The following is a 280,779-nucleotide window of genomic DNA, read 5'->3' as shown; positions in this document are numbered from 1 at the left end:
TTTGCTAAGCATGCAGATTAAATAAGTATGGTGAAAGTATCCATTCTTGCCACACACCTGACTTTAAACCATAATTTATCCCCTTGTTCCCTTGCATGACTACCTCTTGATCTATGTACAGGTTCCAGAAAAATCCAGTTGTGTGTTTTGGAGTTTCATGTTTCCCAATGTTATCCAAAGTTTATTAAAATACACACAATCAAATATTTTCCACAGTCAATAAAACAGATTTTTCTATTCTTTGTTTTCAGCCGCATCTGACATTAGCAATGACACCCTTCACTCCATGTCTGGCTTGAATCTCAAGTGATTTCCTGAAGGTGAAAATCATCTAAGGTGCAGGAGTATATAAAGAAAAATGTGGCATCAAGATTCATGGACGACTCATGCTGATAGAAAAGAGAATTCTCTGTAGAGGAGAGAGAGCAGTCATTAAGTGTGGGCTACCCATAAAAGGGATGCATGTACTCAGGAGAGATTACAACAGCCGTTCCTGGGTCCCAGTCAGCTTCAGGCCATGCTCCTTTGTCCTGTAAAATGATAAGGTCTGAGAGACATGGGGCACCATCCACTCTGCCAGTGCTTATGATACAGCAGGCATTGTGATGAGGCTGCTTTGAATCACTATGGACTCACAAGGAATTCTGTCCAGACAAATATTAAACTCTCCCTTGGCTGCTATCAAGTTGTCTAAGATTTCTGATGACTTCATGTATGTGTACCAGAGTTGAACTATGCTCCACAGAGCTTTGCACTCTATCCTCCCAGTTAATGTCTGGGTGAATTAACCTTCCCCACCTCCCAGGGAGCCCTTTGAGGTTGCGTGCTGTTGGCTCGTGGGGTTTTCTAGGTCGCTTTCCTTATGAGAACAGTGTGCTAAGGGTTTCCTCCTTCATGGAGTGGTTGAGTGACTATGAATGTCCAACCTATTGGTTAGTGCCAAGTGCTGAACTATTAAGCCACCAGGGATCCTTGGTGACCCCAAGCCAGCTTTCTCTTATTACCCTCTCTATGGGCATAAAGTATACCGGCATAGGTGCCATCACACCCACGCCAACCACTGTGCCCATCATATCATTAGGGTTCTAGGGTGGTTGACCTCAGTTCTTGTTTCACAACCCTGAAAGCATTCGTGCGGCAGAAGCACTTTTGCAAATCCAAGTGATTTTCATGAGGGAAAGGGAAATTGCAGGCAGCACAGTCTCCAGAGCACATGCTATCCATGGGAAGTGTTCAAGGCTGCTGGGTGGAGACCTCACAGGGGCTCGTGGCTGAAGATAGCACTTCAGGAGGGTGCAAAAAAAAAAGTCAAGAACAGAACACCAGAACGAGAGCATGAAACCACAAGGGTGGAACCAAGAGCAGGAAATCCCCAGGGGCCAGCAGGTGCTTACACATCACGCATGTAGAAGAGATTGCCACCCTCTGCTTGCAGAGCACAGTTGAACAAGAAAAAGAGAGGTGGGCCCGCAGCCTACTTTTATTCCCTGCCATCCCCACCATCTGGGAAGACATGGTTGAGAGTACTGGCCAATCTTATTGGCTGAATGTACGCACTCCTGTGTGATGGTGCCTAGACTGTGCTGCCAGGTGAACCTTCCACCTGGGCCTAGGTAACTTGTGTCTGAGGATGCTCAGTTCTGGATTTTCCCAAAGGTGTCTTATTAGTGTGGTTGATTTCTTTCCAACCCTTTATTATGGCATGGATGGCTGATTTTCATTTATCACAGGTATTTGGGAAGACCGCCCCCTTTTGTCCCTAATCTAGCAACCTGTCAATATCTTGAGGTAGAGAGTGGGTAGCTAGTACAGTGTGCCAAGCCCTCCAGTTATGAGGCATTATCAAAGTCATTTTACTGGACTGGCCTTTTATTTCTTCATTTATTAATTGTGAGTGATATTAACTGCCCCTGTGGGAACTGAGATAACAAAGAAAAGAAGAAAGGGAGAAGAGGGTTTCACACACCTGACTGATGAAAATCAAATATGACAACCTTCAATATGGATTACATCTCAACAGAAAGATAAAAATATATCGCAAGTGAAAAATAAGTCATATGAGGATAAATGGATAACAGAATGATGTTTTCTAGAATTTTATTTGTCTTGGAAACAACAATCAAGAAATTACACAACAGAAGGGGAGTCAAGATGGTACCCAGGTTGCATTAGGACTGAGAACTCTCTCATGTGCGGCAGGTATGGTGTCCAGGAGGATGAGTGGGAGGACTGCAGTGAGTGAGATGACTCCTAGGCCAACCCTTGGTGCCTCTTCCAGACACATGGCAGCCTGCCCCCCATGCATCTGCCCTAAGCTGGAGCTCCCAGAGAACTGAGAGGGGATCCTTGGAACATCTCGGCTCAGCCAACATGGCTGCTCCTGCATGCCACTGCTGCCCCACTGAGACACACACAGCTGTGGGCAGACCCTCTTGCAGCAGCTGCCCACTGACAACACTCCCCTAGGAGAGCTGCTCCCTTCTCCCACAGTTCCCCTCTCTCCACATAGTGGTGGTCTGTCACCAAGCTTGTCTCTTCTTCCATTCACTCAGGACCCCAGGAACTGACCTGCAGTCTACTTGTAGCTTGTTAATTGACCTGCAACTTGGGGGCACCTACCCCCTACATTGTTGCCTAAGTTCCCTCTACCTGTGCCCCATCTGCCCGCCTTCTCCCACCAAGCCACTCCCGCATGCTCCACAGCCAGAGCAAGCACAGCATGCTCCTATACTCCTCATGTGCTACTCCTGTGCACTTGCCCTGCCTGAGGGTGTGCTGCTCCCACGCATGCCCACCCGCTCTGTCCACACTGCTCCCATGTGCTCCCCTGCCTAGCTCATGGCCCCGTCTACCCACCTACACCCGTCGTAACACTCCCAGGTGTGCTCTCCTGCCTGAGCACTGGCCACTCCCTTGAGCTCCCTAGTCCTCCTCAATCCCACCGGCATTGCTCCTTCCAAAGTGGCTCAGCATTTCCCTAGCGTCCCAGGCCTGCAGGAAGCAGAGGGGAGTGCGTCCTCCTTCTGAAGAACATATATTCCCTGCATATAGCCTGGCTCTGGAGCCCAGGGGATAAATGACCCAGGTCATATGGCTTCCCAGCTGATGCTGGACACACTACCTCAGAGCCCAATGTGGCCAACGCCTGCCTAGTGTCATCCCCACATGCCCTCAGCCTTATCATTGGACACAGGGCTTCTCCGCTCCCGCCACTCACAGCAGGAGCTGCCACTCCAAAACCGGTGTGGTGCTCCCCACCTGCATATGCTACAGCTGCCCCCAACAATGCCAGGCACCTACACCCTGTGGAGGCTCTCTCAGGCACATGCACCAGGACAGGGGCTGTTTTCGCCCTCCGTCAGCACTCGCTTCTGTGGCAGTGAGGCCTCACCCACCTTTGTCTTCTATTGGACATCTTTAAAATAATTAAACAAGAAAAAAGGCTGCTAATGGTGGCCTAACAGACCAGTTCAAAGCAGCTCCGGTTCATAAATAGAGGCTGCAGCCTAACTCCAGTCATTGAAACTCATCACCACTGTTGGCCACTGAATTAACCTACATGGCAGTCTGACCCACCTCTACAGTAGGCCACAGGCAGCCCTGAAAGCACCTTTATCAGTAAGACAGAGAAAGAACTTGAAGCCCTCTGGTCCCCAGAAACATGGCGCCTACCTCCACAAAAGGGGTCAAGGAAGCATCGGCAAACTGCATCACTCCAAACAAAAAAACAGAGAAACAAAACACAATAGCAGAGGTGATGATGCTCATAGAAGAATCAGACATATATCTGCCACAAAAAGAAATCTTCAGAAAGCTGCTTGGAGTAATACAGAAATTGAGGGAAGCAACACAGAATAAGGATGCAATGATAGAGGAGATGAAGTTCACAACTGAGGAGATGAAGTCCCGGATAGAGGAGATGAAGTACACGATAGAGGGGATGAAGTCCACGCACCAAAGGGAAATACAGGTGCTAAGAGAAGCTACACACAAGATCACAGAATTAATGATTAGATTAGAGGAGCCAGAGAACCATTTCAGTGACCTCAAAGACACTCAGGCAGACCTCAGCAAACAAGAAAGACAGTCAATAGAAAAATAAAAGGGCCAGAAGATAACCTGAGATCAATGACAGATGTTATAAAGGGGAATAATAGTTGAATAATTGGTCCACCAGAGCAGAACACTACAAACAAGTCTACAGCTTAAACAGAAAAGGAGTTTCTGGAAGCAAATTTTCCCACCTAAATGAATGAGAATCAACACTCAAAAAGGAAGAAGAGAGGACACCAACTAGACTGAACCCCAAGAAGAAATCACCAAAGCATATAATTGTTAAAATATCCAACTTTGAGGAAAAGAAAATTTTAAGAGCAGCAAGATAAAGGAAGACAGTCACATCCAAGGAAGCTTAGGTAAGAATATGCTCAGACTTATCCATAGAAACCATGAAGAGGAGGAGAGAGGGGACCAACATCTTCCAGCAGCTGAATGAAAATACTGCTGGTCAAAGAATCCTCTGTGCTGCCAAATTATCCATTAAGATAGATGGAGAGATATAAAGACTTCCAGGACAAGGAAAAACTCAAAGAATATGCTATAAGACACACCACCCTGCAGAAGATAATGGCTGACTCCTATGGTCAGAGGATCAGCATTCACCAAGAACAAGTAGGAGACCACCCTATAGGCCAGAGGATCTCAACCTGTGGATCACAATCCCTTTGGGGAGTGAATGACACTTTCAGAGGGGCTGCCTAAGACCATCAAAAAAACACATATTTCTGATGATCTTAGGAACTGAGACACCACTCCTCCATCCATCTCCACATGGGTCCACCCACATGCAGACACACCCACATACAAGGACTGGGCGTGAAGACTGTTACCCATGCTACATCATGCTTCAAGACAAAATTTCATTTATTTGTCATTAGAAATAAATATTTCACAATATATAATTACATATTTTTTTGACTAATCACTATGCTTTAATTATGTTCAGTTTGTAACAATGAAAATATATCCTGCACATTACAATTCATAACAGGAGCAAAATTACAGTTATGAAGTAGCAAAAAAGTATTTTGATGGTTGGGGGTCACTACAACTGAGGAACTGTATTAAAGGGTCATGGCATTAGGAAGGTTGAGAACCACTGAGAGAGCCCAACTCCACCCAGAAGCCAACGTGCCAACAACAATTATCAAGATAACAGGACCTCGGAGGGAAAAAAGACAAGAATGAGGCCCACACACAGACACAGCACACTGATATGGAGGGAGATAGGAAAACACCCAAAACACAAAGCACGAGATGACAGCAATGAATTCACAGATTGTGATAATAACTCTGAGTCTAATGGCCTCAATTCATACATTAAAAAGAAAAAGGTAGAAGACTGACTCAGGAAACATAACCCAACAAGCTTTTGCCAGCAAGGGACACACCTTAAGCACATGGGGGGGGAAATTAAGACTAAAAAGCTGACAGAAAGTATACCAGGCAAAAGGCGACTTTAAAAAAAGCAGGGATGGCAATCCTAATCTCCGTCAAAATTGACGTCGAGGTGCAAACCATACAAAGAGACAACGAGGGGCACTATATGATGCTCAAAGGATCAGTAAGCCAGGAACCAGTTAGCATATTGACTATTTACTCTCCTGACCATGGACTGGCAAAATTCATCAAACTATTCTAAAGATGGAAAAAGAAATCACAGATTCAACAATCATAGTAGGAGATTATAATATACCACTATTAGAGAAAGATATGTCCTTGCAAAAGAACCTCAGAAAGGAGGCTATAGAGCTAAACAATACAATTGGGCAAATGGGCTTGATAGACATATACAGAGCTTTCCGTCCAAACGCAAAAATAATTCACATTCTTCATAAGCCCACATGACTCATTTTTGAGAGGCGACCACATGCTGGGACACAAGCCATGCCTGAGTAAATTCAAACTCATAGAGATAATTTACACGTATTTCTCGGATCACAATGCCATAAAGTTCAAGATTAATAAAAGAATGACCTGAAAAGCAAGGGCAATCAATTGGAGGATGAACAATGATCTTCTGAGACATGAATGGGTACTGGCACAGATTAGAGGGGAGGTTAGGAAATTTCTAGAAACTAATGAGAATGAGAAGACAATATATCAAAACGTATGAGATACTGTGAAGGCAGTTATCAGAGGTAGCTTGATATCAATAAATGCAAATATGAACAAAGAAGAGAGGCTTATGACTGATATATTATCACAAAACCTACAGCCGAGAGAGGGAAAATGGCAGATCAGGGGACCCACATACTCTGAGAGCTCTTTCGAAAAAGGCGGGTTTGGTGCCCAGGTAGATGAGTGGAAGGAGTCTGGTGAGTGAAATATTCCCCCGGACAGTAACCCACTCCCACCCCACGCATTTGTCCTGAACTGGGGCCTCGGTGATCCAGGATCTGATTCTTGGGACATCTCAAGTCATTAGGCCACCGCCACCGTGGCCACTTCATCCCCAGACTAGGACCCTGTGCCCAGAGGGGCTTGGCTGCCCTGCTGAGACACACGCAGTGGAGGTGGGACCCCTAGAGCAGCTGCCTACTCGTGGGACCTCACTAGGAGAGAAGCTTCCCTTTCCTGAAATTCCCCTCTCCCCTTGGGGCCACGTCCCTCCCTCCATTCACCCAAGGCCCGGGTAACTGACCTGCAAACTACTGGTGACTGCCTGGGTGAACTCCATAGGGGACGATCCACCCCCATTGCTGCATGGGGCCTCTCCACCAGTACTCTGTTTGCCCAGCTGCCCACCGCCGTCAGCTTAGCTCCTGCTCCACTCTTGGCCTGGGAAGCTGCGCTGCGCACTTCCCGCTGGCGTGAGCCTGCACCCACATCCCATCCCACTTCTACCCACTACACTGCGTTTCTGCCGGAGCCACTTCAGGCTGGCCTGCGTCACCTGAGAGCCCTGTGCCTGCTGCCCAGAGCACTAAACCTGCCTGCCGTGGGGCGTTCCTTCCAGCGGCGGGCAGCTCCAAGCACCAGGCCTCCCTGCTGCTGGACGTCCCTCTCAGGGCAGAGGACAGGCACCATTGCCCTCTGTTTCCCGCCAGAGCTGCCGCTGTCCTATCCAGCTCACCACATCGCTGTGGAGCCTGCACTGCCCACAGGGCCAGAGGCTCAAGGGTTAAGTATCCCGCCTGCTAGGGAGCCTAGAACGCGGCTTTGCGGTCCCTGCCGGAGCAGTCTGTACGCTCTGGCCGGCTCTCACCACTGTGGTGCCCTGTGGAGTGCCCGGCGCCAGCTTCTAAGCCAACCTGCCCTAGTCCGTTCCAGCCGGCATAGGAGGCAGGTGCTGCAGCTGGCCTTCCCCCACCCCCAGCATCCCTTGTGGCCCAGCCTTTTCGGGCTGGGGCAGGAGGCTCGCTGCAGTGGTGCTTCTCCCACTAGTGTAGCCTCTGCTCACAGGCTTAACACTACAGGCCTGCAGGGACTTGGGAGAGCATGCTCATCTGAAGAGCATTCCCCCCCACATAGCCTGGCTCCAGAGCCCAGATCAGCATCACTTCCCATGGCAGCGAGGCCTTGCCCCCCTCCGACTTCTATTAGGCAGCTTTAGAATTTGGAGGGGAAATTTTTGTATATATTTTTATCACATGCTGTTTTTTCTTTCTTTTTTCTTTTACTTTCTGCGTTTTCTTTTCTCTCTTCTTTCTACCTCTTTTTTCATTATTACTATTACTTCTCTACTGCCCCGCTTCTATAGGTTTTCCTTCTATCTCTTTTTTTCCTCTTTCACTATTATTATCACTTTTCTCTCCTCTTTCATAGCTTCTCCTTCTTTCTCTCTCTCTCCATTTCTTTTCTTTTTCCTCCCAAATTTTTTTAAATTAATTTTTAATTTTTTTATTAAATAAAAAAGGGCCCCTAAGGATGCCCTGACAGACCAGGTCAAAGCAGTCTTGGGACACTCACTGAGGCCCCAGCCCCAACTCCGGTCACTGAAACAAATCACACCTGCTGGCCACAAAGCCATTAGGGAACTCTGCCTATGCGGCAGTCTAACCCATCCCTGTAGTAGGTCATAAGCAGCCTCCTGAAAGCATCCTTAACAGTAACACAGATAAGGGTCCTCTGGTCTCCCAGAAACAAGGGGCCTGCTAAAGGATCAAAGAAAAATCAACAGGCCACATCACTCACAACAAAAAAAGCAGAGAGACAAAACATAGTAGCAGAGCTACCATCTCATAGAAGCATCAGATACAGATCTGCCACAGAAGGAAATCAAAAGTATGCTCGCAGTAATACAGGAGGCTAAGGGAAGCAACCAAGAATAAGGATGCAATGATAGAATCCACAAAAGAGGGGATGGCGTCCACCCACCAAAGGGAACTGTAGTAGCTAACATAGGAGGTAGCAGAAGTCACACACAAGTTCACAGAACTTATGATTAGGCTTGAGAATCATATCAGTGATCTCAAGGACACCCAAACAGACCTGAGCAAGTGGGAAAGACAGTCAGATAGGAAGATTAAAGAAGCACAACATAACCTGAGATCAATGACAGATGTTATGAAGAGGAATAATATTCGAATCATTGGTCTACCGGAGCACAACACAGCACACAATACTACAGCCAGATAGTAAAGGAATTTCTGGAAGAAAACTTTCCCACCCTAACAAGGTAGAACCAGGCACTCATACAGGAACCAGAAAGGACACCAGCTAGACCAGACCCCAAGAAGAACACGCCAAGATACATAATAGTAAAAATATCCAACTTTGAGGAAAAAGAAAGACAGTGAAATAGAAAGGAGTACAGGTAAGAGTATGCTCAGACCTATTAGCAGATAACATGAAGAGGAAGAGTGGAACAACATCTTCCAAAAGCTGAAAGAAAAACACCTCCCCCAGAATCCTGTATCCTACCAAGTTATCCATTAAGAGAGATGGTGAGAAAAGGTCTTTCAGGACAAGGAACGACTCAAAGAGTATGCTGCAAGACACCCAACCCTGAGGAAGATACTGGCTGACTCACTATGGCTAGAGGATCAACCTCCACCAAGAACAAACGGGGACCCACCATATAGCCCATCTTCATCTAGAAGGCAACATGCCAGCAAAAATTACCAGGACAACAGGGTCTTGGAGGGAAAAGGAGGCAAGATAGACTCTCTCCATTCAAACACAGCAAACTGATATGAAGTGAGATAGGTAAATGCCCAAAACACAAAACAGGGTATGACAATTATGAATGCACAGATAATGAAAATAACTCTAACCACTAATGGGTTCAATTCATACATTAAAACAAAAAGGCTTGAGGACTGGCTCAGAAAACATAATCCATCAATCAGTTGCCTGCAAGAGACACGTCTTAAGCGCACAGACAAAAGAGGCTAAGAATAAAAGGTTGGCAGAAAGTATACCAATCAAATGGTAAATCAAAAAAAGCAGGGGTAGCTATCTTAATCTTGGGCAAACTGGACCTCAAGATCCAAACCATAAAAAGAGACAAAGAGGGACACCACATAATACTCAAAGGTTCAGTAAACCAAGAAGCAGTTAGCATATTGAATATTTATGCTCCTAATAATGGTACAGTGAATTTTGTCAAAAAATTATTAAAAGGGTGAAAAAATAAATCACAGATTTAACAGAGTAGGTGACTTTAACACTCCGCTATCAGAGAAATACAGATCATTGGGAAAGAAACTCAGCAAAGAGGCCATGGAGCTAAACAATGTAATTAGCCAACAAGGCCTGATAGACATATATAGAGGGATTTCTATCCAAATGCAAAAAATTCACATTCTTCTCAAGAAGTTAAACCCAAACCATCAGGCCAACAAGGAGGGAATTGGGACTAACCTCAGAGCACTGGCCAGGGAATTCATAGGCTCACTGAAATAGGGAAGGTTACACACACAGGTGAACTGGAAATTGACAAATGGGATTTAATAAGAACAAAGCAACTGTGAACCCCGAAAGACTTCACCAAAAGGGTGACAAGACAACGCACAGACCGGGAGAGGATTTTTAGTAATAACACACCAAACAAAGGGCTCATTACTAAAATCTACAACACCCTCATGACCCGCAAAGAGATGAAAACAGTTAACCCCCTAAGGAAGTGGGCAAAAGAACTGAAAAGAACTTTCACTAGAGAGGAGACCCATATGGCCAACAAGCATATTAGAAAGTGTTCCCGGTCATTAGTCATAAGAGAAATGCAAATTAAACAAACATGAGGTACCACCTAATGCTCCTGAGGCTAGCCCAAATCAGCAAATCAGAGAGCAACAAGTACTGGAGGGGCTGTGGTGAAGTAGGAACCCTCCTCCACTGCTGGTGGTCAAGTAGATTTGTACAGCCACTGTGGAAAGCAATCTGAAGATACTTTAGGAAAATGGAAATTGATCTGCTTTATGACCCAGTCATCCCTTACTGGGCATATACCCAGTGGAGGAAACAAATAAAACATGACCAGTAATCTGCATTCCAATGTTTATTGTGGCACAATTCACAACCGCTAAGACTTGGAAACAGCCTAAGTTTCCATCGATAGCTGAGTGGATTAGTAAATTCTGGCACATACACACAATGGAGCACTGTGCAGCATTGAAAAGCATGGACGATCACATGCAACATGTCGTTTCATGGGAAGAGCTGGACGGAATCATGTTAAGTGAGGTAAGCCAAACTCAAAAGGACAGGTATAACATGAGTCCCCTGAGGTAAGTACAAACAGCACGGCAGGAATAGAGGAATACACACCTATCTCATAATAAATGTGTAGAAGCACAAATAGTTGGGGGGAGGGCAGACCACACCTAGGGAGGTACATGAGAGTCCAACATAAAGAAGAAGTGGGGCAGGTGGAGGGAGAATTGGAGTGGGGAGAACCTGAGATGATGGCACAGGGGGGAACAGGGCACTAACCCACCCAGGGGAAGAGTATTGTTGGTTGTGTCCCCACAGAACTGGAACATGCATATGGACCCCACCATGACACACCAAACCAGGAGGGGAACGAAACACGTGGAGCAATCTACAAAAAGATTGGACCATATGCCCGGCCCTAACCAGAATCAGCCCTACCCCACCAGGGAAGGGAGTGCCACAGAAAATGAAAATAGATCGTCAGGTGTGGGTAAGGAACTGACCTACCATACCCAGAAGGAAGCTGAAGCAAATGAAGGAGGAGGAAGGGAGTGGAGCGCACCTGGGCCCACCAAGCTCAGAGGACGATAGCCCTGCTTGGGGCACCCAATGCACAGAGAGGACCATATGGCTGGCCCCACTGTGAGATGCGACATCCTACACTGACCCATTGCCCTACATGGGACAGCACCAGAGACACAGTGTGGGATGTGTGACTGAGCTGACCTCACCATACTGAGGCAAAACACTGGGGGTGTGTAATGGAACGGTGGGGAAAGCAGAGCAAGGAGGTCCCAAGGGAGTATCAAAGATGGACTTTGGGGCCAGGACGTGGCACCCCATCAGACTCGGCCAGAAAACAATCCTAAAGGTCAACAAACAGACGTTGAACTATTAACAGATTTTCTTTCTTTCTTTTTTGTTTGTTTTTTCTCCTTTTCTCTTCTTTTAAATTTTGTATGTCAGTGACTTTTTTGTTTGTTAGCTTGTCGGTGTTGCTGCCATCACCGCCATGTTCTTATATGCCACTTTGTTTAGTGCTGTCAAAACCATCCGCAAATTTTATGCACATATTATTACCTCTGCAGGTCCACCTAGATAAAATAGGCTGGATAAACAATGTGAGAAGAAAATAACGGGACCAATGGTCAAGAGGGACATGAGAGTGTTGGAGGTGGGGGAAGAGAGGAGGTGTTGGCCAACACAGGGACAAAGGAACAACAAATGGTTCAAAACCAGTGGAGGGAGGGGATGGGAGGACTGGTAGGAAGTGACCAAGGGCAACGTAACTAAGAGGAATTACTAAAACCAGAAGCAAGGCTGAACATGGTAGTGGGACAGGGTAAAGCATAAGGAAATAGAGGGAAAGAGTAGGAGGCAAAGGGCATACATAGAGGTCTAAATACAGACAGGTATATGTGAAAATAAATTTGTGATTATGGGGGAAATAGACCTATGTGCATAGGGTAGCAGGTGGACATGGGGCTTCCTCACGCTCATTCCCTTAATACAAGAGCAATTTGCTCAGGTAAAAGGTCATTCCGTGATGCCCACCTTCCCGACATAGTCACTGAAGACAAACATTTTCATAAGTAAATGTGGTGAAGAAAGCTGACGGTGCCTGACTATCAAAAGATATAGCATCTGGGATCCTGGGGGCTAGAGGACAAACAAGCAGCCATCTGGCTCAGAAGCAACGAGGCACACAGAGAAGAAGCATGCAGGCCTGTGTGGTCATGAGGTGTTGAAGAGATCAGGTAACAGACAACAAAGAACAAAAACCATCATTGTGTGATCACCATTCCCATATAAATGTTGAAGACGAATGTGTGCATAAGTATGGTGAAGAAGGCTGGTGGTGCTCGTCTATCGAGAGATATAACGTCTGGGGTCTAAAAGGCTTGAAAATAAACAAGCGGCCATCTAGCCCAGAAGCAACAAAACCCACATGGAAGCAGCACACATTTGTGATCATGAAGAGCCCAGGGGACCGGGTTTCAAGCACCAAAGGTGGGGGAGGAAAAAGATCATATCATCGTGAATGAGGAGAGCGTGTGATGGGCACCCAATGCCCATCTGTAGACCACTGGACATCCCTTGCAGAGGGGGAATGGGGAGGAGATGAGTCACTCAGGCTTCAGTGTAGCAATAATGAAACTCACAACCTTCCTCTCATTCTTAAACGCTTCCTCCCCCCTACTATCGTGATCCCAATTCTACCTTGCAAATGGGTAGACCAGAGGATGCACAGCGGTGCAGATTGGAACTGGAAACACAGGGAATCCAGGACAAATGAACCCCTGAGGACCAGTGGTGAGAGTGGTGATACCCAGAGGGAAGTGGGCATAGAAAGGGGGAACTGATCACAAGGATCTACATATTAACTCCTCCCTGGGGGGATGGGCAACAGAAAAGCGGGAGAAGGGAGATGCCAGGGAGTGTAAGATAAGATAAAATAATGATTTATAAATTATCAAGGGTTCATGAGGGTCGGGGGGAGCAGGGAGGGAGGGGGGAAGGAAAATGAAGAGCTGATTCCAGGAGCCCAAATGGAAAGTGAGTTTTGAGAAAGATGTGGGCAAGGAATGTATACATGTGCTTTACACAATTGATTTATGTGTGGATTGTGATAAGAATTGTATGAACCCCGATACAAAGATTTTCTTAAAAACCAACAGCAACTAGAACAGAGCAACCCCTTCAATAACAAAAGAAAAGAAATGATAAATATCAAAGCAGAGTAAATCAGTGGGAAGACAAAAGAACAATGCAGATTAATACAGCAAAAAATCTGTTTCTATGAAAGACCAACAAATTGACAGGCTGCTGGCAAACCTAACCAAGGAAAGGAAGAAGCAAACATTAATAGCCAGAATGATGCATGGAACAGGGGAAATCACAACAGACCCAGATAAGACTAAACGAATATTCACAAAGTACTATCAAGAACTGTATTCTAATGAATTCAGAAACGTGAAAGACATGGAGGGAAAATATTCCCTCCCAAGATTATTCCAGTCAGAGGTCAAGAACCTCAACAAACCCATAGCAAAAGAAGGCTGGTTCCCTTTTTCAATGGGATTGTTTTAATCTCTTCTCCATTGACTAGGATATTGGCTGTTGGCTTTTTGTAGATCGCTTGTATGAGCTTGAGGAAGTTTCTTTCCAGTCCTTTCTTCATGAGTGTCTTCATTAAATGAGTGTTGGATGTTATCAGATACTTTTCCTGCATATATCGATTTTATCATGTAGTTTTTATACTTTTTCTTATTAATGTGGTGTATAATATAGATGTACTTTCAGATACTAAACCATCCCTACATTCCTGGGATGAATTATACCTGATCATGGTGGATGATATGTTTTATATAATTTTGGATTCTATTGGCCAGTATTTTGTTAAGGATTTTTGCATCTATGATACAAATACCAACAACCTTCTTCAAATACTTGGAAAAACTGACCACCAATTTCATATGGAGAGGGAAGAAGGCCAAAATTAGCAGAGATATCCTCAAGAAGAAGGACAAAGTTGGAGGACTCGCTTTACCTGATTTTAATATCTACTACACAGTCACAGTGGTCAAAAGAGTGTGGTGCTGGCATAATGATACGTATTAAGACCAGTGGAAAAGAACAGAAAGCTCAGAAGTAAAACCATCAGTATATAGACAACTGATCTTATTAAGGGCCCCAAAAGCATCAAGTGGGAGGCAGATGCCCTCTTTAACAAGAGGTGCTGGAAACAATGGATATCCACATGTAGAAAAATGAAACAAGATGTTTACCTCACCCCATGCACAAGAACAAGCTCAAGATGGATCACAGACTTAGAAGTAAAACCCCAAACTATCAGGAACATCAACGAAGGAATCGGGACTAGCCTAACGTAGTTGGCCCAAGGAATACATAGGTTCACTGCAATAGGGATGGGTATATACACAGGTGAGCTGGAAATTGACAAATGTGAGTTAATAAAAATAAAACACCTGTGTGCATCAAAAGACTTTACCAAGAGGGTTACAAGGCAACCCACAGACTAGGAAAGGATTTTTAGCAACGACACACCAAAGAATTTATTAGTAAAATCTATAATACCCTCTTGGCCTGTCTAAAGAGGAAAAGAGTGAATCTCATAAGGAAGTGGGCAAAAGAACTCAAAAGAAATTTCACTAGGGAGGAGCACCATATGGCCAAAAAACACATGAGAAAGTGCTCCCGGTCATTAGCCATAAGAGAAATGCAAATTAAAACAACCATGAGCTACCATCTACCATCCTTGAGGTTAGCCCAAATCAGAGAGAAATACAGGTTGGACAAGATGTGGTGAAACAGGAACTCTCCTCCACTGCTGGGGGTCTTGTAGATAAGTACAGCCACTGCAGAAAGCAATCTGGCAATATTTAAAGAAAAATGGAAATCCATTTACCTTATGACCCAGCTATCCCTCTACTGGGCCTATACCCAGAAGAGGTAAAAAATAAAATACGATCAGTCATTTGTACCCCAATGTTTATTGCAGCACAATTCACTATCGCAAAGAGTTGGAAACAACCTAAATTTCCATCAATAGAGTGGATTAGTAAACTCTGGCACGTACACACAATGAAAAAGCACGGATGATCAAATGAAATGCGCCATTTCATGGGAAGAGTTGGAGGAAATTCTGCTAAGTGAAGTCAGCCAATCACAAAAGAACAAGTACAACAATTGTCCCCTGAGGTAAATATAATCAGCATGGCAGGTATAGAAGAAAAGACACTTATTTCACAATATATGGGTGGAGGCCCAGGCAGTTGGGTAAAAGTCAGACCAAACCCAAGGAGGTACATGTGAATCCAGCATAAAGAAAGGGAAAGGGGGCTAGGAAGAGAGAGAAAAGGTCAGGGGGCGAGAAACTGAGATGAGGGCATGGGGGCAACAGGGCACTAAGCCACCCAGGGGGAGAGTATTGGTGGTGTCTCCATGGAATTGAGAATGTGCATAAAGACCACACCATGGAGCACCAAACCAGGGGGGGCAATGTAAACACGAGAAGGAGTGCATGGAAACATTGGGCTACAGGACTGGCCCAACCAGAACTGATCTGACTCCTGCCCTAGAAGTATGTGCCAGAGAACAATACCAGGTGTTGGGAAAGGAGCCAACTTACCATGCCCACACAGAAGCCAACCAAGAAGGAAAAAGAGAAAGGCACAGTTGACCTAGGCTGCATATTGGCACACCAAGCCTCGAGGAAGATGTCCCTCCATAGAGTTGCTAAGGCACAGAGAGGACTGTAGGACTGCCAGCAACTCAGACATGTTGTCCATAACTGGAGTGTATGGCGACGGAGGACAATAATAGGGACACATGGTGGGGAGATAACATGGCCTGAATCCCCTGCAGCAGGACAAACCAAGAAGGGGGCATAACAGATCAGCAACTGGAGCAAAGCCAATCCACAAAACCCATAAAAATCCCCAAGATAGATTTCAGGCTAGGAGAGGCAGCCCCCAGAACTCCCCCTGGACCAGGGGAGAGAGACTCATAAAGGCCAGACCTGGAATTATGTATGGTTCGGGGTTTTTTAAGTTTTTTTCTCTCGTTTTCTTTTTTTCAAATTTTTGATTTCTTATTGTTTGGACTAGGACATTGCTGGTTTGCCTACTTATATAAGACAGGCACGGGAAGCAAGCTCGGGGAGATAGCAACGAGGCCAACAGCCACAGAGGGTCTTGGGGAAAGAAGGTGGCAGGGGGAAGGGTGTGGTGAGCAAACAACACCATAGATAGGGGAACAACTAGGGAATTAAAGCCAACATCTAGGAGGTTGTAGAGATTTTGTGGGGACAAGAGCAACATCAATCTCACTGAGAGGAAGTACTAAAAGGTGGAAGAAGAGGGAATGTGATGGTGGGTCAGGAAGAGGCAAAAGGAAACAGAGAAGCCTCCAGGAAGCAAAGTTATAGATAGAGGTATTAACAGAGGGATTTACTTATATGAATTCATTAATCCATAAAAATAGAGGTATTAGCCTATTACATATATTGATAAGGCAATACACTGACGCTGTGGACAGGCCATAGGCCTCAGCTGATACCCTCACTCAATACAAGAACACTTTTTTCAATGGCATTTTGTGATACTCACCACTACCCCCAACCGAAATGATCGCTGGAGACAAAATGAGTGCCTAAGCAGATGTAGTGGAGACAGTGGATGGTGCCTGGCTATTTAAAGATACAGCATCTGGGGTCTTAAAGGCTTGAAGATAAACAAGTGGTCATCCAATAGTGAAGCAACAGGCCCACATGAAAGAAGCATGCCAGCCAGCGCAATCATGAGATGTCATCGGGACCAAGTAACAGGCATCAGAATATTCATAAAAAAACAACAAACAGTGGGATCTTAACTCGTTACCAGAACAGAAAGCCCTATCTTTTCGCCCACAGACCAGCTAGCAATTTCAAACTGCTGACCTGAAGGAAGTCAGAACTTCGCATTAACAAAGCATCACTGGATGATTCTGGAGAATATATGTGCAAAGTGATCAGCAAATTAGGAAATGACAGTGCCTCTGCCAATATCACCATTGTGGATTCTAATGAGATCATCACTATTATACCAGCTTCGACTGAAACAACATCTGTGTCTTCAGACTATCGCATTAAAATAACAGTATCAACAGAAGGAGCAAATACTTCTTCATCTACTTCTACATCCACAGTGGGAACGAGCCATCACGTGAGATGCGCAGAGAAGGAGAAGACGTTCTGTGTGAATGGAGGCGAGTGCTTCATGGTGAAAGACCTTTCCATTCCTTCATGATACTAGTGCAAGTGCCCAAATGAGATTACTGGTGATCGCTGCCAAAACCTACGTAATGGCCAGCTTCTACAGTACGTCCACCCCCTTTCTGTCTCTGACTGAATAGGAGCATGCTCAGTCGGTGCTGCTTTCTTGCTGCTGTACCTTCCCTCAGAGTTCACCTAGAGCTAGACGTGTTTTACCAGGTCTAATACTGACTGCCTCTGCCTGTCGCATGAGAACATTAACCAAAGCAATTGTATTAATCCCTCTGTTTGTGTTTACTGGGCTCTGAGTTTCTAATAGGTGTGTGAGGCTCCAGATGTTTCTGGCACTGATATTGAATAATGTGATGCACTATGATAGTCAATATCAAGCAGTGGAATTTCAATAAAGGCATTGAAAAGTCTCACTTTTATTGATAAAATAAACATCATTCCGCACAAAAAAAAACAACAAACAAAAACTCGTTGATGAGAATGTGGGGGTTCAGAGAAGACACCCAAAGCCCTTCTGTAGACAAGGGAATAACCCCCCACAGAGGGGTCACAGGGAAGGGATGAGTTAATCAGCATGCAGTAGGGCACCGATGGATCACGCAATATACCTGTGGTTCCTTGAGGCTTCTTCACCTTCTGCTATCATGACCCCAGTGCTGCTTCCCACTCTGGACTGGACCCGAGCATGTACATATATATAGGCAAGAGATAAAGCTCATGACACATAGAACCCAGGAACAGGAATGGGAATAGTGATACCAAAAGGGTAGGGGGCTGGGGAGAGAGGTGGAAAGGAAGGGGATACTGATCAAAATGATCGGCACAAAACCGCACGACCTCCTCCGGGGGAAGAACCACAGAAACTAGAGGGCAAGGGAGACAGCGGTCAGTGTGAGATATGAAAATAACAACAATCTATAATCTATCAAGGGGCCGCAAGGGTGGGGTGGGGGAGGGAGAGAAAAAAAGAGGAACTGATCCCAAGGGCTCAATAAAAAGTAAATGTCTAGAAAAGAATGATGGCAATATATGTACAAATATGTCTGATACAATTGATGTATGGATCATAACAAGAGCCCCCAACAAATGATCTTTTAAAAAAAAAGAAATTACACAATAGATTACATTGGACAACACTTCTGCATACAACCTCTTTATACAGTGTTCATAAGCAAAGTGTTCATAAGCAATAATGTTATATTTGGGAATAAGATGTGCTTAACCCAACCCATGGTATATTCAATTATTTCATATGCATGAGAAAGTTGAACTTGGAATAAAGAAATGATTGATTGATACCTTTTAATTATGGTATTGGTGAAGACTATGGAATATAACATAGATTTCTAGAAGAACTAACAAATATGTCTTAGAAGTATCACCAGCAGGATCCTTAGAAATAAGAATGCTGAGAGTTTGTCTAATGCACTTAAGATATGTTTTCAGGAAGAAATAGTCCCTGCTGAAACATCTCACACTTGGAAAAGTGAAAAAGAAGACAGTAAGATAGACTGGCACAGTGGCTACAGCAACAGGCTCATCGAACATCCATACTATTATATCAATGGTTCAGGACAGGTCAGAGTCTTGTTTAGTTGTACATAAATAAGGTCTCTGTGGTTTACAATTAACTTGCTCGCACCTTAAAGAATAATAATATGTGAACTCTAATCCACAATATACTGTGTGAAGTATGCATTACTAACAATTGGAAACAATTTTCAATTCCTTATCAGAGCACAAGATAAGCCATGAAGTTTGTTTCTTATACAGCTTATAAATATATAAAACACATACAAACATAAATGTATAAATATTGATAAAACCTGTTATGCAATATTTAATAGAATCACTGTGGTCAATTAAATTGCAAACAAGAAGAGAAGAAACTGGTAATCTTGTCCAAACTCAAGAATTAATTCATCCATTCAGCAAATATAACTGAAGTGCTTAAATTGTGTTAAAACTTAAGTTTTCAATCCATTTAATTGTATAGTCATGTAAAACTATGCATGGAAAAAATATTTATTTGAAGCCTATTATATGTTAAATTAGGAGCCCTGATGGTGTATTGTTTACATGGTAGGCTGCTTACCGCAACATCAGCAGTTCAAAACCTCCAGCTTCTCCAAGGGAGAAAGATGAGGCCTTCTATTTGCATAAAAGGTTACAGATTCGGAAACTCATAGAGGCAGTTCTACCCTGTCCTATACTGACCCTACAACTGAGTAGTCACAGCTCAAGGGCAGTTAGTGTGCTATCAGACACTAAATATGCTAAATTAAGTCCTGGGAATACAAAATAGGATTAGATAATTGGAGCAAATCCAGAACTTGTTCATTCTTTGTGGGGCTTTTTTTATATTTCTGATTTTCATTCTCCTAAGACTGGAAATATCATAAAATGTTTTTGGTATTCTGAAGACTTTCTCAATTTTCCTCAATAAAATGTATATCAAAAAGTGCTGCCATTGTTACTTTACTTGCCTTTTTATTGTCACGGCAAAATCTTACTGCAACTTTGTCTGCTAAGGTATCCAAACACCACAGAGGTCGTGGAACGGCCACTGCTCTGGAGCTGTTAAGAAACTCGAACTGTAGGGATGAAGAAGTATATGGGAGCTGACATGAAGGTAAATACAAACAACCCAACATGTGCAAAATAGAATAGTCTACATTTTAAAACATTAACCCATTACGCACAGTCCTCCATGTCTCACCTGACAGGGACCTTCTTTCTCTCACTGGCCCTACTCTCTTCCCATTCATGGAGCTAAACTCTTCTTTTCACGTTTTCTAAAGGCTACAATGCCTTAAGACCAAAGAAGAAATGATACCTTTGAATGATGGCCTGGGAGAAATATAATGAAAACACCATGGATTGCCAAAGGAGCAAACAAGTCTGTCTTGGAAAAAAATACAGCCAGAATGCTCCTTAGAATTGAGGATGTTAAGTTTTCTTCTCAAGTACCTTGGACACTTTATCAGGTGAGATCAGTTGCTAGAAGACTAGATCATGCTTGGTAAGAACAGAAGGTCATTGAACAAAAGGAAGATTGTCAAAGAGATAGATTGAGATAGTGGCTACAACAATGTGCTTAAGCAAAGCTACGATTGTGAGGATGGTTCAGGGCCAGGGCAGTGTTTTGTTCTGTTATTCCTAGGGTCTGTGAGTCAAAACTAACTTGAAGTTACCAAAAAAAGAAAAAAAAACAACAACCCAGCATGTTATCACAAAGAGAAAAGGAAATGTTGTCTATCTATTTAAGGTAGTCAGGATAATAAACCCAAAAGAGATGGCAACAGGACCAAAGCTTGAGGCAGGGAGCTAAGAGGGAGGGCGGAAGCAATGAGCAAATAATGACAGGGACAAGGGAATAGCAAGGGTTCCAAAATGGACGGTGAGGGGTGGGGAGAGTTCCTGGTCGTGTTTGATCAACTGAAATGTATCTGAGAGGAATTACTGAGAGGTGAACTATGGATACGCATGATTGTGGGGCAGGAGGAAAGAAAAATGAAAAAGAGGAAAAAACAAGAAAGTAAAAATTACATATCAGTATAATAATAGATATATATATGTAAATACAAGGGGGTACCCCCCCATAAATGGACTTTTTCAAAGCAAAAATTTAAATTTGTTTACAAAACCACCTTATCACCTTCAAAGTACTCTCCATGACACACATTTGTCAAATCTGGTATTCCATTCTTGAAAGAGTTTTCAAACTCATCTGTTTGGATGGCTAACAGCACCTCCCTCATTTTTTTTCTTGACTTCTTTCAAATTGCTGTCCTTGCATGTCCCTCTTCATTCAGGGATCACTCACAGAAACAACAAGAAGTTGCATGGAGTGAGGTCAGGGGAATATGCTGCCTGGGGCAAGAGAGACATGCTGTCTTTTGCCAAAACTGGCCCACTGGGATGGCTGTGTGAGCAGATGCATTGTCCTGGTGGCAAAATGAGTCCATCTGCCATAAATCAGGCCTTTAAAAGATTCATTTTATTAGGAGCTCTTACAGCTCTTATTACAATCAACACATACATCTATTGTGTCAAGCACATTTGTACACATATTGCCATCATTTTCAAAATATTTTCTTTCTACTTGAGCCCTTAGTATTAGCTCATTTCCCCCTCCCTCCATCACCCTTCCTCCCTCATGAACCCTTGATAATTTATAAATTATTATTCTTTTCATGTCTTACACTAAATGCTGTCTGCCTCCACCCACTTTTCCGTTGTTCGTTCCCCCCTGGAGGGATGTGTGTGTTATATGTTGATCATTGTGATAGGTTACCCCTTTCCCCCTACCTTCTTGGTATTGCTACTCTCATTATTAGTCCTGAGGCATTTATATGTCCTGGATTCCCTGTGTTTCCAGCTCTTATCTATACCCGTGTCCATGATCTGGTCTAGCCGTATTTGCAAAGTAGAATTGGGGTTATGATAGTTAGGAGGGGGAAGGAAGTATTAAAGAACTAGAGGAAAGTTGTATGTTTCATTCGTGCTATACTGTACCCTGCCTGACTCATCTGTTCCTTGTGACCCTTCTGTGAGAGGATGCTGGATATTCTAGGGATGGGCTTTGGGGTCTCCACTCCGCTCTCTCTCTCATTCACATCGATATGATTTTTTGTTCTGGGTGTTTCTTTGATGTCTAAATCAGATCTTATTTGTTACACACTGTTACTCAATTTTTACAGAGCCTCTAAAGAGAAAGCTTGATTAGCAGTCTGACCTGGTGGAACAACGTACTACGGTCAATATTTTTGTGTTTTGGGGAAGTTGCCAGACATCAGAATGAGGTTTGTCATCAATTGACATTTCAACTTTTTGGAAAAAAAGAAAACCCACTACTGCACTTGAGTTTTTCCCATAGTGCTGTCCTTGTAGGTTATGCTCAACACAACAGTTTTGGTGGCATTTTTCTGGAGTGGAAAACCAAATTTCACAGCTGCACACTGTTCTCTTAAATGGGCCATCACAAAACCACAAGGTTTGAGTGAAACTACTTTTATGAAAAAATTCACTGTGACCAGAGAGAACATTCCCAGGTGACACCACTGGGTACACTAACTCGGAGGGAGTTGCTGAATGCTCTTCTAGTAGGAAAAAATCCAAACTATAGAAACTCTGCCCAGCAGAGCCTTTTTCCATTTTTGTTGGGGTTTTTTGTACTTTCTCATGTACAAATTATATAGATACTTGTATTTGTATATACATGTGTGTATATGTATGTATTCTATGTGTGCATATATGTTATATATATAATAAGGAAGCTGATGGACTTTTATCCACTACTTAAATCTTACCTCAGTACAAGAATGGTTTCTTTGAATAATATGGCAATATATGATACTCACCTTCCTGAAATGATCACTGAAGACAAACTGGTATACAAGCAAATGTAGTGAAGAAAACAGATGGTGTCTGTCTATTAAAAGATATAGCATCTGGAGTCTTAAAAAATTGACATTAAACAAGTGGTCATCAAGCAGGGAAGAAACAAAGCACACATGGAAGAAGCACACCAGCCTGTGTGATTATGGAGTATCAACAGGAATAAATATCACAAGTTCAAAAACAAGCAATCAAATTGACATGAAGGAGCTTAGATGAAGTGAAGACACAAAACCCACCTGTACGATAACTAGACACTCCCTCAGAGTAGGGCCACATGGAAAAGATAATAAATCCAGGATACAGTATAGCACTGATGAAACACACAAATAGCCTCTAGATCTTTAATATTTTCTCCCCTTACTATTTATGGTCTAAGTTTCACTTCCTTAATCTTGTGAGACCAGTGTATGTTCACTTGTATAATTAAGGTCATTCAGTGCATGAAATAAAAGATAGATAAACCCTTCAGAATAAGGGAAGCAATGACTCCCTGAGGGGGAGGGGAATTGATAGCAATGATGACTGTAAACCCCCATTCGAGGGAAACAAATCACAGAATTGTAGAGCAGATACAAGGGATGGTGTAATATATACCAAAAAATAATAATATATAATATCATAATAAGGGGTCCTGGGGGGTAGGATAAGGGAGGGAAGGGATAAAGGGGAGCTGGTATCAGAAGGTTCAAAAAGAAAGAAAATGTTTTGAAAATGATGGTGTCAGCAACTGTACAATTATGCTTGATCTCATTGAATTATGGATTATTATAATATCTGTAAGCACTCCTAATAAAATGATTTAAAAATCAATTAATTAATTTTAAATGGATATATATATATATATATATACCAAAAAAAGAGAGAAAGAAAAAGTTTCTATACCTTCTACATTTAGAAATCTAGTTACTTATGCACAAGAAATACTTTGGATAAAGATATGGTATTTTTTGGTTGATAAAAATCTGTAGGCCTTCCACTCAAGTACCCCTCAATGCAAAACATTTTGTTCTATTAAATTGTCATTCCATGATGTTCACCTTCCCAACACAATCGCTGAAAACAAAGTGGGTGAATAAGCAAATGTGGTGAAGAAAGCTGATGGTACCCAGCTATCAGAAGATATAGCATCTGGGGTCTTAAAGGCTTGGTCAAGCGGCCATCTAGCTCAGAAGCAATAAAGTCCACATGGGAGAAGCACACCAGCCTGTGCGATCACGAGGTGTAGAAGGGATCAGGTATCAGGCATCATAAAAACAAAAAATCATTGTGAATGAGGGGGAGTGAGGAGTGGAGACACAAAGCCCATCTGTAGGCAATTGGACATCCCCTTATGGACAGGTCTGGGGGAGGAGATGAGCCAGTCAGGATGCAATATAGTAACAATGAAACATACAACTTTCCTCTAGTTCATAAATGCTTCTGCGCCCCCACCCACTATGATGATCCCAATTCCACCTTACAAGTATGGCTAAACCTGAGGATGTATACTGGTACATATAGGAACTGGAAACGCAGGGAATCCAGGGCAGATGATCCCTTCAGGGTCAGTTCTGAGAGTGGCAATACCGGGAGGGTGGGGGAAGGGTGTGGTGAAAGGGAGAACTGATTACAAGGATCTACATATAACCTCCAACCTGGGGGTGGACAACAGAAAAGTGGGCAAAGGGAGACGTCAGACAGTGCAAGAGATGACACAATAATCATTTATAAATTAACAAGGATTCATAAGGGAGGGGGGAGCAAGAAGGGAGGGGGAAAATGAGGAGCTGATGCCAGGGCTTAAGTGAAGAGCAAATGTTTTGAGAATGATGAGATCAACAAATGTACAAATGTGCTTTACACAATTGATGTATGATGGATTTTGATAAGAGTTGTATGAGCCCCTAATAAAATGATTTTTCTTTTAATCTGGTGGCCTTTAAAATCCTGAAATATTTCACCTTGGTTGGTAATCCTTTGTTACGAAGTGTTACACATAGTGTTGTGAGAGAGGCTGGTAGCCAAGATGGAAAGCATGGAAACAATGGGCACTGTTTCCCAGAATTTATATATCAAATTTTTGCTGAACAAATAAAACAAAATAAAAACAACAAAAAGCAATAAAATTGAGATGAGATAGTACTTAATCTCAAAACTTTAGAAGCCAAGGTGGACTAAGATACCTGTCAATGTCACCTAGTCACAGCTCAGATCAGTTGCTGAAACTGTTCAAGCATATTGGTTGAAGTGATCAATGGCTCACAGCACCTTCTAAATATGGCTTAGAATATTCTCTTTATTAAAAACATTGAAACTGTTTCTACTCTTGTAATTCTTTTGAAGACAATGCCTAGTACACAGAGTATTCAAAAGCTTGTCAAAAAGTTTCATTATCTTGTCAAAAAGTTTCCTTTTTCCCAAAACTTTTGGAAACTCCCTCATATACACACAAGTGCATACACACACACACACACACAAAATACAATATAAGCAGACCCACAAATAACTTAGATTTAGAATTAACAATTGGCAAAAGGTATCAAGCATTGATTTTTGTGATTTTCTTGTGGGAAATATACCAAAACAAATCTGTTAAACAAAGTTTACATTTACAGTTCATTCTTCACAGTGTGACATCACTTTCACTACCTCTGCCTCTGTGGTTTCACTCCCACTAACTAAAATTCTGCCCCTTGAAGTTCTCATCTGTGCTTTAGAATTACATTTGTAATTTCAATCTCAATTGGTTAATTCTTCACTAGAATTCATTACTCAAGACAGAAATATGTAATTGAGCTTAAATGCTGTTTAGTTTGAAGATGACTTCATAGTATTTTTTGACTAAATTTTGCTAAATCTGATATTCTCTGCTTTGAACCAAGATTCATCTGATGTCAGCAATGATATCTCTGGTCCCTTGTCTTCATCTGAATCTGGACTTAATTACTGGTAGCTCCCTGTGGATGTAGTGCTACAACCACTATTGAAAGATATTCTGCAAAATTATACTTGCATATTACTTAAATATTACTTTTTATAAGCTCTGCATTTTGTCTGGGCACCTTTCATTATGGGTACAAATATGGATCTCTTTCAATCACTTTGCCAGGCAGCTGTCTACCAAATTCAGTGTCTTATCAGCTTTTGGGGACATTTCATTCAGTATTCCATCAATTCTTGGAGTTTTATTTTTGGCTAATGCCTTCAGTTTAGCTTGGACTTCTTTCAGTATCTTTGGTTCTTGATCATATGCTACCTCTTGACATGGCTGAATGCCGGCTAGCTTTTTTTGTTACAGTGATTCTGTGAATTCCCATTATAATATTTTTATGCTTTCTGTACTGTTCAATATTTTGCCTATGGAATATTTCAATATTGCCACTCAAGGCTTGAATTTTTCTTCAGTTTTTTCAGCTTAAAATATGCTCAGAATGTTCCTTTGGGATTTTTGAACTCCAAGGGTTTGTACATTTCATTATGATACTTTACTTTTTCTTCTTGTGCTGCCCTTTGAAATTCTCTGTTCAATTCTTTTAAGTCATCATTTCTGCCATTCTATTCTATGATTAAGAGAAAGTATCATAGTCTCTTCTGACATCCACTTTTCTTTCTTTTCTGTCTTTCTTATGACTTTTGCCTTCTTTATGTATGATATACTTGATGTGCTAGTGCCATGGATGTGTTTTTGTTCACCTCTTCAAGTGTATTAGGATGGGTTCTTCAGAGAATCAAAGCTTGTGGTATCTAAAAATAGATAAATTATAGATATATCTATATTTATACCTATATCTATAGAGAGATGTACATCAAGAAAAAGGCTCACACAGTCGTAGAAGTTGGGAAGTCTAATCCAATTTCAAGTCTATGGGTTAGGTTAGATCAGCAGTTCTCAACCTGTGGTCACAACCCCTGTAGAGGTTGAATGACCATTTCATAAGGGTCACCCATTTAATAACAGTATGTTAGTCTGGGTACTTTAGAGAAACAAATCCACGGAAACTCATGTATAAGAGAGAGTTTTATAAAAAAGGTTAAGTGCACATCAAGAAAACATCCCAACCCAGTGCTGCCCAAGCCCACAAATCCAACATTAACCCATATGTCCAGTACCAATTCACAAAGTCCTCCTGCATCTCACAAAACAAATGCAATGATGCCAACTGCAGGAGGAAAGCCGAGTCAGTGAATGTGTAAGCATCTCAGCACTGGCAGGGGTCTCCACATGGGTGCTCCAGCACCCAGGGCTGCATCGGGTTAGGTCCATGTGGCTTCTCCTCTGGAATGTCTTGCAGGAAGTAAGCCTTGCCAGCTGAAGCAGGGATTTGGTAAGGCAGCTGCACCCTGGTCCAACCTTCAGAAAGCAAGAGATCTGAGAACTAGAAAAGCAAGGCTCACTGAGGCATTTATCTCTCTTCCCTTCAATTAATCCCACATGTGTTTATCAGCCAGATTGGCACAATACACTTTCACTAACTCAATCCACCCCTTGCCAACTTAGCGCCTGTGCATAATTCTTTAGCCTCACAATTGCAATTAAGTAACACCTACACCTTAATCCTATAATCCTGTGAATATGTTCCCCCACCTAAAAAAGTTTGTAAGCCAACCACTTCATGCCTTTATTCCCCCAATTTTGGGTATCCAGTTGATACACTGACCACTTACACCAACCCAGTGCTCTGAGGAAACAATCACATTTTTTGACATGAGGAAATCTTCATTCCATTTGGAACCTTGGGAAGTCTGCATCCATAAGCAAAGTCAAATCCAGATAGGCCATCCATAAAGTCAGCAATAATATGCACCAGTTCACAGGCTCAAATATCTCCAGCTGGTCGGGTTCTGGTCAACTCAGTGTGGACCGCCTCACTCAGCCTCCACAGTGTTCCCATTGGTCGCCTTGCCTTTAGACCATGGGCTCTCACCAATACTCAAAAAACCTAGCCCCCTCGTGCTAGGTCATGAACTTTTAGACCATTCAACCTGCTCTCGACTTCTCTTGTTCCTGTAAACCAATTCCACAGGTGTCAGTGGCCAAACTCCACCCATCTCTTTATTGCTGCATTTCTCCCAGTTCCACTCAACAAGTAGGTCCAGGTAGTCATCTAGCAAGCATTTTAACCTGCTCAGAGGCTCCCTTTAATTTTCAGTCCCAGAAGGGAGTTTCCTTTACGGTTCCAGATTTTTTCCAGCTTCTGACAAAGACCATTGGTTCCTGAGTACTCCAAAGCACTCGATGGGGCATATCTTTTCAAAGCTTTCTTTACAGGTGTGGCCTAAACGCATCTAAAGATAAAATTTTAATGGCTGAACGCAAGTGGGCTTAAAAACTTCCTATTTTTTATATTTCCCATATTTTTTTCAGAAAACAACAAGGAAACTGTGACTTTATCTGACCTCTAGCTAGACAAAATAAAAACCATGAGGGAGAGGTCAAACAAACATCTACTCTCCATCTTATGATTTGTTTCTTCAGTACCCCACTCCCAAAGTACCATAATGTGTTAGTCTGGGTACTTTAAAGAAACAAAACTACAGAAACTCATGTATAAGAGTGAGTTTTATAGAAAGGCTAAGTTCACATCAAGAAAACACCCCAACCCAGTGATGCCCAAACCCACAAATCCAACATTGACACATTTGTCTGACACCAAGCCACAGAGTCCTCCTCCCTCTCACACAACACCCACCATGACGTCGACTACAGGAGGAAAGCCAAATCAGTGAATGTGTAAGCATCTCAGTACTTGCAGGGGTCTCCACACGGCTTCTCCAGCACCCAGGGTTGCATCAGGGCAGGTCCATGCTGCTTCTCCTCAGGGATGTCATGCAAGAAATGACCCTTGCCAGCTAACGCAGGGAACTGGGTAAGGCAGCTGCCCCCTGGTCCAACACTCAAAAAGCAAGAGACCCGAGGATTAGAAAGGCGAGGCTCACCAAGCCATTTATCTCTCTGCCCTTCAATTTCTCCCACATGTGTTTCTCAGCCAGGTTGGCTCAATAAACTTTAACTAACTTAAGTAGCAAAAAATTACAGTTATGAAGTAGCAACAAAAAAGTTTTATGGTTGGGGTCACCACAACATGAGGAACTGCATTAAACGGTCATGGCATTAAGAAGGTTGAGAACCACTGGGTTAGGTGATGAACTTGAGGTTCTCCTGCCTTCTGGAGCTTTGGGAGCTGATGAACCAAGGATTGGCAGAAATATTACAGGTGGAAGAGGTAGTGAACAAGTCAGGCTTGTGACTGGAGAGGCCAATCAATTCAAGGTTAGTATGTGATATGATAGGCCCCCTAATTGCTCCCGGAATTGGAGGAGACTATGAGAGGCAATTCTTTTATCTTCAAAACACCAGAGTTTTCTGAATCAGCTGCAGCATCCAAACTCATCAAAAAGTAAGGTAACATTCCTATTTCAACAGCTTATACAGGACCTTGGCTACAGCTCGGAGAAAACTTCCAATTACCACAGGGCTGTGAGCTGAGCAGGGGGCTTTCCTTCATCCTCCACTGTCCAGAACTGCCTGACTGCTCACAGCAGATTCCATCATGGAATTGATTACACTGTGTTAGGTTACATCATAGGTTTACCAGGCCTCAACTGCAGACTACTGAGAATCTTTGCCTAGTCCAATTGACCCAAAACCTAATTATCGCACCAAATGAATTACAATCTGCAAGAATGCACTCGTTATCTGACCCCACTTCCCTCGCCTTCCTCCTGGCTCACAGATTTTACTTAGTCACACCAAACAAGATGCCCTGCAACCCTATAGGACAGGGTAGAATGGTGCTTGTGAGTTTCCAAGGCTGTAACTTTTTGTCTATACTATTATATTTCTATGCTTACCACGTTGGCCGGATTTTATATTCTATTGTTTTCTGTTTGGTCTCCCAGCTGTGACTCACAGGGGGAGTGGATGCATAATGATAATCATGGATACAAGGCGATAGATAGCATATCGGGGGCGGAGGGGAGATAGGCAGGGGAAGGGGGTGTCAGGAGTAACTAATGAAGACAGAGTGGGGAGGAAGCACTAGAACTTATGACTGCATAAGTCACCTTAAAGGTGACAACCATGGGACATGGGGAGAGCTCTAAAATTGATGTGGGGTGATTGTACAATTCTCTATGATATGACTGAATGATTGCACTATTGAATTGTATGATATGTAAATTACTTTCCAATAAAACATGTGGGGGGGAGCGAATCATCTCAGAATACTTAGTCAACCTATGACCCAAACAGCAAATAATTTGGGAAGCTAGTCTATATGAAGAAGAACAAAGCGTCAAAGCTGGAGGAATGCTTATTAACAACCTGGGAGCTGCACATGACGCAACCTTGTGTCACACTTAGAAAGACACTCTTTACTCCTAGTTCAGTTTACAATACTTTCCCCTACCGTTTTTTTTTTTCATTTTGTAGTTTTAAACTTTTATTTTCTGGATTATAAGTTATTGAATGAGTGATTCAAGTTTGTTGGGGGTTTTTTCATTTGTTTGAATTGAATTTTTATGTCAGGTCACTTCAGTTTTACTCTTCCTCTCCTTTCTCAGTCATTCACACCTACGTTTCGATCCGAGGGGTAAGGAATTTGAAAGATTTTTAAAGATGTGTGGTAATTACATGATCTGGTATCAATTTGAGAAGATTATCAGTGAAGGCGTGGTATCTGGCCTGTCGATCATGATAAAACCAATGAATCCTCTTTGTGGGCATGGCCTTCTGCTGAGAATTCTGGGAACTCCTGGATTTTCCTCTTTGGAGGCTAGAGACACACACTCTCTCTGCTGACTCCCTGTGACACATCCCTGAGGAGAAGCGATGTGCACCAAGCCCGATGCAGCCAGAACCCTGGAACTGGAGAAGCCTCGTGGAGTTCTCTGCTAGTGCTGAGATGCTTATAATGCCACTGGATCCAAAGACTTTGTCCCCACTGGCCTGTGATCATCCTGCGTTGACATCGTTGCATGTGTTTCATGAGTCTGAAGGGCACTTTACAGATTGGCATCAGATATAGGGGCTAATATTAGATTTATGGACTTGGACTGGACTGTGTTGGGATGCTTCTTAATGTACAATTGCCCTTTATATTAAACACCCTCATACACATATGAGTGTCCATGAATTTGTTTCTTTGGTCTACTCAGACTAACACAGGATGTGAGCCTTTACTCTCCCTTTTTGTTTTCTTGTGGTTTTTAATTTTTTATATTTTTAAAGAAGCATATTCTCTATAGTTGCCTAGCTTATCCCAACAAATGAAATCAATAATGATATTCCATTAAAATCCTCAATAAATGTGGTTCTCCTTCCTGCCCCTCACTCACCCTTCCTCTCTCCCTCTATGATTTACTGTCCTTTCCCTTTCTGTGTCCCCACTCCTGTTCCTAACTCATTGTAATCTTCAAAGTTTTATCTTTGGGTGTAAACACAACTTTCTTTTTCTTGGTTTTCCTTATAATAACGGTGTCATTTAATATTTATTTTTATACAATTGACTCACTTGCTAAGCATAATGTTCTCTAGTTTTTTTCCATGTATTCTGATATAAGAGAATTTTCATTGTTTTTCATTGACGCATAATATTCCATTGAATGAATGTACTAGGATCAGCTTATTCATTCCTCTATCATTGGGTTTGGGTGTGTTCTTATGGTGTTGCTATTGTGGAAACTGCTGCAGTAAACATACGTGTGTATATGACTGTTTGTGCTGTGTTCTTTATTTCTTTGGGGGTGTTTACCCAGTAGAGAGATTGCTGGATCATATGGCAATTGCATTTACATTTCTTTAGGGAAGCACCATACTGATTTCCACAGTGGTTGCACAAGTCTACAGTACCTCCAGCAACTTATAAGCATTTTTCCAGCATTTGTCATTTTCTTGTGTGTTTTTTTTAATTTTGCTAAAATTAAAATGTCAGTGTAAGGTGGCATCCCATTGTTGTTTTAATTTGTATTTCTCTTATTGTTAATGAATACAAACATTAGTAAAACATTTCTTCTTATGTTTGATGGCCGCCAGGATGTCATCTTTGGTAAATTTTCTATTCATGTCTTGTACCCACTTTTATTGGGTTGTTTGTATTTTTCTTGTTAAGACCTTTATTTTTCTATATATTTTGTAAATTATCCTGTTATTTTAGTAATGTATTATTACTAAATATTTTTTACAATTTCTGGCTTCACTTTTAACTCTTTTGATAGGCATAAATGTAGTATTTTCGGAAGGTCTCGGTCTTCTATTTTGGCTTCTACAGTGTGGACAATTTTCATTATATCTGATAGTGTGTTTGTTTTTGCCTTGTATTAGGGTCCTTTAGTTTGTCCCTATTTTTTTCCTGATGATCATTATGGTTGTGCATTTTATATTTAGGTCTTTGATCCATCTGATCCATCTCGAGTTCATTTTTGTGCATGGTGTGAGGTATTGGTCCTGCTTCACTCTTTTGCAGGTAAACATTCAGTTTTTCTAGCATCATTCATTTAAAGGGGTATCTCTTCCCTCACTTAATGTGTTTTAATCCTTCATAAAAAGTTAGGTGTCCGTAGGTACTTGCTTGTATTTCTGGGTTTTTCATTCTAATTCATTGGTTTTCATCTGTATTGTTTTACCAGTCACAAACTGCTTTTATCATAATGACTCTATAATAAGTTTTAAAGCCTAGGAGTGAAAGACCTCCTGCAATGTTTTGATTGTAAAAGAGTGTTTTATTTATCTTTGTGTCTTTCCTTTGCATATAAATTTGGTGATTAGTCTTTTCATTTCTTTGAAGAATTGTGGTGGGATTTGGACAGGAACTGAATTGAATTGGTAAAGTGGTTTGCTAATATTGACATTTTCACTAAGTTTGGCCTACCTCTCAGAGCATGGTAGCTTGTCTTATTTGTGTTCATTTCTTTTTGAAGAGGAGTTACTTTCATTGTATATGGTTATGATTTTTATTTTATAACAATACATTTTAAAAATAAATTCAACTCTAAAATTCAACCTTTGACCTCCAGCCACCGATCCTTTAAAATAAGAAGCAACAACACCCAAGGCAGAAATGCCTAGGAAATGCCAACTAGAAGCAATGTCACTGGGGCTTCAAATACCAGCAGGATCCCTGACGTGAACAGATTCAGCAGAGCTTCCAGATGAAGAACACATTATGAAGAAGGACTAAGCTGTTCACTTCAGAGTAATTAGCTCCCCCAAATCTTATGGATGATATTGGCAGGGCCCCCAATCTCCTAGGTCCCTTACCAACTTCTTGTCTTTCTCCCTTAGTTGTTTTTCCTGGCTCCTGCTCCTCCAACTGACCTTTGAAACTGCAACTGGGCCTCTCTACAGCTGGGCCTCTCAGCCAAGGATGATGGAGCAAGGTTCCACTAAGTGATGTGGAATGGAGGTGGTGTTCTAAGGCCATCAAGTCAATGCCAACCCAGAGAGATCCTGTATAGAGCTGGGGAGAACTGCCCCTGTGAGTTTCCAAAACTGTAACTCTTCCCTCGAGTAGAAAGCCCTGTTTCTCTCCCACAGAGCAGCTGGCAGAACCTATGGACCTTTTCGATCACAGGCCCAATTATAAACTCTCCACCACCAGCGCTTCTTTAGAAGCTTTCAAGCAACTCCTAGAAAGTTATTTGGGCAAGGAAAAGCCTCAGCCTATAATAACATGATTGATCGATTGATTTCTAAACATATTTTTCAAGGCATGAGCCTGCTGCCAGAAAGAAGCAACCAATACATAAAGGAACACGGGGAAACAGGCTGCAGTTCTCAGCTAGCAGTCCACAAAGGCAGCTTCCACGGTCTTGAGGAATGTCAAAGGAAATGTTGGCGGTGAATGTGATCGCGAAGGTTAAATATAGCATGCCTTGTGAAAGCAGTCACAGTGTTCCATTAGCTACTTCCCTAGAATTCTCCTGTAGAGAAGCGGTAGTCACCATGAAGCTTGCTGCCCCACCCTGTGGCATACTGCCCAGCACAGTTCCCATGAGACCACGGCAGGCTGTGCCTACACATGCGCACCTTGTCATCAGCCGTGATGGTGATGTACCACTTTGGGATGATGCCACTTCAGCATTGGGCCATCCACGGAGCAGAGACGGAAGAGCTACAGATTTGGGATCAGAGTTCCTAGGTGAGGCTAACATGTTCAGCTTGTAACGGAAAGATCAAAGACAACAGTCTAGAAGAAAAGCCTGAATATCTGCTTCCGAAAAGACTAGCCATTTGAAGACCCAGCGAAACACAGTTTTCTGACAGACGTGTTCACTATAAATCAAAATTAGCTCAGTACCAACCTTGAAGTGCAGACACCCGCCAACTACATCAATTCGCCAAAGAATCCTGTGCCATTGGTTTGTGACACATCAGAACAATAGCTTGGGCAGGCTTAAAACACTCAAGTCGTGTGCCTTTGAAATTTTCTTTGATTTGAGGAGCAACAAGAAGCCCTGAGGGGGTTTGAGGGCTGTAGGTAGATGGACATAGGTTTTCCAATGAAATTCTCATAGGACAGCCCTTGCTACCCTTGAAGAATGAGCAGGTGCACTGTCGTGATGAGAGGGGGGAAATCCTGGATATAATAGTTCCTAGACTTTCCTGGAAATGTCTTCATAATAAGCCCACAGGATCATCCTGTATCCTCGAGAAAATATATCAAGAATTTCAAGACTCAAAATCAAATCCACTACCAATGATTTGATTCTGACTCAGAAAGACGCCCAATACAGATGCAACTGGTGGGTTTGAACTATCACCTTGCGGTTAGCAGTCCAAAGCTTCCCTGGCAATATCATCAGGGATCCTGGTGCCTTGAATTGAACTGGTCCAGTAGATCTCCTCAGAATCCAGTGTTTTTAATGGACTTTTAAAGGTACCCTAACAAGAATAAGACAGGTATGTGACTGAGAGAACTTGTCTGCAGCCATCTCCTAATAACAGAGACATAATTCACACATGCTTGGCTTGGAATAGACCTATGCTAGCATGAACTGGGGAAAATTGTCTCAAAGGTACTGGTTGTTGAAGGATTGATAATGATGATAAGAAAGACATTGAAGATTTAATAAGAAAGAAACAAAACAGATGTGGGGCCCATGCTGGTTTGTAGAAGACTTGATGAAGGAGCTGGAAAAATTTTAAATGCCAGTAATAATCTAGTGGAAGAGTAAGTTAAGTCTATTAAAAGAGAGGTCAAAGGTTGAAAGGCCAAACTTCAATATTTCAGAGATAAAACAATCCCTCTGATGGACAGTCCAAGGCATTTGGTATGTATGTAGAGAAGTGAATAAAACGTGGATAAAATGTCTTTGAAGCAGATGAATTAGGCAGCGGTTCTCAACCTGTGGGTTGCGACCCCTTTGGGGATGGAACGACACTTTCCTAGGGGTCACCTAAGATAATCAGAAAATACATATTTTTGATGGTCTTAGGAACCAAGGCACTGCTTCTCTATCTGTCTCCAGGCGGGTCCGTCCACATGCAGATATAACCACATGCTATTACCCAGCATGAACTGTTACACATGCTACACCATGCTTCCAGAAAAAAATTCATTTATTTGTAATTAGAAATAAATATTCCACAATATATAATAACCAAAAAATTCACAATATATGATTTTGTGATTAATCATTATGTTTTAATTATGCTCAATTTGTAACAACGAAAATACATCCTGCATATCAGATATTTACATTATGATTCATAACAATAGCAAAATGACAGTGATGAAGTAGCAAGGAAAATAATTTTATGGTTTGGGGGTCACCACAACATGAGAAACTTAAAGCATCGTGGCACTAGAAAAGTTGAGAGCCACTTAGGGGATTCTTGTGGAGTTGGAGGGGTAATTGTGAATTTAGTTCAGAATGGTGTCAAAAGATAGAGTGAGCCAAGAGGACTTCCATGTGATATGAAAAACGCATCCAAGCAGTCCCATCCTTTCACAAACCCTCTGTGGTGCTTAGTACTCTTGCCAGAGATTCCCTCACCGAGCTGTTTATAAATCTTAATTTGGGTCTATTATGATAAAAATCTTATAACTCTGAAAACTGCATTATAGATCATGAATACTGAAATAATTACACTGCCAAACGACAAAACTTTGTTCTTGGTGGCTTCAAATTTAGACCTCTTCCTGAGGTTATTTGGGGCTCAGATTCAGAAAACTGCATCAATGCATCACATGAACTCTAGTTTCTTAGATATAGTGTTACACAAATACATTCAGCTATTGAATTATACTATATTACTAATTTATCATCTTAGTTTTCAATATGAAAAGAATTCAGACCCAACAATAGCAGGATAAGTAAAAATGATATCATAAACATTTGAAAAAGAATTAGATAGTAACGAACTTCCAAGAAAAGCTGTATGGTGGCTAGTTGGCTGTGCTTTTTTTTTTAAAAAAAAAAAACAAAACATTTTATTAGGGACTCATACAACTCCCATCACAATCCACACATACATCAATTGTGCAAAGCACATCTGCACATTCCTTGCCCTCATCAACTTCAAAGCACCTGTTCTCCACGTAAGCCCCCTGCACCACGCCCTCTTTCCTTTCCCCTCCCTCCCTGCTCCCCCTCACCCAAGAGCCCTTGATAATCCATAAATTATCATTTTGTCATATCTTTCCCTGTCCCACATCTCCCTTCACCCCCATTTCTGTTGTCCGTCCCCCAGAGAGGAGGTCACATGTAGACCCTTGTAATCGGTTCCCTCTTTACAACCCACTCACCCTCTACCCTCCCAGTATCACCACTCACACCCTTGGTCCTGGAAGTATCATCCGCCCTGGATTCCCTGTGTCTCCAGCCCCCATATGCACCAGTGTACAACCTCTACTCTACCCAGACTTGCAAGGTAGAATTCCAATCATGATAGTTGCGGGAGAAGAAGCATTTAGGAAGTGGAGGAAAGCTGTATTCTCCATTGGTGCTACAACGCACCCTGACTGACTCATCTCCTCCCCTTGACCCCTCTGCAAGGGGGATCTACAGTGGCTGACAAATGGGCTTTGGGTCTCCACTCTGGACTTCCCCCTTCATTCACTATGGTAAGATTTTTTTTTTCTGATGATGCCTTATACCTGATCCCTTGGACACTTCGTGATCGCTCAGGCTGGTGTGCTTCTTCCATGTGGGCTCTGTTGCTTCTGAGCTAGATGGCCACTTGTTTATCTTTAAGTCTTTAAGACCCCAGACGCTATCTCTTTTGATAGCCGGGCACCATCGGCTTTCTTCACCACATTTGCTTATGCAATGTGCTTTAAAAAGGCAGTGGTTCAAACTCACCAGTCACTCTGCAGCCTTTAAAATATTTAAAGGTCTGAACACCTAAAGAAGCTGTTCTTCTCTGGTCTGTAGGGTTACTAGGATGTACAATTGATTGCTGGCAGCAGATTTTCTTTCTGATATAGGAGACTGTACCATAGAGTGAGACTTTACATTGGGCTCTACAAAGTCAGAATACAGCTTCAGAAGAGTGGACAATAAAATTGGAAGGTGTGAGGGCAATTTAAGATAGTTAAAATGTAAGAATTCATAGCAGGCCTTATTAACATTGTGAAGAACTAAATTATTCTTCTTCAAATTATGCAGCAAACATTTCAGAATACCTTTTAATATTTAGAAGTCATTGGCTAATTGATGTTATGTTTCAGAAATGAGGTTGATTCCAAGCTTCTTTATAAGAAGAAATTCTAGCTTTCTTTAAAGAGTTACTGTGCACAGTTGGAGAAGTTGTTTTATCGTATAACAAGACTGGACCGTTTTAATTTTAATAAACAAGTTTGAACCCTGACAGAAACATTCTGAGTTTCAGAACATTTGGAGTCAGTTGATTACTATTCCCAGCTACCCTATAGGACAGAGTGAAACTTCTGTGAGTTTCTGAGGCTATAAATATTTATAGAAGCAGAAAGTTTTATCTTTCTCTTTCAGAGTCACAATTCGACTCAAATAGCTAACCTTGTGGTTACCAGTCGAACATATAGCCCACTGCCCCACCAAGGCTCCTTATTTATTGTACAGCAAATCTCATTTCTGTTCTCTTTTTAAGATAACAAATGGAACTATATGCTATTCAGTCCCTAATGAAGGTGAAGTGATGATTGGGAAAAGTTCAAGTTCATGTAATTTGAACTGCTCAAGTATATCTTGGAATAAAATACACTGTACGGAGTATTACTTGACCTATATATTTAGTACAATACAAATTACTTCAAATAAAGCTAGCATGAATTTCCTCTATCTCAGGTTAGCTAACACTACATTACAATATCCTGATTTTTTATGGGTGAGAAGAGTGAACAGGGGTATATGGCCTATGTTCTGTATCTCAAACACTAGAACTGATAGAGGAAAATCGGTGCCACTTTTTGAATCATCAGGTCAAACATACCCAGAAACAAATCTAACCTTTGAGGAAGCAGAATGTGTGTTGGCCAGCGTTGTTGCAACTCCTTATGCAAGATCTCCTAGGATGATTGAGCAAATATACCTCAAGGATAGAGCAGCCAAAGAATTACCTCATTGTTTCATAGCAATGGCTTGGTCTTGATATGAAGCCAGGCACTTTACCCACAGAATACAAAGCAAGTTTATGAAAGAAGTAATTAAAATATCACCATTTTAAAAACTTGGAAGCAATTTTCCTCAGAATGAATAGATAAAAATAAAAACTTGGAAGCAAAAGCAGAAGATTTTGTAAAATATCATCGTATATGTGTGTGTGTGTGTGTGTGTTTGTGTTTCAACAGTAGCACTGTGAGTGAGAAGAGAAGCTTTGACCTGGTGCCCCATTAGCTCAGCCTGGCCATCACTGGATGTCCAAGTAGCCAATGGTCTGCAAATTTTGAACTACTTATTTTGTTTCATGCAATTTCCTCATATCACCCATTTAGCTCTTTGTGTAAGCAGTAATCAAAAATTAATGCTTGCAAATTTAAGACATTGAAAGTGGATTTTTTTCAGCGAAGTATTATCATTATAAATAACTGTTTTCAAGAATATTATCGTAAGAAAATTTCAAATATGTATTTAGGGTGTGCCAAGTTATGTTTACAGTACTTCACATATTTTTTTTAATTTTAACAATTTATTGGGGCTCATACAATTCTTTTCACAGTTCATACATATACATACATCAATTGTATAAAGCACATCTGTACAGTCTTTGCCCTAATCATTTTTTTCTCTTTTCTTCTTTTACATTTTATTAGGGACTCAAACAACTCTTACCACAATCCATACATATACATACATCAATTGTATAAAGCACATCCATACATTCCCTGCCCCAATCATTCTCAAGGCATTTGCTCTCCATTTAAGCCCCTTGCATCAGGTCCTCTTTCCCCCCCCCTCCCTCGCCATTCCCCCCTCCCTCATATGCCCTTGGTAATTTATACATCATTATTTTGTCATATCTTGCCCTATCCGGAGTCTCCCTTCCCCCCTTCTCTGCTGTCCCTCTCCCAAGGAAGAGGTCACATGTGGATCCTTGTAATCAGTTCCCCCTTTCCAACCCACTCACCCTCCACTCTCCCAGCATCATCCCTCACACCCTTGGTCCTGAAGGTATCATCCACCCTGGATTCCCTGTACCTCCAACCCTCATATGCACCAGTGTACAACCTCTGTCCTATCCAGCTCTGCAAGGTAGAATTCGGATCATGGTAGTTGGGAGGGAGGAAGCATCCAGGATCTGGGGGAAAGCTGTGTTCTTCATCGGTACTAACTCACACCCTAATTAACCCATCTCCTCTCCTAAACCCCTCTATGAGGGGATCTCCATTGGCCGACACTTGGGCCTTGGGTCTCCACTCTGCACTTCCCCCTTCATTTAATATGATATATATATACATATATACACATACATATATACATATACACATATATACACATACATACACACACTTATATCTTTTTTTTTGCATGATGCCTTATACCTGGTCCCTTGGGCACCTCGTGATCGCACTGGCCGGTGTGCTTCTTCCATGTGGGCTTATTTCTTCTGAGCTAGATGGCCACTTCACATATATTTATCTATTCTTCATCGATCTACTGAAACAGGGATTCAAACATGACAGCACATGTTCTGAAGGAGCTGTTGAACAACAGGGTAGCGCCCACTTACAAGACAAGTTCATGGCTGGAAGAACTGATAGTGGTTTGGGACCTGCCGATGAGTCAAACACATTTTGTTTCATGGCATTGGTTGCAGTTCTTCAATGTAATAAGTGCCCTCATCATCCTCAGAACATTTGCTCTCTCTATATACCCTTTCTGCCCCACCTTCCCTCCACCCACCAGTATTTCCACTCTCACCACTGGTCCTGAAGGGATCATCTATCCTGGATTCCCTGTGTTTTTGTTCCTATCTGTACCAGAGGACATCCTCTGGTTTCGCCGGCTTGGTAAGGTAGAATTGGGATCATGATAGTGGGGAAGGATACAAACACAGATGAGGCATCAATGAACATGTGTAATATACTATTGGTAAAACACTTGTGTACATCGAAAGATCTACCAAAACAGAAAGAAGACAGACCACAGAATAGGAAAACATCTTTAGCAATGACACGTCAGACCAAAACCCTATTACTAAAATCTACAACACTCGGCGAACTTACAGAAGAGTGGGCAAAGGACCTGCACAATAGTTTCTCAAGGGCAGAAAGCCAACGGCCAAGAAATATATGAGCAAACATTCCAGATCTCTAGCCATAAGAGAAATGCAAATTAAAACAACTATGAGATACGACCTAACACCAGCAAAGATATCCCAACTAAAACAAATTAGAAAGTAACAAGTGTTGGAGAGGCTGTGGAGACATAGGAACTGTGGTCCACTGCTGGTGGACATGTAGGTGTGTATATCAATTATGGAAATCGATTTGGCGATATCTAAAACAGATGGAAATTGAGCTACCATACGATCCAGCAATCCCCCTACTGGGCATATACTCGGAAGAAACAAGAAACAAACCACGGCCTGACATGTGTGACCAGTGTTCAACATGGTGCTGTTCACAATTGCAAGGAGTTGGAAACAACCCAAATTTCTATTAACAGACAGAAGGATTAAAAACTGTGTTACATACATAGAGTGGAGGACTACGCATCCCTAAAAAGCAGTGATGAATGCATGAAGCATGTTGCTGCATGGGAAGAACTGGAGGAAATTATGCTAAGCGAAGTAAGCCAAGCACAAAAGGACAAGTACAAAATGAGTCCGCCAAGGTAAACTCAAAAAATGCAAAAAGGTCACAGGGAAGAAGCTAGTGTATACATTCATTCCTGCGGTGATGTCCAGGTAATATGGCAGAGGCCACTCAAAACCCAGTGATACCTATGGTCGTCTACTGAAAAGGAGAAAACAAAATGACATGGGTAGCCGGGAGAACAGGGCAATAATCCACCCAGCGGGAGGGTACAGTTTATATCTCCGCAGGGAAAGAGGGACAGGAATTCAACCAAGTGCTCCAAGACAAGATTGCAACACACTGGCATGAAGCAAGGAACCAATAGAGAGGCCGGAAGTTGTAAAGGAGCAGACACAGAGGAAAGAGAAGCACACGTAATGAATCTGTAAAAGAGCAGAGGGCTACAGCTCACTCAGGCATGTAGCAAGGAACTGAGCTGTTTCCTCTCCATTCATTCATGTTCAAGTTTAGGAATACTTGACTGGTTACATTTACTCAAATTATTTTTAAGTCTAAAAAAAGACTTTCTTAAAACTACATTACCTATAAAAACACATCATCTGGTGCTGTAAAGATACAATCGAAAGCAAAGATCAAGGACCAAACAAGCTCCAGGAATCACACATGCACAAGGAATGTTTGCATTTCCTTGAGAATCAACATGATCTGTTTGCAGAACACGATGACCCTAATGTGAATCCTTAAAGCCTTGATTTGTGTCCAAGTTCTAGCCATCTTCTGGCTACACAGTCCTGAGCGGTCAGTCCCATTACCAACTAGGTGTCCAGACCCACCTCTCCTCTACTCCCCAAGAATTATTTCAGAGGACAACACTGAAGCTACAGCTCAAGGAGAGGGACATGTCTGATCACAGCACACAGGAGCAAATGAGAGGGAATGAACCGAGTGAAGCACATCCTGCCCCCCAAAATCCCTGAGGACAATATTTCTGCTCAGAGCAGCCAATGAACAGAGACGACCAAAGGGCCGTGCCCACCACCAGACACGACATTCCTAACTGACCCATAGCATCATGGGGACAACATTGGAGACACAAGGCAGGAAATGTGCCTGCCCTGACCCCACCACACCGAGGTGAAACGCTGGGTGTGCAACAGAGGAGCAAGGGGAGCAGAGCAATGAAGTCCCCAGGGAACACCAAAAATAGACTGTGGGGCCAGAGAATGGCGCCCAATCAGACTTGACTGGAAAGCACGCATAAGGGAAAACAAATAGATCTTGAACTATTGTTAGGCTTTTCTTTTTGGTCACGGTCTGTGTTGTTGTTGCTGCTGCTATTGTATTATGTTCTATCATTGCTTGTTTTGCACAATCTTGTGTTTGTGCATATTGTTGTCTCTGCATGTCAATCTGGATGGGATAGGCGGGATAAAAAAGCAGAAGAGAGAAAATGGACGACAGTTCTGGGGGACATGGGAGAGGGGGAGGCAGGAGAAAAGAAGTGGGTGTTAACAAGCCCAGGAACAAGGAAACAAGTGACCAAATATCAATGGTGAGGTGAGTATAAGAGGTTTGGTAGGGCCTGATCAAGGGAAAGGTAAGGAAGGAAAGCCTTAAATGTAAATGAAGACTGACCATGAGAGTGGGACAAGAAGAAAGAAAAAGGAAATAGAGGAAAGAACCAGGAGGTAAAGGGCATTTAGAGATCTAAATACAGGCATGTACATATGTAAATATATTTATATATGACAATGGGGAAACAGATCTATGTACAGATGTTTATAGGTTTAGTATTAAGGAAGCAGATTGACATTGGGCTTCTACTCAACTACTCCCTCAGCACAAGAACATTTTTTCTAAAAACATGGCACACTGAGATACTCACCTTCCCAACACGATCACTGAAGACAACGTGGGTGCATAAGCAAATGTGGTGAAGAAAGCTGATGATGCCTGACTATCAAAAGATATAGCTTCTGGGGTCTTAAAGGCTTGAAGATAAATAGGCGTCCATCTAGCTGAGAAACAACAAAGCCCATATGGAAGAAGCGCAGCAGCTGAATGGACCTGACCTGTAATGTGATCAGGTATCAGGCATCAAAGATCGAGAGCAATAAATCATAATGTGAATGAGGAGGGACATGCAATGTGGAGGCCCAAAGCCAATCTATAAGCAATTAAACATGCCCTTACAGAAGGATTGTGGAAAGAAGACAAGTCAGTCAGGGTGCAGTACAGCATTGATGAAACATACAGTTTTCCTCTAGTTCTTTAATGCATCTGACACACACCCCCACTATCCTGACCCTAATTCTACCTTACAAATCTTGACAGACCAGAGCATGTACATGGGTAGAGATAAGAGCTGAAAACACAAGGAATACAGCACAGATAAGCTCCTCAGAACCAATATTGAGAGTAGTCATACCAGGAGGGTAAGGGGAAGCTGGGGGAGGGTGGGAAGGAAAGGGGGAACCAATCATAATGACCTAATATAACCCACCCCCCAGGTGTATGGACAATAGACAAGGGGTAAAGGGAGACATCAGACAGTGCAAGACATGAAAAACTAATAATAATTTATAAATTTTCAAGGGTTCATGAGGGAGGGAAGGAGGAAGGGAGTGAGGGGGAGGGAGGAGAAAAAAATGAGGCACTGATACTAAGGGCCCAAGTAGATATAAAATGCTTTGAAAAATATGATGGCAACATACTTACAAATGTGCTTGACAAAATGGATGCATGTATGGATTGTGATAAGTGTTTTACGAAACCCCAGTAAAATGATTTTAAATTAAAAAGATATTTCTCTGCACAGATGAGACACATTTATTTTATGCATGAGGTTTTGAACAGATACATGTTTGTCATTCTGCTTAATGTTTTTTCCTATAAATAAAACTAGATTAATGAACATATATGTAAGACTTATGATGAGAGAAGATATTAGCATATCCATTTTTATTACAAAGTTATTCAGAAAAATTAAAATGGATCACCTAAATGCCTGTTGGTAGAAGATTGGCTAAACAAACAGGCACATATACCCAATGGAATGCTATTAAATACACGTACATAAAAAGAATATTATTAAAGAATAAAATCGCAACACCTTGTACTATGTATGAACCTTGAGGACATTATGCAGGATAAAATTAATCAATCACAAAATAAAAACATTGCACTTTGACTACTGTTATTTTAAGTCAAGAAATTTTTTGTCCCAGAAAAATATTATTTAATGGTTTCCAGAAGTGGAAGTGAAAGGGGCTATAAATTACTAACTAGTGTATACATAGATAAACTTGGGTGAAAGGTATGCAATCTATAAAAGAAAGGTGAGTAAAAAATTATGAATGCAATGCAAGGCACTGGAAAAAGTATATGAGTTAAAGGCAGTGGAAGCAAGTGATGCTATTCACAATCCTACAAGAACAGTAATCAACAAGTAGATGCACAGGTAGACAGGAAAACTGAATAGATGTGGAAAGGAGAATAGAACTAGAGCCATAACTGCATATGTGACTGACAGAAGATATTATTGTATATGTAAACGTTGAATGAAAACCTGGCTTACGCTTTAAAATTTTACTAAGTTTTAAAGAATAGAAAATTAGTTCTCCATTAGAAATAAGAAACAATCGTGACAAAATAAAATATCTGTGCTCTCCTGCAAGTTACCTAACCACTGAGTTTCAGTGATTAAAAATGTTCACTTTCGCTTGTGAGGAATATTAAGACAATTATATAATATAATGAGTGTTAACTATAATTACTTTTCCAACATACTTTATCAATAGGCACCACACTATCGAAGTATTACTAACAGGTAAGAACACCTCTGGGGCTTCTTTTTGTCCTCTAGGGACCAAACAGGGAAGGGTTCCTTCCAAGGAAACAGAATCAGCATATTACTTTCTTCTTTGATGCCAATGCCTATGTAAAAAAACAATATGCATACCAGACTCCACTTAGTACAGAAATAAAACAAAATTAATTTGGGAAAAGTACAGTTACATAGAAATGAAGTAAAATCATAGTGTTAATATGACCTCTCTTTTATTAATAAGCACGCTTTTCTAACGCTATACAATAAAATGGCCTCACATTGATCACTATGTCTGGAGCCTAAATTTTGTTCTCTGTTTTCATTTCCCAGGGAAGAAAATTGGGATTCCTTAAGAAAAATAACTTCTCGGTGGGCAAGGCCGTCCAGGAGGCTGTGCACAGAAGAGGCCTGCCCCGGCAGCTCTGGGGCAGGGCAGCACTCTGCTGGCTGGCTCTCAGTGGACAGCCAGAGTGCCGAGCGCTGATTGGCTGCGTGGCGAGCAAGAGGGAGCCGTGTGCAGAGGCATGCGTGGTGCCGTGTGCAGACCCACGTATGGCGCAGGCAAGGGCCCTGAAAAGAAACAGCCTCTCCCTTGAGAACCGCTTTCACCCGGCCTCTGTGTGAGCCTCCGCCGCTGCAGACACACTCAGACACCGAAGAAAACCTAATTGCAGCCATGAGCATCAAGGAATGCTTCAAGTGTGGCCGATCTAGCCCCTGGGCCCGGGAATGCCCTACTGGAGGAGGCCGGGGTCGCAGAATGAGAAGCCGTGGCAGAGGTTTCCAGTTTGTTTCCTCGTCTCTTCCAGACATCTGTTCTCATGATGGTGCGTCTGATCATCTTGCCAAGGATTGAGATCTTCAGGAGGATGAAACCTGCTGTAACATTGCGGTAGAGGAGGTCACATTGACAGACTGCAAGGAGCCAGACAGAGAGAGAGAGAGAGAGGGAGGAGTTGTTACACCTGTGGCAAACCAGGCCCTCTGGCTCTTGACTGTGACCACGCTGATGAGCAGAAGTGCTGTATTGTGGAGAATATGGACACATTCAAAAGAGCTGCGCCAAAGGGAAGTGTTACAGGTGTGGTGAAACTGCTCATGTAGCCATCAACTGCAGCAAGACAAGCGAAGTCAACTGCTAGCGCTGTGGTGAGTCAGGGCACCTTGCAGGGGAATGCACAATTGAGGCTACAGCTGAATTATTTTCCTTTGTTGCCCCACCTTTTTCTGATTGATGGTTGTGTTTTTTTCTCTGAATCCTCTTCACTGGCCAAAGGTTGGCCAATAGAGGCTACTCCCAGGCCAGTGAGTTTTACTTGCTGTGTAAAAGGAGGAAAGGGTGGGGGGAAAAATCAACTTTCTGCATTTAAGAACAAAAAATATTTATATTAAGTTTGGTAAAGGTGCTATGTATAATTCTTTGTTAAAGAACCCCCTTTCCGTGCCACTGGTGAATAAGGGATTAACGAATGGGGAAGAGTCAGACCATTAGGCCCATGCTGGGTCTCTTGAGATGTGCCCAGGTAGGAGATTGAACCAATTTTGGAAGTGTCTGTGAACTTCTACAATATCTTTAATTTTAGCATTATGATTGCCTTGAATTGTCTGACCTCAGTAGCTGTAACATCAAAAAACATCTGCATCAGGCTCTACATAGAACATACAATTGAGTGGGAGTAAACAGAGAAAAACATGATTGTGTGAGAGAACCCAGATAAAAGGCTAAACAGGAACAACTTCATCACAGAGTTGATGCTGAGTAATCATACACATGGTGATGGCAAAGGTTTAAAACACATTTTTTTCCTTAAAGACTTAAATCCAAAGCCCAGAGTAAATATCAATACTCAGAGTTAAGCATAATTTGGAGCTTGTTCAGGAATTGCAAAGAAATGCATTTTCGAAGAAATCAAGATGTTATTTTTGTATACTATATCACGTAGGCAACTGTATTTCATTTACTGTAATCGGTTTTTGAAAGTCAGCTGGAAGAAGTAAGTGAAGTCCTAGAAAATAGCAATGTCAATTTAAAGTATCCAATAAAGCTGGAGAAGGAAGAGGGTAAAATATAACTCCTTAAAAAAATACTGCAAGAATTTGAGACAATTAATTGTACAAAAAGTGAGAGAAACTCTCAAAAGGCAATGGATGCATGTCAAAAAGACAGGCCTATATATATATAGAGAGAGAGAAAGATAGTGTGAATTATAGTAAGACGTACGAGGGGTACCAACCCTCGACCCCTAAGTGGAAATTAGCTCCACTAGGCAGTACTTTCCTAGCAGGCACTTTTTCCTGCTAGGTGGGTATCAAGCAACTCGCTCTGAGTTAGTGCACTCAGTGGCTTTACCTGGGAAGGTTCTCTCTGGTCACAGTGAATTTTTTTGTGAGAGCAGTTTTCCTTGAACCTTGTTTTTTATCATGGGTGATTTAAGAGACCAATGTGTGTCTGTGAGAATTTGTTTCCTGCTCTGGAAAATGCTGCAGAAACTGTTGTGATATTGAACACAGGTTAGAAGGAAGAACAGCACAATGGACAAAACTCAAGTATATGAGTGGTTTTCTAATTTCAAAAAGATGAAATGTTGATTTATGGCAAACTTCGCTCCAGACTTCTGTCAACTTCCTGAAGAGGCAAAAATATTCACTTTTTGGCGTGCATTTGGAGTTTGTTCCACCAGGTCAGAATGTTAACCAAGCTTTCTATTTAGAGGTTCTCAAAAGATTGTGTAACAGTTGTCAAAAAGAAAGGCCTGGTTTGCAGTAAATGAGGAACTGCTTTTGTCACCTTGACAATACACCTGCTCACACAGCCAGTTCCGTGCACCAGTTTGTGGCAAAAAACAATATGCGTCTCTTGTCACATGCACTTTACTCTATTGACCTCACTCCATGGAACTACTTTTTGTTTCCATGAATGCAGAGGGACATGAAAGGACATCGATTTCACAACACAGAAGAGGTGAACAAAAAACAAGAGGGAGGTGCTGTCAAACATCCAAACAGAAAAATTTGAAAAATGTTTCCAAAAATGGAATTGCAGATTTGACAACTGTATTAAGTATCATGGAGAGTACTTTGGAGGTGATAAGGTCCTTTGGTAAAAAAAAAAAATTAAATACATGCAGTATATACTCGAGTATAAGTCAAGTTTTCCAGCACATTTTAAATGCCATTTTTGTGGTAAAATTAGGTGCCTCGGCTGATATTCAGGTCAGCTTATACTCAAGTACATGCAGTAGCTTGTAAAACAATGCCTTTGGGGGGGGGGTACCCCCTGGTATATCATGATAATCTCTGTAATGGAGGAATATACTTTCTTCTTATTTCCTTCTCCACATTTCCAAAATATGCATTCTGTATGGATATAAATATATACATCTACCACATACCTCTCAATTTGTCTTACTGTTGTGGCTTGTGCATTGTTGTGATGCTGGAAGCTGTCATTCGTTTTCCAAATGTCAGCAATGTCGCCCAAAGTGAACACATTTCAGTGGAGCTTCCAGACTAAGAATCGGCTATGGGGAAGACATTGGCAGGCAGCTTAAGAGGAAGTAATCATTGCAAACCTTGCTCATAGCCTGGAAACCTTGTCAGGCACTGAAGGCCCTAAGAATGGCAGCAGAACATTGTCAGGGACAGAGCCTGAAGAGGGGCTCCTCAGGGTGAAAGGCACTCAGCATGTGACTGTAACCCCCCCCCATCTTCTTTGGATGCTTTTGTGCATCATTCATATGTTTCCCATAGAATATTACAGCTCCAGGTGTGGATTTTTCTTCAGTTCTTTCTGTTTAAAATATATTGAGAGTGGCTTGCTTTTTTGGTGTTCTGACTCTAGGTTTTTGCAAATTTTATAGCACTATTTTACTTTGTCTTTCCAAGCTCCTTTTTGAAATTTCCTACCCAGCTCTTGGACTTCATCATTTCCCCCATTTGTTTCAGCTACTCAACGATCTGGAGCAAGTTCCAGAGTCTCTTGTGAAATTCATTTTAATCTTTTATTTCTTTTCTCTCTTTTCACCAATCTACCTTTTGTTTCCTTCATATATAATGTTCTTTATGTTATCCAACAGCTCATCAGGTCTTCTGTCATTACTATTCAATAGGTTAAGTCTCTTATGAAGATGTTCTCAAAATTCAGGTGCAATAGTTTCAAAGTTGTGTTTTGACTCTTGAGGAGTTGTTTCAATTTTCTTCATCTTCAACCTGAATTTATACGTGAGCAACTGATGGTTTTTTCCCAACCCCTGTCTTGGTTTTAGATCCTAATATTGAGTTCCGTAATCATCGCTTCCCACAAATGAAGTCAATTTGATTTCTATGAATTCCATCTGGCATAGCAAGACAAAGCAACAAAAGAGAACATGATGACAACACAAAGAAAACCAATGACCAATATATAAATAAGTAAATTTTTAAAAAGAAAAACCTCTAAAAAGATCAGGTTCTGTCTTTTTAACTCTAGGAGTGTCCTATAGTTGCGTCTGATGGGATGCCATGCTCAGGACCCAAAGACTATCCTTTGCACTCCCTCAGGAGCTCTCTGCTCTGTTCCCCAAGGTACTCTGCCCCACGCCCATAGTAGTTGGCTACCCTCTCCTTTTTAGGTGGCTACCATATGTACCCCTGTTTTTGGTCTGGCCCCTGCCATACTACCTGGGCTTCACCCCGGGAATGTTTATATGCAGTAGCTTTTTCTCTATGCCATTTTGTATTTTTCTCTTTTTTTAAACTTACCTCAGCGGACTCCTGTTGTACTTGTTGTTTTGTGCTTGACTTACCTCACTTAGCATAATTTCCTCTAGTTCTTCCCATGCAGCAATCTGCTTCATGCGTTCATCAATGCTTTTTCCTGATGCATAGTACTCCATTGTATTCATGTACCACAGATTTTTAATCCATTCATCTGCTGATGGAAATTTGGGTTGTTTCCATCTTGCAATTGTGAAAATAGATGAACACAATGAACATTGATGTCTGTCCATGGTTTGTTTCTCAACTCTCCTGGGTATATGTCCAGTCAGGGGATTGCTGGGTCATGTGGTAGCTCAATTTCCATAATTTTTAGAAATCGCTAAATCGATTTCCATAGTGACTGTATATACCAACATGTCCACTAGCAGTGGATGAGAATTCCTAACTATCCACAGTCCCTCCAACACTTGTTGCTTTCTGATTTTTTGAATTGGACTACCTTTGAGGGTGTTAGGTGGTATCTTATAGTTATTTTAATTTGCATTTGTCTTATGGCTAATGATGGGAAACATTTTCTTATATGTTTATTGGCCATTCAGATTTCAAACTCTGTAAAACTTCTGCTCAGGTCTTTTGCCCACCTCCTCAGTGGGCACTTAGTTTTTCTCTGATTGTAAGCTTGAAAAGTATAGATTTTAGTAATAAGGCCTTTGTCTGATGTGTCATTGCTAAAGATGCTTTCCTAGTTGGTGGGCACTCTTATTACACTTTTGGTGCATTTTTTCCGATGTACACAGGTGTTTTATTTTCAATATATCCCACTTCTCAATTTGTAACTCCCCTGTGTCTGTGTCCTTCCCTATTTCCGATAGCCTGTGTATTCCCTGTGCTAAGGTTCTCAGGTTTGTCCCAATTCCCTCATTACTGGCCATAACTGGGGTTTTATCTCAAGATCTCTGATCCACCTTGAGTTTCTTCTTGTGCATGGAGTGAGGTAAGAGTCTTGCTTCATATTCTGCAGGTAGATATCCATTTTTTCTAGAACCATTTTTAAAAAGGGCATCTGCTTCCCATTTGATATTTTTTGGTCTTTTTCAAAATTCACCAACCACCACAGGGCAACGCTGATGCCAGTAGTTTTCTCCAATAAGTTTAAAGAACAGCAACACTGGACTGCCCCCGGTCCCTACCCCCATAAAAGCCTAGGGAGCAAAGAACTTGGGGCTTATTCCCTTTGGACGCTGGGTCCCTGCTGCACTGGGCAGTGGAGGGAGGCAAGCCCTAGCTTGAGCTAAAAAATAAACTCCTTTTGCCGTGTTTGCATGTCAACTGGTTGCAATTCTTCCGTGCGCCCAAGGTGAGCTCGCGTTCCTTTACCCAATATAACAATGTATGTATGTATGTATGTGGAGAGAGAGAAATAAAGCAAAGTTGTTTAAGGGAGGTCAGAAGGAAAAGAGGAGCTAATAACAATGAGCACGAGAATAAAATGTTCTAAAACAGCGATGATGAGCGCATGATACTTCTTTATCTGACTGAACTGTTGAGTTTTATGATACGGGAATTGTAAACCAATCAAAATGTTTGGGAAAGCATTTTAGTTCAAAATTTTTTAATGAAATGAAGAAAATGCTTTTCTATGTATGCTCTTAGACATCTGATTTTTTTAATCCCAATACATAAAATACTATGGCTTTTTAAAAGATGTTTAACCTCCCCAAACTCATTTATGGAAAATTATAATATTCACAACATAAAATGATGGCATTGCTTTGATTATGTATATTAATCAGCTAGTAAAGTGCTAGGATCATAGAGTAAATGATTAATAAATTTTACTATTATTTCTAACATTATTATCAATAGTATTTTAACGGCTCTATTTAAAACAACAGACTCCATTGCTTCAATGTTTCCTAGTCTACACGACAATATAAATTATATGAGGGCATAAGCCATGATTATTACTAACAGATACTGTCAATATATAAAATTTATGTCTATCTCTTCCTCTTTGCAACGCGAGTTAGAAGAATTATTTACCTTGCATAATTATCATGCCGTTTTAAAAAATATTTTCTTCCCCAGTTTTTGCTCAGTTCATACTAGTTACTTCAACAACTAGTTTCCAGTGTGTCGTATTTCACAGAAGTTGCCAAAGTTTCTTGTTACTCATGAACCTTGAGCTTTTCATTCCGTGTGGTTATTTCTCAACAGCTAATGAAATAAGAGAGCAACTCTGGATTCAAACAAAAACTAAGTTTATGTAGGTGGAGCTAAAGCACACGGAAAATCAAAGTACACTGTTCTAGCATATCAAGTTCACTTCCTGTGCTCCAGAGGAGCCTGTGCAGAAAAGGTGCAGCATGGGAAAAAAATCCTTCTACGTTCTGATTGTGGGGGTGCTGGTAGCATACTATGCCTATATACCTCTCCCAGAGAATTTTGAGGAGCCATGGAAAATGATGTGGATGAACACAAAAATGAAAACCTTTGTACATTTGGTAAGCTTCACATTTTGTCGATTTGTATGTTTATACTTAACTTGAGAGCAAGAACTAAAGTTCCCAGGATTTTGTTTCATGGTGATTTGAGTCTATTTATTATTTACCTTTTAAAAATATGTAAAGGATCCTTTGTCTTTTACTATTAACTTGTTTTCTCGCACTTTCCCCATTATGTGGACTAGAATCATGGTTTAAATGACAAGGACAGGCAAAGATGCATTTGAATATAATTTTTTCCTGGCAATATTTATGTCATGAAAGTGTCAATTGTTTGAAATTCCTGTCTAAGTAAAGATCATCAGGCTGTGAAGCACTGTATAGGTTACAGACTTTTACATCATTTTATATTCAGAGTATAGGCTTAAGATGTTTACTATATGAAGATTCTCAATCAGGAGTGGCAAGGCAGCTGCAACAAAATGAGCTCGAACACAACAACAGTTGTGGGGAATGGGCAGGCAGGGCAGTGTTTCATTCTGTGTACATGGGGTCGCTATGGATCGGAACTCAACTAGTCCACACCTAACAAGAAGAAGGGGTGGAATAGTTGGCATATGTCCAGTATGTGCCGTAAAAGGGGTGATATGTTAAAAGTGTCCGGACATGGATGTCATGGCCAGTGGGCTGCCTGCTGGAGCAGATCTAGTCAAGACTGTAAACATAGGAATGGCTCCCTCAGGATCCTTGGGAATGTTTTCATAGTTTTTTCTTCAATTACATTGCCTACTCTGTTTTTCTCTTATTTCTTTGTAAAATTTAATTAATGTCAGTTGTGCAATTCTCAGAAAGGTCTTTTAATTCTAATTTAGTCAATAATTCAAAATTTCCAAAACATATAAGGCACCCAAGGACTCAACCCCTGTTGGAATTTGCTTCCTGGTGATTAAAAAAATAAAATAAATCGCCAAATCCACTCCCACCAAATCAATGCCAACTCCTAGCCACCCTGCAGAACTGGGCAGAAGTGCCCAGTGGGTTTAAAAGACTTTAACTCTGTACCAAAGTAGAAAGTCTGGGCTTTCACAATCATGATAAAACAATGTAAAATCCAGCATTATTTCAGAATGTGAGAAAGACCTCGCAGACAAAAGGATGAAAAGAGAAGTGTGGGCAGATGGAGCGGCTGGGCCTGCTGTGTTTGGTCAGAGGAAGCCTGTCTGAAGAGGAAACGTCTGCATAAGCAGTCAAAGATTGAAAAGGAGCTTGCCATTTTCCAGGTAGAGAAGGCAACAAGTGAAAAATGCCCAGCTACCATATTTGCAAAGTTCACTGAGTCGTATGAGACTTTAGAGCCAATGGGCAAATGTAATTTAGTTGGGAAACTCTCCAGGTAATACCACACAGTACTCTATGGCAAAGGTTGAGTTTCAATATACATGTGCCATGTAAATTTTAAAGGAGGGAACAGTGTTTTGGCCTTACATGATTTCTTTTTTTGATTTATAATTTGAGAGTTGTTACTATTTTTTCAGTGGATCACATTATTAATTACATTTAAATGTATTTAAGAAGTAATTTTTCTAATTGTGTGGTATTTCTTATTCTCTGCTCGCATTTTATTGCACTTTACCCATGATTTATGGTTGTAATATGTTTTCAAAGTAGTCAAAGAATATAGCTTTTAAATATATATTTTAATGTTTTTCTTATTCCTGAATTACATAGATGTTAGTTGTGGTCAATTTCCTTGATTTATCTTCTTTTTTCTGATGAATTTGTTTAGCTTGCTTTAAATGGCTGGTCATTTTTGAGTATTCACATTTATTGGACTTTGAACTTTAAGTTAAGAATAAACTTGTAAGATTTATGATCTTGGTAAACATTATTAAGCAGGTAATATAAGCCACTTATTAAACGTCATCAGATTATTCTTCCTTCTCCTGAAGTGAATGTGGTAATACTACTTAGCTCATATGTGGGCGAGACACTAAAAAGTATTGTGATTAATAAACATAATTTCTTGGAACACTGATTTGTTGGGTGAAATATCAGTATGCAAGCATGCAAACAAGGAAGCATTTTTTTCCCTCCTACTCATTCACTCCCACCTCTGCTCCTCGTGCACTGAATCATATCAGCTTGTAACAACAAGAGACTTCTCAATCTAAACCACTGGTTCCACCAAGAAAGATTGCTCTTCTTTTATATACTTAGCCAACTTAAGAACAGGGCTTACTTCCAAGACAAATGAAATTTCACTTTCTTGCTTGAACATATCTATTTGATAATCCCATATGGCTATGAAATTACCTGCTGAGTGCTCCTCAAATACCTCGTGCAAACCTGTATATTATTTCTTTATTTTGTAACTATTAACATACTTGGCTTTCCCAATGAAGTCTGCGACACTTGGAAGCAACAAAGCATTGCTTTTTTGTTCATATGTATAACCACAATGCTTAGTAGAGAACCTGGCACATAGAGATTAAATGAACATTCATTCTACGTTAGAAAACTTGATAGAATGTTTGCTATTCTGATTCTTCTTTTGGTTCTTAAAATGATCAAAGAAGATTCATATGTGAGACATTAGTTGATTCTAATTGTGAAGTTAATATGTATTTAGGTCATTCAAGGGCAAAAGTGCACCTGACCCAAGCCAAAATATTTTCTCCCAAATCGTCTGCATACGAGAGTTGAATGATGGATAAGGAAGACTGAAGCATTAATGCCTTTGTATATGGTTTTGGCAAAGAATAGTGAACATTTCATGAACTTCCCAATATGCAAACAAACCATCAGTCTTCATGACATGTTATTGCAAGGAAGCAATTTCTGGAGAGTAACTTTGTGCTTGGCAATGTAGAGAATCAATGAAAAAGAAAACAATGAGTTGGATAGGCAAAGTGGCTGCAACAATGGGTTGAAATACTTGTACAGCAACAATGGTGAAGAAGGCCAGGACGGGGCAGTGTTCTGATTGCTCACTTAGTTGTACACAGGTCACTATGAGTCAGAATAAATTAAAGCACCTAATGACTACAACATATGCTTGTATTTTTGGACTCCTTTTTAAACGTAAAATTTGAATTTCATTTGTAGGCTACATTTCTTGAGCTGCTGGGAATCAAACATTTCATGGATTCCATGATGATTGCCATGAGCATTCGTGAAGTCCCCCCAGTTTCAGATGAAAATGTCACTGTGACGGACACAACATTCAACGACATTCCTGTCCGTGTGTTTGTGCCAACGAGAAAGTCAAAAGAACTAAGAAGGGCTGTTTTTTACATTCATGGTGGTGGCTGGTGTTTGGGAAGTGCTGGTAAATGGACACTTTGAAAATTCTCAGTCACTAGGATAGTTTGTAAGATTTTATAGAATAATATAAATCTTCCTTTTCTTGTAGTTTGGGTAAAAGTTTACATAGAAAATTAGTTTTCCATTCAACAATTTATACACATTTTGTGCCAGGGCATTGGTTGCAGTTCTTCAGTGTACTAAGTGCTCCTCCCACTTCCTCCTGGCGTTTCCCAATTCCATTCCTTCGTCCTATCCTTGCCTGTCAGTAGTGCTTGGATTTGAGAAAATGTTCTCTTTTCCTTCCTTTGCTTGTACCAAGAAGTACATTCCTCTAGGATACTATTATTCACTTTATTGATTTATCTAAAAGAATGACATCCTCAGACACACCCAGAGGCAATCCAACTCTGTGCACAGGCTTGTCACCAGTCAGAATTGACTTGGTGACTGAGTATGTGATTGTTAGGCTGAATGGCGCTCCTTAGGGGAGAGTTCAGGGGAGAACAGTCCCAGGCTTAAGGAGGCTAAGTAAAATGCTATCCTGCTAATACTTCACAGTGACTCTCCTTTAATTTGTTCCTTTGGTAAGGTTTTACGTTACCTCAAATGGGCAGGGTGGGAGTAGTACCAAAAGTGAATTACCACGTGGGGTGACACCTTAGTAAGACTACTGGTAGTTACAGACACGTAAGAATATTTTGAAAAGTAAAAAGTGTAGTAGGATTTCAGTGATGAAAACTTCCTTCTCTTCAATTATTGCTTCTTGTCGCTTGCTTTTCTTTATTTCAGCTTTATATAATTATGACATGGTGTCAAGATGGACAGCAGACAGACTTGATGCTGTTTTCATATCAACCAAGTAAGATCTTTGTTAGTTTGGTTTTAGACCTTACATGCCAAGAATCGGTGACCTCAGTTTCATATTAGTGAATAATTATCTCAAATATAAACTATTTCTAAATGAGACAAAATAGGTGCTAGAAAGTGTTGGCTAGACCCAACCTGATTAGAGAGTCAGAGAAAAATCAAACAGGAAAACTGTACCTGTGGCCTAAGCTTTATTCAGGCAATAAATTGAGAGATGGAACTACAGTTTTCATAGTAATTGAAAGTATCACACTCATGGGTATAATTGCATTTCTAAAGTTCTTCTCAACTTTTAAATGTCCTTATCTTTAAAAATGACTGATTGTAGTCAGAAGATAATCTATAAAAATACATAACAAAAAATTCTTACCTGTGAATCATTATGGATATTATACAATATGAACATAACTAAGCAGTCTGATACTTGATAAGTAACATTTATTATCAGATTAAATAGATAAAGCCAATAAATTAGTGTCATATTGATTTTGCATCAATAACAGTATTAGAAAATAACTCTTAGAGAAAGGTGAAAAATAGGGCTGGGTTGCTTGGTAAACCATGCATTTATTTCAATGTAAACTTCATATAATGCAGAAGAAATTAAGCAATGTGATAATCATAATCACTTGTTAAGTTAGATCATTACTCTAAAGTTAAAGAGGTGTGCTCAAAATTTGAATATAAGAGATCACTAATAAACACAGTAATTAGATAGAATAAAAATGTTGATGTAATTAGAAACCCAAACTTTCCTTTAGTATGCATTCCCACTTTTTAAAAACGTTGTCTTTTGACATTAAAATATAGAAACCTGTGTTTGCATCACTGAATTGACTAACAAATAATGAGTGAATTTTGGGAAAGAAAAAATATACGCTTACCTTTTTATGCAAGTACATGCTTTGTCTTTGAATATATTTTAAGTATTTTATGAAAGAGAAATTATTTAGCTCTAATTACAAAAATGGTAATTTTGCTTAAGCCGTGCGCACACACACGCACAGCTCAACATCATTACTGACCTGGAAAATGCAAATGAGATCACCAATAGATACGATTTCTTACCCACTAAAATGGCTCAGATTTTTCAAAAATACGATAGCAATTAGGGAGAAATTAGAACTTTTATACAGATGATGAGCAATGTAAACTGATGCAATCATTTTTAAAAGCAGTTCTCCCCAAAGTTAAAATGATTATTACATGAAACCTGAAGAACCACAACTCACTGCCATCACGTCAATGCCAATGAGTGCGTCTAAAGCCCAGGGCAGAACAGCCTCTGTGCGTTCCCAAGACTGAAAGCACCATCTTTCTAGCGGAGCTGGCTGGGGAGCGCAAATTTCTGACCTTCTGGTGAGCAGCCCACCTCATGACCACTGGGGTTCCCACAGTGATTTGCATATTCATCAAAAATGAAAACGCATCCACATAAAATTTTGTACATGAATGCCAATACCTATACTTTATATAAACTCCAAGGAGAGGGAAAAATCACAGTACCCATAAAATAATAAAAAATACATTCAAAATAGTATGCTTATGCAATAGAATATTATTTATTGGATATTAAAAAGAAATGCTGCAGCATGGATAAACCTGAAATCATTATGCTAACTGAGAAAAGTCAACCACAAATTAACACATATTGTATGATTCCAATTTTTGAGATAGTCATAATAGTAAAATCTACAGAGACAGAAATTTGATTGGGGTGGGGCAACGGTGCAGACTAGGAGTAAATAGGAAGTACTTGTTACTAAGTACAGGGCTTCTTTATGATATAAAATGTTCTAAAATGGATTGTTGAGACAGTTCTCTTGTTACATTAAAAACCACTAAATAGTAAATTATATAGGAGAATTGTATGGAATTCAAATATATCTCAATTAAGAAATTATATAAAATATAAATATAAGATGTAAATGCATAATATATTAACCTATGCCTATTTATCAACCTCTGCCTATCATTTGTTTATCATCTCCACTGTTGTATAAAATATAGAAATAAATGACTGCTAGTTAATATAAGTATAGAAAAATATTTGAAAAGACAATTTTTAAAAAAAGGATACTTAAATGACTAATAAACATATGAAATTCAAGTACATGAGGAGAATGTAGTTAAAACCACTAAGAAACATCATTTATACTCATTATTAATTTTAAAATGAAAAATAATACCAAGTGTTGGTGATAATAGACAGCAAAAGTAATTTCTATATATTGGTCATTGAAAAATATGTTGATAAGATGATTTTGTTGAAATATTTAAAATAGTTATCTAAAGCCAGACACATTTTAATGTTGCTAGAAATTGTGTTCACAGTCTATATCCATAGAAATACATGTTTATCACAATATGCACTCGAATATTCACAATGCGAAATCCTGACTGAAAACAATCCAGATGCCCACAAACATTTTAACTGATAAAGGAATTGCAGTGTATTTACACAATTTAATATTATACAGGAATATAGCTACCTACTGTATAGGTCTATCAATCTCAAAGATATTTTGTTGAACAAACAAAATCAAACAAAAAAGTATAGGCCAGGTGATTCTATTTTCTTAATGGGTAAAAGGAAAAATTAACGTATAGCATTAGTGGATACTCCTGGGTTTGGGAAAGAAGGCATTATGTGGTCGTTTCTGTGTTTTATTATCTGGGTGTAGACTATATGCATGTGTTCAATTATAATATTAATGAAATTGTGTGATTATGATATGTTCACATCTGGTATGTAAAGATTTCTTTTTAAGTTACTTATGAGTTGATTCGACTCATGACATCCCATGTAGACTGCGTTAGGAAAAAGTAAAGATAGAATTCGGATCATGGTAGTTGGGGGGAGGAAGCATCCAGGATCTGGGGGAAAGCTGTGTTCTTCATCGATACTACCTCACACCCTAATTAACCCATCTCCTCTCCTAAACCCCTCTATGAGGGGATCTCCATTGGCCGACACTTGGGCCTTGGGTCTCCACTCTGCACTTCCCCCTTCATTTAATATGATATATATATACATATATACACATACATACACACACATATCTTTTTTTTTTTTTTGCATGATGCCTTATACCTGGTCCCTTGGGCACCTCGTGATCGCACTGGCCGGTGTGCTTCTTCCATGTGGGCTTATTTGCTTCTGAGCTAGATGGCCGCTTGTTCACCTTCAAGCCTTTAAGACCCCAGACACTATCTCTTTTAATAGCCGGGCACCATCAGCTTTCTTCACCACATTTGCTTATGCACCCATTTGTCTTCAGCGATCCTATCATGGAGGTGTGCAGTCAATGATATGATTTTTGGTTCTTTGATGCCTGGTAACTGATCCCTTCGGGACCACTCAATCACACAGGCTGGTGTGTTCTTCCATGTGGACTTTGTTGCTTCTGAGCTAGATGGCCGCTTGTTTATCTTCAAGCCTTTAAGACCCCAGTCACTATCTCTTTTGATAGCCGGGCAACATCAGATTTCTTCACCACATTTACTTGTTCACCCACTTTGGCTCCAGCCGTTGTGTTGGGAGAGTGAGCATCATAGAGTTCCAATTTAATAAAAGAAGGTATTCATGCATTGAGGGAGTGTTTGAGTAGAGGCCCAAGGTCCTTCCGCCACCTTAATACTTGACCTATAAATATAGACACATAGATCTATTTCCCCATTCTCCTATATATATTTGCCTGTACATGTCTTTGTCTAGACCTCCATGAATGCCCTTTGACTCCTAGCTCTTTCCTCCATCTCCCTTGACCTTCCTCCTGCCCTACTACCATGCTTCATCGCCACCTGGGCTAGAGTATACCTCTTCTCTAAGCAACCTTACCCTTGATCATTTCCCACCAGGCCTGCCACTCCCCCTTCTCTACCATTTGGGGTCCCATGTTTTTCCCTTGTCCCTGGGTTTGTTAACACCACTTCCTTACCCCCCCTACTCCCCCACCCCAAGTCCCCCCGGAACTGTCGGTCCCGTTGTTTTTCATCCAGATAGTTCATCCAGCCTGTCCTATTCAGACAGACCTGTGGAGTCACTAACATGCACGAAAACTAGACAGAGGAAATCAAAGCAACAGTATACAACCAGACAACAAAACAACAAAAACAAACCACTGAAAAAGAACAGAACAAAACAGTTCACAAGAGAAAAGCTTGTAGTTAGTTCAGGGATCGTTTGCTGGCCCTTAGGAGCGCTTTCCAGTCCAGTCTGTTGGGGCACCACGCCCTGGCCCCAAAGTCCACTTTCAGCATTCCCTGGGGACCTTGCCACTCCATTCCCTTGCTGTTTCGCTGCACTCCACCAGTGATTTGCCTCGGTGTGGTGGGATCAGGTCAGGTGCAATTCCCACACTGTGTCTCCGGTGCTGTCCCCTGTATCGCCCTTAGTCACTGAGGGGCATCATATCTCATAGTAGGGCCAGCCATGTTGTTCTCTCTGTGGACTGGCTGCTCTACTCAGGAACATCATCATCACGGCCTGGTGGGCCAGGCTGTGCTCCACTCTCTCCTCCTGCCCCTTCATCTGCTCCCGTGTGCTCTGATCAAATATGTCCATCTCCCAGAGCTGCAGAGTCAATGTCGTCCTTCGGAACAAATTCTTTTCGGGGTAGGGGCAAGGATCCACTTAATTTATGGTGCTGGGGCCAGCCTCCCAGACCTCTCCACCGGTTCCCTCCTCCACGCCGGGATATTGCATTCACACCTTGCGACACTGGGTTGAAGTCTGGTCCCACTTTCCCTGTGGAGATATAAACAATACCCTCCCCTTGGGTGGATTAATGCCCCATGACCCCAATACCCTTTTCTTCCTTGTATTCATCCTTTTGTTTTCCTTAATGCTACCTTGCAGGGCTGGATAGGACAGAGGCTGTACACTGGTACATATGAGGGTTGGAGGTACAGGGAATCCAGGGTGGATGATACCTTCAGGACCAAGGGTGTGAGTGACGATGCTGGGAGAGTGGAGGGTGAGTGGGTTGGAAAGGGGGAACTGATTACAAGGATCCACATGTGACCTCTTCCCTGGGAGAGGGACAGCAGAGAAGGGGGGAAGGGAGACTCCAGATAGGGCAAGATATGACAAAATAATGATGTATAAATTACCAAGGGCATATGAGGGAGGGGGGAATGGGGAGGGAGGGGGGGAAAAAAGAGGACCTGAAGCAAGGGGCTTAAGTGGAGATCAAATGCCTTGAGAATGATTGGGGCAGGGAATGTATGGATGTGCTTTATACAATTGATGTATGTATATGTATGGATTGTGGTAGGAGTTGTTTGAGTCCCTAATAAAATGTAAAAGAAGAAAAGAGAAAAAAATGATTAGGGCAAAGACTGTACAGATGTGCTTTATACAATTGATGTATGTATATGTATGAACTGTGAAAAGAATTCTATCAGCCCCAATAAATTGTTAAAATAAAAAAAAATTTAAAAAAAAGTAAAGATAGATAGATGACATGTAACAACAACATATTTTTTTGTCTCCACCGTTACAGATTAGCACCTAAGTACCATTTCCCAATTCAGTTTGAAGATGTTTACCGTGCTTTACGTTGGTTCTTAAGAATAGAAGTTCTTGAACAATATGGCGTGAATCCTGAAAGAATTGCTATTTCAGGAGATAGCTCAGGAGGGAATTTAGCAGCAGCCGTGGTGCAACAGGTATGACACACATCATTTTAAGTACCCTATTTGCAAATATATTTAGTGAATAGATTAAAATATAAAAGGAAATAATATTTTGAAAATATTAAAGAGAATATTGAGAAAAACACCTAAAATGCCAAAACATCAATCTGTGTTCCTGCTATGGTTCTTTTTCTACCTTATTGAAATGACAATTCCATTACTTTCTTTAAAATTATATGTGGCATGTGTCCGTCAGGTCTTATACTAGTACGTTAAACTATACTTCTGAGGCCTGACAATATCCTTACCAGACTAAAGAAGTGCAGAGAGATTCAGTAATCAAGAGAGTATTCATAAATTTCTTCAATTCTTTATTACCAGAATAATCATGCTAATGTTAGAAAATTATCACACCATTTCTGTTACTAGGATAGCTATCAGATAATAATTATAAAGTCTTCAAATGACTTTTGTATGTTCATATAAAAAGATATTACATATCACCTAATAATGACATTATTAAAATAATGATGAACTACATGTTTCTAGTTTATAGATAAAAGTAGGTTTTGTTTTAAGGAATAGATACAAACTGCTACTGATAATATGAAATCTATGAAATATTTTTCCATGGGAGAGTAGGAATAAGGAGAGGAAGTTATCTATGAACTACAGTACTATGAATTACAGGTACAGATGTTAGTGCTTTATTTCGCTAATTACAAACTATGGGTTTAAATTAATGTTAAAGGTTTCTATCGGGAAACTTGGGTATCTGTGAGAAGCAATGTCCAGATGCTGTATTGGCAGTGTCATTTAATTACTCTGCGCTTCCATTTCTTTCTCTATAAGGCAATATGGACCCTCAACTTGAAAATACTTAGAATCTTGAGCTAATTTATGTAAAAATACCTGGTAACTTTGGTGATCTTTACAGAGGAATCTGAAATGCTCACAATGCTTTATTTGACTATTACAAATACTATGTGGAGGCACACCAATTAGAGTCATGTTTTCCAATGGACTTATTCTGTTGTAATCAAGGAATCACTTCAAGAGTGTCAACTAAAGTTCTCTGTTACCTAATAATTTTTTAAAAGATATGCTTAAACAATCCAATTTATGGCAGTCCAAAGTTTACCCAAGAGTGCCACCACGGCTCTTAATTTATATATAAACTATCTTCTTTGTTTTAAAATGTAAATTGTTTTTGTATGTATCTTAAATATTTTTCAGCTCTTAGATGACCCAGATGTCAAGATCAAAATCAAGATACAGTCTTTAATATATCCTGCCCTTCAGATTTTAGATGTACATACACCATCATATCAAGAAAATGCACATGCTCCAAGTCTATCCAAATCACTCATGGTTCGGTTCTGGAGTGAATATATTACTACAGACAGATCACTAGAAAAAGCCATGCTTTTAAACCAGCATGTCTCTGTGGGATCAAGTCATCTGTTCAAGTTTGTTAACTGGAGTTCCTTGCTCCCTGAGAAGTTTAAAAAGGGATATGTCTACAAAAATAAAATGTATGGTAGTTCAGAGATTACTAAAAAATATCCAGCACTCCTCGATGTGAAGGTATCCCCCCTTTTGGCTGATGACAGCAAATTGCGTAACTTGCCTTTGACTTATATCCTAACCTGCCAATATGATGTCCTGAGAGATGATGGACTCATGTACGTCACTCGTCTTAGAAATGTTGGAGTTCAGGTGACCCATCATCATGTTGAGGCAGGATTCCATGGAATATTTTCCTTTATAGAATTTAAAATGGGCTCCAGAATTATAAATCAATATCTTAGTTGGCTGAATAACAATCTATAGCATATCACTTGTCAATGATACTTTAAAAATAAAGTAAATATAAAAACATAAGAAAAATATGGTTATTAGAAATGAATCTTTCTTGGAAATGGTTTGCTGAGGTCCCCATGTACATAATAATATGTCCTTTGAGGGGTTTCATTTACTTTTCTACATTACATAACTGCTATTTTTATTAGTTTTCCCCCTGTATTTCAAATCTTATCCTCTTATGATTTTGTTTTCTTATGTACCCATTCTTCTGGATCAACTACTTCTTATAATGATAGGAGGATAAGTGTATGGAGATATTGCCTGAGTAGAAAATGTGAAGCTGTTCATCAATGTATATGTATGGTCTGGGAAACCATAATCCGAATCACAAAATACCAAAGTCCCAATCACAGGTATGAGTATACGGCCAGCTTTTTCATTTCGTGCTGAAAGTCACCATGACATGTTGGAGAATTAGGTACTTCATATGTAGGGGAATTCAGAGGATCCAAATGATGTAAACACTTCACATTCTTGTTGAAGAAACAAAAGGTTTGCAGTTTAAGTCCACTTCTCTAGTCCTCAAACAACAACAACAACAACAAAACCATAGAGCACAGTTTTACTTTGACATAGATAGATCATCACGACTTAATGACACTGTTGATGCTGCTGTTTTTAGAAAATAATAATAATTTATGAATTATCAAAAGTTCATGAGGGAGTGGGGAGTGGGGAGAGAAGGAAAAATGAGGAGCTTGATACCAAGGGCTCAAATAGAAGCAAATGTTTTGAGAATGATGATGGCAACAAATGTGCAAATGTGCTGGACACAATGTATGTATGTATGTATGGATTGTGAGAAGCATTGTACAAGCCCCCAATAAAATGATTTAAAAAAACAAAAGAATCTGAGTTTTAATGAAGGTCCAAAAGGTCTTCTCTTAAAAGCTCAGTCACTGCCATTCAGTGGTTTTTGACTTTCAGCAACCCTATGGGGGAGAATGGCCTCTGTGGGTCTCAGAGACTTGACTTCTCTACAGAAGTACAAGCCTAATTTTTCTCCTGCGAGAGAAGGTAAAGTTTTCCAACTGCTGGCCTTTCTATTAGTAGCCCAATGTTTGACTACTATGCCAAAATGTCTTAGAAAAAGACAAAGAGCTACAGGTTTACAAGTAGCTAATGACAGAAAAACACAAAAGCATTTAATATGTGCATAAATTACCCTGATAATTTAGAAAGAAAGGAAAAATAGAACTAGTGGTATTGAGTATGACCTGCATAAAACAATGCCATTGAGACAATTGCAACTCCTAGCATCCTTCCAGGATAGAGTAGAACTGCTCAATAGGTTTTCTGAGATTGTTAATCTTTGGGAAGCAGACAATCTCATTGTTGTCCTGTAGAGCAGCCGGTAAATTTGAACTACTGATCTTGTGGTTAGCAACTCAATGTCCAATGCACTACACCACTAGGGCTCTTTTTGACATGCATCCCCAAACCAAATTCGTTGCCCTCAAGTTGAGGTTAGCATTTAGTGACTTTACAGGATAAGGTAGAGGAGCTCCTGTGAGTTTCCGAGACTGTAACTCTTCCAGGATTAGAAAACCCCATTCTTCCTCCCACATGCCACGTATAATATATGATAATTATAAAGAAGCAAAGCCACAGGTAATCTTCAAGTTTGCAGGGGCTCTAATTTTTCATCACAGATTAAGGTTCCTTCTCTTTGTTCACCTTTTTTCAGTAGATTTTTGTCTTCAAATTCATAATAAAATTATTATACATCTGAGTACTATCTGAACATTCTACATAAACAAAATGGAAAGTTTGGCAAAAGATGCTGAAGTTTGAAACCATTCTAACTTTATCAGAAAAATAGTAACAATCTCAGAAGCTCCTGTCAAAACATATATTTTATTTTTGATGATTGTATTACATGGCCACCACAACCTACAAGGAATTCTGTAAAATGGGGAATTTGCAAATGGTTTGCATGCATTTTCTTATTCTAAGAAACAAGAAAACAGTTGTTAAAATCACAGCATACTAGAAGTATCAATAGAAGTCAATTTTAAAAGCAAAGGTAGAAAAATCATTTCCTAAGTATGGAAATTTGAATATTAGTATCAAATCCATTAAAGAGACACAGTAGTTAGATATATGACCCCAATGAATCATCTCTGTTCTGTGTACACATGTTTTTAATATATGGTATTGCTTTGACATATACTGACTTTAAAAAATTAGTAGTTAGATTGAAAGATTACAGAGCAAATTAAGTTTTATTTAACAATGTATTAATACTTTGTGACATTAATTATAATCTTCTCACTGTAACAGCACTGTTCAATGGATTTCCTGTTAATGTCTATCTCTCTTTCCAGTCTCTCCCTGACTTGTGACTTTGATTTTAGGATAACTGCCTTCCTTTTGGTCTACATGGTTATATTGGTCTCAATATGCTTCCATTTATTTTTATCCTTGGGGTATGTGGAAGTTTTCTTTCTTTTAAAAAAGAAACAACATTTTATTAGGGACTCATACAACTCTGATCACAGTTACTTACATCAGTTGTGTAAAACACATCTGTACATTCATTGCCCTCATCATTTTCAAAGCCTTTGTTCTCCACTTAGCCCTTTGTATCAGGTCCTCTTTTTCCCCCCTCCCTCCTCATTACCCGCTCCCTCATGAGCCCTTAATAATTTATAAATTATTATTTTGTCATATCTTGCCCTGTCCGACGTCTCCCTTCATCCCCTTTTCTGTTGTCCATCCCCCAGGGCGGAGGTCACAGGTAGATCCTTGAAATCTGGTCCCTCTTCCAAACCACTCTCCCTCTACCCTGCCAGTATCGCCACTCACACCTCTGGTCCTGAAGGTATCACCTTCCCTGGATTCCAGGTGCCTCTAGCTCCTATCTGCACCAGTGTATATCCTCTGCTCTATCCATACTGGCAAGGTAGAATTCGATCATGAGTGGGAGGGGGGTGGGAGGGAGGGAAGCATTTAGGAACTAGAGGAAAGCTGTATTCTTCATTTGTGCTACATGGCACCCTGATTGACAGATTTCTTCCCCTACACCCCTCTGCAAGGGAAACTCCAGTGGCCGACAAATGGGCTTTAGGTCTCCACTCTGTACTTCCCCCTTCATTCACTATGGTAAGATTTTTTCTTCTGATGATTCCTCATACCTGATCCCTTGGACACCTCATGATCGCACAGGCTGGTGTAATTCTTCCATGTGGGCTTGATTGCTTCTGAGCTAGATGGCCGCTTGTTTACCTTCAAGCCTTTCAGACCCCAGATGCTATATCTTTTGATAGCCAGGCACCATCAGCTTTCTTCACATTTGCTTATGCACCTGTTTGACCTGTGATCAAATCATGGAGGTGTGCACCCAATATTATGATTTTTTGTTCTTTGGTGCTTGATAACTGATTCTTTCGGAATGACGTGATCACACAGGCTGGTATGTTCTTCCATGTTGGCTTTGTTGCTTCTGAGCTAGATGGCCGCTTGTTTACCTTCAAGCCTTTCAGACCCCAGATGCTATATCTTTTGATAGCCAGGCACCATCAGCTTTCTTCACCACATTTGCTTATTCACCCACTTTGTCTTCAGCAGGTGTGTCAGGAGGGTGAGCATCATAGAAGGCCAATTTAATGGAAGAAAAGATTCTTGCACTGAGGGAGTACTTGAGTGGAGACCCAATGTCCTTCTGCTGTCTTAATACTAAACCTATATATTTAGGCACCTACATCTATTTCCCCATTCTCATATATAAATATATTTGCATATGTACATGTTTTTATCTAGAATTCCACAAATTTCCTTTGTTTCCCAGCTCTTTCCTCTATACCTTGACTTTCCTCCTGTCCCACCATCATGCTCAGTCCCCACCTGGGTTTCAGCAATTCCTCGTGGTTACATTACCCTTGATCCTGCACCACCAGGCCTCCCACACCCACCTTACCACGAATTGGGATCACTTGTTCCCTTGTCCTTGGGTTTGTTAACACTACTTCCTTTCTCCCCACCTCCCCCTCTCCCATGTTCCCCAGAACTGTCTCTTTCTTTTCTCCTCCAGATTGTTCATCCAGTCTATCTAATTTAGACAGACTTGCAGAGATAATAACATGCACAAAAACAAGACAGAGCAAAACTAAGCAACAATATGCAGCAAAACAACAACAAAACAAACACAACAAGAAAGAAAAGCTTGTAGTCAGTTCAAGGATCGTTTTTTGGCATTTAGGAGTGTTTTCCAGTCCAGTCTGTTGGGGCGCCACAGCCAGGCCCCAAAGTCCACCTTGAGCATTCCCTGGGGACCTTGCCATTCCCCTGTTGTTCCACTGCGCTCCCCCATGCTTTGCCTTGGTGTGGCAGGATCAGATCAGGTGCAATTCCCACAGTGTCTCTGGTGCTGCCCCCCACATGGTCATGGGTCAGTGAGGGGCGTCATGTCTCATAGTGTGGCTGGCCATGTGGTCCTCTCTGTGAACTCACTGCTCTAACTGGGGTCATCTTTCTCAAGGCCTAGTGGGTCTGTATGTGCTCCACTCTCTCCTCCTCCCACTTCATCTGCTCCCATGTGCTAGGATCAGATATGTACCTCTCCCAGAGCTGCAGATTCAATGCCGTCCTTTGAAACAAATTCTTCTGGGGGGAAGGGCAGGCATCCAATTAATATTTGGGGCTGGGGCTAGCCCCCCCAGACCTCTCCACTGGTTCCCTACTCCACGCCAGAATGTTGCATTCACACCCTGAGGCACTGGGTTGAAGTCTGGTCCTTCTTTCCCTGTGGAGATATAAACAATACCCTCCCCTTGGGTGGGTTAGCACCCCAAACACCCGCTATCCATTTCTTCTTTATTTTCCTCCATTTTTACCTTTCCCCAGTTGTTTTCCATGTGCATCCCTGCATTTGATCTGCTTCCTGCCATACTACATGGTCCTCATCCCAAGAATGTTTGTATACAGTAACTTTTTCTCTATGCCCCTTTTGCATATTTTTAACGCTTACATCAGGGGACTCAGGTTGTACTTGTCCTTTTGTGCCTGACTTACTTCACTTAGCATGATTTCCTCCAGTTCTTCCCATGCAGTGATGTGCTTCTTACGTTCATCACTGCTTTCTAGCGATGCGTAGTACTCCATTGTATGTATGTACCACAGTTTTTAAATCCAATCGTCAGTTGATGGAAATGTGGGTTGCTTCCAACCCCTTGCAATTGTGAACTGTGCCGCAATGAACACGAACACAGATGTCTGGCTGTGGTTTGTTTCTTGACACTTCTGGGTATATGTCCAGTAGGGGGATTGCTGAGTCATATGGTAACTCGGTTTCCATCTGTTTTAGATATCACCATATCAATTTCCATAGTGGTTGTACATACTTACAAGTCCACCAGCAGTGGATGAGAGTTCCTGTCTCTCCACAGCCCCTCCAACACTTCTTGCTTTCTGATTTTTTTTAAGTGTAAGGATGGACTTTATTTAAAAAAAAGAAAAGAAAGAAAAATCTTTTTGAGGACTACAAATTACAAAGTGAAAGCAATGACTATGTAGAAACCTAGTGAAGACATTTTGTCTGGGCAGAAAAATAGTATCAAAGCTATTCATTTAACAAACTCACCCCATTTATGCCACCAGTTATAATGTTATTACATGTTATTCCTTCAAGATAAACTTTGATTTCATATGCCATATGCTTGGCACATAGAATGGCACCTTAGAAAGGGGCGATCTCATTTTGTCTCTGGTGGCATTATTCCAGGTTAGTTTCTTTCAACCATTAAGAAAACCTTCAAAATGTTCACATTTAACATGAAGTTCTCACCCCCTCCCCGAAAATGTGGTCACATTGTTTTCTAATGACTACATACATAAGTGGGTAGCAGCAAGAACAAAGGATGAAAATTAAAAAGCAGCCATTAAAATAGATGGATCAACCATACAGAATATTTGGCTCATGGCAATTTAAAAAATGGCAACCAGAGTTTGTCAATGGCCAAGATGCCTGAGTCATCATGGAATGCATTGGGAAACTGAAGCCAGTCCAGGTCGGCCAAGTGAAATATCTCATCATCATCACTGCACTTCATTCGTTACCACAAATATCTTAAATACACTAATCCAATAGTCAATTTCTATTTAGATTTCAATTAAGAACATGCTGATCACTTAATGTCAACTATTAATGAGTTCAGAACTAACCAGTTATTTCCCTTACTTGCACTTTTATTAATCTACCTACGTGTATGATTCTGAACAACACATTTAGATACATTTGAAAATGGTTGTATGAAAAGAACACTTGGTTTGCCTGGAAAGATCGTAACCCAAAAGAGATGTTCAATGGGGAAAAAAAGCTCAACATTACTCTTCCTACCTCTCTTCTGTCATGTATGATTTCAGAGACCTCGCTTTCCATGGCTCCACTCGGAATGAAACCAGAGAGCAAACTTTCTGATTTTTGAATTGGGCTATCTTTGAGGGTGTCAGATGGTACCTCATTGTTGTTTTAATTTGCATTTCTCTTATGGCTAAAGATCAGGATCATTTTCTCATATGTTTATTGGCCATTCGGGTTTCCGCTCCTGTGAAACTTCTGTTAGGTCCTTTGCCCACCTCTCAAGTGGCAAATTCATTTTTCCTTTTTCTTTTTGGAAGCTAGTAGAGTATTGTAGATTTTAATAATAAGGCCTTTGCCTGGTGTGTCATTGCTAAAGATGTTTTCCCAGTTCGTGGACTCTCTTATTATTCCCTTGGTGAATTCTTTTGATGAACACCAGTGTTTTATCTTCAGTAAATCCATGTGTCAATTTGTGCCTCCTCTCTGTTTGTGTCCTTCCCTATATCTGATAGCCTATGTACTCCCTGTGCCAAAGTTCTCAAGTTGGTCCCAATTCCCTCATTGATGGGACTCATACCAGGGATGCAGGGAAGGTTCCATATACTAAAGTCCATCAGCATATTCACCAAACAGGCAAGAAAAATGGTAAGAACCACATGATAATATCAATAGATTTTGCAAAAGCATTCAACAACATCCAACAATAATTCCTGTTTAAGACACTCAAGAAGATAGGAATAGAAGGAAATTTTTCTTAATATATTATGAGCTATATATGAAAAACCAACAGTCAATGTTATTGTCAATGGAGAAAAGACAAGATCAATTCTTCTGAAAAAGGGAACTAGAAAAGGATGTCCCCTGTCCCCACTCCTTTTTAACATAATACTGGAGGTCCTAGATAACAGTATAAGGCATAGAAAAGACATCAAAGGTATTCATCTGGGGAAGGAAGAAGTGAAACTATCATTATTCGCATATGATATGAGCCAATATATGGAAAAATCTCAAAAGCTCCACGAGAGGAATACTGGAAGCAACAGAGGAATATGGCAGAGTGGCAAGTTACAAGATCAACAAACAGAAGTCTATCAGACCGCTATACACATTGGAGAGGAACACAGAAGAGGAGATGAATACGGTGGTCCCCGTAACAATAGCCAAATACAAATAGAAATATCTAGGGATATACGTGACTAAATAAACCAAAAGATCTGAACAAGCAAAATTACAGAACACTATTAAAAGAAACCAAGGATGACCTCAACAAATGGAAGGACATCCCATGCCAGTGGATCAGAAGACTCAATATAGTAAAGATGTCAGTTCTACCCAAGGCACTCTTTAAGTTCAGTACTATCCGGATCCAAATACCATCATCGTTTTCAAATAATTGGAAAAAAAAACAGATGACCAACTTCATGTGGAGGGGGAAGAAACCGAGAATTAGTAGAGAACTCCACAAGAAGAAGGACAAAGTTGGAGGGTTTGCTTTCCCGACTTTAGCACCTACTATATAGGCACAGTGGTCAAAACAATAGGGTATTGTTATAATGATAGATATTCTGACCAATGGAAAAGGATTGAAAACCCAGAAATACAATCATCAGCATAGAGACAGCTGACCTTTGATAAGGACCTAGAAATATCTGATGGGAAGTGGATGCCCTCTTCAATATGTGGTGCTGGAAAAAATGGATACATAGCTACAGAAAAATGAAACTAAGACCATTACCTCTGTCCATGCACAAGAATGAACTCAAGTTGGATCACAGACCTAGAGGGATTATCCCAAATTATTGGGACTATAAATGATGGAATTGGAACAAATCTGAGAACTTTGAGTCAGGGAATACATAGACTATAGGGACTAGGGAAGGACACAAACACCGATGAGGCACCAGTGGACATGTGGGATATCCTAAAGCTAAAACACTGTGTACATCGAAAGATCTACCAAGAGAGTAAGAAGAGACCACAAAATAGGAAAACATCTATAGCAATGACGCATCAGACAAAGGCCTTATAATTAAAATCTACAATACTCGGCTAACTTACAAGAAGAGGTGGGCAAAGGACCTGCACAATAATTTCTCAAGGGAAGAAATCCGACTGACAATAAATATATGAGAAAACATTCCAGATCTCTAGCTATAAGAGAAATGCAAATTAAAACAACTATGAGATATCACCTAATATCCTCAAAGATAGCCCAACTAAAAAAATCAGAAAGCAACAACTGATGGAGAGGATGTGGAGAAATAGGAACTCTGGCCCACTGCTGGTGGACCTGTAGGTGTGTACATCAATTATGGAAATCGATTTGGCAATATCTAAAACAGATGGAAATTGAGCTACCATACGATCCAGAAATCCCCCTACTGGGCATATACTTGGAAGAAACAAGAAACAAACCACGGCCTGACATGTGTGACCAGTGTTCATCATGGTGCTGTTTGCAATTGCAAGGAGTTGGAAACGACCCAAATTTCCATTAACAGACAGAAGGATTAAAAACTGTGTTACATACATAGAGTGGAGTACTACGCATCCCAAAAAGCAGTGCTGAATGCAGGAAGCATGTTGCTGCATGGGAAGAACTGGAGGAAATTATGCTAAGCAAAGTAAGCCAAGCACAAAAAGACAAGTACAAGATGAGTCCACCGAGGTAAGCTCAAAAAACCAAAAAGGGCACAGGGAGTAAGCTAGTGTATACATTCATTCCTGCGGTGATGTTCAGGTAATATGGCAGAGGCCACTCAAAACCCAGTGATACCTATGGTCGTCTACTGAAAAGGAGAAAACAAAATGACATGGGTAGCCGGGAGAACAGGGCAATAATCCATCCAGCGGGAGGGTACAGTTTATATCTCCGCAGGGAAAGAGGGACAGGAATTCAACTAAGTGCTCCAAGACAAGATTGCAACACACTGGCATGAAGCAGGGAACCAATAGAGAGGCCAGAAGTTGTAAAGGAGCAGACACAGAGGAAAGAGAAGCACACGTAATGAATCTGTAAAACAGCAGAGGGCTACAGCTCACTCAGGCATGTAGCAAGGAACTGAGCTGTGTCCTCTCTATTCATTCATGTTCAAGTTTAGGAATACTTGACTGGTTACATTTACTCAAATTGTTTTTAAGTCTAAAAAAAGACTTTCTTAAAACTACATTACCTATAAAAACACATCATCTGGTGCTGTAAAGATACAATCGAAAGCAAAGAACAAGGACCAAAAAAACTCCAGGAATCACACATGCACAAGGAATGTTTGCATTTCCTTGAGAATCAACATGATCTGTTTGCAGAACACGATGACCCTAAAGTGAATCCTTAAAGCCTTGATTTGTGTCCAAGTTCTAGCCATCTTCTGGCTACACAGTCCTGAGCGGTCAGTCCCATTACCAACTAGGTGTCCAGACTCACCTCCCCTCTACTCCCCAAGAATTATTTCAGAGGACAACACTGAAGCTACAGTTCAAGGAGAGGGACATGTCTGATCAGAGCACACAGAGGCAAATGAGAGGGAATGAACCGAGTGAAGCACATCCTGCCCCCCAAAATCCCTGAGGACAATATTTCTGCTCAGAGCAGCCAATGAACAGAGACGACCAAAGGGCCGCACCCACCACCAGACACAACATTCCTAACTGACCCATAGCACCATGGGGACAACACTGGAGACACAAGGCAGAAATTGTGCCTGCCCTGACCCCACCACACCGAAGTGAGATGTTGGGGTGTGCAACAGAGGAGCAAGGGGAGCAGAGCAATGAAGTCCCCAGGGAACACCAAAAATAGACTGTGGGGCTAAAGCGCTGCGCCCAATCAGACTTGACTGGAAAACACTCATAAAGGACAACAAATAGACCTTGAACTGTTTATAGGCTTTTATTTTTTTCTCACAGTCTGTGTTGTTGTTCTTACTGCTATTGTTTCATATTCTATTGTTGCTTGTTACGTGCAGTCCTGTGTTTGTGCATATTGTTGTCTCTGCATGTCAATCTGGATGGGATAGGCAGGAAAAAAAAACAGAAGAGAGAAAATGGACGACAGTTCTGGGGGACATGGGAGAGGGAGAGGCAGGAAAAAGAAGTGGGTGTTAACAAGTCCAGGGACAAGGGAACAACAAGTGACCAAATATCAATGGTGAGGTGGGTATAAGAGGTTTGGTAGGGCCTGATCAAGGGAAAGGTAACGAAGGAAAGCCTTAAATGTAAATGAAGACTGACCATGAGAGTGGGACAAGAAGAAAGTAAAAGGAAATAGAGGAAAGAACCATGAGGTAAAGGGCATTTATAGAGATCTAAATACAGGCATGTACATATGTAAATATATTTATATATGACAATGGGGAAACAAATCTATGTACAGATATTTATAGGTTTAGTATTAAGGAAGCAGATTGACATTGGGCTTCTACTCAACTACTCCCTCAGCACAAGAACATTTTTTCTAAAATCATGGCACACTGAGATACCTTCCCAACATGATCACTGAAGACAACGTGGGTGCATAAGCAAATGTGGTGAAGAAAGCTGATGATGCCTGATTATCAAAAGATATAGCTTCTGGGGTCTTAAAGGCTTGAAGATAAATAGGCGGCCATCTAGCTGAGAAGCAACAAAGGCCATATGGATGAAGCGCAGCAGCCTGAATGGACCTGACCTGTAATGTGATCAGGTATCAGGCATCAAAATCCAGAGCAATAAATCATAATGTGAATGAGGAGGGACGTGTAATGTGGAGGCCCAAAGCCAATCTGTAAGCAATTAGACATGCCCTTACAGAAGGATTGTGGGAGAAGACAAGCCAGTCAGGGTGCAGTATAGCATTGATGAAACATACAGCTTTCCTCTAGTTCTTTAATGCATCCTCCCTCCCCCCACTATCCTGACCCTAATTCTACCTTAGCAATCTTGATAGACCAGAGCATGTACATGGGTAGAGATAAGACCTGGAAACACAGCGAATACACTAAGCTCCTCAGAACCAATATTGAGAGTAGTCATACCAGGAGGGGAAGGGGAAGGTGGGGGAGGGTGGGAGGGAAAGGGGGAACCAATCATAATGACCTACTATAACTACCTTCCAGGTGTATGGACAATAGACAAGGGGTAAAGGGAGACATCAGACAGTGCAAGACATGAAAAACTAATAATAATTTATAAATTTTCAAGGGTTCATGAGGGAGGGAAGGAGTAGGGAGTGAGGGGGAGGGAGGAGAAAAAAATGAGGTGCTTATACTAAAGGCTCAAATAGATGTAAAATGATTTGAAAATGATATTGGCAACATACTTAGAAATGTGCTTGACAAAATGGATGCATGTATGGATTGTGATAAGAGTTTTACGAAACCCCAATAAAATGATTTTAAATAAAAAAGATATTTCTCTTCAAAAATGAGACGTATTTATTTTATGCATGAACTTTTGAACAGATACATGTTTGTCATTCTGCTTAATGTTTTTTCCTATAAATAAAACTAGATTAATGAACATATATGTAAGACTTATGATGAGAGAAGATATTTGCATATCCATTTTTATTACAAAGTTATTCAGAAAATTAAAAAGTGGATCATCTAAATGCCTGTCGAAGATTGGATAAGCAAACAGGCCCATATACCCAATGGAATGCTATTAAATACACGTACATAAAAAGAATATTATTAAAGAATAAAATCGCAACACCTTGTACTATGTATGAACCTTGAGGACATTATGCTGGATAAAATTAATCAATCACAAAATAAAAACATTGCACTTGACTACTGTTATTTTAAGTCAAGAAATTTTTTGTCACAGAAAAATATTATTTAATGGTTTCCAGAAGTGGAAGTGAAAGGGGCTATAAATTACTAATTCATACATAGATAATCTTGGGTGAAAGGTATGCAATCTATAAAAGAAAGGTCAGTAAAAAATTATGAATGCAACGCAAGGCACTGGAAAAAGTATATGAGTTAAAGGCAGTGGAAGCAAGTGATGCTATTTACAATCCTGCAAGAACAGTAATCAACAAGTAGATGCACAGGTAGACAGGAAAACTGAATAGATGTGGAAAGGAGAATAGAACTAGAGCCATAACTGCATATGTGACTGACAGAAGATATTATTGTATATGTAAACGTTGAATGAAAACCTGGCTTACCCTTTAAAATTTTACTAAGTTTCAAAGAATAGAAAATTAGTTCTCCATTAGAAATAAGAAACAATTGTAACAAAATAAAATATCTGTGCTCTCCTGCAAGTTACCTAACCACTGAATTTCAGTGATTAAAAATGTTCACTTTTGCTTGTGAGGAATATTAAGACAATTGTATAATATAATGAGTGTTAACTATAATTACTTTTCCAACATACTTTATCAGTAGGCACCACACTATTGAAGTATTACTAACAGGTAAGAACACCTCTGGGGCTTCTTTTTGTCCTCTAGGGACCAAACAGGGAAGGGTTCATTCCAAGGAAACAGAGTCAGCATATTATTTTCTTTCTTTTCTTCTTTGATGCCAATGCCTATGTAAAAAAACAATATGCATACCAGACTCCACTTAGTACAGAAATAAAACGAAATTAATTTGGGAAATACAGTTACATAGAAATGAAGTAAAATCATAGTGTTAATATGACCTCTCTTTTATTAATAAGCACGCTTTTCTAACGCTATACAATAAAATGGCCTCACATTGATCACTATGTCTGGAGCCCAAATTTTGTTCTCTGTTTTCATTTCCCAGGGAAGAAAATTGGGATTCCTTAAAAAAAAAAAAATGACTTCTAGGTGGGCAAGGCTGCCAAGGAGGCTGTGCACAGAAGAGGCCTGCCCGGGCAGCTCTGGGGCAGGGCAGCACTCTGCTGGCTGGCTCTCAGTGGACAGCCAGAGTCCTGCGCGTTGATTGGCTGCGTGGGCGAGCCAGAAGGAGCCTTGTGCAGAGGCATGAGTGGTGCCATGTGCAGACCCACGTGTGGCGCAGGCAAGGGCCCTGAAAAGAAACAGCCTCTCCCTTGAGAACCGCTTCATCCGGCCTCTGTCTGAGCCTCCACCGCTGCAGACACACTCAGACACCAAAGAAAACCTAATTGCAGCCATGAGCATCAAGGAATGCTTCAAGTGTGGCCAATCTAGCCCCTGGGCCCGGGATGCCAAAGATTGAGATCTTCAGGAGGATGAAGCCTGCTATATCACTGCGGTAGAGAAGGTCACATTGCCAGACTGCAAGGAGAGAGAGGGGGGGGGGGAGAAGGGGAGGGGGAGGGAGAGGGGGAGAGAGAGATTACACCTGTGGCAAACCAGCCCCTCTGGCTTGTGACTGTGACCGCGCTGATGAGCAGAAGTTCTCTATTGTGGAGAATTTGGATACATTCAAAAGGCCTGCGCCAAAGGGAGGGAGAGAGGGAGGGAGGGAGGGAGAGAGAGAAAGAGAGATTACACCTGTGGCAAACCAGGCCCTCTGGCTTGTGACTGTGACCACGCTGATGAGCAGAAGTGCTATATTGTGGAGAATTTGGACACATTCAAAAGGCCTGCGCCAAAGGGAAGTGTTACAGGTGTGGTGAAACTGCTCATGTAACCCTCAACTGCAGCAAGACAAGGGAAGTCAACTGCTAGCGCTGTGGTGAGTCAGGGCACCTTGCAGGGGAATGCACAATTGAGGCTACAGCTGAATTATTTTCCTTTGTTGCCCCACCTTTTTCTGATTGATGGTTGTGTTCTTTTCTCTGAATCCTCTTCACTGGCCATAGGTTGGCCAATAGAGGCTACTCCCAGGCCAGTGAGTTTTACTTGCTGTGTAAAAGGAGGAAAGGGTGGGGGGAAAAATCAACTTTCTGCATTTAAGAAAAAAAATTTTTATATTAAGTTTGGTAAAGGTGCTATATATAATTCTTTGTTAAAGAAGCCCCTTTCCGTGCCACTGGTGAATAAGGGATTAATGAATGGGGAAGAGTCAGACTATTAGGCCCATGCTGGGTCTCTTGAGATGTGCCCAGGTAGGAGATTGAACCAATTTTGGAAGTGTCTGTGAACTTCTACAATATCTTTAATTTTAGCATTATGATTGCCTTGAATTGTCTGACCTCAGTAGCTGTAACATCAAATAACATCTGCATCAGGCTCTACATAGAACATACAATTGAGTGGGAGTAAACAGAGAAAAACATGATTGTGTGAGAGAACCCAGATAAAAGGCTAAACAGGAACAACTTCATCACAGAGTTGATGCTGAGTAATCATGCACATGGTGATGGCAAAGGTTTAGAACACATTTTTTTCCTTAAAGACTTAAATCCAAAGCCCAGAGTAAATATCAATACTCAGAGTTAAGCATAATTTGGAGCTTGTTCAGGAATTGCAAAGAAATGCATTTTCGAAGAAATCAAGATGTTATTTTTGTATACTATATCACGTAGGCAACTGTATTTCATTTACTGTAATCGGTTTTTGAAAGTCAGCTGGAAAAAGTAAGTGAAGTCCTAGAAAATAGCAATGTCAATTTAAAGTATCCAATAAAGCTGGAGAAGGAAGAGGGTAAAATATAACTCCTTAAAAAAATACTGCAAGAATTTGAGACAATTAATTGTGAAAAAAGTCAGAGAAATTCTCAAAAGGCAAGGGATGCATGTCAAAAGGACAAGCCTATATATATGGTGAAAAAGATAGTGGAAATGATAGTAAGACGTATGAGGTGGTACCAAGCCCCAACCCCTAAATGGAAATTAGCTCCACTAGGCAGTACTTTCCTAGCAGGCACTTTTTCCTGCTAGGTGGGTATCAAGCAACTCGCTCTGAGTTAGTGCGCTCAGTAGCTTTGCCTGGGAAGGTTCTCAATAGTCATAGTGAATTTTTTTGTGACAGCAGTTTTGCTTGAACCTTGTTTTTTATGATGGGTGATTTAAGAAAACAATGTGTGGCTGTGAAAATTTGTTTCCTACTCTGGAAAAAATGCTGCAGAAACTGTTGTGATTTTGAACACAGCTTAGAAGGAAGAACAGCACAATGGACAAAACTCAAGTGTATGAGGGGTTTTCTCATTTCAAAACGGTGAAATGTTGATTTATGATGAACCTCGTTCCAGACGCCCATCAACTTCCTGCAGAGGCAAAAATATTCACTTTTTGGAGTGCATTTGGAGTTTGTTCCACCAGGTCAGAAAATTAATCAAGCTTTCTATTTAGAGGTTCTGAAAAGATTGTGTTACCGTTGTCACGCAAAGAAAGGCCTGGTTTGCAGTAAATGAGGAACTGGTTTTGCCACCTTGACAATACACCTGCTCACACAGTCAGTTCTGTGTGCCAGTTTGTGGCAAAAAAACAATATGCCTCTCTTGCCCCATGCACTTCACTCTCTTAACCTCACTCCATGGAACTTCTTTTTGTTTCCATGAATGCAGAGGGACATGAAAGGACATCGATTTCACAACATAGAAGAGGTGAACAAAAAACAAGAGGGAGGTGCTGTCAGACATCCAAACAGAAGAATTTCAAAATTGTTTCCAAGAATGGAATTGCAGGTTTGACAACTGTATTAAATATAATGGAGAGTACTTTGGAGGGGATAAGGTCGTTTGGTAAAAAAAAAAAAAATTAAATACATGCAGTATATACTCGAGAATAAACTGAGCTTTCCAGCATTTTTTTTTTATTTTAACAATTTATTGGGGCTGATACAATTCTTTTCACAGTTCATACATATACATACATCAATTGTATAAAGCACATCTGTACAGTCTTTGCCCTAATCATTTTTTTCTCTTTTCTTCTTTTACATTTTATTAGGGACTCAAATAACTCTTACCACAATCCATACATATACATACATCAATTGTATAAAGCACATCCATACATTCCCTGCCCCAATCATTCTCAAGGCATTTGCTCTCCACTTAAGCCCCTTGCATCAGGTCCTCTTTTTTTTTTTCCCCTCTCTCCCCATTCCCCCCTCCCTGATATGCCCTTGGTAATTTATACATCGTTATTTTGTCATATCTTGCCCTATCCGGAGTCTCCCTTCCCCCCTTCTCTGCTGTCCCTCTCCCAGGGAAGAGGTCACATGTGGATCCTTGTAATCAGTTCCCCCTTTCCAACCCACTCACCCTCCACTCTCCCAGCATCGTCCCTCACACCCTTGGTCCTGAAGGTATCATCCACCCTGGATTCCCTGTACCTGCAGCCCTCATATGTACCAGTGTACAGCCTCTGTCCTATCCAGCCCTGCAAGGTAGAATTCGGATCATGGTAGTTGGGGGGAGGAAGCATCCAGGATCTGGGGGAAAGCTGTGTTCTTCATCGGTACTAACTCACACCCTAATTAACCCATCTCCTCTTCTAAACCCCTCTATGAGGGGATCTCCATTGGCCGACACTTGGGCCTTGGGTCTCCACTCTGCACTTCCCCCTTCATTTAATATGATATATATATATACATATATACACATACATACACACACTTATATCTTTTTTTTTTTGCATGATGCCTTATACCTGGTCCCTTGGGCACCTCGTGATCGCACTGGCCGGTGTGCTTCTTCCATGTGGGCTTATTTGCTTCTGAGCTAGATGGCCGCTTGTTCACCTTCAAGCCTTTAAGACCCCAGACACTATCTCTTTTGATAGCCGGGCACCATCAGCTTTCTTCACCACATTTGCTTATGCACCCATTTGTCTTCAGCGATCCTATCATGGAGGTGTGCAGTCAATGATATGATTTTTTGTTCTTTGATGCCTGGTAACTGACCCCTTTGGGACCACTCGATCACACAGGCTGGTGTGTTCTTCCATGTGGACTTTGTTGCTTCTGAGCTAGATGGCTGCTTGTTTATCTTCAAGCCTTTAAGAACCCAGTCACTATCTCTTTTGATAGCCGGGCACCATCAGCTTTCTTCACCACATTTACTTGTTCACACACTTTGGCTCCAGCCGTTGTGTCGGGAGAGTGAGCATCATAGAGTTCCAATTTAATAAAAGAAGGTATTCATGCATTGAGGGAGTGTTTGAGTAGAGGCCCAAGGTCCTTCCGCCACCTTAATACTTGACCTATAAATATAGACACATAGATCTATTTCCCCATTCTCCTATATATATTTGCATGTACATGTCTTTGTCTAGACCTCCATGAATGCCCTTTGACTCCTAGCTCTTAACTCCATCTCCCTTAACCTTCCACCTGCCCTACTACCATGCTTCATCGCCACCTGAGCTAGAGTATAGCTCTTCTCTAAGCAACCTTACCCTTGATCATTTCCCACCAGGCCTGCCACTCCCCCTTCTCTACCATTTGGGGTCCCATGTTTTTCCCTTGTCCCTGGGTTTGTTAACACCACTTCCTTACCCCCCCACCCCAAGTCCCGCCGGAACTGTCGGTCCCGTTGTTTTTCCTCCAGATAGTTCATCCAGCCTGTCCTATTCAGACAGACCTGTGGAGTCACTAACATGCACGAAAACTAGACAGAGGAAATCAAAGCAACAGTATACAACCAGACAACAAAACAACAAAAACAAACCACTGAAAAAGAACAGAATAAAACAGTTCACAAGAGAAAAGCTTGTAGTTAGTTCAGGGATCGTTTGCTGGCCCTTAGGAGCGTTTTCCAGTCCAGTCTGTTGGGGCACCACGCCCTGGCCCCAAAGTCCACTTTCAGCATTCCCTGGGGACCTTGCCACTCCATTCCTTTGCTGTTTCGCTGGACTCCCCCAGTGATTTGCCTCGGTGTGGTGGGATCAGGTCAGGTGCAATTCCCACACTGTGTCTCCGGTGCTGTCCCCTGTATCGCCCTTAGTCACTGAGGGGCATCATATCTCATAGTAGGGCCAGCCATGTTGTTCTCTCTGTGGACTGGCTGCTCTACTCAGGAACATCATCATCATGGCCTGGTGGGCCAGGCTGTGCTCCACTCTCTCCTCCTGCCCCTTCATCTGCTCCCGTGTGCTCTGATCAAATATGTCCATCTCCCAGAGCTGCAGAGTCAATGTCGTCCTTTGGAACAAATTCTTTTTGGGGGAGGGGCAAGGATCCACTTAATTTATGGTGCTGGGGCCAGCCTCCCAGACCTCTCCACCGGTTCCCTCCTCCACGCCGGGATATTGCATTCACACCTTGCGACACTGGGTTGAAGTCTGGTCCCACTTTCCCTGTGGAGATATAAACAATACCCTCCCCTTGGGTGGATTAATGCCCCATGACCCCACTACCCTTTTCTTCCTTGTATTCATCCTTTTGTTTTCCTTTCCCCACCTCCTCCACCATTCCAGCATATTTTAAATGCTGTTTTTGTTGTAAAATTTGGTGCCTCAGCTGATATTTGGGTCAGCTTATACTCAAGTACATGCAGTAGCTTTGAAAAATATTCCATGGGGGGGGGGGGAAACCCCTGGTATATCATGATAATCTCTGTAATAGAGGAATATAGTTTCTTCTTATTTCCTTCTCTGCATTTCTAAAATACGCATTCTGTATGGGTATAAATATATACATCCACCACATACCTCTCAATTGGTCTTACTGTGGTGACTTGTGTATTGCTGTGATGCTGGAAGCTGTCATTCGTTTTTCAAATGTCAGCAATGTCGCCCAAAGTGAACACATTTCAGTGGAGCTTCCAGACTAAGAATCGGCTATGAGGAAGACATTGGCAGGCAGCTTAAGAGGAAGTAATCATTGCAAACCTTGCTCATAGCCTGGAAACCTTGTCAGGTACTGAAGGCCCTAAGAATGGCAGCAGAACATTGTCAGGGACAGAGCCTGAAGAGGGGCTCCTCAGGGTGAAAGGCACTCAGCATGTGACTGTAACCCCCCCCCCATCTTCTTTGGATGCTTTTGTGCATCATACATATGTTTCCCATAGAATATTACAGCTCCAGGTGTGGATTTTTCTTCAGTTCTTTCTGTTTAAAATATATTGAGAGTGGCTTGCTTTTTTGGTTTTCTGACTCTAGGTTTTTGCAAATTTTATAGCACTATTTTACTTTGTCTTTCCAAGCTCCTTTTTGAAATTTCCTACCCAGCTTTTGGACTTCATCATTTTTTCCCCATTTGTTTCAGCTACTCAACGATCTGGAGCAAGTTCCAGAGTCTCTTGTGAAATTCATTTTAATCTTTTATTTATTTTCTCTCTTTTCACCAATCTACCTTTTGTTTCCTTCATATATAATGTTCTTTATGTTATCCAACAGCTCATCAGGTCTTCTGTCATTACTATTCAATAGGTCAAATCTGTTCTGAAGTTGTTCTCAAAATTCAGGTGCAATAGTTTCAAAATTGTATTTTGACTCTTGAGGAGTTGTTTCAGTTTTCTTCATCTGCAACCTGAATTTATACATGAGCAACTGATGGTGTGTTTCCATCCTCTCTCCTGGTTTTAGATCCTAATATTGAGTTCCTTAATCATCTCTTCCCACAAAGGTAGTCAATTTGATTTCTATGAATTCCATTCCATCTGAAGAACTCCATGGGTATAGTCACCACTGGTATTGTTCACAAAAGGTATTTGTTGTGAATAAGTCATTGATTTTGCCATATTCTACCAGTGGATCACCATTGTTTCTATCACGAAGATCATATTTTCCAACTACTCTGCCTTCTTCTTTATTTCCAACTTTTGCATTCTAATTGCCAATAATTATCAATGCAACTTGATTGCACATTTGATCAATTTCCATTTGTAAAGTCATCAATTTCTTCATCGCTATATTTCATGGTTGGTTCAAAAATTTGAATAACAGTTTTACTGAATGAATTTCTTTGAAGGCAGATACATATACTCTTATCACAGAGAGCATTCCACTTCAGAATAAATCTTAAAATGTCTTTCTGCTGATGACTGAAACCATTCCTCTTGATTGTGTCCTTCCTGTCATGGCAAACCCCATGAACTTATGTTGAAAATGGCCAATACCAGACCATGTCAACTCATTAAGGCTTACATTATCCATTTTATGTGTTCAATTTTGTTTTTACAACTAATAATTTTCCTTTTTTTAATCATTTTATTGGGTCTCATACATATTTTATCACAATCCATACATACATCAATTGTGTCAAGGACATTTGGACATTTGTTGCCCTCATCGTGCTCAGAACATTTGCTCTCCACTTAAGCTCTTAGTATCAGCTCCTCATTTTATGCCCCTCTCCCTGCTTCCCTCTCCCTCATGAACCCTTCATAATTTATAAATTATTATTATTTTGTCATGTCTTACACTGTCCGATGTCTCGCTTTACCCACTTTTCTGTTGTCCATCCCCCAGAAAAGAAGTTAGATCCTTATAATTGTTAGATCCTTGTAATCGGCTCCCCCTTTCTACCCCACCTTCCCTGTACCCTCCAGTATTGCCACTCTCACCACTGGTCCTGAAGGGATCATCTATCCTGGATTCCTTTTGTTTCCGGGTCCTATCTGTACCAGTGTACATCCTCTGGTTTAGCTGGATTTGTAAGGTAGAATTGGGATCATGATAGTGGGCAGAGGGGTAGGGGGGGCGGGAAGGAAGCATTTAGGAACTAGAGAAAAGTTGCATGTTTCATTGTTGCTACACTGCACACCGACTGGCTCATCTCCTCCCCACAAGCCTTCTATAAGAGGTGTCCTGTGACCTACAGATGAGCTGTGGGTCTCCACTCTGCACTACCCCCATTTACAATGATAAGATTTTTTATTTCTTTGATGTCTGATATTCCCGATCCCTTTGACACCTCGTGGACACACTGGCTGATGTGCTTCTTCCATGTGGGCTTTATTGTTTCTGAGCTAGATGGCCACTAGTTTATCTTAAAGCTTTTAAGCTCCCAGTTACTAGATCTTTTGATAGCCGGGTACCATCAGCTTTCTTCACCCCATTTGCTTATGCACACGTTTGTCTTCAGTGATTGTATCAGGAAGGTAGACATCCACTGATATGATTTTTAGTTCTTTGGTGTCTGATAACTGATTCTTTCTATACCTCCTGGTGAGATAGGCTGGTGTGCTTCTTCTTTGTGGGATTTGATGCTTCTCAGCTAGATGGCCGCTTGTTTATCTTCAAGCATTTAAGACCCCAGATGCTACATCTTTTGATAGCTGAGCACTGTCAGTGTTCTTCGCCACATTAGCTTATGCACATATTTTTCATCAGCAATTGTTTCAGGAAGGTGTGCATCCTGGAATGCCAATTTTATATAACAACGTGTTCTTGCATTGAGTAAGTGCTTGAGTGAAGGCCCAATGTCCATCTGCTGCCTTAATACTAAACCTATAAATATATGCACATAGATCTGTTTCCCCACACACTTATATAAATATATTTACATATGTACATTCCATTCGTTAGACCTCCATTAATACCCTTTGTCACCTAGTTCTTTCTTCTAGTTCCTTTTACTTTCCCCATATTCCACTATCATGCTCAGCCTTCATTTGGGTTTCAGTAATTTCTCTCAGTTACTTTGCCCTTGCTGAATCCCTACCAGGCCTCCCCCACCCTCCATGCCACTGATTTTGGATTACTTGTTGCTCCCAGGTCCCTGGGTTGGTCGCCACCACCTCCTTACTCCTGCCTCCCCCTCTCCCGTGCCCCTCCAGAACCATTGGTCCCATTGTTTTTTCTTCCAGACTATTCATCCAGTCTATTTAATCTAGATAGAAATGTAGAGATAATAATATGCGCCCAAAATCAAGCCATAGCAAGATAAACAATGAATGAGAACACAGCGATGACAATAAAAAAGAAAACCAATTACCCATAGAGGAATAAATTAATTAAAAGAAAAAAATTTTTAAAGAAAGAAAAACCTGTGCATAGATCAAGGTCTGCTTTTTGATCGCTAGGCACGTCCTTCAGTCAGGTCCAAAGGGGTTCCATATTCTGCCCCAGAGTCTGTCCTTTGTACTCCCTCAGTAGCTCCCTGTTCTGCCCGCATGCTTGCTCTGCCGCATGCTTGCTTTTAGTGGTTTGCCTCAGCGTCACAGGGTCAATCTGGGGCAGTCCCGACACTAAGTCTCCAGTGCTGTTCCCGGTAGGGCCCTGGGCCATCAAGGGATGGTGTGTTTCATAATGGGATCAGCCATAATGTCCACTTGGTGCATTGGCTGTTCAGAGCGGGATATCATCCTCCAAGGCCTTTCTCTTCCTCCCCCTTCATTTGCTCACATGTGCTCTGATCAGAAATGCCTCTCTCCCCTAGCTGTAGCATCATTGCCGTACTCTGAAGTAAATTCTTCTTGGGTAAGGGGCAGTTGTCCACGTAGCTGTTATGGGGGCAGAGCCCTCAGGCTCCTCCACTGGCTCCCTACTCCTTGCAAGCACACTGCATTCATCTGACACTGGCTTTAAATCTGGTACTTCTTTCCCTGTGGCGATACAAACAATACCCTCCCCTTGGGTGGGTCAGTGACCTATTCTCCCACCACACATCTTTTTTTTTTCTTTCCCTTTCCTCCCTCCCCGCCCTCTTTTTAGTTGGCTAATGTATGTACCCCTGAATTTGGTCTGGCCCCTGCCATACTACCTAGCCCTCAACCCTGGAGTGTTTGTATACATCAGCTTTTTCCCTGTGCCCCTTTTGCATTTACCTTTCTTTTCTTTATATATATAAACTTACCTCATTGGACTCGTGTTATGCTTGTCCTTTTGTGCTTGGCTTACTTCACTTAGCATAATTTCCTCTAGTTCTTCCCATGTGGCAATAAGCTTCATGTGTTCATCACTGCTTTTTAGCAATGCATTGTCCACCATTATTGTATGTACGTACCACAGTTTTTTAATCCATTCGTCTGTTGATGAAAATTTGGGTTGTTTCCATCTCCTTGCAATTGTGAACTGTGCCGCGATGAACATTGGAGCACAGATGTCTGGCCTTGGTTTGTTTCTTGCCTCTTCTGGGTATATGCCCAGTAGGGGGATTGCTGGATCATATGGTAACTCTATTTCCATCTGTTTTAGAAATCACCAAATCGATTTCCATAGTGGCTGCACATACCTACATGTCCACTAGCAGTGGATGTGAGCTCCTATCTCACCACACTCCCTGCAACGCTTGTTGCTTTGAGGGTGTTAGGTGGTATCTCATAGTTGTTTTGATTTGCATTTGTCTTATGGCTAATGCTCGGGAACATTTTCTCATATGTTTATTGGCCATTCGGATTTCAGATTCTGTAACACTTCTGTTCAGGTGCTTTGCCCACCTCTTCAGTGGGCAGTTACTTTTTCTCTTATTGTAAGCTTGCAAAGTATTGTCGATTTAGTAATAAGGCCTTTGTCTCATGTGCCATTGCTAAGAATGTTTTACCAGTTGGTGGGTCCTCTAATTACTCTTTTGGTGAATTCTTTCGATGTACAAAGGTGACTTATCATCAGTATATCCTACTTGTCTATATGTTGCTCCTCTATTTGTATCCTTCCCTATAGCCTCTGTATTTCCTGCGCTAAGGTCCTCAGGTTTGTCCCAATTCCTTCATTAATGACCCTACTTGGGGTTTTCTCTCAAGGTCTATGATCCACCTTGAGTTTATTCTTGTTCATGGAGTGAGGTAAGGGTTTCGCTTCATTTTTCTGCAGGTACATATCCATTTTTTTCTAGCACCGTTTATTGAAGAGGGCATCTGCTTCTCATGTGATATTTTTTGGTCCCTTATCAAAAATCAGTTGCCTATATGCTGATGTTTTTATTTCTGGGTCTTTAGTTCTTTTCCATTGGTCTGTATATCTATCATTATACCAGTACCACACTGCTTTGACTACTTTGGCTATATAAAACATGCTAAAGTCAGATAGAGCAAGCCCTCTCACTGTGTCCTTCTTCTTGGGGAATTCTCTGATAATTCTGGGGCTTCTTCCCCCTCCATATGAAGTTGGTCATCAGTTTTTCCAATTCTGTGAAGAAGGATGGTGGTATTCATATTGGGATAGCATAGAGTTTATATAATGCCTTGGGCAGAACTGACATCTTTATTATATTGAGTCTGCCAATCTAAAAGCATGGGATGTTCTTCCATTTGTTGAGGTCACTCTTGGTGTCTTGCAATAGTGTTTTTATAATTTTCCTCATACAAATCTTTTGTTTTTATAGTAAGGTATATCCCTATATATTTCAATTTGTGCTTGGCTATGTTAAATTGTACTACCATTTTAAACATCTCTTTTATGATCTTGTCTGATGTGTATAACAGACACACTTCTGTTTTTTTATCTTGTATTCTGCCACTCTGCCACATTCTTTATTGTTTCCAACACTCCACTTGTGGAGTTTAGGGCATCTTTGATGTATAGAATCATATCATCTGCGAATAATGAAAATGGCGCCTCTTCCTTCCCCAGATGAATACCTTTGATGTCTTCTCTTTGTCTTATGTTGTTAGCTAGGACCTCCAATACAATGTTAAATGGGAGTGGGGACAAGCGGCATTCTTATCTGGTTTCCTTTTTCAGTGGAATTGTTTTCATCTTTTCTCCATTAACTAACACCTGGGCTGTTGGTTTTTCATATGTAGCTTGTATAATATTGAGGAATTTTCCTTCTATTTCTCTCTCCTTGAGAGTGTTAAACAGGAATGCGTATTGCATATTGTTGAATGCTTTTTCCGCATATATCGATATTATCATGTGGTTCTCATCGGTTTCCTTCTAATATGGCGAATAATACTGGTCTTTCGTATGTTGAACCATCCCTGCATCCCTGGTATGAATTCCACTTGGTAACGGTGAATTTTTTTATATGCTTTGTACTCCATTGGACAGCATTTTATTAAGGATTTTTGCATTGATGTTCATTAGGTATATTGGTCTGTAGTTCTCAATTCTTGTGGTATCTTTGCCCGCTTTAGGTATCAGAGTTACACTAGCTTATTAGAAAGAGTTTTGGAGTTTTCTGTCTTTTTCTATGTTCTGGAGGAGTTTGTGAAGGATTGGTGTCAGTTCTTCCCTGAATGCTTGGTGAAATTCTCCTGTGAAACCATATTGCCCAGGAAATTTTTTAGTTGGTGATCCCTTAATGACATTGTCTATTTCTTCCACAGCTGTGAGTCTGTTGAGGCCTTTGACATCCATCTGGGACAGACCAAGGAGGGATTGTGTTTCCAAATATTTGTCCATGTCTTCCAAGTTGTTGAATTCTTTAGCATATAAGCCTTCATAGTACTGTGTAATTATCCATTTGAATACATTTGGGTCCGTTGTAATGTCCCGTTTCATCCCTCAACCTTGCAATTGACATTTGTTCCTTTCCTTGGTTATGTTTGCCAGTGGTCTATGGATTCTGTTCATTCTTTCAAAGAACCAACTTTTAGCTGCATTAATTTTTCCCACTGTTTTCTTGTTTTCCCTCTCCTGTATCTCTGCTCTGATTTTTATTATTTCTATCCTCTTGCTATTAGTAGGATTGTCTGCTGACTCTGTGCTAATTGGTGTACGTTTTGTGCCAGCATGTCATCCACTAGTCTCTCTTATATTTTTCTTGTGTGTATTTATTGCTATCACCCTTCCTCTGATAAATGCCTTTGTTGTATCCCAAAGATTTTGGTTTGTCGTATTTTTGTTCTCATTAGTTTATAGAAACTTCCTGATTTCATCTCTGATCTGGCTCAATACCTACTCCTTTTGCAATAGAGAATTATTCATCCTCCAATTTTTGCCCTTGTCTTCTTCACTGCCCTTCTGTTCATTTCCAACCTTATGGCACAGTGTTCAGAGAGATACATCTGTATAATCTCTATGTCCTTTCATTTACTCAAGTCCAACTTGTGTCCCAGCATGTTGTCTATTTTTGAATATGTGCCATGTGACCTTGAAGAGTGTGAATTAATTTTGCATTTGGGTGGAAAGCTCTGAAAATATCTTTCAAGTCAAGTCATCCAATTGTTGTTTAGATATGTAGCCGCCCTGTTGAGTTTCTTTCCAAGTGATCTGTCTTTTCCAGAGAGTATCTTAAAGTCACCAACTATGATTGTTGAGGCTGTGATTTCTTTTTTCATCCTTAAGAGTGTTTGATTTACAAATTTCACAGGTCTCTCCTTGGAGCACCTCAGGTGGTGTTTCCCTCTGGAACTGGAGTGCTGAGGAGGGCAGGTGGGTGTACCCTCCTTGGTGTAGAGCACCGTAGCTGGCAGGGGGAATTAACCTAGTCAGAAAGATCATCTTGGAGGTTGGGTGGATGTTCCCACAGCAGTGTGGAGCCCCACTGGTGGGAGTTCCCCCCAGTCACCGCTAAGTCCTCGGGTTTAGGCTGTAGCTCCCCTCACTGGTTGAATGGGAGAACCCCCTGCTGCTTGGTGTATGTAAGAGTATTGGCTGCGTGTAAAGACGACAAATGCAGGCGGAGCTCCCCCAGTTGGGCCTTGTGAGTTGCCCTCGCCGAGTGGAGTGACCTGGAGGCCGGTGGTGGATTGTGAAAGGAAAGAAGGGAGGGGAGGAAAAAAGAGAAAAGGAAGAAAAACAAAGATTGGGGCAAAAATGCCAAGCAGACTAACACCCACTCGCACGCACCAAAATGCAGGCTAAACAGAAGTGAGCACAGTTAAAAAAGGAAAACGGACTCTGCTGAGATGCTGGCAGGAAAGAAAGAAGAGATAGAAAAGGAGGAGCGAAGAAGAAAAAGTGAAATAAAAAGAAAAAAAGAAAGTGAAAGAGAAAAAATGAATAGGTCAACCCCATGCTGTGCAATGTGTAGCCTTGTCTCCTGCCATGTGCAGCACTGTCAAGGAGGGAAGAGGCAGGCTGGAGCTTTCCCCACTGGGTGGGTGGAGTTGTCCTAGTTGGCAAGATCACCTTAGAAGTCCAACAGATGTTTCCTCAGCAGTGCAGAGCATTGTAGATGGCTGTACTTTGTTAGAAGCTTAGACTTTCTTCAGCAGCTCTTTGTTATGCAAAAGAATCCAGGCCCAGCAGCCAAATTCTGGCTTTCCTTAGTGTGGGCTTCTTCTTATGCTGATTTGTGTTAAGGAACCCCTTCTACTTGCTTCTTGGGGCGGAGCAATTGAGTAATGAGCCTGGGTTTTGCAGTTGCTACCAAGAATATATATTCTCACTCTTTTATATTATGCTAGTGAAGTGTCCTGATTTGAGGGCTGTCATTCTGACCCCTAGAGCGGGAGATCCAGATAATAAAGTGGGGGCGGGGGGGGGGTGGTTCCTTCTTGGCCAACTGGAACTTAATTTGTCCCCTGAACTATGACTATCCACCTATTTTCTCCCACACCATGATCTGCCTCAGGTAAATTTCTGATTTTTCTTCCACTCCAAATTATGACTATCCACAACCACCACACCCCAGGCTATGAGCTCAAGGCAGCTAACAGTAAGGAGAGCTCTGGTGTGGGGTTCTCCTCATGTCTTGGATTATGTCCCCTTTAGGGTGTCAACCTTGAGAAATTGTTAGGTTTCTCTCTGGCCTAAATCTCAGCCTCGGTCCTTAGCTCCACGCGAGTAAGATTTCACGCCGAAGCCGGGCTCGTGATCCAAGTGAATTTAATGAAAGTTCAAAGAAGCATCAGGTTTTATGCGGCACCCATAGGATTCCTTTGACCATGCGGCCTGGCAGAGACTGCTCCTGGACACGCAAGGGTCTCTCCCCTCCCACGAAGACGACCAGACCGCCCAAGCAAGACCCCTCTCCCTCTCGGTTCCTGCCTTCTTAAGGGTTCCTGGGGGAGGCGTGGTGAATGACCCCAGGTCGATCCCATTGGCCGAATTGCAGTAACCTGGCCCATGTTGGCTGCTCCAGGTGTAACGCCCATCTCCACCCACTGGCGGGAAAATCCAGCTTAGTCCTTTGCTGGCTCTCCTGGGCATGCGTAAATGGACTTCCCAATTCCCTAGGCTAAGCTACCTAACAAAATCACTGCTCCTGGTGAAAGGATGGGAGTAGCATTTTACCTGATGCCTGTGATTTATTGTGTTCTTGGTTTGCTCTGTGAGTGGAAATCATAAAACTAGGGGTTCAGGAGAGACCCTAGTACCCTAATTCTAATTTCTGGACTCCATCTCCAAGTTTCCTTCACCTTACCTCCAAATTTTCTGGTCTGGCAGCAGGAGCTCTACACAGGTGAGTCTTAATTAGTCACCATTTACCTCTCCCCCCTCACAACGTTTAAGTTTTCTAGATACAGATGAGTTAACTTTGACTCACTGGCAGTGAATCTGGTTTTGTTTTTTAATACTTTGGACATTCCAAGCTCAGATAACTATTGGATTTTTGTTTCTCCTTACCTTAAAGTTGTGCCCCAACAGCAAGTTCCACTCATCAGACTTCATTGCTTCCATGTACCTATAGCCTAATTTACTTTGTGAAAGAGCTCCTTATCAGTTACATTTTGAATGCTTTGCCACCAGAGGGACTAATCCTCAGGCATTATGTTTAACAATGTTCTGATTCTTTTCATCAGGCTTTCAGGATCTGACAGTGTTTCCATTTTATACACAAGGGTTTCATTGTCTACCTTTTGAAGCTGATTGCCCGTCCTTTGTTATTGTTTGGTCTTGGTCTAGAAGTTCTGCTGAAACTTGTTCACCCTGCTTGCATTTGAAATAGCAATGACAGAGCTTCCAGCATCACAGTAACACACAAGTGACCACAGTAGTACAAAGTGACAGAAAAAACTCTCACTGCTATTGTGTTAATGCTGACTCATAGTGAACCCCTGTGGGTTTCTGAGACTAAGTCTTTATAGGAGTAAAAACTCAGTGCTTCTCCCGTGGATCTGATGGTGGTTTCAAACTGCCAACACTGCAGATCAAACCCAACAGGTAACCAGTACACCTCCAGAATTGATATACTTGTCTATATATGTAATATATATTATAGTCCATCTATATATCCATATGTCTATATGGGTATTTGTTTATATATCTATATCTATATCAATACAAATATATATGAATGTATGTGGAGAGAGAGAAATAAAGCAAAGTTGTTTAAGGGGAGGTCAGAAGGAAAAGAGGAGCTAATAACAACGAGCACAAGAATAAATAAAATGTTCTAAAACAGCGATGATGAGCGCATGATACTTCTTTATCTGACTGAACTGTTGAGTTTTATGATACGGGAATTGTATGCCAATCAAAATGTTTGGGAAAACATATTAATGCAAAACATTTTAAAAGAAATGAAGAAAATACTTTTCTTTGTATGTTCTTAGACATCTGAATTGTTTTGATCCCAATACATAAAGTTTTTAAAAGATGTTTAACCTTCCCCAAACTCACTAATGGAAAATTATAATATTCACCACATAAAATGATGGCTCTGATTTATATTATAAATATTAATCAGTTAGCAAAGAGCCAGGATCATTGAGCAAATGATTAATAAATTTTACTCTTATTTCTAACATTATTATCAATATTATTTTAATTCCTCTATTTAAAACAACAGACTTCATTGCTTTAATATTTCATATGCTGAATGACAATATATATTATATGGGGGCAGAAACCATGATTATCTGTAACATATACTGTCAATATCTAAAATTTATGTCCTTTTCTTCCTCTTTACACTACGAGTTAGAAGAATTATTTGCCTTGCACATTTCTCTTGCCATTTTAAAAAATATTTTCTTCCTCAGTTATTGCTCAGCTCTTTCTAGTTACATCAACAAAAAGTGTGTATTATATGATAGAAATTGCCAAAGTCTCTTGATACTCATGACCTTTGAGCTTTTCATTCAGTGTGGTTATTTCTCAACAGCTGATGACATTTTAACTTGATTATGCTAATCCCAGAAAGAAGAGAGTAACTCTGTATTCAAAGAAAAACTAAGCTTTTGTAGGTGGAGCTAAAGCACACAGCAAATCAAAGTATATTGTTCTAGCATATCAAGTCCACTTTCTGTGTTCCAGAGGAGCCTGTGCAGAAGAGGCACAGCATGGGGAAAAAAACCAATGTACACTCTGATTGTGGGGGTGCTGGTAGCATCTTATGCTTATATACCTCTCCCAGAGAATTTTGAGGAGCCATGGAAAATGATGTCGGTGAACAGACTAATGAAAACCTTTGTACATTTGGTAAGCTTCACATTTTGTCGATGTGTATGTTTATACTTTACTTGAGAGAGAGAACTAAGGTTCCCAGGATTTTGTTTCATGGTGATTTGGGGCTATTTATTATTTACCTTTTAAAATATGTAAAGGACCTTTTGTCTTGTTACTATCAACTTGCTTTCTCACATTTTTCCCATTGTGTGCACTAGAATTATGATTTAAATGACAAGGACAGGCAAAGATGCATTTGAATTTTTTTTCCTGGCAATATTTATGTTATGAAAGTGGCAATTGTTTAATACTCCTGTCTAAGTAAAGATCATCAGACTGTGCAGCACTGTATAGGTTACAGATTTTACATAGTCTTATATTAAGAGTATAGGCTTAAGATGTTTACTATATGAGGATTCTCAATCAGGAGTGGCAAGGTAGCTGCAACAAAATGAGCTCGAACACAACAACAATTGTGGGGAATGGGCAGGCAGGGCAGTGTTTCATTCTGTGTACATGGGGTCGCTATGGATCGGAACTCAACTAGTCCACACCTAACAAGAAGAAGGGGTGGAATAGTTGGCATATGCCCAGCATATGCCGTAAAAGGGGTGATATGTTCAAAGTGTCCGGACATGGATGTCATGGCCAGTGGGCTGCCTGCTGGAGCAGATCTAGTCAAGATTATAAACAAAGGATTGGCTCCCTCAGGATCCTTGGGAATGTTTTCATATTTTTTCTTTGATTATATTATATTTTCTCTTATTTCTTTGTAAAATTTAATTAATGTCAGTTGTGCAATTCTCAGATAGGTCTTTTACTTCTAATTTAGTCAATAATTCAAAATTTCCAAAACATATAAGGCACCCAAGGACTCAACCCCTATTGGAATTTACTTTGTGGTGATTAAAAAAAAAACAACCCTCCAAATCCACTGCAGACTCCTAGCCGCTCTCCAGAATAGGGCAGAAGTGCCCCGAAGGGTGTCCAAGACTTTAACTCTGTACCAAAGTAGAAAGTCTGGGCTTTCTCCTGAGAAGTGGCTGGTGATTTCTGATGACAATCACAATAAAACAATGTAAAAGCCAGCATTATTTCAGAATGTGAGAAAGACCTCGCAGACAAAAAAGGATGAAAAGACAAGTGTGGGCAGATGGAGCGTCTGGGCCTGCTGTGTTTATGGTAAGAGGAAGCCTGTCTGAAGAGGAAACGTCTGCATAAGCAGTCAAAGATCGAAAAGGAGCTTGTTGTTTTCCAGGTATAGAAGGTATCAAGTGCAAAATGCCCAGTTACCATATTTGCAAAGTTCACAGAGTTGTATGAGACTTTAGAGCAAATGGGGCAAATGTAATTTAGTTGGGAAACTCTCACGGTAGTACCACACAGTACTCTGTGGCAATGGTTGAGTTTCAATATACATGTGCCATGTAAAGCTATTTCAGACTTTAAAGAAGGGAATCGTGTTTGGGCCTTACATATTTTCTCTTTTTCATTTATAATTTGAGAGTTGTTACTCTTTTTTTCCATTGGGTCATGCTATTAATTACTTTTAAATGTATTTAAGAATATTTCTAATTGTGTGGTATTTATTCTCTGCTAACATCTTATTGCACTTTACCCATGATTTATGATTGTAATATGTTTTCAAAGTCCTCAAAGAATATAGCTTTTAAATATATTTTTTAACGTTTTCCTTATTCCTGAATAATCTAGATGATACTTGTGGACAATTATGCTCTTGATTCATCTTTTTTTTCTGATGAGTTTATTTAGCTTGCCTTAAGTGGCTAGCCATCTTTGAGTATTCAGATTTACTGAACTATGAACTTTAAATTAAGAATAAACTTTCAAGATTTATGATTTGGGTAAATATTATTAACCAGGTAATCTTTTTTTAACATTTTATTAGGGACTCATACAACTCTTATCATAATCCATACATATATCAATTGTATAAAGCACATCTGTACATTCTTTGTCGTCATTGTTTCAGAGCATTTACTCTCCACTTAAGCCCTTTCCATCAGGTCCTCTTTTTTCCCCTCCCTCCCTGCTCGCCCTCCCTCAGGAGCCCTCGATAATTTATAAATTATTAGTTTTTCATATTTTGCCCTGTCCGGCGTCTCCCTTCACACCCTTTTCTGTTGTCCGTCCCCCAGGGAGGAGGTCACATGTAGATCCTTGTAATCCGTTCTCTCTTACCAATCCACTCACCCTCCACCCTTCCAGTATCACCCCTCACACCACTGGTCCTGAAGGTATCATCCGCCCTGGATTCCCTGTGCCTCCATCTCCTGTCTGCACCAGTGTACATCCTCTGCTCTATCCAGACTTGCAAGGTAGAATTCCGATCATGGCAGTGGGGGAGGGGTGGGGGAGTAGGAAGCATTTAGGAAGTGGAGGAAAGCTGTATTCTTCATCGGTGCTACATCGCACCCTGACTGACTCATCTCCTCCCCTAGACCCCTGTGCGAAGGAAATTCCAGAGGCCGACAAATGAGCCTTGGATCTCCACTCTGCACTTCCCCCTTCATTGACTATGATAAGATTTTTTTTTCTGATGATACCTTATACCTGATTCCTTCGACACCTCGTGATCGCTCAAGCTGGTGTGCTTCTTCCATGTGGGCTTTGTTGCTTCTGAGTGAGATGGTCGCTTGTTTACCTTCAAGCTTTTAAGATCCCAGACGCTATCTCTTTTGATAGCCGGGCAGCATCAGCTTTCTTCGCCACATTTGCTTATGCACCTGTTTGTCCTTAGCTATCCTATCATGGAGGTATTCACCCAGTGATATGATTTTTTTATTCTTTGATCACTGATAACTGATTCCTTCGGAACCACGTGATCACACAGGCTGCTGTGTTCTTGCATGTGGGCTTTGTTGCTTCTGATCTAGATGGCCAATTGTTTATCTTCAGGCCTTTAAGACCCCAGACACAACTCTTTTGATAGCCGGGCACCATCAGCTTTCTTCACCACATTTGCTTGTTCCCTGCTTTGGCTTCAGCGGTTGTGTCAGGAGTAACCAGGTAATCTTAAACTACTTATTAAACTCCCTGAGATTATTTTTCCTCTCTCCTTAAGTGAATGTGATAATACTGCATTTCTCTTCTGTGGGTAAGTCAATAAAAGTATTGGGATTAATAAACATAATTGCTTAGAACACTGATTTGTTGGGTGAAATATCAGTATGCAGGCATGCAAGCAGGGCAGCATTGTTTTCCTCCTACTCATTCACTCCCACCTCTGCTTCTTGTACACTGAATCATATCTGCTTGTATCAGCAAGAGCCTTCTCAAGCTAAACCACAGGTTCCGCCAAGAAATATTTCTCCTCTTTTGTTTACTTAGCCAACTTAAGAACAAGGTTTACTTCCAAGACTAATGAAATTTCACTTTCTTGCTTGAATGCTTAGTAGAGAACCTGGCACATAGGGATTAAATGAGCATTCATTTTAGGTTAGGAAGCCACCACTTGCTAGAACATCTGCTATTCCGACTCTTCTTTTGATCCTTAAAATGACCAAAGAAGATTCATATGTGAGCCATTCGTTCATTCTGTTTGCGAAGTTAATATGTACTTAGGTCATTTCAAGGATGAAAGTGCACCTGACCCAAGCCAAAATATTTTCTCCCACATCGTATGCATACAAAAGTTGAATGATCGATAAGGAAGATTGAAGAATCAATGCCTTTGTATATGGTTTTGGCAAAGAATAGTAAAAATTTCACAAACTTCCAGAAGAGAAAACAAACCATCAGTCTTCAGGACATGTTATTACAAGGAACCAATTTCTGGGGAGTAACTTTATGCTTGGCAATGTAGGGAACCAATGAAAAATTAAAAAACAACAAAAAACAATGAATTGGATTGGCTGCAACAATGGGTTTAAATACTTGTACAGCAACAATAGTGAAGAAGGCCAGGACAGGGCAGTGTTCTGTTTGCTCAGTTGTACATAGGGTCGCGATGAGTCAGAACAAATTAAAGCACCTAATGACTACAACATATGCTTGTATTTTTGGACTCTTTTTTAAATGTAAATTTTGAATTTCATTTGTAGGCTACATTTCTTGAGCTGCTGGGAATCAAACATTTCGTGGATTCCATAGGGATTGCTGCCACTTTCATGAAGTCCCACCAGTTTCAGATGAAAATGTCATTGTGACTGAGAAAATTTTCAACAACATTCCTCTCCGTGTGTTTGTGCCAAAGATAAAGTCAAAAGAACTAAGAAGGGCTGTTTTTAACATTCATGGTGGTGGCTGGTGTTTTGGAAGTGCTGGTAAATGGACACTTTGAAAATTCTTAGTCACTGAGATAGTTTGTAAGATTTTATAGGATATTGTAAATCTTCCTGTTCTTGTAGTTTGGGTAAAATTTTACATAGAAAATTAGTTTTCTATTCAATAATTTATACACATTTTGTGTCATGGCATTGGTTGCAGTTCTTCAGTGTACTAAGTGCTCCTCCCACTTCCTCCTGGCGTTTCCCATTTCCATTCCTTCGTCCTATCCTTGCCTGTCAGTAGTGCTTGGATTTGAGAAAATGTTGCCCTTTTCCTTCCTTTGCTTGTACCAAGAAGTACATTCCTCTAGGATACTATTATTCACTTCATAGATTTATCTAAAAGAATGACAGCCTCAGACACACCCAGAGGCAATCCAAGTCTGTGCACAGGTTTGTCACCGGTCAGAATTGACTTGGTGACTGAGTGCGTGATTGTTAGGCTGAATGGCGCTCCTTAGGGGAGAGTTCAGGGGAGAACAGTCCCAGGCTTAAGGAGGCTAAGTAAAATGCTATCCTGCTAATACTTCACAGTGACTCTCCTTTAATTTGTTCCTTTGGTAAGGTTTTACGTCACCTCAAATGGGCAGGGTGGGAGTAGTACCAAAAGTGAATTACCACGTGGGGTGACACCTTAGTAAGACTACTAGTAGATGGAGACACGTACGAATATTTTGAAAAGTAAAAAGTGTAGTAGGATTTCAGTGAAGAAAACATCCTTCTCTTCAATTATTGCTTCTTGTTGCTTGCTTTTCTTTATTTCAGCTTTATATAATTATGACATGGTGACAAGAGGTACAGCAGACCAACTTGACCCTGTTGTCATATCAACCAAGTAAGATCTTTGTTAGTTTTTAGACCTTACACGCCAAGAATCGGTAACCTCAGCTTCATATTAGTGAATAATTATCTCAAATAGAAATTATTTCTAAATGAGACAAAGTAGGTGTTATAAAGTGTTGGCTAGACCCAATCTGATTAGAGTCAGAGAAAAAACAAACAGGAAACCTCTAACTGTGGCCTGAAGGTATCGTCCACCCTGGATTCCCTGTGCCTCCAGCTCCCATATGCACCAGTGTACAACCTCTGCCCTATCCAGTCCTGCAAGGTAGAATTCGGATCATGGTAGATGGGGGGAGGAAGCATCCAGGATCTGGGGGAAAGCTGTGCTCTTCATCGGTACTACCTTGCACCCTGACTTACCCATCTCCTCTCCTAAACCCCTCTATGAGGGGATCTCCAGTGGTCGACAATTGGGCCTCGGGTCTCCACTCTGCACTTCCCCCTTCATTCACTACACACACACACACACACACACACACATACATATATATACACACATACAAACACACATATATATATACATATATATATACATATATATTCTTTTTTTTGCATGATGCCTTATACCTGGTCCCTTCGACACCTCGTAATCGCACTGGCTGGTGTGCTTCTTCCATGTGGGCTTTTTTGCTTCTGAGCTAGATGGCCGCTTGTTCACCTTCAAGCCTTTAAGACCCCAGACACTATCTCTTTTGATAGCCGGGCACCATCAGCTTTCTTCACCACATTTGCTTAAGCACCTGTTTGTCTTCGGCGATCGGATCATGGAGGTGTGCAGCCAATGATATGATTTTTTGTTCTTTAATGCCTGATAACTGATCCCTTTGGGACCACGCGATCACACAGGTTGGTGTGTTCTTCCATGTGGGCTTTGTTGCTTCTGAGCTAGATGGCCGCTTGTTTATCTTCAAGCCTTTAAGACCCCAGTCACTATCTCTTTTGATAGCCGGGCACCATTAGCTTTCTTCACCACATTTACTTGTTCACCCTCTTTGGCTTCAGCACTTGTGTTGGGAGAGTGAGCATCATAGAGTGCCAATTTAATAAAAGAAAGTATTCATGCATTGAGGGAGTGCTTGAGTAGAAGCCTCAGAATTTTAAATCAGTATCTAATTTGGCTGAATTACAATCTCTAGCATATCACTTGTCAAAGATATTTTTAAAACAGAGTAAATATAAAACATAAGAAAATATGACTATTAGAAGTGAATCTTCCTCGGAAATGGTTTGCTAAGGTCCTCATATACATAATAATATGTACTTTGAGGGGTTTCATTCACTGTCCACATTATCTAACAGCTATTTTTATTAGTTTTTCTCCCATATTTCAAATCTTATCCTCTTATGATTTTGTTTTATTATATACCCACTCTTCTAGATCTTATATATCCACTTTTACAGACCCACTCTTTTATTTTCTTATATACCCACTACTTCATGTAATGATAGGAGGATAAATGTATGGAGATATTGCCTGCTTAGAAAATATTAAGTTGTTTATCAATGTGTATTTATGGTCTGAAAAATCATCATCCTAATCACAAAATACCAAACTCCTAATCACAGGTATAAGCATACTGCCAGCATTTTATTTAGTGTTAAAAATCACCATGACATGTTGGAGAATTAGATACTTCATATTTAAGGGGATCCAGAGGATCCAAGTGATATAAACACTTAACATACTTGTCTATGAAACAAAAGGTTTGCAGTTTAAGCTCACTTCTCTATTCCTCACAAAACAAACCCACAAAAACAAAACCATAGAGCACAGTTCTACTTTGACACACATAGGTCATCATGACTTAATGACACTGTTGATGCTGCTGTTTTTAGAAAATAATAATTTATAAATTATCAAGGGTTCATGAAGGAGCGGGGAGTGGGGAGGGAAGGGAAAAGTGAGGAGCTGATACCAAGGGCTCAAATAGAAAGCAAATGTTTTGAGAATGATGATGGCAACAAATGTGCAAATGTGCTGGACATAATGGATATGTGTATGGATTGTGAGAAGCATTGTACAAGCCCCCAATAAAATGATTTTTTTTAAAAGACTCTGCGTTTTAATGAAGGCCCAAAAGGTCATCCCTTAAAAACTCAGTCACAGAGGCGGGAGAAAATGGCGACCAGATAGGACTCATCCGTCCCGAGTTCCTGCTGCCAGACCAGAAAATTGGGCGGTAAAGCGAAGGAAACCAGGAGGTGGAGTCATGAAATTAGAACTAGGGTACCAGGGTCTCTCCTGGACCCCTTTTTGTGTGGTATTTCCACTCACAAAGCAAACCAAGAACACTTTAAAGGGCTCTAGCTTTGGCGAGCTCGCAGGTGCAGGTGTGCCCTTGCCTGGAGCAGGCAGACCCCCTAGAGGGGACAGAATCCCAGACACGAGGGGAATCCCACTACGGAGCTCTCTGCGTGGCTGGCTGCCTTGAGCTCACACCCAGAGGAGTGGCAATGGGTAGTCATAATTTAGAATAAAAGAAAAAAATATATTATTACCTTAGGAAGATCGCAGTGTGGGAGAAAACAGACGGCAAGTCGGGAGTTCAGGGAGCAAACCTAGTCCCAATGGCAGAGAAGGAAATAACCCCCATAATAAGCTGGATTTCCCCCTCTGGGGGTCAGCCTCCAAATCGGAGCACATTGCAAGCAAAAAAAGAAGAGTGAAATATATATTGTTGGTTTAAAACTCAACCCCAAATCTGGTTGCTCAGCTCCAAGGAGCACAGGGGCAGAGGTCATTAACATAAATCAGCATAAGAAGCAACCTAGTTAAGGAATGCCAGAACTCAGCTATGGGGCCTGACGGCTTTTAGCATAACAAAGACCCGCTATAGCAAAAGTCAGCTTTAAACCGCAAGAGCTGCAGCCTAGTGATGGTGAGAGACAATTTCACTTGATTTTATTCTAGCTGGCCAGGGGAGGAAAAAATAAAATCCTCTGATCTAGTAAGCACCAGCAGACTAGATAGGACAAAAAGCCCAGCTTCCCTCTCAGTGATTCTACACATAGCTGGGGAGGCCCTGCCTGTCCTGGGGCCCTAGACATGGCTGAGGGAACACACCAGTGCCCCCTCCCAGCCCCTCCTGCAGTGCTATATACAGCACAAGGCAGGTACACCAGCAAACTCCAGCATCCAAGTGACCCCTGGCCACTCGTGAGCTTGCTTTTGAAGTAACCCCACACAGCATCTGTGGAACCCCACACCAAAATGGGTACACCATCCCACTACCCGGAGGAAGAGTTGGAACTCCTTCAGCTTCACGGACAGGCGATTAAGCTTCAGTTATTCCTTACCTACTACTCTAATTCTTCTCTCCATATTCACTAGCCCTTCTAACTTCTCCACTGCACTCAGTCTCAACAAGCTTAGGTTTGTGTTGGGGTTGTATTTTCTCTCTTCTTTGTCCCTCTTTTTTCCCTCTCTTTTCCTCCCTCTTTCTCCTCTTCTCTCCCACTCTCTCCTATCATATGCCACTACTGGCTTTCAGGTCACTACCCTCCGCTTAGGGCAAATCAACTCAAATAGCAGGAGGAACTCCAGCCTGCCCTCCGTGGGAGTGCTGTACACCACACAAGGCACCTGGAACAAGCACCCACAATGTGCTGTGCTGCTGAGGAAACCTCCATCAGACCACTAAGGAGATCTTGTCAACTAGGGCAATTCTGCCAGCACCACTGGGTCCCGGCATTAAAATGGCACACCAACCTACCATTTAGGGGCAGGGTCTAAACCCCTCTGGCCCCACATCCAAGAAATCAGGGATCAGCTATCTCTTTATTCTTTATTTCATCCTTTCCTCTCTTCTCCCTCTTTACCATCACAGCCAACCCTAGTGAACTCAGTTGGGTTTATTTCCTTCTTTATCTTTATTCTCTTTTTCTTTCTTTCTCTCTCTGTCTTTGCTCTCTCTGCCTATGTCTCAACTTTTATGATTCTCTCTGCTCCCTCTCATTCCTTGCACATAATACTGCGGGTTCCCAAGACCCCTACACTCAGTCTAGGGCAACCCTGTCCTCCCAGCGGGCAGCCTGACCCTTAAGACAGTGCTGCACACATGACCAGTCAGTGTTACACACAACACAGCACAACACAGAGTCAGCTATTTCTTTAACTATTTTTAAAATTATCCCTCCTCCTTCCTTTTCTCTTTTTTTCTCTCATTGCACTCTTCTTACACATTTTCTTCTTTTCTCTTCCCCTTCAAGGTCTTCTCTGTTTTCTATTACAGCCTCATCAGATTTAGTTCTCCTTTTTAGTTGTTTTCTTTTCCTACTTTTTTTGTACTTTTTTTCACCTTTGTTTACTCTGTACACTTTGCTTGGCATTATTGTCCAAGTGTGTGTCTTCCTCTTTCACTCTTTTTCCTCTCCTTTCACTCTCTTTCCTACCACACGACACTAGCATCATCCAGGCCACTTCTCTCTGCATAGGGCAACTCTGAAGGCCCAACAGGGGGAAACCCCACCCGCATGTATTGGCGTGGCAAGCAGCTGGGGAATTCACGCCGGTCCTCTCCCACGCACCAAGTAGCAGGGGGTTTTCCCCTTTAAAAAAATGGGGGCATTCCCAGCCTTATTCCTGAGGCCCTACAAGTGACTGGGGAAATGCCTGACCACCATTTGTGGAGCTCCACGCTACTGTGGGAACATCCTCCCAACTTCCAAAGCAATCTTTCTGCCTACGGTAATTCCCCTGCCAGCTACAGAGCTCTACACCAAGGAGGGTATGCCCACACTCCCTCCACAGCAGTGTAGCTACAGAGAAAAACACAACAGGACAGCCAGGGTGCCCCAAGAACTGTGAATCCTACTGAGAGATAGGCCAGGGAAGCGACGACATCATGGGGCCAAAACGATCAGACCAGTGTCACATGAGAGGAATATCCAACAAACATTTCAAGTAACAGATTTCTGATTGACTAGGATAACGGTGAAACCACAGGAAGATATAATGATAGTCTAACCCCTCAGAACAGCTACCGGCAGGTAGTTCATAGAAGTAAACATACAAATCCCCCAAGTGAGAGCCCAGGGATCTTCTACTCAGGAAGATTGCACCAGGAACCTCTAAAACAACACGTAAACAGCAATCAGTTCCAACAGCTTCAACAAAAAAGCATGAAAAACAGAAAACAATGATGGAAGAAGTCATGAACCTAACGATGTGCATAGAAGAAGCAGATATTGACTTGCCACAAAAAGAAATTTTCACAAGGCTGCTTAAAGTCATAAAGGATATGAAGGAAGCAATTCAGAAAAAAAGATGAAATGATCTAGGAGATAAAGGCAACGCACCAAAGGGAAATACAAGAGTTAAGAAATAAAATAACAGAATCCATGGACAAATTGACAGACATAGCAAATAGGCTTGAGGAGGCAGAGAATTGCACCAGTGACCTAGAGGACAACCAAGCAGACCTCAGCAAATGGGAAAAACAGTCAAATAAGACAATCAAAGAAACTGAGGAAAACTTGAGAGCCATGTCAGATGCTATGAAAAGATACAATATTAGAATAATTGGACTACCGGAACAAGACCCAACATTAGAATATGATATTTTGTTCTGATGATGCCTGATATTTCATCCCTTCAACACCTCGTGATCGCACAGGCTGGTGTGCTTCTTCCCTGTGGGCTTTGTTGCTTCTGAGTTAGATGGCTGCTTGTTTACCTTCAAACCTTTAAGACCCCAGACACTATATATAATTTTTCATCATAGATCAAGGTTTCTTCTCTTTGTTCTTCATCTTTCTTAGTAGATATTTTAGTCTTCAAACTCATAATTAAATTATTATATATCTGAGTAATATCTGAGCATTCTACATAAACAAAATGGAGTTTGGCAAAGGATGCTGAAGTTTAAAACCATTCTAACTTTATCAGAAAGGCAGTAACAATTTCAGAAGATCCAATCAAAACATATGTTTTATTTTTGATGATTATATTACATGGCCACCACAACCTACAAGGAATTCTGTAAAATGGGGGATTTGTAGTTGGATTGCTTGGATTTTCTTAACTCTAAGAAATAAGAAAACACTTGTCAACAAGCACACCATACTAGAAATATCAATAGTAGTTCATTTTAAAAGCAAATGTAGAAAAATTATTTCCTAAGTATGGAAATTTGAATATTAGTATTAAATCCAATGAAGAGACACAGTAGTTAGATATATGACCCCAATGAATCATCTCTGTTCCATGTACACATGTTTTTAATATATGCTATTGCTTTGAAATATACTCGCTTTAAAAAGTATAGTTTGATTGGAAACTTACAGAGAAAATTAAGTTTTATTTAACAATTTATTAATACTTTGTGACATTAATTATAATTTTCTCGCTGAAACAGCAGAGTTCACTGTGCTCCCTTTTAAGGTCTATCTCTCTTTCCAGTCTCTCTCTGACTTGTGACTTTGACTTTAGGATAAATGCTTTCCTTTTGGTCTACATGGTTATGTTGGGCTCAATATGCTTCTTGTGAGGGTTATTGTTCACTTTGCAGACCTACCTATTTTTTGGATCCAAGATCTCCTTGCTGGATTTCAAGAATTTTTAAGGCCATCAGTCTTGGAGTTCTACTAGTCTCTACTGAGTCAGTAAGTCTTGTCTTCCTTGTGTTTTTCAGTTTTGTGTCATATTTTTTCCATTTTTTTCCATGACACTCTATTGTGATCCTAAACAGAGCACTAAGTAGGGGTGGCTGTACATGTCTAAATTGCTGGTCTCAAGGTAATGGATTCTGAGGTTTTCATGGTCAATCAGTCCTTTGGGCTAACTGAATCTTTAATTTTCTTCACTCTTCTTTGTTTTGGAACATACGCTTGAGTTCATCTTGGCTAGTACTTGATATTGTCTCACCTGATCCCCTTTGAAGGACAGAGAAAAATGAAATTGCATCTACCTTGTATTCATGAAGACATACTGACTGGAAAGGTGGACAATCAGATTCCATTTATGATATATTACATAAAACAAATGTTCTGGGTAACAATTAAAAACATGGAGGCAGAGAGGTTGCTCAGAGTGGAAATCACTATATTGAAGACTGTAGAATACATGATTCCAACACTTGAATATTGACAAGATTGATAAAAATTTGAGTAACAGTGATGAAATTTCAATATTTTGGTTGGGGGATTTTCCAGTAATCAATCAATTCTACCTTCAGGTATAGTCTTAAAAAGAATTAAAACATAAGTTGACAGAGAAGTTTCATATAAGTAAATTCATTTTAACTTTAAGCATAGTAGCCAAAATCGGAGAATATTTTCTTAACTTCTATCTCTTCATTTACCTCAACTTCAAACTAGAATCTAAAACTGACTTGAGGAAACTAAAGCTGGAGAAGAACTAGGTGTTTGCTTTTCTCCTTATAGACCATTCTATCTTTATCCTTGTCCGATGTCATCAAATCCTGAAGCCAATTCTGCTCTTAGCCTATTTCTGTACAACCTAAAATTGTGCCCATCCATAATCTCAAAAGCAAAACACTCCAGCTCACTAACCTTTGTCTTCAATTTCCATAACGTTTTAAACATATCAACACTGGAAATACTTATACTGTGCATACATTTCATTTTCCCTACCTTAATCTTAGGACGTTTTTCACTTTCTGACCTACAATAAATTCTGGGATTAATCAATGTAATCCCTATCCAATAACACCCCCATCTCTATTGATCCTTTATTTACTTGTATGTCAAAACCCCACTCCTGAATAAATCCATATCCTGCTTCTTCTTGAATTGTTCTTGGGCACCAGACCAAACTTCAAAAAAAAGAAAAGAAAAATACGTGCTCTAATTTCCAAATTTAATTCAAGTCCACAAACCTAAGGTGAACCCTTAATGATGGCCAAAAGCTGTACTGCATGTTTCTCATCAGTCAGAATGCCTGGGCTCCTTAACTTACTCAAGTTTCAAGTAAATAAAACCTTTTTTTTGGTCCCGAAACCATTATTTGTCTTAGCTGATAGAAGTATGTCTTAGAAACAACTAAAGACTTCCACACATTCTCACCCCACATTGATCTGAACATGAATCTCCTCACACGACTTACTATCATAGCTAGAAAGTGTTTCAGTATCTTTAAAAAAGAATTCTTTTTCTTAATGTGTGCCCTTCATTTAATCCTATTTTGTCTTTTCTAGTGAGAGAGAGATAGAAAGAATTCCTGGCAAAATGACCAAAGAGGACGGAACTAAAAGCTTTTATTGAGGTTAAAAATCATTATACTACTGCTGTTGTAAGGTTCCCTTGAGTTGGTTCCAACTCAGAGCAATATTATGTATAATAGAACAGAACACTTCCCAGTGCTGCACCGTCCACACAACTGTTCCCAGGTTTTAGCCTATAGTTGCAGCCACCGCGGCAATCAATATCTTTGAGGGCCTTCCTCTTCTTTCCTGCTCCTCTGCTTTACAAAACATGAGGTCTTTCCCCAGGGACTGTCTCTTCTCACAACATGAGCAAATTAAGTCTCACCATTCTTGCCTCCGGGGCACTGTAGGGAACTGCATGTCCCTCTGCCCTGGATCAAAAGCCATATATAACTTTCATGTATTTACTCTCGATTTTCTGTCATATAAATTGTGCCTAGTGGTCCTCCTGCCCTTGTTCCCCCTGCGGTCATTAGTTACTTGACCTTTGCTAGGATTAGTGCTCAATTGCTAGCAGCTGCTATGCTCATTGGTCAACACACACCTGGCGGCACTTCCGCCAGGCACCCTGTATGCCTCATTAGCATGCGGACCGGTTTGAGCACAATCACCCGCCATTTGGCAGGTGCGTGACTATTGGCTACCCCAGCTATACCTTATTTCCATATGACGTAATGGTGCCTGCCCTTCGCTGGCTATTTAAGCCTCTGCTGTCAGCTCAATAAAGTAGACTTGATCAGACTCCTGTCTTGTCTCCATTTTCCACGTCTCTTGCCCATCTTCATTCCCAGTCCCTCTTTCAGGTATCCACGTCGTTGATGACCCATGGGACGGGTCAGGGCACACCCTGGCTGTACATCTTCCAAGACAAATTGTTCATTCTTTTAACAGTCCATGGTACTCTTAACACTCTTCTTCAGCACCACAACTTAAATGCATAAGGTTTTCTTATGCCTTCCTTAATAAATGCCCAACTTTTACATGTACATGAGACAACTGAAGACACCATGGCTTCAGTCGAGCACAGCTTAGTCCGCGAAGTAACATCCTTGCTTTTCCATTCTCTAAAGGGGTTTTGTGAAGTATATTTATCTAATGTGAGACTCATCTTTTGATCCCTTGACCGCTGCTACTATGAGCATTGATTGTGGATCAAAGTAGGACAAAATCCTTGACTATTTCAACCAGTTTTCCATTTCTCCATATTACCTATTCGTTCAGTTTTCAGGACTTTGGTCTTCTTTACACTGAGTTGAGATTCATACGGAAGGCTGCAATGCTTGATCTTCATCAGGAAGGACTTCAATTTTCCCTCACTTTCAGCAAGTAAGGTTGTGTCATCTGCATACCTAAGGTTGTTCATAAGCTTTCCTCCAATCCTGATGCCATGTTTTTCTTAAAATAATTCAGGTTCTCTGATGATTTGCTCTGCATACAGATTGAATAAGTGTGGTGAGTGGATACAACCTTGTCACACACCTTTTCTGATCTTAAACCATGCAGTATGCCCTTGTTCTGTTTGTACAACTCCCTTTTGATCCATGTACAAGGTCTGCATGACACAATGAAGTATTCGGGAATTTTTATTCTTACCAAGGTTATCCATAGTTTGTATGATCCCCATAGTCAAATACCTTGGCATAGTAAAAAATACAGGCATTGTATTGTATTCTCTGCTTTCCGCCAAGAGGTATCTGACTTCAGAAAAACTATCCCTTGTTTCATGTCCTCTTCTGAATCCAGCCTGAACCTCTGTCAGCTCCCCGCCAATATATTACTGCAACCATTATTGGATGATCTTCAGCAAAATTTACTTGCATGTGATATCAATGACATTGTTCTATAATTTGAGCACTATGTTAGGTCACCTTTCTTGGGAATGGATAAAAATATGGATTTCCATCAGTCAGTCGGCCAGTTAGCTGTCTTCCAAACTTCCTGGTATAGACAGTTAAGTGCTTCCAGTGTTTCATCAGCTTGATGAAACATTTCAATTGCTGTTCCATCAATTCCTGGAACCTGGTTGTTAGCTAATCCTTTGAGTGCATCTTGAATTTCCCCCTTCAGTACCACTGGTTCTTGCTCATATCCTTCCTATTGAAATGGTGGGATGTAAACTAGTTCTTTTTGGTAAAGTGACTGTGTATTCGTTCCATCTTACTTGACACTTTAGTATCCTTCAACATTTTGGCCATGGAATCTTTCAATATTGTAATTTGAGGTGTGAATTTTTTTCTTGAGGTCTTTCAGCTTAAGATACATTGAGCATGTCTTTCCTTTGGTTTTCTAATTGTAGGTCTTCACGTATTTCATTCTTTTATTTGTTTTTGTCTTCTTGAGTTGCCCTTTGAAAGTTTCTATTCAGATTTTTGAATTTATCATTTCTTCCGTTTGCTTTAGCTGCTCTATGATTTAAGTCTCTTGTGACGTCCACTTGGATATTGCCTTTCTTTTCTCTTTTTAATGACCTCTTGACCTCTTGATAAATTCATGCTTTGGTTCTTGATGTCCTCCCACAGCTCATCAGGTCTTTTGTCATTAGTGTTTAGAGCTTTAAATATGTTCTTGCTATGTTTATAATTCAGGTGGGATAGACTCAAGGTCATATATTGACTCCTGTGGACTTGTTTTCATTTGCTTCAGCTTCAAACTGAAATTATATATGAGCAAATGATGATCTGTTCTGCAGTCAGTCCCTGGCCTGGTTTTAGCTGCTGATATTGAGCCCTTACTTGTCTCTTTCTACATATGTAATCAATTTGAACTTGATGATACACTTCTGGAAAAAAATTAGTTATGTCAAACCTTTTGAATAGCTTTGGATCATTGTCCAATACAGTGTGTACCCCTCAAATTAGAATGTACTCAAAACATAACCTGGAAAGAGTTGCTGTTACAAATAATGTCAACCTTAGTGTTGTGGCTGCATTAAAGCTTTTTGGACCTTGTGTTAGGCTGGGTACTTTATAGAAACTAATCCACAGGAACTCATGTATAGGAGAGAGTTTTATATAACAGTTAAGTGGACAGCAAGACAACATCCCAACCCAGTGCTGCCCAAGCCCACAAATCCAACATTAACCCATAAGTCCAACACCAATCAACAAAATACTCCTCCATCTGACAAGACAGACACAATGATGCAGGAAGAAAGCCAAGTCGGTGAATGTGTAAATATCTCAATGCTGGCAGGGGTCTCCACACGGCTGCTCCAGCACCCAGGGCTGCATCGGGGTAGGTCCATGTGGCTTCTTCTCAGGGATGTCTTGCAGGCAGTGAGCCTTGCAAGCTGAAGCAGGGAACTGGCTAAGGCAGCTGCATCCTGATCTGACTTCCAGAAAGCAAGAGACCCGAGAACTAGAAAGGCAAGGCTCACTGAGCCATTGATCCCTCGGCCCTTCAATGAACCCCACATGTCTTTATTGGCCAGGTTGGCACAATAAACTTACTACCTCAGACCATTTTCTATTGTGCTACAGTTTAGAATTAGAAAAAATGCTGCAAATATTCATTTCATCAAAACATACTCATCCACTGACATCAAGTTGCTGTCAACACATAGCTACATGATCGGGCAGGGTAGAACTACCCAGTGGGTTTCCAGTACTGTAACTCTTTACGAGAGTAGAAAGCCCTGTCTTTCTCCACAACTGTGGCTGCTGCTTTGAACTGCTGACTTTGTGTATCACAGCCCAAAATGTAACCACTGTGTCAACAGAGTCCCTCTTCATGAAAACATAGAATATAAGAAATATGAATCGAGGAAAATTGAAAGTTCTCAAAAAAGAAAATGTAACCCATAAACATTAAGAATCTAGTCATTAGTGATCTGAAATGGACTGTTACTAGGTCACATCAGACAATTTTAGTTGACTATGCTGAGAATGACAAATTGTGAAGAATGACTACACATTCATCGTGAGAAAGAACATTTCAAGATATATTGTGAGGTATAACAGTGTCAGTGATACTATATCACACACATACAAAGAAGTCTGTTAGTATGATTATTATTCAAGTTTATACAGCCATCATCAATGACAAAGATAAAGAAATTTAAGATTTTTGCCGATTTTGCCGGTCTGAAATTGGCCAAGCATGCAAAGAAGATGTCTTGATAGTTACTGGGGATCAGAATGAAAAGAAGAGAAAAAAGAACTCTGAAAGTATGGCCTTAGTGAGAGATGCCAATATCGTGCTAAGATTTTCATGATACATTTTGAAAGACCAATAGCTTATTCATGGTAAATACTGCTTTTCAACAACACGAAGTGCAACTAAACATGTGTCGGGTAGGCTTTCTAGGTAGGATACACAAGCATCAAATTGAATGCATCTGTGAAAAGAGTCAATGGACAAGCACAGTAGCATCAGTAGAAACAAAGCAAGGGGTGAGCCATATTGCTTTCTGCAATGGTTGTATATATTTGCATTCTCACTAGCGGTGTATAAGAGTTCCAATCTTTCAACACCTTCTCCAGCATTTTTTCTCTCTTTTTTTTAATTGGGTTTTCATTGTGGGTTTAAAGTGAGATCTCTTCATTATTTTGATTTGCATCTTCCAGATGGCTAGTGATCATGAATATTTCCTCATGAGTTTGTTAGCTATTTGACTATTTGAGTGTTATACCTTGTGAATTGTCTATTCATGAATTTTGCTCATCTTTTAATTGTATTATTTGTTTATTTATTATTGATGTATTGCATAATTTTATACATTGTAGTAATTAGTACCTTTTTTTTTTTTTGAGATGCAAAGCGGCAAAAGGAGTTTATTAGCTAGCTCCAGCTAGGGCTTCCTCCCTCCACTGCCCTGCATAGTGGGGATGCAGCATCCAAAGGGAATCAGCCAGTACATTATTTTTAAAATAATTTCATTGGGGCTCATACTACTCTTATTACAATCCATACATACATCAATTGAGTAAAGCACCCTTATACATTTGTTGCCCTCATCATTCTCAAAATTCGCCTTCTGCTTGGGTTCCTGGAATCAGCTCATTTCGCTTTTTTCCCTTCACCCACCCTCCCCGTTTCCCCCTCCCTCATGACCCCTTAATAATTTAAAAATTATTATTTTATCTTATCTTACACTGCCCGGAGTCTCCCTTCACCCACTTTCCTGTTGCCCATCCCCCAGAGCGGAGGTTATATGTAGATCCCCGCGATCGGTCCCCTTTCTACCCCCCCTTCCCTCCCGGTTTTGCCACTCTCACTGTTGGTCCTGAGGGGTTCATCTGTCTTAGATTCCCTGTGTTTCTAGATCCCAATTGTACCGCTATGCATCCTCTGGTCTAACCAGGTTTCCAAGGTAGAATTGGGATCATGATACATGGAGGTGATGAAGAGTTCAAGAATTAGAGGAAGGTTGTGAGTTTCATTATTCCTACATTATTTCATTATTGCTATAGTCCTGAGTGACTCATCTCCTCCCCACTACCCCTCTACAAGGAATGTCCAGTTGTCTACAGATGGGCATTGGGTCCCCATCATGCACTCCCCTCATTCACGATGATATGATTCCCCCCCCCCCCGTATTTGTTGCTTAAAACCTGGTCCCCTCGGCCCTTCATGATCACACATGTTGGTGTGCTGTTTCCATGTGGACTTTGTTGCCTCTGCGCTAGATGGCCACTTGTTTACTTTCAAACCTTTAAGTCTCCAGATGCTACATCTCTCAATAGCTGGGCACCATCAACCTTCTTCACCACACTTACTTATGCACACATTCGTCCTTAGCGTTTATGTGGGGAAGGTGATCACAAAATGATGGTGTTTGTTCCTTGGTGTCTGCTACCTGTTCCATTCAACACCTTGTATTCGCTTAGGCTGTGTTTTTCTTCTCTGTGGGCTTTGTTGCTTCTGAGCTAGATGGCCGCTTGTTTGCCTTCAAGCCTTTAAGACCCCAGACGCTTTATCTTTTTGATAGCAGGGCACCATCAGCTTTCTTCACCACGTTTGCTTACACACACGTCTGTCTTCAGTGATCATTTCAGGAAGGTGGGTATCATGGAATGACCGTTTAGCTGGGCGAGGTGCTATTGTATTGAGGAAGTGTGTGTGAGGAGGCCCAATATCCACCTGCTACCCTACTACTGAACCTATCAATATTTGCACATAGGTCTATTTCCCCCATAATCATAAATATATTTACATATGTACATGTCTGTATTTAGGCTTCTCTGTATGCCCTTTGCCTCCTACTCCTTTCCTCTATTTCCTTACACTTTCCTCCTGTCCCACTACCGTGTTCAACTTTCATTCTGGTTTCAGTAATTCCTCTCAGTTACCTTGCCCTTGGTCACTCCCTACCAGTCCTCCCATCCCCTCCCTCCACTGGTTTTGAACCACTCGTTGTTCCCTTGTCCCTGTGTTGGCCAACACCTCCTCCCTTCCCCTACCTCCCACGCACTCTCATGTCCCTCCAGGACCATTGGTCCCGGTATTTTCTTCTCTCATTGTTTGTCCAGCCTATCTTGTCTAGGTGGACCTGCTGATATAGTAATATGTGCATACAAATGCAGATGGCTTTGACAGCACCCAAGTGGCACTTAAGAACATGGCTTCGACAGCAGCAACACCAACACGCTGATAGGCAAAAAAGGCACTAACATACAAAATTTACAAGGTTAAAAAAAAAGAAAAGACAAAACAAAAAGATAGCAAAAAAATTGTTAGTAGTTCGAGGTCTGCCTGTTGGCCTTTAGGAATGTATTCCGGATGAGTTTTGTGGGGTGCCACGTCCTGGCCCCAAAGTCCATCCTTTATACTCCCTCGGGATCTCTTTGCTCTGCTTCCCCTGCTGCTCCATTGCATGCCCCCAGTGTTTGCCTCAGTGTGGTGGGGTCAGCTCAGTCGCACATCCTTCACTGTGTCTCAAGTGCTGTCCTGTGTAGGGCCATGGGTCAGTGCAGGATGTCGCATCTCGCAGTGTGACCAGCTGTATGATCCTCTCTGTACGATGGGCCCTTCGAGCCGGGCTATGATCTTCTGAGCTTGGTGGGCCCAGGTGTACTCTACTCCGTCCTTCCTTTGTTTCAGCTTCCTTCTGGGTGTGGTGTGGTGGGTCCGTTCCTTTCCCACACCAGACGATCTATTTTCATTTTCTGTGGTACTCCCTTCGAATGTGGGGGTCAGGCTAATTCTGGATTGGGCCGGCGTATGGTCCAGTCTCTTTGTGTAGTCCTCTGTACTTTACGTTGCCCTCCTTGTTTGGTGTGTCATGTTGGGGTCCGTATGCATGTTCCAGTTCTGTGGAGACACACCCAATACTCTCCCCTGGGTGGGTTAGTGCCCTGTTCCCCCCCCCCCATACCATCCACTCGGTTTCTCCACATCCGGGTTCTCCTTCCTCCTGCCCCACTACTCCTTCTTTATGCTGGGCTCTCATGTACCTCCCTAAGTGTGGCCTGCCCTCCCTCCAATTATCTATGCTTCCACCCATTTATTCTATTTCTGTCATGCTGATTGTACTTACCTAAGGGGACTCATATTATACCTGTCCCTTTGAGTCTGGCTTACCTCACTTAACATAATTCCTTCCAGCTCTTCCCATGAAATAACATGTTTTATGTGCTCATCCGTGCTTTTTGGTGCTGCGTAGTACTCAATTGTGTGTATGTACCAAAGTTTACTAATCCACTCATCTATCGATGGAAACTTAGGCTGTTTCAAGTCTGCGATTGTGAATTGTGCCACAATAAACATTGGAGCGCATATGACTGGTCGTGTTTTATTTGCTGCTTCCGCCAGGTATATGCCCAGTAGAGGGATGGCTGGGTCATAAGGTAGATCAATTTCTATTTTCTTTAAGTATTGCCAGATTGCTTTCCACAGTGGCTGTACAAATCTACATGACCACCAGCAGTGGAAGAGGGTTCCTATTTCACCACAGCCCCTCCAACACTGTTGCTCTCTGATTTAGTGATCTGGGTTGTTAGGTGGTATCTCATGGTTGTTTTGATTTGCATTTCTCTTATGGCTACGGAACTCAAACACTTTCGCATATGCTTATTGGCCATATGGGCCTCCTCTCTAGTGAAAGTTCTTTTCAGTTCTTTTGCCCACTTCCTTAGGGGATTAACTGTTTTCCTCTTTTTGCAGGTCATGAAGGTGTTGTAGATTTTAGTAATGAGGCCTTTGTCTGATGTGTCATTACTAAAAACCTTCTCCCAGTCTATGGATTGTCTTATCACCCTCTTGATGAAGTCTTTCGAGGTGCACAGGTGCTTTATTTTTATTAGATCCCACTTGTCGATTTCCAGATCACCTGTGTGTGTCCCCTTCCCTGTTGCAGTGAGCCTATGAGCTCCCTGGGACGGTGCTCTGAGGTTAGTCCCGATTCCCTCCTTAGTGGTCCTGATGGTTTGGGGTTTAACTTCTAGGTCTGTAATCCACCTTGAGTTTATTCTTGTGCATGGGGTGAGATAAACGCCTTGTTTCATCTTTCTACATGTGGATATCCATTGTTTCCAGCACCACTTGTTAAAGAGGGCATCTGCTTCCCACTTGATGTTTTTGGGTCCCTTGTCAAAGATCAGTTGTCTATATGCTGATGATTTTCTCTTGGGCTTTCTATTCTTTTCCACTGGTCTGAGTGTCTGTCGTTGTGCCAGTACCACGCTGTTTTTACTACTGTAGCTGTGTAATAGGCATTAAAATCGTGTAGGGCGAGTCCTCCAACTGTGTCCTTCTTCTTGAGGAGTTCTCTGCTAATTCTGGGTTTCTTCCCTCTCCATATTAAATTGGTGGTCAGTTTTTCCAATTCTTTGAAGAAGGTTGATGGTATTTTATATGGTATAGCATTGAACGTGTAAAGTGCTTTAGGTAGGACTGTCATCTTTACTATGTTTAGCCTACCAATCCATGAGCAGGGGAGGGTCATCCATTTGTGGAGGTCACTTTTGGTTTCCTGTAATAGGGTTTTATAATTATGCTTATAAAGGTCTTTAGTATTTTTTGTTAAATATATTCCTAGGTATTTCAGTTTGTTCTTAGCTACTGTGAAGGCTACTTTCCTCTTAATCCCCTCTTCCATGGCCCTGTCCGATGTGTATAGAAAACCTACCGACTTCTATTTATTGACCTCGTATCCTGCTACTCTTCCGTATTCCTCTATGGCTGTAAGTACTCCAGCTGTGGAGCTTTTGGGGTCTTCAATGTATAGGATCATGTCATCTGCAAATAGCAATCGTTTCACCTCCTCCTCTCCCATTTGGATCCCTTTGATGTCCTTCGGCTGTCTTATGTTGTTAGACAGAACCTCCAAAACGATATTGAATAGAAGTGGGGACAGGGGGCATCCTTGTCTTGTACCCTTTTTCAGTGGGATTGTTCTTGTCTTTTCTGCATTGACTATGATGTTGGCCATTGGTCTGTCATTGATAGCTGGTATGAGCATGAGGAATTTACCTTCCAATCCTATCTTCATGAGTGTCTTCATTAAGAATGGGTGCTGGATGTTGTCAAATGCTTTTTCTGCATCTATGGATATTATCATATGGTTTTTATCCTTTTTCTTCTCGATGTGGTGGATAATACTGATGGATTTTCGCATGTTAAACCATCTCTGCATCCCTGGGATGAATCCTACCTGGTCGTGGTGGATGAAATGTTTTATGCACTTTGTATTCTATTGGCCAATATTTTGTTAAGAATTTTTGCATCTATGTTCATTAGAGATATTGGTCTATAATTCTCTATACCTGTGGGCTCTTTGCCCTGTTTGGGTATCAAAGTAATGCTGGCTTCATAAAATGAGTTTGGGTGCTTGCCGTCCTCTTCTATGTTATGGAATAATTTGTGGAGGATCGGTGTCAGCTCTTCCCTGAATGCTTGGTAAAATTCTACTGTGAAGCCATCTGGCCCTGGGACCTTTTTCCTTGGTAGGTTTTGATGACCCTCTCTATTTTTTCCTTCGCTATGGGTTTGTTGAGGTTCTTGATCTCTGTCTGAGATAATCTAGGGAGAGATAGTTTTTCCAAATATTTATCCATGTCTTCCAGGTTTCTGAATTCATTAGAATACAAACCTTCATAGTACTTTGTAATTATCCTTTTTATCTCATTGGGGTCTGTTGTTATTGCCCCTGATTCATCCCTCATCCTGGCTATTGATGCTTGCTCCTTTCTATCTTTGGTAAGCTTTGCCAGAGGATTGTCAATTTTGTTGATTCTTTCATAGAACCAGCTTTTAACTGCGTTTATCTTTTGCATTGTTTTCTTTTCTTCCCACTGTTTTAACTCCACCCTGATTTTTATTATTTCTTTTTCTTGCTATTGGAGGGGTTGTTCTGTTGACTCTGTTCTAGTTGTTGGAGGTTTTGTGTTAATGTATCTGTCATACGCCTTTCTTCTTTTTTCGTGTATGCATTTAATAATATCAAGCTACCTCTGATAACGGCCTTTGCAATGTCCCATAAGTTTTGATACGTTGTATGCTCATTCTCGTTAGTTTCTAGAAACTTCCTAATATCCTCTCTGATCTGGGCCTGTATCCATTCATGTTGCAGGAGATCGTTGTTCATTCTCCAATTGGTTGCCCTGGCTTTTCTGGTTGCCCTCTTATAAATCTCCAGCTTTATGGCATGGTGGTCTGAGAAAGATGTCTGGATAATACCTATGTGTTTGAATTTACTCAGGCTGAACTTGTGCCCCAGCATGTGGTCTATTCTTGAAAAAGATCCATGTTGATTTGAAAAGAATGCAAACAAGTTTTTTTGGAAGCGCACCACACCCCAAGGAAACTTCCTTTGAATTAATTGGCTGGGTCAATTAATTAATTAATAGGGTCATAGAAGGCCTTATTGTGGAAGTGATTGCATTATAATATTGACCAATCCACTGAGAATCATTTTTAGGTAATATATAGCAAAGAGTATATAAATCATAGGTCTGGAGGATCAATGACATGTTCCAGTGGGCCATGTGCAAATAGGAGATGCTTAACAAGCAGAATGAGCAGATGCACGCCCTCACCATGTACCTGGCCCATCAGCAACAAGGAGAGTATCCACCTCCAGGTGCAGGACAAGTATGGAGACAAGATGCTGTGTATGCAGAAGATGACCTGAAGGTCTACGAGGAGCTCTTCAGATACTCCTGCCTCAAGTTTCTGTCACCCATGATGACCAACTATGACAATATGCACCCTCCTACCACAAGGAGTCCTTCCTGCACCAGATGGAGGAGATCTTGGATGAGGTGCAGCAATAGGTCCAGCTGTCCACCATCTGTAGCTTCCTCAAGCTCTACACTGCCGTGATAGTCGCCAAACTGACCCGCTCCCTGGACCTCACGGAGAAGCAGTTCCACATGCAGCTGCTGGTCTCCAAACACAAGGTAAAGAAGCTGGTGTGGACCAGCTGCATCTCTGTCCAGAACAGCAAGTTCCAGTTCACCTCTGAGGTGGACTTTCTACATTGACAAGGACATGATCCACATCACAGACACCCAGGTGACCAAGCACTTTGGGGATTTCTTCATCTACCAGATCCATCCATAAATTTGAGGAGTTCAATATCATCCTGAAAAATATGGAACAGAAGCCTTGAATACAGCCTAAGAAGAGGCATCAGAAATCTGTTCTGAGGTCACTGGCATGGAGTCTGCCACCAGGACTCCTTCTCCGCCATCAGCCTTCAATGGGGCTGGAATTCGTTGGAATGGACAGCGGAGGTGTTTTCAGTCACTCTCTCCCTCAGTAAAGGAGCTTTGCAATCTTCTCATGAAGGACTTGGTGAAACTTGCCTTTCTGTGGTATCCTGTTGTTGTAGACGGTTGTTATCTTCTCAATGTTGTCTTAATCCTAATCCCCTGGACCTGTGACTATGTCCCAGGGAGACACCGACAATTGAGCACCTGTTATTCAAAGATTGATGATTTGAATGTACTCAGAGCACCTTGGAAGACAGACCTGGTTATCTACTCACAAAATGATGATTTTCCAATTCAATGAGGGACAATAGGGAGATGATCAAGTGAATGACCACTGCCATTTATGTCCTAGCAACTAACTCGCTGAACAACAAATGACAACAAGCACAGACTGTGCTAGCACAGCTCCATATGGTCAGGAAGGAGTTTTGGAGTCGAGGTGAGCACACACACAGGGGAAAGGAGAAGCAAGGGCAGCCCTGAAGGCTGGTTCAAAGTACCTTCTAGTTTCTGGAGCGCACATTCTCTGCACGCATTTTGGGATGGGGTTGGACAGCACCCGATCAAAGAAACTAAACTGAGGAAACAGTAACTCAGTTGTGCAAACGGACTAGGGGAGTTGATGGGTCAAGCACTTGGGAAGAGTCTTGGAGAAACTATGGAGCTCTTAGAGGGTGCTGTTCCCAGACAGATGGGCACAGCGTCTGGGAGGTAAGTGTAAAGGCACCACAATGAGGGGATGCTTCGAATGTGACAACACAGAAGAAAAGTGTTACCAGCCTGCTGACAGCAGCATGCCATGTAGAAGTGCCAGTGAGAGAAAGACACAGCGTGCTCCCCACCCGCACTAAAGGAAAGGCAAATGTAAGGGTATATCAGCATTTGTAATAAGCCAGCTAAGTTCTGCCCTGCGTGGGTATTGAACTCCAGAGGCCAAGACTCCTGAGCTCTTGAATCAATGAAAAAAAGCACAATGGATAAGAGTGCCCTCTTGTGGTTCTAAGAAGAATAAAGAACAGCTGAACAAATTTTAAAAAATTTTTTAAAGGCACTGCTATCAAGTTGATTTCACCTCACAGAGATCCTGTCAGAAAGAGCAGAATACGGCATGCCCCTTTGGGTTTCTGAATATGTGAGTCTTTATGAGATCAGAAAGCCTAAGCTTGCTCCCATGATGCACCTGGTGGGTTTGATGCACTTTGTGGTTAGTAGTCCGACATATAATCTGCTATGCCACAGCACCTTGAGGAGACTAGCATGGAGCTAAGTTAACGAAATATAACTGGAAATTTCTCCCACAAAAATCAGAAAATAGAATTAAAACTATTTTTGAAAAGACATCAAAATGGGCTTAGTTAAACAAACCAAAAAATAGTAAAACACACAAAGCCATTAGAGGAAGAAATGACCTCCGATGGAGGTTAGATTTTTTAAAAATTCAGATATAATGGTGCTACATTTGTTTAAAGAAAGCTAAAAGCACACAGTAAATAAATTAACAAATATCTGGGGGAAGTGGAGGAACATGATGAGAAACTTGAGTAGGAAACTTGAAACAGTCAGAAGAAAAGAGAGCTGCTGGAATAAAAAATAATGCAACTGATTTGAGAAAAACAAGCAAGTAGCACACTAAACAACATAGTGGAATAGACACAAGAATAAGAAAACTTGAATACAAAATAACGGAAATTTTCAAGTCTAAAGAAAAATAAGGAAAATGAACAAAGAAAACGAACTAAGTTAAATAGAAATGTGAGATTCAATTAATAAATTTAAAATTAGAATTATTGGGATGCAGAGCATGATTATAATAATAAAGGCATAGAAAATTTTCAAGAGATAATCAGAAAAGTACGCAGAGCTGAACAGAGAATCATACCTACAAATATAGCAAGTTATTGTATCCTAATTAGAAAAAGTACAATAAGATCAACTCTGTGTCAGATCTTAACAAAATTCTTGAAAAGCAAAAATAAAACTAGGAGAGATTTCTGAAAGCAGCAAAAGAAAAACAACGTAATACACGGAGTTCTTCATCAGTAACTCTAAGACAATGGAGTGACATAAAATATTGAATAAAAACCATTGATAACTGTGGTAGTCAACTTGTGAAGGAGTGGAGTCTAGTCTGTCAATCAGGTCACAGCTTAATGACCTCATTTGGAGGCGCCACGGAGATAAATAGCTCACAGCAGGCCAGATGCGCGCTCACTCTCTGCTTCCCCTTCCTGCCGACAAGGCACATGGAGCTACTCTAGAAAACTAGAACTGGAGGAGACCTGTGGATGCCCTTCAGACTGACCCCTCAGGCCAGCGCTGAGATGCTTCCACTGCCACTGGATCCCCAAGACTTTCCACTCACTGGCCTGTGATCTTCCTGCATTCAGCATCATTGCATGTGTTGCATGAAACTGAAGAGGAATTTATAGATTGATATCGGACAGATGGGCTAATATTGGACTTAAGGACTTGATCTGGACTGGGCTCAGATGTTTTCTCAAAATACAATTGATCTTTTATATAAAGCTCTTTCTTTTACACATATGAGTGTCTATGAATTTGTTTCTCGCGTCAACCCAGACTAATACAGAAACCAAGAATACTTTTTCCTGCAAAACTGTCATTCAAAACCAACTAGTAAATCAAGACATTACCAAATACATAGAAGTTCTGGTAATATGCTACAAATAGACCAGCTCAGCAAATACTATTCATGGGAGTTTCCAGATGAAAAGGTAAGAACACTAAGCAAATACTCAAATGTATACATGGGAGGGGATGGAGTGAGGTGGTGTGAAGAAATATATGTAATAAGAAAGCTGAAAAGAAATTCATATGAACAATCATAAGGACCAAGTACGTAGTATTTACAGAAACTAAATGCTATAATACAATTATACAATCAACACAACATCAAGCTTGTAAGGAGTCGGTATATAGCCCACCGATAAAATATACAATATACTTGGGCCAGCTCTACTCAAGTACTCCCTCAACACAAGAAGACTTTGTTCTAGTAATCCACACTCACCTTCCCAACATGATCACTGGAGACAAAGCAGGTGCATAGGCAAATGTGGTGAAGAAAGCTTATAGTGCCTAGCTATCAAAAGATGTGTTGCTTGGGGTCTTGAAGGCTTGAGGATGGTCAAGCGGCCATCTAGCTGAGAAGCAACAGGGCCCACGTGGAGCACACCAGCACGCCAGCCTGAGTGATCATGAGATGTCGATGGGATCAGGTGTCAGGCATCAAAGACACAGAGCAAAAAACCATAATGTGAATGAAGGGGGGGGGGGTACGGAGTAGAGGCCCAAAGTCAATCTGCTAGCAATTGGACATCCCCTTACAGAAGGGTAGTGGGGAAAATACAGGCCAGTTAGGGTGCAGTATAGCAAAATGAAGCATACAGCTTTCTGCTGGTTCTTTAATGCTTCCTCCCCACCACTATCATGACCCTAAGTCTACCTTACAAATCTGGCTAGACCAGAGCATGTACATGGGTACAGACAAGAGCTAGGAACACAGGGAATCTAGGACAGATAAACTCCTCGGGACTAATATTGACAGCAGCCATACCAGGAGGGTAGGGGAAAGGTGGGGAAAGAAAAAGGGGGACCCATCAAGATGACCTACTTATAACTCCCTCCCAGAGGGATGGACAGGAGACAAGGGGTAAAAGGAGACATAGGACAGTGCAAGACATGAAAAAATAATAATTTATAAATTATCAAGGGTTCATAAGGGAGGGAGGGGGAAAATGAGGAGCTGCTGCCAAGGGCTCAAGTAGAGAGAAAATGCTTTGAAAATGATGATGGCAACATATGTACAAATGCGCTTGAAACAATGGATGGATGTATGGATTGTGATAAGAGTTGTATGAGCCCCCAATAAAATGATTTTAAATATATATGCAATGTACAATGCTGTTATTGAAGTCTCCCCAAATGAAATGAGGAAGGGAAGAGTATATCAGGAATATATTTAATATGTCAAGGTTATGTGTTATATAGTGTTCATACATTAAATTTGTTTCTTTTATAAGTTGTGTAATGTAATGTATACAATGAACACTAACAAAAAACACCTATAAAACTGCAAAGAATAAAGAAAACAAAATGGATCACGAACAAAAAGCAGCCAAATTCAGATAAAAATCTAAATATCAGAATAAAATATCAAGAAGATATGAAATACTCACGAAACAAATAGCAAAATTTATAAGTAGTTTATTTATAAGATAGACAGTTATAAAATTTATAAGATGGACACTCAGTATATTTTTAGTTTAAACTTTCTTTTAAGAACACATTTCCCATAAAGTTTAATGTTATTGAGGGGGGAAATTCTTATTTCTTTCATCAAGGATACTCCAGTAAGGTTTTTTTTTCTTTCTTTCCTTATACTTTTTAAAAAATCATTTTATTGGGAGCTTGTACAATGTTTCTCACAATCCATACATACAACCATTGTGTCCAGCACATTTGCACATGTGTTGCCACCATCATTCTCAAAATATTTGCTTTCTACCTGAGCCCTTGGTATCAGATATTTTCCCCTCCCTCCCTGCTACCCCCTCCCTCATGAACCCTTGATAATGTATAAATCATTATTATTTTGTCATATCTTATACTGTCTGACATCTCCCTTCACCCACTTTTTTGTTGTCCGCCCACAGAGAAGAGGTTATATGTAGATCCTTATAATCAGTTCCCCCTTTCTACCCAACCCTTCCTCCACCCTCCTGGTATTGCCACTTTCGCCACTGTTCCTGAGGGGTTTATCTGTCCTGGATCGTGTGTTTCTAGTTCCTATCTGTACCAGTGTACATCCTTTGGTCTAGTCTGATTTATAAGGTAGAATTGGGGTCATGATAGTGCATTGGGAGGAAGCATTTAAGAACTAGAGGAAAGTTGTATGTTTCATCATTGCTATGCTATACCCTGACTGGCTCATCTCCCCACAACCCTTCTGTAAGGGGATGTCCAGGACCCACAGATTTGGGTCCTCAATCTGCACTCCCCCTCATTCACAATGATATGATTTTTTTCCCTTGATGCCTGATACCTGATTCCTTCAGCACCTCGTGATCATGCAGGCTGGTGTGCGTCTTCCATGTGGGATTTGTTGCTTCTGAGCTAGATAGCCCTTGTTTACTTTAAAGCCTTTAAGACCCCAGACACTATATCTTTTGATAGCTGGGCACCATCAGCTTTCTCCACCACATGTGCTTATGCACCCATTTGCCTTCAGCGATCATATTGGGAAGGTAAGTGCACAAGGATATGATTTTTTTCTTGTTTGATGCCTGAAACCTGATCCCTTTGACACCTCATGATCACACAGGCTAGCATGTTTCTTCCATGTGGGCTTTGTTGCTTCTGAGCTAGATGGCCGCTTGTTCACCTTCAAACCTTTAAGACCCGAGATGCTATGTCTTTTGATAGCTGGGCACCATCAGCTTTCTTCACATTTACTTATGCACCCTTTTGTCTTCAGCGATCATTTCAGAAAAGTGAGCATCATGGAATGCCAGTTTAATAGAACAAAGTGTTCTTGCATTGAGGGAGTTCTTGAGTGGAGGCCCAATGTCCATCTGCTACCTTAATACTAAACCTATAAATATATGCACATAGATCTACTTCCCCATCGTCATAAATAAATATATTTACATACGTACATACCTGTATTTAGACCTTTATAAATGCCCTTTACCTCCTAGTTCTTTCCTCTATTTCCTTTTACTTTTCTCTTGTCCTACTATCATGCTCAGCCTTCATTTGGGTTTCGGTATTTCCTCTCGGTTATATTGCCCTTGATCAAACCCTACCGGGCCTCTTACATCCTCCTTGCCACTGATTTTGGATCACTTGTTCTTCCTTTGTCCCTGAGTTTGTTAACACCACTTCCTTTCCCACACCTCCCTTTCTCCCATGCTTCTCCTGAAACCATCAGCCCCGGTGTTTTCTCCTCCAGATTGTTTATCCAGGTATGCTCCGTTCTTGATTTGCTCCATTTTGGGGGATTCAGACCATGATACTCCCCCACACACACACCCATGGGACCCCAGAAATGTCCTCTGTCACTGTCAGCTCCAGTAAGAGGACAGCGTGACACGTGCTGTTGTTGCTTTCCCCATCCCCTCTGTATCCCATTAGCCCCCAGCAGGGACATCATCCTCTGAGCATCATGTGCCAGTGTGGGGCCCAGTCCAACTCTCTTTCTTTTCCTCCCTCCTGGCCTGTCTCCATGAGGTGTGGCATGCTGGCTCTCCCCAACCTGCTCTCTGCCAAACCCACTTCCAGGGAGGGAGTCAGTTTGGCTCTGATTGGGGCCATCCCCGTAACTCTTTCTTTCCATGCATCCTTCCATGTGGACACACTGTCATGGTTTGGTGCATCATGGTAGGGGCTGCATGCCCCTTCCAGATTCTGTGGAGACAAGACCAGTACTCTCCCCCTGGGTGGATTATTGCCCTGCTCCCTCCACCATCATTTCACTTTCAACCTCCCCTTTTCCCCTTCCCCCTCTCTCCTTTTCCCATTATTGTGTTAGATCAACATGTACCTCCTTGGGTTTGGTCCAACCTCCTTGCAATTCCCTGTATCTCAACCCAAATGTTATGATATTGGTGGCTTCTCTTCTATACCTTCCGTGCTGATTACACTTACCTCAGGTGACTCATGCTGTACTTCTCCTTTTGTGATTGGCTGGCTTTGCTCAGCATAATTTCTTCCAACTCTTCCCATGAAAAGACGTGTTGCATGTGCTTATCAGTGCTTTTTAGTGATGCATAGTACTCCATTATGTGTGTGTGTGGCAGTTTACCAATCCACTCATCTACCGATGGAAATTTAGATTGTTTCCAACTCTTTGCAATTGTGAATTATGCTGCAGTAAACATTGGAGTGCACACAACTGGTCGTGGTTCATTTCTTACCTCTTCTGGGTATATACCCAGTAAAGGGATAGCTGGGTCATAAGGTAGCTCAGTTTCCATCTCAGTATCATCAGATCGCTTTCCATAGCGGCTGTACATCTCTAAAAGTCCACCAGCAATGTAGGAGAGTTCCTATCTCACCACATCCCCTCCAACATTTGTTGTTCTCTGATTTTCTGATTTGGGCTAGCCTCAGAGGTGTTAGATGGTGTCTCATGGTTGCTTTGATTTGCAATTTTCTGATGACTAATGATCCGGAGCATTTTCTCATGTTTATTGGTCACATGGGTCTCCTCCCTAGTGAAACTTTTCAGTTCTTTATCCCACTTCTTCAAAGGGTTAACTCTTTTCCTCTTTTTTCAGGCAAGGAGGGTATTGAAGATTTACATAAGAAGCCCTTTGTGTGTCCTGGCTAAAAACCCTCTCCCAGTCTGTGGGTTGCCTTGTTACCCTCTTGGTAAAGTCTTTTGATGCACACAGGTGCTTTATCCTTAGTAAATCCCTTTTGTCAATTTCAGATTCCCCTGTGTGTGTACCCTGCCCTATTGCAGTTAACCTTTGTATTCCCTGGGCCAAGGTTCTTAGGTTTGTCCCAATTCCTTCGCTAATGATCCTGATGGTTTGGGGTTTTACTTCTAGGTCCGTGATCCACCTTGAGTTTGTCCATCTGTATGGGGTGAGGTAGACATCTTGTTTCATTTTTCTACATGTGGATTTCCATTGTTTACAGCACCACTTGTTAAGAAAGGCTTCACCCTCCCATTGGATGCTTTTGGGGCCCTGTCGAAGATAAGTTGTCTATATGATGATGGTTTTATTTCTTGATTTTCTATTCTTTTCAATTGGTCTGTGTATCTGTTATTATGCCAGTACCATGCTGTTTTGACCACTGTGGCTTTGTGCTAGGTGTGAGTCAGGTAAAGTGAGCCCTTCAACTATGTCCTTCTTCTTGAAGAGGTCTCTGCTAATTCTGGGCTTCTTCCCTCTCCATATGAAATTGGAGAAGATTGTTGAAGAAGATTGTTGGTATTTGAATCAGGATAGCATTAAACATATAAACAGGATAGCATTAAACATATAAACATATAAAGTGCCCTGGGTGGGATAGATATCTTTATTATATTGAGTCTTCAGATCCATGAGCATGGGATATTCCTCCATTTGTGGAGGCCGCTTTTGGTTTCATGTAGTGGGGTCTTATAGTTTTCCTTGTATAGATCTTTTGTTTTTTTGGTTAGATATATCCCTAGATATTTCAGTTTGTTCTTGGCTATTGTAAATGATACTGCCTTCTTGATCTCCCCTTCCATGGTATTGTCCCATGTGTACAGCCAACCAATCGACTTCTGTTTGTTGATCTTGTATCCCGCCACTCTTCCATATTCCTCCATCGCTGTCAGTACTCAGGTTGCAGAGCTTTTGGGATTTTCAATGTACATAATCATGTTATCTGCAAATAATAAGTTCACTTCCTCCTCTCCCAAGTGGATACATTTGATGTCCTTCTGTTGTCTTATGTTATTAGCTACTACATCCAGTATGATATCGAATAGAAGTGGGGACAAGGGACTTCCTTGTCTAGTCCCCTTTTTTCAGTGGTATTGATTTCGTCTTATCTCCATTGATGGATGTTAGTTGTCGGCTTTTTGTGGATAGCTTGTATTCACTTGAGAAACTGCCCTTCCATTCCTAGCCACTTGAGCGTTTTATTTAGGAATGGGTCCTGGATGTTGTCAAATACTTTTTCTGCATCTATAGAGATTATCATGTGGTTTTAATATTTTTTCTTATCAATGTGGCATATAATATTGATGGATTTTCAGATATTAAACTATCCCTGCATCCCTGGGATTAATCCTACCTGATCCTAACGGGTGATGCATTTTCTATAGTTTAGTATTCTATTGGCCAATATCTTCTTGGAGACCTTTGCACCTATGTTAATTAGAAATATTGGTCTATATAGTTCTCTATTCCTGTGGGATCCTTGCTAAGTTTGGGTATCAAAGTTATACTGGCTTCGTAAAATGAGTTTGGGAGTTTGACATCCTTTTCTACTCTGATATACTTTGTGGAAGATTGGTGTCAGTTCTTCCCTGAATGCTTTGTAGAATTATCCAGTGAAGCCATGTGGTCTGGGAGCTTTTTTTGTTGGTAGCTTCTTGATAACCATATCTATTTCTTCTTTTGCTAGGGTTTGTTTAGGTTCTTGATCTCTATCTGGAATAGACTAGGGAGGAATTGTTTTTCCAAGTATTTTTCCATGTCTTCCACATTGTTTAACTCATTAGAGTACAGACTTTCATAGTACTTTGTGACTATCCTTTTAATCTCATTATGGTTTGTTGTGATTACCCCAGTTTCATTCCTCATCCTGTCTATTGTTGTTTGCTCTCTCCTTTCTTTGGTTAGGTTTGCCAGCGGTCGATTCTATTGATCCTTTCAAAGAAGCAGATTTTTGCTGCATTAATCTTCTGCATAGTTCTTTTGTCTTCCCAGTGGTTCAACTCTTCCCTGATTTTTATTATTTCTTTTCTTTTGCTGTTGGAGGGATTGTTCTGTTGACTCTGTTCTAATTGCTGGAGGTTTTGTGAGAGCAAGTCTGTCATAAGTCTCATCCTTTTTCATGTATGCTCCTATTGCTATCAAGCTACCTCTGATGACTACTTTTGCCATATCCCATAGGTTTTGATATGAAGTATTCTCATTCTCATTAGCTTCTGGGAATTTTTTATCTCCCCTCTAATCTGGGTCAGTACCCACTCATATCACTGATGATCATTATTCATCCTCCAATTGTTTGCCCTAGTTCTTCTGGTCATACTTTTATTGATCTTCAGCTTTATGGCATAGTGATTGGAGAAGGATGTCTGTATAATCTCTATGTATTTGAATCTACTCAGGCTTGACTTGTGTCCCAGCATGTGGTCTATTTTTGAAAATGTGCCTTGCGTACTCGAGAAGAATGTGCATTTTTTGCATTTGGATGGAAAGCTCTATATATTTCTATCAGATCTAGTTGCCTAATTCTAGTGTTTAGCTCTATAATCTCTTTTCTGAGCTTCCTTCCCAATGATCTATCTTTCTCTGAAAGTGGTGTATTAAAGTTCCCTACTATAATTGTTGACTCTGTAATATCTTTCTTCATGTTCTGAATAGTTTGTTTCACAAAGTTCGCGGGTCTCTCATTTGGTGCATATATATTTATTATGCTCACAGGTTCCTGGTACAGTAATCCATTATAAAGTGCCCCCCTTATCTCTTTTTATGGTTTGGACCTTGAGATCAGTTTTGTCTGAGATTAGGATTGCAATTCCTGGTTTTCTTGAGTCGCTGTTTGCCTGGTATATCTTCCGCCAGCCTTTGATTCTTAGTTTATTCTTGTCTGCAAGCTTAAGATGTGCTTCCTTCAGGCAACAGATTGATGGTTTATGTTTCCAAGCCAATCTGCAAGCCTTTTAAATTTAATGTAGTAGTTAAGGCAGTTAACATTTAGAGTTATTATTAAAATCTGTGGGTTCATTGCTGACATCTCGAGCCTTTTGATTTGGGTGTTTTCCTATCACCCTCCTTATTGCTGTGATGTGACTTTGTGAGGGGTTTCTTTATTGCCATCTTTTCCCTATGTGGCCATGTTATCCGGGGGATTAGTATTGGCTCCTTGGCTTCTGGTTGGAGTTGGGCTGTATGGTGTTCTCCTGTTTGTGCTTGGTGGATGTTGGTCTTCTTGCCATAGTGAGTTGGCAAGGATCTTCTTCAAGTTTGGGTGTCTTGAAGTATATTCTTTAAGTTTGTCCTTGTCCTTATCTCTCCTTCTATCTTAATAGATAATTTGGCTGGGTAAAGGATTCTAGGGGAGGTGTTGTTTTCTTTCAGCTTTTGGAAGCTATTAGTGCATTCTCCTCCTCTTCATGATTCCTGTTGATAAGTCTGAGCATATTCTTACCTGAGAGCCATTGTATGTGACCATCTTCCTATCTCATGCTGCTTGTAGGATTTTCTCTTTTTCCTCACAGTTGGATAGTTTAGCTAGTATATGCCTTGGTGAGCTCTCCCTGGGGTTTAGTCTACTTGGTGTCTTCTCTGTTTCCTGTATGAGTGACTGATTCTCATTCATTAGGGTGGGGAAGTTTTCTTCCAGAAATTCCCTTGTTAGTTTAATGGTTGACTTCTTGCTGTGTCTTGTTATGGTAGGCCAATAATTCAGATATTGTTTGTTTTCATAGCATCAGTCATCGATCTCAGGTTTTCTTCTGCCTCTCTTATTATCTTGTTTGATTATCGTTCTCGTTTGCTGAGATCTGCCTGATTGTTTTCAAGATCACTGATTTGGTTATCAGCCTCCTCTAATCTGTTTGTGAGATCAATGTTCATGTGTGCAGCTTCTGCTACTTTATCCTTTAGCTCCTGCATTTCCCTTTGGCGCATGAACTTCATTCCCTCTATCATGGCCTTCATCCCTTCTATCATTGCATCCTTAGTCTGTGTAGCTTCCTTCATATACAGTATTACTCCAACCAACCTTCTGAAATTTCTTTTTTGTGGCAGATCCACGTCAGATTCTTCTATGAGTGTTGTTAGCTCTGCTGATGTGGTTTTTCTTTCTTGTTTACTTGTTGGGATTCATGTGGTATGCTGTAGTTTATATGATGATTTTGAAGAGGTGGGCGCCATATTTCTGGGAGACCAAGAGGTCCTGTGTACTTTCAATGTGTGACTGGCAACAGTGTTTATAAGGGCTGCCTGTGGCCTTCTATGGAGGTTGATCAGACTGCTGTGTAGGCCCATGACGCGGTAACTCAGTGGTCAACAGTGGTGAGAGATGGCAAGCACCGGTGGGGACAGCTGTGGAGAACTCAATTTCACTGGTGGATAGTTTTGGTACATGGTAGGGTTATAGGAGGCCAATGGGAAGGTGGCATTTTTGTTAGGGTCTAAGATGTGATGGCTCAAGTGGGCTGTGGGAGCTCCCAGAACTGGGTCGCTGGTCTCCTGTATCCAGATCTAGGCTAGGTTTGAGGCAAGAATGCTCTCTGGGTCTGGGATGTATTCTCCACTGATCCACTCATTGTATGGGCTGGGAGCAGGTGGGGCAGCAAAGATCCCTGAGCTTCTATAGACCCACGTATCGGCTATCTGAGGCCCCTGGAACCAGGCGCTTGCTGGGCCGGCCTGCAAGACCCAGTCCATAACTCTGAGAAAGGAAACTCGAGGCATGCTGGCAAGGGTCTCCCGTTCTCTGTGGCTCCAGGCGCTGCAGCTGCAGGCAGCGGGCTTACAAAACTCTGGTACATGTCTCTGCTTCCCTGTGCAGACTGTGGGCCTGTAAGAACCCCATCTCTTCTCTGCTTCCATGCAGCTCCCGGCGAGTTCACATGGAGGCAGGTTTGGCACAATTTTCTGGGCTGGGAGAAGCAGGGGATGGGAGATTGGGAGATCGCTGAGAAAGGTAAACTGTGGGCAGGAAGTGGAGCGCCGCTCCTTGTGGATGCTGAGATGCTGGCTACAATGAGCTGAGGCACCCTTGAAGTGGTGGGGGCTGTGCCCCGCACACAGGTCAGGTGCAACCGTGGGGGTTGGAGGTGACCCAAGAGCTGGTGCTGGTGAACCCAGCTGAGGTTCTCAAACCCGATGAGGGTTCCACCATGGGGCCCTGGGCAGCTGTCAGGAGTGACCAGAGCTTGAAGGCTGAATAGCTGCCAGCCCCGTGGAGGGAGGGGAACTGTGGGAGAAGGGCACAGCTCCCCCAGGTGGGACCCGCGAGTGGACAGCTGCTATGTGGTGGTCAGGCTCAGCCTTGGGGAGCTCTACACGATAGCCGTCCTGTTCCTGGGGCAGCGACCAGGCCAGGGGGTGGATTTGGGGAGGCACTGTCTGGTGGCAGGCACACAAGGGTCAAACCGCCAGTGGGAAATCCCTGATAATTGAACTGGGGTCTCCGGGGCTTGAAATACTCGTAGGGACCCTTCCACTCACCAGAATACTTCCACTTGACCTGCCGCACACCAGACTCACGGAGCTCCCTGAATGGGCTGCTTACCTTGACTCCATCTTGACTGGAACCTGTAGTTTAAACTTTTTACATTTAAATTTCCCATGCAAAATTCAGAGAATGATGGGTTTTTATTTTATTCTTTTGCTATTGACAAGATACATATTTTAGATACAAGAACACAACGAAACTAAAAATGAAAAATGGAAAAAGTACCTAATGCAACAAACAGGTAAAACAACAGGAGGTATAAAACTTACATCAAATAAAATAAACGTTTAGTTTAAAAAAAGTCTATTTTAAGACTTAAAGTTAAGTCATTCCATACTAATGAAGTGGTTAATCTAGCAAGAGGACATAATGATAAATATATATGCACCCAATATAAATGCTCCCACATACATGAAACCAATACACAACTTTACAATAACAGTAAGGAATTTCAGTACATCATTTCCAATTGTAGATAAAACGTCTACAAAGAAAATCATAAGACCATTGAAAATTTAAGTAAATATATAAGCAAATTTGACCTAAAGAATATATGTAGAACACTCCACCAATAAACAAAACAAAACAATTTCTAGAATACACCATAGGATAAGAAAACAAATCTCAACAAATTAAGATAGATTAGCATACTACAAAGCATCTTCTTAGACAGTCTGATGTTATAAATCAGCAACAGAAAAACTAAGGAGGAAAATATGGAAATTAAATAATACAGCAATACAACACTATTGGATCAAAGAAAAAATAAATTTTTAATGACAAAATGTAATAAAATGAGTACACAACATACTAAAACTTTTAGAAAACAGCTAAAGCAATACTCAGGGAAATTGATACCAAATAAATTCCTATATTTAAAAAGAAGAGCCAAATCAGTAATGTAATCTAACAACTTGAACAAATAGGAAAAAATCGTCAAAATTTTCAGAAATATGGAAATAATAAAGGGCAGGGCAGAAGTAAAAAAGCAAAAAGTAGAAAAATAAGAAAATCAACCAATACAATAAGAGAAAGGAGCACAACTGAGCTCTCAGACTAATCCCTCATGAACATAAACTCACCACTTTTCAACACAATTCCTACAATGAAAGTCAACAACATATCAAAACAAACAAGCAACAAACAACAAAACTCATACACCATGGTCGAGTGGAATCATACAAAGGTTGCAGGAGTGGTCCAGCACTAGAAAATCAATATAATCTACTACTTAAGTAAAGCAAAGAAAATACGATATGTTCACATCAATTCATTCAGAAAAGATATTCAGGAAAATTCAACAGCCTTTTCTGATGAAAAAACTCACAGTAAAATAAAATACCAGATATGGGAGAGTTTGCAATAATTAATGGCACCTATGCAAAACAGTATCTATTGACTCCCCAGGGCAGTCAACATTATACTCCAAGAAGAATGGCTGAGAGTCTTCCTTTTGATAATACGGAAACAAAGATGCCCATCTTTGTTCATCATGAGTATTTAAGATTGTACTGGGAGTCCTAGTTAAAGCAATAAGACAAGATCAAGAAATGAAAGAGATCCGAATTGGAAAGGAAGTCATAAAACAATCTCTATGTGCATATGATATGATCCTACAAAAATGAAAACCCTAAAAGTTCCACCAAAAAAGCTGCCAGAATTAACAGAAAAAGTTAGCAATGTTGCAGGTTATGTTCAACTAGGTTGTGTAGAGAAACAACCCAGTGACACTCATTTATGTGCAAGAAAGAACTTCATATCAAAAAGCAACCTTACACCAAGAAGGCCTTATCCAAGACAAGTCCATTGGTCCAATACTAGCCAAGGCCCTCTTCAGACTCACGTAGCTGCAGGCAGATGTCACTGAAAAGTGAAATGGGAAGCAGGGAGATCACAGGCCAGTAGCTTCGATCATGTGAATCCAAGGTTGGTGGAAACATGATGGCAAAGTGCCAACAGCTCTCAGGTTCAGGAGGCTCACATGAAGCTGCAGTTGGAAGCAGACACATTTCCAGCAAAGATGAAGGTCAAGGGAAAGAAAGAAAGGAACTTCTCACTTTCTCTCCTATAAACAGACCACACCTCCCAGGAGGCATCATCAGGCTGTGAACTGACTGACAGGATGGACTCCAAACCTTCAAGGTTCAAGATGACATAAAATCTAACAACCACATAGGTTATATGTAAAAATCTGATTTTTTGGGTTCAATTTCTGTCTTTAATAAATATTAGCAACAATTACCTGGGTCTACCAGCTTGGAACTCCAGCAAGACAGAGCGGTGAAAACATGCCCTAGAAGTGACTTCAGGTCAATTATGAGGACATGCAGGCACCCAATGATGAAGTGGACTGAAGAGGACTTTGCAGTGACATCTGGCAGGGACCTCCTCCCAAGCTCAGGGAGGTGGGTGAAGGGAAGCTACTAGGTGTCAACATAAAGACACATGCACATACTGTTCTCCAGATTAATGTGTAGTCATTATCTTTGCCTCGGATAAGGAGCTGCTCCCAGAGACTCCAGGTGCCTCTTCTGATAGCCAGCACAGCAAGGAAACACCAGTGACTCTATCCCAGGGGTACGGAACTTTCTAAACCAGCTGCTGGTCTCAAGCCTCATTCAAGACAGAACAAGAAGCCCCAGTATAGGTACAGCCTCTCAATACCACAAGAGGAAAGTGGAAATCCTTTGTGTCAAAGATCAGGGACCTTTTACAAGGGTAGGTACTGACTTGATGATACTTCACAACAAGAATCATTTCAGACTTCTGATTTCTAGAAAAATCAAATTATAAATCTGTTTGTATTAAATCACTAAATGTATGGTCATTTGTTACAGCAGCAGTAGAAAACTAATACACTAGGGAAATCAATCAGCCTATAGTCTAATTCTACTCTCTTTTCTCTTTATTTGTTGGAGATAGTTTGCTGGTCTGAGCCATGAGTGTCTATTTCAGAATTAGATTTTGTTTTGTTTTATTGGTGGTGGTTTTTTGTTGATGTTTAAATCAGGTCTTTAAAACTAATTTCAGAAAAATTTGAAATTCTCTAAGTTCAAATTTTAGTTCAAAATTATTACAGTCCATATGTCAAAGTGTCTAATAGTATTCTCTTACTCATATCTGTATAATTAAATTACTCTCCTTCTATGGAATCTCAGCAGATACATTTGGCTGCAGATACCTTTTACTTGGAAATGGCTTATTGCTCTTTCCATCTGAACTGCCTTAAGGAAAGGATTACATAGGTCATTCTGACATTTGGTTGAAAGAGAACTTGGATGCTGATCACCACCTGTGTTAGACAGGGTTCTCTAGAGAAACAAAACCTGGACACTTATGATTATATAGATAGATACAACACAAATAAATAAACAGCTAATTATTCCACAGAGGAGTACAAATGGCTCAGTCCAACTCACTTCCATGAGACTGTTAAGACACTGGCAGTCCTTCAACTCATGAGGGCTGTTAAGACACTGGCAGTCCTTCAACCCACGAGGTGCAAGTCAAGGAAGCAGACAGCTGAGTCTTCTATAGATTAATACAGGCAGTGTGGCGACAGGTAGCAAGCAGCAGGACAGGTGACAGTCAGCCAGATGACAGGGTTCCCAGCTCAATTAATGTATATACCAGCAGTGTGGCAAAGCAGGACTCAAAGAAACCTCAAGCGATAGTGCCATGGTGCACAGGTTGGGTGTCCCACAGGTAGTGTAGTTCACAAGTTGAGGCAGAGAAGTAGCTAAGGCAGCTGCATACTGGTCTGATCATCAGAGATCAAGAGACAGAAAGGCAAGGCTGACGGAGCCATTTATCTCTGTGCCCTTCAATTAAACTGCAATCTTATTAATCCCACGTGTCTATTGGCCAGGTTGGCACAATAAACCTATCACACCACCAAAAAGCATTTCTAGTGAATACTGAAGTCGTTGGTTTTCTGTATGCGTGTCACCTGATTGAACATTCTATTATAACAGCCTGAGTTTGTGGAGAAAAATCATTTCCTTCACAGTGTGTAGTCTACCTTCATAGTAATTGAATGAGGGGGGAGGAAATGTTCTCAATGAATTTCTAGGCAGTTGAGAAATATGTTTTTCTTGTTGTGCTGAGACTCCAGAAAGTTTGTGAAGGACAGCAACAGGATGCTATAAGAACCAGAGGTGAAGGAGCAAGAGAGGTAGGCTTGGAAGATGGATCCTGGAGCAAAAGAACCACAAAACACTCATTGAAGCGAAAGAAAGAAGTCTAGAGGAGCAGCAGATGGGAGGAACTAGTCCTTCGATCAGTTCTGTTTGCTTTCCAACTGTAACAACATCTATTCCTGATTGTCCAAGCTTCTATTACTTACACATGTCATAAGTTACCTAACTCATTAGCACAAATGTCTCCACATTGATAATTAATCAGCAGCTCAACCTGGAAGAAAATTTCTGTCTTGTTGCTTTCTGTTTATTTCTACATTGACTAAAGTAGTTAAGATTTCTTCTCCACTCCAGTACTTAATATGCTTACCTAAGTAATCAATATTCATAATATTTGAGAAGTTTGAAATAAGGTTAAATTTAAAGTGATAAAATAAAAATCTTATTTAACCTGTTTTTCTGCAGGTAAAGTTCTTGCGGTAGAGTTTGTTGCTAATGGGCTATTGCACATCATGTGAGGAGGTATTAAATTTTTGGCAAGCAAAAAAGCTGATGGAAACTTTCTCTGGATAATACAAATCTTTTTTTTCTCTAATGGATGGGATCCATTACAGAAAATTGAGAAATTCATGAGGAAAAAGGAAAATGAAAACCCAAATATGGTGAGAGGCTGACACACACCATTCCTGATTTTAAACCAAGCAGTATTCCCTTTTTCTCTTCACACAACTTCCTCTTGATCCATATACAAGTTCCAAATGAGCACAATGATCCACAATTCCCATTCTTCTCAAGGAAAAAAGAACCCAAGACATCATGATATCCAAAAAAGGGCTACTCCTAAGGAAAAATCTATTTGTTGGGATTCAAATTAAAACAAGGAGAAAAGAATGCAGTACTGACCAATGGTTTCCATTCTGGGCATGCAAATAATTCACTTGACAAGTTCAGGGATAAAATTTTTTAGGAGCAACATTTTGATATCAATTATAGCGTGTTGGTTTACCAATCAGGAAAACAGCTGCTCACTATGAACCACTCAATAGTTCATTCCTTTAACTAACAAAGCATAAAATTTTTTCAGCTTGTCTTCTTTTTCTAAAATACACTAAATATATTACACACTGAACAAACCAATCTTGAAAAAAATGTAGTACACATACATCTTACAACATATTTACCTCAAGGTTAGAAAAAATTGAATTCCTACTAGTCTCAACCAAAAACCAGAATCCACTGTCCATACTCTGGAGCTAGAGGATTTTAGAATTCTGGCTTGTGCCAAAACCTTCATTAAAACCACTACCTGACCTTATATTTAGGGCTGATCCCCAACCACTGGCGGCACCAAAACTGAAATCACTGTAAGAGTTATCTCCAGAATCAAAGGCCTGATTTGGCTCCTTTTGCATGTTGACTGGGCTTTGACTGTTTTTGAAAGGACTTGACTGGTTCTGCTGACATACCTACCATACACCAGTTGCTCTGCAATGCGGTTTGGGGTGCAGCCGTCACTGCTAGATTAATGCTGAAAACCCCAAGGTTTATCTACCCCATCCCCGACCCAAGCTATATTACTACCTTGATTGTTTCCCAAGCCAGCTTCACCCCTTCAACTACTACCAAATTCTCCTAATCCCCAAAACCACCTGCATTATCACCAAATCTTCCATTTCTTTCTGTCTGTTGCTACTGTGCTTAGGTTCAGCATTGGATATATATGTACGCTGATTCCTTTAATGGTCAACTCCCACAAAGAAATTGGGTATGCTGATCATATGCAAATTAACAAAAGCAAAATCCCTGAAGGGTTTGGGAATGAAGATATCTACCACTCCCTACATTGGCAAAAGAATTACCTAAACTCATCAGCAGCTACATCCACCGTACAGTGTCCAACAAACATCTGGGCTTTGCTTAGAATTAGGAAGCTTACAGTTACACCATCCGCCATCTGTCATATGTAGTTGCAACATGACTTTCACCAGGGTCTCATATTCCATAAAACAAACAAATCCAAATCCTCTTGAATGACCAATTTTTATATATTTCTTGGCCGGAACCATGAGAACATCTCAAAAAGTACTATACGATTCCTTTTGCTCCTGCTCGGTTGTTTCCCATGGGAGACCCAGCCAACACTAGCAAGTCAGATGTTTTCTGGATTCTTTTTTACTTTCACTGCGGATGAAGCAACCATCTCAGCCATTGTTCCTTTGTTATCTTTGGGAGTGCTACTAACATAGAGCAGATTCTCCCAGCTGGCATCAGGAGCATGCAGAATTCTTTTCTCTAGCTGGAGCCTTCTCATACATTGAGATGCTGGGTTCCTGTAGTGGAGACCACAGGTCCGCAGAAACTGCTGTAACTGTCAATGGTATCACTGGTCCATCATCTTCTGACGGGATTTCAATTGCCTCATTATAAGCAACCAAGGGTTAGTGCAAAGAAGTCTTGGCCATAAGGAACTTTGGAGCACTTCTTTTTTCAATCATTTTATTGGGAGCTTGTACAACTCATCACAATTCATACATCCATCCATTCTGTCAAGCACATTTGTACATTTGTTGCCATCATCATTTTCAAAACATTTTCTTTCCACTTCAGTCCTTGGTATCAGCTTCTCAGTATTTCCCCTCCCTCCCTCATGAACCCTTGATAATTTATTATTTTTTTTTCATGTCTTACACTGGCCACTGTCTCCCTTCACCCACTTTTCTGTTGTCCATCCCCTTGGGAGGGCATTCTAGGTTGATCCTTGTGATTGATTTCCTCTTGCTCCTCCCACCCTTCCCTAATCCTCCTGGTATCTTGACTCTGATTGTTGGCCCCGAGGGATTTATCTATCCTTGATACCCTGTGTTGTAGGCTCTTGTCTGTAGCAGTATGCATGCTCTGGTCTAATCTGATTTGTAAGATAGAACTGAGGTCATGATAGTGGGGGGATGAAAGCACAAAAGAGCTAGAGGAAAATTGTGTGTTTCATCGGTGCTACACTGCACCCTGACTGGTTCATCTCTTCCCTGTGACCCCTCTGAGGGATATACAATTGTCTACAGATAGGCATTGGGTCTCCACTCCATACCCTCCCCCCATTCACATTGGGTATGATTTTGTTCTGGGTTTTAGATGCCTGATATCTGATCCCATCAATACCTCTTGATCACACAGTCTGGTATGCTTCATCCATGGGAACTTTGTTGCTTCTAAGCTAGATGGCCGTTTGTTTATCTTCAATCCTTGAAGACCCCAGACGCTATATCTTTTGATAGCGAAGAACCATCAGCTTATGCACCCATTTTGTCTTCAGCAATTGTGTCGGGCAGGTGAGCATCACAGAATGCTGGCTTAATAGAACAAAGTGTTCTTGTGTTGAGGGAGTACTTGATTAGAGGCCCAATGTCAGAGCACTTCTTAATGCATTTGCTTGCTTGTAAGTCAGTCCAAGACTCCAGCACAGCAGGATGTGAGTCACAGCAAGAATGGAAAAGCAAGGTCCCAAGGTATGAGCTCCATCATCTCTAATGGAAGGTCTAGAGAAGAGACTCAATTCAGTCATGAGGCCAGATGGGTTGAAGCAGTCAAAGAAAGTCGGGATACAGTGTACTTTGGATCACTACTTGTTGCTTCGGGTCTGAGGATCCGGTGTGCCAAGCAAATAGAGTTGCAAGAGGAGAGGGTGAACAGGTCCCAAAAAGCAAACAGGCTGGATCACCTCTTCTGGTTTCAGCACCAAATGTATGGTTCAGCGAGGTGGCTTACCTCAGACACAAGGCCAAGTGCTAGCAAACATCAAGATTTATTTTATGTCTGGGTGCAAATGGGCTAAGGCAGAATGATGCATCAGCTGGAGCTTAGGCTATAACATGCATCAGCCCCAAGTACAAAAGCTAATGCCTACTCTAAAATGCAAGGCTAACCTGGGGAGAGGGGTAGGGAAGTGTTTCTGGCTAGTGGTGGAAAGGTGTGGCCTTTGTTTTCTTGTGCTTGCAATAATTCTGCTTCAGGGGTTCTGAGTCCTTGGGTTCTCAGAATGGGTCCAGGTGTTCAATTGTGATCGTCAATGTTCTTAGTTCACTAGTGTCTGACAAAGGCACATTCTTTTCTGTTTGTGCAGATCATTTCATGGGATCAAGGGCAAACATGGAGGAACTTTGGTTCTCAGCAGACTCTAGCTATCCTTAAAATTGGTTCATCTACCATAGTGAATGAAGGGGGAAGTGCAGAGTGGAGACCCGAGGCCCAAGTGTCGACCACTGGAGATCCCCTCATAGAGGGATTTAGGAGAGGAGATGGGTCAGTCAGGGTGTGACGTAGTACCGATGAAGAACACAGCTTTCCCCCAGATCCTGGATGCTTCCTCCCCACAACTACCATGATCCGAATTCTACCTTGCAGGACTGGATAGGGCAGAGGTTGTACACTGGTGCATATAGGAGGTGGAGGCACAGGGAATCCAGGTTGGACGATACCTTCAGGACCAGGGGTGCGAGGGGCGATGCTGGAAGAGTGGAGGGTGAGTGGGTTGGAAAGGGGGAACTGATTACAAGGATCCACATGTGATGTATGTATATGTATGGATATGTATGGATTGTGATAAGAGTTGTATGAGCCCCTAATAAAATGTTAAAGAAAAAAATTTTGTTTAATTATTCTCATCTTCTGTTACCCTAATATACTCAAATATTTTTTTTAAGTTTTCTGCTAGGCTTCTGTTAGTAAGTTTGACGAGGAAAAAAAGCAGTGAGGGACCACATCAGTAGAATTCTTCAATTTTTGCATCACTAGCTTTAGTGATTGGTGCATACATTTAAATAGTAGCTGTGTTTGGGTTCTGGATTGGCATACCTTGGGTCTTGCTTTGGGGTGCTGAGAGAATTCATGCATCGGAAGCACATTTGTAATTCAAGTGACTTTTATGAAGAAAAGGGAAGTTTCCGGTATTACAGTCTCAAAAAGTACACACTGTTTCAGGAAAGCATACAAGCCTGCATGTGAACGTGCAGGAGTTCATGGCTAAACGTGAAAAAACACATGAAAATAATACAGGAACAGGAGCCCACACCCACTCTTTCAGAACCAGGAAATCTCAGGGGCCAAGAGAGAGACCTGAACGGGATCTCAGGCCCCCAGGCCCAAGTGGCATATGTGCACCAGCACGCTGGAGAGATTTTCTGCCCTCTGCCTGTCAAGCATACCTGAAAGAGAATGGTGATATGCCTTTAGACTGCTTTTACCTCCACTGGCCAGGGAGGCATGGCTGAGGGTATTGCCTGATCCTACTGGCTGAGTTGAAGCCCACCTGTGTGAAGTCATGTGGCTAGGCCAACCTTTCTAATACCACGACCCTTTAATACAATTCCTCATGTTGTGGTGACCCCCAACCATTAAATTATTTTCGTTGCTCCTTCATAACTTTAATTTTGCTACTGTTATGAATTAGGCAACCCCAGTGAAAGGATTATTCAACCCCCAAAGGGGTTGTGACCCACAGGTTGAGAACCGCTTTCCTAGGCCGTGGCTTAACTTCTCCTGCAATTTGTTGGTCCTAGTCTGTGCATGCTCAATTGGGATCTTCCATAGGTGTCAAATTAGTGTGTCTGATTTCTTTCAAACCCCTTTGTGGTGGCACTATGCAGGCGTTGGGAAGACGATCCCCACTAGTCCATATGGGGGACTATTCTGGCTATCTAACAGTTGTATTGGGTGGATTTCATTGTATTCGGAAGATATTAGCCTATCACAGGCAGGATTATACTTTGAGATAGATCTTGAAATGTCCTTTTAGACAATGAATGCAATACCATTCCGCCTGAATCTGTCATTCTTGGGAATGTAAGTCACATCATTTCCTAACTCAAAATGACCAATACTAGTCCAAATCATTACTCGTGATTTCCCAGAATATCAATTGTTATGTGTTTCATTTTTGCAAAATTTCAATTTCCCTGGATTCATACTTCGTATGTTCCAAGTTCCAATGATTGCTTGATGTTTGCCGCTGTTGCTTCTCATTTTAACTAATGCTCCATCAGCAAATGACGGTCTCAAGGCTTTACTGATAAAACTTTACTCCTTTGACATCGTTGTGGTCTACTCTACTTTGAGAAAGGAGCCAGGCTGGCATAGTGGTTACACATTGTGCTCCTCACCCCGACATCAGCAGTTTGAAATCTGTGGCCTGCCCTATGGGAGAAATAGGAGGCTTTCTACTCTCATAAAGGGTTAGTCATGGAAACCTATAAGGGCAGTTCTCCTGTCCTAAAGAGTTGTTGAGTCAGAATTGATTCTAAGGCAATTAGTCTACTTTGAAAAGGCAGCTTTTCCTCAGTCCTATTTTGAGAGCTTATGTTCTGGCAGTATCTCTGACAATGTTCTGTTTCTATTCATGAGGTTTTCAGTAACTGACAATGTTTTTATGCTATCCATAGGGTTTTCAATTTCTTTGAAGTAGACACTTTATTCCTTCTTTATAGTCTGTTCTTAATCTAGAAACTCTTCTGGAACCTGTTCATTTTTGGTGACCTAGCTGGTATTTAAAATACTAGTGACATAGCTTCTAACATCCCAGCAACACACAAGTCACCATTCTACAACAAAGTGGCAGGCAAGTGCTGTGTTAGTGGGCCTATTATTCCAAACACCGAAATCAGTTCATTCTGAAAAATAAAGTTTAAGCTGCCTGCCCCCATAAAAACGTACAGTTTCTGAAACCCTATGGAGCAGTTCCACTTTATCCTATAGGGTCACTATGAGTCAGAAATCGTTGTAATTGATTAATTTTGGAGACATATAGTACATTATTATAAAATAAGAAGATACAATTTGAAAATTTGTATGGTTCGTTTTTATCATCGTGATACAAAATGTGCTAATCAGAACATAAAGGAAAATGCCCTTGGAGTGTGTTCAATTTCAGTAAAACTTACTCAACAGATAGAAATTATGTAGGTAAAATAAGGTTCATAGATTATGTATCCATTAGTTAATTTTCTATACTAAGTTAATTTGTTCTGAACTACAATTACATTGTTTTCCATCTCGTTCATGGTCCCAGTTGTAAATTATGCATTAATACCAATGCAATAGAGACCTGGTAGGGTAATGGTTAAGTGTTGGGCTGCGATTTGGGCTGTGATTCCTCCACAGAGTCAGCAGTTCAAAATCACAGCAGCTCTGTAGGAGAGACTGGGATTTCTATTCCCATAAACAGTTATAGTCTCAGAAACCCACAGGAGGGCACTGTGAGTCAGCATGCACTCCATAGCAGTGAGTTAATACCAATTCATGGCTTAATGATTATCATTGCTTTTTTAACTATAAGACCTGACTTTATGTTATCTATGGAAGCATTTTTTGTTAGGCTCACCTTAGGTAGAGAGTTGATTTTGAGGGGTAATTTGATTCCAATTTCCTCCTTTTCATCAAAGGGTTTTTTAATAGGTACTATTATTATTAAGATCACTGTTTTTTTCTATTATTTGAATTTTTATCTTAAAATTACTGTACTTTCATTTACTTTTTCTTTACTTTTGGCATATAGTTAGTTCTATGAATTTTAGTAGCTATAACTATGTATCAGTTATATCAGGCAAGATCACCCCACTTTATGCTTCCTTAAAGCCTTTATTAACAGCTGGTTCGAGAGGAAGCTAGAGTCTGGAAAACTCTCTGGACCCAGGACAACGAGGTTCCAGGATTTTTATAGTTCCAAGTAATGGGCTGGCTGAAGGGGAGGGGTATCCAAGCAGTTACATTTCTATCAAGCTGGCAGGGGGCTGGAGGGGGGGGGACGACAGCACAGCTGCAGGTAATAATTCAAGGTCTAACAAGATTGCTGACATTTCTTGCTGATTGAGCAGGCAGAGTCCAGAGACATCTCCAGGGTCAAGGTCTGTCCAGAGAACAGCGAGAGGGAAGGAATGAAAGGGGCAGCTAAATACTAGCAGGGGTTGAAGGCAGTTTCAAACAAAATGGAGTTCCTCATGCTAAGCGGGGTCACTGCAGTATCCACCACCGCAATCAGTGTATAAAATAGCCCCGTTGTCCTGCAAAGTTCCCTTTGCTGTTACTATGGAGAAGGCCCAGCATTTCAAGCCTCTCCCACTCCTTGTTCTTGCCCTGCTCCCAAGAAAGATTTCAGGTGAGGGATAAGGGGGAAAGAATGAGAGGGAAAATAAAAAAGACATGGGGGGGAGGGAAGCAGGGCCCTAACCGACCCAAGGGGAGGGTATTGTTTATATCTCCACAGGAGAGGGAGAGAGAGACCAGGCTTCAACCCGATGTGCCAAGACATGAATACAGCATACCAGCATGTACCAGGGAACCAATAGAGAGGTCTGCGGGGCTGGCCCCAATCCTATGTGGGCACACCCAGCCCCTCTGGAGAATGCACTTCAGAGCACACAGGAGAAATGAAGGGAGATGGAGAGGGAGGGGAGAACATCCTGGCCCCCCAAGCCCTGAGGATGATATTCCTACTGAAAGCAGACTATGCACAGAGGACCATAGGGCCAACCCCACCACAAGACACGACATCCCTCGCTAAACCACAGCAGTGCAGGAGACAATACTGAAAACAGTGTGGGAATTGTGCACAATCTGACCCCATCATGCTGAGGCGAAACACTGAGGGCAGCAGTAAAGCAGCAAGGGGAGCAAAGTGATGAAATCCCCCGGAATACAAAAAATAGACTTTGGAGACAGAGTGTGGAACTGCATCAGACTCCACTGGAAAACACTTGTAAAGGCCAACAAATAGTCCTTGAACTATTTATAGGCCTTTCCATTTCTGTCAGTGGTTTTCTTTTGTTGTTGTTGTTGTTTTGTTGGTCTTGACTTCCTTTGTTGTTTTATTTGGTTTTGCTGAGTTTTTGTACTTATTAATGCATCTGCATGTCTACCTAGATAAGATAGATGGGATAAATAATTTGGAGATGAAAAGAACTGGACCGATGGTTCTGAGGAGATACCGGAGGAGAGGTGGGATAAAGGAATGGGGCGGGGTGTGGATATGTGCCTCTCTGCCCTTCACTTTCCTTTGTGCTACAGAGCTATGTGAGGAAACCTGTCTTCACCTTCTCTGCGTTTCACATTCCTGCATTTGTCACCTCTTCTGCCTTTGTCATTTCTGACTCACTAACACTGTCTATTTATAGTCACCATATCTCCCACCCCCAAAGCTCTGGCAACTACTAAATCTGTTCTCCACCCCAACGATCTATCTTTTCAAGACATATAAATGGAATCACACAATATTTACCTTTTGAGAGTGACTTCTTGCACTCAGTTTGCCTTGATATTCAACCAAGCTCTTGTACATATCAAAAAAACTTACTTTTTATTTTTCAGTAGTCTACCATAGTATGGATATGTGTTAGTCTGAGTAGACTAGAGAAACTAACTCATAGGCACACATGTGTATGAGAAATATTTACATACAAGAGCAATTGAATATTCAGAAAACTTCCCAGCCCAGCCCAGATCAAGTCCATAAGAACAATATTAGCCCATATGTCCAATACCAATCTATAAAGTCCTCTTTAGACTCACAAAATACATGCATTGATGCCGAATGCAGGAGGATCACAGGCTAGTGGATTAGAAGTCTTGTGGATCCAGTAGTATTGTAAGCATCTCAGTGCTAGGAGGGGTCTCTACATGGCTTCTCCGGCTCCACAGGTCTGGTTGCATCAGGATAGGTCTATGTAGCTTCTCCAGCTCCCAGGGCACAGCGCCATGTGTCTTGTCAGTAGAGTGTCTCTCAGAGTGAGTCGACAGAGAGTGTGTGTCTCTCACCTCCAAGGATGAAAAATAAGAGTTGCCAGAATTCTCAGGAGAAGGCCATGCCCACACAGAGACCTCATTGGCTATGATCCGATTGACAGATTAGACTCCACCCTTCACTCATAATCCTCTCGTCCCAAATTGACACAGATCATGTAACTACCACAGGATAGAACATATTTAGTGGATCCATTCATGCACTGAAGGATATTTGTGTTGTTTCTAATTATGGGTAAGTATGAATTCAGTATCAATACACAAATGAGTACAGGCTTTTATTGAACATACATTCACATATCTTAAAGCAGCTAGCAGATGTGAGATTGTTGATAAGCACAGTGGCTGTACCATTCTGCATTTCCACCAACCACAATTCCAACCGAATTCCAGTCGCTCCACACCTTTGTCAACACTTGGTGCTGTCAATAATTTTCTTTTAGACACTTAGGAATGTGGGGTTATAGTACTCACAATTTGCATTTCTTTAATGGCTAATGGGCGCTCTGGTGATATAGTTCTTTCTTGTTAGGCTGCTAATTGCAAGGTCAGTAGCTGTAAACCATCAGCAACTTTGGGGAAAGGTAGGGTTTCCTACTCCCCCCCAAAAGTTACAGTCTCAGAAACTCACAGAAACCACCCTGCTCAGAGTAGGCATTGACTCAATGGCAGTGAGTTTGGCTTTTGATTTTGTCATGGCTGGTGATGAGTCCGGGCCATTTAGCAGTGGTTCTCAACCTGTGGGTCGTGACCCCTTTGGGGGTCAAATGACTCTTTCACAGGGGTCACCCGATTCATAGCAGTAGCAAAATTATAATTATGAGGTAGCAATGAAAATAATTTTATGGTTTTGGGAGTCACCACAACACGAGGAACTGTGTGAAAGGGTCAGGCATTAGAAAGGTTAAGAACCACTGCCCTATAGGGTTGCTATGAGTCAGAATTGACTCAATGGCAGTGAATTGGGTTTGTCGGTTTGGTTTTTGTTTTTAAAGAATGGCTAATGGCCTAGCACTGGTGGCACAATGGGCTTTGTGTTGAGCTACTAACTGAAAGGTTGGTGATTGGAACCCATCACCTGCTCTGTGGGAAAAAGATGTGGTAGTCTGCTTCTATTAAGATTTGCAACCAAGTCAGATCGATTTAATGGCATCGGTTAGGCTTTTGCTTTAGTTTTAATGATGTTGGACATTTTTTTTTTCATGTGTCTGTCATTCTTGGAGCATCCCTAGGGCACAGTGTTAGACACTTGAGTACTAACAGAGAGGTCGGTGACTTGACAAGTTTGAACTTAGCAGTCACTCTGCAGGAGAAAGCTGTGGTAGCTTGTTTCTGGAACGATTTATAGCCTTGGAAATTTATATCCAGCTCCCTGCCCTATAAGAACACACATTGGGTGTCCTTTCTCCCGCCCCCCCCTTTTTACCAATTTATTAGGGGATCATACAACTCTTATCACAACCCATACATACATAAATTATGTAAAGCACATTTCTACATTCATTGTCCTCATCATTCTCAAAACATTTACTCTCCACCTAAGCCCCTGGTATCAGCTCCTCATTTTTTCCCCTCCCTCCCCGCTCACCCTTCCTCATGAACGCTTGATAATTTATAAATTATTATTTTGTCATCCCTTGCACTGTCTGACGTCTCCCTTCACCCACTTTTCTTTTGTCTGTCCCCCAGGGAAGAGATTATATGTATATCCTTGTAATCGGTCTCCCTTTCCAACCGACCCTCCCTCCACCCTCCTGGTATTGCCACTCACACCACTGGTCCTGAAGGGATCATCTGCCTTGAATTCCCTGTATTTCCAGTTCCTATCTGTATCAGTGTACATCCTCAGGTCTAGCCGTATTTGTAAGGTAGAATTGGGATCATGATAGAAGGGTAGATGGGGAGGAAGCATTTAGGGACTAGAGAAATGTTGTAGGTTTCATTGTTGCTATATTGCACCCTGAATGACTCATCTCCTCCCCCGAGACCATTCTGTAAGGGGATGTCCAGTGGCCTACAGATGGGCTTTGGGTCTCCACTCCGCACTCCCCCCCTCATTCACTATGGTATGATTTTTAGTTTTGATGATGCCTGATACCTGATCCCTTTAACACCCTGTGATCACACAGGCTGGTGTTCTTCTTCCATGTGGGCTTTGTTGCTTCTGAGATAGATGGCCACTTGTTTACCATCAAGCTTTTAAGACCCCATACACTGTATCTTTTGATAGCCAAGCACCACCAGTTTTCTTTGCCACATTTTCTTTGCAACCATTTGTCTTCAGCAATCATATCAGGGAGGTGATCACACAATGATATGATTTTTTGTTCTTTGATGCCTGATAACTGATCCCTTTGGCACCTCGTGATCACGCAGGCTGGTGTGCATCTTTCATGACAGCTTTGTTGCTTCTGAGCTAGATGGCCGCTTGTTTACCTTCAAGCCTTTAAGACCCCAGATGCTGTATCTTTTCATCTATTCTCCTTTTCTTTTACTCCCATTCAGGTGTGCGGGTCAGTCATATTTCCATTATGGAAAATCATAGTAATTTTCTGTTGTACTCCTTTTCACTATATAAACCTATCCTTTTACACACACACACACACACACATTCATAAGTGTCCTGATTTTGTTTCTCTAGAGAGCCCTATGTAACAAAAACCAAATCCAGATTCTAATCTTATGAGTAGCTGAATTACAGCATCAGCTGAATTACAGCTCTAGAGCAGTGTCTAATATTAAAGTAAGGGCATTAATTGGAAAGAAAGGGGACCCTGAAACATGGGATGGGAACATATGGGCCGATGATCAGGAAGAGGAGGATATTGAGCCTATTGAGCCGACCCAGTCAATAGCTCCACCTCTCTTACCTGAGCATATTAATCCACTATCAGTAAAACAACTTATACATGAGCAGACTAACCAAACTGTGTGTGCTGAAATGCCACAGGGGGCTGCATGTGCAGCATTGCCTATGACCCGACTGACAGGTTGAACACCACCCCTGCCCTTTTATATATCTTCAAGTTTACCTGAAATGTTGTAGCTACCACAGAGGTCATGTTTAGTGATGTACCAGCTCAACTAGCACTTTACCCATTGCATTGGGCTCCTTGGGTTTTTTAATAGTGTTAATGCCCTACCTATTATGAAAGATGAAGGAACACCTGGTGATGAAAGGGTTAAGTGCTTGGCTGCCAACCAAAAGATCAGTGGCTTGAACCCACTAGCAGCCTTGTGGGAGAAGAGGTCTAGAAATCTGCTCCCTAAAGATTTCAGCACAGGGAACCCTCTGGCACAGTTCTCCTCTCTTTGATCAGATCAAAGTGAATTGGAATTGACCAGATAACAAATGAGCAGTGAAAGATGAGGATTTTTTGAAAAGTTTATGATTTTTGTTCTTCTATTATGTACATTTATATTTATTATATACATCTATTTTATACTTCTATATGCACATTATGTACATTTATAATATAAAAATAATATTGGTCCATCATGAGGTGGCTTTCAAGAAAATTTACCAAAAAGTTTACCCCCAAATCCTACTATCTTTTCATTTCATTTTTTCCATGAACTTTTTGAAACCCTCTTGTATAAATGAGTGGGTACCCCCAAAACACCAGAATTTCCCCCCTAAAACTATGTATTTAATTGTTTTAACAAAACAACCTTATCACCTTCAAAGTACTCTCCATTCCACTTAATACATTTGTCAAATCTGTGATTCCATTATTGGAAATATTTTTCAAACACATCTGTTTATTACCTCCCTAGTTTTTTTTTTCTTCACCTCTTCTATGTCATCAAATCACTGCCCTCTTCATTCATGGAAAGAAAAAGAATTCACACAGAGAATGGTCAGGTGAGTCAGTTACATAGGCCAAGAGAGGCATGTTGTTTTTTTTACCCAAAACTGACACACTGAGATGGCTGCATGAGTATGTGCATTGTCTGGGGGCAAAACCAGTCCCCTTCTGCCACAAATCAGGCCTTTTTCGTCACACACTGTTACATGATCTTTTCAGAACTTCTAAATAGAAAGCTTGATCCATAATCTGACCTGGTAGAACGAATTCCAAATTCACTACAAGTCAACATTTTGGTCCATTCAAGAAGTAGACATCCTGGGATGCAGTTTATCATCAATCGACATTTCACCTTTTTTGAAATGAGAAAACTACTCATACACTTGAGTTTTTCCCATAGTGCTGTCCTTGTAAGCTGTGTTCAACATCACAACAGTTTCTGTGACATTTTACCCTGAGCAGGAAACATTTCAGAGCCAGACACTGTTCTCTTAAATCAGTCATCACACACACACACACACACACCCCAAAAAATGAAGTTTGAGCAAAACTGCTTTTATGAAAAAATTCACTGTGACCAGAGAGAACCTTCCCAGGCGATACCACTGGTTATACCAACTCAGAGCTAGTTGCTTGTGCTCACCTAGTGGGAAAAATGCCTACTACGAAGGCTCCACCCAGTGAAATCCTGGTTTTGGGGGGTACTCCCTCATATGTTAAAGAGCCCTGGTGGCATAGTGGTTATGAATTAGGTTGCTAACTTCAAGGTCAGCAATTTGAAACTACCAACTCTACTGAGGCAGTAAGATAAGGCTTTCTACTCCCTTAAATGGTTACAGTCTCAGAGACTCACAGGGACAGTTAAACCCTATCCTATTGGGTTATTATGAGTTGGCATCAACTGGATGGAAGTGAGTTTGCATATTTTTACTCTTAATCTCAAATCAATCATAGTTGATATGTATTTCAACAATAAAGAAATTGAGGATCAAAGGTTAAGTAACTAGCAATAGAATTTTAACATCTACAAGGTAAAGCAAATATATCAAAATATATATCCCCTGGGAAGTGGATACATTGTTTGAAGATAAAGATAGAAGTTATCATTGAGTTGATTCCAACCCGTGTGAGTCAGGGCTAAACTGACCCAAAGAGTTTTCAATGACTGATTTTTTTGGAAGCAGATAGCTAGGCAACCTGAAGTGGATTCCAACCTACCATATTTCCATTAACAGCCAAACTCCTTAAGCAATGAAACTATCCAGGGATTCCAAAATATGTAAAAAGTGACACGCTAGTTGTAACTAAACAGTAGCAGTTCTACGTTCTCCTATAGGATCACTATGAATTGGGATTGACTCAATACGGTGAGTATGGCTTCTGGTTATACTGTTTACAACTCAAACAGATGGTTTGTAATATACCCAAAGTAACTACAATGTGTGTGGGCGGGTCAGGGAGGGGGGCTTCGGGTGGGGAAGACAGTAGATAAAATAATCAACTCATGAATCACTTTACATTAGTAATATTTTAAAATTACACTGATTGATAAGTGTGTTTTATATTGGTTTACATTGATTCACTATTATTTAAATCTATAGTATGATTGAGAACCAGTCACTTTACAAGACAAATTATTCAAAATACTACTTCCTTCATCTTTTACTGCTGTACATTAGAAGGGGGACAAAATAAGCATTTATCTTAATTAAGATTTACCTGGAAATGGCATTTGTATATAATCTATATAATCACAATCATTAAATTATGTAATTAATTTGTAATTATATAATGTTCTCAAATGATTATAAGTAAATATAAATAAGTTATTATCCAAGAGTAATAAGTGGACACCTTTTCTTTTGAGTTGCATGAGCTTTAGACAAAGTAAATGAGAAGTTGTGGGACCAGCCTCACAGTCCAACAGGTCCATAGGAGCAACATGTGCAATTATACAAAAAGTAGACCAAAAAGCAGAGTACAGGGGACTGATCTCCAACATTGGGAGAAGAGTCTTGAGTTTATTCAACAATAAGGTGTTATAGTAATGGGGCTTGCAAACCTCTTGTTACTATGTACAATAAAATGGGCAATGTGTTCGTCTTGAATGTCCCGAGCCCTCTAGGAGAGCACTTCAAAGGAAGGGTCTGCCAAGTGAAAAATAAATGGTGTCAATGGCTCTTTAAGAATAACAGACAAAGGCAGTGGATATTCTTAGAGATGGGGATCCTTTACCTGCACAAATGAGGAGCCAGGTGTGTGTAGGAGACAGCGTCTGGTTTTACAGAGGGTTGAGGTGAAGAAACGTCCTTCTGGGAGAATATGTGCATTTGGTGCTGTCCGTGCATCTCGGGTTGTGGAGAGTTCCTCAAGCACTCGTTCTGGGTTTCCACACCCTGTGGTCTGGAGTGTAGAAACATTCTGGCTGTACTTCTCCCCAAACTAACAGATGTGCTAGTTTTCCTGACAGTCCATGGTATATTCAGGACTCTTCACCCACACCAGCCACTAACCCCATCAAAAGCACATGTGTATTCATTTACTGCAATATAATATTAGAAAAATAATCAAAATATCATCGTACACACACACACACACACACACACACCCTTGACAATGAAGAACTTCTTAGAATGCCAAAGATTCATTTGCACCTAAATTAAGGTAAACAACAGCAAAAAACAAAACAACACTTTAATAGTTCCTCATGTTGTGGTGACCATTAACCATAAAATTATTTTTGTTGCTACTTCATAACTATAATTTTGCTACTGTCCTGACTCAGGCGACCCTTGTGAAAGGGTCGTTCGACCCCCAAAGGGGTCGCGACCCACAGGTTGAGAATCAGTGTTCTATGATGTTTCTTATTCCAGTTGTGAAGTAGGTGCTTCTTCTCTATGAAAACAGTGCCAGGAAAAGCAAGCATGAGCTTAGATTTTGAATAAAAAAATATATCCAATAAAAGATGTTTCTGGGTTCTATCTTAGCAAACTCTTTTATAAGGCTTCAAAAGATCTACATAAAAATTTCATTATCTTTTTTTTCATTATCTTTCCATTCTATTTTTTCTGTGCACTTTTTGAAGTAAAAAAGATGGGGACCAATTGTTTTAACAGAGTAAGGAAAATAAAGACACACCCTGCTACCTCCTTTGGGTCCTGCTTAATTCTAGTGTTTTGAGAAAGATGCCAATAGAATTTTGCAAATCCAATGAAGAGTTAGCAGGGGGCTGAAGAAAACTGAAGTGAGATCCTGTGAGCTATAGTTGAAAGCACAAGGATTATGACTTCTGCCAGTGAGAAGCTGTGATTGTGGCTGGTAGCAGGGCAAGGCAGAGAAGAGACAGTAGGCTGCTGCGCCATCCTGGCAAACACTTAGGTGGATGTCATACAGGAGAAAAGGGGAAGGAGCGCTTCATAAAAGAGAAGACAGTTGGGCTACATACAAGGAAGTGATGTCTAAAACTGCAAGGTGGTGGGGGGGGGAGGGGAGGTCCTGAGGCAAAGAGAATTTTCCACCAGAGGGAAGAGCACATTCATGATGTCCAAGGCTTCCCCTACCCTTAGAATCTATTTTGTTAGTTCCAAATGGAGACAAAATGGAGATTGAATAGTTACTGGTCTCCCTAAAGGAACCCTGGTGGCATAGTGGGTACGAGTTATGCTGCTGACTGATTACAAGGTCAGCAGTTTGAAACCACTAGCCTCAAGGGAGAAAGACGGGCTTCCCACTCCTGTAAAGAATCACAGTCTCAGAAACTCATAGGGACACTCCTACCCTGTGCTATAAGTTTGCTATGAATTACAATGGACTCAATGGCAGTGCCTTTGGTTTTACTCTGGCGGATGTTAAAAATCCTGAGCCTGCATTTTGGCTAACAGTCACAAAATAAGTTACCTTGGGCAAGTTCCTTGGACTCTGTGGGGAAAGTAGAAACATTATACTCTATAGCTACATCTCCTAGGATTACTGGAAGGCTTTGGATCTATAAACACCACATAAATATGTCTCTGTTTCCATGGTATAAGCAGGAAAATGTCCCTGAGCTGAGTCCATCTGTTTCTTGTTTTGCCTTTTTCCTTCCTACTCAATTTCAGGCCCTGTCTTCCCTCCCACCCCCACCCCCACAGCGACTCCCAGTACCTTCCCTTACATGCACCTTATCTTCCTGCTGCAGAATAGGGACAACTACTAGTAAGATAAGTGCACACAGTTTGCTCACCACCATCTCCACACACACAGGGCAGAAGGTTAATTGGGTCAAGCGGGATAACCATTAAGAATAAACCAGTAAGCTACTGATGGGAGGGATAACCAAGACACTACAATTTCAAGATTTTTTGCAGTGAGTAGTAAACCCTAATATCAGAGACTTCAACCATCGTTCAACGAATGTATCGCTGTTAAGTCACCTTATACTGGCTGGCTTTTAAAATTACGCGGGAGCATCACTTATTTTTGAACAGTGATCCTTAGACTTCAGGCCCAGAAGACTGATCTTCTTAATTAAAACCTTGTTTTAGTCTCAATTATGATAGCCTGTCCTTCCTCTCCTGACTCCCGTTTAAATTCAGAGAGACGGTATAGAGGTTCAGATTGCTTGGGTTTAACAAATCCACTAGAATTACCAAGCCAACACACCCATTGCCACCTTGCCCATCCTGTAGGACAGATTAGGGCTGCCTTCTGTGGTTTTGGTTTCCGGCGTTGCTGTAATCTTTATAGCGGCAGATTGCCACATCTTTCTGCCACAGAACTGCAGGTGGATTCTGACCACCAAATTCCGGTTAGCAGGCGGTGCTTAATCACTGTGCCACGAAGGTTCACATGAACTTGGCACCAGGTCTTAATCTAGCTGCAAACCAAGGCCAAACACAACCGCCTCCCAGGGTGCGGGCACGTGACAGGGACGCAGCCCTTGGCGAACGTGCGGGGGCGTGTCCTTTGCCGAGGGCTCCGGAGGGCGGGGCCGGGCGCCCGCACGCGGAACGTAGACTCCTGAGCGCTGCGCCACCTTTGCCAGTCTGCGCAAGCGCAGTTTCTTGAGGGCGGGCTGGGGGGCGTGCCCTTTACCGAGGGTTCCAGGGGGCGGGGCCGGCTCTCGCACGCGGAACGTAGACTCCTGAGCGCTGCGCCACCTTTGCCAGTCTGCGCAAGCGCAGTTTCTAGAGGGCGGTCGGGAGGAACGTGAATCCTAAGGGAAGGAAGCAAACGGGAAGAGGAGGGCGGAGAAAACACGGAAGTGGGCGGGGCAGAAGGAGCAGGAGTGGCAATCAGCTGACTGGATCTCGTGACTGCCTGGCTGTGGGGGCGCAGGCGCACTGCCGGGCGGTCCTCTCAGCCTGGACGAAGATGGCGCCCTCCAGAGTGGGACTCTGAGAGGCTGAGGGAGGAGGCGGAGGGGGCGGGGAGGCAGCGCCGCGGCGGCACTACGATCCCGCGGCGGCGGAGCTACTGGGCCCCGGCCGGGAAAAGGGGAAGTGGTGAGGCGGAGGCCGGAGAGCGCCTCTTCCCGCTCTGGACGCAAAGCCGGCGGCGGGAGGAGCTCGGGCTGGAGCCTCTCCAGCCTCCCGCGAAGGTAAAGCAGACTCTTTGCACCGCACTCAGGGGCTCTGTCTCCCCTCCCCACGTCTTGGGGGGCTTGGAGGGCCAGGGCTGGGAAAACCAGGCATGGGGTCTTGGCCGCCGCACAATGCAGCTACTAACAGCAGGCAGATTACCCTCCCCCAAGGCTCCTTTCCTGGGACCCCTGGCTACCAGTGACATCCGCTCTGGACGCTGCCTCCCTCCGCCCCACCCCTCTTTTTGCTCTGCTTTCTTGTTTTTCAGCCCCCCCCCCCCCCCCTGGTCCGCAGCAAGTCCCTACACCGTGTGCCTCTCACTCCCTTCTGGGCTCCGCCCTCGGGATTCCCTTCCAGCAGGCTGGTCCCGGGGACCCTGCTTGCTGAATGCCTTGCAACTCTAGTTTTCCTTAGGTCGCCAGCTCTTCGTGTCTCCACGTCTCGCACAGACTTTACATCTGTTGGCTTAGTTTTGTTTCGCTTCGTTGGGAAATGGGGGGATTCGCTTTGTATTTGTTAGTTTAGCTTTGTTTCGTTTTGTTGGGAAATGGGGAGGATTCACGTAGTCTGTTCTGCCCCTCCCTTTCCCAAATCAAGTCCTCTCCCCACCTCTCCTCTCTTCCATGTCCATCCTGAAAAGGTAACCGTTTCATGGTCACCTCCCCTAGGCTGCTGCGATTTAACTCTTGAAGAGGGACTGTGAAGTGGGAACAAGTTAAGTGGAATACGCGCCCCCTCCCCCGACACACACACACACACACACACACACACACACACACTCACTCACTCACTCACTCACTCGCTCGCTCGCTCTTCTCTCTTCTCTCTCTCTCCCCCTCTGACTCAGAGACCCCCTGTGAGTTTCCAAGACAGTTACTGTTTACAGAAGTAGAAAGCGCAGCTTTCTCCCATGGAGTGGCTCTTACAAGTGTATTTGAGATTGTGACAAGTAAGATGAATGCCTTTAAATTGTTTCCTCTTTGTAGGGCGTCCAGTGGCCACTCTTGATTTGAGGTTTTCTTTATCAGTTGCGTGGGGCGAGCTGTGGTGGTGGTCAACCAAAGTAGTGATTTCCCACTTCAAGTATTTTTTTCCTTCGACCCCACCCCCACCTCCACCTCCTTTCCTCCCCTGGAGGGTTTCTATCCAATGATATCGCCTTCTACTATAGGGTTATTTTGAGCATGTTGAAGTGTAACATGTTTGCAGAAAAGTAAAATTTCAAGATACTTTCCTAGAACTTTCCCCAGTAATTAGCCTTTTTTTACTCTTTTTTTTAGTTTTGTGAACCTAGATTTAAATGGACTGTCAGCAGGGTTTGGGGAAATAATTCTCAGTAGTCACTTTTTATATAACACTGAGTGTAGAGGAATGTGAAACAGGATTTGTTTTATTAAAAATCTAGAGACACTAGAAATTTGTTGTTTCCAAAAGATTACACAATTCTGTGGTTTCTAGAAAGTTTAATTGCTTGACTTAATTTGGCATATAGAGAGAATGCAGTTAGCATTTTAAATGTGATGTAAAACAACATTCAAAGGACTGTATCATAAAACTAGCTTATCTTAATATTACAGTGCATTCAGCACACTAAATCCATGCTTAAAAAATAATATACTAGACTCCAAATCTGAAAACAGGAGGACCATGTTAAATGAGGAAAAGAGGAGTCAGAGGGTTATTAAGAGATAGTAATGTAGAGGGCCTGAAGGCTGGAATTTAGTTCGTGGAAAATACTACTATTTTTTTTCCACTGGGAGGAAATGGACATGACTTTTTTCCCTCAGTAAAGTGCTGATAGTAAATGTCATGAACTATATGAAAATTAATACTGTCAAACAGTTAAAGAGATGAAGAGCACATGAAAAGAGTTATTTATTAGAATTTAACTTATAAGACTATAACAATACTTTTTATTAAATAGAGCTTCAAACTGGTGCATCCCAGTTTGGACATTGCTAAGAATTACAATTTTTACTCCAAGCCCCAAAAACCAAACTCATTCACAAGTGGAGTCTGACACATGGTGACCTTAGAGGCCAGGTAGAACTGCCCCTGCAAGTTTCCAAGACTGTTCACGTTTATAGAAATAGAAAGCTTTGGTATCGTACCCTGCTAGAGGAGTGCCTAGTGGTTTAGAACTGCTGACCTTGTAGTTAGCAGCCCAGTGTATGGCCACACCACTAGCGCTGCTAGTCACTCCAGATTTATCAAATCCGAATCCACAGCTTAACAAGATCCCCAGGTGATTCTTACTGATCTGATTTCGTATATCTAAGGTGGGATTAGCATGGGGTCTAACCAGTATGAGCAAGTTTGAAACCCTGTGATTAAATTTGTAAGGTTGATAGTAGAATCTACTATTAGACGCTAAATTAGAGTTTAAGTAACAATGGATTTTAACTAATGGCTCCTTTCTTAACCCAGTTCTCGTTATACAGGTGAATTTGAGGCTTCAATTACATTACCCATACTTCACTAATTATGGTCCTTAAAATTAGTACAGATGTGGTTTTGCAGACATCCTGCACCATAGTTTGCAGTGTAAAGTTGACTGTAATGTTTGACATGGTAGGAGAGTTTTTCTAAGAAATATTTTTTTAAACATTTTATTAGGGGCTCATATAACTCTCATCACAATCCATACATATACATACATCAATTGTATAAAGCACATCTGTACATTCTTTGCCCTAATCATTTTCAAAGCATTTGCTCTCCACTTAAGCCCTTTGCATCAGGTCCTCTTTTTCCTCCCCTCCCTCCTGTTCCCCCCTCCCTCATGAGCCCTTGATAATTTATAGATTATTATTTTGTCATATCTTGCCCTATCCGGCATCTCCCTTCACCCCCTTTTCTGTTGTCCGTCCCCCAGGGAGGAGGTCACATGTAGATCCTTGTGATCTAAGAAATGTTTTAAATCAGCATTTCTCCACTTTATCAGGCTCCCTTTTTATACCAAATATAAAGACTCTCTTTTTGTACTAAAATTTTTACACCTCCTTTACTGTCATGAAATAGTGATATCGCCACTTTCCAACTGAGTCCCAGAACTTAGACAACTGGAAGAAGCTCTGCATTATTACCACAAAAGTTTATTGGACTAACAGTAAAGTCAGGAATTTTGTTGAATCTTGTTAGAGCAGTGGTTCTCAACCTTTCTAATGCCGCGACCCCTTAATACAGTTCCTCTTGTGGTGACCGCCCCCAGCCATAAAATGATTTTCATTGCTACTTCATAATTGTAATTTTGCTACTGTTGTCAATCGGGCAACTCCTGTGAAAGGGTCATTCGACCCCCAAAGGGCTCATGACCCAGAGCTTGAGAACCACGGTGTTAAAGAGTGGAGGTTGAAGTAGATCACAGTTTAAGGAGATGCCATTCCTTTAGAGAGAGAGGAGATGTGAGACCTGGACATTGGTAAGAAATGTTCACCGGGCATGATAACTTGGTGACGGCTGAGAGCCTGCTGTTGGGACAGTGTGAAACTCTTGGAAATCACAGAAATTTGAGGAGCCCTTGTGCTGCAGTTGATGAACTGTTGGTCTGTTAATTTCAAGAGGTGCAGTTCCAAACCACCCCTGGGCTTCTGGAGAGAAAGACAAGGCTGACTGCTCCCATAAAGATGTCATCTCAGAAACCTAATATAATACAAGATCACCATGTGTCCCAGTAGATTTGATGGGCTTGCCTTCATTTTGGATATTCTCTTTATTTTCAGACACAGACTATCAGAAAATATGTTAATGTGCTCCTGACCTAGACAAGGAGAACATCTCACAATGTTTGATCTTCCCCTGTATCTTTTCCATGGAATAAGAGTCATCATCTTTTGGATGAAGTGTGTCACTGGTGCCCTTCTTGGTGAATGCTCATTGAGCTTGGAGAAAAAAAAGACAAAGGAAAAAGTTACATCTGGAAAAGGGCATTAAGCCTAGAATTATAGCTCAGGAGAACAGAGAAGGCTGCATCCTAAGATCCAGGCACACAATGTATGCCCATGACCAAACCTGAGTCAAAATTTGGACAGATTATAACCCCTGCCTCCTCCTAGCAAGCTAAGAAGCTGTAATAGCAGAATGCTATTGGGTGAGGGATAAAATTCTGCAAAGAGACTCTGAGACACAGCATAAGTATCAGACATTGATCTAGAATGCCAACCTACCCCATAGTCACAGGTACTTCTGCAGATATTTGAAGCCTGTTGTCTGTGAACATAACCAAAGCAACAGCAAATAAAAAACTCAGCCCAAGTCTTACCTAGGTGAACACAAAAACTCCACTTTAGGCTTTGCTCAGGAAAACCATTGTAACTATGGGAGCAGAAAGCCTTGTTTCCTTTCATGGAGCTGCTAGTGGATTTGACTGCTGACCTAGTGGAGAACAGCCCAATGTATAATCACTACGCTACCAGGGTTCTGGTGCAAAGCAAAGACATGCTCATTTCTAGTCATAAACATTACCTACCTGTTTCTACTGTCTTGCACAGTATGCTCAGTTTTCAGCAAAAACTTAACAAGGCCAGACTTGTGAAAGCCAAGAAGAAGCATATTCAGAATCAGACTTTAGAACCAGACTCCAGTCGACATAGATGTTCATATCTTTTAAGGGAATTTAAAACAACTATTATTAATGTATTAAGAGCCTTGATGCCACTGTGTGGTAGGTGGACTGCTAATTGCAAGGTCTGCTGTTCAAATCCACCAGTTATTCTGTGGGAGAAAGATGAGACCGTCTGCTCCCATAAAAATGTAGACTCTCATATTGTGAATGAGGGGGCAGTTACAGAGAGGTCTCTGGGAGGAGACGAGCCAGCCAGGGTACGATGTAGCAACGATGAAACATACAACTTCCCTCTAGTTCCTAAATGCTTCCTCCTGTCCTCCCCCCCCCCAATACACGCACACTATCATGATCCCAATTCTACCTTACAAATCTAGCTAGACCAGAGGATGTACACTGGTACAGATAGGAACTGGAAATACAGGACAGATGATCCCGTCAGGACCAGTGGTGTGAGTGGCGATACTGGGAGGGTGGGTTGAAAGAGGGAACCGATTACAAGGATCTACATATAACCTCCTCCCTGGGAGACGGACAGCAGAAAAATTGGTGAAGGGAGACGTCGGACAGGGTAAGATATGACAAAATAATAATTTATAAATTATCAAGGTTCATGAGGGAGGGGGAGCAGGGAGGGAGGGGGCAAAAGTGAGGGACTGATGCCAGGGGCTTAGGTGGGAGCAAATGTTTTGAAAATGATGAGGGCAATGAATGTTCAAAGGTGCTTTACACAATTGATGTATGTGTGGATTGTGATAAGAGTTGTATGAGCCCCTAATAAAATGATGTTAAAAAATGTAGTCTCAGGAACACTGTATGGGATTGCTATGAGTTGGAATCAACTTGATGGCAGTAGATTTTGAGGGGTTATGACTAATATGTTGAAAGAGCTAACAGAAAAATAATTGTCAACATGCAAGGCCGGTTGGGCAATTTTAATAGAGACATGGGATATAGAAGAAAGAATCAAGTGGAAATGCTACAAATGAAAAGTTCCTGGCTATCAAAAGATAAAGCGTCTGGGATCTTGGAGGCTCGAAGATAAACAAGAGGATATCTAGTTCAGAAGCAACAAAGCCCACATGGAAGAAACACACCAGCCTGTGTGACCACGAACTGTCGAAGGGATCAGGTATCAAGCATCAAGGAACAAAAAATCATATCATTGAAAATGTGTGAGTGCTGAGTGGAGACTCAAAGCTCATCGGCAGCCAACCGGACACCCCCTTTACTGAAGGGTTGTGGGGAGGAGATAAAGCCAGTCACGGTGCAGGGTAGCAACAAAGGAACATATAACTTTCCTCTAGTTCTTAAATACTTCCTCCCCCCCACTATCATGATCCCAATTCTGCCTTACAAAAATCTGGCTAGACCAGAGGATGTACACTGGTACAGATAGCAACTGGAAACACAGGGAATCTGGAACTGGAAACACAGATGACTCCTCCAGGACCAGTGGTGAGAGTGGCTATGCCCGGAGGGTGGAGGGACTGTAGGATAGTAGGGGGGAACCAATTACAAGAATCTACATATAGCCTCCTCCCTGGGGGATGGACAGCAGAGAAGAGGGCAGGGGGAGACATTGGACAGTGTAACATGACAAAAATAACAATTTATGAATTATGAAGGGTTCATGAGGTATGGGGGAGTGGGGAGGGAGGGGGAAAACCAGCTGATATTAAGGGCTCAAGTGGAAGGGAAATGTTTTGAGAATGATGATGGCAACAAATGTACATATGCGCTTGACACGATGTATGTGTGGATAGTGATAAGAATTGTACGAGCCCCCAATATTATTATTTTTTAAGTACAATAGAAGAGACCTAGTTTGTCTTTGGCATTATCAGTAGATTTGGCACTAAGAATTGGTATACTTAAAAGATTTTTCAATAGAAGTTAACCAAATTGAAACACAAGAATTAAAAACAATCCAAGAGCTGAGGGACAATATTAAACATTTTAATATATGTATAATTGGAATTCTATAAATGGAGTAGAAACTATCTTAATATATAAAGGCAGAGAACTTTCCAAAATTATTCTCAGATATCAAAACACAGATGCATATATATTCAAGAAGCATATAAAATACCTTTCTCCCCCAAACTAAAGATACGTAAGCAAAAGAAAGTACACCACTTTGGAAGCAACCAGAGAAAAGCAGGAACAAAGGGAAGCATTGTAAGAAGGATGGCGGAGTTCGAGTACCGAAAGAGCTGTCAACTTAGAGATTTATAACCATTAAACATCTTTTCAAAAATAAAGGGGAAACATGAGCACTAAAATAAAAGTTGAGTGAATTTATTGCTAGCAGGCTTACTCTGTAAGAAATGCAGAAAAATTCTTAGGCCAGAAAATTTTGATTGCCAGACTGAAACTGGAATCTCTACAAAGGAATGGACTTTACTCAATGGCAGTGAGTTTAGCTTGAGTATTTCTTCCAGACAAAGTTGCGCATAAGCAAATTTGAAGTTCTCAGGTTCAGCTCTCTCCCTAATGTATCAATTGTGTGGGAATAAATCATTACTCAAAACAAGTATTATAGCAGAACTGCCTATTTGCATTTATTATTTCAATAAATGCAATTGTATCAAAAACCTAATGAAGATACCAGAGTTTTGTGCCTTGACATAGATGCAGGGCTATTGTGAAAGAAATGCTGGCTGTTTGTCATATTGGTGAAAAGTACCAAGGATGGGTACTGCCATCAGCTTTGTTTTCTGAAATACATATGAAAATAAAACACTCAATTTATAGATGCTTTCCCAGAACATTTAGAGTATATTGTAAAGAGAATTTAGTGATTTATATTTAAACCAATTAGAATCTGAGCTTAGTTCTTTATAAGTAGGCGTTTGTCTATGGGAATAACCAGTGAAAGGTGCACCTTAAACCAGAGAGGCAACCAGAGAAAAGCATTATTGCATACAGAGGAACAAAGAGAAACGTAGTAAGATGATGATGGAGTTACGTCTTTACTTTTCTCTCTTTTACATAGAAAGTTATCTACGTTTGTACCTTTTTCCACTGTGCTTGTATGTGTGCTTCTGCGTTGATTTTGACTTATAGCAACCCAACAACCTCATGTGACGGAGGTTTTCCAGGCTGGGATCTGTATGGGAGCAGATTGCCAGACTTTTCTCTTGAAGATCCAGTGAATGAGTTTGAACCATCAACCTTTGGTTAGCAGCTGAGTGCTGAACTTTTGGACTACAGGGCTCCTTCAGTTCTGTACTAGTTAGATTAAAATTTAAAATTTCATGCAAGGATTTCTGATTTGTATTCCTTACTCAGCTTTTGTTAATTCTCTCAAAAATCTAGTCAGTACACAGAATATATTTTGAATATTTATGAAAACTTAGTGTAGCTCCCCACCCAAAAAAACAAACCCTAAAACTAAACCTTAAGAGATAGGGGGCTTAATTTTACATGTGGAATAAGCTTTGTGAAGGCAAACTAATAGATTTGAAAATGTTTTGTAAAATGTAAGGTGCTATATAACTAACTCACTGCTCTCGAGTCAGTGCTGATTCACAGTTGACTCCTGTGGGTTTCCCAGACCCTAACTCTTCACCATGTAGAAAGCCCAGGCTTTCTCCTCTGGAGCTGCTGGTGATTTTGAACTACTATGTGTGCTTGAACTACCTCACTATGTGAATCACAGCCCAATGCATAACCACAACACCACCAAAGCTCCTTTAAAAAAATCCAAAGTCAAATTCACTGCTGTCAAGTTGATGCTGACTCGTAGTGACCCTAGGGGAATGGTAGAACTGCCCCGTGAGTTTCTGAGACTGAACTGTATATTGGAGTAGAAAGCTCTGCCTTTCTCCCTTGGAGTTGCTGGTGGTTTTGAACTGCCGAGATTGCAGCCCAACGCATAATCCTTTAGCCGCAAGGCTTCCTGCAGTGCAATAGGGGAGGTAGAGTTGTTTTAGGGACATTTTAGACAAAGCTAAACTGGAAACCAATATCTTATTACTGTTTTATATTAGATGAAAGAGAAATAGCAACTGAAAGGCCTTGTCTCAACGGTGTTTAGATTGGTAGGATACTTACTATAAAACCTTTTTCAGATTGCACTCATTATACTCAGAAACACAAACTCATTGCCACTGAGTCGATGGCAACTTAGAGCGATCCTGTAGGACAGAGTAGAATTCGTTGCCCTCGTGGTTTTCTGACATGCTAACCTCTATGGGCTTAAGACAGTGGTTCCAACCTTCCTAATGCGACCCTTTCGTACAGTTCCTCATGTTGTGGTGGTCCCCCAACTGTAAAATTATTTTCATTGTTACTTCATAACTGTAATTTTGCTACTTTGATTCATTGGGCGACGCCTGTGAAAGGGCCCCAAAGGGGTCGCGACCCACAGGGTGAGAACCTCTGGCTTAGGAAGTCTCATCATTCTCCCATTGTACTTATCCCTCATTAGTGTTTACTATGAAGCAAAAATAGCAAGTTCAAATATGACTGCTAAACATCTGTGTTTTAGGATCTATTTAGCATAAACAGAAAAAACCCAAACTCACTTCCATGGAGTCAGTGCAGGTTCATAGTGACTCCCTTGTGGGTTTCCAAGACTGTAACTTCAGAAAGCCCAGTCTCTCCCATGGAGCTCTACTGGTGATTTCAAACTGACCATGCAGGTTGCAGCCCAACTCCTAACTTCTACACTACCAGATGTCTGTATGCTGAACAAGAGTATATTCAAGCGGTACACTTTGTTCTTATATAAATCAAGCTATGTTTCAAAGGTAAAATGAAATAGATATTATAAACAGAAAATTTCAAGAATATGCTATATAAACTAAAGATATTTGATTAATAGTAGTGATACAACAAACTTGCTTTAGTGGAAGGATTTCTTTTGTTTCAAGTGAGTATTTTAAGATGTTTAAGTTTTGGAAAGCCAGAGAGTTACAATAATACATTTTTCTTGGAAAAAGTGTTATTTTGAGAAACACAAAGTAAGAATCAGAAATAAGAATGATTTCCTCAGATTAGGTCTATATGTGATATAAAAGTGAAGGAATATTTATCATTTTCAATATTTGATATATGTAAAAGACCAATAAGATTAACTATTATGAGGTATTAAAGCATTTCTTCAGATTTAGGGTTTGATTTTGAATTTCTCTTCCCACTCCATCTCCAAATGAGTACATAACTAGTTTCTAATTTGAAAGGATACCATTAAGAAAGTAGGGCCTGGATCTTAAAATCAAAACTTTTAAATTTGTTTGGTATGGCATTTGGTGCAAAAGCTTAAAATGTTATAAGCTTTGGGTAGTTATTTGGAGATAATGACTGTAGCTGAAATTTGCTATTACCACTGGTTTACTTATTATCTAGTAGAATTTAACCTCTCGGGGTATCGGGTTCTTCACAAGTTGTGCTTAAGGTGAGGTAGACTCCCACCTCATGCTGGGTTAGGGCTGCTTTAAGGTCTCCTTGTGTTGGGTATTGTGCACATTGACAACTGATTTGTTTATTTAGAAGGAAATGCTTTTACTTGCACTTGAGTTACCGGTATAGATGAGAATGAACATTAAAAATTAAAACAGGGTTAAAGTTCATTTGACAGTTTTCTCCATGCACAGCACATTCTAAGACTTAACAGTCTAGTGGTAGAATTTTAATCTGGGTAAAAGTTAATATTCCTTTAGCCCTTGTATTTTTTGCCCTTTACTGGAAACCACACTAACTTGGGATATGTAATTCACTTTGCCTTTTGAATCCAGTTGCAAATAAAACCAAGTCTAAAAAAGCAGTAGAATATGTTACTCAGTTAGCCTTTGCCTAGCTATAGTACGGGCACAAATTAGTTCCTGTCACGTGAATTTCTATCATGCTGGTAACTGTGGTTTCGCAATGTAACAACTGTTTATATTGTAGTATAGTTTTTCAACATCTAAAAATTGTCACCTGCAGTGAAGTTGAAAGAACACTGAATATCCACTTTAAAGATTTTTCACATTAACATTTTATTTTACTGTACCATATATATATACATCTTTCTAACTATTACTTTAATTTTTAATATATTTCAAGGCAAATTCACATTTTCAAGTCATTACTTGAGAGCAGGGTTAATAGTGAAAGTAGATAATATTTTTATACTTTAAGGAGGAAAAGTGGGAAAATTAGCTTCTTGCTTTCTTGAAATTGCTTTTTGTGTAAAAATTGCTTACAGTTAGTCATACAAAATACATATTTTAAACATATATCCTTGTTTTTAGCCAATTTTTATTAGCATAGTATTTACCATATGTACTCGTGTATAACCAAGTGTTTTTAAAAAATAAATCATTTTGGGGGGGTTCGTATGACTTATCACAATCCATACATACATCCACTGTGTCAAGCACATTTGTACATTTGTTGCCCTCATCATTCTCAAAACATTTTCTTTCTACTTGAAACCTTGGTATCAGCTCCTCATTTTCCCCCTCCCTCCCTCCCTCCCTACCCAACCTTTGATAATTTATAAATTATTATTTTTCCATGTCTTACACTGTCTGATGTCTCCCTTCACTCATTTTTCTGTTGTCCGTTTTTCAGCACATTTTTATTGCAGTCAGTGTATGTGGTAAAATTAGGTAACTACGTATGCCTTGCCATGTGAGTGCTTGGTTTGGCTGAGTTTGTTTTCCCAAGCCTGCGTAAACGCGGAACGTTGCTGTCTGTGCCTTCGCGTCCTTGGGTACCTAGGGGATGAGTCCCTTTTTCCTATTTTTTTTCTTGTTAATGTCAGTTTGATGATGGTTTCAGCTAAATGAATTCTCAGGTCATGGTTTGTGGGCTTTTGTTTTTTGTTACAATCATAATGTATCTTCAAAAACTCATTCTCATTTTGTGCACATAGGATCTTAAATGCATTGTCAGCATTAATGGCAGCAGTAAATTGGAGAATGTGTGAACATTACGGGTTGTTCAAAAGCGAGGCGTAATGGAATTCATTGAAATAGGTGAACCTAGCCTAATTGCTTGTGATGTCCCGAATTTGATATTTTAACTCTTAATGCAGTTCTATCTCGAATGAGCATAAGAGGTTGTAAAAATACTGGTGGTGGTATATATTAAGTTATGTAATGATAAGAAGTGAAGAGGATTTAGGAAGATCAAAGATACTTTAAATGCAATTTTAGGTATACAGGACAAGCTAGAAAGATGGAAAATAATGGGGGTAAAAGATTGGGAGACGATGAAGCAATTTAATAATGGCAACTTTACAAATAAAGTACCTTAAAAGATACAGGTGCCTGTCAGCTCTTGAAAGTACCAAAAATAATAGAAACACTGAAAGCAACTGCTACATGTTGAAGTTTTATATTTGAAATTATTATGAAGATGATTGTAGTTTGTATTTTAAATGACTCTATACTGAGCCAACCTTTATACTATCCCTTTTATTGGCACTGTCTCAGGTAGTCCACACCACTGCCCCTTGAAACTGGTACGTAAACATCCTTATGTTACAGGTGAACTCGAATTAGAAAGGTTAAGAAACTTGTTCAAAATCTTACAGCTAATAAGTATGGTATCAGGATTGAATGAAGATTCATTAATAACCTGCAATAAGCAGATGACACAGTTTGCTTGCTGAAAAGGAAGAGGACTTTAAGCACTTAGTAACGAAGATCAAAGACTTCAGACTTTTTATAGATTACAACTCAATGTAAAGAAAGCAAAAATCCTCATAAGTAGACCAATAAACAACATCCTGAAAAACAGTGAAAAAATAGTTCCTGTATGAGTTACATTTTACTTGGATCCATCTTCAACACGCATGGACACAGCATTCAAATCTAATGACCTATTGCATTGAGCAAATCTGCTACACAAGACGTCTTTAAAGTGTTACAGAGCAAAGCTTTCACTTTGAGGACTGAGGTGCACCTGACCCAACTGATAGTATTTTCAGCTGCCTCAAATATGCTTGTGAAAGGTGGCAAAGAATCAATGTATTTGAATTATGGTGGTGGTAAAGAATATTGAAAGTACCATGGACAGAAGAACGAAATGTGTTTTGGAGGAAGTATGGCCAGAATGATCCTAGAATCAAGGATGGTGTGGTAGTTATATAATCTGTTGTCAATTTGAGAGGATTAAGAGTGAAGGGGAGGAGTTTAGCCTGATAACCTCATTTGGAGGTGCTAAGGAGATAAGTAGCTTGCTGGATGCAGGACGTAAACTCACTCCCTGGGAGACATTGCAATTGACAAGACATGGAGCTACGCTAGTGCCTGGAGCTGGAGAAGCCACCAAGAGACCCCTGCTAGCACTGAGATGCTTACACCACCACTGGATCCACAAGACTTCCCACTCACTGGCCTGTGATCTTCCTGCATTCAGCATCATTGCATGTGTTTTCTGAGTCTGAAGAGGATTTTATAGATTGACATCAGACATGTGGGCTAATATCAGACTTATGGAATTGATGTGGGCTGGGATGTTTCCTTAATGTACAATTATTCTGTATTTAAAGCTCTTTTTAATACATATATTTGAGTGCCTGCGGATTTGTTTCTCTAGTCAACCCAGACTAACACAGATAGTGAAACTTTCTCTCACATACTTTGAATTTGTTATCAAGTGTGTAAGTCCGATTGACTAGAGAAATCCAGTGATACTCATATATATGTTAGAAAGAGCTTTATATTAAGAATTACATATCGATAAAACATCCCAGCCCAGACCAACTCAAGTCCCTAAGTTTTATACTGGTCCATAAATCCCTTTTGAGACTTTTGCAGCCAGGATCCAATGGTTCTGGATGCATATCCAGGGTTCTGGCAGCAACCAGAGTCTCCCAGAAGGAAGGTGAAGGCAGGGAGAAGGGGGTAGGTTCCCATGGCCCTCCTAATGAGAAGGCCACTCCCACAATGAGCCACTACCAGGCTGTGACCTGACTGACAGGCTACACTCTATCCCTACACTTATGTAACTACCATATCTGGAGACACATTCTTGGATATTATGCTTGGTAAAGTTAGAGAGTCAATCCTGGTAAAGTAGAGTAAGTCCGTTGATGAGATGGATTGATACTGTGGCTTAGGTGTAGGAACAGTGGTGAAGATAACACGGGACTAGACAGTGTTTCATTCTGTTGTAGATAGGGTGACTATGAGATGGAACAATAAGAGTCTCAGCTTATAGTTGCTTTTTGTTTTAATTTAAAAATTTTTGGCAAAAATTTACACAAAACATCTAGTTCAATATTTCTTTTAAGTATGAATTAATGAAACTTTCTTAGGTCAGAAAATCTTATTTAAGAAGACATGTTAGATCATCAGAATTGGCCCATGGAATTGCTGCATTCATATTATTTTGCTCAGCACCTATTTTGTGCCAGGCATTGTTGTACCCTTGGGGTGGGGGCCTTTGTGAATGAACTAAACAGACACAATTATGAAAACGAATGCCAGGCCCATAGATGTTGAGGAGAGACAAAAACCTTCCCCTGGAGCTACAGAGAAAGCCTTTCCTCTGACACCCTGAATTCAGACTGCTTGCCTTTGATACTTATAAATAAATTATTAAAAGCCTCTGCTCACAGTATTTCTATTGTAGCAGCACCAAATAGCTAAGACAATGTCTCTCATGCTAAGATTTTCCATCTATGAGGGGTACCCAAACAATAACAGCAACAAGGGTTATGATAGATAGAAGAATTGAGTCCCTTTTTGCAAACTATTTTTGTTCTTGTAGAGCTGGTTATACTTTACAGTGAGCACTATGAGTGGATAACACCAGCCCCCGCCCCCCCCCCCCAAAAAAAAAACAACGGAATTTTTTCTTGCTAGGCAAGCATCGAGCAACTCACTATGAGTTAGTCCACTCAGTGCCATTGCCTGGGAAGGTTCTCTCTGGTCAGAGTGAATTTCTTCATAAAGGCATCAAGCCTCGATTTTTGTGATGGCTGATTTAAGAAAACAGCCTGTGACTGAAATTTTGTTTCCTGCTCTGGAAAAATGTCACAGAAACTTGTGTTGTTGAACAAAGCTTACAATGACAGCTCTATGGGAAAAACTCAAGTGTACGCATGGAAGTCAAATCATTACATAACAGACTACTGAACATCATGGTCCAGCCAAGGAGGGTGCAGGACAATTCAATCCATGACCAGCATTACATGTTTGACATAGAAGATTTGGGGGGAAATTCTAAGAATATACTCCTATATTAAATTTACCTATATTTTTTCTTTCAGGTTTCAGCACAACATGAACATAATTAGGGAAAATAAAGATTTGGCATGTTTTTATACAACAAAACATTCATGGAGGGGAAAGTAAGTATTCCTTTTTACTTTGGTTTTCTTTTTTCCTATAAAGCACTTCTTTACATATTACTGCTGTAGTACCTACCGGACAACGCACTAAAGCTGTTCTGCCCTTCTGTTCTGAAAAGAGTATGTACTTGGCTTAAATGCAGATGCTACATTTAAAATGAGCATTAAATAATCGCTCACTTTTCTTTTGATATTTCTGGTTTTCTATATCTGTCTTGGGAAGAGTTTGGTAAAAACTAAAAGTAGCAATTACTTTTTTGATTCTGTTTAATAACGGATTAGCAACAATAATACTAATGCCCCAACTATATTGCCCAATGACTAGCGTGTGTGAAATCCACACATTTTCATTTTGATTTATAACTATCAGGAAATAGGACATTAACACTGTGAAGTGTTTTGTCTTTCTTTAGGTCTGAAATGAAATTGAAAAGTTGCATTTCACCTTTTTTTTTTTTGAGATAAGGTAATAACATTTTTAAATAGTTGCTAATCTGACAGAGGTATAGGCGCTTCTGCTTTGTATGGAAACCAATTCCCCCCACCCCCAAACCAAATGCACTGCCATTGAGTCCGTTCTGACTCATAGCTATCCTTTAAAGGTTTTCTGGGAGTGTAGATCTCTACAGGAGCAGATAGTCCCACCCTCCTCTGCTGAGTAACTGTTGGGTTTGAATAGTCAACAGTGATGCTACCAGCTTAATACCTAACCCACAACACTACCAGGCTTTCTTAGTCTTTGGAAAATGTATGGTAGTTCCTGCTCCTCAGATTGCTGCAAGCATTAAATGAAGTGATATGGAGTATGTAAAGGATTGTAAATTATGTCTTCAGTACATTGAGTGTTCAATGAATGGCTCCTTGTGGAACACTGTTCAAGAAAGTTAAGTCCATTGGAGTGGTCATGAGTAAATAAGTGTCTTACGTTATGACAGATATGGGGCTACTTAATTCCAAATTAGGCTTTATGATTGGTAAATCAAGACAAGTACACAAGGCAAATGATTTTTGCTCTTACTCTTAACTTTAAAATTTTTAGGAAGTAGAGAGTGTAGTGGCTTATTAGGATGACCAAATACCTGAATTTACTGTATTTCTGGTTTTCTTTAGCAAACTATAATTTTGAAATATTTGAGTGCTTGTCTGTTCCTTTTTAATAATGCAGTGGTGGAAGTGCCTGACTTAGGAGCATCATTGTTACCTTATAGAGTACAAGTTTCTAATATTTTTCTCCAGTTAATTTCATTGAGCCAAGTGAGAGGGGAAAAAATGGCCTACATAGGGTAGTATGGGTCTCTTTAATTCTCTAAGTCAGCCTTAAAAAATGTTGTATCCCTAGTTATATATTGCTCTGCTCATCAGAATGCAACTTCTGTTTTTAATGTATTAGAGCACACAGATGCATCAATTACAAAAATGTACTTTCTGCTTTGTGAGCTTTTAAGTAATTGTAGTCATCTGGGTTTTTTTAATGTTCTAAAAGATTAGTGACTATGGTTTAAGGCAGCCTTTCCCTTCCCCCTTTTCTTTGTAAAATTTAGAGAACTATTTCTGAACATTTAGTGCAATTATTTTCCTCTCTGATGCATATTTTGAAACTTGGTTTGGGTTTTATTGCATTTTTAGATACAATTTGCATATCATAAAAATCTAACTTTTGGAAAAGAATTCATTGGGTTTTAATATATTCACAGACTTGTACAACCATCATTAATTATTTTTAGAGTTTTTGTTACCCAAAAAGAAACTTCATAGTAATTAGTGACCTCTCTTTCCCATCACCTGACTTTTGCTATTCCACTGATAAAAATGGAAAAAAACCAAATGTAATCTTTTTGACTTGCTTCTTTCACTTAGTAATATATATTTCAAGATTCATCTATCTTGTGACAGTGATCAATACTTCATTATTTTTATTGCAAATAACATCCTATCATGTGGAGGATATACTACGTTTTGTTTATCCATCAGTTAGTGGACATGTGTTGCTTTTACAGTTTGGTTATTTGAAGTAATGCTGCTATTCCTATTGGTTTACAAGTATGGGGAGGGTTGTATATTCATTGCTATTTGACATATACTGATGAGTTGGAATTGATGGGTCATATAGCAAGTCTTTAACTATTTGACTAAAGCCACACTCTTTCCAAAGTGACTGCAATATTTTGCCCTAATGGCTCAGTTTCTGTCTTCAGTTACAAGTCTGATGGTCTCTTGCTATCCTAGTGGATAAATCTTAGAGCAGCCTATGGGATAGGGTAGAACTGCCCTTGTGGGTTTCTGAGACTTAGTCTTCTCTCCTACAAAATAACTGGTGTTTTTGAACTGCTGGCCTTAGAGTTGGCAGCCGAGCCCATAGCCTACTATGCCAGTCATCTTAATTGATCATTAACAATCAGTGAGTTAGTTTGTTTTGAGTGCTTATTAATCAATACTTGCCTATCATTTTGTCCTAATGTGGTGGCTTACTAGTTGCTGATGTTGGAAGCTTTCTGTCACTGGTATTTCAGATACCACCAGAGTGTCCCAAAGTGAACAGATTTCAGCCGAGCCTTCTTGACTAAGAGTAGACTACCAAGAACAGATAGGTTGTCTACTTCTGAGGAAGTAGCCACTGAAAACTGTATGAATAGCAGCAACACATTATTACATACTGAAAAATCTCATGAGTAGCAACAGAACATTGTCACATATAGTACGAAAAGGTGAGCTGCTCAGGTTGGAGGGCTCTCAAAATATAACAGGAAGAGCTGGCTTCTCAAAGTAAAGTCAACCTTAATGACTTGGATGGAGTAAAGCTTTTGTGATCGTCATTTGCTGTTGGGGCATGACAAAGATGAGAAGAAACATCTATTAAAAATGAGAATGTGGAATGTATGAAGTATGAATCTAGGAGAATTAGAAGCTGTCAGAAACAAATGAAACGCATAAAGATTGATATCCTAGACATCAGGGAGTTGACATGGACTGCTAATAGACCTTCTGAATCAGATAATCATATGGCTTACTATGTCGGGAATGGCAAACTCAAGAGGAATGGCATTACATTCCTTGTCAAAAAGAACATCTCAAGAGCTAACATACAACACTACCTGTGATTGGATAATGTATATGTGCTTACAAGGAAGGTCAGTCAGTGCAACCGTTAATCAGATATAGGCACCAACCACTAAAGCTAGTAATGATAAATGGAAGAATTCTGCCAATTAACAATAAAAATTCATTCATAATTATTGGTAATTGGAATGACAAAGTTGGAAACATAAGGAATGGTAATTGGAAAATGTGGCCTTTGTGATAGACACAAAACTGGAGATTGCACAGTAGGATTTTGCAAAACCAAGACTTCCTCATCGCCACTTTTTTTCAACAATAGTGACTTGTACACATAGATTTCCCTAGATAGAATGCACAGATAAAAGTCAAATTGACTTCATCTGTAGAAAGAGATGATGGAAAAGCTGAAACTCACCAGCTAAAATAAGGCCAGGGGCTGACTGTGGAGCAGACCTTCAGTTGCTCATAATGTTCAAGCTGAAGTTGAAGAAAAAAATCTATGTGACCCAAAATACAACCATGTCCCACCTGAATTTTGAGAAAATACCAAGAATAGATTTGGCTCCCTGAACTAATGAGTGAAGACTCGGCCAGCTAGAGAAGAGTATCAAGAACATACATCACACATGGTGCATTAAAAAGATCAGCATGGACCTCAGAAGAGACTCTGAAACTTACTCCTAATCATAATAAAGCACATAGAATAAACGATGATATCTAAGAGCTGAACAGAAAATTTCAGGGCAACTCAAGAAGACAAAGTATATAATAAAATATGCAAAGGCCTGGAGTTAGAAAACCAGAAATGAACAATCACAGCATAAGTTGAAAAACTGAAGAAAAAATTCAAGCCTCGAACTGCGATATTAAAGAGTTTATGGGCAAGGGCATGAAAACACAGGAAGTGTCCAAAAAAAAAGATGGGAAGAATACAGTCAGTATACCAAAAAGAACTAGTCAGCATTCAGCCATTTTGAGAGATAGCATATGATCAAGTGTGTATGGTTTTGAAGGAAGAAGCCCATCCTAAATTGAAGGTATTAGTGAAAAGGAAGGCTCTCGGATTGATGTAATACCAGTTGAAATGTTTAAGCAAACTGATGAAGTACTAATGCACCTATGCCAAGAAATATGAGAGACAGTTGCCTGGCCAAAAAACTGAAAGATCTATATTGGTATCCATTCCAAAGAAAGGTGAGCCCACAGAATGCAGAATGAGAATTCTAGGAGGCGTCATTGTGTTTTTGTGGAACCTGTACATGAGTCAAGAGCAGGAGTGCTCAATATGACAATCATGATCTGCGAGTCGATCACAAATGTAGTGTGGGTAGATAGCATGGCATTAAAAAAATAGACGTAAGTCTGTCATCAGTACCATCACTTAAGTGATACACAGCGCAGCCAAGCAGATGCAATCTTAGGTGTCAAATGCATGTGCAAACAACTGCGCTAAGTGCAGCAAAACTGAAGCTAAGTTAACGCCAATTTTTAGACCTTGTTTTTTTTCTCTCTCTTAAATGTAACCAAGGGCATTAGAATGAGTGGGGGAGCTAGAACAAAGTAAAAAGAGAAAACGTTATCACTTTCATACAGAATGGGAGATTCTGACACTGCAAGCCAACATCCAGCTGAAGTCCAGAGTGCATGAACAGTTCTGGAAGTTACTGGCAGAGGGAAAATACCCAAACATGAGAAAATGTGCTACCTCCTTGACTGCATTATTTGGCTCTACTTATTTATGTGAGTCAGCCTTTTCTCACATAAAGACCATTAGGTCCAAGTGTGCTTGAGGCTGGCTGTCAGCAGCTACTGTCCGGACTATGCATCCCTGGCTCATTCCATTCTGTGTAACTCACCAGAGTAAACTCAGTTAATGCCAACAAATGTACATAGTTAATTGTATTGTGTTGTGCAATATGGATTCTTGTGGTTATGGAAGGAACATAAACATACATTGTACATATAAAGAGTTCTGAATGCATTTATGAATAAATAAATAAATGTTTTGCATTTTTGTAGTTGGTAGATCATTTTGACTGGATCATTGTTTAAGTAGCTCGCATGCTGAAACGGTGTGAGCACCCCTGATCAAGAGTATTGAACAGAATGAAGGAATCCTGAGGAGTTTGAAAATCAGGAAAAGCGTACATCAGAGTTGTGTTCTAACCCCATACTTAATCTGTGTGCTGAGAAAATAATTCAAGAGTATGAACTATACGAAGAATGGGTCATCAGACTGAAGGAAAGCTTATTAACAACTGGTAATATACAGATGACACTACTTTTGCTGAAATTGAGTAGGACTGAAGTACTTGATGATGATAAAGTTTGGAGCTTTCAATGTGGATTACCATTTAATGTAAAGAAAAAAATCCTCACAACTGAGCCAATTAGTACCATGCTAAATGGAGAAAAAAATTAAATGGTTAAGGATTTTATTTTGCTTGGATTATTTTGTCAGTGCTCATGGAAGTAGCAGTTAAGCGATCAAATAAGATTTCTTCAAAGTGTTGAAGGGCAAGGATGTCACTTTGAAGACTAAAGTGTACCTAATTCATGCCCTGACCTTTTCAATTGATGTATATACATGTGAATGTTGGATGTAGAATAAGGAAGTCTGGGGGGCGGGGGGAATCTATGGTGAGGCTTGTCTCACTTTGGACATGTTATCTGGAGAGATGACTCCCTACAAAAGGAAATCATACTTGTAAAGTAGAAGGGCATCACAAAAGAAGACCCTGGTATTGGATTAACACAGTAGCACCAACAATGGGCTCAATTGTGAAGACATGCAGAACCAGGCAGTTCTGTGTTCTGTGTTGTTGTGATTTGTTCACACCTACTCAGTGGTGCCTAACAACAATAGCTGTTAGGGAGCCCTGGTGGTAGAGTGATTGGAACCACCAAGTATTTTATATGATGTGGATATATCAGGCTGCTTTCATAAATATTTACAGCCTTTGAAGCAGTTTTGTGCCCTGTCGAAGAGAAAGATGTCTTTCCACTCCCAAAGGGTTATAGCCCCAGAATCTCACAGGCAGTTAGTTCTACCTTGTCCTTTAGGGTCACTACACAGTAGCATCAACTCCATGCCATTTAATTTGTGAGTGTGTCAGTTTGGTGTCCCAGAGGGTGTCTCCAAATCGCTGTCTACTTGCCAACAATAGGGTTTTAATAGGATTGGGTATTAACTAGTGTCTCACTGTGGTTTTGACTATCATTTCCCTGATTATTAATGATAATCATTTCATGTGGTTTATGACCATTTGGTTATCTTCTTTGGAGAAATGCCTTTCAAATCATTTATGCATTTTGAATTTGGTGTATTTGCCTTTTGTTCAGTTTCATGAGTTATTTTTATAGATTTGCAAACCTTTTCTTTTATTCGGATTATCTTTTAACTTTCCTCACAGTATGTTTTGAATTACAATGTTTTAAGTTTTGATAAAAGTCTACCTTCATCTTTTTTTTGTTCCTTGTGGTTTCAATGCCATATCTAAGAAATCATTGCCTAGCAAGTTCTCACAGACTTACTACAAGGCATATTTTAAAGATCTTTAGAGTTTCATATTTCACATATATAAGGGAAAATGAAATTAAGATTTAAAAAGAGCTTTATAGTTTATGATTATTTGAGTGAATTTTGAGTTAATGGGTTGAGATATGAACCAAACTTCATTCTTTTGTATGGGGATATCAGTTGTCTTAGCTCCATTTGTTCTTTACAAAGACTGCCTTTTTCCCTTGGCTTTGTCTCAGTTTTATTTCCTTAATCAATATATCTGTATACTCATATCATACAGACCTGATTACTATAGACCTGTAGTAAGATTTGAAATCAAGAAGGCTAAGTCCTCTGTTTGTTTTGTTTCAAAATTGTTTTGATTATTCTGAGTCCCATACATTTCTATATGAATTTAGGGTCAACTTGTTGATTTCCACTTAAAAAAACGGACATTAACTCTGTCAATCAGTTTGGGGAATAGCCCCATCTATCAAGTCCACTTATTGAGCAAAGGCAATCTTTCCGTTTATTTAAAACCATTTGCTGTTGAGTTGATTCCCACTCATGGTGACCCCATGTGTGTCAGAGTGGAGCTCTACACAGTAGAATTTCCAGTGGCTGGTTCTTTTGGAAGTAGACTGCTAGGGTGCCTCTGAGTAGACTGAAACCCTCCAACCTTGTGTTTAGTAGTCGGCCATGCAGTCTGTACTTCCCAGGCATTCCAACATTTATTTAGATCTTTCATTTCTTTGAATAATGTTTTATAGTATTCGATGTATATTATCTTAGAGCTTTCAACTTCTCCCCGAAAGTGCCTACATTTAACATAGTTACTTGTTTCTTTTGCTCATACATATTAGGTATTTCATAATATTTATGGGATCCCTGGTGATATTGTGGTTACCTGTTGACTGTGATCCACATAGTTGACAGTTCAAAATCATCATCAGCTTCGGAGAAAGACTGGGCTTTTTACTCCAGTAAACAGTTACAGTCATCTTGGAAACACACTAGATACCACAGTGACTCAACATTGACTCTATGGCAGTGAGAGTGAATTTGAGTTTTTATATTCATTTATGTAGCCTAAATCTTAACTATTTTTCAGTATATTCTAATGTAAAACCTATGTTCTAATGGCCATCATGAAAGCTTCTCTATTGTTTCTGAGTTGCTAGCTGACTTCCTCTCTGGAAACATCTTTTTTGTTTGTTTTTTGTTTTTTAGAACATTTTCTTTGTTCTTTAAAAAAATCATTTTATTGGGAGCTTATACAACCCTTATTGCAATCCATACATACCATACATCCATTGTGTCGAGCACATTTGTACCTCTGTTGCCATCATCATTCTCAAATCATTTGCGGAAGCATGTCTTTATACACCACACTTTAAGTGATTTTAGGGATTTAGAACCCATTTTAAGAGACTGCACATTTTTATGCATGTTATAAACTTCTCCCTAATGTTCACAAAATATTCTGTAATATATTGATTTTATTAAAATTAATAAATACTATGTAAATTAATATTTTATTCATCTGCTTAAATTAAAGGTAACATCCCTATGTAGTCCCTTATAGCATCATCATATGACCCATTTCTGTTATCTCTGTATGTTTTCATTGTGCATCCTTTGGCTTACAGCTATCTTAGTACAGGTTCATTCATCACCAGTGTAGCTTCCTTGATTAGCAAAAGAACTTGTCTTCTGTGCTTGCTGCTTTCCCCACTTGTGAACTATGATTTAATTGTGAGTTACTTCTAGAAAGAGTGCAAGGGGATGTAAATTACACGGAGAACACTTTCATGAAAGAGCAAAATCTCCTTTTTAGCCAATTAGTAGGCCTATTCCGACAGAAGGGAAGTGCAGATGTTGCGATCAAAGCAGAATTGTAAGTTTCATAGTAGACTTCAGAATAATGTTCAAAACCTAGGTTCTTAAAGTGCTTTGGGTGGAAATTAAAATTAAAGTCCACCTTTGGATCATTATGTAAATTGCATATATTAATTGTCAAATCACTGAGCATTCTCGCCTAGTCAACTGGACTGAAAACCTTAGCTTTCACCAAACTAAAAAACTCTCAGCCATTGAGTCAATGCCCACTCATAATTTACCCTGTAAGACAGGCTAGAACTGCTCTTAGGAGTTTCTGAGACTGTAACTCTTTACAGAGTAGAAAGCCTTGTCTTTCTCCTTTAGAATGGCTGATGGTTTCAAACTGCTGACCCAGTGGTTAGCCCAATGGGTAATCACTACACCACCAGGGCTCCTTATAATTATCACAGATACCTTTTTTTATAAAGATCATTTTATTGGGGAGTCTTACAGCTCTTAGAACAGTACATATGTCAATTATATCAAGCAAATTTGTACATATGGTGCCATCATTATTTTATAAACATTTATATTCTATTTGACCCCTTGGTGTCAGCTCCTCTTTTTACCCTCCCTTCGCCCTCCCACCCTCATGACCCCTTGATAAATTATAAATAATTATTTTCGTATCTTACACTGATCACTTTCACCTTCCCCCTACCCTCCTGGTATTGCTACTCCCATGTCTGTACCCGAGGGGTTTATCTGACCTGGATTCCATGTGTCCTGAGCTCTTATTTGTACCTGTGTACATGCTCTAGCCTAGCCCGCCTTTAGTGAAAGGCAGGATTGGGGTCACGATAGTGGGGGATAGAGGGGATGAGATGATAGTGGGGGGTCAGGAAGTCTCAAGGAACCAGAGGAATATTGTGTGTTTCATCAGTGCTGTACTTTGCCCTGGTTCACTCATCCCTTGTTTGTCATCCTTCTGGGAGGGGATGTCACATTGTCTACAGATGGGTTTGAGGTCTCTGCTCCAACCCCCCTCATTCTTAACAATATGTTTGCTTGTTTGTTTGTTTATTTTGGGTCTTCTGATGCCTGTTAAACTTGATCCTGTCAACACCTCATGCTCGCACAGACTGGTGTGCTCCTTCCATGTGGGCTTGTGCTTTTCTGCTAGATGACTGATTGTTTAACTGCAAGCCTTTTTAAGATCGCAGATGCTATATATCTTGTTAACCATCAGCTTTCTTCACCACATTTGCTTTACACCCATTTTGACTTCAGCGATCATGCTGGGGGGTGAGCTTCACAGAAGGCCAGGTTGTTAGAACAAAGTGTTCTTGCATTGAGGGAGGGCTTGAGCAGAAGCCCAAAGTCCATCCACTTCCTCAGTGTATTGCCATATAAATATATGTACATAGACCAATACCTCTATTTTTATGAATTAATATATTTACAGAAGTGCACATTTATGTTTACACCTCTATCCATAGCGTTTCCTAGATCTTTCCTCTGTTTCCTTTTACTTTCCTCCTGTCCCACCATCACGCTCGTCCTTCTTCTGCCTCTTAGTATCCTCTCAGCTAGATTGTTGCTCCAACGCTCCCAAGATCTCTACGTCCTTCTCCTGGTTAATTTTAATTTCCTAGTTGTTCCCCTGTCTGAGGAATTGTTTCTCACTGTTCCCTTCCTCGCCTGCCTTCTCCTCAGGCTTGCTTCCCATGCCTATCTTATCTAGGTAGACAAAACCAACAATAGCAGAGACAAGAAAACAAAAGACTCAATAAAAGGGGGTGGGGAGGATACATAGCTAGGGGAAAAAAACAACAACAAAAAAGCATACATAGTTCCAGGTCTGTCCGCTGACTTTCATGACTGTCTCCCCACCAGTCCTGAGGGGGTGGGGAGGGCATTCCGGGAACTGCCCCTCCTAGCCTGAAGTCTATTTTTGGCACTCCTCAGGGGCTTTGTGGCTTGGCTTTGCTCCCGTTGCTGATCTGTTAGGCTCTCTTCTTGGTTTGCCCTACTGAGGGGTTTCAGGCTGGACTCACTCCCCCCCCCCCGTGTGTCCCCAGTATTGTCCTCTGTTGCCGTATGCTCCAGTGCGGGGATATCATGTGTCGAGCGGTTGTCGGTGGCCGATACCTTTTTATAATGTGTAGGGAAAGGACCCTTTGAGAGCCAGACCTGTGAGCAGCCATCTAAGGTGCAACGATTGATCTCTTCCTCACTAGAGGAAAAAAGAGTAGGGGAGAAAAAGAAGGTGCACAGAAGCAGTCAGTACCCTGAAACTAGTAGAACTAATGGTGCCCTGCTACCTGTACCTATCAAGTACTGGGAGAAGGGATCGAGTGGGAGGACAATGTGGAACAAACTCCAAAGCATGAACAAGAGCAGGGATAGTGGTCAGATAAGAGATGGAACCCCTTAGACTGTGGCCCTTAGTCCCAGTTCAAGTCTGGAAATGAACTTGCCCCTAAGACTCAATTTCAGCCAATCAAGAGAGTGACTTACAAGGAACCAGTCATACTAGGGAAGTATGCATAGCTTAGAAGAATCAACCATCCGAGATCAAAAGGCACCTATATCCAGCGACCATTACCCAAGTTCATAAAAGCTAGAGAAGGAGGAGGAATGGAAACAGGAAAAACCATTAGGACATTTGGCAGCTAATGATTCTTCCGCTGCTCTTCACCCGTGCACTAAATGGCAGTAGAGTGCAATGTCTGACCTCTGGCTTCTCTGTTACCAAGAGGCAGGTGTCAGACAAGGCTCCATGCTCCATCCTTCTGTACCTATTCTGACTCAGCTGTTCTTCCCATGCCACTCTCCATCCTTGCTGGGTTTCATAATTCTTGCATTGGCCACACAGAACTCACAAACAGCGCTCACAATTAAAGGGGTTTATGAGGGAAGTTAATAGCTACCACAAGTCAAGATCAGCAAACAGTAAGGGTACAGTTATTGGTCTTAACAAGCAGCCAGGTCTTTCATTGGTTGCCAAGTGGCAACCAGATCTCTCCAATTTTCAGTCTCTCAGTCATGTAGTCAAGTCTCTGTCCAATTCTCAGCCCCATTGTAGCCTATTCTTACTCCTCTTCTTAATCTCTCAGCTACCTGTCTGCCTGTCATTCAGACTCACAGTTCCACTGTGTAGGATCTGATCAGGAAAAGGTAGTCTCAGCACTGCTCCTCTGGGTCTGGGCCATAGTCTGTGATATATCTGACAGTGTCAGTCTCCACCACTTCTTGACAGATCTTGAATAGGCTCTTCTAAAGTTCTTTGGGTTTCTCTCCTTTCCACTCTTGCTTCAGAGATGGCTCATCCTTAGAGTCAGGGAGATGGTCATGAAAATCGACCAACCCCCAATGTTAGTGTTACATGTGCCCCGTTTGCATGGTCCCACCTAGTCATTTGGTAGCATTGCAGAGGCTTGGATAGAAGAGCTAAATTAAGAAATTACACTCCACCACAGCCAGCTCCATAAGTTTAATATATTGATTTTTCTTCAGTTTGCCTTATTCACTGTCTACCATTCTTATGCATGTGAGTTGATTAAAAATACCCTGGCTAGGATCATACACACCTTCATCCTCAAAGTCATATCCTTTTTTTTCAAAATTTTAAAGAGGTCATATATAGCATATTTATGAGCATTGACCTGACCCAAGCAAGATGAAATTCTTAACTTCAATCTTTTCTCCATTTGTCATTATGTTACTGTGTTAGTCTAGGTAAGTGCACATCAAGAAAACATCCGAACGCAGTGCAGCCCAAGCCCACAAGTCCAACATTAACCCATATGTCCGACACCAATCCACAAAGTCCTCCTGCAGCTCACAAAACAAAACACACACCATGACGCCGACTGCAGGAGGAAAGCTGAATCAGTGAACATGTAAGCATCTCGGTACTGGCAGGGGTCTCCACATGACTGCTCCAGCACCCAGGGCTGCACTGGATAAGTCCATGTGGCTTCTTCTCTGGGATGTCTTGCAGGAAGTGAACCTTGCCAGCTGAAGCAGGAAACTGACTAAGACAGCTGCACCCTGGTCTGACCATCAAAAAGCAAGAGACCCGAGAACTAGAAAGGCGAGGCCCACTGAGCCATTTATCCCTCTGCCCTTCAATTAACCCCACATGTGTTTATCGGCCAGGTTGGCACAATAAACTAAGATGGAGATTTTTGAGCCTGTGAACTGGTACATATTGTTGCTGACTTTGTGGATGGCCTGTCCGGATTTGACTTTGCTTATGGTTGCAGACTTCACAAGGTTCCAACTAGAATGAAGAATCTTCATGTTGGAAAATATGATTTGTCTCCTCAGAGCACTGGGTTGATGTAAGTGGGCAGTATATATAAAACGGATACCAAAATTGGGGAATAAAAGCATGAAGTGGTTAGTTTACCAACTTTCATAGGTGGAGGAACATATTTACAGGATTATAGGATTAAGGTGTAGCTGTTACTTAATTGAAATTGTGAGGCTAAAGAATTATGTACACATGCCAAGTTGGCCCATAAACATGTGGGGCTAATTGAAGGGCAGAGGGATAAATGGCTCAGTGGGCCTCGCCTTTCTAGTTCTCGGGTCTCTTGCTTTGTGATGATCAGACCAGGGTGCAACTGTCTTAGTCAGTTTCCTGCTTCAGCTGGGAAGACTCACTTCCTGCAAGACATCCCTGAGGAGAAGCCACATGGACTTAACCGATGCAGCCATGGGTGCTGGAGCAGCTATGTGGAGACCCCTGCTAGTGCTGAGATGCTTACATGTTCACTGATTCGGCTTTCCTCCTGCAGTCGGCGTCATGGTGTGTGTTTTGTGAGATAGAGAAGGACTTCGTGGATTGGTGCCGTATGGGTTAATGTTGGACTTGTGGGCTTGGGATGTTTTCTTGATGTGCACTTACCCAGACTAACACAATTACATAATGGTTCAGTTGTGAGGATTTTTATTTTCTTTACATTGGATTGTAATCCATACGTGGGCTGCAGTTCTTGATCTAGCCAGCAAGGCTGTTTTATCTGCATATTGAAGGTCAGTAAGCCTCCCTCCAGCCTTGGTACTGCATTCTTCTTCATTTAGGCCAGTTTCTCTGATTATTTGCTCAGCATACAAATGTATTAAATATGGTGAGATAATACAACTCTGACATACATCTTTCCTGATTTTAAAGCACACAATATTCCCTTATTGTGTTTATATATAGGTTCCACATGAGCACAATGAAGTGTTCTGGAATTTACATTCTTCTTAAGGTTACCCATAGTTTGTTATGGTCCATGCAGTTGAATGCCTTAGCATAGTCAATAAAACACAAGTAACCTTTTTGGTGTTCTCTGCTTTCAGCCAAGATCCGTCTGACATTAGCAATAGTATCCCTGTTCCACATCCTCTTCTGAACCCAGCCTGAATTTTTGGCAGCTTCCTGTCAGTGTACTGTGGCAACCGTTGTTGGCAAATCTTCAGCAAAGTTTTATTTGCCTATGATACCAATGATGTTGTTCTATAGTTTGAGCATTCTTTTGGGTCAGCTTTCTTTGTAATGGGTACAGATATGAACCTTTTCTGATCATTTGGCCAAATTTGCTGGCAAAGATGAATAAAGTACTTCAGGATTTCATCAGCATGCTGAAACATTTCAATAGATTTTCCATCAGTACTTGTGTATATTTGTAACATTATGCCTGAAACTAACACCTCCAGTTGTATTTATGCTCAGGCTAATGAGAATTAAATGAGCATGTTATTTCTGAGTTGGCTGTTTTACTTTCAGTATTACTGCAAATATCATATGCAGCTCCAGGTGCCTTCAAGGGGCAGCAACTTGGACACTTCCGTTACTCCAAGGGAGAAAGACGAGACTTTTCCAGTAAACATTTACAGCTTCAAAGGAGTAAAAAATAAGTACTTTTTGTAGGATTAAAGAATAAACACTACTTTTTAATCAGCGATTGGTGTGTTTCTGTATGTTTCTTGGCTTAGTGGAGTACACTTTGGGTTACTGAGCACAAGGTTGTAGTTTGAAACCATCAGCCACTCTATAGGAGAAAGACACGCTTTCTACACTCATAAAGAGAGTCCCAGAAGCAGTGGCAATTGTACCTTTCCTGTAGGGTCACTAGGAGCTGGAACAAATTTGATGGCAGTGAGTTTGGGCTTGGTATGTCCCTTTCAAATAGTTGCACTTTTATAGTAGTGTTATGTCTGTGGTTTTTGCTTGTAAAGATGCAAAACTTTAGCTTTTCTCATATTTTAGAGGGCTAGAAGTATGAACTTAAGGTCCCAGCTTCAGGAGAAATCCTTTTTATTTGTCTTCCCCTGGATTTAGGAAGTTTTCAGTGCCGGGTCTCCAAGCTCTTCTTGGTGATTGGATCATATTCCTTTGCCTTCTTTTATGTCTTATAAGAGGCCACACCCCAAGGAAGCTGCTTTCACCAGATGACGGCTGTTACCTGATTAAAGGGGCTTTAGTCTACCCTATTCACCTTCCAATTGAGGCTGATAATATCAGATCACGTCATGAGGATGATTACACATCAGTATATAACTTGCAGGTTGCATCATCATATGACAGTCAAACTGCTGAGAATAATGGCCTATCATAATTTTTGAGCATACAATTCAACACTTGATATACTTGGAGAAAGAAGAATTGTTTTGAGCTCATGTCAAGGGTACAGAAACTCGGGGTTTTAAGCCACCTGTTTAAATGTACAGGTTTTGAAGAAGTGATGTTAAGTGTCAAGATTAGTATTTATATTAAAATACAAATTTCAAGCAATATGAGCAACTTGCCTTTGCATTGTGCTTCCTTGGAGTAGACCATGTTAGTCTTCTTTTTATCTCCGGGATCCTAAGAAGTGAGAATTCCTGTCACAAATTGGTCTGAAGCCTTGTCCCATTCCATATTTTTATGTATGATATCCTCAGCCAATGTAAAATGGTATCTATAATTGGAAGAGGTACACTAGAGGAAAAGAAGAGGAATCTTGAAAGTCTGTGGTAATAGAGTTTACTACCAAGAAAAATAAAACTGGAAGATAGAATATGATGTTTAAACAGCATCGAAAAGTTTTTTGATTTTTAAAATTTCACTGTCATCACAGTTGATTCCAAGGTAATGAGCCAATGGGACAGAGGAGAACTTGGCCCTGTGGCTTTCTGAAGCCTTACACGTTTGTGAGAATCGAAAGCCGTGTCCTCCCTTGGGGCAGCTGGTGTGGCCTTTTGGTTGGCAGCCTGGTGCCAACCCACTACACCACCAGGGGACCGCCTCTTTTAAAAGTGGTTATTTTTATGCTGACCCAAGGGAAGTATAAGTTCAAGTAAAAAAAATGAAGCATTCCAAAGATTTTATTTAATTATAAACTTAAGTTGAAACTTTTTGGAAACGTTGATACTAAAGTAACACAATATAGTCCTTAGATTGAGAGATGGTATAGTCCATTTCTTTTTTTTTTTAATGATTTTATTGGGGGCTCCTACAATTCTTATCACAATCCATACATCCATCCATTGTGTCAAGCACATATGTACATTTGTTGCCATCATCATTCTCAAAACATTTGCCTTCTACTTGAGCCCTTAATATCTGCTGCTCATTTTTCCCCTCCCTGCCCCCTACCTCATGAACCCTTCATCATTCATATGTTACACTGACATCTCCCCCTGCCCTCTTCTCTGCTGTCCCTCCCCCAGGGAGGAAGCTATATGTAGATTCCTGTAATCAGTTCCCCCTTTCTACTCTACATTCTCTCCACCCTCCAGGCATGGCCACTCTCACCACTGGTTCTGGAGGAGTCATCTGTCCTGGATTCCCTGTGGTGCCCTCATCTTTTGAGTCCCAGCAGCTGAGGGAAGAATGGGCAGACTGGACTTTGGGAATGGGATGAAGAGGCCAGAGGGGCAGAAGACTTCCAAGATAGCATTGGGGGGGGGGGGAGGGCACGACACCACACGACACATGGTATAGTCCATTTCTTAACGTCAACATTCTCTTTTACTGATTCCTTTTCATCTGCCTAGCTGTTGACCTCCCCCAAGGAATCAGCCACTGGACAGCCTTTGGTCGGTCTATTGATTTCATTTCTAAGTAGCCGTTTAGTCCTTCAGGTGTTCAGACCCAAGTGTACTAGAGTCATCTTTGCCCTTTCTCCTCTAACCTCATATCTAGTCTCTCAACAATTATAGATTGTCATTCAAATACACCCAAAAGCTGACTTTAACTCACCCTTGCTATTGCTACCTTTGCTCAAGCCACTCTTTCTCTGTCTTAATTTTACTTTAGCCTCCTTACTGGTCTCATTGCTTCTGCCATAAACTCCTTTAAATTAGTTCTCAACAGAGCGCAAGCTAAAGTTTTGTCACGGACTACTAGCCCTATAAATCTGGTCATGTTCTATGCTTTAATGGCATTGCCTCACCTCTTTCTTCTACCTTTGGGTATTCGTGTGACTTGCTCCCTTGCCGCTGCTGGGCCTTTTCTTAGGTAATCCTTTCTTTGCGATCTTTCCTGACCACCCTAGTTAATGTGTTAGCTCCATCCCAATATCTATTATTTCCTGTCCTTTCGTCATTTTTTTCCTCCTGTGCCTCTTTTGCATTTAGTATCTCTTTACAAATATGTACCATTGGCTTCCTCTTTGAGAAACGTGCACTTCAGCCAGCCTTAGTTTCCTTACTAGATGGATTAAAAGGTAGTTCAAGTACCCAGTGTCCAAAAAAGAACCCTAGGTTCTCTGTGGAGCCTACCAACAACTAGATATTGGTAGCTACAATGTACTTTTTAAACGATTCCAGGAACGAGGGGTATTAGGCATTGGAAAAAGAATTTGAATTGTGAAACTGAAAGGCCAACTTGACCTACAGGGTGAAATTTGTGTAGAAGTTTATTTGGTGTAAAAGAGAGAGAGAAAACGAACTATTTTATTGTGGTTTGGGTAAAAGTTTACAGAGCAAATTAGTTTCCCATTCAGCAACTGATATGATGTTTTGTAACATTAGTTGCAAGTCTTTTCAATGTAACAGTACTTTTTCCACTTCCTCCCTGGGTTCCCCATTTCCATTTGCCCATCTTCCCTGCCCCTCCTGCTTTCTGAGCTTTGCTTTTTGGCAAATGCTGCCCTTTTGGTCTTGCATGGTTGATTGTTCTGAGAAGCACGTTCTTCCTAGGTTTTTATTGCTCACCTTATGTGGCTGAAAGGTGATCCCTGGGAGTGGGCTCAGTTCTAGGTTCCAGGGTGTCCAAGGGCTGTAGTCTCTGGGATTCCACCAGCCTCTCTCCACCAGACCAATATGTCTTTCCTGCGTAAGAGCTTGAATTTTGTTCTGTATTTCTCTTTCATTCTGTCTAGGAGTTTCTATTCTGATATCGTGATCAGATTGGTTTGTTGTAGTAGTAGCTGGGCAGCGTGTTTATGTGCTCCTGTAGATCTTCGTACTAATTGTTTACTTGCCTTTGATTTCCCTTTATTCTTTTTCCCTCCTCAAGGGGAGACACCAGTAATTAATCTTCAGCGGACTGCTTGTCGGACCATAGTCACTGTTCTCAAAAGTAGAGTGTATCACATGGTTTTAATGGAGTATGCCGAGTGACCTACAAGTCTGACTTTGTGAAGCTCAGTGACCAGTCCCTCGAGGCGTTTGGTTATAGCCCTAGGCACTACAAAGCCCCGGGATATATTAGCAACACATATAAAGGAGCTTCAAGAAGTTTGTGGATAAGTGGAGTTAAAAGATCATTTTGATTCCTTGAACCCTTTCAAGCCCCATTTGTACAGATACCAGGAGAAGATGAGACTATCTGTTCTAGTAAAGGTTTACAGCCTGCGGGACCCTATTTTAGGGTAGCTATGAATAGACATTGGACAAATCCATATTTAGAAGTATATATAGACTTACTTTTGAGGAAAAGTTATCAATACCAGCACTACTAGGAAATGAATAAACTTAGGAGCTACCGTATATACTTGAGTATAAGCTGACGTGAATGTCAGCCGAGGCACCTAATTTTACCCCAAAAACTGCATTTAAAATATGCTGAAAAACTTGGCTTCTATTCGAGTATATATGGTAAATAAGGTACGTTAGTTTCTTTGCACCAGTGATAAATAAAAACTAGCCAGTGGTGGCCAGGGTGTTAATAAAGGTACATGCCATGTGTGTTAGGCGGCCAGGTAACATACATGATCATGAGTCAAAAAGTGTTGCTGGAATAAAAATCACAGGAACCTTTATTAAGCAAATATATCCAAAGGTGGAGCTTTAGTTATCAACATATCCTCCATCTAGATCTACACATTTCTGAAGACAGCGTTCCCATCTCTGGCCCTTCCCTGAAGGATTCTGCACTCTTTGATTTATATCACATCAGAGCAGTAACGATGACATCCTTGAGATAGTCAAAATGGCTCTTTTCCATGTCCTTTGGAGGCTGGGAAACCGAAAAGCCGGAGGGTCAAAATCTGGGCTGGAGAGGCTGGTGGCGGACATTTTGCCAATAAAATTTTCCTACGACAGCTCTGCTACCCTTGAAGAATGAGCAGGTACATCGTTGTGGCAGGAAAACATTTCTTGGCTCAACTCCCTTGGCCTTTATCTCAACAATACAGTTTTCAATTTTCTCCAGACTTCTGCCTAATAAGCTCCTGTGAGCTTTCTATGTCCTGTCCGAAAATCTGTTAAGATTGCCCCTTTGCAGCTCTCAGTCTCCCTAACCTGAACTGACCTCTCTCTTCCGGAGAGTCACGGACGCAGCAGATCCCTTTGGAAGCCACTGTGCTGATTAGACTTGTTTTTTGAGTGCACCCTGACAAGAGTAAGACAAGTGTACTACTGAGAGAACTTGCCTGCAGTCCCTACTAATTGCAGAAACATTTTATAGCACGTTTTGTTGTAGTAAACATGTGCATATTGAAAATGAAGGCAACGAGTGTACAAATGTGCTGTATGAGCCCTCAATAAAATGAGTTAAAAACAAACGTGCCTATTTGAACACTGTAGCGTTAGTACCGGTACTTTTTGACTTACCTTGTATAGGCCCAGTTATGTGAACACTTTCTTAAACCAACTCTGATTAGATCTTTTTCACTTACGTAGGGACTCACTCACTTTAATTTTCCCCACCACCCCACTTTATATTTTTATTAATTTCAGTTCTATTGGCCTGTAACTCATACCATACAATTCAGTAGTCCAGTCAAGTGAAGAAGAGTTATGTAATCGCTCCCTCAGGACACTCTTTCTTTTTCTATTCATTGCCGTAAACCCCAGTTTCCCCATTGCCCTAGACAAACTGAGCAGTCATCTATGGAGTTATGCCTGGATGCGTCCACCCATCCTGGATTCTGTGTACCTAGAAACCTTATACCACACAAGCAGAAACTGCCATGCCAAACAGAAAACTTCAGTCAAAAGGAAGCAGAAACTATAAAAACAAATCATTTTAAACTGGGTCAAAGGGATATCAAATGATAAGGTGATAGAATTTAACCTAACTACATCTGCCATAACCCACTTTACAATGATTTCTGTCTGATAGCAAGGCTTTTCAGACCCTGGACTATGGTCAGAGGGGATTCAATGGATTGGCTCAATTCTTGATTTAAGAGATTGACGGTCTTGAATTTTTAAAGGTAAAGTTTGAAAATCCTTCTTTTCACAGTAAATGTGGTTGAAATGCAGTGACTTATTTTGATTCTTCTGGCCTTTGTCTTTATACCTTCCACCAAATGACTTTATTCTAATGTGCCTGGATAGGAGAAAGTGAGGTACTGAGGATTATCTGATTGAATTGTGAGAGATTGTTGACAGATAAAGTGTGACTGTAAAAACTTGGAACTCTAACAAGGAGGGGGATGGTTTGACTAATTTGCCATTCTGCTGGATTTAAAATGAGCCATCTCAGAAGTCGAATGGGCGATCTCACTAACAAGAGTGGACAGGCCTTTGGACTCCTGAGGCCTCATTGGAATCAGCCCTGGTCAGCCAATATTGATGGTGGTGATTTTCTTTTCCCCTTGTGAAGTCAGAGGTCAGATGTGACTCTTCCCCCCCCCCGCCCCCCCCACACACACCCTTCTTTTTACAAGGAAGTGTTGTATGGTTTTTTTGGATGCTAATATGAGAAAACAGTGGTAGAGTTTCTGGGTGGAAGAGCATGATGTGATGGTGAGTAATTTTTTTCAAGTAGGGTGTCATTCTGTTAACTGTCATATATATCTGCTCGTTACAAAGTAGTTAACAGTATCTGCTTTAGGCTATATTCTCTAGAGAAGCAAAACCAGTGAAGTTCATGTACCAAGACAATAGCGGCTGCTTATATTAGAAGCAGGCCACAGCCCTGACGAAAACTCCCACTAGTTGAGTGGATCACCGGTTGTGCTTTGAGTAAGGGGATTGCATCCCACCCTAATCCCTTTACAGCTGATTGATTGCGCATTGCAGATCCTTTTTATGGAGGTGATTATATTGTGTTAGGTCACATCCTGGGGGATTACTGGGACTTAGGTGCCAACCTGTGTTGAATCCTGACCCAGCCACATTAACACAAATCTTTAACTATACCAGTATCCAAATCTGAAACTAACATTAATGTGATTACTACCAGAAACGTAGCTCTTGCTTTGTTGAAGTTTATTTCAGATGTATGATTTACAGGGCAGGGAATTATCTAATATGGTTCTTATAGTGATAGTTTTTGTAAGTCCCAGTAAATGACAGTTTTCTGATAGGTTTGAGTAAGATAAGGTGGGAGAAGATACTGATAAGATTGTGTGATTCAGTTGTAATTGTTAATAGGGTTGTGACTGTATCTCAGAACTCTTAACAATTGCCATCCTGCTGGGTATAAAATGAGCCATCTCAAAAGCCAGATGAATAGACAGACTACCATCCAGAGACTCTCCAGGAGTGGAACATGTGATTTTCCTCCTGAGATCGTTGCACACCAGACTTCCTTGATTCAGGATGCACTGGATTCAGTTGTGACAGTAACGGAGTGACAGAGGTATGAAAGTATGAGCCAGAGTGATGAAATTTCTAGCCCATGGAGCAATTAAAGTCGAGTGCCTTCAGACTGAAGGGAAGCTTGTTAACTGGGGTGCCTCCATGTACTTAATTAACGGAGTTTGGCTTGTGACCTTTGGAGATAGAGCTGAGCATCGTAGGGCTAAAGCTTAGGATGAGAGAGAGGCATTTCCTCTCAGCATCATTGGCAGACCTGAAAGAGCTTTGTAACATTGCACAAACAGCAGAGACGAAAGGGCTGTGGTGGCTGAGTCCAAAAAAAGGCCTACCTGTGAGCGTGGCTGAAATGAGCTCAGTGATTTTATCCTGAGCTTTTATAACCTGTTAGCTTTGTGAAAACCTCACAGTCCTATTGTCTGAGTGCCGTGCCACCATTGCAATAAATTACCAAACTCAACTGAAGAGAAGAGCTGGCTAAGGAGCAGTTGGTGTCGAAATTGGTGGAAGGTTTGAGGGTGGGGCATGCCTGACCTCAGCCTCCTAGGAATTGGCCTTGTGCAGCGCAATTTTCCTTCCTCCTTGTGAATCTGGAGGAAGTCGGATGTACACCATGCCAAGTTTTTGACACAAAATTAGATAAATAATAAATGTTGGGAGGCAACCAAATCTCTACAGACTACCTTATTTTAAACATTAAAAACCATTTTAACATTAAGAAAATGTAAACATTTTCTAAGAAATCTGAAAGTGTTTCACCTCAGGAGTCTGCTTTCTTTTGTCCACTAGCACTATTATTAGTACAACAGTTTGGTATGTAGTCTTAGCACCAATTCCTACAGGAATAAAATGTCTTAGATAAAAGTAGTTTTTTTTTTACTATTAAAACCTTATTTATGACATGGTTTTCTGGATCTAAATAAAATAAGTTAACGTGTAATTTAAATCAGGTTACTTAATCCATCATATTAAATATGTAGATTACAACAGTTATGGTAGTGTACCATGCAGTTTCCATATCTTAAGTGTTCTCTCCAGGAGGGCAAGCAGCAAGTAGGCCCATAAACATTTGTTTTACGAAGAGGACATGTACTTTTTGAATTTACAGAATCTATCATTGCCTTTTATTTTGACGTAGAGAGCTGGTGACTTAAAAGTCTCTTAGTTATAAGTTATTGTTACTAATAGGTGCAAATCATTCAGATTTTAATTTCTGAATCTGAAATCTAGAGGGACTTGTGGGCAATCTTTGGAGGTTCAAGACTAGCTTATAAAGGTGTTTGCATGACCTAGAGGTTTTTTGCCTAGTGTTCACGCCAGGTCCAGTTGCTAAGTAATCTCGCAAAGGGAAGAAGCTTTCCTGAGATTTCTGTTTCTTTCTATATATCTCTGAGTTACTAGTTCGCCTAATGTACACCTTCAGTTAGGATCCTTTTGCTGAGAGATCTAGAATGTGCTTTGTCCAATATGGTAGCCATTAAACATACGTAGATATTGTAATGTTATAAAATGTATTAATTTCATCCTATTTTCTTAACCTTGCTATTTTTAATGGAGGTTGTATTATTCTACACTTTCAAAGTTACCCATTTAGAGTTACATGTAACTTTTTCTTTTGAAAATTTATTCTGTATCTCTAGTTGTAAATTCTCTCGTATTCCAATATTGTTTTTGCATTTTCTTTGAGTAGTTAATTTAACTATTCATTCAAAAATTATATAAGAGTTTACTCCCAGAGAAAAAGTTCTATTCAGTTTTAAATGTTTTTGTAATTCAATTTCACTTTTTACAACTTTATCCCTTAAGGACATAACCATTAAACGCCCAAATGCTTTTTGCCTTGAAAATTTGTGAATTTAAGTGAAGGAAGTGAAAACTGCTTGTCTGTGGTGTAGACTCTTCCTACTTTTATAAAATTGCAACACTTTACTAGGTAGTTGCTTACATGGAAATGATTAAGATGCCAGGATATTGCTCTGACTGACCATTTGTAGGACATAACTTTTCCTTCCCTTCCATCCTGATTTCGTTCAGAGGATATTTTGAAAGCACTGCTGGTGTGAACCTTCAGGCATTCTAAGTCAGGATGGATTGGCTATATTAATCTCTGCTAATAACATAAGGCTGTGTGCTTCAACCATCCATTTCTATTTGTGAATCGTAATCACTTATATTAAAATAAGTGATGAAAAGATAGATGTTAACACTAAAAAAGTTTTGAACATTAAAAAACATGAATATGAAGAATGAGACTACAGAAGGAAGATATTTTTAGTGACCATTAAGGAGCTAACATTTTTCTATATAGTGAAATATTCTCCTGGTCTGAATATCATCTTTATTTTTATAAAATGCTTGTTTTTGTTGAAACCAAATTTAAGTATTTGTTTTCCTTTGTAGATATAAGCGTGTCTTTTCCATTGGAACCCATGCGGTTACTACATATAATCCCAATACCTTAGAAGTAACAAATCAGGTAAGCTGTATGAACTCCATTAGAAAGCCATGATAGCACCAAGAACGCCCTGTCCTGAAATTAGTTCTTTAGACTAGAAGGTCAGATGTCCTTATATAATGTTCTTTCTCAAACAACAAATACAGGAGAAGAGAGAGCACATGCTTATTTCTCTGTTCTACAGGATATAATTTTTTTAAATGTTGGTTCTGAATGGCACCACCTCTTGTATGTAGTGAATTAGTTCATTGTAATAGTTAAAGGATTATTTTGTTACTATAATATACATACAGAAGTTAAATCATGAGTGCATTTGAAGGAAAATAGAAAATACTTATTGGAATAAGATCACTGTTCGTAAGGGCAAAACTCACCATGGAAAAATAAACATAGTCTAGCCTATTTTAATCTTTATGCATACTTTACTGATTTTTAAAAAATGGATACAAGTATACAATTTATTCCTTAGTTCCTTTCATTTTTATCTATTTCAATTGCTTTGAGTTGGTGTCATTCATTTGAAATACATGTTTTTTGAAATAAGATGGCATTGTTATCTCTAATAACTAAAAACTTTAGAAGCAGTTATGTGCTAGGATTACTGTAGGACATAACTTTTAGACGTCTCCATTGTTTTGCACAATGTTGCTTGTGTATTCTGTTGTGAGATTGCACTAGTAGGATCAGCTGCTGCATTTCTCTGTCACAGCACCTGTAGAGGGCTATTCTTCTCTTCTTTTTGTTAGTGGCCTTATGGAGACATTTGTAGCATCAGTCCCGTGGGGAGAGGACAAGGAACAGAATTCAACCTCACTTTTCGTAAAGGCAGTGGAAAGAAGTCAGAAACTTTAAAGTTTTCTACAGAGCACAGAACAGAACTCCTTACGGAAGCATTGGTACGAAAGATTCATGTTAACTAAAGTTCTCTTTCTTTGGTGATACGAAACAGTGTTACATACATTGAAGTAGAGCCTCCATTACGAACTAATCTTTTTTCGTATAAAGATTCAATGTGTTACCGAGAGACTTTCACCTTTCTCTAATTGAAAGGCTGGAAACTCCTATATATCTGATAGTTTATTAACCTTTTTAAATGAATATATAGTGTGAAGCAATTGCATTTTTAAGTAACACATCTTCTTCGATAAAGAACATGTATATATTTTATTATCCTTGAACTCTTATCTGTAGTATTCTTTTTAATATCAAGGTAACCAAGTTGGGATTTTGCTTGTTTGGGGTAAAAAGTCTGGATCATGTGTCCCCCTAACCGGTGTTTTTTTTTTTTTGTCATAACTGTGCTTGTTTTCTCTTTCAGAGATTTAGAACTGATTTTTCAGAAGGGAAAATCACAGGAAGGGCAAGTATTTAACCTTTATTAGGATGTCTTTTTATTTGTGTGAATGCCATCCTTTGTTTTAGAAATCATTCCCATTGTCTGCGTTCTTTTGATGGCAAAGCTAGAGGGAAAATAAGGAAATATTTTCATGTTCCATAATACCATGTGATAGATGAATATGACTTACCAGGAAATTGAAATATGAGGAATTAGGTTTAAGACTACTAATACTGGTGGTTGGGGAAAAATAACATCAGACAGAACCTATAAAGTATTAAAATTAATAGCCAGAACCACTAAAGAAGTCCTTATTCAGCATTCTAAAAGTAGGTAAATAGTGTTCTAAGTATGCATCAAATGTGTGTTGTATGTATATTTCCTATTTCAGAAGAATTAAGCATTAAGAAGGGTCCAGTGGAAAGAAAATATCTTTATTTATTTATTTTAATCGTTTTATTAAGGGCTCATACAACTCTTATCACAGTCCATACATACATCAGTTGTGTAAAGCACACTTGTACATTCATTGCCCTCAGCATTCTCAAAACATTTGCTCTCCACTTAAGCCCCTGGCATCAGGTCCTCATTTTTCCCCCTCCCTCCCCACTCCCGCTTCTCTCATGAGCCCTTGATAATTTATAAATTATTATTTTGTCATCTCTTGCCCTATCCAGTGTCTCCCTTTACCCACTTTTCTGTTGTCCTTCCACCAGGGAGGAGGTCACATGTAGATCCTTGTAATCGTACCCCCTTTTCCAACCCACCCTCCCTCCACCCTCCTGGTATTGCCACTCACACCACTGTTCCTGAAGGGATCATCCGTCCTGGATTCCCTGTGTGTCCAGTTGCTGTCTGTACCAGTGTACATCCTCTGTTCTAGCCAGACTTGCAAGGTAGAATTGGGATCATGATAGTGTGGGGGAAGGAAGCATTTAGGAACTCGAGGGAAGTTGTATTGTTCATCGTTGCTGCATTGCAGCCTGACTGGCTGGTCTCCTCTTATTATCTGTTCTTGTGCACTCTGGGGTGTGGCAGGGAGTCATGGTTGCTTAGTAGAATCCAAGCTCAAAGATTCCACGGGTGAGAGAAATAGTAGTTAATGCTTGTCTGTGCTTGAATTTCTTTTTGTTAGCAAGCTGTTGCTTTTATAATGAGAGGAAAGAATTCCTAAATATAAAGCACTATTTAAAACTATGCTTCTAGCAAAAGGTGAGAATTGAGTTTTCATATGCTGGTGTTGCCATTTTCTGTCTTTCTCAAACTCCCCATCCTTTCTAAACATTTATATTGACATCCCAGAAACCTCACTAATCTCAACTCAAGCACTTGGCTGGTAGCCCAAAAGAAATTTAAAGTCGTTTTTATGGTAACTGCGAGCAGCTTGTTTCTTTTTCCTGGTGCGCCTCAGTTAAACTTTGATAAATCATAACTATGCAAGCCTCTTTGTATTTTGCATTAACAGCTAAGCTTTTTGTATGTCTCATCTGTCTGGAAAACAGCTGCATCCCCAAAGCATTTTTAGCAGATGTGAGATTGTAAGCATTCCTTTGTATCATATACTTTAATACTTTTCAAAAAGCTGTGGTGGAAGCAGTATATATTTTTTTTAAAAAGTTGTATTGACATACAGTTTAGTGGTTTAATCATTTTAATAATGGTTGTATAATTGTCACCACTATATTTTAGAATATTTTCTTCTTTTTCATTATCAACACTCCATTATCCCACCTTCCCCCCCCCCCTCGTCGCATCTACCATAACCCTAAGAAACTATTAATCCAATCACTGCCTCTGTAAAGTTATCTAACTTGGACTTCGTACTCAAGAAAATATACAAGAAAAAACACAAGGGAAATTAAAAAAAGCACCCAACCAAACAGAAAAAAAAAATCAATGGAAAAGAAAGCAGGAAATATTGAAAGCTAGAACAAATTTAAAGTGGGTCAAAAGGGAGAACAGATAATAAGGTGCTAAATTTTAACCTAACTACCTCTGCGTTGGCGGTGCAGTGGTTCCATTTTGGGCTGCAATCTGCACGATCGGCAGTTCGATGGCAGTGAGTAATCTTCACTAATCCACTCACGCAATGTTGCACTCTGTCTGAAAGGAAGGCTGGTTACATCCTTGGTCAGTGCTCAGAGGAATTCTCCGGAAGCTTCACCTGCTTGAGGACCCTACAAATGAATTTTGGATGTTCACTGTCATTCATACTCTTCTGTAGACTGGGCACTCAGAATTTAAGCTCCAAAATCAAGAAACAGTATCTTTCGAAAATTGTCTGAAGGGGCTAATAACACTAATTTTATATGAGGCCAGGAGTAAGGGACTCACACCCAATATGCCCCCTAAAAAAGTTGGATTCAACTTCAAATGCTATACTGCATAAACAATATTCTTCCATAAGTTGAATTTGACCTTGTGGCCACTATTTTCCCCTAGCCCAAAAAATCCAAACTAGCAGTCATCAAGTTGGTGCCAACTTACAGCAACAACCAAGTCTCTTGGTGTCTTCTCTGGTGATTCCTTCGGCACATCTCATGATGGCAGTTGGTTAGGAGCTGGAAGGAGTGCAGAGTCTCCTGCAGAGTGAGCTGGTGGCATGCATGTATACTAGCAAAGCCTGGAAAAGCGTCATACTTTTTTGCAGCCTCCCTTCTGCCCCATTTCTATTTCTGTGGAGTATTGGGATGTCAGTACCGGCTTCAGAGATCTGGCACCAATATCCCTGTAGTTCTGAACCAAGACTTGGAATTTCTTTTTGGTTTAGTGTGTCCCCTGTTTGTCTTTTCCATGATTTCTTGTATGAAACTATTGTTTGTATTGTGCCTGGTAGCACTGATCCATAATGCTGAGGGAGCTGGTGAAAATTTGGCTCTGTGAATCTCAGTGTGGGTTTTCTGTTGAGGTGTTAACTAGCTGTTTAATATAATCTTTAAGAGACTTTCTGCCTGATTTCAGTATTAGAAATTATTGTATATTTTAGCAAGTTATTTATTTTTACCACAAACTTTGTAATTCATCACCATGTGTCCCTCTTCATATTCATGGCTTATATTTTTTTTTAGAAAGGTGTTACTAATTTCACAATTGACCCTGTAGTCCTAAATTCACTTTGTCTCTTATTCCCTTTCTTTTTAGGTACTTTCTGCTTTAGTAACACATCATTTTGGTTAACTGCCTCTTAGATATATATTATTTTCTTTTTAAGACTGAAACTGATCATTTTTACTCAATTACTTTCATTTATGAAATAATGTTATTATGTTAATAGAATTTTACTTGCAAATGTCATCAGAACTCCAAAGATAATGTCCAAATGGTATGATTGCAAAGCACTTTTTACTTTCTAATGTGTAGAAAGAAAATCTGTATTTATATATGAGCCAGCTGTAACGTTCCTGAAATGTGACTTGGCTCTTTCTAATGTCTAATTTGGATTTAAAGACTTCATCAACAAAAGTAGAAATCTTTTCCTGATGAAACTTATCCAGAGAAATATTTTCTATTTGGGAGCCTTCCCTTCTTTAAAAAAAAAAAAAAAAAAGATTTACATACAGTTGCTAAAGTGATTTGATAAAATATTGTAACCTAAACTGTTGGTATGTTAAAAAGAACATATTATCATTATTTAGAATAAATATTGTTAATTACATAAACATGATTCTTTGCCAGATAGCTAAATTTGTGAATAGTTACAACAATTTATTTAGTAGCTCTAAATATTTATAAGATTATTTTGACTTTTGGTAGTTTCAGCAGTGATTAACTCATTAAGCATCACTGTATTTTTGGTAAGTTTAAATAGCTTAAAAGTGATTTTGTTTCTCTCTAGAGGTATCACTGCTATAAACATCACTGGAGTGATGCGAGAAAACCTGTAATTTTGGAAGTGACTCCTGGGGGCTTTGACCAGATCAACCCTGCCACGAACAGAATCCTCTGTTCTTATGACTATAGGAATGTGGAAGGCTTTGTGGATCTCGCTGACTATCAAGGAGGGTTTTGTATACTTTATGGAGGATTTAGTAGATTGGTAAGTAATGTTTTTGGGTTTGTTTGTTATTAATGACATCTGAAAAGGGACAAAGCTATGTAAAGGAACGCAGGGATTTCATACTTCATTTTGAAATGTTAATCGGAGTCCTCTGGGGAGAAGTGTAGTGCTTAGAGTACAGACTTCAGTATCAAAGAGAACTGAGCTTGCGGGTCCACTTGCTGCTCTCTAACACAAGGAGAATGGTGTGTACGCTGTCAGTTTCCGTGAGGATGGGGCAAGGTGACATATATTTTAGCACAGGCCTAGGCTAAGTTGTGTTTAGGGAATGGTGGTCACAGTTATTTTCTCTACGTGTGTTACCTAAACGCTTCTAAACTTTTTTTATTTAAAGAAGTAATATACTATCTCATTTTTATACATAGTCTTTCCTCCTTTGCTGCCTAGCTATTTGAAATTTTAGTATCTATTTAATCCTGAAACCAACCAAATCTGAAACTTAAGATTTGTAATTAATTGCGTGTTCTTGGTCTTGACATTCTGAACTGTATTCTTTTTTCTTTTGTGTGTGTGAGTGAGTTAGGGCGTGAGTGAGTGAGTGAGTGAGTGAGTGAGTGAGTGAGGGAGGGAGGGAGGGAGGGAGGGAGTTAGGGAGTTAGTGGGAGGGTGAGTGAGTTAGTGAGAGTGAGAGAGTGAGTCCTGAACTGTAAATAAGTAACTTTTGAGGTATAGCAGGGACTGTAAGATGCTGAGATTATTTGTTAGTCATTAAGAGAACCAGAACTGTTGATGATGATCCTCTTGTATAAGAAGAATCCTATCTTTCATAATACAATTTATGCCCCACATCTCAAAGATAAGCAAGAGAAAGAGACTCCACATGGAGAAACTCAGCTGAATTTATTCTTGTCTGTCAAGATTCCTTTCTCTTCAGAATTCAGAATTCCTATAGCTCTCTTACGAATCTGGATGGCTCAAATAGTTAAGGGATTTATTGATTGCTGACAGAAAGGTTATAGAGGTATGTGGTAAACAGGGTTCTCTAGAGAAACAAAACCATGACACTTATGATTTTAGATAGATAGATAGAACATAAGAAATAAACAGCTAATTAGTCCACAGAGCAATCCAAATGGCTCAGTCTAACTCACTTCCGTGAGACAGTTAATACACTGGCAGTCCTTCAACCCATGAGGGCTGCTGGGTGCAAGTCAAGGAAGCAGACAGCTTGGTCTTCTGTAGAGCATTACAGGCAGTCCGGCCACAGGCAGCATACAGCAGTGCAGACCCCCCAAGTTAGCCAGGTGACAGGATCTGACAGTCCCCGGTTCAAGTGATGTATACACCAGCAGTGTGGTCTCAAAGGAACTTCAAACTATAGCGCCATGGTCCATGGGTTGGGTGTCCCCAGGTAGTGTAGTTTGCAAGTAGAGTCGGGGGACTAGCAAGAGACAGAAAGGCTAGGCTCGCCAAGCCATTTATTAACCCTACATGTGTTTATTGGCCAGGTTGGCACAATAACCTACCAATCACAAGGTACCACTGAAGAAAAGTATGATGATCTAATAGAAGAAAACTGAAGACCAGTTTTACTCTGTTACACATAGGATCGCCATGAGTCAGAATTTAACTAGTCAGGAACTTAAAAACTGCCATAGTCTTCTGAGAACAATATTCTTAAGATCGAGTTTCTGTAGATAAATTATCCTTCCTTGGGAAACAAAGCTGGGCAAACCTAGAACTTTCATTAGCTATACAGGATCCTAACGTAGAGGAATTCATAAAATGATGGATGATTGGACTATATGATTTACAAAATTTGGTTTGCTCTGTAGAGCTTATAGGCCTTTTACCACTCTAATGAAGACCCAGGAAGAAATTTCTTTCTGTTTTCGGCCTTAAACCTTATGTTCTAGTGCTGTCCTAATGTCTGTCTTTTCCTTGGGTGGTGGAGATTTGTATGGTTAATGTCCTGGTGGAAAAGACACCTAATTACAGGCATACCTCAGAGACATTGTGGGTTTGTTTGTAGACCTGTGTAGTAAAGTAAATATCTCAATAAAGTGAGTCATAAAACATGATTGATTTTCCAGTGCATATGAAAGTGTGTTTGTACTATGATCGACTCTATTAAATAATCCCTAGGTTAGTGATTTCAAAACCACCAACTGCTTTAAGGGAGAAAGAAATGATTGTGTGCCCCCATATAGATATATGGTCCCAGTATCCCTTTAAGTTTGGAATAGTCTAGATGACAGTGGATTATTAAGTATCCAATAAATAACATTCTGAGATCCCATAAGAGTTACTCGAATGAATGAATTGAGCAGAGCAAATTACTGTTGGGAAAATGGTGTTGATGAACTGGCTTGACGCAGGGTTGCCATAAGCCTTCAATTTGTGAACAACAGAAACATGATAGTGGAGGCTCTAAAAGAATAACCATATCAAAGTAATCTCAAAGATTTCGTTACAGTTCAGTCAAGTCTCACGGTAAAAATTTAGGATGGGAATTGTTTGTAATTCTTTTTATTACCAACATGAAAAAAAATGTTGGCAGCGAGAAACTTTTAGTTTTAGTCATCTACTTTTTAAGCATCCTTTCTGTCCTTAAAAGACACTAAGAGCTATCAGCTCACTACAAGGTTGTCATAACATAGGTTCATTAATCTAACAAACTTTTATTGGAAAACTTGTAAGGCAGACGTGTGTAGTAAATGGTGCTGGGAATAAAATCAGGTTCTTGGCCCTGACATGTCTAGTGTTTCTCAGCAAGAGTGCTGTTGGCATTATGGGCCAGACTAGTTCTTCCCGTGTTGGATTTTCCTGCCGTGTCCTTTGCACTTTTTGTCTCCAGGCACCCAATGCAGTGCATTTCCTTAAGTTTGCAAATGCTCCCTGTGGGTGGTTTGTACTTTGGGTAGACCAATGATTTGTAAACAGTTAAACATTCTTCCAAGCTGATCTTGCGAGGAAGCCACTGTATAAAACATTACATCAGAGTTACCCCGATTCTAACTTGGAATCTTAATCTACACCATACCCTCCACCTGCACCAGCCCTGGCTGGGATCTCTGGGGCCCCTCTGTGGAACCTCAAGGATGTTGTTTTGTTCCCTGTGCTAAGAAGCAGACACTGAGAAGCTGTGGGATAATTTATATCCAATGAGTTATCTATAGGGTTTAATTTAATAATAGTCTTTCAGCTGCAACTCGCTTATTTACCTCTGAAAGATGTATGACTTCTTTTTTCCTCTGTAATTGCTATTTTATTCTCTTTCTTTGATCTAATTAAGTATTGTCACATACTTGTTGCTTCAGCCCTGACTTTTACATTTCAAAATCTGCGCAGCATTTGTTTGCATCAGAGCAAAGGGAAGAAATTATCAAAAGTGCAATAGACCATGCTGGCAACTACATAGGCATTTCATTGCGGATCAGAAAAGAACCTTTAGAATTTGAACAATATTTGAATCTTCGCTTTGGGAAATACAGCACTGATGAATCTATCACATCTTTAGCCGAGTTCATAGTCCAAAAAATATCACCTAGACATTCGGTAAGACCTGTACGTTCCGAATGTAAATGTATTCATCTGATTTTAACTTTTTCAATAAATATTTAATTTTTTCAATTTTATTATTTGAAGGAACCTGTCAAAAGAGTTCTAGCACTTACCGAAACATGCTTAGTAGAACGTGATCCAGCAACCTATAATATTGTTACATTGAAGCCCTTAGGAGAGGTGAGTTTAGCTTTAATGAGCTTTGTTCTCATTGATAAATTAAATTTTTTTGAAGTTAGGTACTCATTCCTGAAGAATAGGAAACAGAATCTGTTTTTAATTTTTTACATAATTGTATTTCTTGATGTTAGAACAATTAATACTGCAGAAATGATTTTCCAGAAGTATAAAATGATTGGAGCTTTCTGTTTAACCATGAATATATTTTTTTATGTTACTTCTAAGAAGTTCTTATACTGTGGTATTATGAATTAATTAGATTTGAAAATATTAATTCTTGAAAGCTGACTGATGGTTTGTAGTTTTTAGAATACAATACCATTGAAATAAACCTTACTTTTCTTAAATTTTTTTGTTTTATTAGGTATTTGCATTGGTATGTGACTCAGAAAATCCACAACTTTTTACCATTGAATTTATAAAAGGGCAGATTCGAAAGTATTCTTCAACAGAGAGGTATCATTTTTCTTTCTAGGTTTCTTTACCCACCAACTTTATTAAACAAAAGTGCTCATCTCAGGAAGGACGAATAAATTGTTATAATCTAGAACTAGAAATTAATCTCTTCTTGAGTTAAGAGAATTTTAAATGTTACAATTATTTAAATGTTTATTTTTAAATGAAGTTAAATATTTCCTCCATTCACTTTTCACATTAAGTCAAGAAACTGGTGATATAATTTTAATTAAAATAAAAAAAAGAAAGTGCATTTCTGTAACTTTTTATTTTTAAAGAATTTTAAAATAGCACCTTTTAATACTGAGGGATTTGGGGATTCAGTGGTGGAATTTTTGCCTCCCATGAAGGAGACCTGGGTTCTCTGCCCAGCCAGTGTTCCTCAAGGGCAGCCATCACCTGTCTGCAAGAGCAAGCTGGGTCCCACTGTGAAACTGGGTCTGCTTTAATAAGTCCTCCCAAGTAAGAAACTAGGAAGAAAGACCTGGTATTCTACTTCTTAAAATCAGCCACTGAAAACCCTACGTACAAATAACAATTTGATCCCATGAGGTTACCATGAGCTGGTGGACTGCCTCTTAAGACAGTTAATCTATCAACAAAACTTTGTAATAGCAAAAAATTACTTTGATATAAATATGCTTTATGTATATATTTATATATACTGTGTTATTTTTAATTTGAGATCTTAAGGTAATTACCAACTTTTCAATTGAATATACTTGGATGTTTTCATACTGTGAGTTGGCTTTTGCTCTGAAAACCAGTGAGCTGTTATAGCTCAGAGCCTCCTGTAAGGTAAACCTGTGCAAAATGTGTTCTGTGAAGGACTGGATCCCTCTTTCTGTACTAAGCCATTATCATAAGATTGACAGTAAGCAAATTGTAAAGAATTCTTTCATGTCACTATAAATAAATTGAGGCAGAATCTGTGTTTCAGAATGAGCTGAAACAATTCTAGTGTATTTTGCCAGTATGAAGCCCTGATGGCATGTACTGAGTTACAGCTTGGACTGCTAACCACAAGGTCAGTAGTGGGACTTCACCAGCTGTCAGCTGGAGAAAGATGTGGGTGTCAGTTCCCATAGAGATTTACAGCCTCAGAAGCCCAGAGGAAAATGGTTCTGCTCTGCCCTGTATGTCAGCATCAACTCCTTGGCATCTGGCCTGTAGTTGTTTCTCACTGTATTAAAATGGCATCTTAGGTACAGGTGTGTTCTAGTATTAAATCAAAATGCACTAAGACTGGAGTTAGAAAACCACAGAAGAAAAATATCATGCCATGTCTCAAGTTAAACTGAAAGAAAAATGTAAACTTCGAGTTAGAATGTTGAAGTAACTATGGACCAAATATTGAATAATACAAAAGCATCAGAAGAAGATAGAAGGAATAATAGTCATTGTATCAGAAGGAATTGGTCAACTTGAACAATTTCAGAAGATTTTACAGTCGATCCTTGAACATCACAGGTTTGAACTATGCATGTCCAGTTATATGCAGATTCCCCCCCTGTTGCTATGGCAAAAGCCAGTATCTGCTTAAAATGCCACATGAGTAGTTTTTCAATGATAAGCATTACATGACTTTTAAGAGGATGGTAGCAACACTTGAAAAAAAAAATCTTAGTACATTGGCCCACTCCATTTATGCTCAGGCTTCTCAAGAGGAACTATAACTTAGCAAATGTATCTGTAAATCGGAATTTTGACTTGTGTGGGAGGTCAGTGCCTTTAACTGTCAGCATTGTTCATGAGTCAACTATATATGATCAAGAATTGATGGTGCTGAAGGCTTTGTTGAAAAACAAGATTCCAGGAGTGGTGGGACTACCAGTTGATATACTTCAACAAACGATACAACACTAGAAGCACTAAATTGTCATATATGTCAAGGTATTTGGAAGACAGGTACCTGACCAACCAACTACCAAAGATCCATATTTGAGCCCATTCCAAATAAAGGTGATCCAGTGGAATGTGGAAAACATCTATGTCATTAATACTACTTAAAGGCAAAATGTTGTTGAAGATAACTTTAAAATGGCTGTAGCAGTACAGAGAACTGAGAAATGCAAGCTGTGGAACGGGATATCACTGCTGATACAAGATATTAACTGAAAGTAGAGAATACCTGAAAGATTTTAACCTTTGTTTTATTGACCATGCAAAGACATTTGATTGTGTGGATCAGAATAAGTTATGAATAACACTGTGAGGAATGGGAATCCTAGAACACTAATTGTGCCCATGGAGGGACATGTACATAGAACAAGAGGCAGTTAGTAGAACAGAACGAGGGCAATGTAAGACCTGCTGGTCTCCCCCTGTCCATATTCCAGTTTAGAGAATCATGTGGGCAGTTTGACTCTCAAGTAGGGTTGCTATGAACTGGAATCATCTTGATAGCACACAACAAGTTAGACTTCAATAAAGCTCTTATATATGGTCTGGCAACACCAAAGGAAAAGCAGACAGTGGTGAACAGTAAAGATGTAGTGCTTACGCGACTAGTACAAGGTCATGGGCAGTGGTGTAAAGAGGTGGTATTGGAATTCCAGGCATTCTCCTCATGTTCCCCTAACCCATCTCATCCTCAACTTCTGATCTTTGTGAGGTAACCACGGTGCCTCGTTGAGCAGTTTGCTTTTTAACAGGCCTAGGCTGCACTTGAATAAAATTTTTTTACAAATATGAATCCAAAAACATTATAGTTTTTATATCTCTTTAGAGATTCATTATTAGCAAGTTTGCTGGATGGAGTGAGAGCCTCTGGCAACAGAGATGTCTGTGTAAAAATGACATCAACCCATAAAGGTCAGCGCTGGGGGTTGCTCAGCATGCCTGTCGATGAGGAAGTGGAGAGCCTTCATCTCAGGTTCTTAGCGACACCTCCAAGTAAGTATTGATGTCCACGTAATTCTGCTTTGATCCATCTACTCAATGGTATTTTAAGAAGTAGGAATGCACGCCTCTAACTCCTCTTCCTGAACCTGTCTCTCCGTATAGATGGGAACTTTGCAGATGCCGTATTCCGATTCAATGCCAACATCGCATACAGTGGGGTCCTGCACGCAGTGACACAGGATGTAAGAGCATTGGTTCGCTTTCTTTATTGCCTATGACTTTGGCATGGAGACTTTGTGAGGTGTTTTTCTTTCACCCAGGGTCTCTTCTCAGAAAACAAAGAGAAGCTCATCAACAATGCCGTTACAGCATTGCTGTCCCAGGAGGGAGATGTTGTTGCTTCAAATGCAGAACTTGAGAGTCAGTTCCAGGCTGTACGGAGACTTGTGGCTTCCAAAGCAGGGTTTCTAGCCTTCACTCAACTCCCAAAGTAAGTCGTTTCTGAAACTTTCTGTCTGTCTGAGAGAATTTGAACAATTATAGTAGTCACTGGTTTGACCTTTGATACCATATTTTACCTTGATATCTTTGTGTATGATGACACACAAATGGGGCATAATCCCTATCAGGTATATTACTGATCCTACGTTCAGTAAATTTGCTTGGGAAATTATATACTTTTTAGTTTTAGTTGCCCTTTTAAAAATTCTTGCCCCATCCTAAAGGAAAAAAAAAACACTTTGAAAACTGATGATTGTCAGCATAGTAGGTATTAGACTTGGGATTCAGAATCCGTAGTTGCTTTAGTAATGCAAAAAAGTAAGCTGTATTATGTTAAATTTTAATAATAAAATAACAGGTGCTCTTCTGGTGCTTATGTGCACTTACGCTTTGTGCTAACAGGTTTCGGGAGCGCTTGGGAGTCAAGGTGGTGAAAGCCCTGAAGAGGAGCACCGACGGCGTGACCCACGCGGCTGTGGACATGCTCTGTGCTCTCATGTGTGTGAGTAGTCGTCTTTTCAAAGAAACCGGTTTTCCTGAAGTTCACTCTTGGGCTTATTTCCACAAACCTGTGCCGATTAAAGCCCATGCTTATATATTCCTGATTTAGTTTTATAGCCATGACTTACCCTAAGAAATGTTTGTTTTGCATATCCTGTATCCCAGACTACACATCGCCCTAAAAGTATAAAAATTTTACAAAATTCTTTCCCTCTTTCAAATTGCTGCCAGTCAAGTAGGGGAGGCACATGTGTATATAGGGTCTTCAAAACGTTTGTTCTTTCGTCTTTAAAATTTCCTTCAAAATTTTGAAGCCACCTCATAGACATTGTAAAGTGTTAAGGGCTATGACTTAGGGTTAGCAGGGAGAGGAAGATGGGAGATCCTAGGCCAGGCTCTCTAGGAGATGTGGTGGTATGTTGAATTTTCAAGGAGAAGTGGATACTTGCCCGCTGTGGGAAGGCTTTGCTAGGGAGAAGCATGTTTGTGAAGTAGCAAATGAGTAAGACTGCCATGCAAGGGATGTCTGGGAGCGGCACTGAGCTGTTGCTAGAGATGTGCACAGTCATAAGAAACACCCTCCATGTCAGGTGGTGGGACTGCAGTGGCACTCTTCAGTAAGGAGCCAACATGCTCACAATTACATTTCTAAAACCCACTCAGATTCTAATAGTAAAATTAAAGGCAAAAAAAAAAACCCCCACAAAAAACACATTGCCATTGAGTAAATACTCATCGTGACCCTCTAGAACTGGGTAGAACTACTCCCTGTGAATATCTGAGACTGTTTACGGAAGTAGAACTCTTTACGGAAGTAAAAGCCTCTTTCTCCTGTGCAAGTTGACCAAATTATCATGTAGGAAATGAGATAATTGAGCTAAGGTAGTAACAGAGACTGATGAGATACGGAATTAGGTAACTGTTTATATGGCAGGGTGGGAGAGGCAAATGTTCAGTATAACTTTAGAGTGTCCCTTACCTCAAATTTGTATGTGCTGTCTGGGACATTTTTACATAAAGTATCTTACCCTAATAGTACAGACCGTTTTCATTTACTTTAAAAGTTCATTAACATTTACTATCTTATTACCTTTGCTAATACAAATAATTTCATTAAAAGAATTAGTGGAATAATTTATATAAAATGAAAGTGTGAAGTGAACACCCTGAGCCCTCATTGCATATTAGATGTTGGCTACATATTTTTCATGGATTATTGCATGTACACTTCAGAATAGTAAGAGAGAAATACTATTATTCCTCCTTTACAGCAGAAAATGAGACTGAGAGATTCTTGTTTACTGAAACAAGAATCCGTAATATAACTGATGAGGATTATGTCCCAATTGTGTGTCAACAGACACAGAGAGAGCTAAATACTTCCTTGCTGTAGGCAATAGCAGATTAGGATTTGAATGTGTTCCTAGCAGTTATGCTGGGATCCCTTTTGTAATCTCAATTAAAGTAGTGTTGTTGATAGTCCTGTGGGTTAGACATTGGGCTGCCAACCACAAGGTTGGAGGTTCAAACCCATTAGCCACTCTACAGGAGATAGGTGAGGCTCTCTGTTCCCGTAAAGATTTAGTCTTTGAAACCCTATACTAGCGCTAGAATTGACTCCATGGAGTGTGGGTTTGGTTTTCTGTATATTTTTAAGTAGTAAACTATACTTACTGTTAATAAATTATAAATGAGGAGGAGGATGCTTGTTTTATAAAAAGATAATTTGTTTTTAATTTTTGGTGTGTGGTTTTTGTCAGATGCTTGTGGTTGGAGGTTACAGTATACTGTGCAGGACACAGTCTATATGAAGTTTGATTAAACCCAAAGGAAACTATTACTTCTACCTAATTTACCACAAGTTTCCTCTCTGCCATCTATTTAGTGCTTTCTCTATATAAATGAATACTCTATATAAATGACTTTTTGTGGTGCTGGCACATGGAACTACTCCTGATTCATCACTGTTTTTCACCAATAGCCCATGCATGATGATTATGATTTAAGGCAAGAGCAACTAAACAAAGCATCTCTCCTCTCTTCAAAGAAGTTTCTGGAAAACTTATTGGAGAAATTTAATTCCCATGTGGTAAGTTTTAATTAAATTCATTTTAGTGGGAAGAGCTGTATCACTTATTGAAACATTCTCAAAGTGCAAGCTATACTGTTTTCTTTACATTGCAGCCCCCAACTATGGTAAGTATTATACTTAGTTCAGTTTGGTCATTAGTAGTAAAATAATCTGTGTTAACACTATGTCCATTCATCTGGGGAGGTCAAATTGCAAAGCCTCTAGAATTTTCCAGTGATATATCTGATTTTTGTTTTTTCTCTGACAGTAAAAATACTGTTATGAAATAAAACGTATAAAAACAGTTGACTCTTTGCTCCTCCATTACTGGTATTAATTTTGGAGATTGGCAAACTATACCATCTTAGAAGGACAAGTTGCTGAAGCTTTGAATGTGTTGTCAAACGATTACTTTTCATACAAGACACGTGCATTATAATTATACACACTGGGGGATCTTGGTTCTTCTCTTGGAAATTAATGAATTTTGATCACGTGTCATTTGAAGGATGGTGTTTAATGTTTTTGCTACAAGTACTTGTTGGAGTCATGAAACTTTGAACCTCATGTTGAGAAATGTAGAATAATGGGGAGAAGCCCAGTGTTGACCAGGCTTAACTGATGTTCCATATCACGGTTTTAAAGGCAATCTGTTACTTTGTTTCAGGATCATGGGACTGGTGCCCTAGTTATTAGTTCACTGTTGGACTTCCTTACTTTTGCCCTTTGTGCTCCATATAGTGAGACAACTGAAGGGCAACAGTTTGATATGCTTTTGGAGATGGTAGCATCCAATGGAAGAACCCTCTTTAAACTCTTTCAGGTGAGAGCCTGTGGTTTTTCATAACAGATTACATCTATGGGAACTGCTGTTGGGTTCAGTGTATGTTCTGATAATACATGTGTGCTTTCATTGTAATGTTGATAAATAGTTATTTCCTATAAATACTATAAATTTCCAATTTGGATATTTGAACCCACATATTTTTTGGCATTTCAGGTAGAGCTGTCTGGGCAGTCCTTGACCATTATTCTGTCATAGTTGCCCATTCTTTCCTTCTTTAACCTAATACCATTGAGCATGTATCAGAATTGAAGTATATAGAACTCCTGGGGCTTTCAATTGGCTGATTTTCCAAAAGTAGCTCTATAGGCCTTATCAGGCAATTTTGGGTGGATTCCAGCTATAGACTAACTGCTGGCTAATTAGTCCATTAAGCCAGACGTTCTCAACATTTGGGTCGTGACCCCTTTGGGGTCACAGGGGTTGCCCGATTCATAGCAGCAAAATTACAGTAGCAAATTGCAAAATAATTTTACGGTTGGACATGAGGAACTGTATTAAAGGGTCACAACATTAGGAAGGTTGAGAACCACTTCATTAATCTTTCATTCAGGGTCTTTGTTTCCATCTTTAGAAGTATCAAAACTCCCATTTTCTCTCTGGTGGCCCCAAAGTTACCGTTTCTTTACAGATTCCCAAATAAAATAATAAGTACTGTGGCATTTATTGTGTGTATGTCAAATTCAAACTCACTGCCATCAAGTCGATCCCTTCATAAAACAACCATATCGGACAGGATCAAACTGCCCCCGTGGGTTCCTGAGACTGTAATTTTTTACGGAAGTAGGAAAGCTGTCTTTCTCCCGCGGAGTAACTGGTGGATTCAAACTGCTGACCTTTTAGTTAGCAGTCTAGCGAGTAGCCACTACTCCACCAAGGTTTCTACTTACTCTGTTTTATAAATACACACTTAGATGTATGTGTGTGTGTGTATAAATAATGTAAATATTTTACAATGTAGAATATTTGTATTGTCATAATTTGTATCATTCAAATAGACAATATACATAATGATATTTAAATTATGTTAGCTATTACTGCTAACCTGTACTTAATATGTTTTAAGTCTCTTTGTAAAGCTATATTTTAAGAATACCTAAATAATTAGCCAAACTTTGATCTGACTTTTAGATGTATTTACAAATTTTCTAATTACTTAGAGTTGACTAAAATTGCATATTTCCCTGAAGTGTAGCAGTTAAATGTGCTAGAATAAAATATTTTGGTTCAGTGATACTTTCTGTTTTTCCATTTTAAAGCATCCTTCCATGGCGATTGTAAAGGGAGCTGGATTAGTAATGAAGGCAATTATAGAGGTGAGAGGACAATTTTGAATATTGATTGGCTTATTTTCATTGAAGCTGACAAAATTACCTATTAGTCTTTTGTAGGAAACATACAGTTTTTATGGATAAGAGAAGTAGTTTTAAATCTTTATTCCACAACTAGTTTTAACTTATTTGAGAAGCAGTTCTCAAGAAGAACGAGTTTGGAATTCTTAAACGGGCAGACTGTACAGCAGATTTCTCCCTGTTCCTGTATGATTTCCTTTATGGAAGATAAAAGATGGTGTTCTTTAGCTCTTGCTCCTTCTCAGGGACAGTGGTGACTGTACTGAAATCTTCCAGTACTGAGGCTGCATGAAATACATTAAAGGGGTTAGTTCAGGGTCAGGTGATGTCAAATAGAAACAACAAAGAAAGCTTAGTTCCTCATGCTAAAACACAGTAGTAAACCTTGAAAGCTGGGACCTGCTTAAGAGGAAAACCTGTCTTTGAAATCCTTAAAACCTTATTCAAAAAGCAGGTAATACCTGCAACCAATGTTATTTTTAGGTAATTAGACATTGCCTTTATAATTTACATTATATATTGTATTATTGGAGGGGTTTTTGTTTTTATTGATTATTATATTTATAACTCTAAAATGAGTTTTTAGGAGTTAGGACAGTTTGCTGCAGATTTCTGCTTTAGGGATAATTTTACCCTTTTTCCAAAGGAAGGTGACAAAGAAATTGCTACCAAAATGCAGGAACTTGCCCTCAGTGAAGGTGCCTTACCTCGACACTTGCACACTGCAATGTTTACAATAAGCTCAGATCAAAGGATGCTTACAAATAGGTAGGTTAAATTTAATTTGCTATAAGTTAATTTTCTGTTTAAAGAACTGATTCAGTTATTAAACGAAAGAAAAAGTTAAGTATGTATTTGGATATGCCAGTGTTCCATTTTCTTTGTTTCGCCTAGTCCTTCCTTTCCTGTTGCAGGATTGTGCCCAATTGATCATTTATTGTTTCTCCCTTTGGTTCATTTGGGGGAAGAAAATTTGTGTTACCCTTGCCCCAGTAACTTTTGATTAGGCTTAGAACCCACAATCAGGACTCAAATATGGAAGGACGTGCCTAGAAGTTTATGGAACTAATCTGCATGCTCAGTTCTTTCCTCCTTGTATTTCTGTCTGGGCATACATATGACCCAATAGGAAACCCTCTCATGGAAATTTTTCAGTTATTTTTGGACAGCATTGTACTTTAATTAACAAGTAAAACAGCCACTACCTTAATATCTAATTAGACTAGCCTGAGTTTGCTGAATCTCTTGTTTGCTAGATCTTACTCAATGGTGAATCGTCTTCTTAGAATAATAGTTTAGATTTGAGGAAGTACATAAATCTTACTTATTTACTCCAGGATGCATGAATTCCAGCCCTTCTAACTTTTCTTTATGCATGGTTCCTGATTTGTGACCTTTTCAGATAACTTAACAGTATATTGTGAACCATGTCATATTAGTAAAAAGTCTGTCAAACATTTTCATCATATTCTTAATATATCACAGTACTGTCCACTTTTAATCGAGTGCATAAATTGCTGACTCAGATTCCATTTGTGATCTACTACAAATTTCCTTTTTGTATCACCTATGTTCCGTTATTGTATGTCCCGGTGTGCTGCCTTGCTAGTAGTTGCTGCTGTTCCTTAAGCTTTTTGTAAATCTCCCTGGTAGCGGCTAGACTGCAGAGGCCATCTTCTGTTCGGCCTGAGAGGAGAGCCGAAGAAAAGGAAGGTATTTCCTCAGCGCTTCCTTGTCAGCAACGCCAGAGACCATTTTCCATTAAATATACTCTGTGAACATGTTACACATTTGCTGGTTAAGAGTCTCTGTATTGTAGTTTTTAGTTAAATTCTTTTCTGTGATCACTCACCATATTGAAAAACTGTCCATTTTTAATAGAAGTACCACCTTTCATCTGCATTTGCTTTTTCCTTTACACATGGCTTTTATACAGGACTTCTCTTTCAGTTTTAAGTAAAGCTACGTTAGGAGTTACTGGTGCTCCCTACAAAATGTTAGAGATGGAAAGTACACATATAATTAATTACCTTGATATGTTAGTTTCAAAATAGTCACAAAAATGAACAGTGTAAAGCTTTGTATATTTCTGTTAGAGGAGTAAAGTGCCATTTGATTTTTGGTGTTTTATTCTTCTGAGCATATACCATACATATATAAATACATAGGCCTGTAAGTGGTTATGTAACCGCGTAGCTTTTCTGTCCATGCTCGTAACAAATGGTAACCAGATCCCTATGAAAGTACAAATGAGTCAACATTGAATAAATAGGAGCCCTGATCATGAAGGATTTCTAGATTAGGAGACAGATGTTGTCATGGGAATTAGGGTTAAAGAATGAGTAAACTGAAGGTGCAGCATGGACCTCCATTTTCATTTTGAGCCAAAATATGCTTCTAACTTTTATAGGGGTTGAGTAGAATAATTCTGTCCAAAGTCTTCATCTAAAACTACTTTTGTGTCCGTACGAATATATTATTACACAGTTGGTGGCTATTGCTCATGTTCTGAATTTTAAAAAGAATGCCAGAGTCTGTGATGAGTGTACCAGAACATGTTCCAGCTACTTAGATCACCACATCTAATCTTCTTCTTTTTTAAATCCTGTAAGAAGCTTTTTCTTACGCAGGTACATTGAAAGTTAGTACATTTATCTGTAATGTATTTTAATTTGGAGAAAGTTTAAAAGTTTTAGTAATATGTGAATTACTATTTCCAAATAACCTTTCAGAAATAAAACACTGATTAAAAAAATTTTTACTTCAGAATTTTTTCTTTACTGTAGCCATATTTCATATAATTATATGTTATTTTGTTCTTAAAAATTCCTTTCTGTTCTAGCTGAGATAAAGCAGCAAACCTTTCTCAACGTCTGCTTTTTTCAGACAGCTAAGTAGACATTTAGTGGGACTCTGGACCGCTGATAATACAACTGCTACAAACTTGTTGAAACGCATTTTGGTAAGTGGATTGAGAATGTGGAAAGACTTGTGTATTCTTACACAATAAGATGGATAGTTTTTCCTTTTTGTTGGGTTTTAATTTTAAATATATTTATTATAAGAAGTGCCACATGATAAATGCTAATCATAATAGCTAAATCAAAATATAAATCTATTTAGATTTTTAAGATACTTTCTTTTGTGCAGTTGGTTTGAAAGCCAAGCTTGCATTTTGCTTTGTTGGTTGTTTTTAGCCACCAGGCCTGCTGGCATACTTGGATAGCGCAGACCCAGTTCCTGAGAAGGATGCTGACCGGATGCATGTTAGAGATAATGTGAAAATAGCAATGGTAAGTATGGCTGCTTACATACCCTTTCAGGATGGAAAGGTACTGTTACATACACTTGGACAGTTTAAGAAGGCTATGATTCATGACCTTACTCAAGTGGTGCTTACGTTCCACTTGTTGTAAGTGTACAATTCAGTAAATTTAATACCTGTGTGTAAGTGTGACACTGATGCCACTTTCTAATTTTATCAAAGAGCATTTCTTCTTTCTCAACTCAACTTTTGTCACATTTAGCGAGTTTTTTCCTACTCATTAATTATTAGAATATGTAATGTGATGTTTTGCACACCGTATTTCATTGATGAATGTTGAAAGTTATGATAGGTAGGAAGACTTTTCTATAAAGATATATATTAGTTGTCAGGGCTTGGCTATCCCACAGAAAATTGATATATAAATATCTTTCATGATAAATTATAGAAAATCATTCTTGTAAGTAAGCCTTACCCAGCCATGACTCACCCCACTTCTCTCTCTACTCATCTCCTGCTTGTATCTTCGTACACCTCATTCAAAAAAAAAAAACAAACAACCTTAAAATCTAACTAGAAAAATTAAGGATTTTGATACCTAAAATACAATTTATTGTACAAATTCTTTTTTTTTCTGCCGCTCCTGCTCTACTCCCTATTGTACAAATTCTTTACTTTGAGTCTTCACTGAGTCCTAATACCCAGTATTTATCATTGAAACAGATCGTATGATGTAGTCTTTTTTTTTTAAACAAAATTTACAGACAAACTATAATGAATTTCAACATCGCTTTATAGGATCAATATGGAAAGTTCAATAAAGTTCCTGAGTGGCAAAGACTCGCTGGAAAAGCTGCTAAAGAAGTTGAAAAGTTTGCCAAAGAAAAAGTGGATCTTGTGTTAATGCACTGGAGAGATAGAATGGGCATTGCTCAAAAAGAGGTAAAAAAAAACAAATGAAGAAAATCTACTTGCAAACTTCTGGCCCTTCTGTGTAATTTAAGTCTTCTTCAATTCTTGCTACTCAGCCAGGTATTTCTGATCAAACACCCGAAGCTTAAAAAGTAATGTTGATTAAGTCCTGGTTTGTACATTTATGTAAATTTTACTTAATTTATAATCTATAGTTTCATGATCAGGACTGTAGATGTTAATATGAAATTCAATATAAAATCCAACTATTAGTTTTCCCTGCGTCACTCTCATTTCCCATAATTCATTGTTCCTATGTGTCATTTCCTTTGCCGAACGTCTGTGTATAGCTACAGAAATAACATGGTCATTTTTGCTTAGCTTTCAGCCAGGCAAAAGTTTTGAATAAAAGACTTACATTTCAAGATCGACCTTAATGTGGATAATTAAAATACTCAGTACTGGCTCCTCAGACCAATGTTAACTCTAAAATACTTCTAATCTTATTCTTCTGCTTGTAGTTTACTACAGAATGTAATTCAGAATGCACATTCTTCTATTTAAGATGGTTTGTGCTGTGCTTAAGAACAGGGTAGGAAGCCCTGAAAAAGCTGTCTCTGTCCAGTACTTTTTCTTAGTAAGACTTAGGCATCTTTGTACTGACCATCTGTGGGTGGAAGGTTTCCTTATTCAGTGGAAATTATCAAAACAACTGTGAAACATGGTTTGCTTATGGATTTCCAGAATATCTACGCTTAAGACATTGATTACATCTGAACAACAAACAGATACTATACTATTGCTTGTCCGTCCAAAACTGGGGCGATCCTTGGCTCTAGAATTTGGGCATAGCAGATTAATGTTAATTTGTGTGAGTGCTGTATGTCATATAAAGAATTGAATTTTTTTTTTTTTTTTTTTGGTAATCCAAGTGAGGGTTTTTCTCCTTTTGTTTTTTAAGCTAATACTACCGGGGGCACTTACAGTTTAAAAGTGTATCCAGCATATTTGTACATATGTTGCTATCATTATTAAGAATTGAATTTTGGTTGAGACGTTCTTCTGTTTTATCATTATTGAATTTTTTGTTTCTTTGAGGTTTTTTGTATGTTTTTCAATATATGAAAACCAGGGTGGGTGAACCGATAGGTAGTGACTGAATAAATGGTTTCTTGGAGGGGCAGGAGAGTTTGGGGGCGGAATGGGGAACTCATAACATTGGGTACCAGAAAGAAGAGAATGTCCTCAAATTGCGGTGTTGACGGTACAGCTCTTCTTGATAAGATTGACCTCCTGGATTGTGTGATATGTGGAGGATGTGCTACGAAGTTGGAAAGAAAAAGTAATAAAATGTACAAATGCAAAGAAAAAGAATTGTTAGCCACCATCCTTAAAGTAACTAACCAGATAGGAAAATAATTCAGAACGTTGAATTGGTTTTCCTACGTCTGAGCTTGCTTCTATAATTTTGAATATAAGTTTTGGCATCAGATTTCATATGTAACATCTAGCCTAAGCTTGACCATAAAGCTGTTTTTGAAATACAGATACTATATTTAAAGATGAGTCAGAGCGAAAAAATGTATTTTCAACACCAATGAAATGTTTTCAGTCTGCTTTTGTCATTTACTACATGGACTTCTTGAAAAATTGCAACAGAAAATGATACCAAATAGATAATGCAGATCAAGAAATTATTTTGTTAGTATGAACGTCTTATCATTTCAGCTAAGGTATTATTTAATGTTAAATTTATTTCTTTAGGAAGCAGTGAATAGTTTTTATATTTTATTCATAGAGATACTAATACCAAAATGTAGAATCAGTATGTACTATAGTCTTAACATTGTAAAGATTAACTTTCTAGTCCTGAATGATCCATGTTGCTTATATAATCAGAACATTCATAAGATCAGTTCCATTTGTAGCTAATGCTCATGTTGGAATAGTAGTAACTTCTAGCTAATGGATAAAATTGATTTTTTCCCCTATTTTTGTTATTTTCCTTTAAGGGGTTCTTAGCTCATATAGTTTAATCAGTTTAGTTTATGTATTATATACATGGTTATCTTTTTGTACATCGCTTTTATATTTTCATTGCTTTAGATTGTAATGAAATCCTTAGGAAATGACTTTGAAGAAGGTACTGCTTTAATTGGAAGTATTAAGGGAAGAATTTCACTAAAACCTATTCTCAGAATTGTTTATGCTTTCTTTTCCAAGTCAGTTTTGCTTTAATTTTAGACAGTACACAGAGTTAATTAAACCTTGTGGGGAAGCATTTTTCTTGTTCGACGAATAGGTCTTAATATATTACAAATTTATTTGCTTTTTAAATTTTAATGCTAAGTATATCTGTGCTCCTTTTAGATCATCTATTTTTTTAGATTGATTTAATGTAATTTGCCATTTTTAATGAAGTTAATAGATTGTCAATTTTTAAATCTATATTTCTAGGCGGCCTGGTAGTTTACGAGCTGGGCTGCTAATCACATGGCCCGCAATGTGAAACCACCAGCCACTCCACGGGAGACAGATGAGGCTTTCTGCTCCCATCAAGAGTTACTGTCTTGGAGACCTATGGGAGCAGTTCTACTCTGTCCATAGGATCACTAGGAGTCAGCAGCAACTCAGTGGCATTTCGTTTACATTTGATAGTTCTACTTTTTGTTTTTATCACATTGAGAATTCAGATTTTCAGGTCTTGACGTGTCTGTACATTTTTTATGGAGTAGAGATTCTTAACCTCTGATCCAGCCATATGCTTCAGGGGCTCACTGAAATCTCCCCTCCATTTATCAAGCTTACCATCTGTTCAGGTGCTCAAGTTTAAATTCATAACTGCCCAAAAGTTTGAATGTTAAACTTAGAGGTGCAGGTGGGCCTTTTTCTGACTTACATTGATGGCACCCATGTGAAATTTGTATACCAGGTACAGCTTAGCAGATCTAGACTTGCTATCCTATTTCAATTTCCTTTAAAAATTTTCATTTTTCCTTTTTTACAATAATATTCAGGACAGGAACAGTCTGGTGAGTTTGAGTTCTTGCTACATGTGTGAAATACATTCAGCTGCTTGGCATGTGGAGTCATCTTTGATATTCTTTGTCTAATAAATGAGTCTTCACATGTGTCTGAACATAGATACTTACTTCTTCTTCTTTAGCTATTGTAACTTTCACTTTCTTCACTTGGCCTGGTATCAGTTTAATAACTTGTAACTTTTTTTGCATTTATTGTTTTCCCATGATTTTCGATTAACTGCATGTAAATGTTCAGTCACTGTTCTTGAGTTAGAAATTTTATTAGTGACCATTCCAAAATAGTACTGAAACAGAACTTTGCTTGGAAAATATTGCAGCAGTGCTATAGAGTAATACATTCTGGCAATTTATGTATGCTACAGTGATGCTGTATCAATGCTGTATGTTTGTATCTTAAAGGTTTCAGTTGCTTCACTGATTTGGTTTCTGCCAGCATTTAATGAAGGAAATGTTCCCTCCCCCTAATGAAGCACTGACCTACCTGTTTGGTACCTCAGATTGAACACTGTGAAGGATTTGTTTGCTTGTTTGATTTGTTTTTCCACAGAATATCACGCAAAAGCCAGTAGTTCTTCGAAAGAGAAGACAAAGAATAAAAATAGAAGCCAATTGGGATCTCTTCTATTATAGGTAAACATTGGGCCTCTTTTCTAACCTGCATTAAATTGATCGTTGTTGTTGCAGGAATCTTGACAGTTCTCCATCTCTGGAATGACTGTCTTAGGCCGCAGGTCCTTTCATGTTAGCAAGTTTAGGATCTGTAACTGTTTCAGTCGCTCTGACGAGTGTTGTTTCCATAAGATTAGGGATTTTTATAGCCTGTTAAGATGATAGTCTGAGGATCTAAGTTTATCTTAAAATTTTTTATTAGGGCTTAGAAATGTATGCTGTAAAACACTTTATTGAGACTTGGACATTATGCATTTCCTTTAATCCTTTAAAAAGGTGGGTGAGCAAAACGTAAGGAGACTTGTAGGGAATGAGTAGCTAAGTCAGCTGGCCTCGTGTGTATTTTCAGCCTTTCTATATGAGTACCTGATACTTCTCCCATCTGGTCCCACCCCAACCCCTCCCCGTCCTCAGGATGGACACCTCCCAAGAAGGACATTGAAGCAAACATATTGGAGTCGTTGAAAAACTCTCTCTGAGATAGCGCACATGGCTTAGTCTGCAGGTTGTTAAATTAGTGTACTTAGCGGATTATACCTTCACTGATTTCTAATATAAAAGAAAATTTTGATGCAAAAACTCCCCACAGTACTTTTAAAGTACATATAAGGATAAAAAATATTGTGTGGCCTATGCATACTATATATGCACAGTATAGTATGCATATACTGTGCTTTTCTTCCTTGTGAATTATCTCCACGTGTATTTTCTTTATAAGATTTTCTTCGAATGCTGAAATCAGACTTTAGAGCAGGATTGCAGATTCCTCCATTCAACCTGAGCTCAGACATGTGCCCAGATCAGTTATAGTAGTTCAGTTGCCCACAGTTTCAAGGACGATATTTTGGCAATCCTCGGTCGTTCAGCAGTATTCATTTCTTGGGTTCTCTGCAAAGTTCTGATCTAAAATGCTCCTCATCTCAGACATTCCATGCCCAGTAATTCATAAATTCTTATCCCAAACAGAAATTAGTTATCTGACAATACAGTTATTTTCCAACTGCAATTTGGGTCGGAATAAACAGTGAAATTGAAATAGCAATTTGTTATTTTAATATTCATGCAGATTTATTTTGTAGTGTAGGTTACCTCCCTCCTACACATATGCAAATTAATATAAAAAATTTCAAACATATAGAAGGGGTGAAAGAATCGTATAGTGGATTCTGTATTTTCACTTTCCACCAAGAATCTGACATTAACACTTTACTTGTTTTATAGATTTTAGTCTGTTTTATACTTGCTAAAGTTCATGAATCCCACTTTCTTATTACAGGATTATTGTAAGATGTGTTAAGGAATCTCTGTTGATTTTATTTTAATGTTTGCTGCTTCCTGACTGTTTTCTTCTTACCTGTATATCCAGATTTAGTCATGACCATGCCAGATCAAACCTAATTTGGAATTTCAAAACACGAGAAGAACTAAGAGATACTCTTGAGTCTGAAATGAGAGCATTTAATATTGATAGAGAGCTAGGTAGTGCTAACGTGATCTCATGGAATCATCATGAATTTGAGGTAAAGTTCAAATTTTGCAGTATATGGATCTCATTTTTTAAGCATGCTTTTTTTTTTTTGAAGTCTTTTTTTAACATAACGTCATCCTTTACTTTCCGTGTAGCTGAAGTGATCTCATCAAGTCTGGAGCTTCACATGTCTTCAGTATTTCCATTTGGCCCCCAGATTAGCTCCTGCTTTGACTTTCTTCCTATTCTCTGGGTATCTAATAAGCGTCTAGACTTCACCTTCACAATTACTCTTCTGTTGTTTGTTTTTTTTCTCAAACCGATTTCTCTCATTTTTCCTTATCTTCACTAATAGCCATTAAAAAAAACCCCAAACCCTCTACCATTGAGTCAATTCCAACTCATAGCAAACCTTACAGATCGGGTTTCGGAGCCTGGAAGCCTGTGTGAGGAACAGGAAGCCTCCCCTTTCTCCCTGAGGGACTGTCCAGCGCGTACCAACAGTTCCACGGGGACTTCATTAACGGGGCTGTAGTCAACATCATGGAAATACGTTGTTCTCTCACGGTCCAGACCCTGTGAGGCAGCCAGACCGCCCCAGTCGACCCAGAACCCGTCTCACCTCTGTTGGGTTGTAGCAATAGCTTTGCTGTTTCCTCCCTTGCCTTCCCCTCGTCTGTTGTCAGGCTGTCTACAGCAGCAGCAGCAGCCCCTTGTCACTCTTTTCAAAGGCCTCTGAGCTCTTCCTTCCTTCCATCTCACGAGGTTCGACACGGGCTGTGTGTCCCAACTCAAAACATTCTGCACTCCCATCACCACCTACACACCCTGTTCAAACTTGTCTGGCCACGCTGATGCTCCTGAAGACACGACATTGATGTTCTTGCTCCAAGACCTCTCTCATTGCTGTTTCCTTTGTCTAGAATCCTCTGATTTCAACATCACATAACTTATTTTCCTATTTACCTCTGCTCTTTATTGAATATCATCATCTGAGTTAACCAGGTTAAAAATGAAACCTCTTTGGAGACACATTTTCCTCTTATTTCCTATGAGTTATGCCTACAGCACTTATTTTACCCAATTAGCACCTCTATCCTGCTTTTAAATTTGCTGCCCCCGTTGGGGGTGGGGTGGGGCAGTTATGTGCTTGTTTTCTGCTAAATACCCAATGTCTAGGCTACTTGCGTCACACAGCTTATGGTTTTGAATGAATGGATGTTTAGAATTTTCAGAAAGAAAATGAAATGAATATGTATGTGCTTTTTAATATATGGCTTATGCTTTAAACATAAGTTACTTTAAGGCTTGGGAACAGAATTAAGATAATCAGCGTTAGGGGTCAGGAGATTTCCAGTTTTTAATTATTTACAAATCCTTCTTTGAGACATCTAGCATAAGTGAGTTCAGAGGTCATAGTGTCCGTCTCCTGATCTTGGGCTTCTCCCCAATGTATTGCTTCCAAAGAGTAGCCTGGGTAATTGGACATGCAAGGATGAATACTGTAAAAAATATATAAGATGTAGTTGATATGCTGGTTATAAATCTTGGTGTAGTAAGAGTCTGGGTGCTGTAGGTACCAGGAAGACCGCGAGTAGCTTGTCTAAGGTGGGCAAATGCTAGTGATGCAGTTGGGATATTACAAGCCACGAAAGGAGTGAAGCAGATTACACTTTTCTTTCTTTAAAAGCAAAACATCTTAGTTTTATAACCATTGGAATTGACAAGTTTTATATTTGAGAGCTTTGATTGGTCATTAGTTTAGCCATTGATATAGAATTTCAAACACTCTTAAGAAAAGGAAATTATATAAGTATAGACCAGGTTTAGACTGCAATACATGGATTACTGGCTTACACAGGTTAAACTCGTTTTAGGTGATAGGATACTACTTATACACACTGGAGTTGGAGATTGGGCAAAACTTCAATAACACACATTCCCAAAGACAGAACCGTGTCTACCAGGTTAACGCATGCTGGAAGAATGAAAGGGCATGAAAATAGTACATATATGAATGTCCCAGGCCATCGTTCATCGGGCACCCTTGAAATAAAACCACCCTCAAAAACCACCCACCCTATAATTCAAAGGAATCAGTTCTTTTCTGTTTTTCCTAATTCGTTGTCGTACTTTTCACAAACATATAGAACAGTTACAAATACTGTGGCTTGCGTCAGGCATATGTCTTTGCACTTTAACGCTTAAGAGAAGTCTTGTGTAGCAGATTTGCCCGAAGCAAGGGATCTGACAAAGTTGGTTAATTCCATATCTTGGGATAGCAGTCGTCTGCCTCTCCTTAACACTAGGGCTTTTCAGCCTTAAATTTAAGGCAATGTGCTCGTCTCGTGAACCTGCTATAGGTCCGTCCGAGTTAAAGCCAGTGCTCTCGCATGTGATTCCTATATTTTGTGAATCATCTCACCAAGGAAGTAAGTTCTGAACAGAAAGAATTGTAACAAGTAGTTTTTGTGTGGAAATTAACAAAGATGTGTTGTAAACTGAAACAATTAACCTTTATTAATACAGGTTAAATATGAGTGCCTGGCAGAGGAAATCAAGATCGGAGACTACTACTTGAGATTACTCTTGGAAGAAGACGAGAATGAAGACAGTGGATCAATTAAGCGATCGTGAGCTGTTCTTCACGTTCTATTGTCTTTGTTAGATTTTCGGTCACACAGCTGTTTTCAGTCATTTTTTTCCCCTTTTCCTTTAGGTATGAGTTTTTCAATGAGCTGTACCATCGTTTTCTGCTTACTCCAAAAGTGAATATGAAGTGTTTATGTTTACAAGCTCTTGCTATTGTTTATGGTCGATGTCATGAAGAAATAGGACCATTTACAGATACAAAATATATCATTGGAATGTTAGAAAGGGTAAGGAAAGCATTTTAAGGCAGTAATTTGTTAGTCACGGGGCGTGGAAGTTGTGAATGCTTTCAAATTCTTATATCTTTATGCAGGAGTAGTTTTTATAGACTCTAGATGACTGGAAAACAGATAGCAAGTTAATATTTGTCCTTGGTAGTTTTTTGGGTTTTTTCCCTGTTGCTTCTTTTAAATATCTTGAGTGACCTGTGTTCTCCTGTTTAAATTAAGTATGGAAGAGAGACGGACTGTAAAAGAAGTAGGGACTTTGAGGGCTGTATGTTCTTTTTGCATTGAATGCACTGTTTCCACTTTGAAAAAATTCTTAAATTATGTGGGGCTGGTGGAGACTTGTCCAAGCTTGTAGCCCAAGAGCTAGTGGGTGGGCAGCAGGAAGATTGCAGGGTCAGGAGAGACTGAGCTCTTCCAGTGCCTCCATCCATTTACTGGAGGCAGTCCATCACCCCCCAGTGAAATTCGTTTTCAACTCATCCGCTGCTCAGATCAGATCACAAAGTGGAAGGTGCTTACATAAATAGCCTTAACCATCGCACTGTTTATACTCTTAATTATCGTGCAAGGGAATCTTGCTCTCTAGATTGAAGAACTCATTCAGAGTAAATTCCTGAAACATACTGAGGAAGTATGACACTCAGGACAAAGGTCATTAATGTTTGCTATTAAGTTAGACTAGATTGCACTGCTGTTGTTACTAGGAGGTCTAGTTGGTTCTACTCATAACGACCTTATTTACAAAAGAATGAAACACTGCCCAGTCCTGTACTGTCCTCCTAATAGTTCCTGTGTTTGATTCCATTGTTGTAGCTAATGTGTCAGTCCATCTCACTGAGGGTCTTACGCTTCTTTTGGAATTAATCTATGAAGCATGATGTCCTTCCCCAGGGCATCCAAAGTATGTGAGACAAAGTCTTGTTATCCATGTTTCTAAGCAGTATTTTGGCTGTACTTCCAAGGCTTTTATTAATTTTTTTGACAGTTTATGGTACTTTCATTATTCTTTACCAAGACCATAGTTCAAGGTTTCAGTTCTTCTCTGGTCTTTCAAGTTCATCAAACTTTCACTTACATTACTCTTAGACACTTCTGAAGAGGGCTTCCATAGCAGATTAGCCTAGTGCCGTATGTCCTCTTGACTGTGGCTTCTAGGAGCATTGGTCGTGGAAGCAAGTAAAATGAAATCTTTGACAGATTTTGTCTTTTCTCTGTTGATCATGATGTTGCTGTGGTCCCATTGTGATGATTTTGGTTTCTTTACATTGAGTTATAATCCATACGGAAGGTTGTATTCTTGGATCTTCTTTAGTAAGTGCTTCACATCCTCTTCACTTTCAGCCTGAAAGATTGTGTCATTTGTATATCAAAATTTGTTATAGAGCCTTCCTCCAGTACTAATGCCGTGTTCTCCCTGGAGGCTAACTTCTCAAATTACTTGCTTAGCATACAGATGGATTAATGTATAGTGACAGGCTACAACTTTGATAACACATTGTTAGGTGAGTAACAAACATATATCAGCTTGTTATATATATAAAACTTACAGATATGTAACTGAGAAATATGTAAATTCTATATACCAAGAAACAAATTTATATCAAGGAAGGGGCTTGACCCAGTCCAATTTAAGTCCTTGTGTCACTTGCTGGAGGCCCTCTAGACTCATGCAACTGCCAGCTGATGAAGCCAGAAGGCGAAGCTGGGCGCTGGGGGATTATAAGCCAGTGAGTGCAGTCATGTGGATCCAGAGTCTACAGGAACACAGCAGGGTGCTAGCAGCACCCAAGGTCATTTGACCACATGGGCTGCCAGTCCCAGACAGGAGACATGGGACCCAGTCAAGCAGGAAGGATGGAGATAAGAGAGAGCAAGAAGTTCTCCACGGCATCTCATAAAAGGACCATATCCCCAAGGACAACTCATAAGTTTCTGACCAAATTGATAGGTTAGATTCCACTGCTACCTTCACACCGTGCGAGTTGACATAAAATCCAGTCATCACACATGCCTTTCCTGATTTTAAATCCCCTTGTTCTGTTTGAATTAACACCCCTTTTGGTCTGTGTATAAATTTTGCATGAGCACAATCAAGCAGTCTGGATTTCCCATTCTTCAGCATGCTATCTATAACTTGTTATGGTTTGCACATTCAATTGCCTTTGTATGGTAAATGAAACAGGAGTAAACGTCTTTATGCTGTTCTCTGCTTTAGCCAAGATTCACCAGATGTCAGCAATGATGTCCCTTGTTCACGACCTCTCCTGAATCTGGCTTGAATTTTTATCAGTATTTTTTATCGATAGTAATTGCTTCAATTGTTTCTGAATTCTTCATTGAAATGTTCCTTGCATGTAATATTGAGGATCAGTAATTCCCACATTCTGTTGATCATTTTCTTCCTATTCTTTCAATTCCTGGAGCCTTCTATTAATGCCTTCAGTTCAGCTTAGACCTCTTCCTTCATACGGTGCACCTGAAATAAGCATCAACAACTAATTTTTTTGTATAGTAACTACTGTTTCTATCTTTTTTTAATGCTTCCTGTTTTGTTCATTTTTTTTAGTTTATTTATTTATTTTAAACAATTTATTAGGGGCTCATACAACTCTTATCACAGTCCATACATATACATACATCAATTGTATAAAGCACATCTGTACATTCTTTGCCCTAATCATTTTCTTTTTTTTTTCTCCTCTTTTCTTTTTTTACATTTTATTAGGGGCTCATACAACTCTTATCACAGTCCATACATATACATACATCAATTGTATAAAGCACATCTGTACATTCTTTGCCCTAATCATTTTCTTTTTTTTTTCTCCTCTTTTCTTTTTTTACATTTTATTAGGGGCTCATACAACTCTTATCACAATTGTTCAGCATTTTGATTATAGAATCCTTCAGTATCAAAACTCAAGGTCTGGGGTGTTTTTTAGCTTCTTTCAACTTGAGAATTGCTGAGCATATGTTCTTCCCTTTTGATTTTCCAACTAGGTGTTCACACGTTCCATTATGATGCTATACTTGGTCTTCTTGAGCCCTTTGAAATCCGTTCAACTCTTTCACTTCTTTTTTCCCATATGCTTTAACTACTCAATATTCAAGAGCAAGTTTGAGAGTCTTGAAAATTTGGTCTTTTCTTCCTTTGTTGGCTTTTTGGTGACTGTTGCTTTCTTCGTGGATGGTATCTTTAATGTCAACCTAAATCATTAGTGTTCACTGCATCGAATCTAAGTTCAGGTAAATATACTCAAAGACATTATTCGTCTCTCATTGAATTTATTTTAATTTTCTTCAGACTCAACTTGAACTTATATATGAACATTTGATGATCTCTTTTGCAACTGGCCCCTGGCCTTGTTCTGACTAATGATATTGAGCGTCTCCATGTAATTGGAAATCACCAGTGAACCTTTGGTAGTTGTAGCATACCATATATGCTTTGGGCAGATAATATTCTATCTTTGTGATTGTGTTTGTGATGTCATTTTATGATACATCTTTAAGTCGTCCTTGAGTGTCGAACCAATGATTTGCAATTGTTTCCATTTATATATATATCCTTAAAATGTCATATTAGTCTTTTTTTCATATTGGTCTTTTAATATCTTTAAATATATCTACTTTTCCAGGGAAATTATACTAGCTTTGTAGAAGTGAAAAAAATATAAGACAATGAGGAATTGCAATATTGATAGTCTACTATATTATCTTTAATGTTTAAAAGATTATCTTATTACTGTTGTTCAATGAGGGGTAATACCTTAATTTTTTCTGTTCAGTTCTAATTAGATTCTTCTATTTTGTTTGATAGTGCACAGATAAACTGGAACGAGATAGGTTGATTCTTTTCCTTAACAAGCTGATCCTTAATAAGGTATAGTATTGTTACATAAATATCATTTCCACATCAATTACATGAATTTGTAAGAATTTATGTTTAAATGGTAAAATCTCTATTGGGAATTCATTATCCAGGGCTGATTTTTCATCTTCTTTTTAAATGTGAAATGTCTCTGTGCTTTAATTTCTTGGTGGCCAAAATTGGTGTGAAATTATTCCATACGTGTTCTGAATTAATTCATGATAATATTTTAGTGAAGAATAACCCCCAAAAATGTATCTCTAGCTAATTTTCTTATAAGGAATTTTTAAAAAAAGAAAAACCATTCTATTGATATATATACTTTGTATACAATACAATTCAATAGTTTATAAATATTTAAAGGAGTTTTTCAATTATCACCATAATTAATTTTAGAACATTTCTTCATTCCTGAACTTACTTTCATTAGCTTCCCTTTCCCCCCTCCATCTTTCCTGCCATAACTCTTAAGGAGCTATTAAATATAGTTACTGTCACTATAGCTTTATCTATCCTGGATTTCATATAAAGGAAAACATGTCAAAAAAACAAAGCCAATAACAAGATATAACGGAGAAAAACTTCAAACAAAAAGAAAACAGAAAATAATAAAAACTAGAACAAAGGGTCAAAAGGGAGAAGGAAAAGGGAGAAGGTGTTAAATTTTAACCTGATGCCATCGACACTAATCTACTCTCCAGGGCACTCTATCTGATAGTAGGGCTATTTACATCACTGATCAGTGGTCAGAGGTGATTCTCCAAAAGCTTTATCCATGTGGGGACCCTGTAAATGGATTTTGGGCTTTCAATGTTACCCATACCCTTCAGTGGGTTAATTTCTTTATATTAGGTGAAATTTTCACCGATTTTCAAAGACATTTTCGTAGGTTCATTCAGATTTCTAATAGGTAAAATCAAAACTTTTAAAAAATAATTTTTGATACTAATTTCAACTTGCCTAGTTTTTATTAATACTTTTAATAAGTAATACAAATGCTTTCAAGGAATTTTAGCTAATATACCCTAAGATTGTTTTAAAAAGGGAGCATTAAGAAGACCGTGGAAAATGCAGAATAAAAAAGAAGACACATCCGTAATTCTAGAGACATACAGTTTATCATAGGTGTCATCCCTATCACACTTTATTTGGAGATGGATGTGTGTGTGTGTGTGTGTGTGTACACATACACAGAGGCTTCAAAATGGTTGGAAAAATTCCATTTCTCTTAATTCCAATTTTCCATGAATTTTTTGAAACTTTCTCGTACATATTTTTCCATCAAAATATTTCAGATGAAAAATTTATGTGATTTATGTATAATATAATGGACACTTTAATAATTATCTAAGTCTGAATTTCTTTAATATAAGCCCTGATAATGCCAAGTGCCCCTAGTCCTGTGCCACCTGTTTGTGTGGTGTGTGTAGGTATTGAAAGCCTTTTAGATAATAGTACTTCTTGGAGAAAAGTTTTTTAATTACGTAAGTGTTTGCTTTTCTCATGCAGAAAAATGTTAAGGACCTCATGGATTCAAACGGAATTAGAATCCTTGTGGACTTGCTTACTCTTGCACATCTTCATGTAAGCAGAGCTACAGTACCACTGCAGGTATGCATCTGAATTTCAAATGCTTAGAGCTTTCTGATATAATTTTAGGGTAAAGATCTCACAAACCTGAAAATATGTCAACACATGACTATGAATGTCTTTCTCAATAATTATGATGATTCTGTTCTCAGGAGGTGAATTGGAGTGCTAAATAAGTGAAATCATAAGAGCAGTGATCATACAGTTTTTTTTTTTCCAGTGCTTCTTTTGTCTTTTTTAAAAATCATTTTATTGGGGACTCATACAGCTCTTATCACAATCCATACATACATCAACTGTGTAAAGCACATTTATACAGTCGTGGCCATCATCATTCTCAAAACATTTGCTCTCCACTTAAGCCCCTAGCATCAGCTCCTCATTTTCCCCCTCCCTCATGAACCCTTGATAATTTGTAAATTATTATTTTGTCATATCTTACACTGTGCGACGTCTCTCTTCACCCACTTTTCTGTTGTCTGTACCCCAGGGAGGAGGTTATATGTAGATCCCTGTAATCAGTTCCCCCTTTCCGCCCCACCCTCCCTCCACCCATCTTTTATGACATCTTTTAATGTGAATTATTTTGAGGCAATAATATGATTTACACTTGAAGATTTATGCTAAATTCATCAATTACATAACTGGGTTTTTTTTATTAGTTAGGATTTAATACATATATCATTCCATATTTCAGTCTCATCAAATAGAATTGTGCAATTGCTCCCACAGTCAGTTTCTAACCATTCTTTTCCTCCATGGACTCCATGACATTGTCACCCTTCCCCCCTCCCCAACACTGTACCCCTCCCCCTAAATGAAGCAAAACAAAAACTGGACTTTTAGCATTGCACCTGTTGAGAATGTTTTTACCTTGAGGAGTCATAGGCCAGACAACAAGAGGGTAACGCCGCAAATGTATGGCGAAGGATCACTTATAGAAGGAGGAGCCCTAATGCGATGTTAGACTGCAAACTCAAGGACAGCAGTCTAAATCCACTAGCTGCTTTTTGGGAGAAAGACGAGGCTCCCATAAAGATTTACAGTCTTAGAAATGCACAGGGCCAGTTCTACTTTGTCCTAGTGGGTTACTATAAATCAGAATTGAGTTGAGTTTTGGAGTTAAAAAAATTGTGTAGTTTATTGGTGATTGTTTCTGATGTTATGTGTTTGCTTTATTTCCTTGTGTGAGGAGGGGGGGGATAGGCTTTGGTACATTTTGATTGAGTTGTCATTACAAGTGTTATTTGGATATTTAGAATATGACCTTTTCTGTGCCTCGAAACCCTAGAAACCAAACTCAAACCAAACTCAATTGACTCGGTGCTAACTTAGAGCGACCCCCTAAGGGCTTCCAAGACTGTAACTATTTTTGGGAGTAAAAAGCCCAGTCTTTCTCCCTTGTTACTTCTGGTTGTTTCGAACTGCCGACCATACAGATCTCAGCATGTAGCCATTACACCATCAGGGCTCCCTTTCTGTGACCAGGTATGAATAATACTAAGTAAGTGTAATGCCTACATAGCCTGAGAGTGTATCAGATACTGCTCTGATAGAAACATACATGATCTCTTTAAACCCTCCATTGTCTGTATGAAGGGCACACCGTCGTTCCCATGTCATAAAGTGAAACAGGCTAATATATAGCCCAACGCTGCCCTAGAAGCCTATGTTCTTTGCTATTCTTCTCCCTATAAATATATCTGCATGGTGATGGTAAATGGAAGTATTTGCAAACTATGTTATAATAAACTATTCTAACTGCATAAAACTTCTTATGGATTCTCATGAAACATTGATATATAAAATAAGAATTACATGGAATGAGAGTATATTGGAACTATTTAAAACCACTAGATTCTTCCTTGTTGGCATTTAACTCACTATGTAATACAATCTAAGATGCTTTTGAAGCTTTAATTCAGGTTTAGGGACGAGAGGGAGGCAGAGTATGAACTTTTCCCCCAAAAAGAGCTTCAGTTTTCTGAGTGGCTGGTGTGAGCTTCATGAACTTATACGGCTGCTTGCAGTACTCCTCACTAGCAGTTCTGTGCCCTTGGACTTTAGGACCAGTAAGAGGAGAGTCTATGTCTTCGAAGTATTCTTAGATCACTAGGTGAATTTAAGGATTATTGACTTCAAAGGTATGTTTATAGGGAAGCAGCATTTTTGCCTGTTAGGTTAGATAGTGAATCTTCCACCTATTTAATTACTTAAAAATATGGGTGAATTTCTAAAGGAATTTACCTTCTAAAAAACGCCCATCCTTCTAAAAAAAAATTGTATGGTGTAATTTCATTTTATGACAATGTCTGGTGCCTTAGATTTTATCTTGGAAAATAACAATCTTTTAAAACCCTAGAGTAATGTAATCGAAGCTGCTCCAGATATGAAGCGAGAAAGTGAAAAGGAATGGTATTTTGGCAATGCTGACAAAGAAAGGAGTGGCCCGTATGGATTTCATGAGGTATGTGTCCTGGAAACTGTTTTTGTAAAGGTCAGACTTCCTTCCACACTCTGATTGGCAGACACGGACACTTGAACTACATTTGAACTGTGATTGGAATTACTGTCCAAGGATGTCGTACAGCTCCCAGAATGCTAATTGTTCATTACCACACACAAGTCGAGATTTCATTTCTAGAGAACAACACGTGGAGTCATGTCTTTAACTCCTGCTGTATAAAGCTGTTATCATGGAGGGAACACTTCGATTATTTGTGAATTTCATGTTCTAGTTCCCAATTATATGGGACTATAATGCGTCTACATGACATGAGCAGTAATTTTTAATATGCAGTCTGAAAGTCATTAAAAGGTGCTCAGATAGTCTAAAAATTAAGAGCAGTTCTTGCTTTACATCATTTCAAATTTTATCCTGCTCTCTTAGGCTCTGCCTCACAGGCTGTGTCTCTATGAAACTTGGCTTAAAAAATATAATTTTCTGGAGCTCAAGGACGTGGATATAATTTGCTCAATTTACAATCTGCCTATTGTACCCATTATGCATTACAGTTTAGCCACCTCAATGTGTATTTTTCTTGTACTAACAGTTAAATTTTGGTCCTTGATGGATAACCAACATGAAATAGTTGTTGCTGTTCTTGTTTTTAGTAAGAAACATGTTTATTTTATAATTGTCTATGAATTGACTTTGAAGTAGAAGTCATTTTAATTTATATGTTTGTAACAATTATGCCTCTGCTCATTTAGATGCAAGAATTATGGACCAAAGGAATGTTAAATGCAAAAACCAGATGCTGGGCTCAAGGCATGGATGGATGGCGACCCCTGCAGGCCATACCCCAGCTTAAATGGTGTCTGCTAGCAAGTGGACAGGCTGTCCTGAACGAAACGGACCTTGCCACCCTTATTCTGAACATGCTGATCACAATGTGTGGCTATTTTCCAAGCAGGTGAAGTGCAATCATACCCTTTTATGGTTCACAGGAACTCTAAAACATCTTGTTTTCCTGATTTGTATAGGCCAGTCTTCCATAATAGCATGGATTTACTCTGGCAATTTAAAATAAAAATAAACTAAAAAATGTACCCTTTTGTATTGGGAGAATGCTGCTTTGTCTTTTGGAGCTTCTGAGATATAAAGAAACAGAATGAAGGAAAGTGATTAAAAGCAACTCTTGGAGAGCTCAAATAGTAATATAAAGTTAAGCTTCATTCACTGTGTCCCAGCCACAGTAACAGTTATATCTATGTGAATCAGACATACATATTTTAGCTAGCTCGTCATTGGGAAACTGCCCCTAGACAGTGAGGGGGGGATGGGGTTCTTTGTCAGGCTGATCGTTCTTGTTTAGATCTTGAGTCTTACTCCTCATCTTGCCCCACTTGACTGATGCAGGTGAGATTTTTGTTTTCCATTGTAATTGCAATTCATTATAAAATATTTGTATTTCCATCATTTACTTTAATTACCCTTAAGTATATTTTGGAATGGAAAGTACTGAAAAGCTCACATTTATATACATATCACATATATAATGTATACGAGGGGGTACTCCCCCCAAACCGGAATTGCACTGGGTGGAGCGGAGCTTTTGTAGTTTGCCACTTTTCCCGATAGGAGAGCATCCAGCAACTTGCTCCGAGTTAATGCACCCAGTAGCATCACATGAGAAGGTTCTCTGTGGTCACTAAATTTTTTTGTAAAAGCAGTTTGGCTCAAAACCTGTTTTTTGTGATAACCCATTTAAGGGAAGAGTGTGCGACTTTAAAATGTTTTCTGCTCGGGAAAAGTGCTGCAGAAACTGGTGTGATGTTGAACACAGCTTACTTACAAGGACAGCGCAATGGGGAAAACTTGAGTGTACGAGTGGTTTCTCATTTCAAAAAAGGGAAAATGTCAATTAATGACAAACCTTGTTCTGGACATCTGTCAACTTCCTGATTGGGGGAAAATGTCAACTTGTAATAATACATTTGGAGCTTGTTCCACCAGGGCAGACTGTTAATCAAGCTTTCTATTTAGAGGTTCTGAAAAGATTGCATAACAGTGTTCGACAAAAAAGCCTGATTTGTGGCTGACGGGACTGGTTTTTGCCTCCTCTACAATGAACCTGCTCATGCAGCCATCTCAGTGCCAGTTTTGGTCAAAAAACCACATACCCCACGCACCTAACTCAACCAACCTCACTCTGTGTGAATTCTTTTTGTTTCTATGAATGAAGAGGGGCAGGAAATAACAGCAATATGATGACATAGAAATGATGAAGAAAAAAATGAGGGCGGTGATGTCAGCCACCCAATCAGATGACTTTGAAAAATCTTTCTAGAATAGAATTACAGAATTGACAAATGTATTAAGTGTAATGGAGAGTACTTTGAAGGTGATATGTTGGGATTTTTTAAAAATAAATACATAGCTTTGGGGGGAAATTTCTTTGGAGGTGATGGTACACCTTGTATATCATATTTAATAATGCTTTGGTTTCCTTTGCTCCAGTTCTCTAAAAAATCAGATCAGACTGAAAACAAAATTAGCATTTAGAAGTACCAACATTAAGTCTGTTCTTGGAAAATATTCAGAGTAGATAAGTTAGGGTTTAAGTACATATACTGAAGTTTGATAAGCCTTTTGTAGTAAAACATCCACTTACTGATTTGGACAACACCAGATTTAATCAATTCAATAAGAAGAGTCTAAAAAAAAAAAAAGAAGAGTCTATGGCGCTTCTTGGGTACTGTTTTTCAAGAACATCTATGAAAGGAAATGAAGCAGTCAGATAGATTTAATCCAACATCCCTAATCATGCTCCTCACTGCATGAGCTTAGTTTTCATTAACCAAAACTGTGAGGTGAGTAACTGCAAGCCTAGTAGAATGCCATCTGCTTTGAAAATACTGACATTGCTAAGCATAGTAAATGCTGACCTTAGGGAATATTTTCCAGGGACCAAGACAATGCGATCATCAGGCCTCTGCCCAGAGTGAAAAGACTGCTGTCAGATAGCACTTGCCTTCCCCATGTTATTCAAGTAAGTTCCTTTCAACATTTTGAAGCTGAGCCATGGCGTAAGCATCTGTTTCCCATGCTTAATGTTTATGATGAGGCCCAGTCTTTGTTTTATTATAGTTTATCCACTTTGGAAAAGCCTGTGCTTGAGTCACGTGTATTTTCCTTATTTGTAATTGAATTGATAGTTTGAATTTGTTGTGAAAGATGTGTATCCAGGAGCCCAAACATTGGTAGCATCCTGACTCCAGAATTATTTTAAAGAACTGCATTATTCATTCTTAAAAATCACACCATAAAAGTGATTTAAAAAAAACCCAGCAGACCAGAGATGTGGACATGAAGGGTGAACCTCACATAATCAGCACCAGCTCACGGCTCAGGCCTCCTCTTTTAGACCACCTGTTTCCACGGCTAACAACTGATTCCAAGCATTGAGTTCTAATTCTGAAGGATATACTGATGTATCCTTTTTTTTCTTTCTTTAAATCATTCTGTTCATTCAGAATTAAGATATTTATACTCCAGAGTTTGGGTGTAGCGTAAGCAAGTTAGCTCCCAGAGACTCTCAGTGAATGGTATTTCTATTCTTTCGTCAACTCTATTTTTGGTTTGTTTGCTTTTTTAAAAAAATCATACATGGTTCAAGTTTTAAACTATGTGCCAAAAACCTTCTGTAGTTTTTTAATACACCAGTTGTATCGGGATATGTTCCCCCCCCCCCCCCCCCCGTTTGTCATTTACTACATAAATGGCCTGGGGATGATGGAGGTTTGGTGACAGAATTCTCTATTTCCATGCGGAGACGTGGGTTTGGTTCCTAGCTGGTGCACTTTAAGCACAGTCATGCTCATCTGTCAGTGGAGGCTTGTGTGTATGTGCAAGTGACTGGGAATAGCAAGGAATTCTGCTTTTTGAATTCTCAAGTAGCCTTCAAGATTTTTTTCTGACCAATGACCAAAAACTAACCAAAACGCGTAGGTCTGTTTTCTCTACTGACATTAACAGAGGAGTCCACTCGAAGAAACTTGCACTAGAAGCAGTTTTGTCTATAGCCAGAGGGGAAAACCCAAACTAGTTCCAGGTGTGTTTGGGACTTTTTCTGAGTATATGTTGATCTGTTCTTTTTAACTACCATATATACTCATGTAAGCCGAGTTTTTCAGCACATTTTAATGCAGTTTTTGTGGTAAAATTAGGTGCCTCGGCTTATCCTCAGGTGTATACAGTATTTTGTTATCTCTTTCTTAAATGTTCTTCAAGTAATCATTCTCCACACCTACTGAAAGACTGTTAAATAAGCTTACGTACACCCACGGGATCTTTTTATTAATTACCCGCACGTAAGAAACCATAACCCTAGCAGAAGAAATACATGGACTAAAATGAATGATGGTTTTCTTTAGTAATATTCAAAATATTATGTTTCTTTTTCCTGTCTAGCTGTTGCTGACCTTTGATCCCATCCTTGTTGAAAAGGTTGCTATTTTGTTATACCACATCATGCAAGACAACCCACAGTTACCTCGTCTTTACCTGAGTGGGGTGTTTTTTTTCATCATGATGTACACGGGCTCCAATGTGCTTCCTGTTGCCCGGTAAGAACTGTCACAGTGACCCGTTTCCAGTTGTGTAAATTGGGCAGATTTCTTTTGCAGAACGTTCTTACAAAAGCTGTTTGACATATGTTTGAAATTTTTGAGAAAGTGGAAGAGCAGGAGAAAATTAGGATTGAACAACTTTACACATATAGCACACACTTTTTACTGTCATCTAGTATTTCAATGTTTGTATTTAATATATAATGTTATTTAATAGTTTTTATATTGGTGGCTGCTATGAATTGAAATCAACCCAATAACATTGAGTTTATATTTATATTGTACATATAGTTTTATATATTGCCTTTTCTCAAGTTATTTGTACAACTCATTATTACATAGTCTTATTATGACTCTTAATTTTTAAGTTTTTCTCATTCAGTTAAGTTCTTGTCTATGTTCAAAAGTTTTTAATTTGGGAATTTGAATGTATAAATTGCCTTTTGCTGCATTTCTTTTATGCTGTGTGTGTGTGTGTGTGTGTGTGTGTGTGTGTGAGAGGGAGAGTTTTTAGAAAATTTAGGTTACTAAAACTAATCGATTCCTCTATCTGACAAACAGGTCTTTTTCCTTGTAGGTTTTTGAAGTACACACATACAAAACAGGCTTTCAAATCAGAGGAGGTAAGCCATTTAATCCTTTGAATATGTAAGTTAGCACTGGATAGATGGTCTTGCTACCTTTGACCAGGTATTAGCACTTGGGTGTTTTATTCAGTGTTTACGTTCCTTGTGGTACCCTGCACATAGACTGGCTAAGTAAATGTTTTTGTTTGTTTTTTTAAAATGAAAGTAAACATTGACTATTCAACTTAATATTGAAATTTCAGATGTAAATTATAACCTAGCACCTCTGTGATGCAGCTGGTTCTCATTGAGCTAAATTAAGAGGAGTGAGTTTGTAGCATCATATACCTGAGTCTCATACAGGCACCTGAGGTTCAGTAAGAGGTCAGCTTTTGTTGTTCAGATCCCAAGAAAACAGAAATGTAGGTTGCTCTTTTGAAGCTGCTTAATTTTTCAGGTGCTCCCAAGGGCTCTTGCCATTTTACTGCAGAGGAAACTAGGGATCCAAGAAAGGATGAGACTTTATCCAGGTAGCTTTGACAACCTGAAACTTTATACCTACCTCCTGCAAAGAAATGTTTATTGTCAGCATAGAACTAATAAGTCTTTGGAAATTAGCTGGGTTGTTCATGGAGCACTGAATATCGGATCTTATTGTGAGCAGAATAGTAAGCTAAAAATAGAACAGTATGTGAAATACTGAAAAATGTTCTGTCACTCTGAGAGTAGACACTAGACCAAACCGTATGCTCCTGAAGCCCTGGGGAGCGTTCCGTCCGTGGTGCCCATAGCAGCTTTATGCATACAGCTGGAAAGTGAGAGTACTTAAAAGTTAAGAATAAAGATTGCTTGTAATGCTACCACCTTAACATAACATTTGACATTTTGGGGGCCTTTTTTTGTTCCCTTTTTTTTCTGCACAATTAATGACACGCAATCTTTTTGCTTTTTAAATTTTAAAATATTAAAAACTATATACATAAGTCATCTAATTATATATTAAATATTTATAGCAAGCCATACTTATTTCTAGAAAGTCTGAATGCAAGAACAAAGGTATGTTGTTAACTATTAGAAATAGAGGGCATATCTGCTTTAATTTTCCTAAGCAGGATGTTTTACGAGATAGCAAATATAATAGGAAAAGTTATTATAATTGCTAGAAAAATGTGGAAATCAAATTCTACTTTATTAAGTGATACCTGGATATTAGTAATTGTTGTCAACAGTAATTCTGAAGTCATCTTCAGTGCAGAGGGTAATTAGCTATGAGAGTAGTCTCATTCTTATGGGCGCAATTAATTACCCCTTTAAGTTTATCCCCACATGAAACAGGATTTTTGTGTTTACAGTTGGTATATAAGATGTACTTCTTATTTACACTTCACCTCGTCCATTTAATTTTCCAAAGAGAATTTGTCCCAGCTGTGTTCTTAAGATATTTTCTCTAGCTATAATTTCTTTGTTAGAAACTTGATACTATTAAGAATTTCTGACTACCATGTTTTGTTTTGTTTTAAAGACTAAAGGACAAGATGTTTTTCAAAGAAGTATACTTGGGCACATCCTACCTGAAGCAATGGTCTGTTATTTAGAAAATTATGAGCCTGAGAAGTTTTCTGAAATTTTTCTAGGAGAATTTGATACTCCAGAAGCTATCTGGAGTAGTGAAATGAGGTAAGTGATTCATTGATTGGTTGATTCTTTAGAGTTGTTTTTTGATACTTTTAAAAATAATTACCGTATGTACTCGAATATAAGCCGACCTGAGTAGAAGCTGAGGTACCTAATTATTACCTGGGAAACCAGAAAAACTGATTGACTCAAGTATAAGCCTAGGGTGGAAAATGCAGAAGCTATTGGTGAGTTTCAATAATCAAAACAAATGAAAATAAAATTACCAAAAATTGAGACATCAGTGGGGTAATGTATTTAAATATTTATTTTAAATAAAAAACATAAATAAAAGGACAAGTCATTTAACTTTAGTAAACCAGCACAGTAAGTGAAAAATAGGTTCCACAAAAACAATAAGGTATCAACAATGATACCTTAAGAGTACTATTCCCTGAGCTCAATTAGCAACCAAGCTAAAATGTAAAGAGTTAAAATCCTTCAAAACTGGGTTCCTCATCATCATCCTTATCCCAGTGCAGAGCTTCAGCTGGTGTGAGGTCATCATAGACGCTGTCCTCACTGAGATCGCCGCCATCACCATCACTGCTGTCATTTTCATACAAAGCGCAGTCTTCACTGCCATCCACAGCATTACTAATACTACATTTCTGGAAGGCACGTCGCACCATGTCTTCTGGAATGTCTTCCCATGCATCTCTAACCCACTTTGCTATTAACTCTATGTCAGGCTTCATGAGATTTCCTCCTTTTGTTAGTCGGGCTTGACCAGATGACATCCATTCATGCCACATCCTTCGCACACGGTCTTTAAAGGGCTTATTCAAAGATAACATCCAGAGGTTGCAGTACAAATGTAAGCCCACCTGGATTAATGGCTAAAGTAACTTTACTAGATTTTGCCAATTTTTTTATGTCATCCGACAGGTGGGTTCTGAACATATCCCAAACAAGTAACAATGGCTTTTTCTTTAAGGCTGCTCCTGGTCGTCAGTCCCAAATTTCTTCCAGCCATTTTTTTGGTCCGTCTTCATCCATCCAGCCTTTAACATGTGCACGCACAGTATTTCTTGGTGGGAAATTGACCTTTTTAGGCAAGGTCTTTTCTTTTAAAAATAATGACAGGACACAGCTTAGTTCCATTAGCCAAACTTGATAGAACAACTGTAATGTGTTTTTTTTCATTTCCTGTGGTTTTGAGAAAAATGTTTTTTTCTCCTAAACTTGCCACAGTTCTGTTGCTTGGAAGATCAAAAGTCACGGCAGTTTCATCCATATTCCCAATATCTGCCAGGTCATAATTATAAATCCTTCTTTGTTGTTGAATAATAAATGACTGGAATGACATAATTTTTTCTTCAAGGTCTTGTGGCAATTTCTGGGAAATCTTTGTTCTTTATCTCAAACATAGTAGGCCAAACCTATTCATGAAGCGGGTACACCATCCTGCTGACACAGCAGATTTTACAATGCCTGGTGCTTTATATTTGTCATCCTTAGCCATTTGTAGAGCACGTATGCAGATTCCCATGCATGTTACGCAGTAACCATTTTGATGACACCTCCATAACCCATTTATGCAATTCACTCTCTAGAGCCCCATGAAAAGACATTAAGCCACGATGAGCTTTTTTAACTTTTGGAATCTGTTCCAAGTCCGCCTTCATTTTCCGTCGCTCCCTCACTTGCTTTTCATGAACACAGAATTCCCTACTTGCAATACTGTTACTGCTCTCTTCTGCTCTTGACACAACCTTAATTTTGAAACCAGTCATTTTTGTTTTGCTTCAAGAGTATCCATTTCTAATAGGATAAAAAAACAAGACTTTGAAAAAAGAACTTTCATGGTAATGCTGCTCCTCCCCCTGCGACATGTTAGCCGGGAGGAGGGGGGTGGAGTCCCTGCTGACAGGGGATGCAGGATGTGAATTACTACAGAGACCAGAGGGGAGAGATGGGGCGCAGCCACAGACACATCCTTACCAGTTCAGCTGCCGGCGTAAGTGAATCACTATGGGTGTTTTTGCGAATTGGAACCGTCCACGTCATAGGACGGCTCTGACTGGTTAGATGTGAGTAAACAAAAATTCAAAGCCCTGCATTGTCAGCCGGGCTTTGAATGAACAGCAGAGAAACGGCAATCACCCGCGAGATGATGGGTGCTCATCTGTTACCTGTGGGGGAGGGGCAGCAAGATGTTACACCTTGTTGGGGTACCAATGACCCGTGAATAGGCCGAATACCAGTTTTTCAGCATTTTTTTGTGCTGCAAAACTCGGCTTATACACGAGAATATACGGTAGGTGACATTCACCTATGTAAAATTAAACACTTTGAAGTTTACTGACATTAGTTACTTCGCAGGTGGGAATGTACACCCCTACCTCTGTGTAGTGATTGATTATATTTTATATTCAGAATCTTTGGAACTTGCTGTCCAGTTTGGCTAATGTGTTCAAAGAGATGCTTTTAGTACCCTCATAATCTAAAACTGATTTTAAAATTTAGGGTGTCAAATCATTTGTGTGATGAGTTTGATAATTCCTTAAGTTTTATTAATTTCTAAAATGATTAAACAAAATTACTTTGTAGACTTTATTAAGGTAGGGCCAGTTACCATTGTTGCTTCTTAAGCAAATGTATAGACCTGGTAATATTTTCGTCAGCGAGCTTATATGTATGTGTGGGGTTTAGGGATAGGGCAAGGAATTTGTGTATAATAGTGTACTCCACTGATTAAAATCTGTGTCACATAAAATAGATCTGAGCAGCATTATCTGAAATTACTAAAGAATGAGATTTCCTTTGCCAGTATGTTTTGACTTTCAGCTTAACATTTTCAAAGAATGTTCCTTTTAGGAAGGGTAGGCCATAGGAGAAATCTCGGGAAACTGAGAAGCAGGCGCCTCTCCAACCTGACTGTCCAGGAAAGGCTCTGGTGTTTATAGATCCGATGTGAGGACAGCCTCTTTGCAGAGAGCCTCTCTCCTCTAAGCCGTTGGAGGTTGACTCGTGTTCACTCTGCTTCCTGCTGCTTATCATGTGGCTGACTTATAGCTTAGCATGTGCTAGCCGCCAATTTGAATATACTCTGTGTGAGGGTCGGTTTTCATTGGAATCACATGTATAGAATTATGAATAAGTTAGCAGTATCATTTTTCTATGTCACAATATTTTTCCTCCTGGGATAAGTTAGTTTTTATAGTCCCCATCTAAAACCTCCAATTCTCGATGCATTGACAAAATGAAGTTTCTATTTCGGTGAGGGTCGTACACTGCTGTGGTAAGTTAACTAAAATGCCACACAGCGACCTTTGGGGGGATAAAAGCTAGCTTGAGTTCCTTGGCTCCACCCTTATGAATGCAGACTAAGTCCGTTTCATCTTCTAGTGTCTAGTTTTTCCATAGGAAATCAAGAGTCCCCACCTTTCTCTCTGTGGTGGTCTTTGCAGATACGTGTTCAAATTGGAGACAATAAATACTTGTCTGCACTGAGTATGTATATACAATATTCTTAGTATGTACTGAATAACCTACTCGTGTAATGGCGTTACTCTAAGGAAGACCCCTGCAACCACGTCATGTGATTGCCTATCTTAACCCTTCCTTTAAAATCACATCTTTCATAATGTGTGAACGGAGCTTGTTGCTGTCATTGTAGGCGCCTCATGATAGAGAAGATTGCTGCCCATCTTGCTGACTTCACCCCTCGTCTTCAGAGTAACACAAGAGCACTTTATCAATATTGTCCCATCCCAGTTATCAATTATCCACAGCTAGAAAATGAACTGTTTTGTAATATTTATTACCTCAAACAACTTTGTGATACCCTTCGATTTCCAGATTGGCCAATTAAAGACCCGGTAAGTGAGCACATTAATTTGCATCTTCTTAAGCCCAAGAAAGGAGCCATGGTGGCACAGTGGGTTAAGTGTTGGGCTACTCAGCAAAAGGTCAGTAGTTTGAACTCAGCAGTTGCTCCATGGGACAAAGATGAAACCGCCTGCTTTCATACAAATTTACAACCTTGGAAAACCTAGCGAGCAGTTCTGCTTTGTCTTGTGAGGTTGCTCTGAGTCGAAACCATTCCATGGCAGAGGGGGTTGGTTTTTGGCTGGCAAACCATACAAAAAGAGCTCAAGTGATGCGGAGATTACGCTCTTGGCTGGCTGCTAACTGAAAGGTCAGTGGTTCTAGCCCACCAGCCTCTCTGTAGGAGAAGTCTATAGCAATCTGCTTTGATAATGATTTGCAGCCTCTGAAACCCTGGGGAAAGTTCTGCTCTATCTTGTAGAGTTTCTATAAAACAGAACTGACTGAGGACAGGGATTTTTATTGGCAACCATATAAATGGCCTCTGATAATTTCTGGGGGTTTCTTCCTTGTGTGAAAAGAAAGATAGTTTTCTTAAATAGTGCCCATTTCTTATGTAATGTGCAGCTCTTAGTATAGTTTCATATATTTGGGTAAAGCCCAAACAGAAAGTTAAATTTTTGAGAAGGTATTAACTGTTTTGGTCTTCTGGGACAGGGAATAAACAAGCTTATTTCCATGGATGTGTCTCCATTATTCACTGTCCTATCTTGAAAGAAGCTTGTCCTCGTGGCAGAATGAGGACGCTTATGTTCGAGATAGGCCGTGTGGATTGAGTCTCAACCTGCCCATTCATACCTCTAGAGCACACTGGGTGTATGATGCTTGAGTTCTCTACGTGCCAGCTTGCTTCTCTCAAATGGTAGTAATGATAACGACTACCCCGTGTCCTGGTTGTGATGATTGAGGTTTCATACATGAAATGTAGCATAATTCCTGGCACAAAGGAGGCAGTACATGCTACCAGCTCCTTTGTATAGCTGTGTGTGCTGTCAGCCTTTCCACTGTTCCCTGGGGCATCTGCTTGAGCCTGGAATGAATTGCACATGAACACCCACGTTCAGTTACTGTAGCAGGAGTTACACCATTACCCTTATAAATATTTTCAGCACAATTGTCATTTATACTACAAGTCACTGTCACCTTGTAGTACAGTGACCATGCTTAACACCCTGACACATGCTGTGGATTCAGCATGAGATAGTAGGAAAAAACAGGAACTGTTTCAGTGTGACCTGGGTTTGAATCCAGCACCACCACTTAGTAACTAGCTTGTACCTGCCAGTTAATGTACCTGCCACTCAGAATCTCAATGCGTTTATCAGGAGTGAAAACCACTGTACTTGTAAGAAGGTGATTTAAATTTTTTTCTCGTAATATATTTGAAAAAGCTATTTAATTGAGTAACCTAGAAATGTTACTTTAGGTGTTTGCACACTAGAATTCTGTAACTTAGAAATTATGTTTTGAAATATTTTAGTTTTTCTAAATGTTAACCCTCTGACTTTAAGGTTAAGCTTCTGAAAGATACCCTGGAAGCCTGGAAGAAAGAGGTAGAAAAGAAGCCGCCTATGATGTCAATAGATGATGCTTATGAAGTGCTTCATCTATCACAAGGACAGGGACCGTGAGTTATTTTCAGTAGTATGATAGGACATGTCTGCTTTGCCTTAAAATATCAATGTCAAACACATACAAATCTATTTAAACCAGCTGTTTAAAAAAACCCTGTGCCAATTCTTTGGTTGACACACATACCACAGTGCCTATATAATTAACTACGTGATTTTTCACCATTGCAAAATTTACTAGCAGAATGACTTTCTTTAGTTATTGCTGTCATAATCATTGCTCTCTAGTAATTGAAATAATGTGTGTAGAATGTCCAGCTTCCGACCCGACATGTGTATTAACTTAATTTGCTCTTGCAGATTGTGTTTTGTATGAGGCTGATTTGATAGCACCAAACTTAGAATGATGAATGACAAGTGTATAGAAAGGAATGTACACTTACTGGATTTATCAGTGAAGTTTTACAAATTTTATAGATGCTAGAGAAATTATTTAAAAAGACATTTTCTTAAATATGAACTAAAGTTTTTGCAGTTTTTACGAGACAGATAAAATGTAGAAGTATAGTGTTTGAAGTGGTATCTTGGACATTTTGAAAATTTGGTATTTTTAAAAGGTATTTTTTGTTCAAACTGCGAATATAGTTTTGTAATTTAAAGTAAGTGATAGCCTTGCATAGGGAACTTTAAGATGTTATCTCTCAGCTATCAAGATAACTTATAAAAAATCTGCTTCAATCTTAAGAGATTTAATTTGCTGCCAACTAAACATTCAGATTTATTTTCTAATAAAAGTCAGGTTATTAAAGCATTTTCGGTGATCCTGATTTCTTCTTGAACTTAACTGTGTTAATGAAGCAGTTTCCCTATTTAACAGGCATGATGAGAGCAAGATTAGAAAGGCTTACTTCAGGCTCGCGCAAAAGTACCACCCTGATAAGAATCCAGAAGGGAGGGTATGTACTGTCTATGGATTGGGGATTTGGGGGCGGACTTTCTTTCGCGGGTTGGTGTTCAGGAGAACACAAGCGCTCACCACCTTCCCCCATCACAAACTTTCCCATGTGCCTGTGCTCTCTGCCTTCTGGGTCTGCCTCACTCTACCAGCAGGACTGCCTTTTATCCAGTAACTTAGGGATTTTATTCCCTCTGCTTTCCTACCTATTTCCTGTGTCTATCTGTTTTAATGACTGGTCACCGAAGGGTTAAAAACTTAGGAATTAGGTGCACATAACACTTTTGTACCTGGTGCCATTGCCATTCAGATTGTTTCAGGAATTTGTGTATTCAGCCAACCTCAGATCACTTTAATTGAAGAAGTAGAAATTTGGTTCAAGTTTAAAACCATCTTCGGTGATTTCAAGATTCCTATTAAAATACCAGCGGCAACTCAGCAAAGAAAGCCCCTAAGGCCCATTCAAACGGGGACTGGGAGCCTTGCTAGAAAGTTGGGGTCGACACTGCTTTTCATTGGCTCTGGAGGATTCTTGGATGAGAAGACTTGATGGTGTTGAAAATATGCCACGTTTACATGTTTAAAGCATCTTTAATCAAAGGCATGAGCTGTTTTGAGAGCTTAGTAGCAATTCACATTCATTTGGGAGAGAAAATAAGATAGATAATTTTGAGAATTGGTGTTGCATTGATGGATATTAAGACAGTCAGTAAAGATATAATAGTAAAACCATGGTCTTGGCATAATAATCAACTCCTACATCAGTAGAAGGTAATGTGGTATAATAATAATATAAGCATGACTTTAGGAATTTGACCTATTATAAGTCTTAGCTCTTTATCAGTTCACTTTGTGACATTAGGCAACCTATTTATTATCTCTAAATTTATGTCTTCATCTAAAAAATGAGGATTTTAGCAGTATATATCTCACATGGGTATTGAGAAAATTAGGAGGAAAAACTGTCAAGCCTTTAGTACAATGCCTAGTGCTCAGTGGAGAATCATGATTAGTAAATGCTATCATAATTATTTTATATCGATGCAGGGTATCTCTTGTACATATGAATATACTTTTATATAAGTGGCATACATCTTGTGAAGAAGCATTTTTTAATCATTTTATTAGGGGCTCATACAACTCTTATCACAATCCATACGTACATCAATTGTATCAAGCACACTTGTACATCATTGCCCTCATCAGTCTCAGAACATTTGCTCTCCACCTAAGCCCCTGGCATCAGCTCCTCTTTTTTTTTTTACCCTCCCTCCCTGCTCCCCTTTCCTTCATGAACCCTTGATAATTTATAAATTATTATTTTGCCATATCTTGCCTGTCCGACGTCTCCCTTCACCCACTTTCCTGTTGTCTGTCCCCCAGGGAGGAGGTCACATGTAGATCCTTGCAATCGGTTCCCTCTATGCTCCCAGTATCGCCCCTCACACCACTGGTCCTGAAAGGATCATCCGCCCTGGATTCCCTGTGTTTCCAGTTGCTATCTGTACCATTGCACATCCTCTGGTCTAGCCAGATTTGTAAGGTAGAATTGGGATCATGATAGTGGTGGGGGAGGAAGTATTTAGGAACTAGAGGAAAGTTGTAGGTTTCATCATTGCTACATCGCACCCTGACTTGTGAAGAAGCATTTTTCATCAAATAGTGTTGAGATTATGGGGTAATAGTTTGGGGGTAAAAATAGTTTCACTCTATACACTATACTACTAAATTATAATTGGACTGAATTCCTTTATGTAAAAAACAAAGCCAAATAAAAATGAGAGAAGTTACTGGTAAATGCAAATCAGTTGTGTTTTCTTAGATTGTGATGTGTAAGATGTTCAGAATTAAATGTTAATTATCTTTGGTTACATACAGGATATGTTTGAAAAAGTAAATAAAGCATATGAATTTTTATGTACCAAATCAGCAAAAATAGTGGATGGACCAGATCCAGAGAATATAATTTTAATTTTGAAAACACAAAGCATTCTCTTCAACCGTCATAAAGAAGGTAAGACATATGTTTTATCCAAATTTTAATTTCTAGTTAATTCTATCATGTTACTTATTTCTATAGTATATTGCAATAGCGACTCTTAGACTCATATTTTGAATATAGCAAGAGAGTAGTTTCCTGGGTTTGTTTTTCCAAACACTGTCACTGGTTATTTCAGATTTGCAGCCTTATAAATATGCAGGATACCCTATGCTAATTAGGACGATCACAATGGAGACTTCAGATGACCTCCTGTTCTCAAAAGAATCACCATTGTTGCCTGCCGCTGCAGAGCTGGCCTTCCATACTGTCAACTGTTCAGCCCTCAATGCAGAAGAGCTCCGAAGGGAAAATGGGATAGAGGTAACTGGGTTAGACACTGCATATAGATCTTGGCCTTAGAGAATTGACCAAGTACAAATGAGTTGACTATATTCTTTCCTTTAAATGAGTCCATGAGATAACAGACTATTATGTTCTGCACATCTAACTGTAAAAGTAAAGGGAAAAATGAAGCTTTATTTTGTAATGTGCTTTGGAGAGTCTGGTTCAAATAGCTAATGACATTTAAAAGCATATATTGTAGTTCTGCTAGCAAAATGTGGTTCAGACATGAAGTAGAGGTGGGGCATGAATGCCTGGCTGCTTCTTTTTGCAGGTGCTACAGGAAGCATTTAGTCGTTGTGTGGCTGTCTTGAATCGCTCGAGTAAGCCAAGTGACATGTCAGTCCAGGTGAGTGTAAGCATATGCTTCTAAGAAACTTGGGTTAGACCAGTGATTCAGACCTTAATATACATTAGGTGCCACCGAGTTTGCTCTAAAAGAGACCCGATGTACAACAGAACAGAAACACTGTTCAGAATCACCTGCAGGGCCCCACCCAGAGTTTGTGGATCTATCTTGGGAGCCTGGGAATATCATTTCTCACAAGTTCCCAGATGATACTAATACTGCCGGTCTGTGTACCTTTTTGAAGAATCACTCTGGTAGACAGCTTTGGAGCTCTGGAGGCGTAGTGGATTACAAATTGAAGTGCTAAGCATAAACCCACCAGCAATTTTGTGGAAGAGAGATGGGGCTGTCTCCCCTTGTAAAGACTGACAGCGTCAGAACCCGTTTATAGGTTTATTTTTTTCCTTCCTTTTTAATTTTTATTTCCTTTCTTTTAATCGTTTTATTAGGGGCTCACACAAGCCTTATCACAATCCATACATACATCATTTGTGTAAAGCACATTTGTACATTCAGTGCCCTAATCATTCTCAAAACATTTGCTCTCTATCTCTGGCACCAGCTCCTCATTTTTTCCCCTCCCTCCCCGCTGCCCCCTCCCTCCTGAACTCTTGATAATTTATAAATTATTATTTTGTCATATTCTGCACTGTCCGACGTCTCCCTTCACCCACTTTTCTATTGTCCATCTCCCAGGGAGGAGGTCACATGTAGATCCTTGTAATCGGTTCCCCCTTTCCAACCCACCCTCCCTCTACGCTCCCAGTATCGCCACTCACACCACTGTTCCTGAAGGGATCATCTGCCCCGGATTCCCTGTGCTTCCCATTCCTATCTGTACCAGTGTACATCCTCTGGTCTAGCCAGACTTGCAAGGGAGAATTCAGATCATGATAGTCAGGGGGTGGGGGAGAAGGAAGCATTTAAGAACTAGAGGAAAGTTGTATTTTTCATCATTGCTACATCGCACCCTGACTGTCTCGTCCCCACCCTGAGACCCCTCTGCAAGGGAGTTTCCAGTGGCTTATAAATGGGCTTAGGGTCTCCACTCCACACTACCCCTGCCTCATTCACTATGGTAAGATTTTTTTGTTCTGATGATGCCTGATACCTCATCCCTTCAGCACTTCGTGATCACATAAGCTATTGTGCTTCTTCCATGTGGCTTTTTTGCTTCTGAGCTAAATGGCCACTTGTTTACCTTCAAGCCTTTAAGACCCCAGCCACGATATCTTTTGATAGCCAGGCACCATCAGCTTTCTTTACCATATTTGCTTCTACAACTATTTGTCTTCACCCGTTTATAGGTTTATAACGAGTGGCAATCGACTAGATGGCAAAGGGTTTGGCTTGGGTTGTGTATGGCTTACTATTTATTGAGTTTTGCTTTCCTGTTGAAGTAGAACAAAGTACAAGGAACTCTCAGTGCCAGCTGTACTTTGTCTTTATTGACACACTATTGCAAGAGCCCTGGTAGCGTAGGGAGCTACACATTGAACTGCTACCCACAAGATCAGCAGTTTAAAACCACTAGCCACTCCATGGGAGAGAGAGTGGGCTTTCTGCTCCTGTCCTATAGGGTCAGCATCGACTCAGTGACAGTGAGTGAGATGCCCCATGGGAGAACGATGAGGCTTTCTGCTCCCATGAAAAGTTAAACAACCTTGGAAACCCACAGCAGCAGTTCTATCCTGTCCTATATAGAGAGTTTCTATGAGAACCAGTTCAATGGCAGTAAACGGGTGTGGGATAGATAAGAGGAAGGGAGAATAGTAATCACTAATCTTTTATCTTTAGGATTTATTTCTTTTGGCTTTGCCATTTACAATGTCCTTTGTATCAAGCTTATTTGACTAGGCGTAATGTTTTCAAGGTTCATCTTTTAATCCATCTTATATATGCACCACATTGTTTATTCTTCTGTTGATGGGCGGTTGAAGTGTTTCTACCTTTTTGCCATTTTGAATAAGGCGCAATGAATGTACCTGTTGCTGCTTTCAGTTCTTTGGAGTTTATACCCAAGAATAAATATAATGGGTTTTATGGAAACTCCATGTTTATTTTTTTAGGAATAACCAAACTGTTTCTTGCAGTGACAATACCGTTTTTCATTCCCACCAGCAGTGTAGAAGTATTCCAATATTGCCACATTCTCATTAACAGTTGTGACTTTCTCTTTTTAAATATAATAGCCATCTTAGTGGTACGAAGCGTTGTTTCATTGTGGTTTTACTTTGCATCTCCCTAATGATTGATGGTGTTGAACATCTAGGAAATTTTAACTGACTAAGCAAGTAGTCCAATAGAACTGTTCTGTTTGACTGTGGAGTATCATTTACCATCAAATCCTTCCTGGTGTGGTCTCCCTGTGTGTTGAAAGTAGGAGCCCCGGGGGCCCTGTGGATTAGGCATTGGACTTCTAACTGCATGTCTGCAATTCAAACCCATCAGCCGCGCTGCGCTGCGGGAGAAAAATAAAGCTTTCTGCTCCTGTAAAGATGTAACAGTTGCAAGTCACTATGAGCTGGGAATTGCCACAGTGGCAGCGGGTTTGATTTTTTGTTTTTGTTTTGTCTTAAACAATGCAACGCGATGGCATAGTGGTTACCACGTGAGCCGCTAACCCCAAGGCCAGCAGTTGGACAGCACCAGCCGATCTGACGGAGAGAGAGAGCTGAAGCTTTCTACTCCCATCAGCAGTTAGTCTGGACACTCTCAGGGGCAGTTCTGCCCTGTCCTGGACTTGAGAGGGGTGTGTTTTGTTCATTGGGTGGAGTCGTTGTTGGATCTGGCTGATGATGGAAAGGTTAGCAGTTTGAACCCAGCAGCTGTTCTGCGTGAGAAAGATGAGGTGGTTTCCGTGCGTAAAGATGCACAGCCTTGGAACCCTACAAGGCAGTTCTGCTTGGTTCTGGAGGGTCGCCGGGAGTCAGCATTAATCTGATAGCACTGGGGATATGGTTTAAAGAATACAGATACAACACTCTCTTCTTTTGCTCTGTTGTCTGCAGGTGTGTGGACATATAAGTAAATGCTATAGTGTGGCTGCTCAGTTTGAAGAATGCCGAGAGAAGATCACTGAAATGCCTAACATCATTAAGGATCTCTGTCGGGTGCTATACTTTGGCAAGGTGGGGTTCATTTCTAATGCTTTCTGGGTACAGTCGGCAGTGGGTTTTCTTATCAAATAGCCAGATCACAACTTGTAAGCAAGTTGTTTCAACAGAATCAGTGTGAGGTGTGAGGTATTTGGATCTCGACAGCGTTTTTCATAGAAGCCGTGCGGTCAGTGAAGGCTTTGTCCCCAGGCTGGCAAACAAAGAAGCAGGCTAGAGTGGCATGGCTATCGAAAAGTGGGTCCTCTGAACATCCGCAGAGACAGTCAAGGAAGAACAATATAAAACCTAAAATTAGAGTCTGGCCTCAAGGGTAAAGCTGTAGAGATCTATAAGGTTCCTGTTTTCTCCTAAATCCAAACTGGGTGGACATTGACCATGAGTAGGCATTATCATTTCTAGGGAATCATTGATTAAAATATATCAAGTATATCGACTTTAAGCCCTTACATGTGCTAAATAAGAATATGAATGCTGATAGAACTAAATCCTTATCACTAAGGTACCTAAGATCATTAGTCTGTAAGGTGTTATTAATGTATTATAACTCAAAATGTATATATACAAGAATAAATCCAAATTTATTGCTACCACGGTCCCACTTTATTATACATGTTCACATTTATCACTAACAGCTTCTGACGAGTTCTCTCAGCAATACACTTGTGTTAGTCTCATGAGAAATCTAAAAAAGAAAGATTAAAAAAGATCAAACAGTGGCTTCTTTGAGGGGATCTGCCAGGACCAGTTCAATGGAAGGTAAACAAGTTAGCTCCAAAAAGTATGTCTACTGCTTTTGGTATTCCAAAGGGGGACTGCTGATGGATTTTCTCAAAGAACACTGGGCTTTATCCACCCTATGGCCCTGATCTTACCCCTTCGGGCTTCCTTTTTCTTCTCAAAGACAAAATTGGAAAAAGAACCTGCTATGAGTCTGAGGGCACTTAAACTAGTGTTTTGATGCAGAATAAATTGAAAAGTGCAGTATTTTTAGAGAAAGGTTAGAGAGAGACATTACCTTCAGAAACATAGTCCTAGAGCGAAGGATATGTGGAGAAACAATTGCTTCACATATTTGATCATTTTGTTTAATAAACACTTCTATATCACTATGGTTTTTTGTTTATAATTTCATAGTTTTTATTGCCCTCATGTATATAAGTGAAATGGGAAGTGCTGAATTTCCAAGACTTTGGATACTAGTTTCAAAGATAGTAACTGATAGATCATCGTAGGGATCACTCAGATTGGAATATAAAAATTGGAGATAATCATCTTGCACCTAAATAAAATAGCTAGCTTCACAATAATCAGTTTCTCTTAATACTTCTTTTAGTGTGTATGTTAATTGTTTTTCTTATCCTCCAAGGGGATCCCACGCGTGGCCGCGCTTGGCGTAGAATGTATCAGTTCTTTTGCTGTGGATTTCTGGCTACAGACACACCTATTTCAGGCTGGGATTCTGTGGCATCTACTTGGTTATCTGTTTAATTATGACTACACGCTGGAAGAGAGTGGTATTCAGAAAAACGAAGAAACAAACCAGCAGGTAACGTTAACACTGCTTTAATGGTGAATTTTAGCCACACAGTCAGTTATTACTAAATGAATGTGGTAAAAAGCATCACCCCTCTAAAGAGTCCCCAAGGGATAAACCACTATTCAAGATCACTATGTGATCTTTCATTCCCAAAACTTTTCATGTTAACCGTTTAGGCTGGAAGGGCGCAAGGTCAAGGAATTTGCAGTAGCCTATATTGGACATAGTGTATTCTTTTCTAGATTAGTCAGTCAATTCACGATTGTACAATTAAGGTTGTAGAACACAGGGAGATGTAATAACACCCTCGGGCTATTGAGGCTGGCTTTCCTACACATTGAGTAATTGTCTGATTTTCAGAAGTGTTTGTTCTGCCTGTTTCTCTAGTCACTGTCATCCATTATACATGTTGTCAGTGTCCTTTCTTAAATGTGCTCCTCCCAATTATCCGTCAGCTACTGGATTGGATAGAAATAAGCACATGGACTGTTACCGTTTCCTGTGACTCTGTGAAGCAGCAGTTTTAGTGCATAAGCTGTCTGACATCAAGGCTGGGAGCACTTGTGTCTGTCTTTTTGGTTTGCTTAGTGTTCTATGCAGTCCCATTCCAAAGTTAGTATGTTACCTGTGTAAGATATCTACTTCAGTGTCTTGATTTTTTTTTTAACGTAACAGGAAGTAGCCAATAATCTTGCCAAACTGAGCATCCGTGCTCTAAGTCGACTTGGAGGGTACCTGCCTGAAGAACAAGCCACCCCAGAAAACCCGACCATACGGAAAAGTCTAGCTGGCATGCTGACGCCATATGTTGCTAGAAAGCTAGCGGTGATTAGCGCTGCTGAGGTACGTGCTTCAGAGATGTGAAACACGCTTTGCAAAGTAGACTTGGGTTTTGATGGGTAAGGCAAGATTCTCTGAGTACATAATAAGAGAACACAACTGTGCAATGGCTTTAAGAAACCTAAAATTGATAACTGTTTGCGTGCTCCTATAAAAATGAAATTCCACTTGTTATGGATTAATGCTGAGAGCAACTCTACGAATCCAATCTATGCCAGGGAAATCTAACGTTTCTTGGTGATGGAACCCACCTTTAGTTACATCGGGATTGGGCAAGCAGTTGAGCTTGGAGTGGTGTTTCATACTGGGAAGGCAGGGAAATCGGAAAACCTTGGCTACTTCTGTTTCTTCTTCTTACTGTCGGTTACCTGGGCCGAGGAATGAAATCCTACAATGAATAGATGTGTGCACATGCAGATGACAAGGTAAGTGTGACCTAGGCAGACCTCCCAATTCCCCAGGCCTGTGGGTTGAGGGTCATTGAGAAAGAGTCCAAGGATCTAATATTAGGGAATTAGATAATCGATAAGTTGTAGAAATCCATTACTGCCCCAGTGTGGGATGGTGTCCATCTTTCGTGTAGGCCACCCTTTCCAGCACCTAAGAGGGAGGAGCGTGAGGTGACACACGACATTGTTGGTCTTTTTCCTGGACTTGGAGCTCACCGTGGAGATGCATTCTACTGACTGGCAGCCTTCTCTCCACAAATAGCAGCACACTGGTCATTATTTGCCCTCTGCCCCCCCCCCCCCAAATAGCATTTCAGAATTAAATCTTGGCATACATCCATCTGGCTTTACTAAAGTGCTTGCTCAAAACTACTGTGTCTTAGGGTACTAACATTTCGGCGATTTCCTTTGCCAGTGAAGTAGTTAACCTTTGGAAACAGGGTGTAGACGGCTCTTGTCTAAGGTGGGGGTCGTGCCGCACTGCTTTCCTCATAGAACTGGTCGACCGTCGGAGGTAGTGGCTGTGCGGTGTTTTAGAGCACGTTGTGCTGTAAGCTGTACCGCCACGGTGGTGTGTGCAAGAGAACAGAACACAGCCGGGCCTGCGCCTCACAGGGTTCGCAGTCATTGCTGTGTTTGAGCACGTTGTTGTCACTGTGTCTGCCCAGTGTTCGTTAATTGATGTCGCATAAAATACCTTACTCAGTTTTCATACAAGCGGAATAAATGTTAAAAATGTTGAAGTCAGACACACAAATCTGAATCCCAGATTCATCATTTAAGGATTGTGCTAACTGAGGTGAAAATCATATTGTCTCTCACCTGAGTCATGCCTCCAAACTTGTAGATTATTGAGATGTGAGTCTCTATACTCAGGACATTTATCGCAGTGCTTGTCACAAAGTAGACCCTTCTGTAAGGTTGCAGCAAAGTCATGTTCTGTCTCCTAGATCTTGAAGATGCTGAACAGCAACACAGAGAGCCCCTATTTGATATGGAACAACTCTACAAGAGCAGAGCTACTGGAGTTTCTGGAATCTCAACAAGAAAACATGATTAAGAAAGTACGCGTGCTGTGCTTGTATACGTTTATTGGTAACTTGGAATTGTAGAAATCAAGCCTGATATTCGTTAAACACACAAACGCATTATTTCTCAGCTCAGAGTTAGTTTGGGAAGGGATTAAACTTTCTACTCCCTAAGAGTTACCGCTTTGGAAATCCACAGAGGCACTTTGACCCTGTCCCCTTGGATCGGTATGAGTCAGAATCAACTCCATGGCAGTGGATTTGGGTTTCTTTGTTTGTTTTATCAACATACTTGGACAATTTTTTTGCACAACATTTTATAGCTTCAGTAACAGCAATGTGAGGATTCTTTTTTGGTGTAACTTCTTACATAGCGTATGTATATATGTTTGCACAATATATTTTAGAGTCTTACTGTATCTGGGACGCCCGGTGGCATAGCGGCTCTGTGTTGGGCTGCTGAAGCGCACAGTCGGCAGTCTGAAACTCCCAGTCACTCCATGAGAGAGAGAAAGATTTTCTCCTCCCATAAAGTTATAGCCTCCGAAACCCACGGGCACTTCTGCCCTGTCCTTCAGGGTCAGTGTGCGTCGGCATCAGCTGGGCTCAGTGAGGTGTTCCGAGGGTTGTATCTGAGCCCCCAACAGCTCCGGTTGGTTTACTTCCACCGCCTTTCCCCAGTAAGTCACGGGTGCTTTCTGAATTCTGATAACAAAATCAAGTCTTTCCCCTGGCTCCTTCTAGTGGAAAAGTGAGCGCCCATAATAAAAACAAAAGCTAACAGGAGGGAAGGGGAGGGGAGGGGACAGACAACATGGGTGACTCATGTGCTAGGTGATTGACTCTTGATGGTTTAGAAGACAGTTATGTTATGACTTTTGAATTTATTAAAACATAGCCATTCCTGTGTATGTCCTGAATTATCTAAAATTGGTTTTTGAACTTATTCCATATTATTTATCCAGAACTTTGTATAGAAAAATATGTTGAGAACTGCTTTCTAAGAAAAAAGACAGGTCACATATTTCTATACTTCATTTATCTTTTTAAATGAATAGACTTAATAACATCGTCACTTTGTAGTATGTAACAATTTAAATATACTTTCACATATTACTTCAGTCCAACCTAAATTTTCTTTTGTTTTTCAACCTAAATTCTCAAGGGGACCCTTATTCTCTTCTCTTGTTTTAAAAATTACTGTTGTGTCAGTCTAAAAACATTATCTGCTTCTTTTTACTTAGAAGACCTACTTTGAAGTACTTTCATTCAATGTATTTCTTCTTAAAACCCATTCCAGAGGTGTTTATTTCCATTTTCCTCTTAGATCTGAGTAGGTCAAATGCCTGCTGGGTAGAGTGAGAAGAGCCAGGTTTACTTTTGCTTTATAACTCTGATCTTAAAACTCCCAAATGGGTTTTAATAGAAATGTTTGGGCTATTATCTTTGAGATCCATTTTTCCACTAACTGTTTGGAGCCTCTCGTACAGGGCAAAAACACACCAGGTCACGTTTCTGCATGTGCAATTCCGTGTTGACGGTTATGTTTGCTGTATTGTGCATCTGTTCACTCTACTTATTGAGCTGTTCCTTCCTTATTAACATGAACTCGCTGCTCCCTGAGGTTCCTACCAAATCTTTTGAGTTGCTGTTGTCATTTTGGTCCCAAATAGGTAGACGCCAAAAGCCTGTAACACTCAAGGCAGTAGATATTCTTAGGGAGACTTGAGAGGATGTTTTTGGTGAAGGCTTAAATGTCGACTTAGGACATTAGCTTTAGGGTTTATGCTGCCTCATGGCTCCAGAAAGTTTCACGTCCGAGATCATTTAAAACGCTTTTGGGCATTTCCCCTTTTTTGCTCAGGATTCTTCAGTGGAATCTTTGATCCGGTCGTTCATTAACAGTAGCTGGGGCACCATCTAGTTCTTTTGGATGTGGCACTGTGACTTAGACATGTATACATTAACAAGCAGACACTGCACAACAAGGTCAGAAGTAGAACTGAAGCATGATCATGTTGTCAGACTAAGTAACCAGATGTCTCATGAAATCATGACCATAAACCTCTTTGGTTGAAATCACGAGCAGCCTCAGCAGCTGCTCGCTCGCGCTCTCTCTCTCTCTCTCTCTCTCTCTCTTTCTCTCTCTCGGCATTACTACAACTATTAAGTTACTACACTGAACATGGATGAAGCGAGTCAACAACACAGCCAGGATTCTAATATACACCTAACAGTCTGCTTTCTCTTCTTAAAAGGGTGATTGTGACAAAACTTATGGATCAGACTTTGTCTACAGTGATCATGCCAAAGAACTTATTGTGGGAGAAATTTTTGTTAGAGTGTATAATGAAGTCCCTACTTTCCAATTGGAGGTAAGCACTAGCATTTTAGTTTTATTTGCTACATCACTTGTTACTGAAAGCTAATAGCTGTGGATACTAACTTGGTTTGTCAAAAGGTATATACTAACCTTGGCCTGTAAGGAGAGATTACCATTGATGGATTTGAGCCTCTTTGTCTTGGATTTTGAATTAAATTTGTGAAACAGATGAATAAGACATTATTCCTGGCCCCGCTGATCTTAATGAGTGGGCTTCAAAAAGTTCATGGAAAAATGGAATGAACAGGTAATGAATTTTTCCACAAGCTTTTTGAAGCGCTTGATGTTTTATTAATATACTCATTTATTATTTCAACTGATCAGGTGTTTGTGGAAATGCCAGGAGACCTGACAGTGGCCAGTGAGTTGCACAGTCTTAGTATAGAATATCAAATCACAGGAAACAAGAAAATACACAGGGGTTGTTGAGCTGGGGTCATAGCAAGTTGTCTCTTGTTACGATCACTAGTCATTGCCAAAATCAAGTAGAGGCTTTTTTTTTTTTTTTTTGGTGCTTGGGGATCATGTAGGATTTTTGTTATTGTTATGTTTTACTTTATTTTTGTTTTGTTTATTGAACAGGGTGTCAGAGAGGAATTGGTGGTTGGTTGATAAGGGAAGAATTGAAATTTTATTTGTACTTTTGTGCGTTTCATACTTATTTCATGTTCTTGGGAAGAGAAAGGGAATTTCTGAACCATAACATATATTGTTCATCAGAGTAATCTACTAAAATAGCGAGTAAGCAGAATGCGTTAGATTTGTGAAGCTCTCTGGAGTTTGTACTCTGAATATGTATAAATTTTAATTCAGAAAATAAAGCCAAATAGTAAGTTACAGGCCATTGTATAAACTAGCAGTTTATACAATAAACTCTCCCCTTTGTTAAAGGGACAATATATTCTGATTTCAGAACTACTGCACTGATGGCAGTAGATCAGATCTCTAATGTGTTAGGACAAAATATTTGAGTAATACTTTCTAATAAAACTGTTTTTGTTCTATGTCTTCATTTAACGTGTATGTATGTCCTCTATATCCTATGTGAGCTTATGCATTAAATACCAGAGGGCTTCAAACAGTCGAACATTTTATGTTATCTTTCTCTTTTCAATTTTTATTTATTTTAATAAACCATTTTATTGGAGGCTCTTACAGCTTTTATAACAATCCATACATCAATTGTGTCAAGCACATTTATACATATGTTGCCATCATCATTTCCAAAACATTTCCTTTCTACTTGAGCCCTTGGTGTCAGCTTCTCTTTTTTTCTCCTCCCCAACCCTCCCACCCTCACGACCCATGATAATTTATAAATTATTTTTATTTTCATACTGTACACCATATGTACCCATGTTTCTATTGCTCTTCCTCCCTGGAGTGTGGAGGGGGGAGGTGTTATACATCGATCGTTGTGATCGGTTCCTCCTTTCTCCCCCTTTTCCTCCTACTTTCTCCTGCCCTCATGATATCACTACTCATTATTGGTCCTGATGGATTTATCTGTCCTAGAGTCTGTGTGTCAAGACCTCTTATCTGTAGATGCTCCAGTCTAGCCAGACTTGTAAGATAGAACCGGGACCCTGATAGCAGGGATCGGGGAAGGGGGGGAGCATTAAAGAAACAGAGAAATGCTGTGTGCTTCATTGTGGCTAATTCTATTTTTTCCAACTTTTTGAAGCTTTCTCATATTAATCGTGCCTGTTTACAGACCTTGAATTTTCAAAAATAGATTCCAGTGGAATCTTTGTCATCGATTATTTCTGAGAGCACATGAGTTTTCAGCTATTTCTCGGCCTGCTTTAGGTTCCGAAAGCATTTGCAGCAAGTCTCTTGGACTATATCGGCTCCCAGGCCCAGTACCTGCACACGTTCATGGCCATCACACATGCGGCAAAAGTGGAGTCTGAGCAGCACGGGGACCGCCTGCCCAGAGTGGAGATGGCTTTGGAGGCTCTGAGAAATGTCATAAAATACAACCCAGGTTTGTGTCTCTCGACCCTGGCTGGTGTGCTTCTTATAACGCGAAAGCCTCGAGATGTTCAGGGGTTTTGTTGTTGTTTGTTTGTTTTCAGGAAAACCGGTGCCAATGTTTTTACTTTTAAACAGTAGGCTGGAGACAGTAATCCAATCACTTTATTTATGAGAATGTATAAGAGAAAAATCAGTGTCAAGATATTGAAAAGGAGGAATAATTTGATAATACAAAATTTCACATCGATGAAATCAGTTTGCACAATAAGTTGAACACACAAGGTGTACTGAAATGCTAGGTGCTTCTGGACATTCAGATATTTTTAAAAACTGCCTGAAGTTGTTGGTATTTAAAAATTGAATTATTTAAAAGGTGAAAATCGCCATTTAATTGTCTTAAGAGGACACACCCTGATTCCAGGGAGGTGAAAATCTGAAAGCTTCTAACTTTAATTTGATTATAAATTTAATACAAACCTAAATACTCTTATTATTTTGTAAACATTTCTTAGCATATCTTTCAGACACTTTTTTATTTTTCAGTATCTATTAAAATACTGTTAAGATCTGACTTTTGTATGTAATAGCCAAATTTCTTTAAAACAAGTAGCCAGTAATGAAATATTAAACAATGAAATTTACTTACCCCAGGATATTACACAAATTGTTATTAAAGGCAGTGTTACACATTGTGGACAAGACTTCATTTCTGGTTGTTTGTAGATGGCATACTAGAATGTGTTAGATACAAAGCAAATCACAGCAGAGTAAGTAAGATACTGCTTTGGAACCTTTTGAAACTGGGGACATGTCTACACAGACGTTTTATTTAGATAAGATCTATTTTGCATGTCGTTGCATTCATGACAACTCTTGCATGCTAAGAATATATTTATGAAATATCGCCAGATTCATTAAGTTGAAGGGAACTTAATACATTATCTTACAAGACCTAAAAAGACGACCAATTAGGCAGTAGTTTCCACCTACAAAGGCAGGCACTCCACTCCCCTGGGACACGCTGACCTGGGATCCCTACATAGGTCTATGGTCAGAACCTCTAGGGACTCCTCCGGAGACAAACAGGACTTCCTAATCCCATCAAGAAGTGCGACCTCAAAACCCACAGGGCAGTTCTACCTTGTCCTGTAGGCTCACCATGAGTCAGAATTGACTTGATGGCGGTGAGTCTTTTTGAGTTTTGATATAATAAAAGGAAATAATGCTGAATAAAATACTTGTTTAGTATTTTCATTTAGTCACACAAGAAGATGGTAGTAAATACCTACGATTCAGTTTGAAGTAGATAGAAATGGAAATACCGTTCATTTGTACATTTTTTTTAAAAACAATTTATTGGGGCTCATACAACTCTTATCACAGTCCATACATATACATACATCAATTGTATCAAGCACATCTGTACATTCTTTGCCCTAATCATTTTCTTTTTTTATATTTTATTAGGGACTCATACAACTCTTATCACAATCCATACATATACATACACCAATTGTATAATCATTTGTACTTTTTAACCATTTTTTTTTACATATGAAGGGGGATCCAGAAAAAAATGGAATTTTTTTCCCCAAAAGCTTTGTCTTTAAATTTTTTGCAAAACAACCACATCATCTTCAAAGTACTCTCCATTACACTTAATACATTTGTCAAATCTGTGATTCCATTGTTGGAAACATTTTCCAAATTCATCTGCTATGATGGCTGACAGCACCTCCCACGTTTTTCTTTTTTCTTCCCTTCTTTCACATCATCGAATCACTATCCTTTCATGTTCCTCGTCATTTTTGGAAACAAATAGAAGTTTCAAAGTGCAAGGTCAGGTGAGTCAGGTGCATGGGGCAAGAGAGGCATGCTGTTTTTTCCCCAAAACTGGCACATTAAGATGGCTGCGTGAGGAGTGTGTTGTTGTGGTGGCAACACCAGTCCCCTATGTGCCACACACAAAAAAGCCTTTTTTGTCACACACTGTTAGCAATTTCTGCAGAACATCTAAATAGAAAGCTTGATTCACAGTCTGACCTGCTGGAACGAACTCAAATGCACTGCAAGTCAACATCTTTAGCCATTTGGGAAGTTGACGGACTTCCAGAACAAGATTTGTCATTAGTTGACATTTCACCGTTTTTTTTTTTTTCTCTTACTTTAATTTCCCCTTTTTTGAAACGAGAAAACTACTCTGCACGTGAAGTTTTTCCCATAGTGCTTTCCTTGTTAGCTGTGTTCAACATCACAGCAGTTAACTGCAAGCATTTTCCCTGAGCAGGAAACAAAATTTCACAGCCTCACACTGTTCTCATAAATCGACCATCACAAAAAATGAAGTTGGAAGCAAACTGCTTTTATGCAAACATTGGCTGTGGCCACAGAGAACCTTCCCCAGCAGTGCCACTAGCAGCACTAACTCGTGAGAAGGGTGTGTGCAATGAAAGCTCTCCCAGCACAGCTTGTTTGCACTTTGGGGCAGGGTACCCCCTCATATGTGTTAGTGTTTTTACGTCACCCTCGAATGGCAGGGTTCAAACTCAGCTTTACTGAAGAGCGAAATGAAGTCAAGTTCGCCCGGTGTTTAATTAGGCTGAGGGTAGCTTTATGGCCTAGGGATAATGAGAGTTTTGAGCTGTATTTGGATTGTTTTTTCCTGAAGTTGTTTTCAGCATAGTGGCCAAAGACAGGGGATGAGAAAACCAGGCAAACCTAAGAAACCCTTAATATATTCCTTTTTACTTCTTAAAATGTACTGTTGCTCAGAGAAACCCCATTCACTTTATGTCACAGATGTTTAGCAAGGGTTGTCAAAGACTTGCAATTGATAGTAAACCATCTATGAAGGAGTGTATAATTTAGAGCATGTCTTGGAAATAAAACATAACCTTTTTATTCTTACACCCTAGGCTCTGAAAGTGAATGCATTGGGCACTTTAAATTAATATTTTCTCTTCTCCGAGTCCATGGAGCTGGTCAAGTACAGCAGTTGGCCTTAGAGGTAAAAGAATTTTGTACTAAAGCATTTGTTTTTTTCTAGTAGAATGACTATAAGGCCATAAGAATATGTTTTCTAAATGTGAATTTCAAAGAGAATACACGCAATGTTGTTCAAGTGGATTCCTTTTTTGTGGTCATTGTCTATCATGCCTCTTGATCTGAGTTGCACAATGTCATGTGGTGTGGTTTAAGGAGTAGGCTTTATTCTGGAAGCTTAGAAGGTCAATGGGGAGTGTACTTAGGGGGTCCATGATTCTTATTCCACAGAGGGGTGTGCTGAGGCCAGGGCATAGCTGGAGCCACATTGTGGGTTTGCGATCCAGAAGATGGATCTTGTCTCAGCCCCTCATTTACTCTCCTATAAGTGTAACTCTTAGGCAACCTTTTCATTGAGAATGCCAAGTAGTTGCCTGATGGATGTTGTTGACAAGAGTGTCTAGAAAAGTCAGCTCCATAGAGCCTATGGGCTTTGTGGACTGCGGGGGAGTGGGGAGGGGGCAGGGTCCTAAGAGAGTTGGAGCCACCTCCTTCAAAAGGAATGAAATCAGCGGTGCTGTCAGGGTTGCAACCTCTTCCTCTGAGAGAAAACGGCAGTCTTTGACCAGACCACTCAGTACGTCACCCAGGGTCTTTTTCTCGGATGAGCCTGCTCATTTTAACACCTACAGCTTGGGGTGGACTCATTTCAGCCCTGCAGTAACAGGATCAGTAGTTAATGAATGATGTCTGCCATCTGTTCTTAGCCAGCATTTTGGTTTCAGAAAGATTTTTGATACAATAAGTATTTAATTGGCCAAGACGTTTCAATCATGTATTCTCTGAATTGAAACCCATTCTTTCTTAATTCCTTTAAGCACCTAGTAACTTTCAAAATAATCCATAGGAAATCTTGAACACATTGCTTTGGGACACAGGTCTAGGGTTTAAGTTAATTAATGTTGATCTTTAAACATATATTATAAAAGTTATACTTAAGAAGAATAGGCCTCTTTATGATCAAAGGTTAGAGCTGTCTATTGTGCTGGGTACTGAAGATATTTTTTTTCCTCTTAAAGCAAAAAGAAGGTTCCAGTAGTGAGGATCATTATCCTTTTGAATCCCCCAATTCCCAAATGCCTGCAGTGTTTCCAATAGTACAGTTCTAGAGCCTAACCTGGTGTAGGATTGAAGTCCTCTTACAAGCTTCAACCCCCAAACTAAACCAGCCCCACTGCTGTTGAGTTGATTTGAATTCTTAGTGACCCTATAGGACAAAGCAGGAGTGCTGTAATTTTTATGCCAATCCACCGCAACATCTTACTCCCATGGAGCAGCAGTGAGTTCGACCCATAGGCCTTTCAGTAAATATTGTGCATATTTTTTATGCTCATAAAATCAAAGAAAGTTAATCTTTTAAAATCAAATTGTTTTCTAAGAATTGAATGTGTTTTGTTCTTCAAATTTCGTTCTCTTGTGTAAAAAGCATAAATGACTAGCTTGATATAGGTCCAAAATTCTTTCAAAAGCTTTTTAATACTCTACTGATTAATTTTCAGGTTGTGAATATAGTGACGTCTAACCAAGATTGTGTCAACAATATTGCTGAATCCGTGGTTTTATCCAATTTACTGGCTCTTCTTCATTCACTGCCATCAAGTATGTATATCCATGGAGTCGGGCAGCCATCAAAGGGAGGAAGCACGTACACGATACAAAACCTTGTTTACTTTTAGGGTGTTTTAAGCGATGTGGTTTATATTAGATTTGGCTTCCTAATTGTCTTAGACAGCTTAATAAAATTGTGTTCCTTGTGTCAGAAGTTGATGGTAGAAGTCCAAAAACATTGTAAAGCATTCTCAAAACCTAAAATCACTGATGTCAAGTCAATTCCAAATTACAGCAACTCAATAGGACAGGGGAGAACTGCCCCGTGGGTATCTCTGTATAGTAATAGAAAGCCTTGTATGTTTCCGGAGATGTGACTGGTGGGTTTGAATTGCTGACCTTGTGATTAGCCGCCCAGTGCATAACCAGTACACCACCATCGCTCCTATTATATAGCATTAGAAGAGTAAAATAACATAGGATTTCCAGTGTGGTAAGTATAATGTACACATGAGCAATTGCCAATTGACTGGTATTCCATGGTTTATAAAAAAACACTTAATATTAGATGTTTTAAACAGCATGCTTAAAGTAAACATGACCTTGCGTTCAGCTTAGAGTTGAATTCTGCATAGTTTTTTCACTTATGTTTTATGCTGGTTGAGACTGTTATCAGCAAGATGAAGTCAGATTTTTAAAATATGTAAACCTGATTTCTTTAATACAGTCTGCACTGATAAAGGCATGAACTGTAGCGTTGGTGCAGCTTAGCATATAGAAGCAGTGGAGCATTGAGCAGCCAGGCCTGACTTCTTCTGGCTTCCCTAGTGCAGTGAGGGGCCAGGTATGCCTCCACAGCCCATCCTCCTTTACCTAGTCTTACATTAGCAATCGCTCTGCCCTCGGCCCTCCACTTCCATACTAGGCTCGATAAATTCGTTGCAATGGCTGCACAGAACTCGCAGACTAAACTCACAGTTATGAGGATTTATAGGGAAGTTACTTGGTTGCTTTGAGTCAGAATCAGTAAACAGAAAGAACACAGTCCTTGGTCCACAGTAACACGTCTCCTCAGCCAGCAACTAAGTCTTCCTGCAGTCCGCAGCCTCTCAGTCACATGGCCCTTTGGTCCCTGCGGTCAGCCTGGCTCGTTTGCTCTGTCTGTAGTCTGTGCCACAGGGTCTGATGGCTCTGGAATTTGCCTCCACCATTTCAGACCGTGATCTTGAATGTGCTCCTCTTGTGGTCCCGGGCTTTCTCCATGCTTTGACGGAGGTGTGACTGTTTTGTCTTTTAGTAGACTATACCCCCAAGGGAACAAAGGGTGTGACATGGCTAGCACCCTCTACTGAGGTCAAGACAGTTCCACCCTAATCCTATCCATGGCTGTAGTAGAGAATGCCCGCCAAAATGGGATTCTAGCCATCGGCATAGAGTGCATAATTATATCACATCAGGCATGCTGGCTAGAAAGGCCACATTCCTTCATTCCAACACAATAGCTGTGCTAGAGCCAACTTTGTGCTTGCTTTTTGAAGGCAGGAGTAGTGCGTGTTTTAGGCTCTTATCACTCTAACCTCACCTTTCCGTATCAGAGCGTTTTCCTTAGTTGGTCTGATCAGCCCCTCGGAAGTCCTTTCGTCTTGGCTTCAAGTCTGCCCCCATCCTTGGGAGCAGGAGACTCATCTCATCCAATGCTTCGATCATGCTAGGTGTTTCATTTATGTTTAGTGAATTGAATGGAGTTGAGTTTTCATTAAAGAGTTGGTATTCCTGAATAAATGACATTGAAATAGCTCTCGGGGGTGTCAACTTTGAAAAGGGAGTTTACAGATTATTTCTGGCGTGTCTTCAACCATTGCAGTCAAGTTGAATTCCGACCCATAGCTACTCTAGAACAGAGCCAAACAGTCCCATGGGTTTCTGAGGCGACTCTTTGTGGAAGCAGACAGTAGCGTCGTCCTCTCATTAGGTGACTGGTGGGTTGAAATGCCAGCGTTTCAAACCATCGTAGCCAAGTGCTATGACCATTGCACCTGTGGAGCTCCTTGTTTACAACCTTAGTTGGTTTTTATCTTTTCTTTATTGGTTTTTCAGTAACTTCATGACGCTTCAAGCAATGTATAATTAAACTAGTTGGTGAACCCAGCAGAGAATGCTATAGAAGTCATACCGTTCCTGACTAATCAGTACTTTAGTCTTATAAGCAAAAGAGTTGATATGTGGATATCTTGGCCTATGGTGCTGTGATTTATACTTTAGACTAAATTACCTGTTTTACACTGTTTGCTAAGGGATGTTAAATACATAAAGTCCTGCCCAGCTTACAGCATTTTTGCTTTGTTTACAAATTTAGTGGCCTTTGTTTGTTTAGATCAGTCGTTCTCAACCTGTGGGTCGCAACCCCTGTAGGGATGGAACGACCCTTTCACAGGGGTCACCCAATTCATAACAGTAGCAAAATTGCAGTTATTAAGTAGCAAGAAAAATAATTTTATGATTGGGGGCGGTCACCACAACATAAGGAACTGTATTAAAGGGTCGCGGCATTAGGAAGGTTGAGAACCACTGGGTTAGGCAACATTTTATTTTAAATTAGGTGATTCACATTTCAGATCATGAGTTTTACATTCAACAGTCCAAACGCTGTAGTAGTCCACCCCTCCTACTCACAGCCCCGCCCCATGGACCACTGCCCTCCATCTCCATTTCATCCAAGCCAGCACCCATCAGCAGGGCAACCCCTTACCCTCTCCTCCACTCCTGCCCTCCCCGCCTCTCCCCTCCTTTGATGGGAAAGCCTGTATCTGTTGGTTTGGTTTTTTTTTATTTTGTTTTTTCTTTCCTTCTCTCTTATAGCAGTAGTCTGATACAGTATTTTTTGTCTTTTGTGCTTGGCTAATTTCTCTCAGGTCCATCAATATCTTGAGGTGCTTTGTGGTTTCATCATTGTTTATTAGCAGTGGGCAGTATTTTCTTTGTGTGTGTGTGTGTGTACACCAAAGTCCTTTTTTGTCTATTCTTTTATGATAGGCATTTGGGCTTTTCACGTCTTTATTATTAACAGTGCTTTCAGCCTTTTGTCCTGTTCTCTCTTTGCCAACTCTTTACTCTTGTGCCAACTGTCTGTCATTGGACTCTCCAAACCGAACTCCCTGCCATCAAGTCAGTTCTAGCTCATCAGGACCCTAGAGAGGAAGAAACCCAATAGCCCAGAATTCCCGTGTATTCTATGGCAGGAGCAAGAACCGAGAGGTGTCACAGCTGTGTCCAGGAGAATGCTATGATGTCGCAGAGTGGAGCACTGTCTTCCACCTACAGCGTCCTCCCCGACCCCCTTCCTCAAAAGACAGTGTACCAGAAGAGATTATTAGTTGCTTGGTCAGTGTCCCGTTGGAAGTGAGGTGATGATTTGGAGCACGTGCTGAACAGTGACGGAAAGGAGTCAGTATGGCGTAATGAGTGTAGCCTTTGCAATCTGACACGCCTGGTTACAGAATCCAGCAGTACTGTGTATTAACTGTGGAGCCTCGAACCGTTACACTGCACCACTGCTTTCCCATTCACCTTGTAAAGACCGGTTTCACTGGTTATGGTGAAGAGGTCGTGGGATGTCCTGTGCGGAACACCCTGTTCAGAGCCTGGCCCAGTAAATGTAACCAAAGGTGAGGATGCAGTTTCTGAAATGTCTTTTATTCTGCAGGTCGCCAGCTTGTTCTGGACACTCTTTATGCTTTGACGTCAAGTACAAAAATCATCAAAGAAGCAATGGCAAAGGGTAGTGTATGAAGTTCTCTCTCCTCTTGTCTGTAAATATGAGGAAGTCTCCTCCCCTTTTTTGGTGGAGGGCTGCTTTGTATAGTCTAATAATTGGAAGAATATTTTGGAAGGCTACTATTAAAGTCGATAAATAAAATGACATTGGGTTGAAATATATTTTTATTTAAAATGAACTCTAATGAGAGAAGTCCTGTTCCTTATATGAGCATCAGTTTGTTTTTTCCTTTGTAGGAGCTTTGATTTATTTATTGGATATGTTCTGCAATTCAACACATCCACAAGTTCGAGCACAAACAGCAGAACTTTTTGCTAAAATGACAGCAGATAAATTAATAGGGCCAAAGGTAAGCACAAGATAAGTCCTTGGAAGGAAATTAATTATTAAACCTCTGCTACTCTGACTCTAACTGTGTGACAGTTAGGGAAGGCTGCAATGGCGAGGAGAGGAACATCATTTGCTGGGGGCTACCTTCATGTTCTTTTTCACCTAAAATATTAGGTAGACCATAGCCAAGTTGAATAAGTTTAGAAATGAAAAGACCAAGTATTGAGTGAGTTTAAGCAAGTCCAGCAGCTAATGTAAGACCTTTGTTTTCAGCTACGGGATAGTTAACGAATAAGAGGTAAAAGGAACCGTGAAAAAGGATTGTTTTCTCGAATACAAAGCCTTCCAAGTATTGTTCAAAAAGATGATTCTGTGAAAAACCAAATGAGTAATAATAGCAACCCCAAATGCGATTATAAAAGGATGAAGCCGATGGTCTGGCTTAGTAAGGCTGTGCTCTGACATTGTTGGAAAACAGTTTTATGAATCACAGCCTCAGCTTGATGATTATGGACCGATTGTGTATAAACCTGAGCTTTTTGGCTCCACAGTAAGTTAAATAAGTTACCTCTAAGGTCCTCTTCTGGTTTCAGTGCTTCTTTGATGTGTATTTCTCTGAGCTTGGTGAGAATTCATTGCTAGGGACCAGAGGATGGACCATAGTGAGAGAGACAGGCATCAGTGGGTAAAAGATCTTTGTTTTCTCTACGTAGTTGAAGCCTCTATAGACTTGAATCATGTCTTGGCATAGCGCTTTCAACACATGTGAGGCGTTTTGGAAGACTTTGTGAACTGCCTTGCTATTAGCCCCCTGCAGGGATTACTTAGTGCATAATAAAATGCCCGCCTGTGAGAGCCTTTTTTCTTCCAAGAGCAAGTGGACTTTGCTTAAGCAACTGCCAGTATTTTTATGAGGCTCCATATCATATCACTGGCATTGTTTCCTGCAGCAATGAGGAAGACAGGATTTGCAGGCGAGGCTTATGGGAGATGAGATTTTAGTATAGACTTGAATGGCTGGCATAAAGGAGACAGAACCGTGTCCAGATCTGTGGGGAAAACTTAACCTTCCTAACCTTCACTTCCCTTTGTCCCATGTCACACTTAATGATTTTCAGTTTGTGTTTCCTTGGGTGTTGGCTGCCTTTTTGAAAGCTACTTTTTAAATCCCTTTTGGAAAAAGACAACATATAAAGGAGTGACACATAATACAGTAGGAAATGAACATGGACACACAGGCAGCATGAGAACACTTTGGATTTGGGGGGAAGGGCTAGAGGAGCAGGCCGGCTCGGCAATGTGGGAAGAGGGAGCAGCATGTGCAAGGCCAGCACCCTGTACACAAGTGATGCTGAATGAATTTCCTCAAGGCGGAGGGTGGGTTGGTACACAGAGGTGAAGTGGGAAAGGTAAACAGAAGCAGACCATGAGAAGTCTTGGTAAAGTTACTTTTGCATAAACCAGGATTTAGCTTTTCTCTCACTCAAGAATGTTTAGATAGTAACAGCCAACAGCAGCAAAACACAAATCACAACCATAGTCTTGCTTTTTAAAGGTGCAAAGCAAACCAAATATCGAGATGTTTCTGCTGATAAGTTTTGTTTGTCTACTGACTTTCTCAAACATTTTCCTACAGGTTCGGATTACATTGATGAAGTTCCTGCCAAGCGTTTTTATGGATGCTATGAGAGACAACCCTGAAGCTGCTGTACATATTTTTGAAGGCACCCATGAAAATCCCGAGTTAATCTGGAATGACAATTCCAGAGACAAAGTGTCCACAACAGTTCGGGAAATGATGCTCGAGTAAGTGAAGCGTGGTTCTGGGTGCCCTTGGGTGCAGTCGCTGCAAAGGGCAAGGGTTTCCCGTTCCGACTTAGTTATCGCCGCGATAGGACTGGGGCTGCAGGCTAGCCCACATGGGGTATGATTCATGACTAAACTTTGATGTCCCGCCCCCCCCTTTTTTTTCTAGGCATTTTAAAAATCAGCGAGACAACCCTGATATAAACTGGAAGGTAAGATAAGCTGTATTAAAAGAAGAAACCTTATAATCTGCTCTTTGGTTTTTATGCTCTTGGTTTGTTGTTTGACTTTTTATAAAAACTTCTGCTGAGTCAGTTTATAGATAGTATGTCATTAAATGTCATGGGTACTTCCCAGAGAAATAAGGCTTTTACTACAAAAGTAGGAACAGTTATTTTTGAAGGGAGTAATTGATAAAACTGCTCCTTCTGGATTTTTGTAAGAAAAAGTTGTAATCATTGTCATTAGATTATGTGAATGACTATTAAGCACGAGGTTAATTTCAGATACTTTTTTTTCCAATATGGTTTGCATATCTTGCTTCATGTACACTGGTGATGATACTATGACTCTTTCTCCATTTAAAGTTGTCTGAAGATTTTGCTGTGGTGTTTGGAGAAGCAGAGGGGGAACTGGCTGTTGGAGGTGTTTTCCTGAGAATCTTTATTGCACAGCCGGCTTGGGTTCTAAGAAAGCCTAGAGAATTTCTTATTGCACTATTAGAAAAACTGACGGAGCTCCTGGAGAAGAACAATCCTCATGTAAGCATCAGTCATCAACCAAACATTTCCGGTGGTCTGCTAAGGATACCAGTAGTATTTTTGTGAGAACAGCATTCTCTTTTAGTGTGCTAAATTTAGGAATCAGTTACCTTTTCCGACCTTGCAGCCACATTTCAATTTAGATATCCCTATGGATTTTTGTTTGGGGCATATTCAAAAGTCAAACGTTGTGGTGTAAGGGTGATTTCTGAGCCAGAGGTAGAGGAATCTGTGGACATCTGCTGAAAGTGCGTCCCCCTCTCGGGTTCCTGGCTCTTTACTAGCATGGTGATGTCCTTTGCTTGGGAACCCACGCTGAAGAACTTGTCAGCAGAGTGGTGCTGCAGGAAAAGCCTGTAGCAAGACAGCTTCTGGAAAGCTCAAGGGATTGAGAAGAACAGAGCCTTGCTTGGTTTAGACAGTCAGAAACCTTGATAGTACTTAAGGTTTTGCTATTTGACCTTTAGATTGAAAATAATTACAGCATTTTTAGAAGTTGGAAGTTGAACAGGCTTGCTGGGTCATGTCGATGAAGAACCTGGCACTTTGTTGTTGGTTGTCCTGAATGCAGGCCCCAGCCCCACCATGCGCCAGCTCTGTGCAGCACCTCCTCTCTGCCTCCGTGACCTCCTTTATGACATGATCATAGCACCAGAGACTTGCTGTTCCTCATTTGGTATTTTTCACGCCCTCTTTTTCAGGGGGACACTCTGGAAACTCTGACAATGGCAACAGTGTGTCTCTTCAATGCACAGCCCCAGCTGGCAGATCAGGTCCCCCCGTTGGGCCATCTTCCCAAAGTCATCCAGGCGATGAACCACAGGAACAATGCCATTCCTAAGAGTGCCATCCGGGTCATCCACGCACTGTCTGAAAATGAGGTACTGGTTTTGTATGCATTTGGTAGCTTATCAGGCTCCAGAACCTAGCTGTGTTTCCTCTTCATGACTCGTGTATGAAGTGTAAGTTCCCTTTCTGCACTTGAACGACATGGTATTTTAGCCATTTTAAAATCTGTTCAAAATGACTACTAGACTGAGTTTTACTGGGTTCGTTATGACAATTGAGATGAATGTGGGTTTTTCATTTATTTTTACAGTTATTTGCTGTCCTACATGAATTATTGCTACCCTATAGGTAACCTCTTTCTTCTTTTGGGGGGCACTTAGCTGTGTGTTCGAACCATGGCATCTCTAGAGACTATTGGCCCACTGATGAATGGAATGAAAAAGCGAGCAGACACTGTTGGTCTTGCCTGTGAAGCAATTAACCGAATGTTCCAGAAGGAGCAGAGTGAATTAGTAGCACAAGTAAGTGACGTTCTAGATTCAGAGAGAGCAGACACAGCTCGTCACTTCTTTGGAATTGATTTCATTTCCTGTAGGCTTGCTGGAGAGAATTCTGAGTTGGTGCATGTGTGATTTTATATAATTATTATATATATATACACACACACACTCATATACGTATGCACACAGCAAAGGGGAGCCAGAATTAATTACTTACATTTTAACTTTTCATCTTCTACTGAGCATTTATCCTTCCTAGATAAACACTGCTCTATGCTTCAGAAAGATGTCTTCTGAATCTTCGTTTCTTAGATACTGATTAGGAAGCGTGTAAAGATTTTTCTTGGACTCCTTGGTGATCTGTCCACCTAATAATACATGGTAGATGCCAGTGTAGAACAGAGAGACACTAAAGGAACAAAAACACGGTAAATTTTAAAAGACTTGCAAAAGTCTTCTTTCTAAAATACAGTTTTGTAAGTGGATCTCTCTTGGTATCACAAAGCCTTCAGTGGCCCCTCACGTCCTTAGCCTGGCCCTTTGTTTTGTGCTTCTCTGCTTCCTGCTGCATCTCCCTCCCGGGCAGCACAGGTGGAGGCTTGGTACTCCTAGTCATATCCCAAGGCAATGCCGGATCCCCCGCGGTCCACTGTGTAGTTGACTTGCGGTGTTTAGTTTGGCAAGTCTGTGAGCTAGTGTGCTACCAGAGGATGGCTCTGGCCTCGGCCGTGACCGCACTCCTCTCAGGGTCCTCTTTGGAGCAGAGAAAGACACTGCCGCCTCCCAGAGCTGATGGGAAAACTAAGTGAGGTCATGTAGGAATGTGGCCATCCTAAAGAGGGCCACCCTCAGAAATGTTAGCTGCCTCCTCCTTGTCCTTTTGAGTTTCAGCGTGGATAGTGGAAGCTGTGTGGTACCCAAGTACTGTCCATCTGGCATTATGCTGATGGGAAATGTAAGTGGGTGCAAAGATTGGTGTTGGAAGAAAATAAGAAAAAGAGCAATTAAGGTATTTCAGATCTTGTTGCCCATTAATCTTGTGATTAGAACAGGCAGCCCATTGTAGGGGCTGGAAACTCAGGTTCCAGAGTTACTTTTCAGGGTCCAGATTCAGATTCTATCACCCAGCCCTCTGGCTAAACCTCCTCCTTCCAGGCATTGCATTTTGCAGCTCCAATGTTTTAGGCCAGGTTGACTAGTGAAAAAAAATAAGTGATCCTCATATACGTGTCAGAAAGAGCTTTATATCAAGAAGTGATTATATATCAAGAAACAAACAAAAACATACCAGCCCAATCCAACTCAAGTCCGTAAGTCTGTTCCTAGTCCATGATCCCTCTTCAGACTCACTCAGCCACATACAGCGATGCAGAATGAAGGAAGCTCAGGAGCCAGTGGGTACAGACTCATGTGGACCCAAGGTCCATGGAGACATGAGAGGCCTCTGGCAGCTCTCAGGGTCACTGGCAGAGTCGCAGCAGGCAGGAAGGCAGAGGGGGAGAGAGAGTGAGTCCCAGGTTCTGCCGTTGTAAGAAGGCCAGATCCCCAAGAGACACCATCAGGCTGTGACTTGATCAGCAGGTTGGATTCGACCCCTTCACTTTTATACATCTTCAAGTTGACATAAAATCATCTAACTACCACATATCATAATAGTACCAGCCTCATCGGGTGGTTGGGAAAATTAATTGAACTAATGTATGGTATTTAGAATAGCGGATGCTGTTAAATAGTAAAAGTATCATTATCATTACATCCTTTAAAAACTTACCTGTCTTGGGTCAAAACTGTGAGAAGCAGTTGAGCAAATGGTTGCTCTTCTTCCAGGAAGAGCTTTTCAGGAGAAAAGTATGTCCTGAGCGGGAGGTGTGCTTTTTATAGTCTGGTCTTCAAAGCTTAATGTGTTCTTCTAGGCTCTGAAGGCAGACCTGGTCCCATACCTCTTAAAGCTGCTCGAAGGCATTGGCCTTGAAACTCTGGACAGCCCTGCTGCCACTAAGGCTCAGATCGTGAAAGCGCTCAAGGCAATGACTCGGAGCCTGCAGTATGGAGAACAGGTGAGTCTGCCCAGAGCCGGGCCCCGGGGGGGAGGGGGGGGTGTCACTCTAAAAGATGCTTTGTTAGCACTTCCTGAGTGCTTCCTTTTTTGGAGTGACATTTCTATATTGATGTATTTCTGTGGTAGTTGCTGACTTCGTGCCGGCCCTGTAATTTAATTTCCCTCGTGGGTTTCATTCTTACTGCTGAACCCTTAGAGCGCCTCATCCAGTGTCTCTCTATACTCCACCGTCTAATGCTCTTTCTGTAGGTTTAACTTGCCATCAGCCGGAGCCTGCCTTCCAGTGTGCTAAGGAAGCATTTTGATTGCCAGTGTTAGCATTGGAGCAATTAAAAATGCATAGATTTGGAAGGGCACTACTTTTGGTCACAGTCGCTGGCTAGTGTGCTTCGACGTCATCTGTGGGTTTTCCTATGGGGTGGCAAGCACAGTCACTGGTGCGTCCTGTGCGGGCCGTGTCTGCCCGCTCCCCGTGGGCCTCAGCATGTCTGTTAATGACATTAGTCTTCATCCTTACTGTATTCCTTAATGTGGTTATATTCATAGAGTTTACTTTTGTAGGTGAATGAAATCCTGTCTCATTCTTCAGTCTGGAGTGCCTTCAAAGATCAGAAACATGATTTGTTCATTTCTGAGTCACAAACAGCAGGATACCTCACAGGTAAGCCACACTTGGCTGGTTACATAGAAGCCCCGTGGACCTGCCTGTTGTGGGGCTTGGCTAGATGCTGCCTTCGCAGTGCTTCCCAGGCTGCTTGGTGAGCTCGCAGGGGCGTGCAGCACGCAGAGCAGCTCTGCTCAGCCGTCCCTGACTAACGCACAGCGCGTGAGCTGCTGTGGTGAGTGTGTGCTGACCAACCCAGCTCTACCTGGCTCCGCTCTGGGCCAGTCAACTGGTGGTGTCATGTGTTATACTTGGACCTTGTGTGTATTAAAATGTCTTTCTTAAATATGTAAAACCTACATGAGACCAGTGTCAAAAGCGTGTACATGTCATCCATTTCTGTTGAATAACAACAGACCGATGCTCCAGATATGCATAGTCATCTGTAAAATATCTTTCTTGTAAGTTTTCAGTAATGGATCTGTGGTTTTCACTAGATATTTAGGGATTCTTCTTTTTCCGGGGGAAAATATTATGGGTGCTATAAAAGAAGTTTTATGACTTAGAGATCAAAAGATACTAAACCATTGATGTTTGAGACACTGTCCACAGACACACTCCTAGTCTAGAGCACCGGTGCTCTCGCTGGCTGTTAGGAAGAAAGCCTTTGCCCTTGGAAATCAGCCCTAAGACTCCAAGGTGGGTCTTTGCCATTGGCAGTAGTCTGCCTTCTGTAACAGACGTTAGCTCTGCACCCTCCTCTCACCAGTGATGATGTAGGTAAACAAAGGTGAAACCTATTAACACTACTCAAATCAGTCCAACTGCTTTAACAATCCTGATTCCTTCTACCACATTTCTAAATCTGGAAGACAATCTCTATTTCTCGAAAGTGGAAATTGTGGAGGCAGGTTAGCATGGCACATCTGAGTTGTAGACTGGTTGTGACCCGGCTGTCTTGTCCTCCTTCAGTGTGACAGCGTCAGCAGGAACCCCTCGCGGTGGTAGTTGAGGCAAAGGCCAGACATTGGCGGTGTGTGGGACTGTGGCCCGCCGGCTACGTGTGGATGTGAAAGAAGTGTCTTGGACTTGACTTCTCACTCCCACCACCCCTGTCCTAGGAGGTCTGTGGGAAGAAATACCTAGCCTGGGCCTTAGTCTATCCCACATTGTTCTCCCAAATGTGGTTTAATGCTATCGTTTCTAAATAGAAAGGAATATATTCTTAAAGGGAAAACCCTTACCTCTTTATACTGTTTATCCAAAAGTTCACATACTGCCTAGTCGTGGCATTCCGTTTCTTATGCTGTACATAAAGATGATCTGATTAGAAAATCTTTTTTTAACTTTACACTTCAAAGTTGGCTCTGAAGGAGAGTAACAGGTAGGCTCTAGACTTTCCTATAAGGAGCCTTGATGGTTGAAGCACTAGGCTGCTAACTGAAAAGTCTCCATTTCAAACCCCACAGCTTTTCCACGGGAGAAAGCTGTGACAGTCTTTCCATGGAGATTAGCGCCTTAGAGGCCCCGTGGGAGGCCCTCCGAGTCACTGAGAGTCAGGGTCTGAGTCAGTCCGCTTCGGTTTAAGCTTCCCTCCTGAGAGGAAGGGTCTTCTCTTGGTTCTCCATCGTGTGTAACACTCATTGACTTGACTTGGAGAAAGGAAAGATCACAAGTGGTGTCTGACTTAGGAACAGACTGTGGACCAAAATATCTGAGCTTAGAATACAGAAGAGACAGGGATTTTATTCAGAGACGCAGACTTCTTCAGAAATCACTTTTGTTCCTGCTCCCATCCCCTGAAAATCCCTTAATAACTATGGGGGAAATGCAGGCAGTGACGTTTCCGCCTGGTCCTTTCTTTTCTCCTTGGCTCCCTGGGAGGTTTCTGAGTGAGGTATGAGATGGAGCAATGGGAAAGACAAGGGATAGGAAAGAAGAGACGTTGGGATTTACAAATATCTTCACATCCTTGGGCCAGCAAAGGGAGCAAAGTTCCAGTGCACCTGGTGGAGGTTTGGAAGAGGCCTGGGTGTTTGCAGCCATTCCAGAGGGTGCTGCTGAAGCCTGCAAGCAGCTCCACACTGGCTGAGCCGGGATGCTACTGGCTCTGGAATTGCCCGTCGTTTTACCCACCATTAATCCAGAATGTTCTTAGGTTGAGACATCAGTTGGTTGGGAAGATGTTCCCTCTTGAGACGCTATGCTGAAGTGTGAAAACTTCTAAATTGCCACCAGTTAAAGTGATGGGTGTGAATTGCTTGCGCAGTGTTTTCTGTTAGCTTTTTCACTGATGTATTATGGCATGTGTTTGATAATAAGCAGGGTGAGTTGTTTCTAGGACAGATTTAAAAAGTCCACTTTGCGGAACTCCATTTATAACATTGTGTTGAATTGGAATTTGATTAAAGTAGGGTTTATCCCACTTTGTCTGCATTTGTCAGGTACTGTATGTAGACTGCCCTGCCACCACCCACCCCCACCTCACCCCCTAGTCAGGCTGCAGGTTAGGTGAAGCTGTGAGAATACACATCCTCCTAGCTACCGTCTGCATCTGGGTTTAGCAAGGAGAAGTGGGTCTTGTCTAGGAGGTGGTGAGAGATTTGTAAACGGTCATTGCTACTTCAAAGTAGGGTGAGAGGATGACCACAAGTACACTGGTGATGTGTCTCCCCCTGACTGCCAATTGCTGTTTGTTCATTCCTGTGGGGGTGGGGGTGGCTCCTAGGCAGGATGACTCTGTGGCAGATTGAGGGGGCCTGCCTAGTTTGTCTCTTTGTTTGTGTTGTGATACGGGGTTTATGTAAAGGGCCTTGCTGGGGTTGACCTGGATGATGCAGACAAGCTGGGGTTGCTCATTCTCTAAGGGCCCTTTTTTGAACTGAGGAGCAGTCGTGATGCCAACGAGCTCAAGGACCTATAATAATGGTTTGAACCATGAAAATCCTCAAATAACCTCACCTAGGAAACCAGTAGCGAAAGAAGGAACGCCAGAGAACCGGGCACAGTGCTCTTCAGGGCAGGGTGAGTGGCGCTGACTCTCTCTAGAGCTTGACTCTGGGTTCGTTGAAGGAGAGGAGCAGTTGGCAGCTTCTCCTTCAGGGAGTCAGCCCACTGGTCTTGGCAGGGCTGGCGTCTTTTACTGGTTGATTCTCTTTCCATACCTGACCAGGACCCGTGCCGCTTAGTGTAGACCGCTGACTGCCAGGCAGGCCTGGTCTTGGCAGGGCTGGCGTCTTTTACTGGTTGATTCTCTTTCCATACCTGACCAGGGCCCGTGCCGCTTAGTGTAGACCGCTGACTGCCAGGCAGGCCTGCCTTCGACATGCCCCCTGAGACAGGCGCTCACCACCAGTCTGGCTCCTTCCTCTCCTCCCGTTGTGTGGGCTTCTTGGTCAGTGTTGCAGCTTCTCTCACACCGTGCACAGTGCCCCTGCGCCCCCTTTTCTGGCTGCCCCTGACATTTCCCTAACGTTGCTGTGCTGCCCTCAGGAAAATGACCAGGCAGCCCCCTGACCCCACGGAGAGGCTAGTGGCGGTGGGGAGAGAGTGTCCCAGACTGAACGTGCATAAACATCCTGAAGACCCAAATGGTCCCTCCTGATCATCCTTCTGACTCACTGTGCCATTTAGATTGTGTCTCCAGAAGCCTGGCTTTCCTGTTTACAGTGCCCTGGTGTCTCCAGTTTTTCTTACCCATCTCCAGGCCAAAAGAAGTGGCCGCTTGTTAAGTGTAAACAACTTGAAAATGACTGTTTGTGTGGTGTCCAACGCATGTCGCTGTGTCTCCCTCACATGTAAAGCATCCAGCGCCCGGAGCCCGTGAATGTGCCCCAGCGCCCCTCAGCACACAGTTTGAGAAGCGCCACCTTAGCCCTTCCTCCACACCACCGTGGGTAGTTTGGGCACAGGACTCATACTCGATGTGATTTGAATATGACTGGCGTGCACGGTCAAGGCCTTGGGAGCTAGACCCATCTGCAGTGTTTGGGCCACACCCTCCGCCAGACCTCCTTTTACTTTTGGTGGTACTCGTGCTGCTGCTGCCCAAGGGTCACGGAACGATAAGTTGGCGGGCAGTGATCTCACGGTGTGCTGGTTAGCGCCGAACCTCACTGTCAGAGAGGGTGAGTTGGCCTGGTAGTCTTTCCTGAGCAGTCTGAGGAAGGCCGAGTACCCTGATTTGTATGTTGAAGATGGGAAGTGCAAAAGGCTTTCTGTGGGCCCCTGGGCAGTGTTTTAATAGCAAGGAGAAATCCCTTTGACAAATACAGAACTCCAGCTGAGCAGTAGCTGGCCACTCCCCGCCCTCAGTGACAGTGACTGTGAGATGAGCTTGAACCGAGGACGCGCTGTCCTGCCCCAGTCCTTGGTACGCCTTAGCCGACATCAAACTGCTCTGCTGTTTGCACTTCCTCGTGACTTCCCTTGCTGCTTACGTTTCTTTTTTCCCCCCAGGTGTGTCTCCTTCCCTTCTAACTGGCAGCAGCCCCCTTCACCTCAGGAGTGGGCTTTAGCTCCGCTCTGCCAGGCAGCTTGCTAACTTCTGTGTAGCTCTCTGAAGCAGGTAGAGAACCGTTTTGCTAACTGCATGCCGCTTCTACTGCCTTTCCAGTCCTAAGCCTTCGGTGTTCCTCAGCCACTTGCCTTGTTTCCTACACACTGGGCGTTAGTATCTGCTCTGTATGCAGTGTCGTGCTACAGTGTTTTGCAAGTCTGTTGTACAATGTGTGCTGTGTAACGGAATGTCCATGCAGTATTCAAGCAAACGAGAGGACTGACGCCTTGAGTGGCCATAGAGAGCACCCTGTCCATGAAGGCTGGCATGTGTGGCATTTTCACGCAGCAGAGACTGTCGGAGTTCGCGATGACATACACACGGAGATCTGGTTCTGACTTTCTTCCTCGGAGACCGCGATAGCCACGCTTGCTCATTTGATAGCACCATTTCCTTACACCAAATGAAGCGTCTGCCGTGAGCGTTCGTGAAGTGTTGCTTTGGGAATGTCTTCAAAGTCCGCCCTTTGAATGGGCTGATGGAGTGTTGAGTTTCTTTCCTGTTTGTTCCCATAGTTTCCATTTGATGTAATTACCATTCAATGCCCAGATTTTTTTTTATTGTTTAAAGATTGCACTTCCCAGATGTGAGATGGAAAGAATTGCTCATATTTCCAATCCAGTGTTACTATCCAGTATAAACTCAGAAGTAATTTTTAACTGTCATGGAAGAAAGGCAAAACATGGCCCTGGTGCTATGAGGCTGCTTGTGAAGGTGTCGCACCCACTTAGAAAACTCTGGTCGTTGACGTCTGTTCCTGGTGCGGGGCTTGGCCAGGTCGGGCTGCTTTGTATGAATGTTGGTGGTCACACAGGCTCTGCTTGCTAGATGGTGTGTGTCTCTTTCTCTCCGGCAGGACCTGGAGTTGCTGGCTACCTGACCTCGGGGACAACCTCGTCAGTCTTGTCCAACCTGCCGCCTCCCGTAGACCACGAGGCAAGCGACCTTGGCTATCAGACTTGAAATATTCGTGAAAGACAAAAACTACAGGCCAGTGCCCAGTCCACATTCCTCCAGGCGATACGTTGAAGCAAACTCTTACTGCCTTCCTCCTGGTTTCATGACAGTGTTATTCCTTTTTCTATAAATATATTTTTATTTAGGAAACCAGTCCGTGATTCTAATTGTATCAACGGTGTAAGAAAGCACTCTGTGGATAAACTGCAGTGGGTACACAAGGATTTTTTTTCTTGGTGTATGTAAGCACATTCTGTTCCTTTATATCTGTTTACAAGACTGTGAATCAAAAAGACAAAACTTTTCTTCCTGGTTTTTATAATGTTTTTTCAAATTAGCCAGACTGGGGTTGAACTGCAGTCTACAGATTTTGGGCTAAGTCCCTTCTGTCTCCTGCCTGCATCGAGTCTGCGTGGCCAACACCATCCCTCCCTACCCACCCACCCCCAACAAGATGAGGTTTCCCTGCCCTGTTCATGGGTCACCGCTCTCCTCAATCATTAACTCTGAGAGCAGAAGCACACCCCGGGTGTAAAACTGGCTTTACCAAATTGGGAAAGGAGCTTATGCAAAAGTAATTAAAAGCAATGTCAAGATGTTATGTAAGAGATTAGTGTAATTGTGAAATGTTCTATACATTATCAAATATATAAAGCTTTCTATATTGAATGTACATTATACAGATCATTCATATGTGTACATAAAATTTTAAAAATAAAGGGAATCGACTGCTTTGTTAATGAGATACTCTTTGTTCAAGATTACTTTTTCCCACTGGAGACTTCATCTAGATCTCTTCTCTCCTCTAAGAATTAGAAAAACAAAGGCTTTACCACAGATGGACACTCCATATGGGCAGATCTGATCATTCCTAATTTCCCTTGAGCAGTATTGCAGCCACATCTAAATTGTCCAATGCAAGTAGCCTCTCATTTGTGGTCCATTCAACATTCAAGAATGGGCCCGGCTCTTCGTAGATGCTTCCGTGTGAAGTGAGCTTCAGAGATTTTAATGAGTGAGCGGATATTGCAGGTAACAGACCTGAACATATAGATCTACTAGTCATCACAGACCAGAAGAAATTATAAACATTAAAAATAGAAAAACTTCTTAAAGAATTGGAAAATACCCAAATTTTCCAAGTTGCTTTTGAAAGTAAGAACCAAGTTTCTAACAGAAATTTAGTATAATTGTCAGTCACTACTCCAGAAATTACCACCAGATTTATCACTTC

The 280,779-nt window shown here is 40.5% G+C and overlaps 2 protein-coding genes and 2 pseudogenes across 2 annotated transcripts; 3 read left to right on the top strand and 1 right to left on the bottom strand.

Annotated features, from left to right (window-relative positions):
* Window positions 1–51,900: 51,900 nt before the first annotated feature.
* LOC142447159 (arylacetamide deacetylase-like) lies at window positions 51,901–63,624 on the top strand. The gene is made up of 5 exons (XM_075548853.1): window positions 51,901–52,038; window positions 55,084–55,306; window positions 56,074–56,143; window positions 61,653–61,824; window positions 63,028–63,624. Exons 1-5 carry the CDS (start codon window positions 51,901–51,903, stop codon window positions 63,622–63,624), a joined length of 1,200 nt encoding a protein of 399 aa, XP_075404968.1.
* Window positions 63,625–118,130: 54,506 nt separating this feature from the next.
* LOC142447315 (eukaryotic translation initiation factor 3 subunit L-like) lies at window positions 118,131–118,743 on the top strand (annotated as a pseudogene).
* An 18,416-nt stretch (window positions 118,744–137,159) lies between these two features.
* On the bottom strand, window positions 137,160–159,610 carry LOC142446075 (TAR DNA-binding protein 43-like; annotated as a pseudogene).
* On the top strand, window positions 154,824–280,283 carry DNAJC13 (DnaJ heat shock protein family (Hsp40) member C13). The gene is made up of 56 exons (XM_075546931.1): window positions 154,824–155,076; window positions 169,840–169,920; window positions 193,676–193,751; window positions 194,477–194,626; window positions 195,049–195,090; window positions 198,902–199,102; window positions 202,415–202,621; window positions 202,712–202,807; window positions 203,172–203,263; window positions 205,992–206,158; window positions 206,270–206,349; window positions 206,428–206,597; window positions 207,011–207,110; window positions 209,091–209,198; window positions 209,848–210,003; window positions 211,284–211,340; window positions 212,023–212,144; window positions 214,263–214,338; window positions 214,574–214,669; window positions 215,440–215,583; window positions 219,145–219,227; window positions 220,633–220,786; window positions 223,264–223,367; window positions 223,454–223,613; window positions 227,437–227,499; window positions 228,997–229,098; window positions 231,440–231,544; window positions 232,291–232,493; window positions 234,488–234,572; window positions 235,994–236,148; window positions 236,729–236,774; window positions 238,240–238,394; window positions 242,014–242,215; window positions 243,737–243,852; window positions 244,674–244,752; window positions 246,630–246,765; window positions 246,929–247,113; window positions 247,409–247,483; window positions 250,495–250,614; window positions 251,969–252,148; window positions 252,815–252,982; window positions 254,379–254,492; window positions 256,715–256,831; window positions 258,649–258,826; window positions 261,732–261,823; window positions 263,358–263,457; window positions 267,110–267,184; window positions 267,418–267,530; window positions 269,148–269,317; window positions 269,487–269,529; window positions 269,905–270,078; window positions 270,780–270,959; window positions 271,248–271,388; window positions 273,281–273,424; window positions 273,988–274,087; window positions 279,445–280,283. The coding sequence occupies exons 2-56, from the start codon at window positions 169,853–169,855 to the stop codon at window positions 279,549–279,551; spliced, it is 6,732 nt and encodes a 2,243-aa protein (XP_075403046.1). The 5' UTR covers window positions 154,824–155,076; window positions 169,840–169,852; the 3' UTR covers window positions 279,552–280,283.
* The last annotated feature ends 496 nt before the right edge of the window (window positions 280,284–280,779 follow it).

The sequence above is a fragment of the Tenrec ecaudatus genome, chromosome 4, assembly GCF_050624435.1.
Source record: "Tenrec ecaudatus isolate mTenEca1 chromosome 4, mTenEca1.hap1, whole genome shotgun sequence".
Classification (NCBI taxonomy): domain Eukaryota; kingdom Metazoa; phylum Chordata; class Mammalia; order Afrosoricida; family Tenrecidae; genus Tenrec; species Tenrec ecaudatus.
This window is presented reverse-complemented; position numbering and strand designations above follow the sequence as displayed.

Excerpts from the sequence above, each read along its gene's own strand:
- LOC142447159 (XM_075548853.1), top strand. The coding sequence starts at position 51,901 with ATGGGAAAAAAATCCTTCTACGTTCTGATTGTGGGGGTGCTGGTAGCA. Across the intron at positions 52,039-55,083 it reads TGAAAACCTTTGTACATTTG|GCTACATTTCTTGAGCTGCT; the intron begins GTAAGCTTCACA and ends TTTCATTTGTAG. Across the intron at positions 61,825-63,027 it reads CAGCAGCCGTGGTGCAACAG|CTCTTAGATGACCCAGATGT; the intron begins GTATGACACACA and ends AATATTTTTCAG.
- DNAJC13 (XM_075546931.1), top strand. The coding sequence starts at position 169,853 with ATGAACATAATTAGGGAAAATAAAGATTTGGCATGTTTTTATACAACA. Across the intron at positions 193,752-194,476 it reads CCTTAGAAGTAACAAATCAG|TGGCCTTATGGAGACATTTG; the intron begins GTAAGCTGTATG and ends TCTTTTTGTTAG. Across the intron at positions 209,199-209,847 it reads AGAAATTTAATTCCCATGTG|GATCATGGGACTGGTGCCCT; the intron begins GTAAGTTTTAAT and ends ACTTTGTTTCAG.